Source organism: Python bivittatus, unplaced genomic scaffold, assembly GCF_059951505.1.
Source record: "Python bivittatus isolate LINGU-HERP-01145 unplaced genomic scaffold, Pbiv_v1 ctg000020_np1212, whole genome shotgun sequence".
NCBI lineage: Eukaryota > Metazoa > Chordata > Lepidosauria > Squamata > Pythonidae > Python > Python bivittatus.
The window spans coordinates 75,310,185-75,561,839 of NW_028277030.1; the positions used below are offsets into that span (position 1 = coordinate 75,310,185).

At 38.0% G+C, this 251,655-nt stretch overlaps 1 protein-coding gene across 2 annotated transcripts; it reads left to right on the forward strand.

Annotated features, from left to right (window-relative positions):
• The first annotated feature begins 30,726 nt into the window (after nucleotides 1–30,726).
• Nucleotides 30,727–216,970, forward strand: GRM1 (glutamate metabotropic receptor 1). Of its 2 annotated transcripts, none has more exons than XM_088151013.1 (8): nucleotides 30,727–31,501; nucleotides 82,935–83,184; nucleotides 160,959–161,194; nucleotides 171,343–171,589; nucleotides 181,128–181,296; nucleotides 184,572–184,698; nucleotides 189,391–190,321; nucleotides 216,091–216,970. In XM_088151013.1, exons 1-8 carry the CDS (start codon nucleotides 30,727–30,729, stop codon nucleotides 216,968–216,970), a joined length of 3,615 nt encoding a protein of 1,204 aa, XP_088007139.1. The 2 variants fall into 2 exon arrangements, with proteins under 2 accessions (XP_088007139.1, XP_088007143.1); XM_088151017.1 differs by lacking the exon at nucleotides 216,091–216,970 and adding an exon at nucleotides 210,653–210,713 and having other exon boundaries at nucleotides 30,802–31,501.
• Nucleotides 216,971–251,655: the final 34,685 nt, after the last annotated feature.

Here is a 251,655-nt window from a genome sequence, read left to right on the forward strand (position 1 = left end):
CTCTTTCAGCCAGGAGTCACATAATGATGCCCCTTCAGTTTAGAAAATTCCATTACAGATTAAGTTATTAATTTGTATATTGATACATTAAAATTAATTCAGGTTGATCTACTGAGAAAGATGAATGTTTTAAAATAAAGTACCCAGATATTTATTAAATAACCATCAAGTTTTCATGGGTAGCTAGCATTTAGTTACTAGAAAATAAATATATACAGTGGTACCTCGGTTCACGAACTTAATTTGTTCCGTGACTCTGGTCGCGACCCAAATTGGTCGTGACCCGAATCAAATTTTCCCATAAGGTTCAATGTAATTACGGTTAATCTGTTCTGAACCATATTTTTTTTTTTAAACCACAAAAATATGACACAAAGTACAGTACGAAGAGAGAGAACGCTAACCTTGCTCGAGGTGACTTCTGGGGTGGAGGACAGGAAGGCAGGTGGGGAGGTGGTTATTGCTTGGAGGGAGAGTCAGCCACGACCACATGTCATGGCAGGGAAAATGGCCGCGGATCCTGTTCGTCACCCAATCCGGCGTTTGCGAACGGAAGCAAAATTTTGCAAACGGTGCTGTTCGTGACCCGAATTGGTCGTGAACAGAAGCGTTCGTGACCTGAGGTACCACTGTATTTCATGCGCTTTAGCATTTAGCTTAGCTACCTAAGGGACCGCCTCTCCCCTATGACTTCAACCCGTCCCACCCATTTACACAGAGGGGGCATGCTTCAGACCCCCTCAGTAAAAGAACTCCATCTAGCGGGGTCCAGAAGGCAGGCCTTCTCTGCAGCAGGCCTTCTCTGCAGTAGCCCCCGCTCTTTGGAACACTCTGCCCCCGGAGGTGCGATTGGCCCCCTCACTCCTGGCCTTCCGAAGGACCTTGAAGACCTGGTTCTGTCACTTGGCCTGGGGCGGGGAGGGAATATCTCAAGCAGGGAGATGGCTAGCCCTATAGTGGCCGGCTGTCCCCGCCCCGATGTTCCATCTTCTTGGATTGTTCTTTTTTAGTATTGTTTTAATTTTATATATATTCTGCATTTTATATATATTTATAGTTTTAATGTCTTTGTAAGCTGCCCAGAGTCCCCTATTGTGGGGGAGACAGGCGGTGGAGAAATCCAATAAAATAAATAAATAAATAAATTTGACTGTTGATCACAGAAAGAAATATCAAGCTAGTATCTAAACTGGTCCTGAAATGTGTTTTATAACTCATAAAGGTTGCAAAACCAATTTAAATTCTTTTGAGGTTGTGGTTGATGGAGTTACAAGTCACTGCTATAAAGACGCCAGTATGTCACTTTGCTACCTGCCAATTTCAAATTTCCCAGATTCAGCTGTTTTTGTTATTCTGCTAGTTGCCAATCTGGAGCGAGAAACCAACAGAATTGGAGTTGAAACCTAATATAAATCAGTGTATATTGATTTATATTTCTCTTCTAACCATGGAACTCCAAGTAGTGAATAAGCTTACAAACTCAAACGTACACATACCCACATTTTATCTTCACGAAAACCTTGTAAGATAGATAAGGCAAGAGTGAGCTTAATGAATGAATGATTGCAATAGCTGGCTGTGGAACTGAACGCAATCCTCTAACCATTACATCATGTTGATTTTGTCCATGTGGTTACTTGAATGTGTCACCTCCGTGTGCAATTTAGGCAAGCTCAAATTTTTCCACTGGTGGTGTTTCCTTTCCTCACAGAGTCTCTTACCAACTTTGAACATGCAGCTCTGAGCCACACGGGTGTCTTAACATATTTTACATGTACAATGAAAACGTGAACAGACTGAGTTTCTCGTCGCCTGTCAACACAGCACTGCACCTCCTGTGTTAATGTCCAAAACACTTCCTCCGCAGCGCCATCCTGCCATTTTTCCCTCAGGAACATGCCATGAAAACATCACAAGTCTGTGCTTATTCCCTGGGTAGGATGGAAACGATTCACTTAGTTACATTTTAAAGCGTTCCTTTGATTCAGCAGACAGTTATCGACAAGAGATAATACTGAATTTCAGAGCTCTTTTCAAATACCAGTGAATCATCATGTGTATGACTGGGCTTCAAAGATGAGAAATTAAGCATGATGATGTAATGTAAGAAATATATTTTACTAAATTGTCACTGGAGAGCAAACAGATTCTAACTTTCTGTAATGAATAATGCTAGAAGTAGAATGGAGCTCAGGTAAATGTCAGTATTCATAACCCTTTTAGCTGTCCATATGGCATTATTATCAATCCCAAAAGCAACAAAGGGAGCTATTGTAGTCCAGGTCAGACCTTTTTTCTATTTAGCCCACAGTGTCTCTGACTGGCAGCAACCCACCAATATCTGAGACCGGCCTTTCATGCTACCTACTAAGATTATTTGAAGGAGAGGCGCCAACATTTGAATCGGCAAGCAAATTGTTTTGCCACCCAGGTTCTGATCCCCTTCTGGGAATTTCTGGGAAAAAATAGGAGTAGTAAGAATCCTGTTTATAACATGTGTAAGTCCCTGAGCTTGACTGCCCTTAAAAAAGCTAAGCAGGTCAGAGGTGGTTAAAACTGGAAAATCCCAGGCTTGTAGGCTAGACTGAGAAGTTGAAAAAGAAAGGCCTGGAAGAAAACAGTGGCAAACCACTTCTGTATTTTGCCAAGAGAACCAAATGGACATATCCATGTAGTCACCAGAGCAAAGGTATCTGCCCAGTATGGTAAAAAAAGGTCAAGATGGCAGCTGTGACAGTGTGATCAAACTGATGCCCATAAAAAATGGGCAGAGCTTCAATCATACCATCACAACTGCCATCTTAACTTTCTTGACCATACCCTGCTTATATCCTTGACTGGGAGTCAAGTTTGACTGGAAGGAAATTCTTCTAGTAGTGCATGTTAGGTGGAGGCAGGTTAAGAAATATGCTACTTGCATATCTTTGACCCATTTTTGACACTCCTTGGTAGTGAAAGATTGTGAAGAAAGAACTAAAGTGGTTCATTCTTATTCATTTAAAACTGAACCAAACTGTCAGAAAATATCTGTTTTGACAACTGATGCACTAGTTAAGCAGTGACAAAAGGATATATCTAAGTTTGTGTGGCAAGGGGAAAAAAAACCATGAGTTAAATATAAGGTGTTACAAGATGCAAAGGAAAGAGGAGGACTAGGTTTATCTGATTTGAAATTGTATTTTGCAGCTTGCTGTTTGGTTTGGATGAAAGGGGTGCTGCTGAGAAATAGAAGGCTTTTGAAGGACATGACCTGAGATTTGGGTGGCAAGGATATTTGTGGTATGATAAAGTCAAGGTTAATGTGTGTTTTAAAAATCATTATGTTAGGTGTACCATATTGAGAATATGGAATAGATGCAAACCCAGGCTGTGCCCAAAAACACCTTTGTGGCTCTCAGCACAAGAAGCATTTTACAGACGATAAATAGTAGGCAAACACAAATGGCTAACTTATCATGGGACACTAGAATTTTGTCAAGGAGAATACAAAATAAAATCAAGAGAAGAATTGGTGGTAGAGGGATATAGTTGCCAATGGTTTTCATATTTACAGTTTTTAGAAAGATTTAAAGTAGACAAAAGAGTTTATGGTTTTGAACATTGTAAGACTGAGTTTGAAATAGAATTGTGTATAAATGAACATGTAGTTGCTAAAATGTATAAACTTTTATTGAAATTTGAAACAAGAAAAACAAGTGAAAGAATGTATGATAAAGTGGGCTAAAATTTTTGTTTATAACATACAGATGGAACAATGGGAAAATATGTGGCTGAAAGGATTGAAATTTATGCTATGTTATAATCTTAAAGAGAATTTTTATTAAATGATGTACCATTGGTATATGTCACCAGATAAATTGTCTAGAATGTATAAAGTCATTTCAAATTTATGTTGGAAATGTGAACAAGAAGAACATTTTATCATGTTTGGTGGACATGTAAAAAAGCTAGAAAATTTTGGATTCAAATACCTACACTGATTCAGAGGATTTTAAAGATTAATATACAATTGAGACCAGAGGTCTCTTTTGGAATTGATGGACAAACAGTTGGAAAAAAGTCATGGAACTTTATTTTTGCATATAATGACTGCAGCAAGATTATATGCACAAAGATGGAAAGATTTGGCAATACCTACAATGGGGGAATGGTTGGTGATGATGGAACTTGCTGAGATGGCCAAATTGACTTCTTTGATGAGAGAATAGACAATATCTACGTTTATTGCTGACTGGAAACCCCTTATGGGCTTTTTGTGTAAAACAGAAAAAAGTGAACTTATGATTTATGGCTTTGATGATTAGACAGGATAGACTATAAAAAGAAGAGAGTCATGATGTAACTTTAGAGAAAGACGTAAATTTATAATTGTACTTATAACTGCTGTAAAGAAGATTGGAAGCCACTTTTTTGTATCTTTTTTCTTTTTCTAATTTTGTTACTTTTTCTTTCTTGCACTTTTAGCTATCCCTTTGATTTCCTTCGTTCTTTCTTAATTTATATTAGTTTGTATTAGTTTTTACCTTCATTTTCAAAACTTTTAATAAAATTATGAAGTAACCAAGTGGAAATAAATCTAAAAAAAAACCCAGAATCAAATTGTTTGAAATGGTAATAGAAATAATGAGATTTGTCTTCAAGAGAGAAATCCATCTTAAATGCCCAGGAACGTAAGGGCTGGTGCTGTGGCAGAGAAGGCTGTGTCTTGAGTTCTCAACTCTGTCCTCATATAGAAGAAAAATAAATGCGTGCATCCCAAGAAGAGGGGTTCCCTTCCCAAGTTCTTTGTTTAGCATATGCAGGGGGTTTTTTTTTCTTATTCTACATCTGCAAACAGTTCTTATCCAGTCGTGCGTGCATATGTGTGTGTGTGTGTGTGTGTGTGTGTGTGTGTGTGTGAGAGAGAGAGAGAGAGAGAGAGAGAGAGAAGCACAACACTGTATATACATACCTTTTGAGTTGTTGATGACTCCTGGTGACTGCCTGGACTAGTCCCTGCAGTTTTCTTGGCCAGATTTCAGAAGTGGTTTGTCATTGCCTCCTTCCTAGGGCTGAGAGAGACTGATTGGCCCAAGGTTACCCAGCTGGCTTTATGCCTCAGGCAGGACTAGAACTCATATTCTCCTACACTGCTGCCATAAATCACTACCCCAAAGTACCTGTAGCACAGCACTACAGCAACTGAAAAGCTCTTCCCAGGGAAGCAGAAGCAAAAAGAAGAACAAGCTTTGTAATACTAATGCATGTGTCAGTACTAACATATGTGTTGCATGTTCTACAGTAATAAATTTCCTCCTGACAATCTTCTGTGCTCCTAGAAAAGTCTCACTACGCTATTTGCTGCACTGAACTATAGTGATAGCCAAGGTAATATTATATAACATGATTTTAAAAATTTCCTTCCAGGAATAATCTGGTTTGATTTCCACTTTCACATCTCCCTTAAGAAAATGAAAAATGCTTTCTGGTTGCACAATTGTGTCTTTATACTTCAAAAGTAATAGCAAGAAGTGATTGGGCAAATGGCATTTATTAGGTGAATTAGAAGCAGCATAAATAACTGGAACTGATTCTTCACTTAACAGATCCACAAGCAGGCTGTGTTCCTGCTTAAAATGAAATTAAGGGCTACATCCAACTTCTATTCCTCTTGCTCCCATCCTTCTGCAGATTCTATATATTCTTTACATCTTCTCTGGAAGATGTCCTTGTTCTCTAGAGCAGATTGAGAGGGTGCATGATAGAGTGCAAGTGGGAGGGGAAATCAGATCTGCTAGTGCTGTCTGCTTCCTTGGGGGAATGTCACTATTTGTATATCACTGTTATTTTTTAGTTGTTCAAAGGAGAGAAGCCATCCACATTCATTCAATTCTAGAACACAAGAATTTTTGCTTTGGAACAGTTCTTCAAGATGATTGAGGTAAATTTATGCACTGACTCAAATAGAATCTACATAGAGGCTTCTTTCATTACAGCAGTATCATGTTCTTTGTATTTTTCCCCCCAAATGCAGTTTTGCATTGGAAGACACATAACTCAGTCATGCACTCAAAGTGAAATAGCTATTTATGAACTGAAAATCATAAAAGTTATTTTCGAGGAAGAAAATAAAAGTGAGCAAAAAAGGAATATCTAAAACAGATTTTGCTTCTGTCAGCCTGAGGATCACATCTGGCTCTTCATGGGATGCCAACAGCCACATTGTAAAAGTGGATGGGGCCAGGATGGGGGGGGGGGGAATCAGAGTAATTAAGGGGTGAAATGAGGCATTAATCTCTGCAAGGTGTAAGGCACACATCTGGCACCTTAAATATGCCCCCCCCCCACACACACACACACACCTCCACTGAATCAAATGTGTTTTTCTCACCTCTGGGATTTCTGCTTTCTGAGGTGTTGGCTTCATCCACTCTGAAATCACATGAAGCCTGGGGCCTTATAATTGGTTTAGGTGTGTGTTATGTGCCACGCAAATGGGTTACAGATCACAATATTGGGGGAAAGTCCTAACGTGAGTCCCCAAATTATCAGATGTGTAGAATGTTATGTATTGGTGTTTTTGCTATAATCAACCAGCTCTTAGTAGTTGCATTAATAGTACATTGAAGCCCAGTTTTACACTGGATACCAAGATGCCAATTTTGCAATTGTCATTATGGTTGCTGACATTTCCGACTTAATCTATCATGAATAATATTTATGTGATGAATTGTTTTCTATATTAAAAAACTTAAAAGGAATACATAGCTACTGTATGTCCACTTGGTCTTTTCCCATCTCCCTGTGCCCTCCACTCCAACTACTGGGGGAGGTTGGGGAATTCTCCAAAGTAAATTCTGATGTGGTAGAGAGGGGAGGGAGAATTGATCTTAAATGGTTCTCCTCTTACAAGGGATGAATGCTATTCAATTATTGGCAGGAAGCTGTAGAGTACCTGTTATATAGACTGGGTGATATCCTCCTTTCTGGATTAAATCCCAATTAAATCTCAAAGTCACCTTTTTTTCTGATCAACAGTAATAAAATGGATTAGGCAGTAACAGATCTTTTCTTACCAACTTACAAAAAAAACATACAAAACTGATAATACTGAAAGTGGTATAAACAGCCACACAGATTATTTTAGTTAGGCTGCCATTTTATAAGAAGGATTATGCAATTCTATTCAGATCTGCTAAACGGGGTTTACTTCCAAGTAGGTTAATATTAAATCACCATGAAAGATGCTGCCTCAACTGTTCTTCTAATATCTATAGTTAATTTAATATTAGTACATTTAATGTAAAACTCTATAATTTGAAAAGGCTGCTACCCCAAATAAGGTATAGAAATTCCTTAGATAGGAATCATTTTTTAATACAATCACTTTTTTTCAGACTCTCATATTTGAATTGTACAATAAAACTTTTTGCAACTCACAGCCAGTTATATTGGAGTTGCCTAGACAAAATAGAGTTGAATCCAGAGATGAACCAGTGGAAGCAGAAAGACAGGAGGAAACTCTGCTTCCCAATCTATTTTGTGCTCTGCTGCTCCCTAGAAATGCCCAAAACCATTCCTTCAGGATAGGCCTGTAGCCAGTCTAAATATTCAAAAGAGAGAATTAAAAAAAAACCAAAAAAACCCCAAGGAGCACTGTATAAAACAACTTGCAACCATTAATCGTTATTGTGAAAAATTTTAGGATTGTTGTTGTTCAGTCGTTAAGTCATGTCCAACTCTTCGTGACCCCATGAACCATATCGCACCAGGCCTTCCTGTCCTTCACTGCCTCCCTGAGTTTGCTCAGTTTCATGCTCATTGCTTCAGTGATGCTATCTAACCATCTCATCGTCTGCCGTCCCCTTCTCCTTTTGCCTTCAATCTTTCCCAGTATCAGGATCTTTTCCAAAGAGTCCTCTCTTCGCATTAGGTGACCAAAGTATCTGAGCTTGAGCTTCATTATCAATCCTTCCAGTGAGCAGTCAGGGTTGATTTCCTTTAAGATTGACTGGTTTGACCTCCTAGCAGTCCAGGGGACTCTTAAGAGTCTTCTCCAGCACCACAGTTCAAAGGCATCAATTCTTCGGCGCTCAGCCTTCTTTATGGTCCAGCTCTCACAGCCATACATTACTACTGAAAAAACCATAGCTTTGACTATGCGGATCTTTGTCGGCAAGGTGACGTCTCTGCTTTTTAATGCGCTATCTAGGTTTGCCATAGCTTTCCTCCCAAGGAGCAAGCGTCTTTTAATTTCATGGCTGCAGTCTCCGTCTGCGGTGATCTTGGAGCCCAAATAAATGAAGTCTGTTACTGCTTCCATTTCTACCCCTTCTATTTGCCAGGAATTGAGGGGAGAGAAAATTTAGAGGACAGCCATCCTGATCCATTCTTGCATCCTTCCACCTATAGGTCTATCTCAAGAGCAAAGAAATACTTTTTGATAGAATACCTAGTTTATTTATTTATTTATTTAAATGTTTTATAGCCGCCCACTCTGGTAGTCTCATGGCAGCTTACAAAATCCAAAAAAACGTAGATCAATGCATTTATTTATTTATTTAATATATCAAATTTGTCCCCGCCCATCTTGTTAAAAAGTGACTCTGGGTGGTTTACAGAGAAGATAAAATCAATTAAAATACAATATAAAACCAGTCTTAAATAAATAATAAACTCCAAGAATCAACAGAATTGGTGAATAGCTCAGGGAGTGTCATCAGGGCGCCAGCCACCCCCAGGATTGATGAGAGCTCTTATCGCCCAGGCAAACTGGCAGAGCCAAGTCTTTAGTCCTTTCCAGAAAGCTGGGAGGGTAGGGGCCCACTGCACCTCTGGGGGGAGAATATTCCAAAAGCTGGGGGCAACGGCAGAGAAGGCTCTCCTCCTGGGCCCTGCCAGCCAACATTCTTTTGTTGATAAGGTCTGCAACATGCCCTCTCTGCCTGACCGGATGGGACGGGTTGATGTAATGAGGGTGAGACAGCCCCTTAGGTAGCCTGGTCCTATGCCATGTAGGGATTTAAAGGTGATAACCAACGCCTTGAATTGGACCTGGAAGCAAACTGGCACCCAATGCAGCTCCCACAGCAAAGGTGTTATGTGTGCCATCCTTGGGGTACCCAAGATAGTCCACGAAGCCACATTTTGAACCAGCTGTAGCTTCTGGATACACTTCAAGGATAGCCCCATGTAGAAACATTGAGGGGGACACTGCTTGTGCCCAATTATTTTTAGATCCCCCCCTTTATATATGTATATATGCACATACACACAGACATATACACAATATTTTATATATCACCTACTTCCTTGAACTCATATGCACAGAAGATCCAGAAGAGTTCTTTCAAAGAGTTCTGGAGGCTCTTGCAGAAAAGATAGAGTGAGATTGCCTTCCCTGTCCCTTACCTGTGGAAAGGTATTCTGGTTCTAATTCAGATTCTGTATTAAAGCCAAAAGGAATAAAATGGTGGTAAGTTGAGACAGGAATAATCTTACTAAATGTGTTATATATCAACCATATAGGCCTTTAATCATAGAATATAGATTTTTTTAGAGCTACTATTAATTAATGAAACTTTGGTGTCATCTCCCCCCCCACACACATTGCCACATAGGTGGGGGAAAGTGGGCAAAAAGAGGAAAGTCTTTGCCAAAGGCATTTATGGTGACACTGACTCTGATTACACCACTTAAAAAAAATCAACTCCTAAAGCAAAAAAATTAAAGAGACAGAATGTGGGTAGGGACATGGCTATTGACTGGAGAAGGGGATGGCTGGGTCATCTGAGTTGTGTTAACACAGATATAGAGTTAAATGGCTTACAAAAATCTTTTCAGCTTTATCTGTATTCTCAAGAAGGATCTGATCTAATCTTTGCAGCTAAAATTTTACAGCTAAAAGCTCCATTTGCTAAACCAAATACTTAAAGAGAGATCACAAGCCTAAACAGTATCATTTATTAGGCCCTATTAGAAAACATCCTCTCTACAATATTTTTAAATTAAAAACTTGACAAATAATATAACTATACAAAAACAAAATAGTAATTATACAATTCTTTAAAACATGATTCAGTCCAATATAAACAAAGCAAAAATAACAGCAAAGATACAGTTACACATCAAAGTTTAAGTTAATATAGTGTTATGGCAAAATCCTTTCAAAATGCTGGGAAATTTTTCAAGAAAAATAAAATGTGTAGTATATTTTCAGTACATAAAAGCATCAGCCAATTTTCACCAGATATGGACATTTTACTTTGACATTTCAAATGTGACACAATGTCTTTCTTGAGGCAATTATATTAATGACCACTATGACAAATTAATTAAATAAGAACACGGACCTCTTCTGCTTTTTCATGAACTGATCATTCTGAACTCATGAGCTTTAAATGTAGGTGCAATATAGGGATAAAGAGAGAAGTTAGTGAAATTATTGATCTAAAAACAAAACTAATTAAATTTTCAAACTAGTCTGTAAAGCTAACACATCCCAAATCCCTCCTATATTTGTTGTGTCATACACAATGGAGTTGCCTTGAACTTTCCCAGCTTAATTTTTTTCAAAGAATTTGGGATTACAGTGTCAGAAGGATTAAAACATTTTCCTTTCCCATGGTCCATGCCAAGCTGGGAGTCCAATAAAACACACCAGACAATCAGTGGAGAGTCAAAATATATTTATTCACCCAAAGTTATCAAGTTGCTTTGGGTGGGCAGCCACACAGCACTTCTACTTGTTTCCCTTTTTATAGGGTTCTGAAGTTTAGAAATTCAGCCAACCATTATCAATGGAATGGAATGTGCTAGCTTATTACAAACAAAGGTTTCCTTATTTTAGAGTAAAAGCAGATGCCTCTTTATTTATAGCTAAACAAATGTCTCTTTATCTAGAGCTAAACAGCTATGTTTTTCTATGCATACCCATGTAAAGAAAGATATATGTCATGATGCCTCTGTTGTTTCTAATGAAAAAGCCAGGTTTTATACAATGGCATTACTACTGCCTATTTACTACTGCCTATACAATCTTTATTTCAACAACAGGTGCTGAATTGTTACTACCAAAAGCATGTGAAGGGGGAATTTAACCAAACACAATCCTTCAGTAGCAAGAGCTTGATCAATGTATCAAATACATTATATTCACACAACATGAACAAACTTTGCTTTCCCCTGCTCCAGCCAACAGACTTGCCTTTGAGTATTGGCACCACACGTCCCAAGGTGGGTCTGTCTGTAGGGCAGCCTTTTATCTAGTCCTCTTCACCATAGCAGAAAAGTCCAGGAAGTTGTCCCTTCCCTCTCTATTTATTTCTTGTATTCTGAATTCTCCCTATTCCAGCGGGAAAAATATGACAAACCTGCTGTGGTGTGATCAGGATCAGCATCACTGCAGACAGATTTTAGGAGCTATGTATCCATTCCCCATCTTTTTCTGCTCCTGTTTGACTATCCTATGTGACTATAAGGGGTGGGGTGAACACTGTAGGAAAACAGGAGACACAAAGACTTCCTAGAGAATCTCAGGAAAGTTATCTGACCCAGATCAGTTTGGGACTAAGTCTGACCCCCTCTGAGTTAGTTTAGTGGATCATTTGTGAAGGTTACAAAGTTCACAACACATGCATATCCCTCCACAATCCAGAAAAATATCTTGACTATTGGGACAGGGGATTCCCTGAGAATTCTTTTAACAAAACAAATAAGCTAAGTTATAATTCAACTAATCACTGTTAACCAAAGAAATAAATCATGGCCCTTTTTGTATAAAACACATAGTTGGATCATAACTTAGGGATATGTATATTGTGCAAATACAAGCGACATGCCTTTTTTTCTCTCAGCAGAAATAACAATCACTTAAGTTAACAAAAACATGATTGGGGCATCACTTTAGAACAAAACTGGAAAACAAGAACTTTCACACTCACAGTGGATGGTTAGTCATACCTGTCTTGCCTTTGTTTCTGCAGTTGATCTCTTCTTCCCATAATCAGCCATCTTTTAGGGAAGCAACACTCAGCTGGAGCAAACTACAGAGGGAACTTTTCCTGTCCAATTGGCATTCTCTGTAACGTCCGCAGATCTTCACTGCTGTTATTTGCAAGCCCAGCTGCCTGATTTTCTTCTAATGTAGTATGTTGGGGCTACTTCCTTCACAGCTTTGAGACAAATTGTGGACCAGCAAAGACATTTTTCCTGCAATCAAAATTTACTTCATCAATTGAAGGTTTGCTTCCCCCTTTTCCCCTGCCCCATATTCATCAGGGTCCTTGATGATTCTTAAAAGCCTGAGGGCAAAATAATATAATTTGTGTTCCCTTTCTTCTTTCTTCAGTTGTACTTAGGCAGTGGATCTACCACCTTGGTCCTCATGGACTCTAGGCAGTTTATAGATATTAAAATAGCAATAAGAATAAAATACATTTTAAAACTTCAGTAACAGAAACAGAAAAAGTAATATCAAATAATAATAAACACATACCCACACATACATATACATATAGGTGCTTGTGACTCTTAATAGCCTCCTCTGTTGGTTTAATGTAGGAAAACCTCAAATACTGGCATAGCTCTTGGAAATTTCATTTTAGCTGATAATGTTAGTGCCTTGATCATACAATACAGTATTGTTCTATCTGATCATCTGAATTATTGAATCACAGTTTGAATGGGCTTCTCCATGTATGGGGTAATAAACTCTTCCTCTCCCAAAGGCCTTATCCTTCCTAATAGCAACTATTAAAATCCTACTATTAGGTTAATAGCTCAGACTAATCCAAGGTTTGTTGAATTCATTCATTAAATTTATACTGGTAACTACCAAGATCTTTTGGTGCATTAAGAATTTAATCCTCTCACCCACAGATAACTTTGATTAATAATACACCTCCCAGGATTCAGAGGGTTCAATTCTTACCACAGCAATGAGTTGGGCTTTTTTCTACAATTACTTTCCAAGAAAACCTTTAGCAGCCTCAGGCTCATAGCCTGATTTTCAAAGTTACTTTGAAAGGATCAAAATAATCTGCTTTTCTTCCCAAGCATGATCTTTTTCTCTACCTGTGAGCACAGATAACATTATGGCTATCATCTGGAAAAACCTAGAGCCAATCCAATGAGTTGTGTCCTATTTTTCAACGTATAGGTGACTTTTTATTCAATTCATTTATTTACTATATTGTTAAGTTCCAGAAGGGTCTCACTGCTTACATCCACCAATAACATTGGATTAAAATTATAATCAATATCAGAAAAAAAGAAAAAAAAACTCATGGATCACAACAAAGATGTACCACCAAAGTGGGAGTAAGCTAATCCTCCTAGTACCCAAATGCTGGCCTAGAGAGCCACCATTTATGCTCTCTTGAAAGTATAGATGGCCCTTGGGTTACAACCACTCATTCAGTGATCATTCAAACTTGCAACGGCAGCTGAACAAGGGAGACATAGGACCAGTCCTCAGAGTTCCACCCATCTCAGTATCCCTGTGGGCATATGGTTATAATCCAGGCACTTGGTGCCCACTCATGATTACAACATCGCAGCAAGTCGGGGTCACATGATTGTGATTTCCAACCCCTGCTGGTTTCCCACCAGCAAAGTCAACAGGGAAGCTGGCGGGAAGTCAGAAGTCATGGTCATTTGAAGTCCTTGCTTAATAATCCATGCAGTCCTCACTCAACAATGGCAACTGGGATTGCCAGGATTGCTGTCACTAAATGATGTGGTCACGTGATGTTGCACTTTATGACCATGTTGCTTAGTGATGTCAATTCTGGTTCCAATTGCCGTTGTAACCCAAGGACTACCTATAATATGCATTTGTTACCAAAGGCATCTATTATCTCAGAAGGCAAAGGAAGAAATATTATTTTTATGTGTACAATTATTTTTATCCTACCTTTCTGAATAACAATCCTCAGAAAACACCAAAACAGCTTTAAAGCAATATAAATAGAGAGAAGATTTCTAACCTAAAAGGGATTCCTAAGAGGTGTGAGTTCTGCACATTAGTTTGAGATAGCACATCTATTAATAAAAACAAAAGGGGAACTCTACTCAATCGAATCAATACTTTCTTGGAATTCCACTTCTTCTCAACCAATTCATCTTCCTTGTCAGCTCTTTGAGATAGACCAGGTCAAGAAAAAAACATCACAAGGATTACAGGAATACTACTTCATTGTTGAGGATATATTAGCAGAATCTTGAAAGCCTGACAGTTTCTCTCTGCCTCATCTTCAGAATGAAGATAGAGTTATTTCTGTCTGATGATTTCTGCTTTCCAAAGTCCAAGTTGTCATTTTCTTTCTGTTTATGGCTCATCCATTCCTTCATCAAGGCTATCTCCACATTCCCTTACATATATTTGTTTTAGAATTTAATCCTCATTAATTCTCTTTTTATGATCAAACTGTCTCTTGTATTTGTCACTCACTTTGTATTCAATTCACATTGATTTAGTACCCATTCATTCATTACCCTATCTATTCTTTCACCACACACACACACTTCCTAAGTAACTCATGGCCACTGCAGTCAACTTGCATTTCTCCTGAATACACATATGTCACTTCCATAAAACAGACTGGGTGGAAATATATTTGTACACAGGGTTTGTTTGTTTTTTTGCTTCCTTTGAACATTCATTCTTCACAACAGACCACGTGATAGCCATTGCCTTTCCACCAGCATTTGTATCTCTTAAAATGTTTTCATCCATTTTCCCATTTTATGTAAACTTCCTAGCAAAATAAATCTGGCCTGCACACCTCTATGTGGCATAAAGCTGCACTGCAGCTCCCAAATTTTGTTTATTCTGCCAAACATCTTCCAAGGTATGCAACGTTCTCATTCTGCTGTAGTTTTAATGTTCACTTTTGCTGTCTTTCCTTTTGTATACAGGAGCAATCATGGCATATTAAACAAGCTGCATAGCCACTGTATAAGCAAAACCCACCCATATTTTAATGCTAATATTTATAGTATTCATTTTAATTGTACTGTTCAACATATCACTATTATTCTGATAAAATCTCAAAAATGCTCTTTCAGCATTCCTTCATTTCAGTTTCATCCCAAATAATTTTGATTCCATTCCTTCTACTGGAGACTGCTTCTTTTAGCCATTTTCATCCACTTCCAAAGCTGTTTTTAATTGATAACTAAACTATGCATTTTAACCTCAGCTGTTTCTTGCTCTCCTTGATGACATTCTTTGCCACCAACATTTTCTATACATACACATTCTATAATATCTTTCTCACATCCTCACTTTTTGCAACATTCTCTTATATGCATTATTTTCTTATCCATAGCCTATTTCACCATTACATCACCAAGCATCCTTTTTCATCCTTCCCATTACTGTAACGACTCAACTTCTATGGCACTTGAACCTTCATTCAGTTCTAATCAGCTTCCATGCATTCTTTCTTTATGTACACTTTTCATTCATTTTCTAAGAAAATTCATCTATCTTCCAATATTTTTTTCATACCAGATTTGTAGTTTCTCTTTCTGCAGTTATTTTACTTTCCCCCTTCTATCCATTTCTTCCACGTCCAGTTTTCCTTCAGGGTCCATTCTTAACATTACCAAATAATGGCTTGTTCCACATCCAGAACCACTAACCACCCTTAGATCCTTCACTATCCATTCCTTTTTCATGTGTACATGTGAATGGATTTATGGAAATCACAAAAAAGAAGAAGGCACATCACTACAATTCAAACAACTGATTAATAATAATGAGCTATCACAGCAAATACAGAGATTTCTTTAAATTAGGTTTAATGATGTATTATTGCAACAACTTTGATTCTGGTAATCATTGTAATTGTTGTTCCAGTAATCTGGGTTGCATTCAGATCCAAATAAAAGTGATTTCCATTCCTAAACGTTGAATTTTAAGCATTTATAAGGAAAATTCTTATAGACTACCAAATAGAGCTGGTTCAGAGGCAGAATTTTCATTCGAACACTCCCAACTTTTTTTTCTTATTAAATGCCACATCACCATTTTTTTCACTTTTTTGTTCATTGAAGCTAATAGTCCAGGAACTGAGCCTTTATGGGGAAATCTGAAATAACTTTTGCCATTATATTTTAACATTATTTTGGCTGTCTTGAATAAAAACATCATTCCAGTTGATTATTTAAATTATTAAATTGTACTTTGGATGGGGCCCCATTATGTGGACTGTAGGTCATAGACTTTTTGACTGTTGCTCCCTAGTGACTGCTGTTTATGTATGCTGCCTGTGATTAAGAAGGCATTGAATAGCCATCCACATTAGCAGCCATTGATATCTTAGTTATTAATGAATTTGTATACTACCCTTTCATAACTATCTAAATGGTTAGTCATCACTACATATTACAAGGTGAGTACAGTGAAGACTTTCCTAGGGTCTGTAAAGCAGCGTGGGAACAAACTGTTGAAAATTTGTTAGCACAATCTTGCCCATGTCAATCCAAAGGTAAGTCTCATTGAATTCAATAGTAAGCAATGGCAGGGTTAGACACTTGAAGTAATATTGTCCTTGACTCTGTGAACCTATCAGAGAGACTAGCAATGGTTTTAACCAGTGGTTTTAGCACATTTTCTACTTGCAAAGGTAAATATAAAAAAACCTAGGTAGGTTGCTGAAACAAACCAGATAAATAGCAATATTACATAGTAAAATATTTCTCTGCTAAGGAACAATAAAAACCCATATAATCATATACTCATATATAGGAAGAATCTTTTTCTGTCTTCCCTAGCAGGTGCAACAGTTAGCACCAAAATCAAAATAAATACATACATAAATATTGGGGGAAAATGGTATTGAGTCAAACCAGAGGTACCAAAAAATATGCAGTAGCCACCATTTCAAACCACAGCAAATATGTTGACAGCTAGTGGAAGAATCTTCCAGATGATGCTAGAAAAGGCCTCCAAAGCTTGTGATTGTCCATTACAAATACCCAAGTTGCCACTCTGAAGGAACTGCAGTAAAGCACATAAATATAAGGGGTGATATAAACTATTACCTAATTAAACAGGGAAGCTGATGAGAAGACAGCAGCAAAGCTGGTGGAAAAGCTGCAGAAAGTTGGTTGGATCTCTGCCATAAAGCCAGGGTAGATTCTGAGGGTTTTAGTGCTAGGTAAAATCCATTTGTCCATTCACTTTCCCTCTATTTACTTAGCAGCTACTGAAGACAGAATTGTTGTCTTTTGTACATTAGCAAAGCGGCACCCAAATGACAACAGAGAATAAGCTAGATGCCAGCAGCTCCTGTCTGGCAAACTGCCCCCAAAATACCTGGCATTAGAAATTGTAATCTTTCATTCTAGCTTTATGGGTGTCTTCCAATAAAGTCCATGAAAATGAAGCTACTTTGACTTCCAGGGAAGATGGTTTATTGAATACAGCTCCATCTTTTTTATGGAGCCAACAACCACGGCAATTAGAGGAGCTAGCGATTTGAAGATTAGCTCTTCAAAATCATCTCCAGATAAAAGAGAATGACAAGATCACCCACAGGTACTCCTTACAGAGGCTCCCTGTGAAGAGATTGCAATTTAGCAATCTCCAGTGGGTGGTGGTGGTGAGGAAAAAACATTGAGCCCAAGCTGTGGTGTGGAGCCTTCAAAAGGACACTAGATTTGCTTTTACTTCCTGTTTTAATTAACATCGTAAACTGTCTATTTGTGATTTGGCAATTAAAAGCCTCCTGAAAGACAACTTGCTGGAAGAATTTCCTTATATCCTGGGGGAAAGAAGATCACAGTAAATTTAAAGATTGAAAAGAAATATTTTAACATTTGGAAACAGTGAAAGGGAACTAAGAATGCTGATTGGGGACAGTTAAGAGGTTAGATGTTTTAAATGTTTAAGAAAATACAGTAAATGAGTTTGGATTTAACTGCAAGAAAATCTGTCCTAGGAAAGTTTTGCTTCTGAAAATAAACACCAGATAAGACTGAGCTTTGAAGGTTAAGTAGAGAACCAAAAAGCAATTAAAGGAAAAGATATATTTTAATACAATGGAGGAGTATCTTTCTTTCAAAGAAGAATTGTTAGCTGTTTGGAATCAGTGTGTCCAGGAACTATTTTTAAAATTGGGACTAACAGAGGTTGTGGAAGAGGAAAATATTTTATTGGATAAAATTGAAGTTGAAGACGACTTGAATAGAGACTTTGAAATGGACTTTAAAGAAATGCCAGATTATAAGAGAGACATGGAAGATATGGAAAAAGATGCTGTGGATTTGAAGATGGACTCAAAGTTACCTGATTATGACAATGATATGGAGAAAGAAGCTGTAATGGATCAGAGTTATTCTATTTTCCATCTACAGAAGGGAAACACCAAATCTCAAACTTTTTCTGAAAACAGATGGAGAGAATGATAAGAGATTACTATTTGGGGTCTTATTTAGAGCAGAGAATGAAGATGGAGCCTTCCAAAAAGAAGAGAAAGGAATTCAAAGTGGATTTATCAGATCAGGGCTAAATTGTCTATGTTTTGATTTTGGATTGTTAATATTGATTTTTTTTTCCTCTGACCAGCACTGTAAGACAATGATTTGTACCTTTAAAAGCAATTTATTTGGTTTAGTTTAAAATACATATGTTATTATTATTGGTATTTTGTATGCTTAAGAGGAGGGATCTTTTAGGTTTAAATTTAGAAGTGAAAATGCAAAATAGATCTAATTGTTTAAGCTTAAAATATATCGTTTATTGTCACTGGCACTCTTAATGCTTTTGCTGTTTAGATTGATTGAATATTTTTCATAATTTGATTATTGTTTGTTCATCTCCTTGAGAAAGAGGATGAAGAGGGCTTTTTTTAGGAATATTAGAGAAAGTGTTAAGTTACTATTAATGCATATACTTGTTTGGAGGGAGGGGAAAGTTATCTTTTACATTTCTTTCTCTTTTCTCTTTCTGTAGGTCTTTTAGTTTTGCATTAGTTTTTACATACATAAACTTTAATAAAAATAGTACATTAAAAAAATGAAGCTACTTTCTGCAATGGTTAGGACATTTTTCTGATGGTTTTGCACAAACAGTAAACATAGCCCAAAAAGAATGTCTGCATCAAATATTTACAAGCTACTCTTCATCTCTCAGTGGCCTAACTTATTTAATATTTCACTTTCTATATTACACAATATTTTAGAATTTCAAAAGATCACAGCAGCAACAAAATCTGTACACAATATAATGTCATACAAATTGGTTTGTCTTGTATAATTTAAAAATTAAATTAAATTGCAAGTCTTGATTGCAAAACCACAACATACAAAATAGAATTTGAACTCATACAAAAATAACTGCAAAGAAGGTATGAATGTACAGAAGATGAATATGTTTGCACGGCGGCAGATGTTTACTGAGTAAATCTATGAAAAGCTTATTCCCATCTCCATGTTTAGAATGGAGATGAATCCTACAGCATTACTGTAAGCTAAATAGAGGAAAGCTTTATAGATATGGATATTTCCTTTGAGTTGTAGCCAAAAGCAGCCCATGCAGGCATGACACTTCTGAGTTCTAAATAGCCTTTCTCTATAGTTGGATGGACATTTTTTTTCAAATGAGACTTTATTCAGCCAAATATTGGATTCACACATTGTGCAACATTCTAAGCCTGCATTCACATATCATTATCAAACCACAAGGACTAGATTCAAGCAACCCATTGGCAACATTTACACAAGGTGTTAAACCACGTCAGTTAGAGACTTAGTGGCTGCATTTGCCCAATATAGTAAGCTAGTGTTGACAAATAAAACCAAGTAATGGAGATGGGTGGAACAGTATAGTCACATTATGTTATTGATATTAAACAGAATCAGTTTGGGTGATATGATTTTTTGATGCTACGTAAGTTATATAGGGTAATAGCCATCTGCTCAGCACAAATCTGCCCCAAAATCACTCAAGTAGCTTATACTACCAATTCATATAGGGCTATAATATCCCTCTGTTGAGTTACACCAACATAGTTGTATCAAATTTGTGGTTATAGTGATATTTGCAAAACAGTCATGGTTTGTCCATAAGAATAGCTCAGTGAAACATACTAACTTCAGCATCTGGCTTCTGTGAAAAAAGATTCTACATTAATGTGCACTAGGATAGAAACTGAAAATAAATTTTTCAGTATCATAAATGCTTGGGTATAGTTTTGCATCCACACTTCAAAAAGGCATTATAGTTTTGGAGAAGGCACAACCAACGAGATTAAAGTCTATGACACTGAGGCTTGCACACCAAAATTGGCAGGGGGTGGGGGTGGGGATAAATGAGCTATTTAAAATTTTGTATGGTTTAGAGAAGCTTGAAAGGGAGAAGGCTCTCTCTTATAATACTACAGCCTGGGATCAGCATGGCAGAAATCAGTCTTTTGGGGCTTATCTGTTGAAGATCATGGAAGATTGCAAGTTGGAATGTAAAAGCTTAATAAACTAAATAAAACAGATAAATTTTGTGTCTGTAAAACTAAGGGAAAAAGAAAGAATGTAAGATTTGAATGAAGTTGGCCTCATCTTATGGAACTGATGAATGCATACAGGGAAGTGAGGGGGCATGTTTAATTATAAATGGAAAAGCTAAAATGTATGATAGAAAGTAATGTCATTTAGAATGTTGTGGCTGGGCATGAAGGTAGGAATTCATAGGTTGGTGATATTTGCATGTCATACTCCAGTGAATGTTGATAATGGAAGAATCAGGGATGAATTTAGGGAAACTGTGGAACAGTATAAATGAATACAATCCAGGGGGGAAATTGATAGATGGATGGAACAAGATAAGGAAGTATAGGAAAAAATGATTGGAGACCCAAAAATGAATGAGAATGGCGACTCTTGAGGATGATCTTAGAAAAATGTCTGCTTGCTTTTATTTGGATTAAGCATAATGTTTGCTTCCTACACGTAGTTTAAGCATGTATTTATACAGACACATGGTAAACATGGTTGATCTTATTGTTCACGATGCAAAGTTGAGAGAATTAGTGAAGGTGACTAGGTTCTGAACGTGAGAGAGAATTTTTTGGTGGAGAATCTTGTAGAAAAATAGACATGGAAGAAAATGGAAGCCATGAAAAAAAGTAAAAATAGAACATCTGTGAGAAAAGAAAACAAAAGCCCTATATTAAAAAGGAAAAGAAAATATATTAATCTCTCAGCAGAATGAATGGAAACTGGACATAAGGAAAGAGGATGTGGAAATTTCTTGGATCAGAGTGCAAGAAATTGTGATCAGAGTGTCAGAGAAGTGTGTGGGGTTATGCTAATGGAACGTATGAAACCAGGTAGAATTCTTGGTGGAATAATGAAGTGAAAGATGCTGAGGATGAGGTAAAATGCATATAAGAGAAGGATTGTTCAAAAAAATTAGAATGAAACAAAGATATTGTATAATGGGTATTCAGAGAACATGAGAAATGCTAAGAATGTAAGTCAAAGAGTAAAAACTTGTCAAGATTAAAAGGGGCAAAGAGATTGCAGAGTGATTTTGATGAAAATAATAATTATTATTATTTGAAGTGAGTGAAGGGGACTAATTGAGCCACCAGCATAAAATTTTAAAAAGAAATAATTACATGTTTTGAGACAAAACATTTTGAGAGAATGCTAGAAGGAATGTTTTAGATATGAGTATGGGAATGAATGGAAGAATAGAACTGAAATGAATACTTTATATGTTAATGTCGAAGAAAATATTGATAATGTTGTGAGAATACTAAAAAATGGTAACACTACTAGATGTAGATGATGTGACTGTAGGAATGTTAAAATATAGCTATGTTTTGCTTATTCAGTGGCTGTACAAGTTGTTTTACATGAGTGAAGACTGCATCTGCACCTGATGATAGGATCTCATGAACCAAGAGAAGAAGGGGTCAGGAATGAATGGATATTGAATAAATATGGATTCAATGTGGAATCTGGTGACCAGTACAAAAGAAGTATGTTAAGATGGTTGATCATAAAAAGAGAATGAATGAAAATCAGATTGCAAAATGAATATGTGAATAAGTATGAATGACACAAAAAGATAAACAAGAATTGTGGTTGAATGGAATTGAGATCTTGAAGAAGAGTGGTATGTTAATTTTAAAGAATAAAAGACAATATATGAAGTGGTATATGGACACAGGAGAAGGAAGGATTGTTTACAAGTATAGAAAGTTATAAGAAGGTATAATGAATTGTGTTGGCATAAACTAGATTTAACTGTATTTCCTTTCCCTTTTATCTCCTGTCTTTAATTTTTTTTCATTGCTGTTTCTTACTCCTTTTCTTCACTTTGCATATATTTTACCCAAGAAAGGAAGCATATGATGGTTATGTGTATACAACTGAATAGTGAATCCTCTGACCTTTTTATCCAACAGCTCCAGGATTATTGGGAAGACTTACATCTTTATACTTTGAAACCCACAAATAATTATAAGGTGAAATTCATATATGGAAGTAGATATTGAAAATCAGAGTCAGATTTAATCCTATATATCATATCTATTACCATAACTGTTAGAGTTCCTATTGTGTTTCATCCATTACACTAGGATAAAAGAAATAATTCCAGCATGGTATTTGGTAGTTAACATTTCACAATTTGAAACAAATGCTAAACCTCCCCATGAAAGAAAAGGTGGTGATGTGAACAGTTACTGTGGAAAAGAAAGCAATGTTTCAAAGAAAATATGAAATTTCTTCATTTTTTGATATGCCACCTATCCTATCATTTTACTTTTCTGTAATATTTTAGCATGAAGAGTTCTTTTGGGAAGCTGTAAATGAGAAGCATAATTTAAAGCAAGAGCAGAAAGATATCTTTGATCAGATACTGGTGGCTAATTTAATATCAAGGACTAATTATCATTTTATGTGTTAGAAAAAGTCCTTCCAGAGCTATAATGAAATGAGGGCTTAAATTAGAGCCAATGTATTACAGAAATTTCTGAGGAACATGCATTTGTATCCAGGGGCCATGCATACTATAACTCACTACAACCTCGTCTCTTGGGATTCAGCCATGCAATCACAGCTCTTTTCAAGGCAGCGTGCTAAAGTGCCCTGGCACACACACACATGCGCCGACAGAGAGAGTAGTAATACACAATAGTTGCAAAAAATAAAAACACTGTCAGTATAAAAGAATAATATGTAAATGAAAGTCACTGAAAAACTAGATAAGAGAGCTGAAAACAAAGCACCACAATGCAAGCCAAGAAGTTAAGCTGTAGAGATTAATGTATTTAAAAAACATAACATAAATATCAAAGAATTCCTAAGCCTAAACAATGCTTCAGGGCAACTAAGAAACAACAGAATAGACCTCTGACAGATCTCCCTGGGGAGAGTTTTCTAGAGCTGTAAAGCTGCAGAGTAGCCACCTCCCATGGCTCAGCGTATGTGATTCAGGGAAGAGTCTCCAAGGATGAATTCAGGGTTCCTCAGTGAAGAGATGCGCCTAGGTGTAGTGAAGGGCTTTTTAGTTTAATTATAAACAAGAAAACTCTAAAAAGCAAGTTAATTTGGAAGTAGAAATGAATCAGGAACAAGTGAAGATGGTATCTCACTGGCATATTAGCAACAGTAGTCTGCTATCACCATCATCATCATCTGTTCAATTGGTGTGTCTGCCCATCTCATCTAAGCAACTCTGGGTGGCTCACAACAGATTAAAAAAAAAAATCCAATAAAACCAAGTTAAAAAATCAATATACTGTACAAACATATAAAACACCCATCCATAATCAATTTAAAACAAAAAATCATGATCAGCAGCAGAAGCCATCCTTACATCAGCACAACACAGCCATTGTAAAAGCTCCCCGCCATTGCCAGGCTCCCAGGAATAATGACAGGCACAGCCAAACTAATTCCTTTCAGCGGTCTAGCTATCTGACAAATTTCCTACTACAGGTAATCCTCAACTTACAACTACAACTGGGACTGGAATTTCCATCGTTAAGCGATACGGTCATAAAGTGAGATGTTACATGACCTCATGGCTTAGCGACAGCAATCCCAGCACTCTCCATTCCTGCTGTTAAGCAAATTCCACTGGTCATTAGCCAAGGACTCACCTCACCCACCTCAATCCAAGACATTCTGAGCTTGGTCCCTCCCAGCCTTGAGCCTCAGTAAGGCAAGGGACTGCTCCAACTCCCCCACCTGCCTATCTTCCCCTCATCTCTACCCTTCTGGCCACCCTGCCCCCTGCCTTGCAAAGTGGCAAGCAGTCCAGAATGATATGGCTCTGGGGCTGCTTGGCCCTCCTTCCTCCTCCACTTGTTCACACACACCAGCACCCTCCTTCCCCCTTTGCTCAGTCACACACACACACACACTGCCCTCCTTCCAACCCTTTATGATCTTTTTCATTTTTGAGAATAGTATTTTTTTTTTGGTTTCATTTTTCCTCAAAAGCATTTCTGTTCACTTTTTACATCTAGTTTTGTTCTGCCCCTGGAATGTTTGGAATATGATACTGTCAGAGTTGCACCTTGGGTCAGTCCAAGAGTGGTCCAGGAAGAAAGAAAACAACTGGACTCTGCTTTAGTTAAAGCTACAGATTATATTATATACAGCTATATACACAAGTTATATCTTACCTACTAACCTATTCCACAGCTCTTACTAGCGCGCGCACACAGCAACACCACCTAACTCCCAGCAATAACCAGCAGCTTGCAGGCTGCTTATATCCCCCACAAAGTGCTGAGTCAGTATCTATCAGGTGTGAGTACTAGGCTCATTAGGCCCAGCTACTTGGTTTGCCCTGTGTTATTCTCACAGTAAAATTTCTACTGAGTATACCTCAACAGATACATGCATACAAAAACATACTGGGGAAGTTTGACTCCCTAGAGAGTAAATCTCAGGGTTGTAAACCATGCATTATTGCATTCCATGGACGCTAGAAGCCAGATGAAAACTCATTCTTCACTGATTTTCTGGAAAAGTCTGAGAGCCTTACTTACTGTATGTTAAGAAAGATATATGGAATTCATTATGTGAATGAAATATCATGGAATTTTTCATATGTGTATGAAGTGATATATAAAAGTATGTGAAAAAAATAGTAATCCTGTGTAGATTTAAAATTTGTGCCTATCAAAAACTACAGTCTGAGGAGTTCATGCTTATATTTTATGCTCTTCATCTCAGAAAAGTGTGTGTGTCTCTTTCCAGCTTATGCTAGAAGATCAGGTTACTGAACTCTCATGAGTTGAATTTGATTTTTAGGAGTTTATTTGCTCAACGTATACAAAAAATTAGTATAATATTATGCTGTGTGTTCATGCTTCTTAACAACATTACACTGTTACAGGGTTAGGACTACTGAAGTGGCAGTTCTTTTAAGCAATTTTATTAAGTTCATTTCAGTGTACCTTGAAAATACTGTACAGAAAAATTATATATGTCTCTTCCCCAAATCCCACAGATTTCTTGCAATCTCGTTGAATAGTGTGGGAATGATGGAATAACTTTTTTTAGCACAGATGCAGAGAATATCTAGAAATAAAGAGCAATAAATAGTTTAGATGGAAAAATTGCAATATATATTCCCCAGCTAATCCATACTTCATGTGCGTGTGTATGTGTGTGTGTGCATAGGAAATAATTAAATATTATCGTTACATGGTCTGGAGAAAGAACCTGGGGTATAAAATAAATGCCTTTAAATACTTAAAATAATAATAATTCCTCAAAATAATATTAATCATTTGAATATTAATCATTTGCTTATATTTTCTTTCCAGGGAAGGTGCTCAAGAGGGTGGTGGCTACATAGCTGCAAATGCTCCTAAAAAAAAAAAGATTGATTTGGACCCATGCTAGGTCAGGAACATATGTGATTATGGGGCCTTTACAGGGTGAGAAGTGGGAATGCAAGCTGATTCATCTTGGTTTTGACTGACGTTCTGTGTTGGGCTATGGGAACTATAATACAGTGATCTCCTACCTACAGAGCTACCTTCAGAGGATAGGTGATCATTCCTCAGCTGTATGGCAGTTAAATTGTGGGATTCCACAAGGTTCCATTTTGCTCCAAATGCTGTTTGACATCCATATGAAGGCCTTGGGAGCAGTGATCAAGAGATTTGGAACAAAGCTTGATCAATATGCTGATGATACCCAACTCTATTTCTCTGTGTCATGTGAGCCAGAAGAAGCTATGCAGGTCCTGGACAAGTGTCTGGATGTAGTGATATTCTGAACAAGGGTCAATAAGATAAGGTTTCATACCAACTTGATGAAATAAAAACTGTAGGTAGACAGTTCTCTTGTCCATGAATTAGGGAAATTACCTGGTTTGGATGAGGCTGTACTCCCCAAAAGGACTAGGTGTTCCAAAGCATTTATTATCAGTGAACACACAAGTACTTTTCAGCCTTTTTCTAGATCTGGTTGATTCATCAGCTGTGGCAATTCCTGGATAGGAATAATCCCCTAAATAATCCCCTAAAATTCATGCATTTGGCAACTTCAAGTTTAGATTATTGCACTGTGCTATATGTGCTATATAGATTGGAAGATGGAGGTAGTGCAAATTCTGCAGCTAGATTGTTGAAAGGGGAAGCCTACCACAAATATATTATGCTTATTCTGAACAGCTGCACTGGCTGCAATGCCAAATTCTTACATTTGTTATAAAAAAACCAAAAGTCTTAGGGTCTATATATATGGTGAAGCACCAGCTCCATTATATACTTGATTATTAACTAAAAATCTAGTAGAAAAGCCCTCTAGAGGGTGCCACATCTGCTAGCAATGAATTTTGTGTGACCCAAAAGAGTGGTATTCTCAGATTCCAGTACTATATTAATATGTATATATGCATCCAGCTCTTTAAAGGATAATGTGACATGTTTCTATTTGGACGGTACAGGTAGTCCTCATTTAGAGACCACAACTGGGACTGGATACCTTGTCATTAAGTGAAGTGGTCACTAAGTGAAACTGTGACTGTGCTTATGACCTTACTTCAGCTTTCCTTTGCTTTACAGACCTGCAAAGGTCATAAATGTGAGGATTGGTTGTAAAGTTACTTTTTCATCACTGCTGTAACTGTGAATGGTCACTAAATGAGGCAGTTGCTAAACAAAGACTACCTGTATTACTACTCTATACAGAAATAGACAGGGGAAAATGTTTTATCTATTTATATTTATTTACAGAGCTTATAGCCCACTCTAATCAACTGTCTTGGGATGGCATACAACTCCTCAAATCTGTAATTTGGGTTAAAAAACGGATAAATAATCAAGATTAAAACTAAAAAACACATTGTAGAAACAACCATATAAAAATTGGGTATTGATTTTCAAGGCAAACTTTTGACTGAGTCATTCATTTTTTTCTTGTAATTCTTTTAATTAAGTGAATTTTAAAAATTTAATTGAATTGGATCCACACTCTGAAGTTGTTAAACAGTGAAATGGAGGATATAATTTTTATGAATGAATGAATGCATGCATGCATAATTAATTGGATACAATTGCTAGATGCCATCTAAACAGTTGGATAACCACTAACTAGTTTTGAAACAATTTCCCTGACTAATGCCATAATCTAATATGCTTTTAGGGAAATTTGATCTACCTGCAGGAATGTCTTTTACATCAGTGGAGAGAACTTATGATTCCTCCCTTTTCTTCAATAAAAAACTTGTGAAGCTTATGAGTAGGCTGTTCTCTTGGTAGCACTGCAGTTTTGTAAGCAGTTATCCAGAGGGACATGTTAGGTGAACAGAGTGATTGAAATGAAGATGTAAAATAGACAGTTGGTAGGTCTTCCAGGCATAAAATGTTGTGTGGGTATTTTAGCCAATCTGGCGCATATTATTTAATATCAACAATGATGCTTATTTTAAACATGGTAGGTTTGGCTGTTTAAAGGTCTTCTGTGAAATGCACATCTCCATGGGTGCCTTTTAGGCAAGAAAGAACTAATTCTCTTTCTTTCTCAGGAGAGAGAGAGAAAGAGAGAGAGAGAGAGATAAATGCATGCACTTCTATTGATTTTAAATGAAGATTTTAATAGATATATCCCAATTATAAGAAGGTAACATAGGATTACAATGGTTAGAAGAAAAGCCTGGATGATAACACTCTGTAAAACAGTACCACAGTTCTGCAGCCTTATCCTTGCCCACGATGTGTGTCTGCCTCTTCTGGACACTTTGACTGTGCCTGCTCTTCCCAGCAAGGTGCCACTTCCCTATAAAAAATTTAAAAATACTAGAGTCCAAAACTACTAACTTTGTCAGTATAGCAAACTCATCAGCTGTCTCATTCAGCCTGGCATTATTTCAACCAGTCATACTCTCAACATGCAAGCTTCAGACTTATTTTTAAAAATCCATCCTCTACTTATTTGGATGCCATTTTGCTTCATTCAAATGTTTGAAAAATTCAACAGGGTCTCTCTCCCTCTCTGTCTCCCCACCCCTCCTCCTCCCTCTCAGTAGTGTTTAATTCCAGTACTCGAAAAGCTAAATTTTCAATTGCAAATTAAAAAAAAATCTTAAGTAAAAAAGTAAAAAAACAGATCTGTATGTACACCTCTGAATCTAATTCTTCCCTCCTCTCTTATTTTCTTCTTCATGCACTGGTTTCTCGTGCTTGATTATGTGACGGGGAAGTAATGAACTGCTGGTACTTGGAAAACCAAACCCTCCCCCCCGTTGGGATATACATATACCATACATATACAGTACATGGACCTGATTACCAGAAAGGAGCTGGAGGAAGGTGGGGGAATCCAGGGAGGGTGGTGGGAAGGATGGCATATCTTCGTGTACGCGAGGAGCCTGGGATGACCTGAGCTTCCCCCCCCCGCCCCCTCTTCTTGCTTCATGCGGTAAAACCACGTTGAAGAAAGAGGGCAGTCGCGTACAGCCCATCTCCTTCCATCTGCCTCTACCAGCTTCTGGCAAAGAGAAGAACTGGCAAGGAACGTTCTGACCAAGGAAGGAGCGAATTGCGTTCTGGATTCGGGTGAAGGTAGGTCTGTCTAAGTTTAATCAGAGCGAGCGTAAGATCGCGGGCAAAAGAGCCCAGCCCAAGACTTCATTATACATGCCGATGTATGGCAGACAGGGTGGGCTTTCCGACCAATTTCAGCCCCCCGGCTGTATTCAGCGTGCGTGTGCGCAGGGAAAAATGGGACTTGATTCCCTCCTCGGAGTATCTTTCTTCCACCCCTTTCATTTCCCCCTCTCCTTCGTGGCGCTTCGGGCTTCCTGTCCTTCAGAGAAAAGAAAGAGGGAGGGAGTGTGAAGAGAGTGCGGTGCAATTTGAAATCTGCCCTGCGATAGAAAAACCCACCGCCGCTGCTTCATTCTGTAGGCATTCACAGCCATTCCGAAAAGGATGGGAAGCAGAAGCTGCTGCAACTGGAATTCTCTGTATGTATTTCATTCTGTTGTCAGGCATTGACGGGAGGAGGGATGATGCTAGGGAAAGAGGTGCGTGCGTGTGTTTGTGTGAGCGAATTTGATATATACAAAGATAAAAAGCAGCGTCTTTAAAGAAGTTTCGGCCACAAAATGCTTAGCTTCGCCCTTGAATCTCCATTGCCAAGACCGGAGGAGCGCGTTGGGATTTGGGTTGCGGAGATCGCTGTCCAGGGTCCTGAAATCGGTGAGTAACCTAGCCCATGCAACAGGACGCCCAGGCAAGCGAGCTCAGCGAAACATCTCTTTCCAATCAGCAATTATCTCGAACACCGGCCGATCGCCTTTTAAATCGCATTAAACTACTTAAACTCTAGCCGCCTGTCTTGCCACCTCTCCTGCCCAAAGTCTGCATGAAAACCAAGTGGTGCCAGAAAAGCACATCAGGACTTTGCCTGCCGTTGCCTTAGTAACTAATATGTATTTCCCACGGCTTGCATAGTTGTAGCTCATACAGAACTACAGATTTTCCTTTCAAAATTCCAAAGATTAATAATCTTATCACAAAGGAATAAGCCATTGTTTGGCTGTTTTACAATTTGGGCTTGACCTTTAAATGACATTTTCTTTCTGCTTTGGTTTTTCTTTTTCCTTTTTGGTGATGTTTGAAACTGGTATAGCTTTCTGATCCTTGAGTGAACATTAAAAAAAAAAAATACACAACCTATGGAAGTTTTATAACTTATAACGATTTCCTCAGTTCCACTCAAATATCAGATTACAGGTAAAGTCACTTCACCTAGTACATAAAATATATTCTCAATGATATACACACAGGTTGTCAGGTGTGAATGAATTTGTCTGGTCATGCAAAGATCTGCTAATGAATGTATCAATCTTAGTATATTATGTGGGTTTATTATACAATGAATTCTCTGTTATTTTCATCTATATTATATCAAAGCATTTTTTCATGAGATTAGAACTGTGTCTTGCCTATCTCTCCCTACATCTTTTTTATTTTTGAATTTGCATTTAAGAGCAACCTGCTCTTTGTAGCCAACTGATTATGTTGTCTACTAAAAGTCTAGGCAGGTGGGGAGGGATACTTATAAAGGAAATGACCTTTACAGTGTTTGGCTGTGCCATACTTTTAGCTGATGAATGTGTTCTGTTCTTTCTTCCCATGTCAACAGGCTACAATTCACGCCTACAGTGACTTCTGTTGCCCCTTTAAGCTTTTGCTTTAAAATCACCTTGGAGATTCTTAAGAAGTGAAATAGTGAAGAAAGTCTGTGGTCTTCTTCATGCTTTTAACCATGTGTAGACAGGAAGATCCCATGAAACTGGTAGCTTGGATCTGGATGGTCTCCTGCAACAAGATGATAGGGGTCCTGCTTGTCTTTTTTCCTGCTATCCTCTTGGAGATGGATTTTCTCCCCAAGAATACTGGCAGAAAGATTTTGATTTCAGCAGCTTCCTCCCAAAGATCAGTAGCCAGAATGGATGGGGATGTCATTATAGGAGCCCTCTTTTCAGTTCATCACCAACCCCCAGCTGAGAAGGTACCAGAAAGGAAGTGTGGTGAGATCCGAGAGCAATATGGCATCCAGAGAGTTGAGGCCATGTTTCACACTCTGGATAAAATAAATTCAGACCCAGTTTTGCTGCCCAACATCACTTTAGGCAGTGAAATTCGAGATTCCTGCTGGCATTCCTCAGTAGCCTTGGAACAGAGTATTGAATTCATAAGGGACTCCTTGATCTCTATCCGAGATGAAAAAGATGCTCTGGGTCGCTGCCTGCCAGATCCTTTATATCACCATCAGGTCAGGGCCAAAAAACCCATTGCTGGTGTTATTGGTCCGGGTTCCAGTTCTGTGGCCATCCAAGTGCAAAATCTGCTTCAACTTTTTGATATTCCTCAGATTGCTTATTCTGCAACCAGTATTGACCTAAGTGACAAAACTTTGTACAAATATTTCTTGAGGGTGGTTCCATCTGATATTCTGCAAGCTAGAGCCATGCTTGACATCGTCAAACGTTACAACTGGACATATGTATCTGCTGTGCATACTGAAGGTGAGTAAGGCATTAATTTAATTGCATTGAGCTTTTGTGTAGAATGTCCTTCCAAATCTTTATCTAACTTTCATTCTCAGAACTACTGAAAGTAATTTACATTTTAAGAAGCAGTGGCTATGAAATACACACTTGATGTTAGATACCTTAACATCACAGATTGTGTTAAATCATAATACAATTCACTTGGTTTGGGCTTAGTAAGTTATAAGAGCTCAGCCATTGTGGTTTTTAAACCTTGATTTATAGCTTAATGTGAATCAAACACTGTACCTTATTTAAGGAATCATTATCAAAACAAGCTATGGTTCAACAGTATGTGTGAACACTAACCAGTGCCTGGATGGGACTTGTACTTGAACTTCCAAGACAGAACTTCCAACCAATTGACCAGATTAGATAAATATAGCATTTATGATCAACTTTTCTTTTGTTCTTTTTTTTTTTTTTTAGTTTGGGCCAGAAATAAACCACACAATACATATACAGAATACAAATCCTCTTTTTTTTCCTTTATGCTATTGTAAGCAGATGAGGGCTGCTGACCAAAAACATTGAAGATGGACAGAGAGGTTTACACCTTCCCCTCCCCACCAATCCTTTGTGAAGCTGTTTCTCTGTCTTTTTTTTAAAAAGCCAACAACTCAAGAGGACTCTAATTTATTTTAGAATTGAATCCTAAATCCTTCTTTTATGGCCTTGGACAGCAAATCACAAACTTTCTTTTTTCTTTTTTAACATAAAATCCATTCATTGTGTCATATCTTTTCATTTTAGAATGAATATAAGACACTATTTTGAAATTTTAGCTTTGTTTTGTTTTAAAATTCTTTCTTGAGAAATTTTCACATCAGGACGACAAGCGGTGGCTATTTTTTGGTTGTTTGTTTTTTTAAATAGTAATAAATTTTATCCTTAGATGATATATGGAACTAATTTGTATTTGTCAAAGACTAAGCACAGCAGAGTTAGAGTTTCTGGTGTAAATTGACAGCCACTGTTTCTTATTCTCCATGTTCTTTAAATTGAACTATTGAATCTAAAAATAAGTTGTGATCCTAAGTTTACAGTGGAAGAAGAAATACTCATGTATCTTTGATTATTGTATTTTACTTAAGACACGATTTCCCTTCAGAGAGATTGAATAACTTCAACCTCAAGTCTTTCATTTCTTATTAGTTAGGTAGAAGATGTGTAATTTTACAAGCAAAGTTAAAAGTGACATAGACAAACCATTATTTTTTTTAAAGGCCCAATTCAGAATTGAAGTGTACAGATTTTCCATGAATATGTTTTATTCCATTGTATGAAGGAAAGAGACAACCTCCATCCCCTACCCCAACACCTGTAATGTCAATTCCATTTTCTCCCAATAAGGCCAAAGCTGTTTGAAAAACTAAAGAATGCAGTTTGACCCCAGGAAATTTGTTCTCATTGGGCATTACAATGCTGTAAATGCAAATGCCAAAAATACTGTTATATATTGTATAGAATAAAATAATGTGGGCTAGGTTCTCAGAGAAGGTTTAATAGTGATAGTATAATGATATTTTTTTAAATTAGCAGACTAACTTTCTAGTGACTACAAGCAAGAAGATTAATAGGAGAAACTGATCAAAACTTGGAGGCAATTGCCTGTAGCCGTATCATGGCAGAAAAGATAAAAAATAATGCAAGTTATTATGACGTCTGGTCAAGATGATGATCTCTGTCTCTTTATCTGCAAAATTTAGGGCTGGTCTTGGAACAAATAATTTTGGATTTCCTTTTTGATTAAGTTTCAGAATGTCCTCTCAGTATACTGTAGTTGATTTTTTTTCATAATCCTTTTGTAATCAAATTCAGTCTGGATGAAATAAGTGAGAAGTTTTGACTCCCTGGGCCTTTCTCAACCTGGCATTCTCTAGATATGTTGGGACTGCAGGTCCTAGAATTCCCAGCCAAAGCCTTTTAATCTTTTCAAAAGTGGAAGCTCCTGATCATGGGGATCTCTCGCATGCAATTCAGGTTGTACCCTCAGAGTATAACTGTTTACATAACACAGAATACAAAACGATATTATGTTATATCTCTTCAGAGAGAAGGTGGGGGGAGCACCATCTAAAGTTGGCATGATGCAAGCTAGAAATAATACAAGTGTTTTTTCCTTGAATTTCACCTGAGTGAACTTTATCCATAGGCATGGTGCCTTCACTAATGAAGGAGATGTAAAACATGATGTGTGTTCATTAAGAAGGGACCCCTTTGCAGTCAGGGGAGCTTCCCAGATAATACAGAATTGCTTTTATAAAGTGATTCTCTTTTCAGTGGCTTGTAGTGTAGGGTCTGAATGCCTATTTTGCAAGTCCAATATTCTCATCCACAATATGCTGACTTCACACAAAGTGTGAGAGAAACCTCAGCGCCTTTTTATTTTATATAATGTAAGAAAACATTCAACAATTCGTCATCTCTGAAATGCAAGTTAATTAACCAAGCCAAATAGCCTTCAATTTGCTGAGAAGACTGGTGGTTAATTTTTTAAAAAATGATTTCCTTTTGAAATTGCCCTGCCATAAAGAAATGGTGCAATATGACATCTCTACAACATCTTAATTAAAACCTTAACATAAGAATCTTTCCAGATGAAGGGGGAAATGCCGTTCTATTTTTACTGGTTTATTAGTGCTACCTCCAATTTAGCAAAAGAAAAAGATGACTTGGCTTGACTCAGAATCTAATACTAGACTGATAATTTTACAATAGGCTATTTAAAAGAATGGAAGTCATGGGGACCTACCTAAGAGTTCCCTGCTTTCTGATGAAATTGTATTTACGAGGAATTAAATGGGTCTGTGTTAGGATAGGTTAGTGGTTTATATAGTAGTGTAAACAAAGCTGGCAGTGAGTAAGTATCGGAAGAAGTCTGGTATGCATATTTGATGATATAGCTAAGACCACTCTTTCAGCTTATGGGGCTTAAAATAATATAATTCATCATCATTGTTATAATAATTAACCACTGCCATTCCTCTGCTTTCAGGAAAGGATCTTTGGCTAGAGGTAAAACTGAGGCTTGCTATATCTACAGCAGCACAGCTATAGTTTTTTTGAGTGCTATATTAAATTATTCTTGAGCATCATTTTAGAATCAGTACCTGATATGTTTCAATTACCTGCTATATCACAGCCGTGTTCTTACAGAGCAGCTCATTGCCAGATGGCTCAACTTGGGAACAGAGAGAGTGCATATTTGCAATATTTTGGAACATCCCAGTAATTATGCTGTACACCATACTACTTTCTCTTTAAGTAAGATACTTACGTTACCACTACATTTTAATCATTATTTTACATTTTAAGAAAAGGAATAATGTTCTAACTATAATACTGATGGCAGATTAGGTCTTTTTTGTACTTGTAAAACATTTGAGGAATGCATCTGGAGTCATGATGTCCTTCTGTCTGAGGTTCTGTTATGATTTTAGATGATTTTAACTCTAGAGCTCCACAGGAACAAAGTCTAAAATGATACCTGCAGACATCACAGAAGCTGTGACTTCTGTCCACGATTCTGACTCAAGTTGCAGAAAGCAGAATATTGCTGGATTTATACATTATGCTAAGCCTTAATGTGATTTATTTGGTTTTGGCTTAACATATCATGTGAACCCAGTGACTGTGATTTGTATATTGTGTGAATTCAGCCATTGTGATTTATTTAATAACCTGTGGTTATGCAAATGATAGATTAGCATGATATTTGAAGCCAGACTTTGTGTAGAGCATAATCTGTTGCTAGTAACCCAAAATCATTTTTTTTTTAAATTTCAGGATAGCTCCTATTAATAACACCAAGTCTCATGTTATTCCAAGGATCACATCTAATTGAAGTATTAAGCAACCAAGGTTCGCTTGGGATATTATCCTGCTGAGTAGCAGGACATTTCAGTCTTTCCTCATTGTCCACCCCAATTCCACTTATAGTAACTGATCAGACTTGCAACTAAATTTTACTTCAGCACAGATGATGGAACAATGTTCTCCATCTCAGCTAAGATCAGCAAATAAGTTTAGATAGTATAAGTAAGCAGCTTAAAATACACAGCTCTGACCTTCAGTAGAGAGGAATGCTGAGAAGGTTAGCCATTTTAAAAACCTCCAGATGTCTTTAGACTCTGACTGGAGTAGGAGAACAAGCTGATGCTGAATTCAGACAAGACAGAATTATTTTGATTCTGGAAGCTATACAGTTGAACATTTAATTTAGTAACTTGTCTTGGATGAAGCTGCATTCCCTCTTAAGGAACAGATTCGTTGACTAAGGATCCTCCTAGATCTAGCTTTGATACAAACAACCATGTAAAATCTATGGCAAAGTAGCCCTTTATCCAATTCAGCTAGTAAATCAGTTGTGACCCTTTGTGGAGGAGAGACACAATCAAGGTTGGATTACTCCAATGTGCTCTTCATAAAGTTGCACTGGAAGATGGCACAGAAGTTGTAACTGACTTAGAAGGCTGTGGCCTAATTGGTGAATGACACCTCTCAGAGTCATCCTGGTGTTCAAACAGCCATACAGATTGCTGGTTGCTTTCTGAGTCAGATTTAAGATGCTCACTTCGATGTGCAAAGCTTTAACTGGTTTAGGCCCAAGTGATTTGCAGGTTTCCTCCCATACACTCCATCTTAGGCAGGTTCTACCATGGATATGTCTAAAATATATATAGGGAAATCTGCTTATTTGCTGATGGAGCCTTTATTTGAGGAAGAAACTGCCAGTGGAGTTGAGGCAGACCTTACGTTTATTACAATAGAGGACAGAACCTAAAACCTGACTTTTTACCCAGACATTTATATCTAAATCTACATCTAGGTATAGCACTGACTACCCAAGGCAACTCTGCCTAATCATAGAGCCAATCCTACAGTTCATACTTTCTCTTTGTCCATAAGACAGATATTTAGGTATAGAGATAACTGCTGAGCATAAAGAATTTTAGCATTCAATCATTAATTGAATTCTGTCAATGTCAGTTTGCTGTAGAGAATATATATCTATGCAGATTCAGTAGGAGAAGGTTTGAATTATTCTCTTTCCTTATGGCTTTTATATTGTCTTGTCATTTGCACTAGATTCCATCTTCTCCCCAGTTTTTCACACTATATGTATATTTTGTTTTTCAATGAATCTAAACTAAGGAAACAGTTCTAATGCACGGTCACCCCTCACAATCTCTCTCCATCGCTGTCTGGAGTACCCAGGCTACGAAGAACTGTTCGTGTACACAGCAGTGTAAAGAAACCAAAAGTATACCCAAATTAATGCATTAGGCAAAATTATGGAATATGTCTATATATATATACAGATGATCTCATTTCCGAGGAAAATATATCATTTTAGCATCGCTTGTGAGCTAGATATTTCTACATACAAGATTAAAAAATGTGCTTTTTAATTGTATTACGCTACTTCTTCCAAAAGGGCAGAAATATATTAAATCAGGCTTGCATAACAATGACCAACCAAGTTGAACACAACTCCCCAGGCATGCGTTGTGACTTGTCAGATGCTTGATAACTCCCAGTTCCAACCAAGCAGTAAAATCAGGATATTTATCACATACTGTTGTATTAAAAGAAATGGCTGTTGGTTGCATTTAGCTTGTTGGGTCGCAGGTTGTGCAGACTTCTTCTTAAACTTCTCATGACGTTAAAAAAGGAACCAAATCTGAACCACAAGACGGTAAAAAGCAGAATTATATTACACTACAAATGTATTACACTTTGATAGATGCTTAGACAGGAACATGTTCTATTTATCCATATGTGCAAAAGAACAGACTCATTCCCATAAACTCAGTGAGCACCTGTAGAACTGCTCTAAGCCCCATACGTAGGTGAGGCATTACTACTGTGGCCATAGATTTCTTATGAGCCAGCAGCACAAGAATCAAAAAGTGCTCAGGATGGAACTATAGGAGCAGCATGATGTAGGAGGAATTCTATGGTTCTGCTTTGGGATAATGCCTAATAAAGGTACATGGTATGCATGCAAACATTGCCCCCACCCCCCACGTTCTCACTTGCCCAGCTGCTCATGTTTAATGCAAAGATCTGAAGGGAGGTTGAAAGGACATTTGGCTAAATGTTCTGACAAACTTACCTGCCTTAAAGGTTTCCTGATGAGAGGCAGGTTTGGGGAAGTTCGGACAGTTGAAGACAACATATGCCATGGCCATAAACTGTCAATCAATCATGAAACGCCATCAGAGCTATCTAAATCTCAACCAGGAAACTCTCATCTTATATGTGCATGTGATACTATGGCTTCGTGTCCATCAAATTTAAAGTCCACAAATGAAAACTTCATACAGACAAAAAAGGCTCACAAGAAGCTCAAGAAATGCATATTGCTAATACTTGTTTCCTCAGGACCTTTTCAGGTACTTTCTTCAGAGCTCCAAATACACACACTCAACTGGAATCCTAACTCCACTGATGCAAATGGGACAGCAATGACAGCATACCCCAAACAGGTAAGTCAGGGAGACTGAGCTATCTGCATACTCATGGACTATATCATTATGTCACCGAGGAAGGAAGACAATATGCTAGTTTAGCAGCTGTCCCTTACTCCAAAGGTAGCAATTCCCCACCCACACAGAGGCATGGGAAGTATGGATATGGCCCAACGTGGAGTCTCATTAGTCATAAATCCCCAGTGTTAGGTAAGCTTTCCCTATGCATCAGCAAAAGTAGTGGGGGAACACAGCTACTTTGTCTAGTAAGCACCGACCTCTCTGGTAATAGAATGAAACAACTAGAACACATACTCATGACTCATTTTAACTTGTAGGGTCAGAACAAAAGTCTGTGGAGCAGAATGAATAGTGGTGGAGTGTGAATACACATGGCTTGGGTGAGTATTGTCCTTACTATTTTATTGTCTCTAAAAGGTAGGCTAATCCTTAAATATAGGCCTCATGTGGAGAATCACTGGAAGAATGGGGAACTTGGTTGGGACATGGAGAATAGAGAGGTATCTAGATAAAATAATCTGCTCTTAGTCCATCAGCGGGTGAACTTTCATTTAGAGAAACTGTCTGCACCAGTTATTATACTTTATGCTCCTTTGATTTTCCTTGTCACTTAACAGGCAGCTTCCAATTTCGTGCCAGGCAGAGAATAAGAAAATCTACATGAGAAAGAGCAGCAATTGCAACTAATGAGAAGATTCCCATTCCTCTGGAAGCTGTCAACTCTGCTCTCCCAAAGCTTCTGTTCTTTTTCACAGCGCAAGAAAAGAGTATAACAGACATATCAATACTTACCTAGCAGCACCCTGTTTGTCATAGTCAGAGGCAGGAGGGACCTGGAAGATAAGAAGGCCTGGCAACTGAACCTCTACAAATTGCTTGTAGAATCCACCCCACCACTGATGTTCAGTAAACCTTGTGGCCATATTCTCACAACTCACTAAACCATATTGTAATCTGGCTCAATGTGTCGTCTGTACCTGGACCAGGGCCCTGATGATGACTGTAGTACACCTTAACTGCAATCTGTAACCATGGTTTGGTTTGCGTTACTTTACCTAAACCACAGGGTGGCATGTCATTCAAACTTGAATGGAGAATTAGCTAATAGCTAAATTCTCTCTCCCCCCACCCGCCCCGCAACTTCAAAGGCATGAAGTCACGTGGCAGGAATGACAACAAAAACAGAGCTGTTCCTGAAGCAGCATCTCTGCTGCTTTGGATTGGTTTTCAGTGCCCTCCCAGGGACACAGAAAGGATAGGAGGGAAACAGCCTTTCCCCATTATGCACATAATAATTGTGACCTCAGGAAGTCCACCATCTGCCTTTTGTTTCGTTAAACAAAACAGAAAGTCCTGGTTGATCAGCCAACAGAATGGTGGTTGAGGGACCAGCTGAAGAGGAGAGGAGCTGGCAAAACTACAGCCAACTTAAGTTTGCTGTAATGTGGCATGCATTTAATAGATAAGTAACTTAGCTATGATTAGCATTAAGTGATCCATAGCATATTATGCAAAGGCAGTATTTGCTTCTGTTAGCTGTGCTTGTGCAGCTACTTAAGCAGCAGTTGTATTCACAATGGGGTATATTCTGGGAGCTGCTGACACTAGGTTCTTTTTACAGTTGTCTTTCATGCCTGAGCATCATATAAATGATTGTGTCACCTAGACCAGGGGTTCTCAAACTTTTTTTGCTCATGACCCTGACCCTCGTTTACCTCTGTGAACCCCTCATGGTCACTATTAGCGGATAGACATTGCAGACTGTAGTAATTTTCAATATTTATGCTAGGCTGAAATTAGCACAGAGAATGAGATTTGAGGATTATGTCAAATTGATCATATACCTGGCAGTTACGTTTGAGTGACCCGCTCAGAAACTTACTGTGCCTCCTAGAAATATAACATGCCCCCATAGGGAGCCATATGGCCCATGTTGAGAACAACTGACCTAGACCAAAAGCAAGAATTGGAGGAAGGCCCTGCTTTCTAAATGATCTTCTTGCTTAATATATCTCCTAATTTAAATAAATTTTCATTTATTTAAATATTTAAATGGCTGCCCAACTCTCAAAAATGCAGCTCCAGGCAGCATTCAATCATAAAACATAATATCCCAATAACAAGAACAACAAACACTCTAATAATAATAGCAATAATACAATTGGGACATAACCATACATTTTCCACTTTCCAGGAGAAGCCCACCTAACATCCCTGCCCCAGTGTCTGCAGGAATATCCAGGTCTTCAAAGCCTTCTTGAAGGCTAACAGACTTGGGTTCAGTCAAATCTTGGATGGCAGGGGAGGGGAACTATTCCACAGGGCAGGCACCACAGCTATTAATATGGTTATTAGTAAAGTTCATTGGTAAATAAGTGGTGGGTAATAGCAAGAAGTCGATGGGAGGACTACATCAAGTTTCATAAGTTTAGAATTTGTGACCTTTTAGCTCTTTGGTAGTAGCTGCAGAACTGCAGCTTCAAACAATTTCTAGCTAGACCACTAGTATGTAAATTAGAAGAGCACAAACATCTACAAAACCAAAGAGTATTCCAAATAAATTAATCTGTGAAATAAATTCCATCCCAAAGGGAGTTACTAGAGCACACAACCACATGATTTTAATTGATATTGCATCATGGGATTGTCCCTATGAGGAGTACTCCATCATGAGTTTATCTTTTTGATGCAGGTATACAATAAACATTTTTGTCTTCCTTTAAGGGCTGGCTGGCCCTCCTTTGTTACAAAGTGAGGCAGCCTTGTGAGGAAGTGAGTATTACTAGGTTACAAGAATGATTTTGAGGCAAGAGCTATGTGCTCTGCAGCATCTTCTGTACCTCCTAAGGTTTAAGGCCCAAGCTTCTCTGCTTTCTTCAGATGCTGTAGAAGACATTGTCCCTTTGTTGGTTCTGAAGAGTTATTCAGCTGTCAGGCCTTATTAGTCCTTGATTTAGTTCTTTGCCCTGGGCAGGAAAATATCTTTGGCTGGCACTATCCCTCACATGGGTGCCAGTGTAACTACTTTGCATTAGTAGCAGAATGAATGGTTGTGTGACAACTCACAGACGAGTTTCTGAACCCTCCTAAGATGCCCATAGGTTCTCTGGAAAAGTAGAGATGGCTGGACCAATCCTCTGATCTCACTATGTCCAACTTCTGTCTTCAGGGCTCTCTGGTGTTTGTGGCAAGATAGCTTGTGGGAAAGAACAAAGGGAAGTGAGAACAGTTGAACATATATAGAAAGTACGAGTAAGAATGTTGTAATTAGCAGGACTGCAAAGCTTTGAAAGACCTCTTTGTTTTGATATAGTCTGAAGTGACGCATTCCCTAAAAGCCGCTTGATAAAGACATGTGGTCCTTTAACTTCTAAGAACAAGCAAAGTGAAGCAGCTCATTGCTTCACTTCACTTTCCTCCACCGCCTTGTCTGACACATAAAGCAGCTAGAAGAGTCTTCTGCTTAGGCACTGCACTTAAGCAGAACCCTCTGCCAATGCATTTTATACCCCAAAACATCTTCCAGTTTTCCTAAGTGGCAGAGGAAATTGAACAACAATACAAGGACCTTGCTGAAGCAAATTGCATTGCCTCTTTGCATCAGTGAAATGAATTGCATCACCTTTGCAGCATAAAATGCCTTTGCACAGAAATCACAGCCACCTTGCTCAGCTGTTAGCACAACTTCTTATGTTTTGGTCTGTATTTTACACTTAAGGAAGCACATAAGTTGAGAGTCACCCTCTGGAGGAGAGTCACTCTCTGGAGGAGATGGGCAGCATACAAATTTGATAGATAGATAGATAGATAGATAGATAGATAGATAGATAGATAGATAGATAGATAGATAGATAGGCAGGCAGGCAGGCAGGCAGGCAGGCAGGCAGGCAGGCAGGCAGGCAGGCAGGCAGGCAGACAGACAGACAGACAGACAGACAGACAGACAGACATATAGCATGCCTGTTTATATATCTATCTGCATATATGTATATATACATACATACATGTATATATAGCTATATTATTTGAATTTGTAATCAGCTGGATAATGCAGGGAGAGGCTGTGCAGATACTGAAAGAAAGAAACTGCAAAACAAGTAGGATCTTTGCAGCTGTTAAAAGCACATCTGAAGTTAAACCTTTGAATTGATCAGCATGAGATTTTCCAGAACTATAGTATGTTAATTCCAAGAAGTGATGGATTTGGGGACTGTTGATTGTTTTATTCAAGAGTTATTTAATTACAGTACCTCATCTCTATGCCCAAAGAAGAATGGAGCCACTTCAAGTAGCCCCAGCCTTCAACTTTTCACAGATTGGGAAGCCCTCCTGCTAATATCCAGGGGCTTGGTGCAGACAAGTATATTCAGGGAAGTGTCTGTGGGAGCTCCAAAGAACAGGGTTCCTGGCCACAAATCTCTGCATCTACAGCTCTATGGGCAAAGGCTGTATTCTGACAGATATTTGTGACGGATGATGATGGATGGATGGATGGATGGATGGATGGATGGATGGATGGATGGATGGATGATACATAGATGAGTTATTCAGTGCAAACCTATCTCCATTCACGTACTGAATTAAATTATTTAAATAACTCTTGTACAGGGTTAGTGTCTTGCTTCACAAGGGCATTTAACAAAAGTGTAAACCATTCAGAAGTAGGCCTGATCAATAGGACTTCTCTTTAGGGAATATACTTCAAGTGCCAGCCTTGCAGCGCAATACTATTTATTGGCTACAGTAGCTTCCGTTTGTTGTTAGTGGTTTGCTCCCTGCTGACTGTGCAACAGTGTAGATGAATGAATGCTGTTGCTAATCAACAGTTATATGATTGACAATGTAATATGAGCTAGAGCACTGTGTGAGTTCTGGCATTTATATCTCAGAAGCCACCATCACAGATGGTATCAGTTCAAACTACTGATGATAGTATCCACAGAAAGGCCCAGACCTGGCTGGGTTGGGGACTAAACTATGGGAGGATGCCTAATTTGTGCAGGTAACACAACCCAGGCAGGGCTGGCATGCATAACATGGGGAATTCTGTGCAGCTTTGGGTTGTTTTGATAGCACTTCAGTCTTTATGCACCCAGAATATGAAATCATACATTGCAAAACATCATAGTTTATGCAGCACAATGGTAGCACTCATATGACAAGCTCCAGCAATACCAAACAGATCTTGTTGTGGATTAGTGAATTGTGTGGACCAGACCATATATTAGTCAAAGAACAAATGTCTTTATGAACTCACAAACTCAAGAAAGAAGACCACAAAAGTTTCATGTAGAGTTGGAGGTGGACAATAGAATGAGATCTTCTTCATACATATATAACAGTAGATGTATTTTACTCATAAAGGGTCACACCAGACATTCCATTAAATGTGCCAAAATATTTGGAGAACCAGTACTGACCCTGTTTAAAGCAAAATTTTGTATTTCAACATTGTAAGGTTCTACTTCAGTCTCTGCCACTTCAATATCAGTATGGTATTTTTGTACTGAAAATACATTTTTACTAGACTGAGAGGATTACACATTAGAGTCCCTGGTTTTGTATATGAGAAGTTGCTCACTGTTGTATACACTGAAATTCATATACTTATTTCTTTCTGTATACAAGAAAGAAACCTCCTTCAAACTACACTGAAAAATGATGAGAAAATTCAGAGTACAGGTAGAAAAGGGTGAGAAACTAAGGTTTGTTATTTTATTCCTTTGTTGTTATTGTTGATGGCTATTCTAAACACAGACTACATCATATTCAATCATAATAGATACCAATTCTATCTGCACTTGTAACATATTGGGATGTGGGATGACTTTTAGTGAAGTGAAAAGTTCTAGATCCTACAGTCTGTCTTTTCGTCTGTAGGATGCCCCTGTTTGGATGACTTGCCTCAGTTAAAAAAGAAAGAAATGTCATTCCATTCATTTCCTTGCAAGACATTCCTCGTGCTACCCAATCCAGCAATCCAGCGGCACATGACAAATTGAGAAAGAAAGCATTTCATTTGTATCATCCAGGCTGTTTTTTTTAAATGTACTGAGTAATATAGGGGAGATTATCTGCAGCACAGGAATTCCTATGTCTTAATAAAAGACTCTTTTCCTGAATCGTTTGGTTTTTAGTTCTTGTGACGGGAACAGAATAAGTATTTTCAGCTCTGATCCTAAAGGCAGGTGCACAGCAATTTTTTAAGGCCACAGCAGATTTAAGCATCTGGGAGCATACTCTAACTATAAATTATTCTCAACTTCCTATAGAAGTGCACCATAAGAAATATATACAACCTTCCTGAATAAACCTGTATCTGCCTGCTTATTATGCCTGAGATACATCACTGTATAGGATATAAGCTTACTATACATTAGTTTGCTTTAAATTCATTGCAGGGAGTCCCATTCTTTTTAGTTAATATTGAAACAGGTCTAACATAGATAGCATTCATTAATCAGCAACATTTTTTTTGCAGAAAGCACTAATTCTAAATCCATACATTGTCTCTAAATGTGGGTATTAACATTTGATACTGACTTTGTGTTGTCTAAAAATTAATAAAATGACATGCCCAGAACAGCTAGCAGGACTCTGTGTGTATGTGTATAAATAATTTGTTCTAGAGTCCATAAATACTCTATAGAAAAACATCCGCTTGCAGCTGCCTGCCATCTTTTTTTAATTTGTTTATCTTCACCAATTTTCGGTGAAATGGGTATCTGTTAGAGCAGGAAAAAAATAGGCTTAAATGAGCGGCTATGTTTTTGAAACTTATTTCTGTACAATATTCAATTAATGTTTTAATTGATTTAAAGTGCTGAATAGAATCAGGTGTCTTTAAATTGTTGGAAGAAGTTAAAGGCAATTTGGGGATATGAGGGGTTTCTGGCTATGCTGAGGTTCAAACATTGTTGTAATCAAATCAAATCAAATCAAATCAAATCAAATCAAACTGTTTATTACAGCCATAAAGCCAGATACAGTAAAATATCCAATAATAGAACTGTTGTATACATCTAGATATATAAGAGAAAAACAATAATATCTAAAGATAAATAAGAGCATGTATAAGAAAATTTTAAAAATAGTATTATAAAAAGTGATGCATAAATAAGCACCCAAACTTAGTTAATAGTGCAAAGTATTGCACAGATGGTGGCGCAAAACTGGGCAACTTGGGAGGACATTTTTGAGTCCTTGTCCCAAAGAAGTAACAGTAAATAGAAATCCTGCCTGGAAATGTCTTCAAGATCAGATAAATGAAGGTCTGCCTAGCATCCTTACATAGGGAGCTGCATAGTAGCATATGGCTTAGATTTTCTATTCAGCCATCACCACATGGACATAACCAGAGAGACATAGGAGTACCCTTAAAACATCCAAAAAGGACTACTGAGGGCAATTTGTCCAGCCTGGCTAAAGTGAAAGCCTTAGGAAATTTCAAAATTGTGCAACATTGTTGTAACTATCTTTTCAGATATGGACAAATCTAAGTGGAGGTGGGTTTGAGTCATGCGATGAGCTCTTTGATTATTGAGTAGTCAGCCAATGAGTTTTATTAGTTTGGTAAATCCTGGAAATGAGAGCACTTAGGGAACGCTGCTTTGTCATTTATGTCTCTCACTCCTTTGACAGAACTTGTTAAGGATGTGGGGTTTTGGAGTGAGACGGAAAGCAAAAGGGAGACTCAGATTTATTGATTATCCAAATAGGGCTGAGATACCATGCTATCTTGCATATAATACAGACTATTTCTCTGTATCAGATTACATTTAATCTGCAATAGTGATACCACACATATTTCCTTGATTTTTTAAAATCAGCACATAATGCATTATTTCCAAAAGGGGCTAACCTTGCCAATGAGCCATACCAACAACCCCATCAACCCAATAAAATAAGTAGTTACAGGATAGTGGATTCCTTGATCTTAGTACAGTCTACCTTGGTACAGTTTACCTACTATAGCAACTGATTTTTCCTTTAGCACCTAACATAAATTCCACCCTTCCAATATTATGGGTGCAATATTAGGATTTTATCTCTACAAAGGCCACACATACACCACCTTTAATCAATTTTACTGACAAGGTCACATATATTTGGGACATTTTCCATTTTTTTAAACAATACACAGCAGAAAAATCTAATCTTTCTGATTTTGTCTATAACTATAGGAATAGATGGATGTGTATATCCCTTCAGTTTTTTAAATACATTTCTTAATGAAAACCACACCTTACAAATGCTTTGAAGTGTTTGTCAAAACCTTATTGCATTTGAACACTTCTAACACTTCTTCCACGGTGTTAATTAGCACATGTGAATCCCACATGCAGTGTTTTTGGAAAGCAATATGCATATGACTTGTCTTTTAGTGGAAACTTGTTCTTTGGAACTGAATCATCAAAGTGGAGCAGAAACAGCTTGGGCACACATTTTAGAGCCCTTCTAAAGAATAGTGAGAGCTATATTGTTGAGGTGGACTAACCAAGAAGACTCAAAGGAGTGTGCAAGCTTCAAATTCTCCAGAAGTCTTCATCATATGAATCCCAAAATTAAGCCAACTATTTCAGACAGGGAACTTGCAATTTAGAGTCCATTTCAATATGGAGTCTGTAGACTGAATACATTAGTCAGTGATAAGTATGAAGGTAAAGCAAGGGGGGAAAAAAAAACAAGGGCTCCCATTTCTCCAGTTCCTCCAGTTCTGGAACCAGAAAGGTTGCTGAAATTTCAATCTGTTTCTACGCTCGGCTGGCAGAGCTTTTGTTTTGAGGAGTGCGATGGGTGGAGGCGTCAGTCATTATTTTTTGATTCTACATGCTAGACATAACTCACTACCCACAATCTACTGTACTAGTTTTTAGTCCACTGTCTTCACTTTGAAGCTGACCGCAGTCTCAAAACCTTATGACTAAAACATCTGACCTAATTTTTTCCCCATCTTCAGCTTGTTGTTCCACTTTGCCTGACAACAGTCAAAATCCTTATACAGTTTGTGATTCATTTTGATTGGTCCTAATGAAGTTATTACCTAAATGTGGATTGGGTAATATTATTAAGCCAAGTTAAATATGCACAAATATAAAGATGAAATCCAACTTTATATTAGAGATTATGAATATCACTTGTCAGAAATAACAACTTATTTCTTATTATTCTCATAGCACCTAGGATCTGGATTTGCAAACTTGTCTGATTGTTTTTCCCATTCATTAGCTAAGAACTATTTTTCACCTTTGTATTTGTGCATATCAAACTTGTTGTCTTTGAGAAACAATTATTAATAAATTGCTTGAAGAGAAAAATGTGAACATATACAGTATGCATGTCAATATTTATTTTTTCTGACAGATAATATTGCCTTGCAAAGTGCATCTGCATGTTTGCATATTGTAATAATGCTAAGACTTCAGGAAGGTGTACCATAGAGACCTATGGGGGGCTTGTGCGATAGAAATGATAGGCATAAAAAGAACATGTAAATCATGTTAAAGCAACTGTTATTTATTTGTTTCACTATGCAGAAAACCAATGGTTCCCTGATAAGTCATACCTACTTTGAAACTCAGAATGGGCATCCTCCTGTCTCCCTGGAGTATTGCAGAGAGGAAATTAAGTCATCACCTCAGCCTGCTTAGGCAACATTGAGTACCATCTTGCCCCGAGTTTTATTCACTCATTAATTTCTTGCCTTCCTTCAGAAGTTAAAGGTAGCTGTCTCTTCTCCAATTTTTTTCAGGTTGGGCTGAGACTGAGTGATTGCCCCAAATGCAGCCATAGTTTCCATGGCTGAGGGAGGAAGGACATGAACCTGGAACTAGCCAGTCTTAATCCAACATCTTAACCATCATGCCACACTGACTCTTATCTGACATTTGATACTCATAGAGCAGATAGGAGATTGTATAGAAGCTTAGCTTCTAGAGCAAAATTATTCAGTAATCAGAATCAAATGTGGACTATAGGAAACCTAAAAATGGAGTTGTCTTGACACTATGAAAGGCACCCATTACTTCATGGCTCTGGTACAATTTCCAGAGCTTCCTTCCCACAAGACATCACAATGCAGTGGAGTGGCTGCTGAATTTTGTGGCAAAGTGCCCAGAAACAGTCCGTATTTAGTTGGAAATCTTTGAGTTATGGGGCAAAATATCAAGACAAATTTTTAAAAATCTGGATGGTTTGCAGGATAGGCCTTGCCTAAAATTAAAGCTGAGATATATAAATGTAATTGTATAACAAATTATTTTAGCTTTTAAGTTACACCTTTTGCCTTTTTAAAAATATCTCACAATGACAAAATGGATTGAGTGTGTTTCTACAGTCTGGTTTCAAACAGCGTCTTCAATTTTTAGAAAAAGATATTGGGCAATTTAGCATGCACAAGAGTATACTCAGCTTTTCATGCTTCTCTTCTTGATTTGTAGAAAATATTTGTCTGGTTACTGCTAGCAGCAGTATAGATGCCATTTATGAATATATATTATGTTCTGCCTTTTTTATCTGCCCCCAACCACCACATCCTGCTCACACCCATATTTTAAATTAAAAAAAAAAATGGAAAGAAGTAACAGCTGAGAAACTGTCAAAGCTATTGCTCCTCCTTTTGTGCAGCATATCTACCAGCAGGTGGGGGCATTTTCCCCAGGATAAGGGGGAAAATACACCAAGGGGAGGTGTACTCAGGGCTTAACCACTTCATGGATGAACTAACTACCTCTTGACATCAGAAATCCCCCAGCTGGGGGTAGACAATGAGTCAGCAGATCCCTAGCCACATAAAGCTCCTTCTCCGTGTATTCACTTGTTTTAACAAGATTGATAGAAATCTTGACTCAGGCTCAGAGTAAATATTAATGAGCAAGGGATTGCTTCACTCAGCTTCTCAACTGAGGAGAAAATAACACATCAAGGAAACAATGGCTCCCCTTCAATGTGGTGTGTCTGCATTCCTGGCAGAGGAAATAAATGGCAGGCTTTTCAGTATGGAGGAAAGGAATCCCCAGCTGGTCAGCAAAATGGGCTTTCTACGAGAAAGAAAGTTCAGGGCTCTGCCTGGCCAGGGAAATTCCCGGGAGCAAGCTTCTGCTCTTCTCTCAGGTGGGACTTTCTGGATGACTTCCTCCCAAGCCGTAAATGATTGTCCTCTACTTCTTTGGGGAAAATGGCTTTCATGGCCCAATTCTTGGCAAGGGTCCTGGACAGCCCATCCTGACTCCATTTTTAACTGGTATGTGTGTTAATTTGTCCATCTGAGCAGCAGATGCAGGGGAGCAATAGTACATTTATAGCTGGATTAGAGGGCACTGTGCAGCAGTCTGTTTTTGCTTTTTAAAACACTGCTCACAAAACAGAATGACTACCGCAGAGCAATGTTACAGTCAACTGTGTCCGAGAGGGGAGGGATGGAGTTTGCAGTGACTTGAACCTATTACCATTCTTATTTTCTAACAATACCTGAATTTTCTGCTGGGGGTGTTATGGAATTTTTGGAGTTAAAGACACTGCTGTAAGTTGGAACTTTGCTATCCATTCATTTTGACTGAAAGAATATATTAAAGTATTTTTTAAAAGTCAAGTGGAGCAGCAAACCTGGAAACTCCAAGGGAGATGTCTGCAGGCCCATTGCTGTCAATGGGCACCATGCTGGGATCTCAGAGGTGTAAAATTGCATCTTAGATCAATGGCATAGAAAAATGGGCATATTGAATCATACCTCACTTCCTTTAAAGATCATTTCCGCAGACAAGTAATATAATACATGCAATTTAAAATAATAAAAAGCCTAATCAATCAAAATCAGTGATCCATCATCATTTCAAATATTAAAATTCCAGTATCCAGAATTGCTACCATATAAAGAATAAATTCCTTTTAAAAGTTACTAATAAGATCTAAATAAGAAGAGCTGAAAAAGCAGAGCAGAGCTGAAGTAGTAAGGCAAATAGCCTTCCAGCTATGTATTTTGGCTGGCAGTTTTTTTTAATTTTTTTTTTTAATGCAGATAGCATCAGCACATTATTTGGTAACAGGTTAGAACTCACACTTTAGAGTGGCAAAAGTTTCCAGGATCAGACTAGATAAAACAGGGATCTCAACCTTTCTTTCTTTTGTAGTCCAAATGAAAAATCTTCTGCACTGGGGAGAAACTCCCAGCCATCCACATTAGCACCCCATCGTACCACCCCAAGCTAGGGGTGGGTTCAAAATCCTTTGAAGAAGGATTTGGAAGAAAGGTTTTTTTTCAGAACCTCAACAATGGAAGAGAAGATTGGATGTATTCTCTGCTCTTAACAATTATCATTACTAATTGTGTTCTAAATGTTAAGTGTAGATTAGATGCAAAGATGTATATTGGCTGCATATACAATACTTTTAATTGGGTTACTTTGTGTCTTTTATAAATGCTCAAATCTAGTCAGCAATGGGGCAGTGGATAGTCAGTTTTCACCTGACACTCTGAAGATTGCTTTGGATTAAAATATCCAATATGGGTCAGCAATGTTGTGCAGACTCCAACACCCAGTCAACTGGGTCAGTTTCCAAATCCTGCCCAGTCAGTTCTCCAAGGGGGGGGGAAGTGGTGGTGGTGGGAAACGGAGCAGATGAAAAAACAATCCTGTCTGTTATAGAAGTCACTAGCAAGTCCTGAAGAAAAGAACAGACCTCTGAACCACTACAGTACCCAAACCACAAATCCTGCCTCTTGACTGACCAGTGGGGAAAGGGCCAATGATGTGATGAAATCTTGCAAATATTCCCCTGCTATGAAAGGTTGATGGGATACCAGACAAGACTGGGGGAAGTGTGCAAGTGGTCTTTATGCCTTTAAATGGCAGCTTTTGACTCAATATGATTACATAATGCCATAACCACCAGAAAGGAGATATAGCTAAGTTGGTGGCTGACTGGGTGAAGCACCTTATGTGAATAGGGCCTTAATGGCTGGTAGCAATCTGGCCCTTAAACAGATCAAACTGGGGCAAACGGTCAGGGATTAATAGGGCAATAGGGCAAGAAAGTCACTTGACAAAAAGAGGTAGAAAATATGAAGCCCAGAACTTTTGTTAAAATATCATATAGTCTGGCTGCAGAATTAAGGTTCTACATGGGAGCTTGGTGGGAAGAGATGAGGGCACCACCTGTCTGGTGTAGGGCCATAGTTGGGTTGTTAGATCTGAATTCAAGCCATGAGTGAAAGAGCAGAGCTTGAAAAGAGGTTCCCTTTTCTGTTTTTTTTTCAGGTTTCCCAGCTGTTGAATTTGCCTCCTGGCATAGAGGACTGTAGATCCCAAATGGAAAATTGACTGTACTGTATATTTCTTTTCCAATTAATTTTTGAGGGGTTATTCTTATCTGATATTTATTTCTATCCATGGTGGGGTGTGGCGGGGGGCGGGGAAACCACAGTATTTTAAATCTGCAAAATCCCCATTATGGTGGTATCATTTTTGGAAAAGAGAATCTACATATTGTTTATACAAGGTGTACCAAAAGTCTGGTCCCATAAACAATGTATCATATAAATTACATTAAATGTTCAAATTGGTTGTCATTTTCTTCTAAACATTCCCTTATTGTTTGACACCTGACCTTTGAATATCCCCAAGTGTAGTGACATTTTCTCTGAAAAAATATGAATTAATAAAACATACTGTGATTGGCTTATGGGACCTGTATAGGCCCAAGTACTGTGTCACAAACATTGCGGGCACTGTGCACATTGTGAGGTCCATTTTAATAAAGGGCTCTTACTTCACCCATGGTGCAGGTGACAATATTTGGTATTACTACTGAATGCTTAACAAAGCAACAATAGTATCTTCTATTTAAGTGTGACTATAATATATCAATATAATACATTGATCTTCTACAAATGTTTTATGTTATCTAGTAGTGTTTCATATTCTGTTAGTAATAATGAGGTGGACATATTTATAGACATTTTCTAAACACTTTTTCTAAGTGCTTTGGGATAAGTGTGGGTGTTCTGTTTCCTGGAATGCCATCATTTTTGTTTCTATTCTGTGCCTGTCCATTTCATCATTGAGAGGAGGATGACAAAAAGGAGAAGTGGAATAATTTAATGACTAAGTGCCTGATGGCACTAGTTTTCCTTGTCTGACCTTTCCTTTCTTAACTGATAGCAAGGATATCTCTACCCTGTTCAGATCCAGGATGTGTATACAAGAAAACTGCATCCTCCAACCAGACCTCTTTTTCGTCTAATTTTCCTCTCCTTTATATGTCCCCTTTTCAGGGACAGATATCATGAATGCAAGCCACATGCACAAGTCCAGGTATTAAGATGGAGGCAGTGGCTTATAATCCACCAGCTCCCTTCTCTGCAGTACGAAGAATGGGTGTTCCATTATCTGAAGGCCTTGGGTCATATCTGGACAGGAGCTCTGTCACATTAAATATTTCTGGTACACCAACAGCTCATGCTTCACTTCCTTTGTAATCCTTTCAAATAAGAAAAAAAAATTGCTAGACATCAACCTGACTATGAATATTTTGTTCCACTTGAGTTGATATTTCTAATATAGAAAAGCAATTGAATAATGCTGCTAAGGGCATTGGCTGAGGAGACTTACAAATGAAAAACAGTATGATAATGAAATGTGTGCTTTTGATTTTTTTAAAAAATCATTCCTTGTTTGTCTGAATACCTCTCAATGGCCTTGTTGACTTACTTAACAGGGTCATGGGGATAATGTGTTCTAAGAACTCCAAAGCTGAATTAAGTGAACCAATTAATTCAGAGGAGTTAGTTACTGGTCAGCCAGCTCCCCTCACATTATACAAATAATTGTCAGACTTCTTTCAGTCAGCTAGGCAAGGAACTGCAACAATAGACTTCCAAGGACATTAAGACTCTGAGAAATAGATTTATTGTAGCAAAATTAATGAAGCCACTATGAAAGAATTCCAGCCATTGCTGTGTATGATGTGCAAGCCTTATTTAAACGAAATCAAGCCTATGCAATATAAAGACTAGAAACCACTCTCTTTTGTGTGGGAGTGACAATTCCATCTGTCTCTCGTTTTGGTAACAAACTGATCTAGTATCAGGCTGTTTGTCTGTAACTGTGTGAGAACTTGATCTCACAACTTACTGGAGCATTAGCATTAACTTCTGTCATCTATGACACAGACTCAGCACTCTGGCTTTTTGGTTGTTTTGATTTTTGATTGTGGGGGGAAGGGAATGAAAAGGGGGCAGAAACAGTGAGGAGGGCATATGACCAAACTACCCATCTATAGTAGTGCCAATCTCAATGGCATCTCCCAGATTTTTATTTTTCATATTGGACAAATAAATGTTTTACTGTAAGTTGGCTAACAAAATTCAGAAGTAAATAAGCAAAGAAAAAAATATGAGTGCCTGCTCATACAGACTAGAGTCTGACAGTTGGGAAATCAACAGGTTGAAACAATCTGGGCTAGCAGTACCATTAGACAAAGTGAATGAGTCTTCGCAGGCAAAAAAACCTTTTGATGTCACAAAATGGCAGAAATAGTTTACATACTTTATTCACTTGTGTTGTACGTTTGTTTCTAAAGGAGGGAGAATGGGTGAAGTAATTTGATTAGATACTTTGAATGAATCAATTCAAGAAAGGACTTTAAGGTAAAAGAAAAATGGCATCATGGAGACATTGAGGTCAGGAAGGCAGAACAGTTTTGAGCATTAGAAAAATACTTCTAAAGACACCTGCCCTATTTCTTCGCATCTGAGTTTTACGGCCTAAAACCAACATAATAATGCTCCTTTCTCCCACTTTACGTCCTCTAATACATTTCTCTACTGTTTGCAGGAGATTGATTCTCACACTGTTGAGAAGCTGACATGTTTGTTCTGAAACAGCTGACTATTTGTGAAATAAAGAGCAGAGGGAGATTTGGGTGTGCCTGTGTGTGTATGTGCTTGCTCAATGGACTTATTTTTAACTATGCCCTCAATTTTTTAAATGAAACATAGAGAACATCTAGATTTCCTAGGAGGGTTGTGTTATTAAGCCTATTATTGTTTCACTTACCATGAAATACTGATGAATAACAATGCCCAGCAACCAGTTTTATAACCAGCCTGGAATAAAAGAATATGAAGGTCAAGTGCTGAACTAGATTTTCATTCCCCAGGCCGTCTTGCCATATTCCTTTCTTATCTTCTAACAAGGGCGTACAAATGACTCAAGATTGAAGAAACAGTCCCCACCTAATGTCAAACTGCCATAGAGCACTCAAGTTCCTTTTCTCCCAAAGCTATCATACCCACGCATATTCATTATCCATTTGGGATATCCTTCATCTTCATGTTAATTCATATTTAAAAGCAAAATGCATATATTTAGTACTTAAGCCAGCCTCAGGTATTGACAGTTCAGCTTCCCTTGTCAGCTCCCTTCTATGAAAGTCTTGTTCTCAAAGTATAATATTAACCTTTTAGGAAGAAGCCTTCATGTCAGTGGTAGCCTCACAAAATAAGACAACAAACAAGGCATTATTTGCTTTTAAAGAAAATAAGAATTATGACTTCTTCAAACAGTACTTGTTTAATGACTCCAAAATTGGTGTGGAAAAGTATTAGACAACTACAATACATAATTTCTTAGAGACATGTGCAGAAGATCCCATGAGTGCCTGAAGTACCTGAATTTCAAAAATGCTTCTTTCACTGGAGGGAATGTATGCATACATATCACTTTGTGTGTCCCCTTTCAGATTTTATCGATGGAGAAAAGATAGGGGTTGCTATAATTATCTGAACATACATGATGATCATTATATCTGAAATGAGCAAACTACCATCTATAAACAGTCGAGAAAAACAATTGCAGTTTGTAAGGTTTTTTGTGATGGAACTTCAGAAATGTGAGAAATGTTGGTCAATGTTCACCAGAAAAAAATTAGAAATTACATTTAAAATAATGATTTCTTTTATTAGGATTAAATGACTTAACTGAGTATCCTTCAAGAAGTGCACATTAAAAACAATTTATTTCACACAAAAATTGCTGGGCTCATTCAAGTCCATGTAGTTTGTTGTTGGCTTAGTGGGTGAATCCAGCCATTTTGCTTGGTAAATCATGGTTTATGGCTTAATGTGATGTGTGTACCAAGCCCATTGTGGCAAATTCCAGACATGGACAGAAGTTTGTCCTTCTTCCAGGTACTTTAGCTCGTCTTAATCCTGCAAATTAAATTAGATTTAAAGACAACAGTTTGCATAAGGCGACCTAGTGAATTTCACAGGTAAGCCAGGATTTAAAACTGAATGTCTTAGAATCAAAAGCTAGTAAGGTAGCAGTTCTACTTTATTGTTTCTTAACTGTCACTGCCCGTATAAATATCATACACTCTATGATCCAGTGAAGCATAGAAAAAGAAAAGGACAGACTTGCAGCAAAAAAAGGCAAGAATTCTGTTGCACATTAAAAGAATACAGATTTGCTCTTTGTTAAGATGCAACAGAGCTCTGTATTTTTGCTGCAACAGATCCACGTGTTTCTTTTGGGGAGCCTTCTGCATCAGCTACGTGAGCTGTAGTCCCCAGCATACCAACTCCTGGGCATAAAGGAATAGATTGGAGCAGCAGAGCAAGTTCTGCAGTCTACCTATGCAAAGCCCAAAGCGATGCAGAACAAGAAGAGCTGTTAATTTCTGCTCATGTTATTGAGAAAGTTTGCTAGGAAATAGGCCAGGAGCAGCCGCTCTGGAAGATGGCATAAATCAGGTATTGAGGAGAGTGTCTGAAATGTCACCACAACCTTATTGTTTGCAAAAGGAAGGCACTAGACTTCTCACTCATTCATTTTGACAGACAATCTGCCGGCACCTATAACAAAATGTGACTCAGGAGAAGTACTTTGGGAAATGAAAATTAAGACATTCTTTTTCTCCTCATATTACAAAGGCAATAAAGCAAGTAATTCATTAGGAAGAAATTGTTTCCTAGTAATGGATTACTTTTATCCAGGAAATGCTGACTGTCAGTTCATAACTAAAAGGAAGAGATGGACAAAAAATGAAAGGCTTCTTCATGTTTTTTTTTACTTTTTCTGGACAATGTGAGACTTACATATGTCCCCAGTGTTTATTTCTTTGTGATCAAGAAGCCTCTCTCCTGTGGTTACAAACTTTAGATGTTTCTTCCGAGTATATCACTAACCCCACAACATCCACAGAAATTAAACAATGGGATAACTGATTTCTTTATACTTTTCTCCTGCAGACTTTTCATGAGTTGGCTATCTAGCAGAACTCCCAGTGAACGTGACTTCTCCTTCTCCTCCTTTTTTAGCGCCTGCATTTATACCCTGGCAGTCAACAAGTTATGGCGCCATTTTCTTGGTTTCCCCTAAGAGCCCTTCCATTACCAAAGCCTGGTGGCAGAATTTTCCCTCATTTTGCATTGGAGTAAATAGACAGTAAAATGCCTAAAAAATGGTTTGGGGGGGGAACCCTAAAAAACAGCAGGGGGAGGGGAACAGTATGTAAATCCATGTCTTACCACAAGTACGATACAGCTACACCTATTTTGCACAGTCACCCCACTTACTGCATGTCTTCCCCCACAGATGTTAAGTGTGATCTCTAATCACCAAAAGATTGTTCACCCCTGCTTTGTACAATGAGAATCTCACTTGCCCTAGGCCGCACCTGCACCTCATCTGCACCACAGAAAGTCATCCTGTCTTTGGGGAGTTTTCCACTCAATGGTGTATGTTTTCCTGTACCCGTTCTACATTGTCGATGACTGAGAAAACTCATTCTATGATGGCTGGAATTATACAAAAAGTGAAAGGAGACTCTCAATTGCAAACGTTACATGTAGCTCAAGTCATGTATGTACAGTATGCCTGGTTGTGACCAATCTGCTTTGGAAAAGCTCTTCCTCACAAGGTACCCAGACATGGTGCAGGTTTAAATGTTTTGTTCTGACTCTCATTTGAGGGCTCATCCATTCATAAGTCCTCTGGGACACTAAAATAGTTTCTTACTCCTCTAGGTACCTAACTAAACCCTCCTCACTCCTGATAAGATGTAGTTTGAACTACTTGAAATATTGGCAGTAGTGAGAATGCCAGGAAAAGATAGAGCAGCTGGAGTTCTCTGCTCCAGAAATCTTAAGTGACCTCTGATCCACAAGGTTAGGCAGGCCAACAAACTGAATCTGCCCCACACTGACATCCAAGTACAGTCTCTACAACTTGTTAAACTTGGTGTGGTGATTAAGGTGTCAGATTAAGACCTGGGAGACCAAGGTCAACATGAAGATGGTTGGTTGACTTTGGACCTGTTTTTTTTTCCTGGCCTAATTGGCCTCTCAGGGTTGTTTTGAAAACGAAACAGGCAGTGGTAGAGCCTGGACTGGACTTTGGGGCTGCAGTCCAAAGCTACACAGCCAAGGGGAGACTGGAGGACCACTCAGGTGATAGATGCAGCAAGAAAGTGGCCTGGCATCAATACATACCCAGAAAAGGATACAAAGAACCAGCTGAAATCTCTGGCCGTAACATCTTCTCTTGTTCTTATGTTTAATTTTATTTAAATATATATATTATTAATTTCTCCAAGTAAGATATATGACGATCTTTATAAGGCTACTAAACTGAAGGTCTCTAAAACTACTTACTGCACCATTAAAAACTGTAATTGCATGCAGTACACCTTTCAAAGCATTGTGGGAGAACAGCTGGGGAAATCAAAGAAAAAATAAGAAATGAAAGAAAGAATCACCTTTGGGGCTTTCCTTAATCCTCTGATATGCCATTGCTTTGGGGGTCTTTTCTCCCTGCCTAGAAAATAATGAGTACTTGGAATATTCCAAGCCTTGTAGCTTTCAACAGCATTTTGCAGATATTAAAATGTGCTCTAGCAGAAGATTGACATATTACTATTCATATTACTTTTCCACTTTGCACATAACACAGTTTTATTATGCAAGGTAATCTGAAGGAAGTCAAGTTAAGTTAAATAGGAGACAGCTACATATAGGAAATGCAGTAAAATATTGCAATTTGGAGTGCTTCCTATTTCCCCAATCAGTCATGCTTTTTTAAAATGTCCATTTTGTCCCAGTCAGCACCCAAAAGCCACTGAACATGCTCAGTCCTCATTGTGCCATTTTTTTGGTGCCATATATATACTTGTACTTTTACAAACCTTGAAGTTCTCTGGGAGATTCTTGTGCAATTATTATTTTATTTTATTATATTATTTATACCTCTCCATCTAGCCATATTCATCAAGGGTATTAACAGGACAAAGCAGATGCATAGTAAGATGAAGCAAGAAAACATAAATGCAGAATAAATATTTAAATAATTGCAGAAATAGTTCAGAAGACCTAGCGGAAAAGGTGAGTTTTAACTCCTCGTCTGAGGGCCACATGGCATTCCTAAGGAGTCTGGGAAAAATAAAACAGAAGGCCTCCCCCATGTGTCTGTCTTTAAAACAGGAATCCTACTGTGAGGAGTATATGTCTACTCACTTTAGGCCTCCTTAGAGCCTTTTAATGCTTTTCCATTGGTTCTGTTTGGATATCTGTCTCACACACAGAAGGGGCTCATCAAGCCCTTTGATAGAACAAAAGAGGCCCAGATTTTCCTTTCTCTATGATCATCTGACATACGAAAGGTCTTTCTTTTCTCTCCTTTCATTTTACTGGTTTTCAGTTCTCACACTGCATAGCCAGTCTAGGAGCAAGCACATGCATGAAGGTCTCTTGAGGGCGCATTTATTTATCTGGAAAAATTTCTGGAGGAAATCTTGGAAGTCCAAACAGTCTGTTCTAGAATTCTACAATAAAAAGTTCTTTAGAACTACTGGTTCTGTAGAGAAAAGCCATGAAAATAATCTCTGGAACAAAAGAAGACTTGAAATAATCACAATTAGTATAATATTCATTATAGTATGTAAATATACTATAATGGTATAATGTTCATCATAGTGTGTATAATCCTCGTTCAATATTTTCAGCTGCTACCCTAAATATTAAATTACATTTTGTTTAATAGCTCCTGAATGAGCTATTTTCCAGCTTTCTGGTCTTCAGACAACCATGGAATTTTTCACTCCTGGTTTGAAGTAATTTGATATTCATTTAATAAATTGCTTACTGAATTGTAGATTTTTGGGATTGCCCATATTTTCACTTTCCCATACATTTTCTTTAGAATAATTGATATGAAGTCCAACAGTTTTGAGGTACAGTCAAAACTGTTCGATATTATTAAACAACATCTGCCTATCCTGCTATTATTTTCTCATTATTTGCCACACACCTGCTATTATTTTCTCATTATTTTTTCCAGGTAAACAATAAAACACAGGGCATGCAATATAAATTTCCAGGGCATAGATAGAATGCCTGTTATAAAAAATACATGTAAGAAAATAAAAAAAGATGTGGCCTATTGTAACTTTTAATATATTCCAAAAGATTAACAAACATACAAATTAAATAGTTTGCCATGCTTTGTATGAATTTATTTTGCCTATCCTTCCTGAATGTATACATAATATGTTAGTTTTAACATTTGTGGTGGACCTTCTTCTCCAGAGACATCTCCTTCCTCAGTGACTTAAAAGGGTAAGGAAAAAACAGCTCTTTTCTAGAGACGCTGGGGAGACTCCAACGTCATTTCCAGTGACCTTTTCCAGGCCAAGACCTCCCTCAGTTTTTGAGTGGCATGCCAAAGAGCAAAGGTGGGGCCAGAAGAAAACTAAATTGGAATGAATACAATATTATTATTATGGTTGATTGCACAGTCAGCCAGATGTTTAACTGGATTTGGCATTTTTGTCCACCTATCGAGTCCTTTCCAAGGACCTGGAACAGGCAGATGATGTTGTTTGATGGTATTAAAGGTATCGTTGCAAGATATAAGCTGTTCCAAGTAAAGTTGCCTTTTGCAATTGACTGGTGGTGATTTTGTTGTTGTTGTTGTTATCTGGTTATCCCTGATATATTTAATAATCTCTTCCCATCTGTCACATTAAAAAAAAAAACAATCACCATTTGGTAGAAATCTTTGAAGTAGGTTTGGGGGCTGCCTGCAAACTTGGGATTAAATATATCTATATATGGATCACATTTGTCCTAGGTATACTGTCCATAATACATGGTGCACATGGTCTTATCCTGTGTTCAGTTTATCCTGAAAGGGACTTTTAAATTCATATAGATAGATAGATGATAGACAACAATAGAGGCGAATATGTGTAGCTGAGGGTTGAAGTGTGGAGTCCTTGGGGTTCTCTGAGCTTGGTTCTTTTCTTGCAAATGTTTCATTACCCGACTAGGTAACATCTTCAGTGCTAGAATGGGATGGGGTTTGCTCTCTGTTTATATACTCTTGCATGCCCTGCCAGTGTTGGTGGGGGTGGGAGTCTTTTGTTCCTCTGGTAGTTCCTTGATTAGGGTATTGTTTACTGCTTGCTTGTGTGCCCTGTGGTAACTTCTGCTTATCTGGATGATGATTGCTGGTGAGGAGCTGTTCTGGTCTTTTGTCTCTTTTGAATAGTGTGTAGATGCTGTTTATCTCTATGTGTCTGTTAATGGCTGCCTTGTCTGAATACCAAGCTTCCAAGAATTCCCTTGCATTTTTGGATTTAGCTTGGTCTAAAATGCTGACAGTTTCCCAGTTAAAACTATGGTTAAGTCTGTCCATCTGTTGTGAGGTTAAGGAGTTTTCATCGTGTCTTCTGACTACTAGTTGGTGTTCATGGATGCGCTCTGCCAGCCTTCTGCCTGTCTGTCCTACATAGTGTTTGTTGCAGTCCTTACACTGTATGTTGTAGATGACTCCTGTTTTTTCTTCTTGTGCTTTTGGTTTACTTAAGATATTTTGGAGGGCTTTAGTTGGTTTGTGTACCACGGAGATGCCATGTGGTTGTAATAGTCTGTTGGTGGTTTCTGAGACGTTTCTGATGTATGGCAATGTGATCTTTTTCATGGTTTGTGTTGTGCTCAACCTACTACAACACAAACAACACATAAACAGAGAGCAAACCCCATCCCATTCTAGCACTGAAGATGTTATCTAGCCGGGTAATGAAACATTTGCAAGAAAAGAACCAAGCTCAGAGAACCCCAAAGACTCCACAGATGATGATAGATAGATAATAGATAGATAGATAGATAGATAGATAGATAGATAGATAGATAGATAGATAGATAGATGATAGAATGTTCTATTGAAATCATTTACCTAAACCACAACCCAAAGCTTAGGACCCCAGAACATGTTCAGAAGAAAGTTTAGAGCTAGGGACTATTTTATTTTAGTTATTATTTTATTTTTTCTTGGGCTTATATGCAGCTCCCACCAGACTGACTTTGAATGGCATACAAATTATGCAATCCCTACTGCCTCATAAGCCTTGGTAGCATGAACGTTATGGGACTGTTCCTGGGGATCTGGTCTAGGAGCAACTGATTGTTCCAAATTAGGAAGAAGAATCTTTATCTCTTATCATCAGAATGGTATATTTATTCCAGACAGACCCAACTGGACAATCCATATATAGGTTGTCATTCTGTATCAGAGGGCCTCTGTTTGTACTGATGCCCTATATTCTATATTTCATGGCACACTGTAGCGGGATTTTTTTATCCTGCCTTTATTATTTTTATAAATAACAAAAGACGGTGAACATACCCAATACTCCTTCCTCCTCCCATTTTCCCCACAGCAACAACCTGTAAGGTGAATTGGGCTGAGAGAGAGAGACTGGCCCAAAGTCACCCAGCCGGCTTTCATGCCTAAGGCGGGACTAGGACTCACAGTCTCCTGGTTTCTAGCCTGATGCCTTAACCCCTATACCACACTGGCTGAAGTTGAACCCTTTCTTTTTGCTTGCCTCTCTCTATCTCTGGGTGGTGGGGACAGAATGGATGGATGGATGGATGGATGGATGGATGGATAGGTGGATAGGTGGATAGGCAGACAGATGGATGCATTTATAGCAGTAATCATTTTATAGGAAGTCTTAGTTCTAATCTAAGTTTATGGGTAGATGATCCATTTATATAAATAAACTTACTTTTAGGTAAATATGCTGTGAGTCATTTCCTAATTATTTTCATGTGCTAGAAAATGTACAACTAGACCATATAGACACTCTGCAGATTGTGAAAAAGATTTGTCAGACATCAATATATTGTATGGTTTTAGCAAAGTCTCCCTGATAAGCAATTCATTTTGATCTGTTTTCTCCCTGAAAAATATGGGATTTTTGGTAGAAAGCCTTCTAAAGAAAAGGCCTGTGTAATTATTTGAAAAAGCATTCCGTGAAAAAAATAGAATATTGTTTTTAAAAAATCAGTGAGAGGAAAACATTAAATCAGATTTTTAATTTTTAAAAAAATTATGTATGGTTTATCATAAAGCTCTTTAACTTGAATAAACCTTTCTAAAGACCACTCTGAAGCTTAGTCTCCATTTTACAATTTTATATTTCATCTAATTTATTCATTTATTTGATGAAACTCTATGGCCACCATGGGAACTGAAGCCTCATAAAGAACAACCCTTAGCTCTTCTGGATGCTGCAAAACCTTCTCCTTGGAGAGAACTGAGCCATTTTGGCCTAAAAATGACATACTGTAACTTAGGAATTGAGAATAATTTGAACATTTGAAACTATTGCACATTTTTAGCCTCTTCAATCTGAGCTTAAGGTTTGGTTTCATTGCATGCAAATACATTTTATTTACTTATGAGGCTGGACATATAATATCCCACAGTTGTGCAACTTCTGTATTTACTGCTTGGATGTCTCATAGACATAATCACAGGTAAATGTGCCTATGCTTTGTCTTGTAGATAAACATGTATATAAGTTGGAATGATCCAATTTCACATGGATTCTGAATTTCGAATAAGTATTTTAAAATACTTATACTTAAAGTATAAGTATTTTAAAATACTTATACTTAAAGTATAAGTATTTTAAAATACTTATACTTAAAGTATAAGTATTTTAAAATACTTATACTTAAAACAGTATGCACAGCATACTGATTCCCTCATCTACTTACGCAACTAGGAACTGCAGCAAGAACTGTGAGGTGAACCATTTCTGAACTATAACCTGAATGTTAATGAATGCAGGATAGTTTGCAGATAAATGCACAAAGGAGGCTTTTTAATATATGACATTTTTCTTTGCAGGATAAACAAAAAGGGCTGAGTTAATAGAGTTTTAACAGTGTGCCATCACCCAGTTTACTGGGCAAGCAAGTCAGATTTTGAGTAATTCTGGAAATGCATTGTATCTTGCATACAGATGTTGTGACTGACATTCATCTACTGAAATGGAACAGACCATGGGCAAGATATTACTTTCTCAACTTCTTAAGGAGGGCCTTGATCCAGATGTATAAAATTATATATGTCTTGTAGCAAATGAAGAGGGAGGAGTTTTCTTTGTCTCTCAAAACACTAGGGCCTTCTAAGAAGGCTGATTAGAAGAACATTTAGAACAGGTCAAAGGAAGGATTTCTTTTCCAGGGCATAATTAGCTTCTGGAATTCATTACTGCATACTATGAGGTGGCCATGAACTTAGATGGCTTTAAAAAGAAACTCGACTATTTGTGGAGGTCAGAGCTATCAAGGGCTATTTTTCTTGAAGACTCATTGTTATTTTTGGCTGGGGTCTCTAAATACCAGCTCCAAGAGAACTGGAAGTAGGGCATGGCTTCATCTCCTGCTTGTGAGCACTTACAGGCATCTGATTGGTTGCTAGAAGCAAAATAGTAGCCTAAGATACATTTTTATCTGATCCAGAAGGATTATGGTTCTTGTGTTCTGTCTTTCAAATATAATCAGATGGATCTTTTTTTTTCTTTCAAGGAGGTGAAATGAATTAATTAAAATATATTCCAAATAATTATTTTAACACTTCATGTTTCCCTACCTGTGTTTGCCTGTTGAGCCATGAGCTTCTACAGACAAAAAATACAATGGAAATAAATTATAGTGAAGAGGAAAAGGAGGACATCTAATGGAACACTGTGCTCTCAATTCCTTCACAACTTTAGAAAGCCTCAGATAGAACCTTTTGTGTATTAAGACAGTGTTCCTCAACCTTGGCCCCTTTAAGCTGTGTGGACTTCAACTCCCAGAATTCCCCAGCCAGCAAAAACTGCCAGGACTGTCCGTTACTGTGCTGAGATCTGATTCCCACATTGGAAAACCCTACATAAAAAGAGAGCTCCTGTAAGTGAATTTCCTCACAGATGGCTCTTCAGCAAATGCAGTTTGCCCTATTTTTTTCTGACAAACGTTGACCAGTGAAGCTGATTCATGGAGGACACGAGGACCACATGATTTGAACCACTGCTTCTGGGGCTTGATTTTCTTTTCTGCTCGAGGCTTCCAGAGAGGAGGCAAATAACAAAGGGAGCATTGTGCTGTTGTAACACAGGCTGTGCCCCTTTTGAATATACATTGTACAACACATTTGCAACAGGGTTGGGACTTGCATCATGATGGCTGATGCTCCTTTGTCATTTTGATGAAAGCTTCAGTCCCTGCGGATGGCTCTGCTAACTGCAGTATTGAGGAATTTTATACACTAGCAAACTGCAGTCGAAGTATTTAACATTTGTTTTTGTTTAGTTAATTGTGTTTGGTCTAATTACAGGAAATGTATGATATTTGGCCTAGAAACATTTTGCGCATCTGAAAGATTCATTATCTTTTCACTGTATGTTTCTAGCATCTTGTCACAAGGTATTATGTGATTTCATGCCAAGAAGCTTTATAAGCAATGCCATACTAGAATCTGGGGTTGGTTGGTTGGATGGTTTTGGTTTCGGGTGGGGTGGGGGACAGTGTACCAGATTTTACAGGCATATTGATAGCAACTGTGAATGACAGGGAAAACTGACACTGAAGTTTCTGACTGATCATCCCATACAAATTCGTTTTGTTTTTTTAACTAATCTGCACTAAACATTGCATGCATTTTCTCCTACCCTACGCAGTTTTGTTTGCAATTGGTTTTTCCAAACAATTTTGCCTGAAAGGATGCCTTTTGTACATTCTTTTGAGGAATATATGCTTTTCCTGTATGGATTGGCAAATGGTTTGTGAAATTTGGAGAAGTACAAATGCGTGAAATTAACCTTTTATAGAAGTTCTCATTCAAATCTGAACTAAATGCATTTCCACGGCCTGGTAACACCCATTTCATGGAGCAACCTCATAAGGGCTGTGCAAATTCTTCAGAAGAGGTTCTTTGGAGCATGCGAGCATACGTACCAAGCCCCTCTTTTCCAACTGTTAATGCAGCTGTGACTTTTTCCAGACACTTCTCCTAGAGAACCAAAGTGACTGTGCAGTGCATTGGCAGAAAACAGTCTGGAGTCACTTCCAAAGTAGCCACATCAGCCTAGAAAAAGATGCAGTTGCTTTAATACAGTGGCTGGCTGGGGAATTCTGGGAGTTGAAGTCCACTCATCTTAAAGTGGCCAAGTTTGGACAACACTGCTTTAATAGTTTGAAAAAAAAAAATCTTTACCTGCATCGAAACTATGCAGCATGGTAACTAAGTCTTTCTTCTAGCATTGGCAGTGAGATGCCAGCCAGGTCATCACCATATATGGAATATGGGGTAGGCAGACCACTCTTTCCTTCAATGCTTTAGTCAGAGACGTCCACAGAGTATAGTCAAAAATATCCAGATGGCAACCACAACTCTAGTATTAAAGCTCTGACTCTTTTTTATGTGCACATGTGATGTGCATAAAAACCAGGTGAGGTTTTGATCACACCATCGCAGGCACCATCTTGAGGACCCCCCTGCCTTTCCTGCTATTTCTCGGCTGCCTTTGTCTTAGTCTGCTGCTTCACTTGGCCCAAATAATAGGTCTGGCCCTCAAAGAAGCTTTAGCCTTTCCTCCCCACTCCATTTTCAGGATCACATGAGAAGAGAACAGTTTCAGTATAACAGATAATCAGGTCCACTCTGGGATTGCTCTAAATCTGCTCTTGGCGGGGGGAGAGGGGTTGGTATTGTTCAGTCTGAGCTGAGAACAATTTTGCTTTCATGACTTAGATGAAAACCAGGAAGTCTTTGGATTGTTAAGCTGTTCTACAGGAGATTCTCCCTAGTTTCACGTGCAGGCCCAATGAGTTCTTGAAGCTTCAGCAACAGTGGGTGGGTAATATTCCAGACCGGGTTTAGCTAGAACAGTGTTTCTCAACCTTGGGAACTTTAAGAAGTGTGGACTTCAACTCCCAGAATTCCCCAGCCAGCATGGCTGGCTGGGGAATTTTGGGAGTTGAAGTCCACATATCAGTATAGGGGTAATCAGTATAGGGGGTAAGTAATCAGTATAGGGGTAATCAGTATAGGGGTAATAAGTCCACACGTCAGTACAGGGATAAAATAAGAAAAGAAAAAGCAAGGAAAGGCAATACTTTGCTAAACAGATTTGCCAGTTGTCTTTAAAGTGAACTCTCTTTAAGTTGCAGTATTTCTCTTTAGAGAATAACAGGAGTATTCGTTGATCCTAATAGCCTCCCTGAACCGAAACTGATATTTGCACAGGCTATTTCTCTCATTGCTTACATAATTAACCAATTAATTTAAAACAAAACACAAACACTATGTATTCATGTTTAACAAAATTACAATTCCCCAAGCAACCAAGGGAACATTTTGGCTTCGGTCCTGTATACACTGATGGGCATCATGACATCTGCTGTAAGTTCGTAAGACAGAGTTTGCATCAGGGCATCCCAACAAACATTTTCTCATTTGATCCCCTTAGTGCCTCCCCCCGCCCCCCCACGCCTCTGTCTATGCCCCATGGATCTCTTTAGTATGGCTAGCCAAAAAACCTTCTTCTCATTTTGTGGCTGTGTGTTTATCGAAAATTTCCTAACCAGAATTTGAAAGGGGTCACTGAGCCAACTCTACCAGCTACAGATTGAAGGGCCTTTCTTAGAAAACAGTTTGGTCCTTTCCACACTTTCACCCTTTTTGTACTCCAAATTCTCAAAAATACTTTGAAGCCAAACTATGGTTACCTTCCTCACTGCCTTTCTGGGAACATGAAGCGAAGAATGTTAAACAATCACAACTGCATCCCCAGCTTAATTTGCAGGATTAAAAAAAGTCCTGATCCTACTTCACAAAAGAGGAATAAAACCACTTGGTATTAGCCTGCCCTGTACCCTTCTATGTCATTTTGTTATGTTCTTTTGTGTGCTTACATGAAAAACAGTTTGACCTGCTGAGCCGCAAAGCCATAAAGCTACCTTCTGCTGTGAATGACCTATTAGGAGACCAAAGCCTAGGAGCTGGGAGCTGGGTGCCAACCTAGCCAGGCTTTATAAGTGCAATGGGGAGGGTGAGGAGGTTTCTATCTTTCCTTTCTCCTTCAGAAGAAAACTCTTTTTGCTTAATGTTATTTCTTTCTTATATGTCAACATTCTGGGTCAATGAATACGCCAGGCACTGAACCACAAATCAGCCAACCATATTTTACCTTAGCATTGTATGGGAACCCAACTCATTAGGTTCACTAGTTCAGAAAATTGGTTGATTGCAATAATAGTTCATTAAGCAGAAAGATACACATTAGGTGAATATGGCCTTTTGTCTTCATTCAGCTCTCAGATCATTAACTAATCATATACTCATTCCTATAGACTACTGTCTGAGAGCTCCTTCCAAGCTGTACTGACTATAATGAGTACATTTATTTGGAATAGATTTGATAAAAGTAAGGCCAATGCCTTTTGATTCCTGGTGACTCCATGCCTATTCCCATGCCATTTTCTTGCCAACTGTACATAGTGGTTTGCCATTGTCTTCTTCCAGGATGTCTTTTCAACTTTCCAGGTTAACTTCTAGTTCTGTTTTTTCTGGTGGTCTTCCATCTAAGTACTACCCAGATCCAACCCTGATGTTTCTTGAGATTAATCAAGGTCAGCCAAATGCTAGAGCTTATTTATTTCCTAATTATATGGATAGAGTAAGACTAGCGTGTTTCATTTTTAGTCATTTGTATAACTTCAAATGGAATTCTGGGGGTTCTGGTCTAAATTAATCTGGAGAATATCAGGTTGGAGGAGGCTGGCTGAGGAGAAGCCATATGATTTTGTGACAAGTTCTGCAGAAATTGAGAGACATTAACCGCATTCCCTTTGTCTATAAAATAATTTACTTTATCAGAAGGAGAAAAGAGCCTATCCTCAATAAAGATATGTTGATTGCTAATAATCAAGTACTTTTTGTCTACATGCTAGCAAAGTAGCTGTTTTATTATTTGGTCTACTATCTTTAAGGTAAAATAATCAGGTTGACTTGTCTATAATTCTTTAAAAACCCTTTCTTATTTTTAAATAGATATATTTGCCTTTGGGGTGGTATGTTTCAGAACTGGACCTGGGCTTAATTATTTATTAGAACTACTAACAAAAAGATACCAGCATTGATTATTATGAAGATGTTCTAACTAGCTTCTAAATGATCTTGTACTCCTTCCTCCCTTATAATTTTGTCCCCCTTCCCCAATGCCACATTTAGACTTGGTGAGGCCCTCAGCTATGTAAAGCTTGGAAGCTCCTTGTTAAAAAGTTATACCAGAAGGTCTCACTAAGGTGCATATCAAAAGAGGACCTTGGGTCACCACAAAAAAAATTTAAACATATATATGCCTTTTAACTGTTTAATAGCAAGGTGTTTAAAGTGAAACATACAAATTATTTTCAAATGAATGCATTTACTGATTACATATTTATCATTTGGCTGGCTTGATCTCTCTCCTAGATTATAATATAGTATAACCTGGAAACAATACTTAAATGTAATTTTCAAAATAATGTTAAGATACACTAATATATATACAAAATAAGTAATCAGGATCACTTTTATTAACATAAGTAATAATGAACTTGCTTGCAAAATCAGAAATTCTGATATTCTGAACTGTTGTGAGCCCTGTGGATTGTGAATCCCTAACCTACAGCTTGTTGTGCTTATGCCTAAATCATTTCCCTCCCCACTCCATATTCTTTGTTGCATTGCCTTTCTTCACCCGATTTGCATGGTGTACATATATACTCATAAGGATTTTTTTCCCCCCCGGAATCTCATTGTGACCTAGATCTGAATTGGAAGGAATCTCATGGGCTTGCAGGCTGATGTTAATTTAGCTTATTCTGTTGAGGGCTGGGATGTGCTGGAAATCTCTTTTGGGTCAAGCTGTTTTAGAGTTTAGAATCTGATTTGTTGGAACTTTGATGAGCAAACTTTATGAAATTAACTGGCTCCACCTGGGCAACCTGCCATCAGTTTTTGAATGACAAGGTGAGAGTATAGATTGGATTAGAGATCTGCAGGGGGTTTTTTTGTTTTGTTTTGTTTTTGCTTTTTGTTAAACTAGAACATGAGCATTGGCTTTTGCTGCCAATAATATGATAAGAGATTTGGACACTAACCTCATAAACAATCTGGAGGGCAGCCCTACTGACAGCCCATTGACTTTAATTTGTTCAAGGATTTGTTGGAATGCTCTTTCGTTGCCTTGTTCATTTCTTGTATCTTTGTCAGATGTTGTAAATGTCTCATCCCAATTTGTTTTGTTGGGAAAGACTGAAATTAATCTCAATTAGTTCATTTGTTTAGGTTGCTTGCTCTGCAGGTCCTATGATCTAGCTTCCTCGATGAAGGGTGGCCTTCCCAGCTCAGCACTTACATATGATTTGGGCTAAAATTCCAGTCTTCCTCAATGTCTTATCCAATGTGTATGGACAATGAGAATAGTAGTACAACACAACTGGATGGCATCAGGTTGGGGAAGGCCTGAATGGATAAAGCAGGCAAACCTTTGGTCCCATCTAATCTGTCAGTTTCAGAGCTTGCTGCTCCTAAATCAACATTTTCCCATTTGTAGAAACAACTGTCAGTCAACCAATCTTGGTTAAATAATTATTTGAAAGAAATTTTCAGGAATATCTAAATTACTAATTTCTAATGTGTTTCAACATTAAAAGTATTTTTTCCATAGAATGTAGTTTAGTGATCAAGTTGCACATGAAGATATAAAACTTAATTAAAATATCTAATTTTTAAAAATCAAAATTTATTTTGCTAATCCATTTTAAAAAACTGAACAAATACCAATGTAACATAAAGTTGATGCTGAAGATATATATAGAAGTTGTGGCATTTTACCTGTTCTCTCTGTGTAAAGTTATGGTCAAACTGCTTCTCGATTTATTTTTCTAATCTAATTTAAAAGCAAGGACCTCACCATTTTTAAGGCTAGCATCAGAAACTATTCACACAAATGGCAATATATGAAATAACAACAACAACAATGTAATTACTATTTGATTAGATTTACTAAAAGATTAGTATGAGATAATTGGGATCAAAATGACTTTAGCAATAGAAGATCCAGTTCCAAACATAGCTACCTATACAGTCATAGCCAGGAAATATTCGTGCCCTCAGATTAATACTCTGAATACTTTGAAAAAATATTCTGAGTGAGGAAGTAACAGATTGAAGTTAACTGACATTTTATTATTGCTATTTTGGATAGTACTGCACTTCAGAATGTGTTTTCAAAAAGGCCACTATTTTTTACTTCTCCATCTTCTCCGAGCTTCCAAAGAGAAGACAGAGCATTAATTTTACTAAAATGAGGGGGAAATATCCAGGTTTCCCTTGACAGCTTCCTATAATCCTTTTAGTTAAAAAAGCCTGGTTTCCAAATTAATTAAGGTTTGCCCTTGACAGACTGCTTTCCATGATGCCCAAATTAATGTACATATTTAGCAAGTGATGTTGCCAGATTTGAGAATTCAAGGAGTTGCATTTGGAAAGGAACTCTAGACTGGTTCAGCAGTAGCATTTTCAATAGCTCTTCTTTGTGTTCCAAGTTTTTTCTCCATCTTATGTAATAAGGTTTTCAAATGTACTAAAGGAGAAATAAAGACGGGATAAGATTTTAATGATTAATACCATGATTGATTGGCTAACTAAAAGAATGATTGATCCCCACAAAAGAGGTTATTTGTTTGTTTATAAGGGCCATCCTTATAATGATATTCTGTCTCTAATAAGATGAATAGAGATTTTACTATTTTAAAATAGAACATTATAGATTTTTCCATTTCTGATCAGTTATTTAAGAATCAAAAATATGCGTAATATTTTATTGTTTAAAAAATAAAATTTAATTTTATTTAGATTAAATTAATAGTTTGAATTAAAAGTTCATCAAAAAAAGCCTGTTTTTATTTTATGCATACACCATCCCCCTCCCTGTTCATATTTTTTTGACTGAAATCACTTTGTGGGAGAAAAATAATATGCCCACTTTGATGAATCATGGCAGCAAAAGTACCTGTGGTGAAGTTTAATAACTTATTTGCAAGTGCTTAGATCACAGAAATGTCAAATCCTTTAATTTCTAATGCAGCAGTGCTGATCATGATCTTTGGGCAAAGTACTGTAAATGACTGGATTTTTTTTTTTTAAGAAATTTTATCCACAGGAGGGTTTTTGCTATAATCTATTTTGTTGAGTTGCTCAAATTCTGCTGTGCTGGAGAAATGTAAATGTACTCTAAAGACTGTATGAATGCATGTTTTGAATGGATTAAGCCATTTTATTATAATTTATTGTAATTTTGACTGTGAGGCTTTTGATTCCTCACAATGGCTAGGAGATGCTTTTAGCTTTTGCCACAAATTCTTAATGCAATTAATGCAAATGTGAAATGCCATTTCACAGAAACAGATGTACATCCAGATTTTCCCAAACTGGCGCCTTCCAGTTGTTTGTTGTTTGGGGACGAGAGGAGCAGATATCTCAAGTCATCAGATTAGGAAGACTACACATCCTGTTACCATGAAGAGGCTTGGTGGACCAGGCAAAATATGTTTTCTGGTGCAGCATGCTATGGCCAACTAAACATGCCAGAAAAGCTCACAAGCGGGGTGTGTGTGTGTGTGCGCATACGCATGTGTGAATGCCTTCAAATCAGGGCATGATGGTGATTGCATCTGAATTCCTGGCAAATTGCCACTGAAGGCACGGTGTCACTAGCAGCCACTAACTCCTCCATGAATGTGTTCGGTTCCCTTTCAAACCCATCTATATAGGTAGCTCTCACCACATCAGATGGCAATAAATTTAACTGTGGATTAAATACTTTTTTTAATCAGTCCTGAATGTCTCTGCATTCTATTTTCAATAGATCAGCCCATGTTCTAATGTAATGAGATATGCCTTTCTATCCACATTTTCCACACTATATCTAATGTTATTATTTATTTATTGTAGATGTGTTTCCTGCTTTTTCATATAGGAGCTCAATGCATAGTGTACACAGTGCTCTTTCCACCCATTTTACCCCCAGAACAACAGCCCTACACATTGAGCTGGGCTGGGAAAGGGTGAGTGGCCCAAAGTCTCCCAGTAGCTTTCTCATTTTCTCTGTTTTGTTTATTAGCTAAAAAGTTCCAAGCGATGTTGTTTTCCTTTGTCCTTTTTCCAGCTCTATAATATACTTTCATAGATGCAGTGGTGAGAGCTGTACACAACTACATCACAGATTTATACAAGAGCATTCCTGGCAGTTTTATTTTCAGTCTCCTTCCCTAATTATGTACAGCACGGAACTGGCTTGTTTTACAGCAGACACACACTGAGTTGACATTTTTATTAAGCAGTCCACCACAAGTCCAGAATCCCTTTGCTGGTCAGCCACTGCTTTTTCACAACCTATTGGTAGAGATAATTTGAATTGTTTGTTTCAATTTGCATCATTTTGAAGTTTAAATTGAACTGCAAGTGTAATGGGAAGGTTTGAAAGCAATATGTCTACCCAATTTGGAGAAACTCTTTTGGAGCTCCTCACAATCCCTTCTGATTTTCTTATCTTAAATCATTCTGAGGCTGTATTGTTTGATTTATGGAACCAATATCCTTATTCCTATCCAACTTTTTTTCTGGATTTTGTGATATTTTCTAAAGCCAATCAGAAGCAAGGATAGGACAAAATAACCAATATTATGAACAGAGAATGTATGGCCTTTTCTAAAAGAGAGACCTCATGGCTATGCAGTTAACTTGCTTATAAGGCGAAGGCCATTCTTTAGATCCTCTCTCAGTAACGACAAGTTATTGTCATTACCATTAGAATGGGAGGCTGCATGTGGTACAGACATGACTAGTTCACTTCTTCTCTACATTGTAAAAGAGCATTGTGTGAAAACCTCAATGAATCAACAGTGTGATGGATGGTAGAGGTCAATAAACTATGGGTCTATCTGGGGGATGACCATCTCATATGGAATATGGTGACCTGGAATGTAAGAGAGGTAAATGAAATGAAATGAAATGAAATGAAATAATGAAATGAAATGTTGTGTGCCTGTGAAACTAAGAGAAAGAAGGAATCTGAATGAAGGTGATCTAATCTTTTGGAGTGGAATCTATGGGGAAGTGGGCGAGTATAGGTTGAATTCTGAATGAAAAGGCTAAATGTATATCAGAAAGTTTGTTCTGAGTTTGTCATCCAGCAATAGTTGCATGATACATTCCAGTAAATGGTGATAATAGAAGAATCATGATTATATCTGGAGGAATACTGTGTAACATTCTAAATAAATGCAAACCAGAAATGGGCAGGAACTATTCTGTTAGACCATATGAATACAGTAGTTGAGTATGAATGACATGAGCGAGTACAGAAATTGGGCCATTCACAAGCTCAAGAATGAATGATAACAGTGACTACTGAGTAGAGTCAGTATAGCCTTTCCTTAATGTTTTCTTAGCTTATAACGTACATGGCCTAAGAACCATGGATTCTGCCGATCCAATAAGATCTGGGACAGTAAACTGTCTCTGGGTCCCTCCTCTTAGAGAATGTCATCTTCAGGGATTGCAGAAAACCCAGCTGTGGTGCCCTTTATTGGAACAGTATTCCGCCCAAGATTAGACTGGATCTCAGAAAGCCATTAAAACTTGGCTATTCCAGGGAGTTTGGGGAGAGGCTTTACTCTGGACAAGTATCCTCCTTGGTTTGAGAATGTGTTTTGAGTTTGGTCAAGTCCTCTGGAGTAAAAGTTTATTGTAATTGTTTATTATATTTTTCTGTTTTGTAATTTGGATTCCTATGAATTACTGTTTTTAATTTTAATTTTCTTACCATGGAGGGGGTATGCAAGCCACTCAAGGTCTTTCCTGATGGGAGTAGTATATTTCTTAGACCAAAAAGGAGTGGTATGGTGGTCTGTTTGTCTGTCTGCCTGAATTTGGGTGGAACGTCAGGCAGAGATTCCAAGTCTCACTCACTGCTACTCATCCCAAACTTGGTAAGTTTTGATCTGATGCACTTTCTGTAGTTTCACTTACCTGCATATTGAAGTAATACAATCTATTTGATGCATCAGGTATTTTAGTATTTTAATTCATCCTGATTTTGTAAAGTGGGGATTAGATAGGGCTACCAGATCAGGGCAGAAAAACTCCAGCAAAGAACTAGGTAATTTATCAGCCATCTGGATGTTTGCAGCCCAGATCTGGAGGCCAAGTGCATATTATTTGGAACACGTTATTTTGACTTTGGGCAAATATCTCTCTATTCTTTATTGAAGCAGCCCCCCTTTTCAGGCTTTCATGCAACCTGGAAAGAAGGTACAGCTGTTTTAAGAATCAGTTTGACTTTAATGATTGATTCCTTAAAACAGCCGTATCTTTTTATAGGCTCAGGTGGTGATCTGAAAAAAGAGAAGCTGCAGGGCTATGTTCATTTCTTCATACAATCCAAGGCACAGCCCTACCAGTCACCCTTTATTCCAGTCCATAAGCTCACTATCTGTGCTACCTGTACATGTGAATCCAAGGGAGGGGGGAATAAAAGGGGCCAAGTGAAATCGCGCTTCCTGACCTTACTGTGCAAATGATGTAGAAGATACACTTTTATTTATATTTTATTTATTTATATTTCAAATTTGTCACCGCCCATCTCACTGTGGGGTAAGATTCTGAGTGGTTAACTTTATGTCATTTGTATCATGTTATGATGTGACTGATGCAAATTACAACCTTTGTGGCATCTGTCTACAAATAATAACAGGTGATGCCATTGAGGCTTTTAACAGAAGCCTATACACTTGCACATGATTGGGGATGATTGTCCCTGTGTTGCCACACTTTTTATAATGCTCCTAGTCTCCTTTGAGAAGGCTGGGAAGCTATCATTTCCTACCCTGTTTTTGTTCTCTTTTTTTCCCTCCCGAATTGGGGAGAAAAAGTATATTACTTATCTACCATCCATTTCTGCTTCTATTTCACTCCCCCAAATAGTAATGGACAGGGAAGTAAGATTGTCACAGAGTATCTAGAAAGGTCCGTTTCACAAGGCTTTTCTTGGACCTGGTTTTAATCTCAGGATAAGTTAACTTCATGGTCAGCAGTTCCCATGATAAGACTGATTGGCAAAATTAGTTTAACCTTTCCAGACTGGGTAGGTCTACAGCTGTATCTAATCCTTTGAATATGGCTACCAGATCTGGGTTTCAAAAATCCAAATGATTAATAGACCGCATCACCAATAAAACAGCAACATGGTAGCTATTAAAGGACACTAGCCAGGTCAAATCATTTTTTGGAGCCAAAATTAGAGAACTATCCAGGAGTTCCTTTATTAGTTGCTTGTTACACATTAGCATCTTTGCTGGACTTGTAGCTTCACTCTCTAACTACAGTCCCAAAGGTTTTCAGCAGGAAGTTCCATTGTTGAAACATAAAGAAATTGGAGGAATACTGCCCGCCAAACATCAAGTGCCAAATATCTTCAATTATTACTTATAAGCTGCTGTCTTAATATGATGTTCAGCATGGTCCTCTGTCATCTCACTTTACCAAATACATTCATGAAAATATCTTTACAAACACCATATAAGGCAGGGAAGCTTTTAAATTTGTACCTAAGGAATTAAAGAAAATAGAACAACACTGGTTAAAGGAGCTTGAAATCCTAAAGACAAGAGTAATTAAAGCCAAGAGCCCAAAATCCTACCTCAGAACAATCAACCATAAAAGGAAAGTGCCCCATGCTGCAGATCAGGATGCAGTGAAATTAACATTTAAAGCAATCCTGATGGCCCATACTATACTGTCCCTTGTGCAACTGACAAGCTGAAAATGTTAATGCCACCAGACAACTAGTTTTGATGGGATATTAAGATGCTGGCCTAGAAACCAGGAGACTGTGTGTTCCAGGCCTCCCTTAGGCATGAAAGCCGGTTGGGTGACTTTGGGCCAATCACTCTCTCTGAGACCAACCCACCTGTCAGGGTTGTTGTTGCAGGGAAAATAGGAGGCAGGAGTATTAGGTACATTCGCCACCTTGAGGTGACCAAATATAAATAAAAAAGGCAGATAAAATGATGATGATGATGATGATGATGATGATGATGATGATGATGATGATGATATCACTATCAGTCAATTGCAAAAGGCAACTTTACCTGGAACAACTTATATCCTGCAACAATACCTTTAACACCATCAAACAACAACATCTGCCTATCCCAGGTCCTTAGGAACGACTTGATAGGTGGATAAAATACCAAATCCAGTCTAAACATCTGGCTGACTACACGACCAACTATAGTAATAATAATAATAGATGGGTGTGGAATGTTACAAATACACCAGACAGTCGAAGAAGAAAAAATGGTACTGGAAGAATATCTGAAGGACAGTGAAGAAGATGCACTGAAGCTAGTACACCATGAAGGCTTACTGAATACCAAAGAAACCAAACTGGCCTATAAGAAAGACCAAATGAAGAATAGAAAAAGACATGGCAAGGCAAAGTACTCAAAAAAACTACCAGGCAAAGCAGATAACAACAAGACCTGGCAATGTTTAAGAGCAGGGAAGTTGAAGAAAGAAACAGAGCGGCTAATTGGAGCTGCACAAGGCCAAGCCTTGAGAACAAATGCATACAAAGCCAGAATTGAGAAGACAGCAACAGACAGCAAATGCCACCTCTGCAAAGAAGCCAAAGAAACAGTGGACCACCTAGTCAGCTGCTGCAAGAAGATCTCACAGACTGACTACAAGCAATGGCATGACAAAGTAGCAACGATGGTGCATTGAAATATCTGCAGGAAATACCATTTGCCTGCAAGGAAGAACTGCTGGGACCACAAAACAGACAAAGAAATAGAAAATGAAGACGCTAAAGTGCTCTGGGACTTTAGAATTCAAGCAAACAAGCACCTGCCACACAACACCCCTGACTTAACAATTGTTGATAAGAAAGACAAAAAAGTCTGGATAGCGGACACCGCAATGCCTGGAGACAGCCGAATAGAAGAGAAAGAACTGGAGAAAATCACAAAATATAAAGACCTGCAAATAGAAGTAGAACGACTGTGGCAAAAGAAAGCAAAGATAGTACCAATAGTAATAGGCGCCTTGGGTGCAATCCCAAAACATCTGGAGCACCACTTGAACACCATTGGCGTTGACAAAAACACCATCAGTCAATTGCAAAAGGCAGCTTTACTTGGAACAGCTGACATCCTGCAACGATATCTTCTTTGAACACCATCAAACAACAACATCTGCCTATCCCAGGTCTTTGGGAAGGACTCGGTAGGTAGATAAAAATGCCAAATCCAGTCTAAACATCTGGCTGACTACACAACCAATCATCATCATCATCATCATCATCATCATCATCATCATCTACACTCTGGTTTCTCTTCAGGTCATATAAATCTTTCGCCTTATAAGTATTTCTCTAGTAGCATTAATAAACTCTGCCTAATGGTTATATTTTGCCCACTAGATGGTGCTCATATGGATTTGTATGAATAACATTCAAAGAGACAAAATTAATTTGTGCGAGCCAATCCAGTCTCTGCCTTAGTGGCTGGGCAAAAACAAGATGGTTCCTAAATGCTTTTTTTCCTAGCAAACCACCAAAGATATGTCAGCCCTGGAAATCTACATTTGTTCAACAGCATCATTGCATGGTGCTGTTACTCTCAGCAGGTCACTGTAGGTGCAAAAGCCAAAAAGCTGGAGGCATAGGTTCCCTGAGTCTCACTGCCATGTTGGTGCTTAGATCATGTTAGATCCCACACCACTAGACCATATGATCAGTCAAGAAACATAGACCACATATATTTATCTGTGCTTCTTTATTCTGTTGTTATGACCATTCTTTGCCCCATGTATTTTGAATTCCAGCCCCACCTAACTCCTTTAGGAAACTGGTACAGGCATATGCTCATAGCTGGAGCATGAAGATTATCAATGCCTTGTGGGGGAGGAGGTGTCAGTCACTTTGAAAGAAGTGGGGGAGCACCCCCTTTGAAGAGGCTCTCCCTGGATCTAGCTATGCTACATAACTTTGGGGGAAGGTTGTTGGGAGAGTACTGGGGCTGCAACTGCAGAGCACACAAGAGGAAACAGATTATCTAGATCCTTTTTAGTCAGGTTTCACCCTGTGTCTGGGACAGGTTCTGGAGTGCTTGTGAAGGTTGGGAGTCAGGACATTGTTTAAATGGTTTGGCTTCTTTGTGAGTGGGAGGTTCCAATCAATGAGAGTTGGAGAGGAGAGATTAACCCATCAGTTATTCCCTTCTGGGATGCTGCTGGGTTCTTCTCCCCCCACTCCACAACCCACTTTTTAAAAATCTCCATGAAGCTGTTGGGAAAGGTCAACAGCTGGTTTGGGATGAGGTATTACCAGTATTGCTAAGGATATTTAGATATATATACAGGTAGTCCTTGTTTAGTGACTGCCTCATTTAGTTTTTTTTATAGTAATTTTATTAAAAATTACAGTTACAATGATAAACTAACACAAACTAAAAAAATAAAAGAATAAAAAGAAAAAACATGGTGCAGAAAAGAAAAAGAAAATAGAAAAGAAAGAGAAAAGAAAGAAAAAATAAGAATATAGTAAAGAAAAAGAAAAGGAATATATAAAGAAACGACTTCTCCCTTCATCATAACAAGTATAAACAATTTTAGTAACTTATCACCTTCTCTTAAAATACAACAAACAATCTCTTCTTCCTATATTCCATCTCTTATATATAAACAAATCCTTAAAATCTTGTCATTTCAGTCCTGATGAGCAAAAGTCCATTAAGGGTTATCAGAGATAACAACATGTCTATTTTAACCTTGAACAAATACAGCCAATTTTATATTCCTTCTTTTTCCTTTTAACAATCTTGAACTTTAGTCCCTTCAAATAATGTCCTAGAACTTGATTTCTTTTCATTTTTTCTTTGTCCTTTCTCACAAAATTCTTCAAAGCTTTAACAAGACTCTTTTGTAAACCCAATATAGGAAAATTATCCAGATGACTCTCTTGGTTTGTTATTTGTATATCCCTTTTAGTTATTAAGACATCAGCCAATTTCTTTTGTATATCTAGTGTAGCATCTTTTTCCATATCATTCTTGTAGCCTGTCATTTTTAAATCCACTTCAGATCAGTCTCAGTCTTTTCTAGTAAAACTTGTTCCTCTTCCATAACATCTTTTAAACACAGTCTATCTATAGAGGCAGACATTCTTAAAATTAACTTCTGGGTCCGTTGTTCAAAAATATCTTTCAGTATATCCAATTTTAGAATATTTTGCTCCATTCTGTATTAGTCAAATTTAAGTGTTCTTCTCCTTCAATTGTAATCTGTAGTTCCTTCTAGTTCCCTCTAGTGTTCAACCTTCATCCTATCCTATCACGTTTAAAAAAAAAAAAAGAATTCAAAACAAAAGCATTTTCCCATGGGAAGGATTCTTATAATTAACTCCAAAATCTTATTTCAAATCCATCTGGACACTTAGTCCATTTGTAACTTTCCAAAATCAAAGTTCTAATTATCCTTTTGCTGTTTAGTCAAAAAAAATTTTTTTTAAGTCCTTAAACTTGTATTTAAAACTTCTTTCACTAAGGATTGAAGGAAACTCACCCAGTGTTTTCAGACTTGTTGATCAAAAGGTTCCTAATAGCTGAAAAGCAGTTAACAAGCAATTTCCAAAAGTGATCAGAAAAGGAAGTATGTGAACCTAATGTCCTTTTAAAGGTGCCAACTGCAATTTGAGCAAGCTGGCTATTCTCTTGTCTCCCAGAGCTCTACACCTGCCAGAGACCACTGTCTTATGGTCTCCTCATGAGAAGCAATTGTCTGGAGCATTTGTGGGTTCCTTGTCCAGAGAGGAATTATGAAGAGCTAGTCTACTCACCAGCTCTTCATTCTGCCTTAGTCATTGGCTCCACTTTTAGCAGCTCTATTTTCAGTTCACCATTTCTTCCTCAGAAGTCAGCGACTGCCTCATGTAGTGGCCATTCTCAGTTAAGACAGTGATAAAAAAGTAACTTTGTGACCAATCCTCGTATTTACAACCTTCACAGGTCTGTAAAGCAAAGGAAAGCTGAAGTAAGATCATAAGCACAATTGCAGTTTCACTTAATGACTGCTTTGCTTAATGACTGAGATGCTGGTCCCAATTGTGGTCGCTAAATGAGGACTACTTGTATCTTCACCCTGGGCTGAACTGGAGATACCGTAGAAATCTTTACCCAATGCCTTGAGGCTAAAAGGATGATGTAATGGGTTGTGAGAATAACTTTGAGGAACAGGAGGAAGAGCTGCAGCCAAGGCAACCGTCATATAAGAGAAATATGGGTCCAAAGCAGGAATGCAATTTGAGAAAAGTCTCAAATTTGACCCTCCCTAGTTCTCCTTAGGATAAAGGCAGGGAGGAGGGAAGCACATTCAGATTGCAAGATTCTGTTATTGTAACTCTCTAATCAAAGTAGTTTTAGTATTCATGACTATGGTGTTCAAATCTGGTCTACCTTGAAGGGCTAACAGATTTCAATGGGGAGAAACAAGGTGAAGCCCCTAGTGAGATGGAGTTGTAGTTCGTCCAGAAATAATCTGGTTTTCTGTACCAGGGATGTCCTTGGATGAAGAAACCCTTCTTCTGAAGGAGCAGGTCTGCGACTTGGGGTTCTCCTAGACCAGCGTTTCTCAACCTTAGCTCCCATAAGATGATAAAATTTAAATCAGCTGCAGCTCTTCCTCCTGTTCCTCAAAGTTATTCTCACAACCCATTACATCATCTTTTTAGCCTGAAGGTATTGGGTCAAGGTTTCTACGGTATCTCTAGTTCAGCCCAGGGTGAAGATACAGGTAGTCCTCATTTAAATTTAAATCAACCTTGGCAACTTGAAGATGTGTGGACTTCAACTCCCAAATTCCCCTGATTTAAAAGAAGGAAACTGAAGTATACCCTCCTTGTGGGAGTCTGTGGGAGAGTAGGGCTGGGATTACTAGATATGTGTGTGAGGAGTTGAAGGTTTTTTAAAAGTTATTGCTATTAAGTTGTGATAAGGGTGATGCACTATTCTGTATTGTTCTGATTATTCTAAAATCATTTGGGAAGCAAACCATCTTTCTTCCTCAGTCTACCTCAGAATTCAGTGGAATGATTTCTGGAAATAGTGAGGGCCTTAAACATGAATTTTGGGGTACCTATCTCACAGAGGACTTGGGTTGGGCAGGCTGGGTCACCGGGTCAGCTTTATACTGGAAGACCCAGGTTCAGATCCTGTTATGAATTTTGCACTGGTGAAAATTGGGGCTAGTTGCTTTGCCTCAGTCTAGCCATTAGCTGCAGGCACAGTGCTTGGATGAATATTGATAGGTAAGTGGTGGGGAGAAGGGAAACAGGCACTTCCCCTAACCCGTGTGCATGTATTGAAACATGAGGAATCATGTTACTACAGCTAGGAATGCAAAAACTCTTCTGACAAAATTACAAAGTTTCTGTGTATTTTGGGGGGGGGGGATACTTTCCAAGTGGTATCCCTTTCTTCCCCTCTGAACTCTTAGGTGCCCTACAAGTGTACAGTGAGCCCATGCTTGGGGGAAAAAAGAGGAAGAAAATCACATTAACTATATTGTTGCTTTTGCATTTTATTTATAACTCAAAGCCAAAACGACATTACCCATTCTATAAAGCCCTACAGAAAGCATAAGAATTGCTTTTGCTCTGATTAATTTCATACCAAAGGAAACCAAGGAGAGGCAATTTCCCAAAACAAAGACTTCTGAAGGTGCTTGAAGAATTGCCAAACAAAGCTGAAAAGCACAGCTGAGCAACTTGCAAGTTTCAAACCAGGTGGAACGATACCTTGAATAATGCTCTGTTGCAACAGCAATTACGAAGAAAGAGACAAATGGTGCCTCTTGGAATACTGGCACTCTTTATTCACACTTCACTGTGTATTCCTAGTGCCCTAATAGCTGGCAGCCCCATTGATTTCTGTCTCCACAGAATTAACAAGACTCCAGAGTAAGTGAAAACCTTGCTTTTGGTTAACCTTTGTGTTGCTCTTCTCTCAAATGCTTGTTTTCAGGGACCTCTGCTAAAAATGGAAAGCTAGCCTCTCCTGTCAAGTATTGTGGAAATTTCAGAGTCTCCAACTAAATTAAAAACAAAGTAACTGCAGTGCTAACTGGGGGAAAAAAGGGCCTCTTCCTCATGTTTGCCTCCCTTGCTTTCCAATCATTGCCCTTATGGTGATAGTGAAATAATTAGAGCAATACAGCCTCTGTGATCCATATCAGATGGAAACCGATAGTGTCTGGCCAAGAAGATTTAGAGTAGAAAGTGGCACTCCCCCAGGTCACAAATAACCAATACAGAGGAGTGAATTATTTGGGGGACTTAATTGTTTTAATCAGCTAAGATTTATGCAATGGGTGGAACTGACACATCCTTAATCATTTTGAAGCCTCTCAGGTGCTTCCACTGCATTGGAAATAATAGTGACAACCCATTTCCCTTTTATTTAGGAAACTATGGAGAGAGTGGCATGGAAGCTTTCAAGGAACTGGCTGCACAGGAGGGCCTTTGTATTGCTCATTCAGACAAGATCTACAGCAACGCAGGAGAAAAAAGCTTTGAGAAGCTGTTACAGAAGCTCCGGGACAGGTTACCAAAGGCCAGAGTTGTGGTTTGTTTCTGCGAAGGGATGACTGTCAGGGGAATCCTCATGGCTATGAGACGCTTGGGAGTACTTAGAGAGCTTTTACTGATTGGGAGGTAAGTCATGTTCCTTTGCCTGCTGTCATATCAGGAGGAGGAGGAGGAGGAAATGTGTGCCTTGGGTCAAACCACTGTGCTTGTTGCTGCTGTAACTATAGGGCTCATAACTGAGAACTCTGCTGGAAAACAAAAATCACAGCTAGGCATATTTTCCATTTTTCATATCACAAATACCCACATTATTTTTTAAAGACAATTTCCATTTCACTTTCCCCCTAAAATAGCAGAGCAAATTTTAAAGCCAATAAATGTTCTCTGGACAAGTTGTATAAATGAACTAAATGTGCTAAGCTGAGTATTAAAGATGGATTATATAAATGCCTCCTGGTAAAAGGAAGCATCATGAGCTAATAAATATGATCTTACTTTATTTAGGAACTTTTTTTTAATTAGTCTATGACATAGAGGAGTACAGAGTTGACCTTGGAGAGAATATGTGGCAACCATTAATACAACATGAGCTTAGTCTGGGAAAACAAGAAAGCGGGAGAAAGAAACTCAAGGTTGCCCCACTTTGATTCTCTTTGGTATAAGAGAGAGGGAAGGCAAAACACTTTCAGGTTTTCAATAATCTGATATTTTACCCTATATTAATAAAGTAGAATTCTAGTATTTCTTGTGGTGTTTGCTTCCTGACCTGATCTAGCTTGAAGGGCTGACAGATTTTGAATACCATTTCTTCCTGCTTTACATGTCTCCCTGCCACAAAGGTGTCTAAATGTTTCAATTTCCTTATTGTGCTTAATTTCTCACTTTTATGGAGACTCAGAGCCCTTTTGTGGGAAACACAAAAGCACAATAATCAAAGATCTCTCCCCCCAGCCAGAAATTTCCAGCTCTTCACCCTTGATGTTATCCTATCCACTTTGCATCATTGTGGAAGGAAGGAAGGAAGGAAGGAAGGAAGGAAGGAAGGAAGGAAGGAAGGAAGGAAGGAAGGAAGGAAGGAAGGAAGGAAGGAAGGAAGGAAGGAAGGAAGGAAGGGATTTGTGATAGCTGACTATCAAAAGGTTAGTCATGCTTGATATAAAATAATTCCCAAGGACCTTGCTGGGGAGGAAAAAGAAGGTTGACCTTGTAAGAGACAGTGATGAGGCTAGGAAAAGAATGGGAGAGAGAGCAGACATAAACAATCAAGAGAGAGGGCCAAGTCAGTTGATACCTTATCTCATAAATGGCAACTTAGCCCAGGTGTAAAATTAGGCAATGATACCCCCTTAATTAAACCCTCTATACACGAGGCTGGGGAATTACTTTCGCAGTGTCCAAAATTCAGTATCCACCCCAGGCTAGCATTACAGATGCCTTACTGAAATCTGTGCAGTTCTTGCTTCATTGAACTTGCCAGCTGTGTGGGGCTTGATAACCCCATTGGATTACATTTCTCTGTTCCCTTCAAATTTAAAAAAAAGATAATATTTTCAGCTGAAAATGCAGCACTTTCATTACTTCATCCAGTAACACTGAAAAAGCATGTCATAATTAGAGATCATCTATATTTTTAAGTATTGAAAATATCACGGGAACAAAAAAGTTTCCCAGAGAATGGAAAATTATGTACATACAAAATGAAAACATTCTGATAATATTTCCAGCACGCAGTTAATCTTGAAAATTGTGAGTAATTTTATTTGAATCAAACTGGCAACTTGAAAAAGCTTTGAATAATATTTATGCGGGAAAACTCCAAATACGTATGAGAAAAATCATATCTTTTAGCACAAGGAAAGTTCCGTTTCTGTATTTCTCGTTTTTGGCTAAGTTAGAGTTGAGAAAGGCTTTCAGCCAAGTACATGGAAGGTTCCTGTTTTCAGGCAAAAGCAAATATTATCAGTAGTTGTTTTAGGTGATCCCACAGGTGATAGGTACAGGTGAGACAATCATATTGCTAGTGATCCAAAATGTCATGGATCTGGCAATCTGTCCCAGTGGTAGAACTTGTTAAACTTATGTCTTTTAAACATCATCAACAGATACCTGTTCCTTCTTCTCTGGCTGCCTGAGGGATTCAACTTGTCACTGTTTCAATTTACCATTTCTTATGGACCCAGATGAGGAAACCCTGTACTCAGGAGTTGTAGACTGAGCCATCAAAAGAGACTGATAGTGAGGGGAAGCTTAGAGGATTTCTGTTTCAGCAGGTACAAGTACCATGAAGCCTGTCAAAATAAGGGGAAGACATTTTGAGTAAATACTTTCTTCTTCCAGGACATTTAATTCATAAACCCAGTGGCAAATGCCATGAAAATAATTCTCCCCCTTCCCTAAACAAATGCAAAAACTGCTGAATTATATAAACCTATTTGTCTATCCCTCTTTCCTTCTTTCCTTCCAATCTATGAATGGTTCAGACATCTGTATGGACACCCAGGGTGCCTTCAAAAAATTATCCTTCCCCTCCCCCATCCAAACAGTCCACCTTTGGAAAGTTCCAAGATTGGGAACTATGGACAGAAAGGTAGTGTGTAGCGTTGTGACTGTTGTGGCTCTCCAATGACTGCTTTAGGGGAGGGAAGTTAAAGAATTGCTGAAGAATTCTTCTACAGTTCAGTGATTCTGGAGTTCTTGGGGTTCTTTGAATTTGGCTGTTTTCTTGCAAACGCTTTGTTACCAGCTAGGTAACATCTTCAGTGCTAGTTCAGTGATTTTACAGCCTTTCTCTCCCTTGTACATTCAAAACATGCTGCTGGATATTATGGGACCAGGGAAAGTGTATGATTGTTCAATTAAAAAAAACTACCTATATAAATTTCAGTTTCTCCCTCTATTTTTCCCCATATCTTTCATCTACCCTTGTCCTATGCCACCTCATGTCACTTTATGTGACATAGGTGTCAACAGAGGAGAGCATTAAAAAAGGAGGCTTCATCTGTTTTTAATTCCACATAAATCTCCATCTATCCTTTTGAAGTTTACACATTCATGCCTACAGATATATCTGTAACAAAGTCATTTTCACAACTATAGTAAGACGATTAAAACAAAAACAAAAACAAAAGCATATACAGCTTGAAAGAAGGGAAAGCAAATTTCTCTCACCCACCCACCCAATACCCTTCTGAAAATTTTACAAGTTTCTTAGTGTTACTGCAATGCTGCAGCTCAGGCAGGAGCTGTCATGTAAAGCTTAAACTGCTTCCCTGTTTGACAAACAGAAAGAAGTCACAAAATCTGAGAAATAAACATATTAACAAGACAAATTATGTCATTTTTCACACTGGCAAAATCTGTTTTTTAAATAACTGAAAAAGAGATCATATTGGCTGATCTTAATAAAACCCCTTTCTTATTTTTCTAAAAAAGAAACTGAATTGATATGAAGACAGATAATAATGACATTTCTGATGTCCTTGAACGGCAGGGGTACACGGAGGTCCTTCATAAAAGAACCAGTTAAATATTTAGTGACAGCTTCTCTCTCTCATATTTATTTATTTGACAATATTAATTGCCTGCCCCAATCCTGACAGACTCTTGGAGAACAACAAGGCCAACATAGCATTATGTGTGAATGCAATGACAATAAAAAGAACCATAATAACTACAGAAGCCCCAAATCAGCTGAGACCTGAAAATATGTTGACTCTAGTTTACCACCTATGAACCTCATGAAGAAGGGAAACTTTCAACAAGTATATATAAAAACAACTCTTCAAAAGTTCAGCCTAACCATACTAAGAGCTGCGAAGAAATATTTGTACTGCTATAGGAAATTAATTTAAGCAGGTTTTCTTCTACTAATCACCCACCAGCCAAAATATTCAGGCAGACTTCCCACTTCAGTATTTAGGTGTGAGTGCTTAAGCTTAAGCTTTGTTGGCTATCAGTAGATCTAGTTCAGCCCAACACCAGTCAGTTTTATTAGGGTTATACTGATTACCAAAAAGGATTAGGTTATGGTTTTATGCTCAGTGCAGGATAATACTTTCATTCCTTTCAGATAGTCAAAGACTGAAGATGCATAAATATGACATACTGGTCTGACACTTCCAGCCACAATCTGTAGACCAAAGGAGACAAAACTCCACCCAAAATGTAAACCTATGTTTTATACCTTCTTAATAATATCATAACCTCATCCCTGAAACTTTTAAGATGTCAGATTGTGCATGGATAGCAGAAAAAGTTATAAAAGAAAATAACAACCCTCAACATATTTCAGAGTTCTGTCAGTTGGAATGATTTACCAGTAAGTTGAAAAAAGGAGAAATAAAATTGGATGCAAACAGATGTGGGACTGCTTGATTCCAGATGTCACTTGATTTGGAAATGGTGGCTGTGCCAGAAAGTCTGTCTGTATAATTACAGTAGTGTGCCAACGACCTCTCTTTCTGAGCTGACTGGACATAGCAACAATCATCCATAGCTTGGTGGCAACCCATCTTGACTCCTGCACTGCACTGTTATCCTTGAAAAGTGTCCAGAAATTGCCAATTGGTGCCAGGTACAGGGATCATATGATTCCTATTATGAAAGTCCTCCCTTGGCTACCAGTTGCTTTTTGGGTACAGTACAGAGTGCACGTATTGATCTTTAAACTCCTTCAACATTTTTCCTGGGAAACTGAACCACCGTAAGCTTGTGCTTCTTCAGTAGGTTCCTTGTAGCATAATAGATTGCTTATCTTTACTTTCATTCAGTTGACTATAGTTTGTATTCTTATTTTTCCCTGTTGTTCCTATATTGGTTTTCTGTCTTCCCTATGTAAATTCATGTCTTATTTGTCTATCTTCTTAGTTCTATATCTATTACTAATTCTTAACTTACATTTCTACTTACTGCTCTAGCTTGACTTAACTTATGCTATATTCTTGTTTTTCTGTATTCTTCTGCTGGTGCTTTGAATTCCCGTCCTCTCCACCCTCCGCCAGCCTCACAAAGGCCCTTGTTAATTGCTTGCAGGTGCTGTGCTTTTCTCTGGCTTTCTGTTGCCGGGTGGAGAGGGTGGTTGAGCAGCCTCAATTTCTGGTCTGCTGCTATGCTGACGCTTCTTCAGGCCTCGTGTTGGATCTTTAGTCTTCTCGGTAGTCTCTGTCAGCTCCCTGTCCCTGCATTCCGTTTTGCCTCTTCTTCTGGCTTATCAAAGTCTTGCCAGCACTCTGGACTATGTCTTACCAGATCTCTGGACTTCACTTTTCTAGATGTTGCTGTGGCAGCTTCTGAGGTCTTCAATGGCTCTGCCCTTCTTCCACAGAGGAGCTGTCCCACCAGACCTCCTCCTCCAGTGACTCTCCAGCCAAAGGCATTCTCATCCAGCCACCGCCACTGAGATTCAGTGGCTGTTGGCAGTCTCCAGGCTTCTCCCAGCAATTAGCAAAGGTCTCCAACCACCTCCTGTCCTTCATATGCCTCATCTCCTTCACCCTCATGCCCATGTCACAGTGCTCTTCACACTGCTGCTTTGCCCTCAGCAGTACACTTCACACTTTACATGTGGCTACCCCTTATATAAAGAGTTAGAGTTAGGGTTGGCTTTAAACAGGAAGGAGGAGACACAGATGTTTTCCTTTTGCTCTGCATTTCCTCCTTCCCCATGTCTCCACTCTCTCAGTATTTAGGAAGTTGGCAAAAGCACATTTCTTCTACCAAGATTTGAACTCTTCTTCTATCTCATTTTAATTTATTTTATTTTAATGTTTGACTGTTAATTTGCATTTTAATTGTATTGATGTTGCTGTATAATGCAGCTGCTCTAGGCAAAGAGAGAAAGGCAGGATACAGATCCAGTAATTAATATTAATTAATTAACTGATTGATTGACTGAAGCATGTATGAAATAGGACAACAACAACAACAACAAAAATATACAGCTGGAACAAAGAGCAGTGAAGTGAAAATACAAGTTGATGGCCTAAGCACTTAAAATCAAATAGCAGGCCCTAAACCAATTAAAAATAATAATAAAACAATGGATTTTCAGAAACCTTGGGATTCTCCTAATGCCTGAGCCTGTTTTCCACAGCTTGAGTATACCTCACACATTGTATACTGAAGACATGTCCTTAGAACAGAGGTTCCATCTTCTAGACAGCTATTCCTGCTAGAGCTGACATAAATGTTCCAGCATGAACGCTGTGTTTTCCCATAGGAAGACAGAAAAAGACCTATCTAGGCAATTGACGGCACATGGAGGAGAGGCAGGAGTTGATACAGTCTGAAGTGGTGATTTGTTCAACTAAAATTAGTTTGGCATATCTGTTACCCTTTCAGTCTGGCCTTTGGACTTAGTGCCTGTTCTGCAGTGCTGTTTTGGCTGCAGGGAAGAGCAGAACCCCAGTTTCTATAGCCAGGTCCTTTATTTTCTTTTTTAAGTGGGTTGATTTTTCAGTGGACCTAGAGTGTGCAATTTCCTGAAATTGACTAGTCTCTCCCTGACTTAATACATGTATTATTATTGTTGTTGTTGTTGTTGTTGTTGTTGGTCACAGAGTCAGCCAGATGTTTAGACTGGATAAGGCATTTTCATCCTCCTATCGAGTCCTTCCCAAGGACTTGGGATAGGCAGATGTTGTTTAATGGTGTTAAAGGTATCGTCACAGGATATAAGCTGTTCCAGGTAAAGCTGCCTTTTGCAATTGACTTGATGGTGTTTTCGTCAATGCCAATGGTGTTCAGGTGGTGCTCCAGATGTTTTGAGATTGCACCCAAGGTGCCTACAACTGTTGGTACTATCTTTGCTTTCTTTTGCCACAGTCGTCCTATTTCTATTTGCAGGTATTTGTATCTTGTGATTTTCTCCAGTTCTTGCTCTTCTATTCTGCTGTCTCCAGGTATTGCAATGTCTCCTACCCAGATTTTTTGTCTTTCTTATAAACAATTGTTAAGTCTGGGGTGTTGTGTGGCAGGTGCTTGTTTGCTTGAATTCTAAAGTCCCAGAGCACTTTAGCTTCTTCATTTTCTATTTCTTTGTCTGTTTTGTGGTCCCAGCAGTTCTTCCTTGCAGACAAATGGTATTTCTTGCAGATGATGATGATGATGACGATGATGATATTTTTATGACCCCCCCATCTCATCTAAGCAACTCTGGGCACCTCACGGCAGTAGCTGAAATGTAACTGAAAGGATTCAGTTCCTGTGCTTCTCTAGCCTGTATCATGGAGGATTCCCTTCCCAGTGGCCCCTCTTCTGAGGGAAGCCCTGGGTCTTCAATTCCTCTCTTCACCCAATGTTCTTTTAACAAGTTTACTCCATTGTAGAATACAACCTGGTACAAATACTTCTTCAACATATAGCCATATTTTTTCCCCTTCCCTAACCTTTTGGTTGGTCAGAGTTATACTAACGTAATGGTATGTGGGAAAGACCTTGGGAGACAGGGTGAAGAGATGCTTCCCAGGGGATGGTGAGATAAGACACGGTATAGCCCACACTTGGGTAGTGGGTGGGGCAAGAGGCTCAGAAGGGACCCTCCCTAGTTTCTTGGGCTGTAAAGGCAGTGGGAGAATTGTACTTTCAGACTTGCAAGATTCTATTAATGTACAATAATTCTACTTTACAATAAAGTAGAATTAGCTTATCTGGTCATGTTTCCTGTCTGGTCTATGTGGTAAGCCTGACAATTAATGCTGCGATGGGACACAATTGGTATAAGGATTTCACAAACTCCAGCTCTTCAACAATACAGATCTAGGGTCTGCATATTGGTTGCACAAATTTCGATGACTACTAAATGGCTGACAACCTTGATGAAGGAATGCAATAACTTTTTAAGAGAAAGTAAACAACATCTTGGTCCTGGGAAAGGAGGCAACATAAGAAAGAAACTCAAAATAACCCTGCCTTGATTCTGTTTAATATAAGAGGGCACAGAGGGATACTCTGGCAGACTTTCAAGATTCTGTTATTGTACCCTACAACAGTAAAGTAGCATTCATGAAATCCTTGTTTATTGACCAGGCCTACTTAGAAGGGCTAACAATGGCAGCCAAGAGAGAGAGAACAACTCTAAACTCTTTGCTGCCACATAGAAGTCATCTAGTTGACAAGTCAATGGTTATTTTGGAAAAATGATGTGGATATGTGCACCTCTCATAGATGTTCAGGAGATCAATTGGTGGTGGCTTTTTTTGTGGTTTGTGACATTCAAATTTCAGCCAAGAAAAACTGCCAATCGTTGCCCTTCAGTGCCATGCAAAGGCATATGAACAGCCTGTCCTGTCCCAGATGCATTTAACAGGGATGCTATTGGGGCAGCACTATTTATGCTAACATGATTTCCTCCTGGCTCCAGAGCAGGAAGAAATCATGGCAGAATGGCTTTAGAGATGAGCTTTTTGACCATTACAGGTTTATCTATAGAGTTAATAGAAGAGACAAGGGGCCATTGGCATAGAAAGGGCAACCCAGTCTAACAGTGGTGTGAAGCAGACCTCCTGGATAGCACTTAAAATTCAACAGAGAAAGATCCCCAGATTTGCTATAACTTCATAAAGCGATTAATATAAAGGTGTCCATGGTTATGCATATAACTTTGATGTAGCTGTCCAAAGTAGACAGCAGTGTTTTTTAGAACTGTGGTCAGTGGCCTGTATTTTCGTGATGAAAGCAAAGAGACCATTCAAGCTTTTGCTAGAGCAGAGGTACATTCAGACGTATTTATTTCAGCTCCTTGGGCAACAAAATGCAGTTGTACAGGGGCTTAAGGAGACGCATCGTTGGTGGGGGATGGGGATCGACTTGACTTCACTGAAATGTTTATCATTCATGACAACAGTGATCAGAGTGCAGCTCCTGAATTTTTAATTCAGAAGTGCTACATATATAAGATTGGTAGCAATACAGGAAACATTACATTATAATGGGATGCAGGTTGTCTTTGCCTAGGAATGGATTTTTTGCCTCTCAGCCAGAAATGGCAGCAAGGTCTCTCTCTCTCTCTCTCTCTCTCTCTCTCTCTTCCCCCCCCCTCCCTCTCCCTCTCCCCCTCCCCCTCCCCGATGGGAAGCCTTTGGAAGGGCACATTGCAAAGCATCACTCTGAAACCAACTGCTGAGATAGCAACTCTTCTCAAAGACCCAGCATGGTTACTTTGAGGCTCCTTCCTTCCTTCCTTCCTTCCTTCCTTCCTTCCTTCCTTCCTTCCTTCCTTCCTTCCTTCCTTCCTTCCTTCCTTCCTTCCTTCCTTCCTCTGCCTCCAATGTGTGCATTTGTTTGTGGCCTGGAAAGCAAATTATTGAGTCAAACCTATGGGGCATTTGTGTGGATAATACTATGTGGTTTCTTTATTTCAGTTTGGTAGCTGAGCTTTTCCCTTATACCCAGCATTGCAATGAGTGCAACCAGGAAAAAGGGAGACGAATTTAAGCTGGTAATTGCATAGTCCAATAGCGTTTCTTACTGGTTGGGTGATACTTACAACTTTTAGTTTCCAGTCAGTGCCAGGGCTTCCCCATTGTGGTGGTTCTGCAGGGGGGAGAGAATGTTATCTTTTTTCTGTATTCATAGAGCTTCAGAATCATAAAAACAGAATGGAAATAAATATAAATATAGCCCAACCTCCTGCCCAGTGCAGGAATCTACTACTGTAGCATCTCTGACAAGTGGCCATTCAGTCTCTGTTTTAACACCTCCAATGAAAGAGGGTCTACCATCTCCTGAGAAAATCTAATCCATGGTTGAACCATTCTTATTGTTAGAACATTTTTCCTGACATCCAGCTGAAATCTACTTATAACTGAAACCCACTGTTTCTTGTCCTGTTTTCTGGAATAACTCTGGAAAATTTCTGCCTTTTTATATGACATCCCTTCAAATACTTTAAGACACCTATCATGTGTCTCTACAAAATCTGACACTCAGAAATGCACCTAGATTCTTGTGTTTGTTCTGACTAGTTCCCTATCTGAAGAATCTTAGATTCAAATGATGATTCAATTCACCAGTGTTTATACACACACAATTTATGTATACATCTATTGAGGACACAAGTTCATCTAAACTCCATAAATCTACCCAAAGTATTCCTATTTCACATCCAGTGCTAATGTTAATTTAAAACAGAACACCTATAGTTCAAAAATAAATGTGTTGAGATGAACAAATATCGAATGAATTCTACTCATCACTGCAGTTACAATGAATATAAAATGAGCTCAAAATGTCTTGAAGGGTTCAAACTGAATTCACAAAAATCTTGCCACCTTAAATTGCAATGTCTTTGGTTAACTCTGCTGTGAATAGCAATAGTTGAGACAAACTCTCTAGTGGCTTTTTGTTCATATAAATCCTTGAGCTATCAGAAGACAGACCTGGTGAGACTTGTGTGTACACTCAGGTAACCTCAGGTAATCTCCAAATCTTATCTGTTAAAATTCTGAAACAGCTGGACTAAAAAGATAAATTGGGAAGAAGAAAATATTCAGGTAAGCAATTAGTAAATGTAGAAACTGGGAATGAAGGAAAAACATTTAATTAATATGATTTCCTCCTTCCCCAGCCAATTAGAAATTCCAGGACTTTGTCATGAGTTGTTAGAATTCATTAGGCAGACATTGAACACACAGACCTTCTTGTGAATGCTTGATTATACATGGCCTATCAAGGATAGAAGCTAAGCAAGTGGCATTCAGCTAATGCATTAGAAACAAAGCTTAAACTTCCCCATCATTTTCTGCCTTCTGCCTTCAAAGGAATGTAGTACATTTCTTTATGGTAAATCTAATTGATTTACCATTCCAAAATTAATTATCTTCCTCCCTGCAATAATGTTGCTTCTGCTAACATGATAGTAGGCCTATCCTAAACTAAAGCTACATGTGTAGCTATTCCCCAAAGAATTATTCAAGGATTTCAATTAAAACTCTGCAGGCAATCTCCTGTGCTAGCACAACCTTGATCTACTTTTTTGGTAACCTTGGACCCCTTTGTCCCTTTGAGAATCTACACCAGGTAGACAGATCTCATACCATGCTGTCCCTCTCTCTGCATAGCGATTTCTATGCCAGCTCCTCTTCAGTAATCTTAAATCACTCTGTAACCTGATGTCTTAATTCCATCTTTGTTTACTAGCTATTTTTCCTCTCCTGCTCTGAGTCCATCTCCAACACTCCAAAACTTCCTGCAACCTTCTTAGACCATCTCAGCTTCCCCTCCCTGTGAGAGACTGTAAGTGTGTGAAAACCTCATCTATTTTTCTCTCACCCCTTTGCCACCCTCAGGTTTTCACCACAGAGATAGTTTACATGTCTAGGAGATAATGTGACAGGATATTAGATGATGTCTACCCTCTCCGTTCTGTTCCAGACAGTTTTAGTTTCACTTGGGCTGTATATGTAATATGTAATATTTTTTCTGCAAATACACAATCAAAGAATGTGAAGCAAAGATCCATCTAGACAAAGCTGTAATTTCAACCTCTGTCTCCCACCTGCTTTCCTCCTGTTACCTGTGTTTGTCCACTATAATCACATGAAAAGAAAGAGACCAGCCACGTTTGTCTCTTGTGCCACCTACTATGTCACATTCCCATCAACTCCACATTTTCTCACTAGAAGGGGGAAGGTTCAGAAGAGAGTTCTGCTCTAACAGAATAGCCTGACTTACTGAATCTGAAGTACTGATTCAGCAGGATTTTATATTTTGTCTGGAGCCCATGTGTGTAGATCTCATTGGATCTCCCTCAACCAATCCAAAAGAAGCATCCATAAAAAATGCTTTTAAAAAGATAGCAAATGATTCAGTTACAATATCATTGGGTTTTTTGTCTTATGACCCAAGGCTAGGAACTACCATCCTAGCAAATAAATGCACAATATCATGCATCTCAGTATTCATGATTCCACAATATCACCATCATAATTCAACAAAATTCAGATTACAATAAAGCAAAGAAAGCAGCCATACAAGAGAACCAGCAAAATGCTCCAATGTTGAGGTGAAACTGGAACAATTGTAACATCAGTTACAGCTGCACTTTCAGGTAAAGTTTCCATTGACAGATTGATCCAACCGTAAAGAACATGACAAAGATGTCACTGTAAAGGCTCTTTGGAAGCCACAAAGGCAGATTGCAATGCTGAAATAGTATAAGAATATCAGAACAATTGTAATGAGCTCCTGACTGGCACATGTGGAGAGAGTAAGTAACTTTGGAATCTAGTCTGGCTACTTCTGTGCAACACTCTGTCTGCTATCTCAGACACATGAATCCTACATTGACCAGATAATAAAGAATGCCACTATTTATAAGAGCAGTAGAAAAGAGACTCCACAAAGAAGGAAATGTTTTCTTATTCTTATTCTTATTTTCTTCAATATTCTTGGTTGCTCTTTTTATGTAATTTCAATAAAATGATTAATAAGAATCTATTACCCAGCAGTGTGGATGGTGTGTGGGAGGTTCTATAATGTATCTTTGAAGTCAATAGTAATGAGCATTGTTTACATGAAAACTTTGAAAGCACCTTCTGTCACCCTCTGTAAAAAAAAAAAAATGTAAGGGAAGAGTTTTTGCATTTAATTGTGAAAAAGTGGATTCTCTGTATAGTTACTGACTTTACAATAAGCCTGTTTACCTCTTTCACCAAAAGGACATTTTCAGATGTTAAAGACCTTTTATATGCATCCAATTAATCAAAGGTTTTACTAGTTCTAGGATGTAAAGCCAAGCAACTGCCTTTATTTCAAAGTTTTTACAGGAAACATTTCATCTCTAAAAGCCAAGGTGCCAAAGCCCTTCATACTGAATTTCAGGAAACAGGAGTGATGGGAACAGAAAAACAATTGGTCTCTGCTACAGGTTCGTGCTACCTCTTGCTAGGCAACAACTCAACTTGGGGAGTTATTCTCAAGGGTAAGGTGAATTAACATGAACCAACTTGCAAGGCCCAGTATAAACTTCAGCAATAACCATAACAATAAAACAAAAAAGCTGAAAGAGTAGCATTAAATGTTTTGTGCTCCTTCCAGAACTATATACAGCTTCAGTTCTAGAAGACAACCATAAAAGACCTCCTGGCCTAAGTGAAGCGGCAGCTTTGTCATCAGTGTCCAAACTTCAAAGCCACTCAGCAACCTCACGAACAGAAAAGATGGGGAAAAAATAAGGGATTGTGCGTGCACATATGTTCAGCTTTGGTTTGCAACCAAGTTAACTACATACAGTAAAGCAAAATCAAAAGCTGGTTCAAAGGCAGTTTCAGGGGGCTTGTGCCACAGAGACGGTGCATCGTGTTTTGCTGTCTGGGGCAAAGCAGCACACACACACTGTGTTTGCATGCTCCAATTACATGTACACAAGTTGACTGAACTGGCAATTGAGCTTGCTTCATTGTGCACAAGAGTAGCCATCTTTACTGTATCTGAAGGCAAAGCAATAGTTTGGGGATGAAGGACGGACTGTGCAGTACACAGGAACTTTTACAATCTTCCAATAAATGTTTTGCAAGATATTGCTTCACTTTTCCAAATAGTAAGACATTTATTGTACCTGTTATACTTTCATTTCTAGATTGCATTTTATGAACATAGGAATAACACTCCTGCAACTCTATTTTTTTTTTTTTTTGGTAATCATTTTATTGAAGTTTTGAATAGACATAAAAACAAATACAAACTAAACTAAAAGATTAAAGAAAAGTAAGAAAAAAATTTAAAAAGTGCAGGAGAAAGAAAGAAAAGAGAAAAGAGAGAAAAGGAGAGGAAAAGGAAAAATAAAAAGATACAAAGACAAGAATAAAGAAGTAGCTTCCAACCTTCATCATGCTGAGCACAAACTAATGTAGTAACTCTTCACCCTCTTTTAAAATTACCAACAAAAAACTCTTCTTCCCATAACCTAACTCATATCTATATACAATCCAGAAATCTTAATCTTTTCAGTCCTGGTTCAGCAAAAAATCCATTAGAAATTACCAGAAATATCAAACAGACAATTTATCCCTGATCAAACAGTCCAACTTTATACTCCTTCCTCTTGCGCTTCACAATCTTGGCCTTTCATTCATTCCAGTGGTGTGGCAGGATGTGATCTTTCATCAATCTTTGGCATTCCAAAAGATCCTTCAGATCCTTTACCAAGCTACTTTGTAAATCCAATAAAGAGGCACCATCCAGGATTTCTCGTCGCAACTGCTCCTTGTCCAAGTCCTTTTCCTGAATTGCCTTTTGTATTTCCATTTTAGTAATCTTTTCAGTTTTATTATATTCCATACTTACAGGTTCTATTATATCTGTGTCAGGTATAAGTTGCTTTGTAAAATCTCCTTTAACATCTTCTAAAGGTTTAACAATTGGAACCTGTATGCTTTCTAAGATATTAGTTATTAATATCTTAGCCCATTTTTAAAGAACTCTTCAAGTAACTCAAAAGTTAAACCAGAGCTGGCCATTTTAGAACCTTAGTTTAAACATTGATAGATGTACTTTCCCTTTTTTTTCTTTCTGCCTGGACCTTTAGTCCCCTGTAGTGTCCATCTGCAACATTCAAAGAATCTCAGTTCCTAATATGGATTTAGTTCCATTTCAGTTGTTTCCTACAGGTGTGTTATTTAATTATATACTTCCTTTTCAAATCTTACAGCAAAAGTACAAATGTTCCAAATTCCTCTGGTCTTCTAGTCCACTTAAAACTTTCTTAAATCAAAATCTTTTATTTTATTTTATATTTTGCTTTTTGCTAATTATATATTGTTTTTAAGTCTCTTAAGTCTCTATTTAAAATTCCTTGTATCAAAGAAAGAAGGTAAAATTCACCAGGTGTCAAATTAAACTTGGCATTTTGAAGGCCTCTCAGATCCATGAGATAATTAAATAGATCATTTCCAAAGGTGATTAGAAAGTGAGTATAGCCGGCTTAGTGTCCTTTTAAAGGCTCCTCCACGGGTGAGAGCAAGATGTCATTTCCCTCATTTCCTGGTGCCCAATCCCACTGGGGACCACTGCTGTACTATCCCCTCACAAGGAGCTGCCATCCAGAGCACTTGTGGGCATCTCCCATCTTCTCCTTCTCGGGAGAGTTTCCGAAGGACAAATCTACTTGCTGGTCCCTCATTCTTCACCACGGTCATCCTCAGTCAGCCATGACTCATCTGGAAGCCATTCCTGCAGCTCTCTATAGGCTATTTAAAGAGTTCTATGATTTATTTACAGCTTATATTTGTAGGCCACTCATGTTCAAAATGATTTGATCAGAAGCTGATGACCAATGAGCTCAGGTCATTGGTGGTTTTGTGTTTCAGCTTATTTTGTCATACATTTTTAGACAGCATGACTACTACAGCATTACTACACATTCTGTTGTAGTAATGTAAACAATTTAACTGTAAAACAAATTAGCCTTTTCAGCTATTCACATATTAGACAGCGGATGGAAGGTCATTCTGTTCATCCCTCAGGTTAAATCCATATCCCATTAAGCTTTGTTGAACTTGGATGGCATATATTACAGTAGGTTAAAACATAACAGATATTTCACAAACGAATTATTGTTGGTCACATAGTCGGCCAGATATTTAGACTGGATTTGGCATTTTGATCCACCTATTGAGTCCTTCCCAAGGATCTGGGATAGGCAGATGTTGTTTGATGGTATTAGAGGTATCATTGCAGGATGTAAGCTGTTCCAAATAAAGCTGCCTTTTGCAATTGACTGATGGTGATTTTTTCAATGCTGATGGTCTTCAAGTGGTGCTCCCGATGTTGTTGTTGTTGTTATTTTTGCCCAAAGACCATGCCACTTTACAGGCTAATATAAATAAAAAAGGCCATTCTCCAAGGAGCATTTAAATTAATTTTTTACAATGGTAGAGGCAACAGAAAATGAGAAGTAAAGAGACTCAGACAACAAGAATAAAACAAAAAGGGAGGAACAGGAGAAGGGAAAGCATCATGGCATGAATATGGATATATTCAGTTGGGTTTTATTTAGATTGAGATCTGCTACTAAAGGCTAAGCAGAGGATAAATATTTCACTGGACTTGAATCAGGCACTTCGGCTGCTATTTTTGTCATCAGCATTTAAGCAGAGAATGCATGGAATGTTTTATATACTATCATCAATCAGTGTGTTATCTTCTGGATAGGCAGAGTTTACACAGAATGGCACCTTGGGTGTGATGGAAGAGATTGCCTACTATAGTGATGGTGTCTTTTGTTCACTTCCTCCGTATGATTGACATTTCTGTGATCCTTCCCAAATAAAAGACAGGATCTAAAGGACAGTAGGACTCATTCAGAAACAGGCCAGAGTTGTCAGCTGTTCATCGGTGATGCCATAATGTAAATAAAAGGGGGAGAAAATTGTCTGATGTACTGAAAATCCATCTTGTTTTGATGGTATCAGCTTTTTAATCAAAGCTAATGGTTTGTTACTATAATCGTATCCCCTAAATGGGATTCACAAGATTGTGCAATGCTATTTCAATCTTAAAATAAGAGCAGAGCACACCTTTACCCTTCTCCAGCTTTAAGCCTCAACAGATTCCAGACCAATTCAGCAAGTTGTGCTTAATATTTGTGGCCTCACAAGTTGGTTTCTGAAATCGAATGTAGGCTTTTTGGGGCAAGTTTTATACTTTGCCTTTCAAGATACCCAAGTAGTTTACAAGTAATGCCAACACTCAAAACTTCTTGTAAGTTATCAGGAAACTTGCTAGAGAGCGTATGGTGGCTGATAGCCCTAAAGCGTAGAAGGCAATCCAATTGGAGCCGGCATTGAAGTGGCTACCCATGAGAGGATAGTGAGCTGCGGGAAGCTCTTCAGTGGCTTTTGCTGCCTGAATCTTATAACACAGATACAAAATGTCTAACCATGGAGTCACATGAAGTAGGGTAGCATTCATTTTCAAGCCCTAGAGTTCCTCTCCCAGAGTGGGTAGGGTCAAAAGTTTGATTCTTTTTTGCATTTTGGAGGATTGGGGGGATTTAAGAAGCAAAATGGATTTCTTAAGGTTTGCAGATGCTTAAAGCACTTATGTCCCTCAAAGCCTGTTAGAGAGAGAGAGAGAGCGAGTGCGCGAGCGCCAATATGGCATAGTGGGATAAGGTGTTGGACTGGCCCAAGTCCACTCTCAGGTCCGAAAGCTTACTGGATACCTCTGGGCCAGTCCCTCTATCACAGAGCTGTTGAAGTGGGGTAAAACAGGAAGCGGGGGTATTGTCCATACTGCCTTGAGCTCCTCTACAGAAGGTGATATATACTTCTGATAAATAATAAGTAAACAAATAAAAGTATCGGGTCCAATCCACTTTTGTAGTGTGGTCTTCAGCTTGCTTCACAAAGCAAATGCAAGCTGTGCACCCTACCTTCTCATTTTATTGTTTCTAACTGTAAACAGGTTAACAAGAACTTATTTTATAGGAAAGGATCTTGGTGCCAACAATTTTGCATTTTGATTTTTCAGCAGTCACCCTGACACTGTAACACAACTTTATTTATTGATAAAGTTTATTTAGTGAAATGCTAAAACCATGAATCTGAATTATAATTCCCATCAGCTCAACCTGCACTGTCAGGCTTCATAACAGGGCTGAGCAATAAATCACAGCTCTCCAGACACTTAACTCCTTTTCCGTCCTTGCCTTGACATGGCAGAACACTCTGGGACACAGCTCAGCTAGATTAGAATTTTTAGCTCAGACAAGTAGGAAGCCTTAAACACAACAGCTGGTTCCCCATTGAGTGCAAAGAAGGCAGAGGCTAAACTTGCTTCAGAGTTTCAACTCATGGCTGATGTCCTGATGGCCTCGGGAGGCAGCTTCAGTACTGGTTCTCTCTAGCCTGGTTTCCACCTCACCAGTCTCAGCCTTTATATGCACAGCCAGTGCCCATTTTGGCCATGTGGGCTGACGAAAATGGTTGGTTCAACCTAAGTGGAGATCAATAGAGGTGAATATGTGTAGCTCAGGGTTGAATTGTGGAGTCCTTGGGGTTCTCTGAGCTTGGTTCTTTTCTTGCAAAAGTTTCATTACCCAGCTAGGTAACATCTTCAGTGCTAAAATAGGATGGGGTTTGCTCTGTGTAAGAACATTATTCAAGCGAGTACAAATCCATTGCAGCAACCCAGAACAGTAGAACAAGGAAAAAGACCACCTATACAACATCTTCCAACAAAATGGATATCCACGTAATTTTATCAAAAAGTGCCTGACCACTCAGTCTACTACAACACAACCTACACAAGCTATGGAAAGGGTCACACTGCCATACATCAGAAACGTCTCAGAAACCACTAACAGACTATTACAACCACATGGCATCTCTGTAGCACACAAACCAACAAAATCACTCCAAAATATCTTAAGTAAACCAAAAGACGCAGTAGCACAAGAAGAAAAAACAGGAGTCATCTACAACATACAGTGTAAGGACTGTAACAAACACTATGTAGGACAGATAGGCAGAAGACTTGCACAGCGCATCCACGAGCACGAACTAGCAGTCAGAAGACATGATGAAAATTCCTTAATCTCACAACACATGGACAGACTGAACCATAGTTTTAACTGGGAAACTGTCAGCATTTTAGACCAAGCTAAATCCAAAAATGTAAGAGAATTCTTGGAAGCTTGGTATTCAGACAAGGCAGCCATCAACAGGCACATAGAGATAAACAGCATCTACATACTATTCAAAAGAGACAAAAGACCAGAAGATCGCCTCACCAGCAATCATCACCCAGAGCAAAGGTTACCACCAGGCACACAATCAAGCAGTAAACATATGCTAATCAAGGAACTACCAGAGGAGCAAAACAAAACCCCCACCCCCACCAGCACTGGCAAGGCAGGCCACAGTATATAAATAGAGAGCAAACCCCATCTCATTTTAGCACTAAAGATGTTACCTAGCTGGGTAATGACACATTTGCAAGAAAAGAACCAAGCTCAGAGAACCCCAAAGACTACACAGTAAGTGGAGATCACCTGATATGGGAAAATTGAGGAATTTAGTTGAACTCTCTTCAGGCAGATTTTTTTCACTTCTGAGTTCACTCTTCTATTTCTTATGCTCTCCTAAGTTAAAGTCTTTTGTGCAAAAGAACACACAGTCCTTTATTGATGGACTGATTTTTCTCTTTTGGTTTAAAAAAAATATCTTCAGGTATCACTCCAACATTTTTTTCCTCCTGATAAAGAGAAAACTCATTTAACACTTAGCCAATTGGTTTGAATGAATTGTAGTCCTTGGAGGAAGAACTAGAAAGAATCACTCCTGAATGGAGTGAAATGGTGACACTGATGATATGTTTTCTTGGCTATAAGCATCAGCCTTTGTTCCTCACAACACCAGTGTGCCATTTATTGGATGTTATATAAACCCAATGCTTTTCTCTTCAAAGAGAAGCATATGATTGTTTGGGGGAGGGGGGGTCCATGCTATTTTTGCTGCCCCTGTACTCTTGGTTCAGTATCCTTCATTTTTCTGTGATCTGACAGCAGGATGACTCCCTTGGCTGTTTGGAGATCAAACCATCCCCATCTGTAATGTCATTTTCTGATGGAGAGGCTACAAGGGAAGAGAGAAATGAGAGCAGAAGCACATCATTTTCCATTTCCAAATAACTTCTCTTGTCTCCTTCCTTTGTTCCAAGTCTTACAGTATTATGTGGACTACAATACATTTATGCTCTGGTTGAAATACTTTGCAGCAGCCTCTTACTTGCTTTTAGGCAATAAAAAGAAGCATATTATATCATATACCACACAGTCAGACTTGGGTATTCGCTTAATATCACTCAATCCCCAAAATGATTATTCTAAAAAAACCACAAAAAAATAAATAGCATTAAAAAATCTTGAAGATTCCACCAGGTTTTTTTTTTCCTAACCCCTTTTTCATTTTGAAATCAAAGGTGGCTGATTACGTTGCATGTAGGCTTTCAAACATGTATTACACAAATACTTTCTCTAGAAGCCATGAATTGGCTACAACTTTCCTAGTAATTGCACATTCAGTTACAAACTTGGGAGTATGTCTGTGCAATCTGTGAAACAACCGTTAGTAATTGCAGAAATATTAGTCGAAAAATTTGGAGGGAGAGGCTTATGATAGCAACTTCAAATCAATTCACCTTTATTATGGTGACTGACCAGAATTCTGTGAGTTAATAAATAATAAAAATAATTAAACAGATTCTATTTCAAATAGAATAAAACCATAACTAGGTCATCAAGGAGATCAGGGCATATCTAGTTTAACAGACAGTATAACAAAATGTAGCCATGTTCAAAGAAACAAAATCATATGGCCTGATAAAAATAACTGTACATGAAATAAATCAGAATTGTTTGGGTATTTTACCAGATAGGGAGTTATAGAAGGCTAAATATAAATGGACATGAGCTATGGACTCAGTGGATCCTTTTCTACAAAGGCACAATCTTTGCTCATAAGAGATCTTTCTTTTTTGCTTCTGTTGGCATCTGTTTTTTGGAACAGTTGGCATCTGTTTTTTGGAACAGTTGGCATCTGTTTTTTGGCCAGAAGATTGCAAAACATATAGGCAGGAAATTATTTAATTTTTTTTTATTTTCTTCTATTTTCAAAGCCAGCTGTGACTTGATAGGTATCTCTGTGTGACTTCTGAAGTGTTAAAAACACCACAATACAAAATAATATATTGATAAAAATGCACCACGCCAAGGGCAAGTAACTCCCATAACACACAACTAAGATGGATTCATGCATCATCCTGGCCCAATGCTTGTGGGAAGTCTTCAGCAGGACCAGATCTGGGGGGTGAGGATCTGTTCCACAGGGCAGGTACTGTGACAACAGCTCCTGATTCCCACAATATGACATTGCTTAGTAGAAGGAACCCAGATCATGAACACCCTGTTAGCTCTGGTGTGGTGAGCAGAAATGATTGGAGACATGTAATCCCACAAATATTCAGCCCCTGGGCCATGTAGGATGATAGGCAGACACCAGCACCTTGGAATAAACCCAGAAGCCCACTGGTAACCAGTGCTTGCATTGTAGTGTGAGATGGGTGTACTGAGGAGTGCCCATAACTACTTGTGCTGCCCCGTTCTGGGCCAGCTGGAGTTTCTGAGTGGCTTTGGTGTTTGTGATAAAGGCTTGTGATCTTGCATAACGTTTAACAAAGCTGATAAAAAATCACTCCTTTTATACAATGCAATGGGCCAGAACAATGAAGGCTGGCAGGTTAGTGAGAGAGATGAAGCTCTCCAACCCATGGCTACAGTGTATTTGAGATATTTACTGGGTGTTAATTGCATGCAATTACAGGATTTATTTATTTTTCTAAAGTGTTATCAGCCAATGTCAACACAACAAAAAGGCAGGCAGTTCTCTAGCTTTGTGTGTGCTAATTTATAACGTGAATTGGTGTTGCTTCTTCATTTTTATCTCTTGCTTGCATCTAAAAAAAGAAATCCTAGATATGAAGATACCAATTAAAATGGTATCTAAAAACTAAAGCAGCATGACTGTCTCACTCATTTCCTTACATTTGAAGCTGCTCTACCTAAACCAGTTTATGCTGATTGTACTGTGGTGTTATAAAAGATACTGGAGTTTTTTACAGTATGAATATTATTGTTATATATCAGTGATGATGCTCCTAAGAGTCTCATAGAATATATGGGACCTAGGAAAAAAGGACAGCATTTCTTATTTGGCTAATACTGAAAGCACATCTGGTCAGTTTTTCAGCCATGAATATTCTCTCACACTGTGTGCTCCTGGGAGATGAAATGATTCAGTGGGGGTTTCATTAGTATCAGTGGTGCATTCAAGAGCCACTCAATATTTGTAATGTGAATGAAAATTCAGAAGTCTAAAGGAGCCAGTGTGCATAGTGGGGAGGGTGTTAGAATGGCACAGGGGAAATCCAGATCCAAGACCACAGATAACTCACTGGATGATGTTCTCTCTCAGCCCAACCTACCACAGAGGAGTTGTTCTGGAGAAAATGGGAAAAAGAAGTGCTATATAGGTCATATTGACCTTCTAGAATAGTGTTTCTCAACCTTGGCAACTTTAAGTTGTGTGGACTTCAACTTCCAGAATTCATGATGGCTGGGGAATTCTGGGAATTGAACTCCACACATCTTAAAGTTGCTAAGGTTGAGAAACAATGTTCTAGGAGAAAAACAGAACATAAATCTAATGAATCCAATAGAAGAGAATATATGTAGCTCAGGGTTGAACTGTGGAGTCCTTGGTGCTCTCTGAGCTTGGTTGTTTGCTTGCAGACATTTCATTACCTGACTAGGTAGCATCATCAGTGCTAGTGAGTGTGGGGTTTGCTCCCTGTTTATATATAGTGCCCTGCCAGTGTTGGTAGTGGGTGACTATAACAGCCACTGTGTAGAACAGACAGGCAGAAGACTAGCAGACCACATCCATGAACACCAACTAGCAGTCAGAAGATATAATGAAAACTACTTAATCTCAAAACACATGGACAGACTCAAACATACTTTCAACTGGGAAACTGTGAACATCCTAGACCAAGCTAAATCCAAAAACACTAGGGAATTCCTGGAAGTTTAGTATTTAGAAAAATCAGCCATCAACAGACACATAGAGATAAACCACATTTATACATCATTCAAAAGAGAAAATAAAAAAGTTAAGAAAGAAACAAAAAAAAATAGAATACATCCTCTCCAGCATCCTACACCCAGATAAGCAGGGATTAAACACAAGACAAATAATCAAGCAGAAAACAATGCTCTAATCAAGGAACTACCAAGGAACAAGCCACTCCCCAATCAACACTGGCAGGGCAAACTATTGTATATAAACAGGGAGCAAACTCCATACTCACCAACACTGATGATGTTATCTAGTCAGGTAAAGAAACATCTGCAATCAAACAACCAAGCTCAGAGAGCACCAAGGACTCCACAAACTAATGAATACAATTTTTAAAAATATAGAGCACTAAAAAAGACAATACATGAAACATGTTATTATATTTTGCATACTTTTCAAATGGAAAAATAGCAGCCATAGCAGGATCTAACTAGGTGCAGGATTTAGGACCCTGATAGGTGTATTGAGAAGTATTAAACCCATACTATTTTACTGGCAAAACTTGTCCCCAATCATTCTTCTTGCGAAGCAGGCATTGGATGAGAGCAGCATCTTTCCTGGGGCAAATTGTATCTTTAAGTTTATGTTCTTCCAATTGCAGTATTGGGGAAGATATTAAGAATTTGTCTACATGCCAAGTTCCATCTCCCAATGTTAATCCTTTTTTTAAAAGTACATTTGTGCAGGAGACATAGAGTTGTGTGCTCATTCTTTCTCTCTGTGTGTGTCATTTAAGATATAGAAGTTGACAAAGACACACATTTCCTAAGCTACACTTTTGCCATAAAAGCATGTAACAATTAGAAATGCCTTTCATTTCTGTGTATGTTTTATTTGTTTAATTTCATTTTCTAAATGCATTACTATTTCTGCTATCCCTAGGGTTCCAGGATAGAAATCAAGAAGTATAATCTTTTGAATATCATGAACATGTTTTTATATTTGCATAGCTTAATAACTAAATAATTGATTGAAAATATTTAGTCATCGTTTCATAACAATAGCTACTAACACTTCTTTTTGTTTATTATTTTTCCTTTTAGTTACGGGTCTAATAATGTTTTACATGCTATGCCATTACTGGATGTCATATCAGTTAATCAAGTATTTTTATGACTAGCAAGAGGACCCCTTGTATAGATTAAACCCGTGTTTTTCAAACTTGGCAACTTTAAGATGTGTGGACTTCAACTCTCAGTATGCTGGCTAGGGAATTCTGGGAGTTGAAGTCCACACATCTTAAAGTTGCCAAGTTTGTAAAACACTGGATTAAACTAAAGCTGGTCCCATGACAATCAATTCCTCTTGAAACCCTTATATATTTCTGTTTCCTGCCTGTGGGCCTGCTGTTGATGTGTATCCAATAGTAGCTTTGCAAAAGAGGACAACAACCACCTTATATATATATACACATTACTATGAATAGGAGCAAAAGCTTGCAGAAAATTCCAGTGATAGTATATTACATGAAGAAAAAATTAGAAAGCAATCTTTAAAGTACTGCCCAGGTGCTGATATTATTTCTATGGGTATTATTTTATTCTATAAAGCCCATGTTTACATGATATTCTCTTTCTTGTCTGTAGGCTAGGTTTGAAAGCCAAAAAAAAAAAAAAATCCAGAAGAAGGGAATGGTAAACCATTTAGATATTGTTGCCAGGGAAACTACAAGGACATGTCCAGGAGGGCCCCAGGAGTCGAGCTGAACTTGAAGTAGCCTTTACTTTTTATCTTTTCTAAGAGTTGCCCAATTCTAATCTGGATGAAAAGTAAAGAAGTAGAAGAGTGGGTTGGGTTCAAGGGACTCTGAACTGCTCATCTCCAATTGATACCTGGGCAGCTGGCAAAAAAAGCATGTAAATCATCTGATCATAGTCCTCCCCTCTAAGATGAAATGTCATTTCTATGTAAATTGTAGTAATTTAATTGATTAATTAATGGATACAGTTCCTGTCCAAAGCAGGGTAGACTAGGCTTGACAACTGTTTAGGACAGCATTTTTCAACCTCAGCAACTTTAAGATGTGTGGACTTCAACTCCCAGAATACCCCAGTCAGCATTCAGTTCTGGGAGTTGAAGTCCACACATCTTAAACTTAATGAGGTTGAGAAACTCTGGTCTAGGATATTTCCAAATAGTTCTGGAATAACATTCATTGCTTAAAAGAGTTGGTCATGCATCTATTTCCTTCCGTGTGTTTAATGAGATTCCCTTAAAATCCATATCATGAAATATGGACTTTAAGAGAATCCTGTTAAACATGTTTTCCTTATGTTGATTTCTTATTCAGGATCTTGTTCGTGTGCGCATGTACATGTGGAAAATATTATTTCTGCCGGTGCTTTTCCCCAGTCTATTTATGCAAATGTTTTTGTAGTTATCTTACTATAAGCTTTTATATTATTTTTATGCAATTTTTAAATTTTATACATAGTCTTGACCACTTTAATAGGAGGGATAGCTGATTGCTGCAGAGAAACAAATGTGGTTGTGCACATCCACAGAAAGTCAGACAATTCTCAGACAGAATTGCTGAAGTCATTCTTCCAACATTTGTAATAGTGTCTTCAGCAACCAAGAATTCTTAAACTGTATGAAGAGGGTTGTTTTTCTGTTTTTGGTTTTTCTGTTTTTGTTTGTTTTTTGGTTCCTTTGAATCAGTGTTGACTGCTGGCAACTGCCTGGACAAGTCCCTGCAGTTTTCTTGGCAAGATTTCAGAAGTGGTTTGCCATTGCCTGCTTCCTAGGGCTGAAAGAGAGTGACTGGCTCAAGATCACCCAGCTGGCTTCGTGCCTAAGGCAGGACTAGAACTCATGGTCTCCCGGTTTCTAGCCTGGTGCCTTAACCACTACCCGAAACTGGCTCTCTGTGTGAAGAGTTAGGAAATGAAAATTATTAGATGGATCTTATTACAGGACTGAGATTCGAAACAAATCTTACATAATCCATAGAGGGTTGGTCTGTCAATGAGTACCAGTCTTGATGGATGTTCACAGGCAGCACAATTTAAAAATCAGCTGCTAGAAAGCAGAAGTGGAAGAAGACCATCGTTCAGAATGCTGGATTAGATGGACCTAATCCAGAAGTCTGTTCTTACAATTTTATCTCTGTGCCATCAAGAAAATATGTCCTGCAAAGTCTTGTTATATCCAACCCAACACTTAGTTTTTATACTATTATTTTCAAGTATTCTTTCTTTTATACCTGAGGCTGTACCCAAAGTAATAGGACCAGATTTGCTTTTCTGTGTTTTTTTTTTTGTAATAACTTTATTAAATTTTTAAACAAGAAAAATAAAAAAATAACAAGAACTAATATTTAAGATAAAAGAAAGAAAATAAAGAAAAAGAGAGAGAACAAAGCCAATAGTACAGAAAGAAAAGAAAGAAAAAAGAAATATAAAGAAATGACTTCCAATTTTCTTTTCCAATAGTTATACGTATAAATTTAAATCGAACTCTTACTCTAGGGTTACAACATAACTTTTATTTTTTTTCTCATCTAATATTTTTTCTAAGCATCAAACCTGTATATCATAATTTCATTTTTTTCTGTTTCATACAAAAAGTCCAAAAGGGGTTTCCAGTTGGCATCGAACTTGATGTTTTTTCTCTAATCAGATCTGTCAATTTAGCCATCTTAGCAAACTCAGCAAACATTTCCAGAATCCACTCTTCTATTGTCAAATCTTTCCACTGTTGTGCATATAAAAGTCTTACTGCTGTTATCATATATAAAAACAAAGTTCCATGCGTTTTTTCCAACTCCTTGTCAGTCAGTCTCAAAAGAAACATCTCTGGCTTCAGTTGTATAGTAATCTTTAAAATCTTCTGAATTAATGTATGTATGGATTTTTTAAAGCTTTCTTACATGTCCACCAAACATGATAAAATGTCCTCTCTTGTTCACATTTCCAACATATTCCAATATTCAAAACTCTTTTATCTACTTTAAATCTTTCCACTAATTATACATAGGAAAACCACTGATGGTGTATCCTTCTAATGTCAAATCATCTTGTGATTTCATTTTGAATTCTCCCTGGGAAAATTCTAATATATCACCATAAGTTAACCATTTATGTTTAGTTATCATTTCTCTTCTATGATATGCTTCTTGTGGTGGGAGCCACAAAGGTATTTTCAGACACAATCTGGATTTATATCTATTCCATGTTCTCAATATGGCCCATCTAACAAAATGATTGTTAAAGTCAACATTAACTTTAGCTTTATCATACCATAAATAATCATGCCACCCAAACCTCAAATCATGTCCTTCTAGCTCCAATAATCTGCTGTTTCTCAGCATCACCCACTCTTTCATCCAAACTAAACAGCAAGCTGCGAAGTATAGGTTCAAATCAGGTAAACCCAGGACCAGACTTGCTTTTCAGCTTTCTGTACCTCTCCTTCCACACACATTCCCAGTCCTCTGATAATTACATCAGCAATTATAAACATATCAGCTGGCATCGGCTTGGGGAAGCTTCTGTAGATAGAAGCAAATGAATAAATATTCATGATTAAAGAAATTAAGATTTGGTGTGTTGTAAATACATGTTGAAACAAGACAAAGCTAAACATTTATAATTTTAAAAAACAATGTCAGAGATAAGAATAGAAAACTCTCCCACCTGAGATTACTTACCCTAAAAAAACTTAATTTAGTGTCTTTGAACTCTTGTTTTTAACCTGGGGAACATCATTTGTAGGTTTGTCGGTGTTTTCACTCTTTTTGTTTGCAACACTCCTGCACAAGTTTTTGATACAAATGCTTTTCTCAACACAACAAAACATCGGAAAAAGGAAGTTGGTGAATTCTAACGAATGAATAATAGACAGACAAACGCTGCTCCCTTTCTTTTCTCAAAATTGCTGTAACTCACTTCATTCATTATGCATTCAGGGTGTGCATGTTTCTCAAATGCTGTGATTCCCAACAACATTTGTCACAGTAATAGAACATAAGCAAAGAGCAGGAAAATAGTATAGCTGTCCCTGGAAAGATTAAGACCCTTCCCATCAGAGGAAGGGGGGTTGCGACATGGCCACTCTGCTGGAAGAAGGCTTAAGACAACCAAGAGCCAGCAGGAATAGCCCAGAAATCACTTTCCCAAGTCAAGCTTTCTGCCCTCTTATATGCAACAACTATCATTGCAGAGGATATGTGCAAATATAAATTGCCGTGACAACTAACGTTGTTCTCCCACTTGACTAAAAGATAGACTCATCATGATATTTCAATGTCCTACACTGACATCTTCTCTGTCCCCCAAGGTTCCTCTGAGTGGAACTGAGTTCTTCCACTTAGTTATGAGGGATTATCTGAATGTTCACTTTTTTTAATTTAACCTCCCAGGCTTCCCAAGAAAAGCCATCAGGAAGGAATGTTTTCCATCAGTGTTTGCTTGTTTCTTAAAGTAGTGATGCCCTTGAGAAATTTCTGGAAAATGTCTCCTTCCCTTGGAGAAGTTTGGAAAACTTGGCCCCTCTATTTCTCTGTCCTGACTATTTATGCCCAGCTGTGGCCAGTTTTCTTTATTCATTGTGTATTATGATTTTTTGCTCTTATTATCTAAGAACTTTATATTCTGAATAAGCCATTTCTGTTTCCTTGTTGTTTCAGTATCGGTGTTGTTTGAATGACCTGGCTGTCTGTGGGAGGCATGCTGGCTAAGAGAGAGAAGATAATACTCACACTTGCTTTACAGGCACATACCAACAGTGTTATTAGGGCAAAAAGCTGTTAGAAATTATTTTTAAATGATTGAAAGGAAAGAATGAGAGGCATTATAGCTCCTGGGCACTCTTTTTTGGAATAGCTTTAACTGAGGCAATTGGTTGAAGAATTATATACACAAAGCCTTTTAAAACAAACCAAACAATAGCATTTCTTCAAATATACAGGAGTGGTAGTTTTTTTTCCCCTGTTGCTTATCCCACATTGCTTTTACTTCCTTCGAACAGTAAATGCTTTCTGTTGCCATGCCAACAGTTTGTTTGAAAGTTCAGATATGCTCTGCTTAATTAGCTGGAATGTGAAGGACTTTCTCTAGTGAATGTTGGTGAGTTCCTGTTCAAGGTTTACAGGAATATCTAATGGGGACAATATTCCTTAACTAGGTTGAAGAAGAGAGACAGCTATCAAATATGCTGAAAAAGAACCTATCGGTTCAGTATCAAATATTTGTTTAATATATTTTCTGGAATTATTGTTAGGAATGGTCTTTCTCTCTCATATTGGAGCCTATATCTTCTTCAGTTCACGTCCTCACCAAAAATTCAGGACTAGATTTTATTTTTTTTAAGATACATATTTTATATATATTTATTATTCATTACATCCCACCTATCCTTAGGAGCTCAGGAAGGTTTATTCCCTTCATTTTGCTTCCACAACAACAGTCCTTTGAGGTAGACCAATACTGATAGCTTGAAGGGGGAAATTAAGAGACCAACAATATATAATATGATAGCAATCTTTAAATATCTGAAGCCTCATTTTGTATCATGGAACAGATTGGTTTCTACTGGCTGAAAGAATAAGTAATTACAAGAAAAATATTCAGACTAAATATTTAGGAAGAAATTTCCTATAGCTCTGTTAAGAGCCTATAATTGTTCCAAGAAAACCATTTATTCAAGAGGTTCAAGTTACAATGGAACTGGGGTCCAGATCATAAATAACTAGAGTTTCTACATATTTATAAGATGTTCTACAGCTAGTTGTTCAGGCTGAGGCCCATTTTACTGAGACTTAGTTATGTAGCTATGTAAAATATTTACAGTTTATATGTTCTTAATATTTTATTAATTTGGAATAATATAAATTTGGATTCACATTGCAGTCCATCAGAAGCTTTGCTATCAAGAATTCCTAAATGGGAAATTCCAAGTAGGGGTATGAATGTGATCCTGTTAGTTACATAGCAGATACCTCTCTTGCCTTCCTCCAAAATTCATGTCCCACCATTAAAGATTAACAATCCTATTTAAAGCTTGTCACAATAAATCACTTTCTTTTTATGGTTAATCATTTATCTAACGTCCTTTAAGTTGAACAATTACATTTGTTTTTTACTATGTGAATTCTCCATACACTTTTACATTATTTCTAAGATAATGTATTCAAATATGATTGTAGCAGTTCTAATTCAAGACATTTTCTCTTGCTCTTGTTTTCAAAAACTTATTTCTTAAGAAATAGGGTTTTCAAAAAATCTGATAATCAGTTTCTTTACCTTGTAAAGAATGATGAACTCTCTGAGTAATCTTTTAGCCAATCTCGAAGAAATGACATTAAGAATTTGGTTGAATTTGAGAAGTAAAAAATTATATATAACTTGATAATGCAGATAAGATATTGTGATAAAGCATCTGAGTATCAATAAGATAGACACAAATAAAAGATTCAAACAATGAATAAAAATGTAAATAGATTTTAAGAAAGAACATGATGCATCAGTAAAAGGATTTAAAAAGGAAAGAAACTGTAAGGCTCAATTCCCAGACTAATAAAGATTGAAGAGATTGTTCTGGAAACAATCAGCTGCAAACTTCCCTTTTAACAGTGAAGATACCCACCTCCTTGCCAGTTCACAGGAGAAAAAAAAAAGAATCATAAAATGTACACAAAGATGTATTGGTTCTAAATTGGATATAATTCGTTTGCTGATATTCTTTTACCTTTATCTCTTGCATCTCAATAAATCTTGATAAAGAGAACTCTGTGAGAACTGCACTTGGAAACAAATTACTTTTAGTTCAGGCAGCTGCCAAAGAGTCAAACAGAAATGATATATTTCATCTAAAATGTATTGTACTGTGGTGCCTTTTCTACTAATCAAACAAAAGAACTTGAGTCAGGAGTTGCTTGCTATATTGAAATTTCTAGAAGAACTAACTCCAGTGAGTCTGCAAGAATTACAACATATATCGGCAGCCCAAGCAAGCAATGAGTTCACAGGCATGCTTAATCATTTAATAATAATGATAATTCAAAACACTTTGAGCATCAGTTGAATAATTTTTTTTAGAAAAACTGAGCTTGGGGACTGCATGTGAAAATGGAATATTGAATGCTTGTCATTTGTCCAATTCAGTCATGGCTGAATAGTTTTATTTACCATATTTATACCCCACCCTAATCCAGAGAGACTCTGCGCAGGTCAAAAACGACAGTGCAACATAAAAAAACCAGCTTGAGTAATAAAATATCACCTATGGAACAGTATACTTTACATTAAACTAACTTAAGGGTCAGACACCTGAGGCATTGGAACAGCACTGCTTTGGCTGGAAATAGAGTAAGGGTATTTCAGACCTCTGGGGAGAGAATGTTCCACAAAATAAGGGTCACCACTGAGAAGGCCTGTTACCAGGCCCAAATCCTATGGTTTTTGTTTTTTTTAAATAACTGGACCAAACAGGCAGGTTCAATATCAGCAAGGCATTGTCTGTTTTATTCCAGTGCTGTGACTCCAACATAGGTGTTATTCTGGACTGATAGGATTGACCCATCAGGAATCTAGTTGTTGCATTTTTCTGAGATATTGTCAGCCACACTAGGTAGACTAGACCAGGAAATCAACTCTACGAGAAGACTAGAACTACCTTTCATTGAGATTGGCTATAATAAGAGGATCTTGCAAGTCTGATGTGCTATACATTTCTGATTTCTTATATCACAGTGAATCAGGGAGGTATCTGCCTGAGAACTTTCAAGCATTATCTGGTTTCCCAGGGATTAAAAAATGTTTCATAGGTAATGGTTCCTTTGCATAGGTAATGGTTCTTGCATATTTCCATCAAGGTCATCTTCTTTACTCTCTTCTTGTAGATGGCTCTTTGTAAGGCAACCTTACATGCAACACTGCAGTAGTCCAAATGGGCGATTATGAAGGCATGAGTTACCATCGCTAGGGCATCTTCATCCAGCTAGAATCATAAGTATCACCATAAAAATCCCCAGTTGCAGCTGGGCAAAGACTTGTCTGACCACAACTCCTGCTGGTTGTTTAAGCAGGAGTTGTAAGTTCAGGAGAACCCACAAGTCACGAACCAACCCTTTGGGAGGAGTGCAACCACATCCAGAGAAACTACCAGAGCCAATGCTACTAAATTGACCTGATGACCAGCAACTCTATCTTGGCAAGATTTAAATCTGAACTTGTTTTCCCCCAGACATCTCTGGCTCAGCCCAGGGTGCCAGCATATTGATGATACATCACCCTGAATGAGCTGGTTTTATGTTAAATAGCATGTGGAAAAGGAGAAAACCTGAGGAACCCCTCAAAGGAGTTCACAAAGGCTCAGGTCCTGCCTCCCCATCGTCAGCTACTGGAACTACTCACTGAGATAAGACAGGAAATTTTATAAAATGGTTCCCACAACTCAACCCCTGCAGGCAGTCAGGAATGATACCATAATTGATGGTATCAAACGCCACTGCGAAATAAGAGCAAGAGAGGTGCAGTCCCCCATCAAGGTCCCACCAAAGGTAATTAACCAAAACAACCAACACTCTGCTGGTCCCATAACCAGGTCTGAATCCTATGTGAAAAGGATCCAGATAATCTGTTTTATCCAGAATCTAAGGTGATTATTCTTGAAATCAGTGTCCCTATGAAAAATTTAATACTATGGCCCCATCTTCTAGTTGCTTAATATCTTTTCATAATGCTATACATTACCACCATATATTTTTTCATTATTATTCAGTGACAAATGGTCATTGATGATTTTTTTACATTTTTAAATGCTAAAACAAGTGTGTTGAGTGTTTGTTTCGGTTAATATATCTATTTTTTTATTAGATATTCTTATTCTTTCCAGTAATTTTACTACTTAAAATTATGATCCCTCAGATAACTGAAGGCTGATTTTTTTTTAAAAAAAATGCAACCCTGGGCCACAAAAAGTTTTGTGCCCTGTATTACTGTATGCACAGTTATGCAAACCTCCTTTCTAACAAGTTGTTTAGGGTTAGGGTTACCCTTCTCTTTCTCTACACCCCCAATATGGGAATTGGAAGATTCTTTGGAATAGCTGGAGATAGGGTTCAGAGGAGTTGCAGCTTGTGGGAACTGATAGAAGCCATACCCTTCCATAAAGGGTCACCCATTGGGGGAGATGGGCAGCATACAAATTTGAAAATAAATAAATAAATAAATAAATAAATAAATAAATAAATAAATAAATGGAGAAGCACTTTAGGTCCCAAGGTGTTACTTTAGCAAATCCCATTCATTTCTCAATCTAATCTGTGCTTGCTTGCTGAGTAAGAAAAACCACCTATGTTTAAAAATTAGTTATGGTAACCCTCTGATAGACACACAGAAATACCATTCAGAACAATTTTGCTTTCCGTCAGTAGAAGAAAAAGAAAAAAAAATGCTTCCGGTATGTTCTTTCTAGAATTAGCAGTAACAGATTATCTGAGTCTTTAAAACTTTTGGTTGTGTGAAATTCAGAAACATTTCTATAGCAACAGCACTGGGCCACTACCAGTGTTATTAGTTAGAAAGAGACAAAACGCTGAGTATTCCCCCACCTCTCTCGCAGTGCTGGATACATACAAATAAACATTGCATTCATCTAATTGCTAGTTATAAAAATGTCACTTTCTAATCCTACTTAATACTTTAGTTCTGAGCAACAAAGCCTTAAATGTTACTTGTCAAAATATAAGCTACACTGAGTTCAATGGGAAGAAAAAAATGTCTGTCACACTTTTTCAAATGAAACTGTGTACAGTGGAAACAATTGCTGCTATTATCTATAATAGACATCAGTTGGAATAGATTTACCTACAGTTATTGACAGTTAATGTGAATGAATTATTTTTCATGTTATAATGGGATGGGATGGAGACAATATGACTACAAAATAAATTTGCAATTAAATATTTATAGTGAAATGCTCATATAACATATGTTTTAAAATGTAGGGCAAGAAGATAGTTCACAGGTCTGGAGATTCTATAGTCATGATATTCCAAAAATCCAGTAAGACCATTGTAATATCCAGTACAGTTATCCATTCATTCATTCAATTTATATGGTCACCCATCTCAAACAAATGATTCTGGATGGCTAACAACAATTTAAAAAAGAGCAAAAAATAACAACAAAAAGCAAAATATATTAACAGCTGAGAAAAACAAAAACAAAAACAAGCATCAATACAAATATTACAATAAAATTAATTCACAGGCTCCAGCAACTCCAACCCTAAGCCCAGAAACACAGCCATGTCTTTGGGGCCATGTGAAAGGCCTACAGGGTCAGGTCTAATCTGATCAACTGGGAGGAGTGTGGGGGTGGGGAGGATGTTCCACATGGCAGGCACTATGATAAAAAAAGCTGTTTTCCTGGATCCTGCCAGGTGACATTCTTTAATGGACAGGACCATAACATGCCTCTCACCAGATCTAATGGGACTAGTAGACATGACTGGGGAGAGGCGGCCCCACAAATAACCTTGCTCCATGTTATGGAGAACTTTATAGATAACCATCAACACATTGAACTGAACCCAGAAGCATACTGGCAACCAATGCAGCTCATGGAGCAGAGGTGTAACATGTGCAGATCAAGAAGCACCCATAACTATCCACACTGCTGCATTGTGTACCAACTGCAACTTTTGAATGCTGTTCAAGAGCAGCTCCATGTAGACTGCATTGCAATCGTCCAACCAGAAGATGACTAAGGTGTGAATGACCACGAGCAGAATATCTTGATCCAGGAAAGGGTGCAATTGCTGTACAACATGAAGCTGTGCAAAGGTTCTTCTGGTCCTCCTCAAACAGGAGACGCGAGTCGAGGAGGACCCCCAAAATTGCACATCAGTTCTGTTTGGGTCAGTGCAACCCCATTTAGAACAAGAGATAAGAATCCCCATAATACAATATTCTACTTCATGCTCAGGTAATGCACCATTAACTGGACATATCCAACCAAGTGACGAAAGAGATATGATGTGGAAGAAAGCCTTCCATATAAACCATTTCTGCATGCTATAATATTGTTGACTTTGTAAGGCAGAAGAGATTTGGAAAAAAAGCTACTGACAAACAGAATCTCAGAGAAGGAATGCCAAAGGCTTCTTTGTGAAAATGAGTAATGAAATAAATACTAAGGTTTGAGTCCCATCCTGCAGGAATGTACAAATAGCTTGATGGAGCTCAGCAGGTTTGGGGCATCTTTCTGCAATAACAGCTTCTCATGGAAAATGCAAGAAGTATCAAGACCACAGCCAGACTTCCTCAATACAGAAGGACACTAATCTAACCTTATTCAGCCCAGCCTGGTGCCCTCCAAATGTGTCAGGACAACAAATGCCAAAATTCATCACTAGCAAGGTTGATCAAATTATGCAGGAAAAGCAAGGAGGAGGAGGGAGATCAGCGAGGGAGTTTCCAGCCGTGTAGTGCCACAGAAAAGTCAAAGCGTAGCATACAAGGAATCTATCTGCAATCTCTGGCTATTAATTTCCAACAAAAGTGGCTGGAAGTGTGAAGCAAGCACTTTGGACAATCAGTCAGTATGATTGGCATATGGACTCACAGTATGAATGAGATGCCTGACCTTTTCATGCCCCAATTTGCTTTCTATTTTGCTATGCCCCTTTCATCTTACTTAGCCATTTACATGGATTGGGGCATCCTGAAGCTTAATGTTGCAGAACAACTTATCATAAACCTCTGCCATCCATACTATACATCTAGCTTCTGGATTTGTATTTCAAGTACCATGTTTATGTGAAGCATAGCGTTTTCCTGAGCCTGTAATTTAATCTTCTCACTGAGGAATTAGAATTCAGAAGATAATTGCTTCAGGCCCACTGCTGCTCTGAAAGCAGTTGGAAGACACCAAGTGATTTTATAGTTCTAGGCTGCAAGTTGGAGTGCTGTATTTCTATTTTTCTCCTAAATATACAGCTCTTGCTCTTCAGGCTTCACTGAACCAACTTCAGTTCCATTTGTCCTGGGAGCTGTCCAAAGTTCTACTCTAGCTGGCCTCCTTTGTTAGCTGGAGCTTTCAAATATGCTGCTGGATTCCTGTTGCTGCTTACATTCCTGTATGCTTTGCAACACCTGCCAGTTCACAGGCTTGTGGGAAAGGACATTACAGGTAGTCCTCAGGTTACGACCATTCATTCAGCAACCATTGAAAGTTACGACACTGCTGAACGAATGATATTTACGACTGTTCTCGGAGTTCTAGCCATTGCAACGTCCCTGTAGTCATGTGATCATGATCTGGGTGCTCTCTGCCTGGTTTGTGATTATGACATCACAGCAAGCCACAGTCATATGACTGCGATTTCTGATGTTCCCTGCCAGCTTCCCACTAGCATTGTCAATAGGGAAGCCAGCAGGAAGTCAGAAGTCACAGTCATGTGAGGTCTTCACCTAGCGACTCGTGCAGTCCTCATTTAATGAAGGCAACCAGGACTGCTGGAATTGCCATTGCTAAATGATGTAGTCATGTTACATTGCACTTTACAACCCACATCGCTTAGTGACAGAACTTCCAGTCCTGATTGCCACTGTAACCTGAGGACTACCTGTATGCAAAAAAAAAAAAAAAAAATTCAACCCAAGAAATTGCCTAGTATTTTTAATGCTACTTTCTTAGCTGAACTCCAGTTGCATCCTTTTCCCAGCTGTTCCTTTTAATAATAGTTCTTTTTCTCCTGAATGTGATCTTCAGTGCAGATTATGTAGATAGAATGCTGACTTAGAACCATATTCATTATAATAATATAATACTATGCTATTTTGAATATAATTCAAAGATACTTAACATATAATGTTACAAAAATACAATTGTGTTATTAAGAATGGACACCTATTTTCATTTAGTTAATAAATCTTTTTGCCCCGCTCACTGCTTTTTTTTTTTTCCTGAACCGTTCACCACCCTGAAGTCTTTCTCTCTTTCTCCTTGGAAATGTTTAAAATATGCTGAAAATTATCTTTTCCAGAGCCTTTAACCTCTAATTTCTACCTTAAACTGATTTCTTTTTCTTAATTGTCTTGTCTCAATTTAAATTGTGAGCCTTTAGGCACAATTTCTTATTTTTAACATAATTATTGTGTAGTATCCAGTGCTTCAAGAGTCTTATAAATATTAATGACATTGTTACTGTAATATTATTAGTATTTGTATTATTAACCTTGAAAATTATCTGCTTCATCTAAGGACATTCTTGCAATTGCATGATAAAACTGTCAAAAGAATGAATTTCATCTCCCTCCCTCTCCCACCCATGTTCTGTTTTAGATACTCAGATTAAAACTTACACAAAAACAATATTTCAGAATATGGACAATCTGTTTTTGATTCTACTGTAAGTGCATCGAATAAAACACATTGACTCCCTGTCAGGCACATTTCTTTTGAAAGGAAGTAAGGATTAATCCTTTCTTTTGAAAGGATTAGATGTTTACAACATTTAATAACATTATGAAGTTATGTTGGCATCTCTATGATGATGTAATTTTGGCCCAACAGGTAACATTCCCAATGACATTAAAAGGGAAATGCGGTATTGTATTGCTTCAGCAAAAACCTGTTCCAGAAAAAAGGTAATTTTGAAAGTTCTGTGATATTAGCAAGGCTCCATTGTAGCAACAATAAATCTATTCCTGTAAAATGGATTTAGTTCATTAGCAACGCACATACATACACTTTTTATAACTGTAAAATTACTATAGTCTCTTCTTTTCTTGATTCCTGGCTACTGGAGTTCATATAAGACTGTATTAACAGAAGAGATGAGCAATTATACAGCATCTTGAGCTTTGTCTGAAAATGCATCTCTTGTGAATAGGGTGGCCATTACTGTGAATAGTTCTCTGTTAGTAGATTTCCAAGTGATATTTAAAGGCAACTTCTCTGCAGGGCTGTCTGATCTATTTCTAGCTAAAAGATAAAAAGTCATAAGAATGCAGAACAGAATCCTTAAAATTATCCAGCCACAATTAGCTCCTAAACAGCTGCACAGGTCACCTAAACACAGTCTTTCCCTGTGAGGAAAGGGAAAGCTGAGAAAGATTTTATTTCTAGTTCAGAGATAATTATTATTCCCAAGTTATTAGTATCTTTCTCTAGAAATTACAATTGTTAAGTAAGTTTGCTGCCACTGCTGCTCCTCCTGCTCCTCCTGCTCCTTCTTAACATACAATGGCTCAATCATTAAGTATTAACAGACTCCTATATAGTGTCTATTGTAAGTCAAGCAAATAACCTGAAACGCCTGTTTTCATGCATGCACAATATCATTTCTGATGTTACTTTATTTTGATAATGAAAATGGTGGCTGTTTTTTCTGTGAAGAGGTAGAGATCACTTTGTGTGTTTGTGCAAAAATGAAATGGCTAAGTCATTTATGCTTTGTCTAAAAGGCAAAAGCATAATCTTCTTCCTTATGAATTAGGCAGAATTGCCACACTCCCATTTTCTTCCCACAATAGTGAATGCAAATTCAAATCAACATTCTTCATAGCAGACACATTGAAAGAATAGGATAAAAGCTACTCATTCCCCACTCCCTTAACCACTTTGTGTGGACAAAAGGGCAGCTAACTGCTCCAGATGAAGTGAATCTAAGACTTTACAATTTTATAAGGAAGCATAAAATATTCTTTTATCAGAGAAAAAATAATACTTCCAATTTTCCATGCTGCTTTTCCCCTTTTTTTCTCACACTTTGTTGCTTCCCTACTTTGGAGATGCCATTGCAACTACATACAGAAAGGTCCAAAGCAAGTAATAATTGGAGAAAGTTTTGAAAAGCACAAAACCACCACTGAGGAATTTGATTGAGTAACCATCACAGTGTGCCATTCAACCTCTTTGTTAACAGGAAGATGGAAAGTCATCTCATGGTGAGAAAATCAGCAGATCAATCTTCTACAGCTCCCTGACAATTTAATCTTTCAATAATGTTACAAAAATCATAGACATTTCCAGAAGAATTTTTGAAGAATTCTGGGCTTCTAGGATCGTCACCACATAGTTTCATTAACTCTACTGGATTCAGGACTGATTTCTTGTGGGGAGGACAGCTCCAACGATTCATCTAGATCAGTGTTTCTCAACCTTGGGAACTTGAAGATGTATGGACTTCAACTCCCAGAATTCATGCTAGCTGGGGAATTCTGGGAATTGAAGTCCACACATCTTAAAGTTCCCAAGGTTGAGAAACACTGATCTAGATTCTATTCTTCATGTAATGTTTGTTATCTGAGGCTAGTTTGGTTTATTCAGTGAAATTAGGCCTTGTTCCTGATAGCTCCAATGATTTAGACTTGCCCTTCCCCCTATAAGCCCTGCAATGGTAACCTGGAACCGAATATATGCAATGGTACTGTATATATAAATGGGACTACTTGGTGCAGTAAGCCCTAGATTCTTCTCTGCTGGGACTACTCTTTCTTTATATTTTTATTTTGAGAAAGAGAGAAAGAATAGCTTGTTGCTTGCTGAGCAAATAAAACTCTTTAAAGGCTGTTACTAGGCAACCTTTCAGCTTGGTGGGATACTACACTTGAACTCAGTTGTGCAAAAACAAACCCCGAATTCACACTTGAGCTAAAGGCACAATCAGATAAAGAAGATTTTGTACTGTATGGACGTGGAAACTGCATACCGTAAGAAAGCTAGGTGAAAGCAAATTGGATGGGACAACTTTTTTTGCTATTTATCTTCTTTGGTCAAGATGAAAGGGAGGAGAAGCTGATGAATTATTGGATAGAATATACTTAAGAAAATTCGCTATGGTAAAGAAAACTGGTTAAATTGGAGTGGGTTTATTAAACATCTAAAACAAATACCAATGCAGTTGCACCAGTGACAACTATCAATAACCTTGAGCCATAATATTAAGCTGCAGATGGCAATCAGGAATCCCATGGAAGGCTATCATAAGTACAGTTATTCAGGTATTTCTAATGTATAAATGTGTGATTAAAATTGCATGTATCAGTGTGAATGCCTTATTCTTAAAATAAAGTGGAGGGCCATGGAGGATCCCAGAATTCTCTGGGAATTCTGTATTGTCTTAACATCCATTCCATTCTTTGCAGCATGCACTTTAAACTAGGATACTTGATTTGGGATGAACTGGTTCTGGAAGGAGGAAACAAGGATTATTCAGTCTGTGATGGAAAGCAAAGTGCTGCTTGATGCAAAACAAGGAATCTATAGTATATGTGCTAGCTGCTAGGTGATTTTTTTCAATATGCAACAGATGCAGAGACACCAAAAACAGTGCCTTGTAAGTGCTCACACATTGAATATTTACTATGTGATCATGTAAAATTGAACTGTGGCCTCCAGAGTAGATAAACAACAAATGGTAGATTGTAAAATATTATGAGTTGCCTATATTTCACACTGCAGTAAAGCATCACAAGAGGCTCATAACCCTTCTGCATGATACAACAAAAACGTTGTCACACCCAGCCATAGAATTTCTAATAGCAGCTACTTAGGGGTATGACGTATAAGACTGATGGGGTGTAGTTCTCAACCTGGCATGGAGGTGAACAAATGTTCAATGTTTTAGGCTGAATTTCCTCAGCTGGAGAGACCAAACATACTGATACATGTCATACTGAGTCTTTCTTTAATAAGAATAAGAAGACAGACTCAAGGAGTCATGACAGAATCTGAGTTGAAAGAAATATTTTTAATACTTTATCGGTTTTCCATAGCAACAGGAGATCTTATAAAATTGATAGTTTCCTTCCCAGTGTTTCTCTAGATCAGTGTCCAAACACAACAGCTAAGAGGCTACATTACAATTTGACTTCTAGAAGATATCACATTGAAAAGACACATTATTCCATAATAATCAAATTATTTTCATTAGTATTTCTCTTTCAGTCTTTACTATAAAAGATAAGGGCACTTTGCTTTTTCTAATCCAAGGACAGTGTTGAATATATAAAGCTATTAAAAAATGAGATGTACTGTTCATTGGAAACTTGACCTAAATATGATAAGCTCCTTTAGTAATCAGGGGAAAAAAATAGATCTTCTCACTCAAATAGATTTTATGTCTATAAAGAAGAACCTGACAATGCCCTGTACCATGACTCTCAGTCATGATTGCCAACTAGAGACTGCCAACTGTATGTCTGGTTGAAGTTTGGGTGGGTGCTATTAAGAGCATTTTCACTGCTGATTATTCAGCTCCATGGCTGTGAAGAACATGCACATAAAAGCCTATTATTTTCTATGGCCCATGTTAGATTTAGATATGAAAAATTGAAGGTCATGAATGTTTCTCTCCTACTAAGTCCCAAACTTAAGCCTCTCTATTTTCCATAGTCCATAGGAAGCAGGTAATCAACATTTTATGAAAAAGATTTCAAAGTCCTTTTTTTCCTCATATGTGCTGCCTTCTTAAATCAATGCCACATTTGCTTATGAAAATTGCTAAGCGCTAGCCTTTTGAACAATTATTTTCTGCCAGGACAATGAATGGTAGATGTGAAAATTAAACACAAAGAAAATATCTTACATGATGTCCCATAAAGAAAACAGCTGGAGTCAAAAGAGTCTCACTGGTTTCATGTACTGAAAAAATCATGATGGCTGCATTTTTAAATTCTTATGTCAAGCATTAACAAGAGAGCAGAAACTATATTACAGCAACTGGACCATTCTGGTCTATGCCATTTGCTCCAGCACCACTGTGTAGCTTAAACGTAAAGTACAAGAGTCTTTTAAGTGAGTGATAAACAGATGTTTGCATAAACAAAGAAGTGAATCTATATCAAAGGCATAGTTCCAAAGAACACCACAAAAAGTTTCTTCTAAAGACACTGTTGTCTTTACTCCTCAGAACTGAAATAACATAAGCAAAGTAATATCTGATTAATATAGTGCATACAAGTTCAGTTAAAATTATGACACATTTATGGTTTTATCTGTCTAAATGCATTTTCTGTGGCACAGACAGAATCAACTATCTTTACTTTTTATGGAACAATCCTCCATTTGATTAAAATAATGTATTTTTTCTGTTGCACTTTTAGCAAATTTTCCAATCCAGTGTGCTCCAAATGTGCTGGACTTCTGCTTTGATTAGCCAGACTACTAACACAATATATCTGGAGTCCACAGACTCGGGATGATTGCCTTACTATTTGTGAGGCAACCTGTGAAAAAACTGTGAGTTATGGGAAATACTGATTTATAAATGTATAGTGTTATTTTCAGTGGGAATTGGCCACCACAGTAGGGTGGCTGCTTGCCTGAAATCCCAGGGTTAGGGATTACAGTGATCAGAGTTACATATAGTTTAGCCATATGAATAAATATACATTGAATTGTGCATCAAACCAGTTTGTTATCTTGATGAGGTTTATTGAGAAATCTCATAATGGGATTGATGAATCTGGAGGATGAATATTCCAGGAGTTGCTGAAGAAGATTTGTTGCTTAAAATATACATTAAAGTAGATGTCATTAATGTATTGTCCCTTTTTTGGGTTTTAGTAAACATTTGCTGAATGATAGTTTGATATATACACATGTTACTAAATTCCTATTGCTGACAATATGTCATCCAGACAGCAACTGATTCTTGTTCCATTTACTGCATTTTATAGTAGATGTAAATGCTACATTTGATTCACTTTGCCATGACCTCAGGGAGAAAATAGAGATGGGGGGGGCATAAATTTCAGAAATACTGGTAATATAGGGAAGGTTGAGAAAGTTACAACTTCAGAGCAAGAGTATGCTATACAATAGAACAAAACAGATCATAATAGTGCAAAATATACAGCAGATGAGGAAAGATACAAGATAAACAGGAACTACCAATGATGCACAAAGAAAACAAATTTAGACCATTTTGAAGCTCAGATTCAGTTCAAAATGGCTTGAAATCCTTCCAGCTACCCCTGTTACCATCACTTTCTTTTCCTGTCCCAAACTTACATGGAAGTAGTAAGGAGAGCTTACAGTGGAGCCTTTGTGTTAGAATTGCCATGGACCCAATGGCCGTGATATCAAGGCTCAAATAAAGAACATTTGTAAAGTAAAATTTGAAGAAGGAAGGCAGATTGAGGTTTAGGTTCATGGAGATAGCTGGAGTGAGGAAATCTGAAAGCCTTATGATTTCTCACCTACAGAGGTTGGATCTATATTGTAGTGCTGAATACCTGATTGTACAATAGCCCTATTCAAGTCATCTCCTCTAGCTTCTTTAAAGAGAATCCATATACTGCAGATATGTCCCCCAAACAATTGACTTTTAAAATAGAAGGCATGTTTTCTGAATGGTGAGCAGTAGGAGCTTCCTACTGATACACAGTCATCAGCTGTATGTATAAACCAGGCTGTAATTTGCAGTATGCTTTCTCCTAGAGAATATTAAATCAATTTATATACCTATGGCCATTAAATCCATAGCACATGTGAGCAATCTCTTGGCCTGGTCACCACTCTTTGTCTCGGTGTCATCTCCACTCTTTGGAGACAGATCAGCTGGCCATTTTCCCCACCCAGAAAATGGGAAAATGGAAAGCTGACCCATCTCCAAACAGCGGAGATGACACTGAGACGAAGACTGGTGACCAGGTCAAGAGATTGCTCACATGTACTCCGGAAGGCTGCTCCTCACAAGGAAACTGGCAAGATCCAGAAAGAACTTGTGGCAAACTGCAAATAGAGGTCCGGGAGCTAAGGAAGAAACATCAAGCTCTCAGCCTCAGGCAGAGCCTGTCAGAGACTCTGGGCTGGACCCAAAACCCACATTCCAGCAAACATTTGGAATATAATTATTTTGCAAGCTACCCAGATATTCTAAACAGTAAAGTAAGTAGACCACCTGGTGAGTTTCCTTTGATGTGGGAAAAGATCAAAGTGGAGTGTAAAAAAATTGTTATAAGGATTTAAAACAAATTGAAGCAAAAAGTGTATTAAGAGTTCCAATTATGGAAATTCAATTATGGAAATTTAAAATGGATTAAGGGACCAATTAAATTTGGAAGTGTTTATTTTAAAGTACTTTGGACTTAATTAAACAAATTAAATATCTTCATGGGAAAGAGGACTGTTTAACTCTCTTAAGAGGACTGATTGGTGGATTTCCTTAAACAAAGAGAGAAGGGAAAGTTGTGAAGGTTCATGTGACTATAAAACCAGGGAGAGCAGAATGAGTCTAAAGAGTTAAGGACAGAGAGAAAAATAAAACAAAGGCTGTCTTCTTTTTGTTGCTTTACATTTTGGCAGTAGCAATGGCAGTATCACTGAACCTGTTAAAAGAGATTTGATTACATTTGAAGGGAGAATGGAAGAAATGCAAAGATGGAAGAAAAGATGAATAAAAATGTTTGAAGAATCTGTAATACAAATGAGTGATACAGAAACAATAAACCAAGAGATGAAAAAAAAATTAGAATGGGAAGTAAGAAGAAATGGATGTAGAAGTGGACAAGGTATACAGAATTAACACAAGAAATGAAAAGTTGAGAAATGTACTAAGAAATGTACTTGTCAGGAAGAAGACAAGAAACCAGGTTCTATGACAACATCTTAGCTAAGGATTAATAATACCAGAATACTGCATAAGAGAAAAGAATATAAAATTGACTTGTTTGATCAGGGATAAGATCATAAGTATCCTTTATGGACTTTTTGCTGAAAATGGACAGAAATGAATTGATGATTTCTGGATTTGCTGATTGAAAAGGGTTGAATATGGGAAGAAGTGAACTATGTAATGTAATCTTAAAGAGGGAGAAGTGATACTAAGTTTGTTTGTAACTGCTGTAAAGAAGACTGGAAGTCGTTTCTTTAAATACCTTTTTCTTTTTTTATTTTCTGCACTTTTTTCTATCTTTTTTTTCTTCCTTAATTTTATTTTTTGTATTTTTTCATGCTTATCTTTTACTCATTTAAAAATCTCTAATAAAAATTAGATTTAAAAATTATATACCCTATGGCCTGGATTTTAATTAATACTCTTTTGGCAAGAGTATGTCCTTAGTAGATTTCTGCTCACAATCTGGGAAATCTGAGTTCAAATCCTTGCTTGATTATGAAGTTCAGGGGGTGTCCTTAAAGCAAGTCATTCTCTCTCAGTTACTGAGTGTTATGATGGGAATCAAATGGATGCCTATGTGCGCTTACTTTGATGGATCTGGAAGGTCTATTTATCCCATTCTTGCATACATAAATGTGTTGTTGTGCTCTCTGGTGCTCTTTTCTGCAAATGTATAATTGCCTCTATAAATTTAAAGTTTATCTTTAGCTTCCCATAAAACAATACTTTCAAATGAACTAAATACCATGTACTTGGCTGTGGCCAAGCCTTCTGGATTATTATGGAAAGTGAAGCTGGATAGAAGAAAGAAGAGTAATTTCCAGATCTGTGATATCTGTATACTGTTTGTAGACATGCGGTACACAAAATATGGGCAGGGCAGGGGAGGAAGGTATTTGTTACGTGGAAGAAAAAGTTGATCAAAGAAAAGGAGAAAAATCTTTAGCTGGACTACCTGCCACACTAGAATGGAAGAACAGCAGCTCGTATTTATATTCATGTTATGCATATTCCTATTCACAGTGTACATAGTCCAGGTCTGAGAGGAACAAATGATGTACTCAGTACTTGACTGAATGGAAAAGAACTAAATAATTTCAGTCACAGTACAGAGACTGAAATGTGGCAGATGGCCAGGAAGCAAGCTTTTTGCTTAGATAACTTTCCTCCTTAAACTGTGGCCCATAGGAATCCAGATGATACCTTTAATCGTCCCAATACTTAATGTCCGTTAATATAGAGATAAATAAAAGAACCAAACCTATCAATCAAATGTGCAGATTTCTGAATATGGACTCAGAATAAAATATGGGTGATGCAGTTGTTGATACAGAATACACATAAAAACATGAATATTCAAGTAATGGAAGAAATTTTGGAAAATATCAGAAAGTTGACTGTTGGTTTGATAGTTGCATAATGTCCACATGTTCAAAACAGCTATGTAGTCCTCCAGCTGCATAGCTCAACTAGTTTATCAGCATGAAGAGGTGATGAAAAATGTTATTGGGGCACTTTTAGAAATAAAGTAACTCATATTAGCTTAGAAAGCCAGTTTGATGTAGTGGTTAAGGCATCAGGCTAGAGACTGTGAGACTGTGAGTTCTAGTCTTCCCTTAGGCACAAAGCCAGCTGGGTGACCTTGGGCCAGTCACTCTCTCTCAGCCCTAGGAAGGAGGCAGTGGCAAACCACTTCTGCAAATCTTGCCAAGAAAACTGCAGAAACTTGTCCAGGCAGTCACCAAGAGTAAACACTGACTCAAAGGTTATATATGTGAGGTGAAACTAAAAGGATGAAACATGCTTCATGATACCCTAGTGCCAGCTTCTTCCTATTGTATTTGCATTGTGATGTTGCATAAGAGATGGAGTTTGCATCTTGATGCTTATACATACATTTTCTCACTTGCTCCCCCACTTGTCCCCCTTCTGCATACACCGGTGGTTGAATACTCTTGTTATTATGATCAGAAGCAAATCACTGATAATTTTTTCATATCAAGAGACTTGGAAAACTTTTTCTCCATACTCAGACTAGCCAAATGCAATCATTTGTATATGACCATATTGTTTGACACTTTTTTATAAAGTTCCATTCAGATTGCTGGAGAAGTAGAAAGTATTTTGAGACGGGAGCACCCATTACCCTTTGGGGTCCTCCTCAATACTGTCCATGACACAATGAGGGAGAGAGGAAAATGTGTGTTTGTGTATGTGTATATGCACATAGATAAAGAGACATATTCCTCATATGTAAGAAGCATTAAATAACAAAATGATTCCTTTCAAATAGGACATCAGTGTTCACACAAAGTGAGAAGACTGGCATAAATTATAAAACTGAAGGGAACGTGAAATCAACAGATAGATGATTCCACAAAATGGAACCTAAAATACAGAAAGGGTATATATGCACACACATACACACACATGCTATAAAGCAGGGAAGTGTTTGTGTGTGTATTTTTATGGATAAGTAGGAGCCAATATGGTGTAATGATCTGAGTATTGGATTGGGACTAGACAGACCCAGATTATCCTCCACTATGGAAGGTCTCTGTCCTGCCTCATCAATTTATTGTTATGGCAATAAAATTGCTGCCTTAAGCTCCTGGAGGAAAGGTGGGAGATAAAAATTAATAAATAAATATAAAGATATTTTCTGTAGTAGTCAAGACAGAAAACAGGATTATGCAGTATGTTGTTAAAGACAAATATCAACAACTAATGTTGTGTATCCTGATCCTCCAATAGAAGTATTCAAGTTTCCAATAAGCATTTTATACCACTGAGACTTAATGGGAAAGGGCAAAAGCTCTTGGAAGATTTACAAGATAAAGCGATGAAACAAATTTTGCCTGGTGCAGAAATATCAGAATATAAAGAATTTGCAGAAATACTGGAAAAAGATTTTTTAAAAAAAGGCTACATGAGAGAAAACAACTAAAGTGGAAATACAAATGACTAACCAAGAGATTAACCTGAATAAGGACTTTACAAAAGAAGTTGGTTAAAGTCTTCTTTTTTTCAAATAACTTTATTAGATTTTAAAATAAGAACAGTAAAAACTAACAAAAACTAATATTAAAGATAAAGAATAGAAAAAGAAAGAAATAATGAAAAGGAAGAAAAAGAACAAAGTCAAAGGGCGGGCGGGCGGGCAGGCAGGCAGGCAAGAGAGAGAGAGAGAGAGAGAGAGAAATAGAGAGAAAGAAAGAAAGAAAGAAAGAAAGAAAGAAAGAAAGAAGGAAGGAAGGAAGGAAGGAAGGAAGGAAGGAAGGAAGGAAGGAAGGAAGGAAGGAATTCTGACTTTCCTCACAACAGATGTAAGTAACAATTACATTAAACTCTTACTCTAAGTTTACAACATAACTTTCATTTTTTCCTATTTTCCAGTATTGATTCCAATCATCAAATTTATACAACATAATTTCATTTTTTTCTTTTCATGCAAAAATTCCAAAAAAGGCTTCCAGTTAGCATTAAAATTACTCAATATCTTTTCTCTAATCAAAGCTGTCAGCTTTGCCATCTCAGCCAACTCCATCAACTTCACCATCCATTCTTCCATTGTAGGTAATGTCAAATCTTTCCATCTTTGTGCATATAAACGTCTTGCTACTATTATCATATATAGAAACAAAATTCCATGAGTTTTTTCCAGCTGTTTGTCCATCAAACCCAAAAGAAAAGTCTTTGGTTTCAATTGTATATTAATCTTTAAAACCTTCTGAGTTAAGATATGTATCTGAATCTAACATTTTTTAGCTTTTTTACAAGCCCACCAGAGATGATAAAAAGTCCCCTCATGTTCATATTTCCAACATACATTTGAGGTACCTTTATACATTTTAGATAATTTTTATGGTGATAAATACCAACTTGGTTAAAATCTTGAAGAAATCTTTGAGATAGGAAAAAGAAAAATTGAACAGAGATCAAATCCTACAACAGCATCTGAATGAACAAAAGATTAAGATTGTTGGAAGCAAAAAAGAAGGAATACAAAGTTGGTTTGTTTGATCAAGGTTAAAATAAGAGATGTTTGTATAAATCTGGGGTCCCTTTATGGACTTCTTGCTGACACTAGGATTGTTAATGATTTATGGATCTGCATATGGATAAGGGATGGGTTATGGGAAGAAGAGATACTTGCATGTAATGTTATAGGGGGTGATGAATTTTTAAGTGTTTTTGTAGTTATTGTGATGAAGATCGGAAGCTACTTCTTTAAATGTTTCTTTTTTCTTTCTCCTCTTTTCTTTTTCTTTCTTTTCTTTTTTTTCTGTATCCCATTTATTCCCTTTTTTCTTTACTTTCCCCTCTTTTTGAGTTTAGTTTGTATTCCCTTTTATTACTGTTATTAAAACTTTCAATAAAAATATTGAAAAAGAAAAAAGGAAAGGGAAAAGCTCCATACCAGTTCCCCAGTCATCTTTCTGTGCTATATAGTCCTAGAAAAATCAGGTTGGAACTGACTGCACCTCTCCTTTCTATTTATAATTCACTGAATTATTAACCTCATGAAGTACATAGTTTGACAACCCCATCTCCCCTTAGTCATCCCATAAACAGTTAGGAAGTTAAGCAAATTTGCCTTTACCCATCTCACTCTTTCTTACTTTCTCTCTGCTTTTTATTTTTTTTTTTCAACTAACGTTCAAGATGATTATTTGGAGGAAGAAGTAAACATACAAAAAGCCTTTCCAGAAATAATGATGAAACAGAATAAAAAGCAGAAGATGATAGGTCAAAAGTTCCCATTCACTGTAGTCCTTAAACGTATGTGATTAAATATTGTACAGATCTATTGGTTTACTGAATTAGATCTGATTAGTTGTATTATAAACACCATCTCTGCTTTAGATACAGTTTATGTTTTTCCAGTATATGGGCATCAGTGTACCAATACGGATTTTCACATCAATGTTCTTCTTCCATCTCTCAGAAGTGCTCATGGAGGTACATCGCTTAATGACATGAGAGCAGAAGGGTAAGTGGCTTTGCACATTAGGCCAGAGGTAGGCCATGATATTGAAATGCTACATGCAGTTGCATCTCTGTGTTTTCAAAACATTTAGTACTAAGAATAGAACATGTTTCAAAATCTGAAAGGGCATCCAAGACCTAAAAAAAACCTAAATTCACATTTTTGCTAGAAAAAATAATTATAGAAAATATCTAGGGAAGGGTCGTTTTACCATATATGGCGGACATGTAAAATTGCAAAGAAATTTTGGATTCAAATACAAACGTTGATGCAGAGCATACTACAGATCCCATTTAAACCAGAACTCTTCCTGTTGGGGATAATGGACTTTCAAATAGGAAAGCATCTTATTAGAATTACTCAATACATGATTACCGCAGCAAGACTTCTTTATGCACAATTTTGGAAAACCCAGACACTACCAACAATACAAGAATGGTTGTTAAAACTGATGGAAATGGCAGAAAATGATAAACTGACTTGCTTATTAAAAGAAAACTCAAATAACTATTACCTTAAAGAATGGAAACCATTGATGGACTAATTGCAAAATGCAGGTGGGGTGAAGCTTACATGGGGATTTGAAGATTAGATTATAAATGTAATGGGATATGTTTAGACAAAGAAATATTCCTATTTAATGTATTAAAAACTAGTACTTATGATAGCCTTATTATTTCTAAGACCAGAGATAGATTGGAAGTTATCTATTTTTCATATCTTTTTTTCTTTTACTTTACCTCACTTTTCCTTTTCCTTTTCTTTATATTTTGTATTTCAAATTTTCTTTTTCATTTCTAACTTTTAAATATGTATCTTTAAAATCTCAATAAAATATTATATATATATATATATATATATAAAAGAAAATATCCAGGGAAGACTATAGTAATGAAGAAAAGGTCAATATTAACCTTCCTTTGGAGAACAATAATGTGTTTATCATTGGACTGGAAATCAGTAGTGAGTTTCTTGTACCGGTTAAGTTGACAGTACATAAGGGAAACAAGGAAATGCCAGCTAGCAAGATGTGAATTAACTGCTATGTATAATATGCCCAAATGTTCACAATATGTTAACAACATACTTCAGCAGGCATTTCACTGATGCAAGAAATTAAACATGGACCCAAAGATTATCAGAGAACCCACCAGGCGTTTGCTACAGCAGAATGATTTTCCATTATAATTCTCCTGAGTGATGAAATTCAGCCTGCTGAATATATATATATATATATATATATATATATATATATATATATATAGGATATGGATGGTTTTTAAATAAGAAATTGATAGTTGGTGATATATGTTTTTCTACTTCTCCTCTGAAGCTCCTGTCAAGTTTGATCTAGTTTTTCTTAAATCCCTACTTTATATGCAGGGAGGGGTGTCTTGAACTAGTGTAGGACACAAAGAACATGGCACCAAAGTAAAAAGATGTTCTGAAAATATATAAGATGCCTGGAAGATAGGAAGACAACAAGTATCTTACATATTTTAACTCAAGGTGGTGTATACATAAATTCCTACATTTATATGTAGTGCCCCTCACTGAAAGTCAACATGATTCCTGCCTTTCCGCCCAAAGCTGATCTTTACAACAAATCCATGATGCCCATATCTATGTCAATGGTACATCCTGTCCATCAAGAGAAACGCTATAACTTGGCTTTTGGAGACTAATGAATGTGTAACAACAAAGAGAAAGTTACAAAAGGACAATTAACCAATGTAAAAAAACACCGCACAGAGGATATTCTCCATATTATTGTTGTGGCCACTGTGCATTCATCATATTTACAGAAGCTGCTCCAAACGAGGAGGTGGTCAAAAACAGCAAAATATTCTGTCTGTATCAATTTTTTTTCACACATTTCCATCCATCAGAGAAAGCTATTCATTAGTATCTCTATATACCCTTTTAAAATACACAAGAAATCTTCAGTTGCATTATTCCCCCAGATTCAAATCTCTGCAGTTTAGTGAGAGCTTTACTGATTAGCAGGCCTGGATCACATATTTATCAATCCAAATTCAGGAATTCTATGAGCAGCAGAAAATATGCTATCCAAAACCAAAACCAAACAAAATGCTTAGACCTTGAATAAAATTTACATAACGGAATTCAAATACTTAGAATGCCAGATTTAATAAAAGGATAAAAGTTTACTCTCAACTAAGTGCCTATTTGATTGCTGCTTTAGGCTGATTTGTTGTGACTCAATGGTATAGACTGAACTTGCAAAATTGGTCTTTGCATCCTTACAGAAAAGGAATTGATGTGAAGTAAGATATAGGAATGTTGAATACTTTTGTTTATATTCCACCACTTTTCTGAAATGGAGTTTCTACAAATACATAAACAAATTCCAATGAATCAGTAATTATATGGTACTCAGTCACCTTTGTGTGGGTGCCCTGAACAGAAAGAAGCAGTTCTGACTTAGTTTAGCCAAGCTTAGCTTACATGTTTAGGCACATCAATCTATTTTCATGTTCCTGCCAGGAATATAATCTTTCCATCAGGTTCTATTACATATAATTCAACATGTCCATGATGAAATAGCCAAAGGTTGAGCTTCTTAAAACTGAAAAACAGTAGATTAGTTATTGATACCCAATAATTTTTCTCTCAGTGTGCATATTTTTGGCATCCTTCCTCAGCATTCCTGCTGTGCATCTACACAGATCTGCTAATGACTCAAGATCTTAATTCAGGCTGCCCTCTCCAGATGTGCTTGGATTCATTTCTGCTTCTTTTCTGGGGGAAAATACAAAAGTGCATTTTCTTGGCACTATAATTGGGATTACTGGTTTTTGTGGCAACCTCCTATCAACCTTTGGAGAAACTTCTTGAGATGATTGTGGGGTGCACTTTGTGGCATTTTGTTTGTAGGATTAATAACAGACCTCAGGCTTATTCCTGAAAGGAAGGAGTGAGTTAAACAGGCCTCACAGTAGGGAAAAGATGTGTAGAAGAAAGCAATTCATTGTGCCATGCTATTTCAATGTTTCTGCCAGGAATATATTTTGCAACAGGTTTCCCAGTTTAAGTAGTTTGACATTTAATGATATTCAGTGGGGCTTGCAGGAAGCCAGGAACAAAGAGTGAAAGGAAACAGACAACTAATCCCAGATTTTTTAAAATGCTGATTTCCACTTCTGCCCTTTCTAAAGTCTGTGATACTTTACTGCTGCTATTTGTAGATGAAGCCGTACACCATCTATAGGAGAAAAAAACCCTGAAGACAAAACATCTACACTTTAGAGAAAGGAACTAGACAGGCAGGATGCTCAAAAATTAGGATTTGGGTATGTTGCAATATTTTCATATCAGACAAAATTCCAGGTCTCCTCTCAAATAGAAAGTCTTTTTGTGTGTGGGCGGGGGGGGGAGGTGTTCTTATAACTCTTGTTCAAGTTCATTTTATTTCTACTGTCCAACATTAATTTCTTTTTGTAGAAGACTCTTGCTAATTCTTTTAAGTAGCAGGGAATTTGTGGACGGTGGGAGCAAAACCCATCTGGATTTGCCAGATTTTTGTAAATGTTTTTCTGTATCTTTAAAGGCTGCATTGAAAGGATAAATTGCAGCTGGCAAAAATTCTGTCTTCTGTTCAACTTTGAAAGGATTATGAGTTCTTCGTGCCAATTTAATAGAATCCAACTTCCAAAGTTTGGTTAATGGGAACAGCTGACAATCACAGATGAGTAGTATAACAGCTAGCATGGGGGATGTTGATTTCAGAGGCCTGGATTCACACCCCTAATTAGCCACACTAATTTAAAAGATTTCTTTTGATTAGTATGATGTGCAAACTTAGCTGTTATGGTTTTAAACCATAATTCATGGTTTAATGTGATTTGTGCCAACAGTATATGCAATGTGTGAAATAGCCCATTATATTATAATTTTTTTAGCATCACAGTTTTTCACCATTCGTAAGCCATTGTCTTAAGAAACCTCTTTCTATACTGTCACAGACATACATTTCTGGAACGGTTATTGCTTCTGTATTGTTAATTTGGAGATCTGACAGAGACTGCTAAATGTCTATTCAGAAATAATTTAAATAAATACAATTGATTGATGATCAAGGAGATAAAGATGGTATGCTTGTAACAACTTTTAAGAGAAGAGTGAGGGAATAATTTGTATTGTTGAGTGGAAAAATTCAGCCATTTATGATTTATTCCATCAGCTAGGGTGGCCTTTAAGTCTTGTAAACAAACAAACCTTTGTCCCATATTTATCACATTTAATGAAGTCGAAAAATATACTTTATGCAGGAATAGAGAGATGAAAACACAAAGAAATGTTCCCTTATCTGCCTCTCTTCCTAGATATGTTGGAATACAGTTTCTAACATCCCAGCTAGCATAGTTATACTGATAAGGGGTGAGAGAAATTATGTATATCTAGAAGACCTCACATTGAGAAAGGTGAATGTTTGTCCTTCAGAAGTTTTTATGGTACTCTTTTTATTACTGGAAAAGTACATTATGTCAGCTATTACATATTATATATATACATTGTCTAAGTATATCCAGCACCTTGAATGCTTTCCAATGCATCTTCCATTCCAAAGTTTAATGTGGATTTGCTAATTTCTCACAATCTTGTACATATTTTTAATGTGCATTATCACATCTTCTGTTGTATTTCTACACTTGACATTTATCTCTCCTATTTCCTGGTTTATTCAAAGCAAAGAGTGAAATCCAGCGAAAAGCCCCCACTGATGCTGTGATTCACACTAATATTTCATGCTAAGAAGTGGCTATTGTAAAATGTCATGAGAAATTGTTCAGTGAATGATCCGTTTGGTGAATTTTTGTTTTCTATGGCCATTAGTGTGATTTGAAAGAGTACATTTATTTGAGACGTGTGAATCAACCATGATCCAATTTGAATTCAAGATTCAAATGCAGTAATGTTCTGTTTTAACCAATTTGAGATTCATTTGAGTAAATAAAAGATTTAAGTATGGACTATAATGAAGAAGTATCAAAATATTTGTAGCTATTTCATTTTTTGGCAAAATGGGATGAAAATTAAAGGGAAGGTAGACTCTTTAGTGGAAGTTCAGCTGGGTATATTCAATCATTTCTTTGCAAGAAATGATTAAATACTTGCCCTGCAACTCTTTTAAAGGCAGAGATAGCAGGGAGCAGTAAAGAACAACAGAGCAGTCCTCTAATTATCCACCAAAGAACCTACTGTGCTGAACTAATGCTGCAAGGTCCTACAATTAGCAACCTGTTTTAAAACTAAATAGTTACTGAAGACTGAACAGTCCACCAACTTCTCACCACTTGCTTTTCTTGACTGGCAGGCTTGTTGGCATGGATCATTGGCTTCAACAAATGATATGTTGTATCATCCTTGTGCATTTCTTAAAAAAAATAAGGCTGAAAAGTGTGGGTATGTGTTTATACTTATTATCATTACTGTGTATATAAGTCATGTTGTAAAGAAATATTCTGCATAATATACATAACAATCTAATAGCAAACACACTATCCTAACCCCCCTTGTGCAATGAAGGAGAATCTCTCACTCAGTCCAAGAAAAGACAGAGGTACAAAACTGGTGGAAAATAAAAAGAGGAGGAAGTGAGAAAATGAAGGTTGAATATTAATGAATGAAACTGGGAACTGAAAGAGATGGAGAATTGCAGGCGGACTGGATACAAAAATTAACTGGGATTGTACTACAGGTCAGACAGTTTGAGAGTTAAAGAGAGATAAGGATAAAGGGAAATGCATTTGAGAAAAAGTAGAGGAAGCAAACCAGATTTAAAAAGAGCAACAGAAGAAATCTGAATCTGTCTCATGGAGACTCTCCCTGTACAACCTGCCTAAACAAAACCCTTCAAGCAGTGACAGGCAGGGTTTGGATATGGCAGTAACAAAGCTAACTGGCTAGTTACCTGCATCAGTCTTAGAGAGCCAATCATAGTATTCAGCCCTAACTCTTCCGCTCTCTCCCTATAGGGAGAGAAAGAGCGCAGTGTTGGACAATCTGCAAAGCCAGCAAATCTATGTAATCATTTTCAAATCTCTGTGAAGGCATCCGATTCAGTCTGAGTCCCAAAATTACCCCTTTCAATATTTGATTTGAAAGCTTAGTTTGAAAGTGATTCAATCAAAAATCTTCAAACTGAATCACCCATTTGAAACTTCACCCCACCCTAACCTTTTTACTTAACCAGTTTTTCCTTCACTCCTTTTAATACAGTCAATGTAATTTAACCCATTTACTGGTGCGTATCTCCCCAGTTCCTGTCTTGCTAGTAGAACAGATTTTGATTTGTCAATTAGAACCAAAGTTTTGGTGTTTCATTTTTGTCCAGAGGGTGGGTATCAGCGGAGGGGACTATCACTATTTAAGTTAGCTCTTCCATCAATACTAATTTAATTTGAAAATGTGGCATGTAGTGTCCTTCTTATGAGTAACTTTCATATTGCTTGAAGGCTGAACGTTGGGAATAGGCATAGCCTCAATGGTTATACCACTTCTGTGTTGTCAGAGAGAAGCATGATAGCTTAATTAGAATAACTAATGGATGGGACTAGTCTGGCTAACTGTGCTTAAAGGTTTATGCTTCCTAGTTTTCTACTCATTCTCTACTCATACTCAATTGGCTATAGTACAATATTCTTTAACCAGATGAGTGAAGGCTATAGACTGCTGTAGCAAGATATGTAAGTAATTTGACACTGCTGGTCTATGGCTGCATTCACATATCGTATTTTAATGTTTGTTTAACATTTGTTTTCACTGAGATAAGCCACAGTAGCTGGGTTTGTATTTTATGCTGCACTATAAATGATGGTTTACAAAATGCAGTGGTTCTGTTCACTCATGGCAGAACTTTGGGCAGCAGGGTCTGCTGTTGCTTTTGGTTGTGAAGGGCCACAAGGGATGTGGTTGTTGCTGTTCTGCTCTCACCAAACTGGGTTGGGTGAGTTTTTGAGAGTTTTTTAAAAAAAAATCTGAAAGGTTTTCTGAATTTTCTAGAAAGTTGAAGAGCCTAACTGGTGACTTGGAACATCTTCCAGTTGTGAAAGTGCTGGTCAAGCCTGGGAAGGAGACCTCAGTCCCTCTGCTCCACTTTTAGAGGTCATGTGGCTTCACAAAGCATCTCTAAAGAGGATTTCCCACAAAATGATAGTGAAGGAAAGGCCCTCTTCAAAGCTTTGCATTTTTTTGCTGGTCTATTATACCTTCTACTTAACCAATATATGCAGTCAGTGTGCCATAAAATTAGCAGACCTCCACCAGCATACTCTCTGTTCCATCTGTTGTGGCTTTAGCACCATACCAGACAAGGACTGAACTATATGCTTTATTCTACCACAAAGTGTATGCTCTACTATCCTCTGGAGGCTGTCATTGGGAGAGGAGTTGGGAAAGGGTGCTTTACTTCTTCCCTGCCAGCAATATTTTCTCTAGCTGCTTTTCCAATCAGAAGAAATTTGATAAAGGGACTTATCCTTCTCTGTCTTCTCTTGAAGAAGCAGTAATAGGCTAAGGAGGGCAATCCCAAGTGCAACCATCGTAAGGGGAATAGTGGTTTCTCAGTGGAAGCAGCCACAGAAATGATATCTCATTATTTTTGAATGAGCTTCTGGGCCATAAATGTGTTCTTTGTTTCATTACAATAACATTGCACTAGTTAATTAGATTGGGTGATTCCAGGCAAAATAGAAAGACCTTCAATTAATTGATCCACTCTCTGGTGCCCGCAGTTATTCTTATTGTAAATTAAGGACTCACTGCAGTATTTTCATGGGACAGCTGGACAAATCTTCTGTTCCTGTTATTGTACTGAAGAAATGTTTCTGCCTTCATCTCAGCCCAGCTAAATCATCTTCATTCCTTCCAGTAATTAATTAGGCTGATTCACAAGAAAGGGAAGCATCTCTCCTATTGCTACTGTTTACTCTAACATTGTTTCATTGTCTTCCCAATAATGAGCAAAAACCCATCGCTATGAAACTTTACACTGGAGCAACTAAATAAACACCGAGGTGGGTATTTTCAGTACCCAGCAACAACAAAACACATACACATTCATCCTAACTTTCCATAAAATTATCTGAAACACAGATTGGTAGGAGAGGATGTTTGCTGATAAGGTATTACTGGGAATAACCAGCACATAAAATGGCATTTAGGAAGCTGCATGTATGAGCTGTCAGGAAAGAAATGTATCTTCAGGCTACACTTCAAATAATTCCCTGTAGCCACCTCATGTTCGTATACTTAAGAGAGTTGCAGATGAAGAAGCTGCAGCATTCTTATCAGAATACCTACATAACTCAATTATTGTCTGGCACATTCCTAAACCCAAGTGGGAGGGAAAACACAGTATGTTGGTGGAAGTTTGCCAGTTTTATTGTGCACTGTTTTCATATTACCAGTTAAGTGGCACCAGTGGAAATTATATTAGGTGGAAAAGAAACTCATTGGTGGATTCACACTTTACACTAAGCTGTGGTTTAACTATGATTTATTATATAAAACAATTATTGGCTGATCTCACAAAACACATTAATCCAAAGACAAGCAAACCAAATTATTATTATTCTTTGTTGCATAGTCAGCCAGATGTTTAGACTGGTTTTGGCATTTTTTTCCACCTATTGAGTCCTTCCCAAGGACCTGGGATAGGCAGACATTATTTGGTGGCGTTAATGGTATCGTCGCAGGATGGAAGCTGTTCCAAGTAAAGCTGCCTTTTGCAATTGACTGATGGTGATTTTGTCAACGCCAATGGTGTTCAAGTGGTGCTCCAGATGTTTTGGGGTTGCACCCAAGGTACCTATTACTATTGGTACTATCTTTGCTTTCCTTTTGCCACAGTTGTTCTATTTGCAGGTCTTTGTATTTTGTGATTTTCTCCAGTTCTTTCTCTTCTCTTCTGCTGTCTCCAGATATTGCAATGTCTACTATCCAGATTTTTTTCTTTCTTATCAACAATTGTTAAGTCTGGGGTGCTATGTGGCAGGTGTCTGTTTGAATTCTAAAGTCCCAGAGCACTTTAACTTCTTCATTTTCTATTTCTTTGTCTGTTTTGTGGTCCCACCAGTTCTTGCTTGCAGGCAAATGGTATTTCCTGCAGATATTCCAAGGCAGCATTGTTGTTACTTTGTCATGCCATTGTTTGTAGTCAGTCTGTGTGATCCTCTTGCAGCAGCTAACTAGGTGGTCTGCTGTTTCTTCAGCTTCTTTGCAGAGGCAGCATTTGCTGTCTATTGCTGTCTTCTCAATTTTGGCTTTGTATGCATTTGTTCTTAAAGCTTGGTCTTATGCAGCCGGAATTAGCCCCTCTGTCTTTTTCTTCAACTTTCCTGCTCTCAGCCACTGCCAGATCTTGTTATCTATTTTGCCTGCTAATTTTTTTATGTACTGGCCATGTAATACTTTGCCTTGCCATGTCTCTTTTCTATTTTTCATTTGGTCTTTCTTATAGGCCAGTTTGGTCTTTTTGGAATTCAGTAAGCCTTCATGGTATACTAGCTTCCATGCATCTTCTTCACTGTCCTTCAGATATTCTTCCAATGCCCTTTTTTCTTCTTCAGCTGACTGGTGTATTTGCAACATTCCACACCCACCTATGCTCCTTGGTAAGTAGAGTCTGTCAATGTCACTATGTGGATGAAGGGCATGATTCATTGTCATTATTTTTCTGGTCTTCCTATCCAGGGCTTCTAGTTCTGCTTGAGTCCAGTCCACTATTCCAGCTGTATATCTAATAACTGGAATTGCCCAGGTGTTAATTCCTTGATGGTATTTCCTCCACTGAGTTTGGACTTTAAGATCTTCTTCATTCTCGTGATGTATTCACTACTAGCCTTCTTCTTGACTTCAATGTGCTTGATGGTGTCAGCTTGAAGGATGCCCAGGTATTTAGAATCACTACACAAGAAGTAGTGATCTTCTTCATCCAGACTCTTGATGTTATTTCCATAGGGCACCTTGATTCCTTCAGTTTTCACTATTTTCCCCCTGTTGATGGTCAGGGTGGCACATCTGTCCAGTCCAAACTCCACTGCAATATCTTGGCTGTATATTTGGACAGTGTTGAGCAGTGATTCTATTTCAGATGATGTTTTTCCATACAGCTTCAGATCATCCACATAAAGGAGGTGGCATAGCCTGGCAGATGTTTTTGATGTTTGATAGCCATGGCCTGACTTGTTCAGTATTGTTGACAGAGGAATCAATGCAATGACAAACAGTAGTGGTGATAGTGAGTCTTCTTGAAAGATTCCTCTCTTGATATTAACCTCTCCCAGTCTATCACCATTGACCAGCAACTGTGTCTTCCATTGTGGCATTGATCTTTGCACAAAGCTTCTGATGTTTCTACTGACTCCTGTTATTTCTAGGCATTCGATTATCCAGTCATGGGGCAGGGAGTCAAATGCCTTCTTGCAATCAATCCAAGCTACATTCAAGTTGGTCTTCCTTCTCTTGCAGTTTTCCAAAATCATCTTGTCAATTAGGAGCTGATCTTTTGTTCCTCTGCTGTCTGGGTGGTTTCCTTTCTGCTCAGGTGGAAAAAGTTTGTTTTCAACTAGATGCTGTTAGACTGCATCAGCTATCACACCAGTTAGCAATCTGAAGGTTGTTGGTAAGCAAGTAATTGGTCTGTAGTTGCCTGGTGCTGCCCCTTTTGTTGGATCTTTGATTATCAGGTAGGTTTTGCCAGATCTTAACCAATCTTCAATTTCACCTCCTTGTAGTATGTTGTTAAACTGCTTGGCAATGAGTGGATACCTGGTGCTGTAATGGAAGGTATCTGCGAGGAGGAGACTGGTATGGGAGATCAAGGCTGTCAGGAGGGAGGTAGTGCATTCCAGAGAGGGGGATAAGGCAAGCGCTTTCTCAGTCCGCAGCAAGACCATGAGAAGAAGAAGAAGAGGTTTAGACTAGCCCCTCCCTAGAGTATCACAGGGTATATCCACTAGTTGCAGTAGTGTAGAGTTAGTCTGGCAAGATTCTGTCTAGAGGGTCTAAGCAAATAAAGGAACTGTACTGGACTGAATTGTTTTGTTGTCATTCTTGGGCTGAGCCTGACAGGTGCTGACCTATTCTTGATCTTCCTTGCCTTTTTCTCTGCCATTTCTGCTGTGATTACAAGTTCTTTCATTTCATCTAAGTGACTCTGAGCTTAATGCAGTGCCTGGCTGCAGGAAAGTCCTCATTCCTCAACTCCTAAGTCCTCATTAAAGTGAAAATAAAACCACTGCAGTGACCTGATTCAAGATGACATTGCTCCACCTTGATTCCTCAAATCAAAGTCTTGAAGTAGGCCAACTTAATTTGGGCAGTCTCTTCACGCCAGTGGAAAAGGGCCCTAGTCCCTTTTAGCACCCAACTGAAGGTGTAGCTGCTGCAATCCACACTTTGAAGGGAAGGGCTGATTTAATCCAGGGTGCCAAATCAAAGCTTCATCACAATAAAGCATCCTTTCAAAGATATGCATGACCATAAGGTGAATATACAAATGAAGGTGAAGCACTATATACCACAACACTATTATATATATTTTCCCCACAGTTCAGAGGCAATGACATTTATTAGAATTTTAGTATATTTCTTATGGACCAGCATGGCCTGTTTGTATATACATTTCTTATGTCCAAAAATAAACCACAATTTATATTAGAACTTTCTTTTGTGAGTTTCTAAATCTTAACACAGGTAGATGTACAGTAATTGATGCATGCACATCATTGGCTTGTGTGGAGTGTTTGTTTTGTGCCACAAACAGAGTGTGAAAAATGTTTCCCTCTGTATACTTGAATTTAGACAAATTGCAATGAGATAGCTGATGTCTTCCACCTTTGATGGCTCCTTGGTTCAGTTGGTTTGCTCTACAAAGTGAGAAGGGGCACTACTTTCTATCATATAACTCAGTGTTAATTGGGCTTGAAGTCTGAATTTTTTGCATTGTTTTGAGCTCATCCAAAACAAATACATAGTCTTAGATAAGAAATACTTTCTGAACAAATGTTGAAGTGTTATCCACAATTTTTCACAGGCACAGTGTGCACATAATTTATTGTAGAAACAATTATACCTCAGCACTTACATAGTCTCTTCTCTCTAATCTTCTCAGAAATTGTTCACACCCTGTATGATGTGACCTCAAATGCAGTGTGAAAATATCACAATTCACAGTTTAAAACCTCTCCAAGCTTCTTCCACTTAATAATTTCCTTATTGTTATAAATTAATAGCACACTCTGCAGCTCAATAGATGTAATTTCAGATCTGACTTTATAAAACAATATGCACTTTATAAAATGAAGCAAATAGTGATGTTGATCTAAGGGGGAAAGAGGTCCTGAAGCAATAGGGTTCCCTTCCGTGATATCCTGGAAAACATCCTATCCCTTTTCATTGGGGTGAAAAAAAGCAAAGCAGTGCACATCCTAGAGACCATTTCACTGGATTGTCCATACCTGTCCCTCAACATCTGATACTGGTGACCAAGCGTCAGGAGAAAGAGAAGATTTAGCATTCATGACTACAATTTGTTCTTATTTTTCAGGAAGTGAATACATCTCACTTTTCTGCATAAGGGAAATCACAGAGGCATAAACATGTGTACTAAATGAGGTAGGGTTACTACTTCCCCATCCAGAAGCCAATGAAGCAAAATACTGACACATCTAAAGATGTTCAGAGAGAAGGATCTGCAATGAATGGACATGAAAAAAACATGGGTAGGATACACTTATTTTAATTCCAGTGCTAGAGCAAAGAAGGTGATCTTCTGCCAGGCCAAGACCCGCATTTTAATTGGAGAGCAAAATGGGCATGGCCTGAGAGTAAGACAAGAGCAAAAAGTAGACTTGCGCAGAATTTCAGAGGGTGTTTTCATCTAATGAAGCTTCAGTTGGAGTGGCCCTTCAAAGTCAGCCCCTTAACAGAAGCAGAGTTCTGTCTGAAGCCCTTTTCTATGGTAGTGTAACTAGCAGGCTAAGACAAGTTGGCCTGCTTTGATTCAAAGTGCCATGGCTGAGTGAGTCAGTTTTCTGAGTTGAGGTGTACTTTGAATTGGAGGGCTGAGATGGTCCTGACTGAAGCAACCCCTCTAGAAATAGTACCATTTTGCAGAGACATGGCGAAAACAGCAAATTAATAAGTGAGCATTTAACTCAAATGAAGGAATAATTCCATTGTGGGGAGATGGGCGGGGACAAGTTAAATAAATAAAATAAACAAATAAACAAACAAATAATATTCTGAATGATAATTTTGAAATTATAATTGAAAAGGTCTAATTCTTTCTGATCTCGGAATCAGCCTTTCTCCATCTAATTGCAAACAAAAAGAAAAAAATCCCACTCTTCTCAGCAGGATTTGATTTTGATCAAACACTGCACTATACTGAGTTATACTGGACTGTATTGCTGTAGTATACTAATGTAACTTACATTATTCTGTATGTCTTTATTGGACCTGCTTTGCTAGTGTTTGTATGGCAATTTCAGCTTCTCAACCAAGAATTTGGCTGTTTAACAACATGTGCTAAAACCCTGAGCAAAAGATATGGTAGTTTAAACAAATAGTGTGCCATGGAGATAGTGGCTAGTTCAGCAAATCTGCCTAAAGGAATAATGACTGTTAGGCAGAAGAAGTTGAGAAGGTTGCTCTAAGGGACAGGGAAGACTGGAACTATGGCTTATATAGGACTAAGAGACCTCAGAAATTTAGTCTCAGCAGTTAGGTAGACAGGCAAGAATTTGGGCAGATTTAACAGTTGTAATACTGAGAGCTTTATATCATGGAGCCAAAGAGTTGTGAGGTTGATAAACGCTAGCTCACCAATCCTTGGACTTTAACTGATAGTTTTGCAAGTTGACACCACTATAGGCTAGCAACCCTGAATCAAGAAAGCCAAACAGTTTGCTGAAGGGCTAGAATTTCATATACTGATTTGTACAGTGATTTATACTCTTTTGGTCTTTTACGTCCAGTGTGTAAATCAGGTCACTGCATCCTGAATCATACCCTCCACTTTGGAAAGAACCCAGCACCACTGAAGAATAAATGGATCCTGTTTTCCTACTCTTCCTGCCCTGTCAGTCTACACATGCCCATTGGGAGCAATGAGTCAGGATTCCTTTTCTTTTTAGAAGCGTCACTTTCTTTGTACTTCTGCAAGTTTGTGACTTTTTCCGAAAATGCCCATACTGTTCTTTTATGTGTGGTTGGTGCTGCATGGGTTATGTAAGAATGGACATTTTGACAATTAATTTTTTATTAATGCGGGCAAGCGGGAACTCTGCAAGGAAATGTTGCACTTTTGCTGACCACAGCAAATGTCAAGATGTCCACAGCACACCAAGATTTCAGTAAAAGAATGAAACAAGCTTCATGACACAAACTCTGCTCTTTATGTACTTGCATGCAGGGTTGCAACACAGATGTAGAGTTTGCAGTGCAACATCACAATGCATATTTTGTCATCCCTCCACCCCACCCCTAGATGCCCATATTGGTATTTGTGCATATTCTGAGTTAAAGTCTGAGGAAATTAAAAAAAAAAAAAAAAAACATCAAGGACAAGCATTGCTGTTCTAGTTTGGGTCTTATCCACATAATAAATTCATATGTTTGTTCATTCATTTGATTGAGTGGGGCAAGGCATTTTAAATATGCAGCCAGTCTGTATATAAATCAATGAAACATGAGGCTCTTGGATGCAACTGAGAGCTGCCCTTTTTCTCTGTCACCATTTTGGGTTTTAACCCCTGTAGCTAAGTTCTCATTCTGGTGCTGCCAGATTTTTTTTTTAAATTAATTCAGAGAAGGGAATGGAAAAAGATCAAAAAGGCAGAAATAGAAGAGGAAAGTCTCCCAAATGGTTCTGTGGCAACCTGGGGGGAAATGAGTGTTTCCTGGTCAATCTGGTCATCATGGGTTGTATGCTGCCAGTGTATGGAGGTGAATACATTGGGCAGATAGGATCCGTGAGATGTCAGACCAAATGGATGATCCCAGAATGAGTTTGCTACTGTCTCAGAGAACAAAAACTACATTTTAAAAAGATTATATTGGGCTAAAGCACGTCCATTCACTAAAGAAAAACTTCAAAAATACAGAAACCAAATTCTTCAAGTAGCTCATGAGAATCCCTGGGTGGGGCATTTGGGCAAAGATTGGACATTATATAGAATCCCAGAGAGATTCTATTGGCCAGGCATAGCCAGAGAGAGCAATTATCACTGTAAATCATGTCCAGAGTGCCAGCTAATCTGGACAAAAAGCCTACAGACACTATTAGTGAGAGTTCCTGTAGTTAAAAAAAGTTGTGTCTTTTATTTTAAATTTTGAACCCAAGATTTAATTTAATTTACTCCTTCTTCAACATTCAGGAATGCAATTTTAGACTGCCTCAAAATAAGATCTCCTCAACAGCAGAGCTAGAAGCTTGAGATACACCTCAGACAAAGTATTTGATAGTGGAATTCTGTATAAGAGGATGACATAGCCATGCTTATTCAAAGTTGATTAATTACAATTTGGAATATATATTAATACTGGGGTGATGAATAAGTGCAAGCAAAAATGTATTATGAAATAATTTTCAAATATCCATTTGTATATTTGAGACATGCACTGGTGGTTAGCAGCTTACATCTAAAAATGTTGAACTTCAGCATTTCATACTGATATCATAGAACCTCAGAATTATTTTATTTCTTACAATATTTGTAAACTTCTCCAATGCACTGAAACGCTTGCCAGTATAAAACAAAGCAGAATAAAACCAGCAACAATGAGAAATATGAGGCAGTGTAAGAAAAACACCACCCATTATTGTTTAAGATCAATGGCATGTCAAATGAAAGATGGGGTGGGGAGAGGGGAATAGACATTCTGGTACTTCAGTGCTATGTATCAAAGGATCTAAAAAGGTGTCTGAGGGAATTAAAATCAGTCCCTTGAAACTTAATAGTTACTGTGATCACCTGTCTTTTCAGGAATTGGATCCAATTCATGTGACTCCCACAATTTTTAAAATAAAAGTAAAAAAAGAGACGAAAACATGTAAAATTAGCAAAATCTCATGAGATGTTATGTAAGCAATCATAAATCATCTAGAATTTGGCTATCCCATGAGATTTTGGCTAATTTTAATTCAGCCTGTTGCCATTATTTTGCTTTAAAGAAGACATTTAAAGAAGAGTTTAAAAAGGGAGATAAGTTACCATTAGCTGATCTTTGAAAACCAGTCCAGTGATTAAAACAGTTATGTTTGCAGTCATTAATATCTTCTCTACCAACAAAGCTCATAAAGAGACCCAAGTTTAAATATGTTGAATATATGCCAATAAAAGAAATGTAGAAAACTCATATATAAATAATTTACTTATTTGATCACACCCTTAGTGCTATGCTGAATGGGTTCATTTATTGCACTAAGCCATGGCTTGCTTACTGTGGAGTTTTGAATAAACCAAAGCTGGTTGAGTTCACACAACAAGCTATGCAATATGCTAACCAAAATGAAACAAAGTTTAGGGTTAGGGTTTTAATCATTGGACTGGTTTTCAAAGAAGAGGGAGGGAGAGAGGCTGTAAGATATTAATAACATTTGCAAAAAAACTTTCAGAGATATTCATCTGAAGAACTCAAGTGGACATGATGCTCAGTGTCTGTACCTGTTATCAAATGTGCCATTTCTATTCATTAGTCCAGAACTGAACATTCAGACTCCTCTTCATGTTCCCATAAAAAGTATTAATGAGTAAAGAAATTACATGCATTAACCTTCTATTACATGTTGGAGCAGTACTGCCTGTGTAGAGCTGGAGAGTTACGTGACTTGGGGCTATTTCCATACAGTTTGGGTTGGGGAAAAAAATACCACATAGTGCAGGCATGCCAAATGTGCCTCGGCATGTGCCCTGGAGAACTACTAATCTGCAAGCAAAACAGCCACTCTAAGCAAGTGCTAAAGATGCTAGCACAGCTAGAGATTCTCATGGTAACAACTCCAAATGACACTAGTGTGATAGGCTGATAAAAATGCATTACGCAGATATATGCAGCGCATATGGTACTTAACAATTCCTGAATAGATATTTACAAAACAGACTATCTATCATAGTCTATAAGACTGCATCTGGTGTTTTTAATGGTTTGAGGAAAAATCTGTAGGAACGAAAGAAGGACTAATGCTCTGAAATGCCAACGTTTGATGTCATACTTCTCATCCCCCTGTTTAATTCCATTAATTGCAAAGTATGTAAAGGCATGTTTTGAAAGCAAGGTTATGGAACGTTAAAAATTAATACTGAATCTTTTATCAAGCAGCATGATGAAGCAGATTATGCATATCTATACAAGAGTAAATTACTCGAGTCAGAAGCATATTTATTTGATGCTTCATTTATTTTAATGTTCTATGGCTTACAATAATTGTGCTAAGTCCATACCTCGGTATTTTCATTGTGAACAATACCACAGAGAGGGGCAGAGAGAGTGCAGGTTTCGTTTTCTTCAGTGGCTCTCCACCTATTACAAAAAGTTAGTTTTTTGGTTATACAAAAAGTTACTATTACGGTATTATTCATATTTCCTAAAAAGCAAATTGGGTTTCATATGGCACTGCCTAAACTAAACAATAATAAAACCATCAGTTAAATGGACAATCTTCTCCCTCCCCCAAATCTCTCTCCATTTATTTATATTTTTAAAAAAATATATAGAAGGCTAGTTAGTTTTTCACTGAGCCTGATTTTCTTCACTGGTAACTTCTTTAGACCAAAACCATGTTTAGCCACATGGACGGAGATTAGTAATTTCACAGTGACTTTTTCAGAACATGTCTTACTTCTACAGATTCAGGTATCCCATAAGTTTACAAACGACATCTGTAACTGAGGTATATTCACTCTCTCATTGTGAAAAATGAAACCTGGTTTAAAGGCTTATAAATGTGACAGAAATGTAAGGTTGCCTTTCTGAGGCATTATGTAGTGAAACAGACTGGCTCTGCGTCAGCAAAGGAGTGAGACAAGGCTGTATCCTCTTCCCTTATTTATTCAACCTATGTGATGAATATACATTAAGGGAAGTTTGATTGGAAGAAGATGAACGTGGTTTTAAAACTGGAGGAAGAAATACCAATAACCTGTGCTATGCTAATGACACCACTCTGATAGCTGAAAATACAAAGGATCTGCAAAGCTCTAGCATAAAAATCAAGGAGCACAATGAAGACATGGGACTAAAATGAAATATAATTGGCAGTGACAACAAACTAATGACAGCAGGTACAACAACCAGCCTCAGAGTTGACAATGAAGTGGTAGTTGGCTTCTGCCTTTTAGGATCAATCACCAACAGTAAAGGAACAAGTAGTCAAGAAATATGCCACAGACTAGCTTGTAGTACAGCAGTCATGATGTACCAAAAAAACACAAAATAAGAATGATATACAAAATAAAACACAAAGATTGTGAACATTAGTTTATAGGATAAACAGGCAGAAGATTAGAAGAATGCATCCATAAGCACCAACTAGAAGTCCAAAGACATGATGCTACATCACTAATCTCCCTCCATACAATAATCTAGGACATAACTTCAACAGGGAAACAGTAGAAATGTTATAAGAAACCAGATTGAAAAATGCAAAGGAATTATTGGAAAAATGGCACTCTGACTAAACCACAGTAACTATACATATCACCCTTATCTATGTATCTATCAAAAGATGTAACCAAATACTTCAGTGACATGGAAATTAACGGCTATCCATGGAAATCTCCCACCCAAACATGTGCATAACTAATATAATTTAAAAATATACACAATATTTGTCAACCAATGAACTGCACTTCCTCATATCTCCTGCATTGATATCAGCCTAGCTATGTAGACCAGATCAGAAAATCAACTCCACAGGAAGACTAGAACTATACTTTATTGAGATGGGCTATAATAACAGAATCTTGCAAGTCTGATTGTGCTTTACCTCTTGCCCTTCTTATACTCCAGTGAATCAGAGAGCCTGAACCATTTCTGAATATTATTCTTGCTTCCTGGAGCTTAAAGAATGTTTCAGTGCTCTTTGCCTAGTAACGGTTCTTGCATATTTCAGCCATATTTCACTTCCTCTCTACAACTGATCATGTAACCTAGTACAATAATGAAAAGTTTGTAACCCCAAAACCCAACCCAAAGAACTCTGTTAAGACTATATTTATTTTAAAGCCCTGACCCTGAGAGCTTAAAGAGGCCGGTGTGCATATATTAATCTATTTTCCAACTCATTAGGTGTACTCAGCATTTACTGTCTGATCCTTGCAACTACTTGTCTGTTTCCCACCTGTTTACCTAAAAGTATCACCACCATAGATGTATGTGGTATGCTTATGCTTAAGTAGGCCTGAAAATATTGCTCCTATACACAGGGATGAGCACTTTTCTAAGAGCTATACACACTTGATTCTCTTAGTGTAACTATTTAATAATCCTCCTCACTGTTATGTTTGAATTCTATGGTGATTGGACATTATTATTCTGCCCTGTGTTACAATTTCCCATTTCTGTGCGTGACAGTCTTTTAGCCAAAACTGTGCATGGTTGTTACATGAACAGTTGATCAATTTAAAACTTGGAATTAAGTCAAGGATCCATAAATGTTAATAGCAATTGGCAAAATATAACTATATTGCCCCTTCCCTATGAACAAAAAGCAGATATAACAAATAGGGAAAAAGTTCAAATGCAACATCAAATCCTTACCTGGTAATATAATAGTAGTAGATTGTGCAAAAACTATACATAGATAATTTATCTGCTGCAGTGGTTGATAATCTCAAAGAAACCATTACAGTTGATGAATTCTCATCTAATCAAGCCAAGGGCAATGTAATGGAAGGCATGAGTGAGGAAGATACCGGAATGGAGGATCAAGGTTATCAGGAGGGAGGGGGAACATTCCAGAGCAAGTGCTTGCTCTGGAAGGTTCCCCCTCCCTCCTGATAACCTTGATCCTCTATTCCAGTATCTTCCTTGCTCATGCCTTCCATTACAAGCAAGGAACCTTGGGTCCTCCATTTGTTTAGTTTTGCTGGCAACAATAATTGTCTCCTTCTGGAATAATTTTTTTGCTTCCCAGTTCAGCCTAGAATTCCCAGGTTGTCTCTCATCCAAATAGTAACCCCATATAACCCTGCTTAGCTTTCTAAACGCCTTCATGGATCACTGCATTGTCGTGGCGAAGGGGCTTGTGTAACTCAGTGAAGCTATGAGCTATACCGTGCAGGGCCACCCAAGACGGACAGGTCATGACAGAGAGTTCTGACAAAATGTGGTCCACTGGAGAAGGATATGGTAACCCACTCCAGTATCCTTGCCAAGAAAACCCCATGGACAATGTCAAAAGGCTAAAAGATATGATGCCAGAAGATGAACCCCTCAGGTCGGAAGGTGTCCAATATGCTACTGGGGAAGAGCGGAGGGCAATTCCAAGTAGCTCCAGAAAGAGTGAAGCGGCTGGGCCAAAGCCAAAAGGATGTTCAGCTGTGGATGTATCTGGAAGCGAAAAGAAGGTCCAATGCTGTAAAGAACAATATTGTATAGGTACCTGGAATGTAAGATCTATGAACCAAGGAAAGCTGGATGTGGTCAAACATGAGATGACAAGATTGAACATCAACATCTTGGGAATCAGCAAATTAAAATGGACGGGAATGGGTGAATTTAATTCAGGTGACCATTATATCTACTACTGTGGGCAAGAAAGCCTTAGAAGAAATGGAGTAGCACTCATAGTCAATAAGAGAGTGGGAAAGGCAGTAATGGGGTACAACCTCCAAAACGACAGAATGATCTCAGTGTGAATCCAAGGCAAACCATTCAACATCACAGTAATCCAAGTCTATGCCCCAACCTCTGATGCCGAAGAAGCTGAAGTTGACCGGTTCTGTGAAGACCTACAACACCTTCTAGAACTAGCACCAAAAAAAAGATGTCCTTTTCATCATAGGGGATTGGAATGCTAAAGTAGGAAGTCAAGGAATAATCGGAATAACAAGCAAGTTTGGCCTTGGAGTACAAAATGAAGCAGGGCAAAGGCTAATAGAGTTCTGTCAAGAGAACAAGCTGATCATAGCAAACATTCTTTTCCAACAACACAAGAGACAACTCTACACATGGACATCACCAGATGGTCAATACCAAAACAAGATTGATTATATACTTTGCAGCCAAAGATGGAGAAGCTCTATACAGACAGCAAAAACAAGACCAGGAGCTGATTGTGGCTCAGATCATAAGCTTCTTACTGCAAAATTTAGGCTTAAATTGAAGAATGTAGGGAAAACCACTAGACCACTCAGGTATGACTTAGATCATATTCCTTTTGAGTACACAGTGAAGGTGATGAATAGATTTAGGGGATTAGATTTGGTAGACAGTGCCTGAAGAACTATGGATGGAGGTCCGTAACATTGTACAGGAGGCAGCAACGAAAACCATCCCAAAGAAAAAGAAAAGCAAGAAAGCAAAATGGCTGTCTGATGAGGCTTTACAAATAGCTGTGGAAAGAAGGAATGTGAAAAGCAAGGGTGAAAGGGAAAGATATAAGCAACTGAATGCAGATTTCCAGAGAATAGCAAGAAGAGATAAGAAGGCCTTCTTAAATGAACAATGCAAAGAAATTGAGGAAAACAATAGAATGGGGAAGACTAGAGATCTCTTCAAGAAAATTGGAGATATCAAAGGAACATTTAGTGCAAAGATGGGCATGATAAAGGTCAAAAAAGGCAGGGACCTAACAGAAGCAGAAGAGATTAAGAAGAGGTGGCAAGAATATACAGAAGAACTATACAAGAAAGATCTTAATGTCCCTGATATCCATGCTGGTGTGATCACTGACCTTGCGCCAGACATCCTAGAGAGTGAAGTCAAGTGGGCCTTAGGAAGCATTACTAACAACAAAGCTAGCGGAGATGACAGTATTCCAGCTGAGTTATTTAAAATACTAAAAGATGATGCTGTTAAAATGCTGCACTCAATATGCCAGCAAGTTTGGAAAATGCAGCAGTGGCCACGGGATTGGAAAAGGTCAGTTTGCGTTCCAATTCCAAAGAAGGGCAATGCCAAAGAATGCTCAAACAATCGCACAATTGCGCTCATTTCACATGCTAGCAAGGTTATGCTCAAAATCCTACAAGCTAGGCTTCAGCAGTATGTGAACCAAGAACTACTAGATGTACAAGCTGGGTTTCGAAGAGGCAGAGGAACTAGAGATCAAATTGCCAACATTTGCTGGATCATGGAAAAAGCACAAGAGTTCCAGAAAAACATCTACTTCTGCTTCATTGACTATGCAAAAGCCTTCGTTTGTGTGGATCACAACAAACTGTGGCAAATTCTTAAAGAGATGGGAGTACCAGACCACCTTACCTGTCTCCTGAGAAATCTGTATGTGGGCCAAGAAACAACAGTTAGAACCGGTTATGGAACAACTGATTGGTTCAAAATAGGGAAAGGAGCACAACAAGGCTGTATACTGTCACCCTGCTTATTTAACTTATATGCAAAGTACATCATGAGAAATACCAGGCTGGAAGAATCACAAGCTGGAATTAAGATTGCAGGGAGAAACATCAACAACCTCAGATATGTAGACGATACCACCCTAATGGCAGAAAGTGAAGAAGAACTAAAGAGCCTCTTGATGAGGGTGAAAGAGGAGAGTGCAAAAGCTGGCTTGAAACTCAACATTAAAAAAAAGATCATGGCATCTGGACCCATCAATTCCTGACAAATAGAACGGGTAGAAATGGAAGCAGTAATAGACTTCATTTATTTGGGCTCCAAGATCACCGCAGACAGAGACTGCAACCATGAAATTAAAAGACGCTTGCTCCTTGGGAGGAAAGCTATGGCAGACCTAGACAGCATATTAAAAAGCAGAGACATCACCTTGAAAACAAAGATCCGCATAATCAAAGCTGTGGTTTTTCCAGTAGTAATGTATGGCTGTGAGAGCTGGACCATAAAGAAGGCTGAGCGCCAAAGAACTGATGCCTTTGAACTGTGGTGCTGGAGAAGACTCTTAAGAGCCCCTGGACTGCTAGGAGGTCAAACCAGTCAATCTTAAAGGAAATCAACCCTGACTGCTCATTGGAAGGATTGATACTGAAGCTCAAGCTCAGATACTTTGGTCACCTAATGCGAAGAGAGGACTCTTTGGAAAAGACCCTGATGCTGGGAAAGATTGAAGGCAAAAGGAGAAGAGGACGGCAGAGGATGACATGGTTAGATAGCACCACCAAAGCAATGAACATGAAATTGAGCAAACTCAGGGAGGCAGTGAAGGACAGGAAGGCCTGGCGTGATATGGTTCATGGGGTCACGAGGAGTCAGACATGACTTAACGACTGAACAACAACAAGCTTCCTAAAATCAACCACTGCCTGCCAGGTACTGCCATCTAGCAGGGTAGTATCTTATCTATCGTGATCCAACTCTCACATTGACTCTTTCATTAAGTCATGGGCAGTTCAGTAAAGAATGAGAACAATATGCTAAGCCATCAGTTATGTTTTGTGACAAAGAATGAATCAGTCTGCACTACAAACACTAAGCCAAGACCCCAAATATGATGGGGAACTCTGCATTTAGCATGTGAAGCTAAAGAAGGAAACACCTTTGGGATGCCTTTAAACTAAATGGAATGGTGTCAGTTGGTCATTAAGGTAAATCCCAAGGAAGAGAAAGCTCTTCTCTTTTTGGACTGCTTCTCCTTGTGCAACTTGTTCCAGTAAAAGCATACAGCTGTTGCTATAGTTGTGCAACATTAAGCAACCAAATTAGGGCTGCTTGTAGAAAGCTGGCAGCCATCCCGATTGTTGCAAGCACATCCTAAAGTCACAGTGAGAACAGTTGGTTGTTTCTTTTTTTTCCGGACTCTGAGGAATACTATTGCTGATTTTGCATACACACACACACACACACACACCCCTTTCAAGCAAGTGCTCTGCCCTTTACATTTTCAGTGCCCAAACTTTTCATTGTTGCATGCAAGTTACCCATGTCAGAGCGAAACTACAAAATGAACGGTGGATCAGTGTTGAAAGGGAATTAATGAGTTCCGTATAACTATTTCAGTTGGGCATGTTTAAGGCAAGTGTTTAGAATTTTGTCGTTTGTATTCATATTAATGATGAATAACATAGTCTATCATTTTACTTGCAGTTTTGGGAATCATTCAGAATCTTGCACCTGATCATTAGAAATGCCTTCAGGGATGAATATCCCCTTTTAAAATATGGGTCCAGTCACATGTCTAAAAGGTAGTAAGCTGCTTCTTATAAATGAAAGCTGGCTACTTGAACAAAAACCTACTTACCTATTTTGTGTAAAATTTGGCAGATTTATTTTACTGACAAGGTAATCCTATGCCTGCAGATTTCATCCAGTTTTTTTCAGAACATAAACAAGTTAGCTATCTGTTGACTTCCCCATTGGGAAGATAGCTTTGGATTTTCAGAAGCAAATTTCTAAGTCCTAAAGCAAAGCAGATGCCCAGCAAAGTGGTCCAAAATGAACTGAACTTAACTTGAACTTGGAAGACCTTGATTCAGACCCATGTCTTAATGTCATTACGTTATCTTGGACACCAATCACTGTAGTTTGTTTGGATTCAGTTTAGCATGGTATAGGAAATCAGGAAGGTATTTCTTTATTGATGCTTACATTTGATAAATGCAACCCAAGGCCCTTAATTTTATACTATTTTACTATATTTTAATAGTGTTTAACCATATATTATGGCTAATCCATACAGATTAGAATTTAGGCCTATGGCGTATGCCAGTGTTTCTCAACCTCTGCAACTATAAACTGTGCTGACTTCAACTCCCAGAATTCCCCCAGCCAGCTTAAAGTTGCGGAGGTTGAGAAACACTGGTGTACTCTGTAAGTCTGCAAGGAAAGACCATAGATCTGCTAGGACATTTTGTTTTTTCAGAATGGTTTAAATGACTCAGTTCTTTGGTTACAGTTTTCTAGTGATCCAGAAGCAAAGGGTTGGAGTCACAGAATTCCCATAGCCTTCTCTGTGATTTAAGGGACAGTTAAAATCTTTCTGATGTTCTGCCTGCATGAGTTTATTTTTATGCTTTAAAGTTAATAAGTACTCCTTCCAAGGAATCCGTGTACTTTTTCTTTCTTGAATATCTTGAACAGCCTTTGGAAGTGGCTTCAGGTCAGATGTAAATTCTTTATGGTAAGTCTCATTGATCTTTGTAGCCCACTTTGCTTCTGTGAGAAGCCAGCAAATTAAGCTCCTTTTTTATGACAGAAAGAGCTGCTGGTATCATTCCAGATGGAAGCAGCCACTTTTTAGATGCCAACTTAGTCTGTTTTTCTGGTGACATGACCATGCATATTAAAAATTAAATGCAAACTGACTTACATTTGCACTTAAACTCCAAGCTAGGAGTCTTTGGAGGCAGAAAAAGAGGAAGCGCTAAACTGTGATCTTAAAAGTTTGTGAGCCAACATTTAAAAATCCAGAAATGCCTCACCCAAGTGATCCATTTTTTCCCATTTTTAGCACAGTCAGCTTGAGTCTGCAGTATCAAATGAACAAGAATTTATTTGTTTTTAAGACAAAGCAGTACCAGTATTCATGAATAGCAGGTGGATTTTCTTTCAGTAGACTCAATTTTGTTATGTTTTTTCCCCATTCTATCATATTAGGATATACTTTTCAGTCCTCCAGCTTAACTTATCTTATCAACTTCAGGAGCTGTGCTAGCTAAGCACAACTACTGTACATTAGTAGTGCCTTTTTATTGATTATGTGCCATCAAGTCAGTGTTGACTCTTAGCGACCACATAGATAGATTTTCTCCTAACCTGGTCCTCCAAGTCTTTCAACAATGCACTTATCACCACTGTAACTGCGTCCATCCACCTTGCTGCTGGTCACCCTCTTCTTCTCTTACCTTTCACCCTTCCCAGCCTTACAGCCTTCTCCAGAGAGCTGGGTCTTCACATACTGTGTCCAAAGTATGATAATTTGGACCTGGTCACTTGTGTCTTGAGTGAGAACTCTGGGTTGATTTGTTTGATGAGCCATTGTTTGTTTGTTTGCTTGTTTGTTTTTGGCTCCCGATGGTATTCTCAGGAGTCTTCTCCAGCACCAAAGTTCAAAACCATCAATACTGTTCCTATCCTCCTTCTTCAAAGTCCAGCTTTCACTTCTATAAAGTGTCACAGAGAATACTACTGCTTGCATGACTCTGATCTTTGTAGGTACAGACACACCCCCAGCATCTGGATATCTTTTCCAAGACCTTCATGTTAGAGAGTAAGTAAAATAACCTTTACAGAGATATGCAGGAACCATTACCTAGAGAAAGGGGGCTGAAACATTTTAAAAGTCCAGAATAAGGTAACATTCAGAAATGGCTCAGGCGGATGCCTCCTTAATTCACTGAAGTATAAGAAGGAGGAGGAGATATAGCACAATCAAACTTGCAAGATTGATGTCAGCCCCATTAGGTAAACCAGACCAGGAAAACAACTCCACAGGAAGGCTAAAACTACTTTTATTGAAATTGGTTATAATAATAATAACAACAACAGAATCTTGTAATTCTCCTTTTTGTAGTTCAGTGAATTAGGGAGGTAAGAGTACAAGATTCTGTTAGGGAGGCAGTCTCTTTTCACATTCTTCCTTAACAACTTCTTTAAGTTAATTTCATAGTTCTTCTAGTTTTCTATCAATGAGGTTCAGGATTTGAAAGTGATTCCTGATGTTCTTCTTGAAAATGGTGAGTGTATGTTCAAGATCTCATTGTGGAAATTGAACTTGCAACCTATGAGCAGTACATGATTTATTCTACAATCACTACTTAGCTATGTCCTTGATGCTGTAACTGAGCTCCTGCACTTCCTTTTACCAATAATATAGTCAATTTGATTTCTACGTACTCCATCTGGTGATGTCTATATATACAGGCATCATTTTGGTTGTTTGAAGGTAGTGTTTGCTATGAAGAAATCTTTGGAGTCGCAGAAAAGGATAAATCATTCTCCTGCTTCATTTTGGTTTCCTAAGCCATACAACCCAACTACATTTTCCTCCTTACTATTTCCAATTTTGGCATTCCAGTCTCCAATCACAAGCAGCACATTATGCTTGCATGTTCTGTCAATTTCAAATTGAACATAAAAATCACCAACCTCCTCTTCTTCTGCAGCAATGATTGGAACATAAACCTGGATGATTATCATATTAAAGGATTGTCCTTGAGGTCTAAATTATATCATTCAACCATTGATTGCATCCTGGCCAAGTACTGTTCTTGCTATACCCTTCCTAACTATAAAAGCAATCCTGTATCTTCTTTGTTTGTCCTATCCTGAATAATAAACAGTGTGATCTTCTGACTGAAAGTATCCAATCCCAGTTCACTGATGCCTAAGATGTCAATTTGTAGTCATTTCATCTCATCTTTCATTGTGTTGAGCTTCCCCATGTTCATGCTTCTTATATTCCATGTTCCCACTGTAATTCTATCTTTGCAGTTTTGGATTTTCTTTTCCTGTATGGCAACATCAGCAACTAGACGTCCCAAAGGCTTTAATCTAGCCATGTCATAAACACCATTAGTATTCGAAAGATTCTCAGCTCTTCTTCAGTAGCATGTTGAGTGCCATCCAACTTTAGGGGGCCATCATCTGGCACTATATCAATCATATTATATTTTCTATCCATGTGGTTTTTTTGGTAGTAATTCAGGAGTGATTTACCATGGCCTTCTCCCACGGAGTATGAATCAATGTCTCTGTCATTGCCACTGCCTCTGGCCTCTTCCTATATGTCACTGCTGCCCAATATAGGTGCCTGTTTGCTTTAGCTGGGCAGCTGGGATAACCTTCATGCTTTGGGCAACCCTGCTGGGAATATGTACCCTTGGCATAAACTTCCAGCATTCTTTACTCATTCTGTCCTCCCGCCATGATGAAGCAGCACAGCAGGACTTGGGAGGGGGTTACTACTTCTACTACTACTACTACTACTACTACTACTACTAATAATAATAATAATAATAATAAAAAATAGCTACCATATAGATAATTTGGGGAAACAGGAAAGATTTATAGAAATGAATGGGCACTCTGACTTTTGCTATTTTTACCCTCTTTTGTGGGGCACTGTAATAAGTTTTTAAATTACTTATAATTCTCCCACAAAGACAACTTAGCAGCACTCTGTGGTCATTGAGTAATTGGAATGCTATTTCCCTGTATAAGTTTTTGCTACTGTTGTAAAAGAGTATTTTGGAATGATGATTTCTGGATTCCTTACCCTGATAGTCTTCTGTTAGCCCCCCTCCCCTTTTTATTTAGATGGTGCTGCTTTTCTAGGGCACTGAAGAATTAGAGGGGGGCAGGAACAAATGTGAAGATATAGTAGCTCTATCCTGAAGTGATACGATACTCAAGATATTATTGGAGGAAGAAATAAATGTTAAATAATGCTATGATGAGAAGGGGGTGGTAAAATGTAATCATGTTTTTCCTTATATTGCAATGGCCTTTTGATACATTAAACAGCTTCTATTTAAATACTGTTTAGATATGTGCTTTGACCTAACAGCAGTTTGTTTCTTTTTTTCCAGTGATGGATGGGCAGATAGAGATGAAGTCATTGAGGGGTATGAAGCTGAAGCAAGTGGGGGCATCACAATTAAGCTGCAGTCTCCAGAAGTCTTATCATTTGATGACTACTTTTTGAAAATAAGACTGGAGACCAACACAAGAAATCCATGGTTCCCTGAGTTTTGGCAACATCGCTTCCAATGCCGCCTGCCAGGTCATCCTCTAGAGAACCCCAACTTTCAAAAGAATTGCACTGGTAAATATTTAAATATGTTTCTTGTCTGAAAAAGTCTGAGCAACGTTTTGTTACTTTCCTCAATTTGAAGTCGTCTTCTTGCTTTTCCAGCTGGATTGAACAAAAACATTGATGGAGGTATGGAACTAGTCCCACAATCCAATCTTCCTGTAACCATCCACATGGTGCTGTGTCATTGGACAGCCTCAGTTTGCCACTGGCTCTTTGATGAATAAATGAATGAGCTCAGATCCTTGCATTCTAGGGGTGAATGTTCAAAGATGGTATGAAATAATTCCTGGCGTATTTAGATGTCCTCTGGCTCTGCTTAAGCAATTCTTAATTGCTTTTTTTTCCCTTCTGCTGTGCTGAAGCAGAAGTTTTTGATTGATTCTGAATTGAATTTGTAGGTGGTAAAAAACAGAATAAAAGGTTGGCTTGATTGCTAAAAAAGCTTCAGGCCTTTTTTTTTCTTTCAGAGTTTCGTGTATGATGTTAAAATGGTTTTGAGCATCTTACATGCGGTTTGTGTTCACATTGTTAGATAGCATTGAAAGCAGATAGGGCCTATTCAAAAATAGTGTGGCTAAGATTTTACTGGTACATCACAGATATAGGGAAAGCAAAAACAACTGTTGCCATTGTGCAGTAAAATGCCAACAGTATGATGAGATTTTAAAGACTACTAAAGCTTTGTAGCTGGTAGTGAAATAACTGATAATTAACATTATCATTCTTTAGAAGTAATTTATATGAAATGCCAAAACCTTCTTACAATGAACTTGGAAACTTCCATCTCTATTGGCAACAAACTGAAATTTATGCCTTCATGCTAGATAATAAAACAGAATTGTCTGGAATTCTGACTTATCATGAATAGCTAATACATTTATCAGCTCCTGCAAAATACTTAACATGCTTCTTCTTGGATTATAATCCCTGATTTTGGGTGGTGGGGGTGGTGGAAAGTGATGAAAATTGTGTTTTTATCAGCATGTAAATATGGATTAGGCAGGTTTAGTCAGCATGTAAGGCATAGCCCAGACATTTTAATGGCCTAAGTTGCTATTCCTGCCCAAAACAAACTCTTAATGGTTTGTTTAACCATCATTGTAGCAGAAAAAGCCAAGTGGAAATAAATGGGATATAAGCTGCCCAGAGTTCCTTTGTGTGAGATGGGCAGCTACATAAATGTGACATATAAATGAATGAATGAATGAATGAATGAATGAATGAATGAATGAATGAATGAATGCATGCATGCATGCATGCATGCATGCATACATGCCCAGGAATATAAGAATCTAAAAGGCTTAGGTATGAGCCAAGGGCGCTCTGTTTCCCCATTTACCAACCCCATGCTTCTGGGATGTGTTGAGATAGAACATGAAGGCAATGGCATCTTCCTGATTTTGATGGTATGCTGCTTCCAGTTGTGACAGTAATATATACCCATTATACATCCAGGCATTGGGGAAGGATGAATCTGGAGCCCAGCAAAGACGTGTGGGAGACTATTGCCCCAGGGCACAGGGAGTTTCTATTGTGGTTGTCTTTTTTTTTTTTTAATGTTTTTATTATTTTGTGAGCTGCCCAGGGTTGTGGTTCATCATATGAGCTGCTATATAAATCTTTTCAATAAATAAATAACCAACCTTCAACTAAGATATACCGATAAATGTATCTTCTATGCATTTTTCTAATTATCCTTTAAAGCTGACCATGATTTCTCTAGCTGAGAAGTACTTCCTTTATCTGTCCCAAACATTCCACAATTCAACTTCATAGAATTCGTTTTCCCTGTCGAACATCTCTCATGCCTACATTTATATGCCTGTGTCATCTTCTCCTCCCGCAGCATTTTTCTACGTTAAAAAGCCTCAGACCTTTCCTCCAAAGGAAGCTACCCCACCTGCTCTGATGTTTCTGTTGCTTTTTTCTGCATTTTGCTATTTCTACAATATTCTGTCTGGTGCACGTCTTACATCATGAACCTTGTCTAGTACAAATCAAATTGATTAATGATAAAAATACACATAAAGAAAGGATATAGATTTTGTTTCTGTAACTTCAGTTTGCGTGCTTATCAGGTATCATAGTGTTACTGATTCAATCCTTTCACTAAGAGAAATTGAAGAAATATGCAGGCCTGAATAATATGGCATTTTTCATTTTTCCCCCACTACTGAGTGTGCTCTTACACTGATTTTGGTTATGAGGTGATAGTTTTCATGCCTTGAGAAAGAATTCAGTGCTTCCTGAAGTTTGCTTGACTTCACTGAGATCAACACGTAGTCACAGTTGACTGGATAAATGTCATTGGAACCTAATGGTTTACTGTATATAATTTCTGCATATTGTTCCTGGTTTTAATTACTCAGAAAATTGTTGCAGTGAAAAAAGGGGGGGGGGCACTTAGAAAAAAAATTGGCACAACAAAATATTGGATGAAAATGTCTTTGAAGAAGATTCTTTTAAAAAACTAACACTTTGGGAAAAATATTTTACCTCCAAAATATGGCAGAGGAGACCATACAGATATTTAATATTGAAAAATACTATATTATTTTAAAATTGGATGCTATACACTAGATAGATAGATAGATAGATAGATAGATAGATAGATAGATAGATAGATAGATAGATAGATAAAGAGCCCTGTAAATCAGGTTAACTTATGAGAATAGCTCTAGCTCTCTTGGGCAAGTGTGGACCAGATCAATTTCTTGGATAGGAGGCCACTAAAAATCCAATAGAAGACCACTAATACAGACAGAGAGATGGAAACACATATACAAACCCCTTTATGAGAGTAGACAAGAGAAAGAGAAGTAGAATGGCTGATGGAAGAACCTGAGATACCAAGTATTAGGACATTGAACAGTAGCAAGTTGTTATGCATGCAGGATTTCAACTTCAGGACCAAGGAGAGATCCAGTAGTATATTTTCACCCAGTCTTTCAATTGGTCGTGATTGATTATTGTATATTATTTCATAGTACTAGTTTTATTGTTTTTTTAATCATATATTTTTGTATGGTCTCAAATAGTAGTTCTGTAATTATGGTAAAGACAAATTACCTTACTACTGACTACTACCCTTTCTTTATAGAATGTAATTACACAGCTGAGTGCCCCAAATAGGCAATTTACTGAAGATCTGGAAACTTGGTGGGGGATATTCCACAGGGTTTTCAGGATTATACTCTTTGAAATCCTTCCCTGTGATTCAGATGGCAGTGGCATCTTCCGGGGATGTATGCAATGAACATGACGATCCAGCATGGATGGTCTCATCTGACAGGGAGCAGGGATCACCTTTTTCTCAAAAGTGTCACCACCAGTTTTGCAAGATGTTGCCTCTGTGAGAAAAACTGACAGAAGTTTGTTATCAGCTTGCCTTTATATCTATTCAAGACCTTCACAAAACATTTGCATGGAAACAAGATGCCAGAATAAATGAACCCTGTGGCTTTTCCCCACAAAGGCTATTTGTAGTTATGCATACTTAGGTTGTCTCTGATCTCCTGCTACTTTCCTCTTGTGCATAGTTGATGCCACGCTGACTACATAAGCAGTGCCATTTCTCTTTGAAGACTGAAGTAGAGAAAAAGAATATTTTCTCCATAATGTCATTCTAATGCTTTAACAAAGTTATTTAACTGCTATTTTGTACATTGGGAAGAAAGGGGGATTTTTCATAACTTAGTGAGAAGCAGGAAATGAAATGTAAATGTATGGAGGAGGGGTTCCCTTGAAAGTAATTGCATGAACATGCTGTGCTTGTACTTTTCTCCAATGAAAAGGCCTACTGTAGCACATAATTGTTCTAAACACTACAGGTAGTCCCCGGGTTAAGAACGCCCAGGTTACAGACAACCCATAGTTAAGAACAGAGCCTATTGTAGCAAAATTTGAGTTAAATACACAATGATTCAAGTTAAATACACAATGGTTTGAGTTCATTACACAATACTACTTATACATCATTATACAATAATACTGTTCCGGTTTACATACAAATTCAATGTAAGGACAGATCTTGGAAACGGAACTCGTTCTTAAACTGAGGACTACCTGTATTTTTAATGTTTTTTTAAAAAAAAATCAGAAAAGATAGTGTGCATTTCTGTTTCATTGTGGGTCTACACACTAAAATGGCAGTTGCAGCAGTGAAGAACAGAAACAAAATTTTATTTCTTTCCCAGGTTTAACCTGCCAAGAAATCTGGCTATGTTTTGAGAATGCAGCGCCTGTGGCCTATACGGCACGGTTTTCATACTTTTGAGGATTACGCCAACATGCTTCAAATGCAAACTTTATTTGAAATGTATTGCTGATACAGTGGCTTCTTCATTAGGCAAGGTTTTATTTTTGGATAAAGGGCATTGTGCCATAGTGGGATATTTGTGTTTCAGATACCAGCTGCTTTAGAGGCCCATTGCAAGAACCTGTAATTGTATTTTTAGTATGCCCAAGATAAATCTCTTTATCTGCTATGCAATTTCATAAAACGATTTCAAAGTTAGAACTGACCTGCCTTTGCAAAGCATCCCTCAAGTGCTACTACAAAGGGGCCGTTTGGTGACCAGGTAAAGGAAAAAAGAGCACCATGGGATGGTTTGCATCTCAGGGGCGGCATTCACAGGGTCTAAGAACCATAGTCTTGGGATTTGAACAAACTCACAAGAGTGAATGATGTGAGCACTCACCTCAAAGGAAGGTGATGAGGTTTTAGGAGCAGAAAATAACAGGCTATTATATATAGCACAAGCGCAGGAACAACTATCCTCTGGAAGAGAATAATAGAGAAACTGAAGAATCGAATTAAACCTGAGGCTGAGCATATAACTGGAATAGTTACAGTGCCTCTTGATAAAACTATTATCCCATCTGGTAGCTCAGAACAGGGAGGGAGTCTGGTTGTTTAATTAGGATGTAGGTTATTTGCTGCTAATCCAGGTGAATCTTACCTTTCAATAGACAATATCTGTAGCTCAGGGTTGAACTGTGCAGTCCTTGGTGCTCTCTGGGCCTGGTTGTTTGCTTGCAGTTGTTTCATTACCCAGCTAGGTAACATCATCAGTGTGAGTGAGTGTGGGGTTTGCTCCCTGTTTATATGCAGTAGCTTGCCCTGCCACTGTTGCTGGGGGTGTGGTTTTCTCCTTGGTAGTTTCTTAATCAGGGTATTGTTTTCTGCTTGATTATTTTCCTGGTGTTAATCCCTGCTTATTTGGGTGTTGGCTGCTGGAGAGGATGTGTTCTGGTCTTTTTGTTTCCTTCCTAACTTTTTTATTGTCTCTTTTGAATAGTGTGTAAATATGGTTTATCTTTAGGTGTCTATTGATAGCTGATTTGTCTGAATGCCAAACTTCCAGGAATTCCCTAGCATTTTTGGATTTAGCTTGGTCTAGGATGCTCACAGATTCCCAGTTGAAACTATGGTTGAGTCTGTCCATGTGTTGTGAAATTAAGGTGTTCTCATCGTGTCTTCTGACTGCTAGTTGGTGTTCATGGAAGTGCTCTGTTAGTCTTCTGCCTGTCTGTCCTACATAGTGGCTGTTGCAGTCCTTATACTGTATGTTGTAGATGACTCCTGTTTTTTTTTCTTGGGCTACTGAGTCTTTTGGTTTACTTAAGATGTTTTGGAGGGCTTTAGTTGGTTTCTGTGGTATGGTGATGCCGTGTGGCTTTAATAGTCTGTTGGTTGTTTCTGAGATGTTTTTGATGTATGGCAGTGTTATCCTTTCCATACCTTGTGTTGGTTGTGCTGTAGTGGATTGGGTGGTCAGGCAGTTTTTGATAAAGTTGCGTGGGTATCCATTTTGTTAGAGAATGTTGTATAGGCAGTCTGTTTCCTTTTTCTGGTGTTCTGGGTTGCTGCAGTGCATTTGTACTCATCTGAATAATGTTCTTACACAGCTCCTCTCGTGGGAGGTTGGGCTGTTACTTTGGTAATGGAGCACTTGGTTAGTGTGGGTTGCTTTTTGATAGACTTGCATTTCTAATTTGCTGTCATTTCCTCTGCTGATGAGGATATCCAGGAAGGGGAATGTGTTGTTTTCTTCTTCCCTTGTGAATTTTATTCCTTTGAAGATGTTGTTGATAGTTTCATGTGTCTTCTGTAGTTGTTCCTTTTTTAGTATAATGAAAGTGTTGTCTACATACCGGATCTATACTTTTGGTTGTATGTGTGAGAGTGCTATAGTTTCTAGACACTGCATTGCAGTCTCTGCTATGAGTCCTGAAAGTGGTGATCCCATGGGTGTTCCTCTGATTTGTTGGTATATTTCCCCATCAAACTGAAAGTAGGTAGTGAGGCAGAGGTTGATGAGGTCCATGATTCTGGGTATTTTGATCTTAATGTATTTGGCTAGGTTGGATGTGTTGTGTAGTACTGCTGCCACAGATGCTTTCACTAGTTCTGGGTTTATGGATGTGAAGAATGCTGTGATATTGAATGAAACCATAATTTCATCTTCTTCTATTTTTAGGTCTTTGATTTTCTGGAGGCACCATAGTGGGGAGTTGATAGAATATTCACTTCCCTCTGTGAGATATCCAAGCTTTTTTGAAAGTTTTGTAAGAAGCTTACCTTTCTAAGAAGGTGGCTCCTTTAGTTAGCCAGGGATGTTTTGTAATGATAGAACTAGGGTGGTAGCTTTAAGCAGCTGGTGAGGATTCTTATTTAGGAATATTTTGCAACAAAGAAATAATGAATACAATGAGCTAAAGCAGATTTCCCCACCCTAGTGACCTCCAGATGTGTTGGATTTCAGCTCCCATAACTCTTACTATGACTGGTGATTGTGCCTAAATCAGAATTCCAGAATATCTGGGAAGGCTACATTCAGAGTTCTGGGCATGAACCTGTTACTCCATATTAGCTTGAAAAATATCAGCAATGTGGATATCCAATACTTTTTGCTAAATACTTTTACAAGAGACAAACATTCTGAGATACCTGACCATGTAAGGTGGAATTGATTTTTACCTTTTCAGTTCTGGGTAGATTTTTAATTTTTTTGACTGATTATGAATATGCCAATGAATTAAATTTTCATCTCTTGTATAATAATTTCTCATAAGGAAGCAGAAGTGTTTACTGCAGCTCCTATGTAGGCTTAAGGACCTGACACCCAATCTGTGCAAATCACTGGCTCCTGATCTTTTCTTATCCCTCCCTGGTTAGTTCCAAAATGTGGATTGGCTCACTTACGTAAACATGCATCCCTTAGAACCTGGCTAGCATCAGGGAATGAATTATTACAAAAACACTATACTGATCTTACAGTGATCTTGTTACTGCTGTTCTTATTCCTTCTTTTTAAAATTTGTTTTTTTTTTTTATTAAAGAGAGCAACTGATCCAGATGGTTAGAAAGCATGGCTATCAGTGCATGTGTTACAAATTGGACTGGAAATAAGACTGACAATATGTAACAATGGAGTGTCAGGGGAGCACTTATGGTGAGAAATGATGGCCATGGGACCACAAGAAAATTGAGATTTTTTTTCCTCGTTAAAATTTTGCTTTGTCACCATGAAGTGACATTCTGAGGAATATTCTGGGCCTTTGACATTGACTAAGTATCCAGCCAGTGAGTTTTATCATCTCATTAAACTCTCTGCCTATCAAAGCTTTTGGGGATGTTAAATGTTAAGTGGGGGGTGGGTTGGGTTTTGTATTTGGGATTTTTATTCTTGTAAGCTGCCTGGAGTCACCATTAGTGAGTTGGGCAGCTATATATATTGCTTAAATAAATAGATAAAAATAAATTAAATACATAAATAAATAAAAATAAAATAAAGTGTTGTATCTTCAGAGTGAATCTGGATAACTTAACTTTTTTTTTCCAGAAGAAGTAAGAAAGGTGCACATACTGTTTGATGTGCAACCCCAGTATTTTATAAGTTTGCACTAGAAAGTCAGTTAATTCTCACTGCAGTATCTGGCTGACAGAATCCTTCTCTCATTTAATGAAATCTGTTTCTTGATGCACTCAAAGGAATCTGATTCACACTTTTTTGGGATTCTATATATTAAGGAGTTGAATGTTTGGGAATCCTTTGAAAACAGCTTGTTGTTTCACAAGAAAGACACTATTCTATTGATTTCTAGCCCACAATAGCAATTGTATTAATATATAATAAAGAACTGAGGCTAGTAATAAAAGTCCAGTCCTAGCACATATATACTTTTGATAGGCCTGATAAATATGATGAAACCAAATGGCTCTGCTACAGCTGAGCATCTTTGCTATGACTCTTGTGGGCTGGTAAGGTTGGGCCGTTAGTCATGTGAATTCACTTTCCAGTGCTAAGGATACTTCTTGCAGTTTTTCCCTTAAAAAGTATTTCATATGCAGCCAATGTACATGGGATATGTTCTTCTATGATGCGATCATGTGGTGGCAGACTTATGATATTTGACATGCAAATTCAACATTCATAAATAATGCCACCATTTAGATATAATTTCCTACTTAAGCAGCCATCTGACGGGAACAAATATGCCACTTGCATGTTCTCAGACTTGACAGCATCTGATTGCATCTTTCCAGCACCATATAAGGAAGTCAGTATCATTCTAGAGTCAATTTGGGTCACAGGAGAACCACTGGTCTCTGCATTGCAAATATGACAAATGAACTGCACATATTGCTTCATTGCAAGCTGGTTTCTCATAGAAAGGTCAGATCAAGATAACTCAGGCATAGTTATGAATGCTGAATGCTTAATTAAGCTTTAATGATTGACTTAAGAAGGGTCTAACGATCAAACCATCAACCTCCAAAATATAGCCACAGTTTTCTTAAGGCAAGTTTTAAGATTTGAAATGCTATTCCTGCTTTGAACCATAGATGCAAGGAGTTTGCCAAGAGCTCTCTGCTCATCTAGTGTAGAATTTCAGGAGCATGGGCTTGCCCACTCACCTCTTAATCCAAATAACCATATGGAGGTGAAATAACCTGGGTGATAAGCAAGTGAAGTAGGGTGATGATAAAGGGAAGGCTAATCATAAGCCCATCTTATCTGAGGAAATACTTTCCCATATCTATTAATTAGACGTTGACCATGAAACACCTTTTAGACCATCTTCACCTGTGCTAGCCTGCCCACATGTTGAGATTATCATCAGAAGCCCTTCACGCTCACTAGCTACCAAAGGATATGAGCTGATCCATTCAAAAAGAGCACATTTTGTCAATGGCTCTTCATTTCTGAAATTAGCTTCCATTGCCGATTGTTCAGGCTCTTGGAATAGGTATGCCATATCTGCCTTTCAAAAATCCAGATGTCCACTAGATGGCAATAAAAGATACAGAAAATGCTGGTGCTGTATTGCCATCTAGTGGTCATTTGCTTTTTTGCACATCCCAAATATAGCAGTCCTATCTTCAACCTTTGAAATTCCCTCTGTTTTTGTGGCCTTTGCCTTCAATTGTATGAGTAGATGAGCTCTTTTTCTAACAGTAGCAGACTGAATGTTGGTTGTTTATATTTTGACTGCATTTTAATGTTTTACTGTTTATTTTGTATGGTGCCTTGAAGCAGCTCAGAGACAAGAGTTCTTGTTTATCAAGATCATTCATGGTTTGCAATATCACTTCTCCAGTTGCTGTTTTTGTTTTCTAGCGAGAAAATACTTCATGAAAATATCATGAAAGGTTGTACTGCAATCAATAAAGCCACCATGTCATCACTACAAGTTACAGTATGCAAGATTTTAGAATAATTTAATCTCTACAAGTGTTAGGAAAACATTGACTAATGCTCTCAATGTTCAGAATGTAAAATAAATACCTCATTTTTACTTGTGCATCACTCCTATAAATTTTGATACTATGCAACAGCCTCCAGAACTGTTTCAGAAAATACACTGTCCCACATTCTTTTAGAGCAGGGGAGAGAAACTTGTCATATTTCAAATGTTGCTGAATAATAGAATGGCCAGTGGTGAGGAATGTTGAAAGTCACCATTTAGTGACAAGTTGAGGACCAAAAATTGGTGGCTTTGGAGTGAGGAATTTGAGACAATGGTGGAATTTATTCAATTTTCTTAAGCTACTGGCCATCTAAAATATTTATTTCACTGCAGAACAGCATTCTAAAAACAGTTTCTTTCATTTTAATTTTAGGAATAATACTTTTGTCTTCTGATTACAGGCAATGAAAGCTTAGAAGAAAACTATGTCCAAGACAGTAAAATGGGATTTGTTATCAATGCAATCTATGCTATGGCCCATGGCTTACAAAGTATGCATCATGCCCTTTGCCCAGGACATGTTGGACTGTGTGAAGCTATGAAGCCAATTGATGGAAGCAAACTTTTGGAGTTTCTCCTAAATTCATCATTCACTGGAGTCTCAGGAGAAGAAGTGCGGATTGATGAAAATGGAGATGCTCCTGGAAGGTGAGACACTATGTGATAATTATCATTGTTTATACACCTTAAGTCCAAACATAAAAGTTTATATTTCTACTACTGTATATTCTTTGTATAGTGTGCCAACCAGCCACACAAGAACATCCCATGAAGATAATTAGAATTAGTAAAGAAGATCTGTCACAAGCATGCTTTGTGGACAATAAGGGTTTATTTTCTGCTTGTCTCACAACTAATTAAGATTGCCTTATAAGGCTCTGAGCTGTTCTTTGAGAAAAGAAATAGGATAGTGGAGATATACTAGTTCACCAATATCAGTGACACGCAGAGGTGAATTGGCCTGGTTGTGTCTTGCAAAGTAATTTCCTTCCTTCCTTCCTTCCTTCCTTCCTTCCTTCCTTCCTTCCTTCCTTCCTTCCTTCCTTCCTTCCTTCCTTCCTTCCTTCCTTCCTTCCTTCCTATCTTATAAAAACAAGCCATATGCAGCCTTCACATTAAGGGGGGGAAACTCACAAAGAAGATAGCAGAGTTATCTTCTTTTATCCCGTGCCCCAAAACTGAATTGACTATAAAATAGCAAAAGGAGCCTATAGTCATCTTTTACATATTATTAATAAAATCCCAGATGATAAATGGAACTAGTGTATATAATATTACTTTCTATTGAAAGCATGAGCAAAGAGATCTGGTTTAAATTGGTGACTAACTGGTAAAGCTGTCATCAAATAGACATATTTTTGTCCCCAATAACAGACTGCTTTCATTTCTAGGAACATTCAGAGAAAATCTTCTGAAGATGTTATCACCTGCTAGATTCATACACGAGTAATCAGTTTTTTAGATATTGAGGTCCCCAATCTATAAAGAACTTGAAAATCAGTGCTTTGTATTTTGGCCTGGAAGAAATAACTTCAGCCAGCAGCTATTATTGTTGAGATTCCTAGACATTTAAAATGTTTATATCCCCCCAAACCTGCTTGCTGCCCTAATCACCAATACTGAACCCAAATTAAGTTGGCAGGCCAGTTTACTTCTGCCCAAGGAATGACTGGGACACTATCTTGCCTCTTCTTTCAGACAGGGAAAATTTGTATATTTTGTGCTGTCCCATTTTCCACAGTAAAAACAAGATGCAAAGTGTTTTAGGGGAAAAAATAAGACTTTTTCAAAACTCCTTTTAAAGGAATGCTTTGAATTATTTAATTACACACAATGAAAAGTTGAGACTCAGTTGTTGACATAGGTTGAAAATATTGTGGGCCTAATGGTTTTCAATCCACACTTTTTGTTTAAACATTCCTGGTTTTAAAAAAAGAAAACTCAAAAAGGTGCCTGGAGGGATGGGGTAAGTTGTAATGCTTTCGGTACTGCACTTTCCTTGAAGTAACAGGTTCACAGGCTAAAGTTGCTTTTTGATCCAGCATTGTCACCTGTAGGAATCCTAGATGGTCTCAGTGACCTTGAATGCCTTTTACCACTTTTGGCTGATTCTATGCAGATGGGAAGGATCACTGTTGTGTGCTGTATGCTAGACTGTTGTTGAAGATGACCCTGTATATCCATTTAATGAAGAATTGAGTTGCCAGAATGTTCATTAGCTGAGTTGTTCACTAATTCTGAAATAATGAGATTGGATGCCTGTTTGCTTCTTGACTCAGTTTAGGGGTGCTTGTTTTGATGTCGAAATAGCCTGCAGCCCAGATCCCTACAGGAGTGCACCCTCTTCTACTTGTCTGCGCCTAGCTTAACAGTTTCTGTCAGGATTCTTCTCTGAGTGCCTATTAATGTCATGCATTACTCCAGAATGCCCTCTGTAGGCAGGGCATTCTGCCATTTATCAGTGGCAGGTTCAGAACTTCTGGTTTGCTCCAGCGTTTTGTACTGTTTTTATGCTTTCACTCTGTCTTTTATTCTGCCTAATTGTTACACACCATGTTTTTGTTATCTGCTCTTTTCACTATCTAATGTTCAATGTGAGTGAATACTTCTAGTCCCACTTTGGTACACTTTACAATTAAGAAATATTTCAGACATACCCTCGTTGTGTGGAAGGTCTGCAGATAGAATCACTTAATTCATGGGTGCCGTTTTTTCTTGAAGGAGAAAAATGAGGCATGGGTGAAGTTCTGACGATTCTGCTGGCGTTTTTGCGGGAGCCTCAGCAGAATTAATTGTCCTGGGTTACAAGTGGAGCATGTAAGCTGTTGAGGTGGATCAATATTAGACTATTGAATAGGGTTTCTGCAGTACTCTGCCTAACAAATCAGAACTAACATATACTAAGGTTTGAACTTTTCACTGTATTTTTTAAATTTGGTGTGTGTGTTGTATTATTAATGGTTCTTGATAAAATATATACACCTGCTTATTAAATAAAACAATTGAGAGGCCACATAGAGAATTTGGAATAGCTGCATAAATACAGTGGCTTGGCACTCTACTTGCACTAATCCTGGAGGAGCAATGTTTGTTACTATCAAAAGTATTCAGGACCATCAACCATGGCATCCTTCTAGGCCATCTATGGGTTCTGAGAGTTTGGGGCACCATTTTATGATGCTTCCACTTCATAACTCCTGCTCAAGTGAGCAGTTCCAGTCAATCCTAGGGAGGTGGGTAAGCACTCAAGTCCTTGAGAACTCCAATGTGCACTTCCTCTGGCTTTGGTCCTTTCCCAAATGTAATTAAACATCTGTGTGAAACTGGTGGGGAAGATTATCTGTTGGTTTGGGATGAAGTATCATCAATATGTGGATGACTCCCAGTTAGGGTTATCACCTCCTGGATTGAGTAAGAAAGGCTGAAAAATTCCTGAACTAGTGTCTGGAGGTTGTGAATATCTGGATGGAGTGAAACAAATTCAGACTCAGTCCTACCATGATAGAGTTGCAATGTGTAAATAAACATCTGGACAATCCAATATAATTGGTTCTAGTAGGGTCTCTCAGAGGAGTTGCACTCCCCCAAAAAGAGGTGGTTTGTGATTTGGGAGTTATCCTGAACTTGTAGGATAAACTCCTGCTCAAGCATCAAGCAGAAGGTGTGGCCAGGAGGACTTTTGCCCGGCTTTGGCTGATGTGCCAGTTACAAACTTACCACGGCCAGGATACCCTGGGACAATAACTAATGCCTTGACCATCACTCCTTTAGACTAATATAATGTACTCTATGCAGCTGCCTTTGGAGATGACCTGGAAGCTGCAACTGATACAAAATCTGATGATGAAATTACTGACAAGACAATCTGGTCAATCTAGAATAACACCAATTTTGAAGCAGCTATATAGGTTAACAGTAAGGTTAGGGCCCAATTTAACATGCTGATTATGATCTTTAAAACCCTATATGGCACAGCACTAGGTTATAACAGAGTGAAATCTGCCCATCAAATACAGTCACCTATGGAGGGCCTGTTGAAGATCGCATCTTTCTGAGGTGCATAGGATATGGACCAGATTGCAGACTTTCTCAGTGGTGCCCTGATGCTTCAGGCCATCCTTCACCTGGAGGTATGGGTGGCCCCAACCCTTCATATATAGATTTCATCCATATATATGAGATGGGAAGCTATAAAAATGTGAAAAATAAATAATAATAAAAAATAAATTTCATAAGCAAGTGAAATCCATACTATTCCAGGCACTTTTAGCTCTTAAATGATTTGATACCTTAATAAATGATTGTGTGATGCTTTTTTAAAGAAAGAAAGATAGATAGATAGATAGATAGATAGATAGATAGATAGATAGATAGATAGATAGATTTCATTTTGTTCTTTCCCATCCAGGGTCTGATTGGATGAGGAAATAGTTGTAAACAAATGAATAATCAAGACTGCTGATTTTTCCAATCCCTCTTATCCATTCAGTCTCTTTCACATCCTACCTTATGGTGATGAGTTCCTTCAGAACAGATAGGGATATGGCACAGAGAAATCCATTAAAGATGAGAAATCAGCAAAAATCAGTTGTCTTGGATGTGAAAAGAAATATGTGCAGCTCAGAACTATGCAACCTATTATATTTGTCCCTGAACAAGATATGAAGGTATTAGGTGTATATGAATCATCTGTGATCTGATTTGAATCATTGACTTTATGAGTTGCATGAATTTGATTCAAATATTGATTTGCTTCCACAAATTAAGTTGATTTGCTATGTTGAAGAGGATTGAACTGATTCAATTCAAATGCTTGATTCAATTCAAATTATCTGAGTTGGGAAGCAATGGTTTAATTTGATGCATTAAATTAATTTGGAAACCTGATGAAAAATTCAATTTGAGGGATAATGCAATCAAATCATCTTTGAATTAAAAAAAATCTCTGATTCAGATCTTCACATAGTTCTGCAAAATGTTGGTTGTCATTAATAATCCACTGGAAACTGGTTAGAAATAGGGTTGTAACGCTCAGGTATGCAAGCTACTGGAACCTTTGAGGGGCTATTACATGGAACAGATCCAGAGAAGCACTATGTTCATGAGGGAAGCACATCATTAAATGATTTGCATGGCCCTAAAGATGAAGTCTCCTTGAGCTGAACTTGACTACTGGTGACTTCATGTCCATGTCCAGCTTGTTTTTCTGGCAACAGTGCAGAAGACTTTGCCATGGCTTTCTTCCAAGATGCTTTTTTGATAACTACTTATGGTTTGCACAATACATTAAAAAAAAAATAGGAGCAGTTGGTAAGCAACAGAAAGGAACAACAATCAACTTATTGACAAGTATCAAAATATTTTCAAAGACTGTTCCAATGATTAAACGTTTGTTTACATTTTTGGCACGTTTGACCTAGTGCCTTTGGGGGGAGGGGCTGTTGGAGGGGACTTGTTTTTTCTCTGTTTGCCTTCAAGGTACAATTTCTCACAATCAGTAGCACAAGAATATATACTGTAACTATTGTAGTTGGAAAAATTGAGTTAAACTGCACCTTAAAATATTTATAATTGCTTTGTAAATGTATTAAACAAGAGTTTCTTTGCTAAGGTACTGTTTTGCTTTTCAAAATTAGTTTCACAGAATTTTACCTGTTCTTCCTCAATACTGTTGGAGGCTCAGCTACCTGCCTGGCTTTTCTTAGTCTCACTTTATCATGGTGTCAAAGGAAAAAAACCCTCTCCTTGGTCTATATCCCTCAAGCTGATAGGCAAAGCAGCTGCCCAGAAGAAAGCATGACTTTTGCAGAAAACATGCCTTCCACATAGACTACAGGTAGTCCTCACTTAGCGACCACAATTGGGACCAGCAACTCAGTCACTAAGTGCCATGGTTGCTAAGCAGAAAATCACATGACCATGACAGGGTTATGACCTCACTTCCCTTTCAATCATTAAGTGAAGCGGCATGGTTGCTAAGCGAAAAATCACGTGACTGTGACTTACAGTTTGATTTCCGCCTTCTCCATTAACTCTGCTTGTCCCAAGCCAGTTGCGAAGTGCGCGAATGGCGATCACATGACTGCAGGATGCTGCAACGACCATAAATGTGAGGATTGGTCACAAAGTGGGTTTTTTTCACTGTCGTAACTTCAAACAGTCGCTGCACAAAGCAGTCAGTAAGCAAGGACTACCTAAAGTGGATTTGGACTGCTAAAATCCAGATAACCAGTAGATGGCAGCCAAAAAGTAGGCTTTTTCTTTTCTCTTTGCTGCCATCTGGAGTGCTGCAGCCCAGATCTGTCCCTCTACTCTCACAATTTCTAGACCCGAAAAATAGAAAATAAAAATCACAGCTTCTGGTTGCAGTTTTCTCCTCATTCTGAATTTCAATCAAAACACTTCTCTGTCTGCCACCCACAACATTTTTTTCCCCCATCTCTATCTCTCATTTGCCTGCTTGTCTGTCTAGACTTGCTGGTGATTCCTCCTCCTTTTTTCTACTCTACTCGATTAGCTTCAACATCTTGTCACTCCTTCCTTTTGCATAGGTCTCGTTCTCTCTGATAAGCAGCAGAAGAGCAAGTGAGCTCCAAAAGCCTTTTGCGAGGCAGGGCTATGAGCAGGGAGCACTTTCTGACAACCTGCAAAAGCAGGGAGGCCAGCGTGGTTGCTCTTGGGAGTGTCAACACATCCAGGGCAGTGGGAGCCGAAAGACAAGAGGGCTGTTTGGCCCCCTCAAGCTCCTTTGTGGTCCTTTCCTTTTGGAACATAATTTGTTAAAGTCATGCCCCAGTTATGGGTGCTGTTTGGACGTTTGTTTGTTTATCTAGTTATATTTTTTATTTATTTAGCCTCAGTATTCTCAGTGTGCATTGTAAGAAACCTGCTTAAGGCAGGGAGAATACTGTTGCGGCTTCCGTCAGTTTAACAGAGACAGGTTGGGGGCAGTTCAAGTTGGATGGATTAATTTTCTGTTTCCAGAAGGCAAGACCCTCAAAGATTAAAACAAAGAATGGACTTCTCCTACATGTCAGTGGCAAAAAGGAATAACATCTGCTCCAGTCATATGAAAACTGAGCAGACAGATGCAGATGAAAAGATTAAAGGATGAATGGACCAACAAAGTTTTAGCTGTGGGAGTAGATGTGCTTCCTCACTCCTAATCCATTTTGAACTCCACTGGAAGTCTTTTATTCAGTTCTTGTATTACTGTAAGCAGCTGGAAACAAGAATATCTAGATGATGATGATGATGATGATGATGATGATGATGATGATGATGATGATGATGAAGATGATGATGATAACGACAAAACTGATGAATCCATGGCTTGTTTGTAAACCATCATGGTTCCTGGATCAGCCATAATATGAAGGCCCTTTTAAATGCAGCTTTCCTGCCAATATTATCTCATATTATAATTACCTAGTTTTCCTATAAATTAGATGTACAGTTCTAAACTACCTTTCCTAGGAAATTCAATATAATTTGACCTATTTAGGATGAAGCAGCAGTTCCTTGCCAAAAACAAAGTTCACAGTCTCTCCCTCAGGAGTCCCACAGATTAATAAATGCCTGGTTGAACAAGGCCAATGAAAACAGAGTTGGGAAAGAGAGCCTGTGACAGCAACTAGCATTCTGGAACTGAAGATTCTAAAGCTGGAGCTCTTGGAGTCCCAACTCAGTTGGAAGCAGAAGCTGGGTTTGTTTAGATTTTTTGGAGTGTGATGTGAAAATCTTGGCATTACATTTGTAAACCAGAGTTATATTCTGTGATGTGCAGATTAGGTGAGAATGGCTTTTGTTCAATAGATCATGGTTAGAAAACTCCATAATCAATGAGTAGAAGTTTGGGTTTTGCAGAATTCTTACTCATGAGGAGGCCCTTATTAATTAATCATCTACATTTTTGTACTGAAATGGCACCATTTGATGTCAGCACTGTCTAGGAATATAGAAAGGCTCAACTTCCTTTTCAGAATCAGAGGATCTCAAGGGAGCAAGGGTCCCTTAAGGGATCAAAATCCTCTAGTTAGCCCCAGGGTTTTCAAAAGCAAGGGGCTACTTTGAAGAGGAGTCCCCAAAAGTGTTTTATTAAAATGAGTATCATTGCAAATCAGGCATTTTTTACAAGTATACAACAACTTATACTCCTATCTTACTGACATCTCTAAACAGGTCATTAATCAAGTGTATGGTATTTTTATATTTTTGAATATTTACCAGTGTCATTAACTGATTAATACAATATTAAGCACACTTTTGAATTTGAGCTATAAACCATTGAACAACTTTGGGGAGAAAAATCTGAATTGGAATCTTTAAAATTATAGTTCATTGCTATTTAAATATCTATTTAACCATGAGTGACAGAGGTTTTGCCTCACTATTATTTTCTTGCTTACAGAAATCAATTGGTCTGTATAATTTATATAAGTTACCCAGAAGACAACATGTACTTACTTTGCATTTTTTACTGTTGTTAATACATCACCATGTTTTATTTATTCACATCTCCAGATTGTTAATTATTTCTCATAAAGCATTTTTTCACTTGCTTTTCACTTGGCATTTTCTAACAAGAAATCTTTGATTGCCTTGAGAGGAGTGAATTAGCACATTTCTCAGTATGCATTCTCAGTAATTCCACAAAAGTTAAATGTGCTCTCAAAATCCAGAAGACTATCTCTGGTATAGAATAGGATTCTCATTTCAGCACTAATAAAGGGAATAAATCATTACATACAAGCCAACAATTATTATGGGTAAGTCCTACCAGGTAAATTTGACTAGAATCAACTCCACAGGAAGGCTAAAACTATTTTTATTGAAATTGGTTATAATAACAGAACCTTGCAAGGCTAATTGTGCTGTATCTCTGCCCCTTCTTATACTCATGTGAATTAGGAGGTGGCTGAATCTCTTCTGCATATTTGCTGTTTGCTGTGGACTTAAGATACATTTTCCCCCAAACACATTAGTAACAGATCTCAAGGTCATTTTCCTTACTCTCTACTTCATGTTTTCAAGATATTAATAAAGCAATAGGCAACTGTCCCAGGAAATGTGGGAGTTCATATATCCTATTGCAATTGTAAGACTTTTGGCAGCTCACAAAAATAAGCAAACACAATAATAGTACATAAGAACATAAATACAATTTAAAAACCCCAAACAATACATGGCATCAGGTCTCAAAAGCTCTCTAGAAAAGTTCTGTCTTCAACTTTTTCCAGAGAGCAGATAACATTGGAGACCAATGAACCTTCAATGAGAGGCCATTCCAGAAGGCCTGCCCCATCACCAGAAAACAGCATCTCCAGGCTTTGGCCCTCCTGTTCTCCTGAACATGAGGAACAACCAGCTGCCTCTCCTGGCATGATTAAATCCACTCCATTTTGCAGCAACCGGAGCTTCTGGGTGGTCTTTACAGGCAGCCCCACCTACAATGCTTTACAGTGATCTAATTATTTGGTGATGAGGGCATGAGTCACTGTAGCCAGGTCAGCCCATCTCACATAAGGCCATAAAGCTGGGCAAAGACACCCTTCTACCCAGTCATAGTCTCCACCTACTGATTCTTCAGGAGCTGCAATTCCAGGAGGGTCTCCAAGTCACAGACCTGCTCCTTCGGGAGATGTAAAAGAACCCTGATATACAGTAGCTCAGCCTTGCTAGGATTCAGTTTAAACCCTCTCTCTTCCATCCAGACCCTCACCTCTTTCAGGCATTGGGGCAAAACATGGACAGCAGCTCTGTCCCAGGGCCATGATGTACAGTTGGGTATCATAAACATATTGATAACATGCTGGATGATCTCCCTCAGTGGCTTCATATAGATGAGTTTCCCTTTATGCTCTGTCTGGCCCAGCCCAATGACTTCATTTCCCTAAACTGACTAGAGTAGACTGAAGGGACGTGGTGGCCAGAACATTTTTCTTTAGGTTCTAAAGAAGGATGGATGAATGTTACCTAGTTGGGTAATGAAATGTCTGCAAGCTCAGAGAGCACCAAGAACTCCACAGTTCAACCCTGATTTACAGATATTTTCTATTGGAAGAATGGATGAAGTTAAATTGTGTATTGGCAGGAAAGGACTTATATTTTTGACTGAGGGGGAGAAGAGAAGATGTTAATGCTTTGGGCAGTTTTTTAATTAGACATTTTTCTTTCTGTTCTCTAGATATGACATCATGAACCTGCAACACATAGAATCTAACCACTATGATTATGTCCACATTGGGACCTGGCATGAAGGAGTCTTGAATATTGATGATAATCGAATTCAAATGAACAAAAGTGAAATGGTTCGGTCTGTGTGTAGTGATCCCTGTTTGAAAGGTCAAATTAAGGTAATTGCTCCTATGAAGGTACTTTTGTTGAAAAAATAGATCTAATCATGAAAGATTAGGTGACATGAATACTTAACCTTTATTAATCTGTGTACAATTGTGTTAGATTAAGGGAAAATTCTTAATTAAAGCAAGCTTCCTTAAGAAAACCAATTCTGTGCTCAGAATAAAATGTGCAAAGTAAGCACGTTTGTATTGCAAATTTCCTCTACCAAAAATCACATAGTCCACCTTTTGGGAGAGAGATTGGTAGCGAATTATGACTCAATATCTCATGTTCAGCAGCTGTTCAGGGCATCTCCAGAAAAGATTTAGAAATACTGAGTTAGATAGATAGATGAATGACCTAACTCCATTTAAAGCAGCTTACAAGACAGAACAGAGTAAGAAAAGAAAATAGATTTTTTTCACTTGTTAAATTGAAGTTATTCCACCTGAAAGGCTTGGAGCAGGTTGATTTTAATTTAAAACAAGGGTGCCAATTGATTCTTTTTAAGTGTCTCTCAGATCTAAAAAATTATATGCTTCATTGATGAGGAAGAGACAGCTCAGAGCAGGAAGGTAAAATGTAGAGTTTGACTGGCCTTGAGCAAAAAATAGGGACTTATGTTTGGTTGGTAATGGGTGAACAGATTATTTTGACTACAACAAGTGGAAATGTTAATTATGCAAACAGTACTTTGATACCATTGAATGTTAAAAGAATGGCATAACAACATTTAGAATATTTTAGGAATTATTATTAAAGTTTTAATCTGTAAAGTAACTAGTAAAGAAAATTAGTTTTCTTTGTGTCAGAACAGAAGCAAAACGTAGATGTTTTACTTGATCCAAACAGTTTTGGATTTTATAACCAGATACTTGGAAAGAAATCTGTAGTTTGGAAGATATAACAATGCTTTGGAGAGCCCCACCCCACAATTGCAATAGCTGTGAATCCATTTGAAGTATCCTTCAAATTTGTGAGGTTTAAAAGCATTCTTTTTTTTTCAATAAAGATAATACAGTAGTTCAGAGATGCAAATTTGAAAGGAAAAATGTGATTTAGAACGTACACTGGTGCCCTCATAGCACTGCCAGGAATACCTTAAATCAGCTGCATCTTTTTCTCGGCTCCTGCCTTGGCCCTCCATGGCGGACACTTGATCCTGGGAAAAGACACATTGGTTTAAGCATGGCTGGCTGGGGAATTCTGGGAGTTGAGGTCCACTCATCTTAAAGTTGCCAAGGTTGAGAAACGCTGGCTTAGCTGTTCTTTTTCTGTTTAAATCACATCATGTCACCAACAGGGACGTTTAGTCTCAGAGCTCTTGGACCAATTGCACGAGTCTTTCCTTCAGGATGTTTTCAAACACTAATTTTGTCATGTTTTTATTCAGCAGGGTTATCTCCCCTAAGGACACTACCAGATGAAATATTTTTGTCTCATAGCTACATTTTGGGCTACCATCTATTTCTGCATTTTTAATAGCACCTAGATTTCTTGGTGATAATATTTATATCCCTGGCTTGAAAAGTTTCTCCTGCTGATCTGATAGTCTTGTTGGGGGTGGGGGGAGTGGCAGGGGATGGAAGGGGTGTCTTTATCGAATGGTAAATGTGAATTTCTTTATTTACTTGAAAAAGTGTTAGTTGGGACCTTTGTGCTCATTCTGTTGAGCAGGTCCTGATTTTTCACTTCCAGTCTTGTCTTGATGGCATTACTAGGGACAGTGGTGCTGCTACAATTACTCTTTTACCAAACCTGGTTTAGTCATAGTTACAGATTGGTTTGGAAATGAGATATTCTCCTTAAAATACACTGTCATCCAATTTCACTATATCTCCTATCACATCCCACTTCTGCAATCCTTTTTTGTTTCACAAACATTCTCTCTTTCATCTTCTAACAAATGGTTGTCTCTCTGTTTTTGAATAAAGGAATATAGCCAGAATCTTCTGCTTTATTAAACAGACTTTCCACAGGCTTTGCTGAATAAACAGGCCATATCATGTATCTATAATATAAAATTTACTGAACACGGTAGCTAATTATGTTATATAACTAAAATCCCCCTACATGGAGACTGAAACATACACTACATACTACATTTCCTCTGTGTTCCCACATCACAGGCAGCTTTGAGCTGCAAACAAAATTTCTTTGCAAACAAAATCTCTACCTGCTGACTCCATTTCTATCTAGCTAAAAGCAATTTGCCACCCACCATGCTTATGTGGCATGAAGAAAAAAAAAAGTCAAGAGAATCAAAGAATGTGTAGAAAGTTAGCCTGTCAGAACAACTGTTCCACTTAGGTGGCAGAGGATGGCTGATAAAAAAACTGCAGTATTACAGAATGGGGGGGGGGAGAGATTGCCCCCCCCAGAGTGAAATATCTGTTAGTAACACTTCATTTGTTCTTCCGTATAACATTGGATTATCCTTTTTAGTTCTGTGAGAAAAACAATACAGATTCTAATCTTTGCAGTGGAGACCAAAATAAACCCACCTGACTTGTGTCCCTCAATCAAAATCTTACTGTTTCCTCTTGAATTTATTATTTGAGAGGAGGGGACAAGTAAACAGGCTGCAACTGAAGATACTGACCTTGCTTCAGATAAAGGTGTTGGTCAGGTCTCAGCTAGAGCTTCTTTACCCCAATAGATGGACTCTAATGAGGATTCAAGTGCAAAATCTTTTTCATATTTTTAGAAACTACTTAATACCCAGGTAGTATGCAATAATGTTTAATTCAAGATAGACTTTGGGGGGTTTTATCAATTCTTTTACTTTCCAGCGGCACTGGACTTACAAAACAGCCCTATATATTGCAACAGACAATTAGTCTCTTTAATTCAATCTTTCCATGGACTGGATTTGCATATGGTGTTAAGTTATTAACATTGCTTGTTTCTGACTATGTAATATATGAGTGCACTTATTAGGGGTGAGTGTTATGGACAAACGTGGCTGTCAATGGTTTTAGGACGGGGGTTTCCTCTGGCTCTTTTTTCTGGTGATGCCAGGTAGGTAGGCCTGGGACCATTAGAATGAAAGCCTGGGGATCTGCCACTGAGCTACAGTTCCTTCAAAGCCTGAAGCAGTGTTTACTTGCAAAAGATCTATTGTAGCCCAGATAAGTTGAGTCATGAATACAAGTTTTAAAATTTACCCATTGTTATAACTTTCTGGGACTGTATTCATAATGTCATACACTATATTGCCAGAGCGATAACACATTCAGATGACATATTAAAAGGTTTCCACCTAAAAAAAATTCTAATTTTATTGTAGGTTATAAGGAAGGGAGAAGTGAGTTGCTGCTGGATTTGTACGGCTTGCAAGGAGAATGAATTTGTGCAAGATGAGTTCACATGCAAAGCCTGTGAACTAGGATGGTGGCCTAATGATGAGCTGACAGGTATGAGCAACCCTTTACAATAACTGTCTCTCACTACTCAAGGTACCCCAAAATAAGAATGTTTATTTTACTTGGTTACTTATTAAACTTTTATCCTCCATTTTCCTTATTAAATACAATTTCAAAGCAAGGTGGGCTATGGATACACTGCAGAATGCCTGGACAGTCACAAAAGTATGTGTCTGGTTACACATATAACAAAAATCAGTGTCCATACAGGTAGTCCTCATTTAGCGACTGCCTTCTTTAGCAACTATTCACAGTTACGATGGTGATGAAGAAGTAACTTTGCAACCAATCTTCCCATTTATGATGTTTGCAGGTCTATAAAGCAAAGGAAAGCTGAAGTAAAATCATAAGCACAGTTGTGGTTTCACTTAGCAACCATTTCACTTAACAACTGAGTTGCCAGTCCCAATTGTGGTTGTTAAATGAGAACTACCTGTATATGCACACTTCTATATGGGAATATACCCTTCAGGCATTTTCCTCTGGGTAACTGTGATCCCATGAGGGGAGAGAAGGGGGTGTCAGCCCTCCCAGAGAAACCAGACAAGACACATGACCAGATGAGCTAATTCTACTTTATTGTAAAGTTACATTAACAGAATCTTGCAAGTCTGAAAATACAAATCTCCCACTGTCACTTTTAACAGCCTGTTAGGGCAGATCCTTTTTAAGTTTCTTTCTTTGCCCTTTATTCAGCTGCAGGCTCCTCCCCCTTTTTTCTGATTGTTTCCTAGGCAGCATCTCTTCCCCTCATCCCTCAAGGTCATTCCCACATACTATTACAGGGGGGGCACATTCCTCCTGTTGCATGTTTCCTGACTCTGCTCTGCCATCTGTAGGCAATTCCATATTTACTTTAGGTCTTTTTGTCAAGTGGCAGAACTCTTACAAGAGGCTCATGGGAAAGTAGGTCAAATCTCTGTTTGGACCTTCCTAGCCTGCCTTGCTATTGTCCTCTGATCCCAGTTGAACTACCATCTTCCCACCATTTATAAAAATGGAAAACTGCAATATAAGCCCTTGAGTTCACCTACCATCAATAATTTGGCCCTAATTTCATTGTCAATGAGCCAGTGGAGGACTTAATGAATAATGTCCTCCACCTGACCAACACCACAAGGACAGAGACATTGTTCAACAGGGCACCTGCAAAATCTCCCTTCAAGATATGCCGAGGGCATGGTTTGCAGGTGAAAGAATATAAAAGCCCCTCTCAGTAAGGCACTGGTAATATTAACCAGGTCCTGGGAGAAGCTTCTATGTTTTTTATAGTGATGGTACCAAGATGAAAATTTGGATGATTGTACTGCACTGAGATCTTTATTGTCATCCCTTTCAAAAGCCTAGCTCTATATTTTCTTTGTTCCAAGAGCTACATTCTCCCAAAGGTAGGGAATACAATTTCTACAATTGTAGGATGGGCAACAGAAGTTTGGTCCATTGATTCCCAACTATGTAATGAAGAAAACAGAGTTTGGCAAGATAGAATTGACTGTTATATATATTAACTCAGATTACTATAATAGTTAGTTGTTCCTCAGAGAGGTTAGGGTTAACTACAGGATACAGCCTACAGTATATAGCGCTTCCAAACATCCGTCTATTGTTCTACAAAAGGAGAACATCAGCTAGCAGGTTCTCATCGTTTTTATTTCCTATTCATTAGAAGTCCTCTGCTAGTTGTGCCTCTGGGCCTCTTCACATGAGTCCTCCCTCTGCCTGAACTTTGCCTGTTTTCCTGTGAGCCTCAGATCATCCAGAATTAGAGAGTTAGAAGAGGGAATCTACCATATTGGAAGAGACATTCCCTTATTTTGTGCATCATAGCTAAAATTCAAAAGTAAATTGGCAATCTATGCAACTGTTGCAGAATAGGAATAATATGAATATAGGCTTCTGCATTCAAGTTCAGTTTAAGTTTTCCAAAATTTTCAAAGAAAGCATCATGGGAAGCATTTTGCAGTAATCCAACACGGATTGCTACTAAGGCAATTTATAACCAAGGTAAAAACTAATTGCGTCAGTTAAAATTATATAGTAAAAAGCAAAAGCATAACATTGAAACACTTCAAAAAGCCAGAAGAAGTCATCATTCCAAACTAACATACACTAAAAAGTCTGGATGAAAAACAAAGTTCTTTCTCCAAATTAAAATAATTGACAGCCAGCATGATACATGTAGTTAGTTTCCGACAGTAAGCTGTTTGTGTAATATTTCATCTTCCACATGAAAATTGTGTATCATATCCTACTACAGTGAATACAGAGGGGAATGAGGTTCTATGATAGGATGAGAGCTTTATTTGACTCTGGAATAATGCAACGTTCCTTAAAGTATCATAGCCATGGGGAATTAGGAGCTATCAGCTCTTCAAGGTAGTCCAGACAAGAAACAAACCATGAGTACTAACACTACCTTTATTGTAAGGTTACAGCAACAGAATCTTGCAAGTCTGAAAGTACCTTTCTCCTCCTTACTTTTACTCTCCCAAAAACTAGGGAGGGTCCCTTCTGAGTTGCTTTCTCCAACCCCACCCCTCCTTCGGTCTCAGATTTCATTTATCAGACTGTTGTCTAGGCTACAGCTCTTCTTTCTGCCTCCCAAGGTCATTCCCACATACTATTACAGGAACATATCTTACCAGTCCTTAAATAACTCCATGGCCTTCCAATTCATTTCTGAACACAGCTGAAAATGGAAGTTAGGTTAAACAGCTCAGAGTTTGGCATGGTATGAAACACTGAGCACTCCACAACCCAATGGATTTGCAACACATACCCAAGCTGCTAAAAATCCAAGTCATGCCTACCTCTGATCGATCACATTTACATTCACACCATACTTCCTAGGGAGAGAAAGGATAAGAGAGAGAAAGTTTTGCATTTGTTCTACCTTGCTTCCAGTTGCTATTCAATCCTCTCCCCACCCCACCCCACCCCACCCCAAGAATGACACAGAAGAGAGGTATGTGTTCTTTCTGCCTGCTGCTCAGGCCGGCTCACTTTATGGTTCAGGAGCCAATATGGCATAGTGGTTAAAATGCTAGACTACAGTTACTGTACAATTGGGGAGGCACAGATTCCCTCCGCCATGAAAGTTCATTGAATGGCTTTGGGTTAGTCACTATCTCTCAACCCAATCAACTTCACAAGATTCTTGTAGGGAAAAATATGAACAGGAATTACTATTCCTGCTACCTTGAGTTCCAGGAGGAAAGGTGGGAATCTAGGAATGTTTGTAGCAATACCTTTCCTAGGGATTTTATGTGTGTGCACATTGCTGTTAGTTATACCACCCTGGACACTATAAATAATTTGAATTGCTAATTTTCTTTAAAAAAAGAAAGAACAACTGGCAATTATTTATGATAGCTAGATCATAATCTCTGGGTTATACCATTGCCATGCTCCAAAACTCGAAGTTGCTGTGTATTCGTGAGAGTTTAAAATTTACAGTTAGTTTTCACCACATGTATCATTATGCTTGCAAAGAGTAGCACTGAGATTATTGGAACATTGTGAGGGAGTAAAACTGTAGGTGGCAATAACTGCTTAAACCATCGAACTCCTATATTCCTTGGTAATTCATTTGGCTTTTTCTTCTGCTCAGCAGGCATTTATAATGTAAGAAGTATACATTTAATACTTTACATACTCATGCCTACACTATCAAACTCATGACTGTTGACCAAATAAATTAGCACCTAAACTGGGCAATCAGCATAAATGGCATGATGTATCCCACTCATGTACCCTTAACCTAGTAGATCTTTTATCCCTGTTATCTTTAGAAAGTGGATATAGGGTTTCATTTAGGTAAACCAAAAATCAAATGATATTACCTTGACAGTTAATGAAACTGAAGCTGATGGATTTCCGGCTGTCCAGATTACAAACTATGCACACAAATAATTATACTGGTAATGCTATCAGGCAGAATAAGGACAGAAATGCATGATGTCTATTTAAAAGGAAAAAAAATATATTCATACTTAATGTTGCTTGTAATAGTCAGGAATGTTGTCTAGTAATAGTCAAAATGTCCAAGCACTTTAAAAATTAGATGTCTCTGTTAACGAACTGTCTCGTATACTGTAAATGTCTCAAAAGCTGAATAAATATGTTGGCTTTTATCCTGCAGGACAATTAATTTCTGTCTATGTATTACTAAATAGAAACTGTAACTAACATTTATTTGGTTTGAATGCTATCCTGGGGATGTCCGTTGGCTTTGAAGTTGTAAGTATAAAGTTTAGAAATAAATAGACTTTTGAGAACTAAACTCTGCTTCAAATTGCCTTGAAAAATTAAGAAGAGTTTATCGTTTATATGTAAACTAAGACATTACAACAAAGATATACGATAGGACTTGCACTCATGCAGTAGGACTTCTCTTGTGCTTCCTCTTTCTTCTGTCCAAACTGGTGGAGCAGATTTGGCAAATACACAGGGGGCCGGTGGGAGGAAGAATAATCCATTCCATTGGCAGATTTTGTTCTACCAGTGGAATGATGTAACTGGATGAAACTCTTTACTGTCTTTTGTGTAAAAATCACTTGTTTTGGTATGAATGCAGGATCACTTCTTTTATACAACCGCTCTTTAAGGATTCCAAAAGAGCTTTTTGTTGTGCTGATTTGTTTGCATATCCGATCATTTCTTTTTCTTTTTTGTATCCTACAGGCTGCAAACCTATCCCTGTAAAGTATCTGCAGTGGAGTGACATAGAGTCCATTGTGGCTGTGGCCTTCTCTTGCCTGGGCATCCTCGTCACCATGTTTGTTACCCTTATCTTTGCACTCTACAGGGATACCCCTGTCGTCAAATCCTCTAGCCGGGAGCTCTGCTACATAATACTTGCGGGGATCTTCCTTGGTTATATCTGCCCTTTCACCCTCCTTGCTAAGCCCACTGTCACTTCATGCTACCTCCAGCGTCTCCTGGTGGGGCTTTCCTCTGCCATGTGCTATTCTGCCCTTGTAACAAAAACCAACCGCATTGCACGCATTCTGGCAGGGAGCAAGAAAAAAATTTGTACCCGCAAACCACGCTTCATGAGCGCTTGGGCCCAAGTAGTTATTGCCTCTATTTTGATCAGTGTGCAGCTGACATTGGTAATTACTCTGATCATTATGGAGCCCCCTTTCCCCATCCTTTCCTATCCCAGTATCAAGGAAGTCTTTCTGATCTGCAACACCAGCAACTTAGGTGTGGTTGCCCCAGTGGGCTACAACGGACTCCTTATCATGAGTTGCACTTACTATGCTTTCAAAACTCGCAACGTGCCCGCCAATTTCAATGAAGCCAAGTACATTGCCTTCACTATGTACACAACATGCATCATCTGGCTTGCCTTTGTACCTATATACTTTGGGAGCAACTACAAGATCATCACAACTTGCTTTGCCGTGAGCCTGAGTGTAACAGTGGCCTTGGGGTGCATGTTCACTCCCAAGATGTACATCATCATTGCAAAGCCTGAAAGGAATGTCCGCAGTGCCTTCACCACTTCAGACGTGGTGCGTATGCATGTCGGGGATGGCAAGACACCTTGTAGGTCCAACACTTTCCTCAGCATATTCCGGAGAAAGAAGCCAGGCGCTGGAAACCCAAAGTAAGTACTTTGACAGTGCACCTCTATCACACTTTCTTTTTCTCTTCCTTGTTCTTCAAAAACCTGCTATGTGTTAAAAAAAAGATGATCATTTTCTTTAAAGAAGCAAAGCAAGACAAAATCTGAAATAGGAATCTGTTCTTCCTCTCTGCTGCTTTGAAACCATGAATCCTGTCTAATATTCTGACATGCCCTTATCATCTCCAATCTTATTAACCTTTCTAGTTTCCTTTCATTTTTGCTTCCTGATCCCTAATGGTGTGCATATAAAATAATGGACAGCATGCTGAACTATCAACAAATCTTGGAAAGGGTATTTCTACATTTGCAGCCATGTTTCATTCTGTGCCAATACTGCCACACAATAAACAATTTACAGCACTAACTCTTTACTAACCTATGTATTAGGCTTCTCACAGATAACTGAAAATCTCACTTCTCCAGGTACTCAGCCTTTATTCAGGAACTGGCTTACTCAGTAGAAAACTCATATACATCACTCAATAGTTTCTTTATTACAGACAAGAAAGAAGCTATATACACAAAGATTTGCCCGCTGCAATACACTGTGGTCAAAGCCTATAGATAGGCCTATCTCCAGCATTTAAATTCTAAGCTTTTTGCTTCTGCTTTTCTGAATCGATAGATACTTGATTGCTCTCTTGGTCTTGAGAGGCAATTGCTCTTTGTTGATATAACAGTTCTCTCTGTGAATTACTGGTTCCTGGCTCACCAGCTTAATTTCTTACATTATGGGCCTTTCTAATGAAGTGAGATTTCATTATGCTCAGTTGTTGACTAAGACTGAATTGAATAGTCTCAATCTCCTAAGAGCCATTTTGTCTCAATAAGCTTTTTTCATAGTCCAATATATGACAGGTAAGTCAACTGGTTGAAGGGTTTTTAAAGCCATTTCAAATTCAGTATTTTTCCGACTCTTGCTCTGTTTAACAGAAATGCCCATGATGAATTGCTATGCTTACCCAAACTACCCTGCAAATCTGGGAAAGTTGTTGGAAGGCTGTGCACTGAATACCACTTTAACCATCAGATTGACTAATCAGTTAAACCAAAGTATTGTATTTCAGCAGCTTTCAGCTGAATGAATCTTTTCCCTAGAAATAATAGGCCTCACATTGTTTATGAATTATAGTACAAGACTCTCTAAGAAAATATCCTGATCTCTGTGTGAATATGGCAGAGCCTTCTGCTTCATTCACTCCATCATTTTTTCACTGCCTGATGAGAAATCTTGGGATTTTTTCTATTCATGCAGTCTCCATTGAAAGAAGAAATTAATAGAGTCTTTTCTGTCTTTTCCCTTTATTTAAACAGAAGAAAGGAATGTTGTGGGATGATAATTATATGCACAAGTAACTGCAGGGCAATTAGATGGATTTCTTACCTTACAAAACAAGCGTACACACACACTTCAATATAATATACAGATGATATCTGAGACTATCATTAACATCGTTATCATCATCCAACTAATTTACTCTTATGTTCATACTTGACTAATTTCATAGGATTCTACACAGCTTCAGTGTCTTCAGGTCTTTTCAAGATTGGAACTATTAAACAAAGGTGGTTCATCTTAGAGTAGAAGGTAATGATAAGCTAAGCTGTATTTTTAATTTTGGATAAAATTTAGTGGATGCTTGTTGTTCACCAAAGCTTCAGAATTTGGAGGACTTAGTTCAGAAACTTCTGGAAATGTTATAATTGCAGTAGATCTTCTCAGGATGACAGGTATGCAACTACCAATTCTGAGGGATTAACAGGATAGAAACTTCCCTGAAATAACACCTGAAATAACACCTAATAAATAAACTATGTATTTATTTATCTATTTTGGTCGCAGTAGTGGTGCAGAAGAATCATTAGAACTATGAGTTTGGGAAGATTACATTTACGAGAATAGGTAAATATTATGCTTAATTATTTATTGCCTTTCATAGCAGGAAATTCAATTCTTTCTGTCTGTTATGAGGAATATAATTATAACTTTCTGACAGGTTTTTAAGAAACATTTTTATTCTTTTTCAAGAACCAATATAAAATATTAAAATAATTACTCTAATAAATTTTATAATAATCCTTATCCTTTTGATTTATTAAGTTTTAAAAACAAAGGAACAGCATTAAAATGCCCAAATGTACATTTTGACACTTTTTTAAAAATAAGAAAGAATATCAATAAATATTGCTGAATTAGAGATAGGGGCAGCATAGATAACAGGCAATACTGAACATTTTCTAATCTGCAATGAGGTCCTGACCATTTGCCTTTGAAAAATACTACACCATAAGATCAGCTGCGAATTTAGTCTAGAAAAATGGAAGTAGATAAAAGAACTGGAAGAATTGAAAAACATTCCCCTGGTTTTTGGGTCATAATATCTCCTGAAATGCACTAAAATGCAATTTATTTTAGGATTTAAATTTCTGTACAACTTGGGTGTTTTGTGGAAAAAAATATTTATAAATGTTTATTTTGTGTGAAAATACATTTAAAAACAAGCACGTTTTGAAGAGATTTATTTTTAAAAATTCAGATTATTGCTGAAACAGAACAAAATTTATTAAAGAACTATCATGAGTCTGGGGCGGGCGGGGGGGTGCTAACAGAACTGATCAAGTGGACAAACAATTCCCTTCAAAAAGGATTTTATTATAAAAACTTATCTTAAAATAAAGATTTCATTATAATTCCTTATTCCCAGGAATTATTCTTACTTCTTCTCTGTGTTGTTTTATCTTGTTCTCTGTTCAGTTCTATCATAATTATAATTCTATAATCAATTCATTGACACTTATAGTTCTCTATTCTAGTATTGCTTGCACTTTATGGTTCTGGACTAATATTCTCTCTCTCTCTCTCTCTCACACACACACACACACACACACACATATATATGTATGTATTTTCCTATTAAGCCTCCCCCCTCCCCATCCGGGCTACTGTAGTTCTTTGTGAGCCCTTTAACCGCTGCAACATCTTCTCCGCCCAGTCAGTTCTACAGTACTGGCATTTGTGAGCCCTCTGTAGTCCAGGTACTGGCTGAAGGTTGGTATTGCTGCCTCCTTTTTTCTGGTTCTTGAAGGTTGCAGCTGCTATCATATATTTAGTTTCCCCACTGTTGGTAACTGTGGCTTCACTCAGGACACCCTCTTGTCAAATTTTTTACCTTGCCCGCATTGACCCCTGGAGTTGCAAACTACCTGACTCGTCCACCATCTTCCTGCTTTTCATCACCCACTACTGGGCTTTGGGGTTGCTGAGGCCAGTTATAGTGCCACTGGAGTTATTGTGGCTCTTGATGACATCACACCTGCTAGTTTCACTTGACTCAGCTTCAGTGTCTTCAGGTCTTTTCTGGGATTCCTTCCTTCCTTCCTTCCTTCCTTCCTTCCTTCCTTCCTTCCTTCCTTCCTTCCTTCCTTCCTTCCTTCCTCCAATCATGCATCTTCTTTTGTTCACTTCCTTTGTCTGGAAGAAAGTAACTGGAAAAGAAAGAATAAGGCAATTTTATAGACTCGGGTATTGGAAGAAACAAAATACCATCTATCCTTGGCTAAAGGAAAAATCATCCAGTCTTTATCCACAATACAAAATCAAAATCTTTATATTAAATTAATGTTCACCTTTGTAAATGTCTAGATGATGATTTGTCTGAATTAAAGTTCACAATGCCTGGGTCACATATAAGGTTGAACCATAATATGGTTTGGGTTTTGGGGGGGTTCAGTGTAATTTAGCATTATTTGGAATCAGGCACTATGGGTAGTTAAACATGGTTTAAAAATCCTGGGTTAGCGTGTTGTCTGAATTCACCCAGTATGAGACACCAAACTGCCCACTGTGTCATTCTGCTACAACATAGGCACGATTGCATTTTAATCAGTATCCAGCTCTAGTTTAATCCTTCTTCTATTTGTTCAAATATATTCTCTGTGAGAACGAGGGAAAGATCTAGATGTAGGCCTTGGCTTGTAGTAAAATATATATTATTTTATTAGTACATTGGCTTTATGCAACTTTGGCACTTCTCTTTGTAAATATGAAATTGTGGGTACCATTCAGGTCTTTCTGTTATTCTGGGCTTTCAGGTTCTAACTGAAAATGTCATCATATGGATGCCTACCTACCCTTTTATCTCCCATAATCATCCTTCTACCCTGACTTCCTTCTCTGCAATCTCTTCTGCCCCCTCCCCTTCCCCCCATTCCCATTCATTGGTCCAGATTTTTCTTCTTTATCTCAGTTAGTAGCAAGAGAAATCTAGCCATTCCTTTTGTTCTGTCCTTGTCAGTCTCCCACCCTTCCCCACCCTTCCAGAAGAGCAAGGCCATGACAAAGCCACTACGGCCTCCAAGATCCCCACCAAAGAGGCAGCCCTTATCACAGACAAGTCCCTCCTGAACCCTGCCCTTTCCTTTGCATTGGCCTGCAGAGCTACATGCACAAGATGGCAGTGGAGCTTCCCATCTTGTTTACTGATCTTCTTTGAATTTAATAATGCCAAAATAGAACAGGGGAATGCATTAATGCAGCATTAACATTTTCCAGGAGAAAGAAACACAACCTCATTTCGCCACAGCCTCCAGAGCAGCATTCCCCAGCCTAGTGCAGTCCAGATGTGTAAGACTATAAATCCATTGTGCTGTGTGATATGAAAGAAGTTGTTGGCTAATACATCTCAAAGTTTCAAAGATTGGTGGCGGGAAAAAGGGGGGGTGCTCTTAGATTTCCCCCCCTTTTCATTGCTTTAATTTGTTGCTTGACTTTTCACCTTACTTGCAGACAAAGGATTCAAAACAGAGTCTCTACTAGACCTTTCAAATAATATTTTAATAATAGCAAAAGGAATTCCATGAGGAAAAATATTTATCTTTTATTCAATATGTACATAATGTGTAATGCACTCTCTGTGTTAAGTATGCATTATAAGAACACATTTTTCTATGTTTGACAATAGTCCAGTGTCTCATACTGATATTAAATATATTCTGAGAGATTGTTTTTTTTATGACATTTTTAAGATTTTAGCTTTTCCCTTTGATTTTTCTCTGCTCAGGCTGTATGAAATTATAAACTAATATTATCATACTGTACTTAACTATAAATGCCGACTGACTTATTACCATATCCTCTACGTGGATGTATGTTGCATAAAAAAATAAAAGCACCATCATGACCATATAGTATAGTTGCAAACCTGAACCTTAACCCAAGCTAAGAAGAAAAGGATTCTGCTGCTGCTGCAAATCTGTTTTTCAGTGGAGATGCACATCTTATTATGCTGCATTAACAGCAACATGCTGATGGGTGTCCAGGAAGATAACACTGGCTTTAAAGTACTGTCTCAGCAAGCCAAGTAGCTATAAATGCATTTGAAAAGATAATCACAGAGTTGGGAGAACTCAACCATTATCTGTAACAAAGAGACAAGATTTACTTTACCTAAACCAGTTCTGAATGATGTTTATCTAGCTTAGTTCTAGAGAGAGAAAATACCTTCTCGGTCTATCTCATTGTCAAGTTAATATCCAGTATCTAACATTAACTTCTTGTCATGTCTAGCTATTGCTTCTTTTGAAAAAAAAAAAAAAAAAGGTGTGCTCAGCCCATCACTGATTCCTCAGGAATAACAAAAAGAAATAGGAATTCTGCTGGAATGGATTTTCTCCTGAGAAATCAGCTTCCTCAGAATTTCCTTTCCTTCTGCTCAACAGTTATTCCACTGGGCTTTGGCAAAGGGAAATGAAGGCCCTAACATCACTAAAAATTAACTTTCAAATATTTTTGTTTGACTTCCCCTTTCTACCTTCTTTATTCTTTTCAATCCAGTGGAATGTTGGAAAGACATAATGTAAAGGAACTCAGGACATTGTCTGTCCATCCATCTATCAGCAGGATAACTCTCCAAGAACAGACAGAATGGGACCAAATTTAATGTGGGAGAAGAAACAGTAAAAGTGGTCAGGTTGGAAATCAGCCAGACCCAGTTGAGGGGAGGGGGAGCTATGAAGAAAATATCCCCAATACAACCTTATAGGGGAGGCAGTTGGACAATGGTTCAGAATGCTGTTGACTCCACCATTCAAAGCCCCTCTTCCTCCTATTCATGAGACTCAAAGTTCTCATTTGCTTTTTAAGTTTTATATGGACTGCCAACTCACAAAAATGCAATTCCAAATTATGTACAATCATTAAAATGGATCACAATGATCCCCCTGCAAATGTCAAAGAGTTAAGCAAACAAATAAATAAATAAATGTTTCCACAGATATCAATAAGCTTCACCAAGATCATATCACCACCACAACCAGTATGAAAGAATATGAATAGATAATAGATCTATGCATGCTTCGTGCCTGAAAAAAATTTCTGCTGCATTAAGAGTTATTTTAACTTGCCCCCTAACCTTTCGAAACTTGAAAAAGATCAGATCCCTTTAATGAATAGCAATGCTTGGCTTGGCTAGGTATGAAAACACTTCTTCCAAATCATTTTGGACTCATGGAAAAGTCACTTCTGTCCTACATACTTTGGTAAGAAAGGATAAGCAATTATTATTTAAAGCTAGAAAAATGAGCATTGTCATATTACAGGGACATTCTGGGTAATAAATCTGTGTGCAAACTCTCTGGGAATATAAGAGTTCCTTACTTTAACCTGTCCATTTATTTTCTTCTTTCAAAATGCCATGAGATAAGAAGAAGAAGAAGAAGAAGAAGAAGAAGTTAAGGGGTTATAAATGTTTATAACTATTTATGTTTATAACAGTCAAACATAAAATCTGATTGAAATTGGATCAGTCTGAAACATTAAACTTATTTTACAGCCCCTGGCACGATCCATTAGTTACTTCAAACAGCTACTCATTTTTCCTATTTTCATTTATACATGTTTTGATGCCAAATGAAAAGGCTATTTGGAAGTAAACTTAACTCATTTAGTTGAAAGTAAATTCCATTGAAATTAATTGGATTTACTTCCTAATGACTATGTCTGATTATATTATGAACATTGAGGAGTTAACAAAGACAGAAAAAATATATTCTTTAAGAAAGAGAAATGATGCCAAGCAGGCTGGACATAGGATGTGAGGAAGAGGAAGAAGGAAAGTCATTCATGCCTGTTACTTATGGAATGAATTTTGCTTGGCATTGAGCATTGCCTTTTAATTTAAAAAAAAATGCGTTTTTAATGCTTTCTTTTTAGCTTCTTATTTCAACATGTGACTGCCTAATAACTTCACTGAAAACTCTCCAAATTCTTCATGAAATTAAAAAAAAATCATTACATAAAGAGTTTCTAAATTTGTATTTAGAAAGATTGGAAAATCTACAAACTTGTTATTGATTTGAAAATCACGTACTATATGTTGAAAAGCAAAGTCATTGCTTACTCATTTTAATGCCCACCTCAGCAATTAAACACAAGGTTCATGCTTCCTCTTTTATGTCTCCATTTATTGTAAACTGATTACCACTAACAGCATCATTCAATTTTCCATTCTGTGCTCAAACAAAAGGAAAAAATCCTGTGGACTAAATGACAAACGATCAAATAATTAAACACCAAAGGCAAATGTTTCTAAAAAGAATATATCAATAAACTAAGAACAATTCATGAATGCCCTCAGAATTCCTGGGGATACTTCTGTACACTCTTGAAGTTTTCAAATGAAACAGAGGCCCCCATATGTTAGTAACTTTCTCCTTTGTTTATATTGTGTGGGGGGCACACGATCCCAGCAAGAGTCTCTTAAGTCTTTACCAATATTGCACAGATCTCTTCATTGTTGGCAGAGAAATACATAGGCATGCAATCTAGATACAATTGAAATGATTAATGTATTTGCATCAATGTTTTCTGTTCTGTTAACATCACTTCCCCTTTTTTCATCCTAAATTTAGGTGAGCTATGTTAAATTTTAATGGAGAAGAATGCTAAATTTTGAATACTTGACTCTCAATGTTCTTTCTCTTGCGTATTCTATTTAATAAAAATTAATTACAATGTACTTTCCAAACTTTTGCCTCGGCTCAGAAACCTACAGAAGACACTCTGGCAGATATCTTGAACTCCCTCATCACTCTGTGCCTATCAGCCTCCCACCATCACCACCTTCCCCACTTCCAATGATCTCTGCCAGGAATATGTTTTCAGAAAAGTCACTGGTACAACAGCCATGCATGACATCCATTTGTAAAGACTGCTGACAGTCTGAGACCTGAGTGACCCTAAGTAGGTAAATAGGTAGGCAGAAGATGCTTTCTCTCCCTGTCTTTGCTCTTTGTATTTCTCCATGATGCCATTAAATAGAACTAGATTTCCTAATGTGTCACATTTCTTAGTGCTTGGTAGGTCTGCTTCCCCAGTTTATCTTTTAATTTTTTAAACATCATTCTAACTTCCAGATCTGGGCTTCAAAAATCCAGATGACCACTTGATGGCAGCAACAGTTTCTGTAATCTCTTTGCTGATGGTCATCTGGATTTTTGCAGCCCAGATTTGATAGTCCTATTTTAAGGAAAATAAGTTGGCTTGCTATATACAAAGCACCATCATCATGGTCAAATGGGACACCATCAGGAAAGACCACAGATGTAAGCTGGAGTAAGAAATTAAAAAAAAAAAAATCTGGAAGGGGTAAATGGCAAACTTCTATTGTGGTGCCTAGAAAGGACCTGAATCTGTCCATGAAGTCACTGGGAGTCTTCCTTGAGTTGAAGGTACCTTTATCTTTACTTTGCTAAAGAAGAATCAATAAGGCTTCTACAAATGTAAAGTTTTTCTTTGAGAATGTCAACAAACCCATAGATAGATGGACAGACTTTGTATGTGAGGGATTTCAAAAAGCTTCTGAAAAAGCCTTCTGAAAAGGTTGTCAAAATCAGAGACAATGCTCTCTTCTGGGCTAGTAAAGGATAGGAAAAAGGGAACAGAAATAAATGGACAGTTCTTACAGCTGGAGATGTAAAATGTGATGTTATCTAATGACTAAAATGTGATCAACTCATCTAGAATTACAGATGAGCAGTTATCTCATCAGGATGGCAAGGGCACAAAATGTTTTGTTTTTCAGTAGAGAGAGGAGTGGGATGATTTTGATGACTCAAAAGGATCCCTTCAGAACTGGTGAAGGGACAATAAAATGGGAAATGCAATTCTGTCTAAATGTAATGTAATGTATATTGGGGCAAGAAACACACATACACAGATATGTTCTGAATGAACTGGCAATGACTGACCAGAAAAAGATACTGTTGCTGTCATAGATCGTTCAGTGAAAATGTTAACCCAGGACATGGTGGCTGTTAAAAAGACAAAAACATTTCATTTTGTGAATCATTAGGAAAGAGATCAGAACTAAAACTTCCATTAACAATGATGTGATTGCATTTGATGTATAGATTTCCCATTGCGTCTGAAAAATAAATTGCATGGACATAAAGTGTAGAAAAAGACAACCAAAATCACAAGGGGAGTAGACCATGTCTCCTAACATTTTCTATTTTTAAAACAGAAGAAAAGAAGAAAATGGGGGATATGATAGAATTTGATACAATTCTGCACGGGGCTGCAGGAAAGCTTTTCTCCGTCTACATGAGAACCATGGGTCTTTCAGTGAAACTTAACAATACCATTAGATGAAGCTTTGAATGGGTGATTGATTCAAAGAAGATCCTATTGAATCATCCATTTCAATCAAGTGTTTGAATTATAACTTCAGATCACTTTGAAACATCACATTGAGTCAGGTGCATCTGAATTATGTTAAAGAGATTTGAAGGCAATTTAAGTTTAGTGAACTTTCTGGCTTTATAGAGTCTAATATTCTTACAGCTTTCATACTATGTGTGAAAAAAGCTAGTGTATGTGTGGGAAATGGTGGGATAAGTTGCCTGATACTAACACCAACCACTGAATTTTATCATCTCTGCAAACCCTGTAACGTGGGGACATGCTGTTTTCCTGTTTAGGTTGGGCAAGTTTCCTTGGAGGGATGGGGAACAGAGAGAGACTCAGATTTATTCATTGCATGAGTGAATCTGTGATGGCAGACTTGGCTGTTAAACTTTTGCCTATAATACAACTATATGTCACAATGGATTATATTTAATATAGTGATAACCCACACTTTTCTAAGACTTTTCTTTAAAAAAAAGAGATTGTACCAGCAGTATATAATGTATTATTCCTAAAAGAAGCTAAAGTTTCCAATAAGCCATGAATACAAATCCATTTTGCATTGGTACTGCTTACTCTATGTGCTTTTTGCTTAACAATTTGGAGGCTGCAGTGTTTTTCTTCCTCCTCTTTGCTATTTCTTGCCTTAAAAGGTGCCAGGGGGATATTTAAAACATGTACCACAGTGAAACACTTGAAACTACTCAGCTGAAACTTTGCAGACTTAATGTCCTTAATATGCTTGGTAATTTGTCCTTAATAAAGCTTTCCATGTATCTACAGGAACTGTCATTAAGCTAACTGACCTGTAATTTCCTGAATCCCCAGGTCCTTTTTAAAAGTTAGCGTTCCATTTACTTGTTCTCAGTCATTGGGTACAGAGGCCAATCTTAGACAGAAATAAGGTGTGGGGGTTGTTTTTGTTTTGTTTGAAGACCAATAATTTTGAATTTGAATTCTCCCTAACTGGTTATATATTTTTTATCACTGGTCTTATTTTTGAAAAATAATATGACTGCTCATTCTTTTCTTCTTTCTTTTCCTCTTATTTGCATTTTACTTTCCATTTGTTTGATCTGTGAGCAAGTCTATATTTTCTTTTTATTCTCCACACCTGAGCAAGGTGTCCACTTTCCAAAGGAAATTTTTTGCTTCTCATGACTTCCTTGACTCTCTTTGGTAACAATCCTCTGAATGCAATTACATCTTTCTTGACTGGTTTGGCACCGTCTAAAGGCTATTTATTATTATTTTACTATTATGTTGAAATGTAACATAATTTACTCTTATGATTAAAATTACCCTTAAGTGGTACACAATATAATATAAAATGAACTGACTATATAAAAACCAATAGAACATCTGTGCATTAGATGCTACTAATATCAACACAGCATTGAAAATCAAGGAGAAGAGGGATGTTACTTTGTTCATAGCAACTGAAAAATATTCCAGGGCATAGAAGTGGTAGCTGCAAACATCCAATTCTAGGTGACTGCCAGATCAGAGTCTGCAGAATGTCACATCATCAATAAAATCTCCCTTGGCAACTATAGTAATCCAACAGGCTCTAGACAGGCAGAGATCTTTCAGTTCCTGAACTTTCAAAAAGGGTTTTATATCTTAACCACAAAATATGGAAGTTGATATGGTAGAAAATGGGCACCTAGTGCAGTTTCCTGTACATGGTACATTGTCCCAGTCCATCCCTTTTTCACTACATTCTGCATCAGTTCTGTACCGGCTTCAAAGACAGATCCAGATGGACAGCCACACAGCAGTCCAAGTAAGAAGTTAATAATCCATGCATTACTGTGGCAAAAATATTTCTGTCCAGGGAAGGACGTAGCTGATACACCAACCAAAAGTGGCAGTACAGTATATTTTCCTGCCATGGAAGTTACCTAAATAGTAGTGAATCTAGAAGTCCTCCTATATATCTCTTTCTTCTGGGGTCTGTAAACTCACCAAGTCTTTTACCTATCAACAGGTTATCCATTGAATCTACATCTCATCAGGATTCCATCTCTGACAGTTTGGAGTGATCCAATCCATCAATATGTGCAAACCCTGATCAAGAGCAGATATGATCCCTTCAATTTAAATGCATTTGAGAAAAGTCGGGTATCATTTATATGTCAGTGGCATCATGCCTCACATTTCTAATGGCATTCTAATGCCATTGTATACATGTTAAATAGCATTTGGGGCAGAATTCTATCCAATGACACTCCAAGAGTAACTGCAAAGATGCCAGCATACAGCTATCCAGAGCTACTCTCTGGAACTGGCTACACAAATTACAATAGAATCATTGTAAAATACTGTCTCCAATCCCCAATGCACTGAAATTCGCCAAAAGCAGCAGCAAGCATAAGAAGGTTATATTTCCCTTCTGTCTCCCTCCCTCCCTCCCTCCCTCCCATAGAAATACTTCATAAGAATACGTAAGAGCAATTCTGTCCCCAAACTGGGCCACCTGGACATAGGCTTAAAAAGGTAATCAGTATCTTCCAATAATGCTTCCAATAATTGAATTGCTGACAATTTCTTGAATATCTTGCCTCCAAAATTAATGACAAGGTATGTATTTGTCAAATACAGCTTCAGGGAAGCCTTTTTTTTTTTCTTTTCTTTTTTTTGAGGTGGCAGGTATCACTCCTATGGAGTCCTTGGGGTTCTCTGAGCTTGGTTGCTTTCTTGCAGACGTTTCATTACCTGGCTAGGTAACATCTTCATCACTCCATTATTCAGTAACAGATTGACAGTTGCTCTGACTCAACTGTTCAGTTCTCCGTGGTTCAAAGAAATAAGATGGGCAAACATTTGCCCACATTCTCAAACTCAATAAATGCGATGAATAGGCTTTTTGTGAACTTTCTTATATGCTTCAGAACTTATTTTGTACTTCAGAAATTCTCTATGGCACAATTTCCTTCTAGGTTTATACTTAGCAATTAATGTTCATTTCAGTGACATATTTGCTTGACAACTGTAATGTGCCACATACCATTTTAAGTTGTACAGAAAACCGTGGCCCATCTTGTGAGTAGGTAGATAATTGTTCTGAAATGCAATGCCTGTAGAGGTTTACAGGAGTCTGCTAGTGCCAAGTTTGAAAAGGGCCAGGCACCTGGGACTTGATATAAAAGGGCTTGAAAAGTCACATTGGTGGCCTCATGGAGGAGCCAAAAAGTATTTTCTTGCGGACAAGGATTTATTTTAGACATGTTGGAAACATTTGTTTGGAACTGGAGGAAACAATTGAGACTTTATGTGTGTGTGCATGTGTGTCTGGGTGAATTTGTCTTGGAAAGGGCAAGAATCAGCACTCTTTACAGAGAAGTCAAGTCCCATTGGCCTTGGGCTTGAGCCGCAAAAAGACTGATGCAATAACTCAACAGCCAGGACTTGCAGCTTCGCCTCTGAATGACATGGAGTAAGTAAGAGTGACTGCCTAGCACAGGGTCCGTGAACTTGGATAGCAAAAGAAAGGACAGCTCTATTTTTACCTATATTACTATATTTGTCATTTTAAATAATTTGATAACTGTATATCAGTAAAATTGTTTTCCTTTGTAATACAGTCTATAACTTTGTATTTTATTTTATGCATTTTAATACATTTTTTTGAGAAAGGGTCTGTAGGTTTCAACAGACTCTCAAAGGGGTCTATGGCACAAAAAAGGTTAAGAACCCTTGATCTAGTACAGAGTTTCTCAACCTTGGCAACTTTAAGATGTGTGGACTTCAACTCCCACAATTCCCCAGCCCGCAGGGCGGGCTGGGGAATTCTGGAAGTTGAAATCCACACATCTTAAAGTTGTCAAGGTTGAGAAACACTGGCCTAGTATATACATGATAAGTGAAAAGAGAGCTTTTCTTAGCAAAGACTGCACTGACACATACATTCCTTGGACACATTTATTTCTATAAACAAATTACTACATCAGTTGAAGTGGGTAAGCTCATTCAAATAAAACCTACCTGTGTACTTCTCAGCATATCCGATACTTGCTAACAGTCATCTCGTATCTTATAGGTTTTTCTATATTTTATTATCTTTTAAAAATGCCATAAAGCAATTACAATTCTACAATAAATAAGCATATTAGCTTCATGCTAATAATTAACCCTTTTATCTGATAATTTAATTTGTCAGTACCAAAAGTATTGCAGCTTTTTCAGTTTACTGCAGCTGTGTCCTAGGTCAAAACGGGATTCTTTTGCTCCTAATTTCCAAAGCATTAAAATGAAATCATTTTTTCCAATATTTTCTAACATTTAGACAAACATGTGCTTCATGTTATTCCATTTTTCCTGCCTCTTAGTTTTAATAAACACTGTATGTTGTTATCCAAGTACTAAAATATTTCACACTCTGACATATAAATATTGCACTAAATATTTAGATATCAGACTCACTTTGGCAAACTGTACCTCTGGTGGTTTTACTGGCTGAATTTTCATCTTTTTCATAGATCTCAGAGAACGGCAACAAAAAAATAACTGCCATTTTTTAATGTACATATTTATTTATTTATCAGATTTGTATGTCACCTGACTCCCAATGACTCTGTGTAGCTCACAACAACTAAAACAAGAAAAATACATTAAAACCAATTTAAAAAAGATGAAAGACGCGAAGAACAACAGACTGGATGTCGTTTTAGAACTCCCCCTTTGGTGTGATACCAATATCAGGAAATTCAACAAGCCTTGGCATATTTTCTAATGTACCTTTGTAGGAAAATACGAAAAGAGAGCAGGCCAAAGCCATTTTGCACTTCAGTCTGCAGGGATGTCTGCAAGACATTGAAGTCAAGATGGTGCTTGCAACAGTGCAAGCGAATCTCCACCTGGTTTTTATGCGCTTTTACCACACCCTGCAGAAACCCTGTCAGCCTGAGATAAATGCCACCTCCCTGCATGCCCCCAATTCTTCCTTCTTCCCAATTGTTTTCTTCTTTTCTGCCCCTTTGCAGCACCTGGAGCAGAGTGCAACCCAGCCACTGATCTGCTGCTGTTCGCTGCTTCCGGTCTTCCACAAATAGTCACAGGGGCACCATTTTAGGAGCACCCTTTTTCCCTCTCATATCTCATCCCCAAATGCCTTGCTCCGTGAAGGGCGTCCATGTCCTCAAAGAGTGAAGGTTGTAGACAGGGGGAACGAGGTCTGTGATGGTGCCAGGCTCAACTACAGAATGGCCGGCTGTACTCCTGTAAGAGGAATTGTTTATTTTTTGAAATATCCACCTTTTTTTTTTTTTTTTTTGTCTTAGGAGAGCAAAACAGTGCTCCTATTTTCAGTCCTTCCTCAGAAAAGGAGGCATATAAAGGCAAGGTCAGAGGAGGTGTGCTGAAGCTGCCATCATTTTGCCTCTGCGGGAAAGGAGTGGCCATCTGCTTTGCTGGGCTGTAGTAAAGCAAGATGAGCATGAAACTGAGCAAACTCAGGGAGGTGGTGAAGGACAGGAAGGCCTGGTGCGATATGGTTCATGGGGTCACGAAGAGTTGGACACGACTTAACGACTGAAGAACAACAACAAAAGTAAAGCAAGCGTGATAGTGCTGCTATGCAGGAGAGCATTAGAGAGAGGCTGGGGCTCCAGCGTGGGCAACAGCGGTGGAGAAGAAGGAAGCTGCCAGTGGCAGGGAAAGCTGGTCATTCAGAGGCCACTGGGAACCGTCCCTGAGTGTGCTCGTGGGGAAGGGCTGATGTGCCACTTTAAAACCAGAGTCTCACCATGCCTTGGGACAAGAGATATTTCTGGCCTGGAATTAAGAGATCATGGCTGGAGAAATTTGTTGCACTTAAGGTCTGTCCCTACCATCTAGCTTTGGCTTTTGATATTCCATTTGCATGTTGTTTTTTAAAATTATTATAATTAAATCTTGAAACTGGACAGATTGTTTTCACTGAGGAACAGTTCAGCATCAAGACATCAAGAAAGAAAGTATGGGAGGCCCATACGAGGGCTTTTTAAAAATTAACATGCGGCTCCATTGTGGACATTACTAAATCAACGGACAGACTGTACAGGTTAAGAATGCCCAGTCTAAGGACAACCCATAATTAAGAATGGAGCCTATTGTAGAAAAATTTGAGTTAAATTCACAATGATTCAAGTTAAATACACAATGGTTCAAGTTCATTACACAATACTACTTATATAGTATTATACAATAATGCTGTTCCGGCTTACATACAAATTCGACTTAAGGACAGACCTTGGGAATGAAAGTCATTCTTAAATGGGGGATGACCTGTATAGTAATCCACAACAGGGAAAGAAGCAGTCAGAAGAGACTGGTGAAGAGAACCTGCTTTGCTTTGAAATAGGGGTTATGTGAAGTAGGTCTCTCAAGCATTATACTGCTGTGGCTTATACCTTAATTTAAGTGTACAAGTGATCATTATTCCCTGCTCAGACCATTGATGTAACATCTGCTTTGTTATAACTCTGAGCAGCAATGCTTTCCTCTGTAGTGCAACTCATAGCACAGAGTGAAACAGGGAAGAAGGCTGAGTTTACTTAGTCTCTGACGTTTTTTGCTTTTTGCATATGGAACAGTCTGCCATTATCTTCAGGAGCAACCGTAAAACAAACTAAAGCAAGGATATCTATAAATAAGGTACGCTGAGCATGGCTTTCCAGGAAGTTCCTGACTTGGATGAAATTTTCAGTGACTGCTAGTCACATGAAGAGTAGTTATATTTAGGCCATCAGGTCCAATCCCCTGCTCAGTGGAGGAATGCAAATTAAAGCACCTCCAGCAGATGGCTGCCTAGCCTCAACCTGAACACCTCCAGTGAAGGAGACTCACCCCCTTTTTGGGTAAATTAGTTCCAGTATCAAACTGATCTGTCAAGAAGTTTTTCCTAAAAATCTATTGACTGGAGAATTCTGGGAGTTGAAGTCTACACATCTTAAAATTGCCAAGTTTGAAAAACACTGCTCTAGAATGAGAGAGAGTAAGTCGAAAAGGCATGGAGGCAACCCTAGGCGCCACTTTTTCTTCCTTCTTCCTTGAAGCAATATTTTGTTGCTGAAACATCTGGTTTATTTTATAAATCTGTAACATGAGACAAAATTGCATCATGAAGCTCAGCATTTAGAAGAGAGTAAAGATGCACCAGGACTCATGAATAATGCTTATACTGGAGCTATACAGAATTTCTCTGTTTCCCAAGGTAGAGGATGCAAATGCATTACTGTGGAAAATTAGGATGGAAAGCTGTCTTCATTGTTGTTTTGTGCATGAATGTGTGTGTGTGTATATGTGTGTGTGCACACATAATTTAATTTCTTGCTTGACTGGATGTCGTATTACATTCCCTTGTAAACTTGTAAATATTTATAAGGCAAGCAAAGGGAAGAAAGTTAGATATGTAGAAATTTATCTCTTTAACAGTGAATTACACACAGAATTCTTTTCACCTGCACCTAGTATTCAGTTTGTTTCTGTGAAGACCAAATCTTTATTCATAATTTGTAATCCAATTTAGAATGATAAATCCATATCAAAACTAATTTCTCTTTTTACCTTGTCTTTCAAGAGCCCAGTTCTGAAGCTAAATATCTGGTGATAGTAGCAGTACCATGATTAAATAAATGTAGCAATACCAATAGAAGTGAATATGTGTAGCTCAGGGTTGAGCTGTGGAGTCCTTGGGGTTCTCTGAGCTTGGTTCTTTTCTTGCAAATGTTTCAGCTGAAGATGTTACCTAGCCGGGTAATGAAACGTTTGCAAGAAAACAACCAAGCTCAGAGAACCCCAAGGACTCCACAAAGGTAGCAATCTTTGTTCATGATTTTTTTTTTAAATGTGTGTTGGGAAGTGTCATAAAAGAAGCTTGTTTGCATTATGTTTTTTAAATATGCTGTATATTATTGAATAAACAACAGAGCAAAGGCATGTTTCCTAAGCATATATTCAAGATGTAGGATTTTTCATCACTGTATTTAAGATAAAAATAAGCAATTTTGTGGAGTTGAGGCATATTTGAAATTTTGAGAGAACACGATCAGTGCTTCACAAAATGGTTGCCTTTGGAGACTTGCCTCTTCACCAAATGTTGTGCTGTGCTGATCGTGGCCAGTCACAGAACACTGATGATCTAGCTTCCAGAATGTTTTCTGCAATTCCCATGGGACCTTTCTGAGGTCCAGAAATATTGCTGCAGATAACTACAATACTTAGAGGCTGGAGTTTTGCCTTGCATTTCCTGGCTTCCTATATAGCTTTTACTAAAAAACAAAACAGATAAAGCAGAGAGTCTGGGTGGCAGCAAGAGAAGTGTCTGAGGGCACACTGATATCTGTAGACATCACTTTATTAGTTCCTGATATAAAGACACTTATGCAGTCTTTTCTAGAGAAGGGCAGTGTTCATGAATATGGATGCTTGCTGCAGTAAACAACAAAAAGAAGATTAATGTTTGAATTATCAATACTTCAAAATACATGAGTAATCACTTAGACTTCTAATGTACATTTTCCTCAGATCCAATCTTATCCCAGTTTTTCCCTGCAGATGGACCCCTAGCCTATGCAAAAATGTTGCTTAAGCAGCAGAATTCTTATTTGCAACAGTGTACACGCAATGGGCTTCCCAAGCCAGGGATTTATGCAGCTGTAAGGTTTTCACATTTCAGTTCTGGGGTAGTCAATAAGACTTGTAATATTTCATCACATGCCCACTGGCAAATGGCAACTGTCTCTTTCCAGGCAGGCAGGAGATAATCTCTTATCTGCTACACAAGAGGCTAGGATTAGCAAGAAAGAAAGGGATTTAAGGAAGAAGTTTGGCAGACAAACTGAGGAGAACCTTCTCTGATCACATTCAGCCCACAAGCAGTAGTTTTCCTATGTGTGCCCTACAGAACTGGGCTCTGGTCATTCATCTATTTATCATGCAAGGAAACTTTTTCAACCCAAGGGCTACATTAGGTCTGGGAAAGCTACAGAGCTCATCCATATGTCCTGCTTGTTGTGGCACCAAGGCACTCCACTTTTCCTGAGGAGATGTCCTCACAACGAAGCCTCCAGGCCAACAGCAGCCCTCTATTGAGGCAGGCTGAAGTAAGTCTAAGGTCTAATGGCATAGAAGGAGTGTTTTCTCTGCTACTGCAGCAGAAGATCTCCCTAGCATCAGCATTCATGTAGCAAGATAACCTTGACTAGTTTGAATCTTGGTTTGTTTTTTGTGCCATTTGGTTAGCTGATAAGTCAGTATATTACCCCTGGGAAAGTGTGTAAATTCAGTGAGCAGGTTTAGTGTACTGTGTGAACACAGCCAGTTTATTTCTCCCCACCTCTTTGCCTTTCATACCACAGCATGTGCTTCCTTCTATCATAAAGAATTTCATTATAGCAGAGTAGTAAAAATAGAGGAACTATGCATGTTAATTGATGAATCAATAATCAAACTACCATTTGAATAAAGACCAGTGGTTTCTCTCTGGAAGCTTTACACATGGAGCATAGAATATTTATGAGCGTTTCATAATATCACAGACCAATTTAGTATGTTGTCAGGGTAGGAAGTTACAAACTGACAGGTAAGTGACAGTTTCTGTTTACTTCATCTGTTTTGTCATGTTCATATGACACTTCTTACAGTGGTATAACTAATTTTTTTTCTAGTAAATCATTGATCAGCATATTCATTAATGTGGGCTAAAACAAGATATTTGGCAAGAGCAAATTATGAAAATGTGATACAGGAACGGAGGATCCAGTGCACTATGTAAAGCTATTAACTCTTCAAAAAAGAAATAACCATTATACTGTATGTGCATTCTTTTGAAACATTCAGTCAATAGACAAGAGAGCATCCATACATTATACCAATCCCTAAATAAATTTGGCACATTATAAAGTCACCTTGCAGATACTGTAAATCCACAACAGCTACTAACCCAACTTTCCTCTCCTTGGCTTAGCTATCCACATAGTTCCTTCTGCCCAATCAATAGTCACAGGGAAGAAAAAATGTAGTCCTTGCTTGCCTGGAATTAATTCTTCCTCACCACAGGCAACCAGACAAACTGTTTAGGGGGGCCTGTAGTGCATTCTGATCTTCCCACCACATTGTTACCAATTGCTAGAGCTGTATTTGATTTAATGTCGTCTCTGAATTTTCACAGGGAACTTGGATAGGTTAAGTGATCCTTTTCCCTCATTCTAGCACTGTAAGAGTACACAAGGTCATTCCAAAGGTGCTACTGGAGGCAGCGTCGTAGGAAAGCACAGATTTCAACTTATCCAAAGATTATTGCACTTCTACATTGGCTTTTAGACACATAACAGAGGTGATCAAGAAAGGAATGCCGTTCAAAGTACATCAGAACTCCATAAGTGTAGAACCAAGGAAGCAGTTCGACCATTAATGGTGCAATTCCTGCACAAATCTCTTTGAAAGTCAGTCCCTTTGAGTTCAGTAGGGCTTTCTCCCAGGTAAGCAAGCATAGGATTGTGACCTGAGTAATGCAGAGATGGTGGAGAAATGGGAAGATGCCCAAGGAAGGTGGAACATAGCATCCTACTGAGTGGTACAGCTGCCCTGAATGTGGATGTAGGTAACCACTCACTGGGTATCTTTTTCTTTTCAATCCTCAGGAAGAGGCAGCCAGAATTCTCGCCCACCAGCCAGTGTCCGTCGGCACATGTGCAGCTTTGAAAAAACCCAAACCGCAGTGAATGTGTAAGAAAAGCTGCATGACAAACAGTGGTGTATTTTTTTTAACCCATTGCTTTCTCTTTCTCATGACTTTCCCATTTCTAATAATGGTGCATGCCATTAATGATAGAAAAGTCGTGTATGTGTCCCATTTTTCACACTGCCTTGACTTGCTTGTCCATATATTCTTTAAAGGACACTGTCAAATAATTTTTGAAAGAACTTTTTTTTCTGTTTTTCATGGTTGTCACTTCCACATCTGCTGGCTGAATTGCAAAAGGAAAAAAAAAATAGTTTACCTGTTCATTTTATCTTTCCCACATTTAGCCCACAGTTTTTCTTGTTCACTGTTTTGCATGGAGCTGAACTGGTCTTCTTTCAATGACAGCTTTCCATTTTCTCTAGCAGCTTTAGCTGCATCCTGGCTGGGTCCAGTTCTTCCTGCACACTGAGGGCTTCAGAAATATCAGTTGGTAGGCCAAATACAAAAATTCTCACTGATGAATATGACTGCATTTAGTTGGCCATACTGGAATTTTGGAAGATGAAAAAACAAACCAAGGAGATAGAAGAGATTAAAAGTTTTGCAACTAAGCAAGTTTTAAAAGTCACAGATTTGAGCTGAGTGAAATCTGTTTAGTAAGTAGCACAATGATGTAGCAAGAAAAACTATCACTTTTTAAAAATAGTTGCATAGTAGAAAGGGGAGCCCACATAGATTATCAAGGATAAATTTCAAATTACGTTGATAGAATTGAATCTGCTTTCCCCAGAATGTTTGAAAGCCTAGGTGGAGGAAAGGGCAATAAACTGAACACACAGAAGAAAGTAATGCAGGATAAAAGAGGAGGAAAATGCTGCTGAGAAAATAAGATGCAGTTATCAATATAATACAAGAGTGATGAAGGGGCTTTTCAGCCAAAATGAAGAGAGTATTCACAAGAATAACCCTTGTTTCAACTTTTTAATACAGGTGCCATCAATTTAATTCAAAATGAATTTTCCAAACTCCAAATTCTGAGTTTCTTATTTGCCAAACATCCAGTATTAGAAATGTCAACAGAAATTTTAAAAACAACTATCAAGCGTTCTCAGTATTATATGACAATGGGAAGTTGCCAGGTCCTTCAAAATAGAATCCAATGAAATAGGTGCATTATTAGTCATCAGCATTGTGGACAAGATTGAAGCCATCACTGAAACCTTTGTTGGGATGTAATACTCATGGAGAAAAAAACTTCAGGAACTGGAACTGCTGCCAACATTGATTTAACATACAGTGGAACCTCGGTTTACGAACTTAATTCGTTCCGTGACTCTGGTCACATCCCGAATTGGTCGCAACCCGAAGGAAATTTCCCCATAAGGTTCAATGTAATTACCGTTAATCCGTTCTGGCGTGGAGGACAGGGAGGCGGCTATTGCTTGGAGGGAGAGTCTCCCTCCTTACGACCACGTGTCAGGGGTGGAAAAATGGCCGCAGACCATGTGTCGGGCGGAAAATGGCCGTGGACCACGTGTCAGGGGCGGAAAAATGGCTGCGGACCACGTGTCAGGGGCAGAAAATGGCCGCGGACCACGTGTCAGGGGCGGAAAAATGGCCGCGGACCATGTCACGGGAGGGAAAATGGCCACGTATCCTGTTCATACCCCGAGGCGGAGTTCGCAAACCGAGGTAAATTTTTGCGGCCGGAGCTGGTCGTAACCCAAAAAGTTCGTTAACAGAGGCATTCGTAACCCGAGGTACCACTGTAAAATTCTGAATGTGCTGCCAGGAGAAACAGTCCAGATATTTCCAGAAGTCAATAAGAGTTTTGATAAAACTAGTACAGTAAATGTAAAATAAATTTAAGATGATTTTCTAGAATATAGTACTTGCACTCCTTAGTACAGAAAATGTGTATAAATGAATATGAAGTAATCCTAAATGGTAAGTGTAAGCAACCTCCTGATGGCTTGGATGGTCATCCTCTCTCTGACCAGCTGAAGAACCACATGGAACTTCCCTGAAAGGGTGTCAAGCTATTCTTCAGCCCATTTTTTCTAATGGGGGAGCAGGATTAAGAATGGGAATAGGAGTGGGAAGCCTCTTGCCCCACTGACCAAAAATCACAGTGCTGAAAGCCAGTGGCAAAATTACTGAATTTCAGTGGAGTGATTTTGGGGCATATTTATTAGGGTCAGAATGGAAATTGGAATTGTTTGTGTGCAGAGGCTTCGTGCTCCTATTTCTGACCTTATTTTGGAGAAAAGGAAGAAAACAGAACAAAAAAATGAAAACAAACAAACAAAAAAATCATCCACCCCAATCATTTTGCTGTAAAATTTACGTGTCATGATCTCAGGCAGCTAGCAAAGAATAAATGGGTTGCTGGATTGCCAAATCTTGCTTTATAGTTTTAAATATATAAATATGAAAGGTCTGTTAAAATATTCAGAATGCAGTATATATCAGAAAGTTTATGGCAATTCATAGCTTCTTAGCTTATAAACACACCAGTCTTAATATCGGAAACACACTGAAAATTGACAACCTAGCTGCAATTATAACACAACATTTTAGTTATACAGGTAGTCCTCGTTTTAATAATCACAATTGGGACCGGCAACTGTTGTTAAGCGACACAGTCACTAAGTGAAACCATGACTGTACTTATGATCTTACTTCAGTTTTCCTTTGCTTTACAGACCTGTGAAGGTCATAAATGTGAGGATTGGTTGTAAAGTTTCTTTTTCATCATTTTTTAAATCTGCAAATGACACTAAACAAGGCAGTTGCTAAATGATGACTACCTGTATAATATAGAATCCAACAGGTATGACTTCTGCACAATACAAAATGAAATATGCTGGTAAATAGATCTGAGTACATTTCATTTCAAGGAGCTGATGTTTCTTGAGATATTATTGTTTAATCTGTAAAGTTTTTTCAGCATAAAGAATGGTGTGTTACAAACAAAATCAACTCTTAAAGCAGTCTTACTGAAATGGAGTAGTATAAGTCTGTGATTCTATATCTTCTTGCCTGGGAGTCAGCCTCTGTGTGTGTGTGTGTGTGTGTGTGTGTGTGTTTACATATGTGGGCATATACCAATATATATGAGTTGTGCTTTAAGTGTGTCATTTTTATATGCATTAATCAGTATAATTGTTCAATATATTCTGTATTGCAGTGTGTTCTATACCTATATAAAACTATAAAATCCAACCCCACATATCTTACAGAGCATCTTTGACCTGTTTTCTGAACATCAAATACATTGTTTGAACTAACTCCTTGCCCATCTAAATTTGGAGTTTGCTTCATTTTCTCCTACAGAAAAATTTCCAATACCATTAATTTACAAATCCTATACAAGAAAGATGAGGCTTTCCACCAAGCTTTTCCAACTAAATAACCCCTGTGGCACCCATTAAAAAGACTTCAGCCTTTTACATGTAAGCAGCTAGAGTCAAATTTCTATTTAAAATGTACTCTGTGCCTTGATTTACTCCTTCCTGAGGGTGTCTACATAGATCTTCATTTGAGAAATAACTGAGCTTCAATCTATAGAACTATAGCACTGGATAAAATGTCAATTTACCTAGTTCAGCATTTACATTGCAACACAGTACAGCCTTCAGATGTTGAGAAATTAGCCGATAACTTCAGAGCCATACTGCATTGCAAAGCAAGTGATTTGCATCAGAAAGTGCCACTTACATCCACATAAAGCTGACTTAGATAGAATTAGATCATTGCAGTCTCTACTCTGAGCAGCACAGAGCCTGCAACAGAAAGTTTCCACTTTCCACATGCCACACACATAGATATTTACTATCTAACCCAGCTAACCTGACTGTTTCATAACTTCCATCATAAACTCTTCTTGAACTGAAAAGTGTTTCACTTCACATTTCAATCCATTCTTCAGAATAAAATACTTCCTTACTTCCATGTTCCATAGAACAAGTCACCAGAAATACTAGCCTTTTAAAGCTATTTTACAGGACTGTTTTATTATGCCACACTCCTATAGTGTCTAACAACATAACATACTTACAAAAAAAAAATCCACTAACCATCTAAAGCTGCCACTGCAATGAATACGGATGTTAAGCCATCATCATCCCCAAAGAATTCTCAGAGTAACAGTCTTGCTTAAAGCCACGTGTACCTAAACTGTTTTGATTCTCATTCATTACCGTACTTTCTTGGTGTTTCCATATCATAAATGTAGCCTGTTTCTAAATAGTGGGGTTGTCCTAGAGCAAATAGACATAAATATGGTCTGCCTTTTGACGTCCTTTTAATTCCTCCCCCCCCCCCAAGTATTTAAGGTCATTTATACTTACTAAATTTATAATATATTTACAGATATTAGTTACGTCTGTATTGTGTTTTAAGACAGTTGTCATCATAGAGATTGTGAGACTGATTTTTTGCAGTATATACACAAGTTCAACTGTACAATATATGTGCCATGAGAAGGTAACCCTCAAGCTTCCACAACTAATGCAGAACATGCAATAGATGAATGAGAATATTTCTCATTGTAATTCCACCCATCCACAAATTGGACCTAGGAAGTTGTGCATTACTGTTTTTACCACATCCAGACAAATGTCTACGTGTTGTGAAAATTGTTGCAAGTGAAATGCAAATCAAACGTTACAGTCGGAAGATTATATATTATAAGGTTTAGTACTTTTTAAAGACTGAAGTTGAGTTTCTGCACTGAATAACCTCCCATATTTGTGGAAACTCTATATCTGATGCACTTGCATTTGTTTTATGTTTGTTAAGAATAATAGACTGACAACAGAGCAGGAGATGGGCCTATCCATTTCCCATTCACCAACTTTTCTCCTCCTTAAATGTATAGGCTGCTTACTTTTGAAAGAGAAGCTGAACCTGAAGGAAGCTGCTGTTATAATTAATAATAACAACATTTTACCCCATTCACCCTAGCAATATTTAATAAAGAAAATATATGTTTGTCATGGTCATTGCTGTTGATGTTTCTTTGCACCTCCTCCCATGCTAGTTTATTAACTGGGGACAGAGAATCTTGGAATCCGTTCATCTGCTATCCCTTACTAACATTACAGTGAGAGGGAATGAAGATCCATTACCTTCTGTGTTTGGTGGCAGCCTTGCATATTCTGCAACAGGTTGCTCTGTCCACAACATCTGAAAGTAACAGGGAATAATTTGCCTTCATTTGCAGACAGCAAGAACTTCTAGATTTAAGAACAGTGGCTGTTGCCCATTGTAGATGCTTCTCGAAGGAACTAATACTACAAAACACACAGAGATTTTATAGGATAAATTTGTTGTGGTTGCCTATGTCTGCCTATGCAAATGTAAATAAACACATCTTTATTTTATTTCTAGTTCTAATGGCAAGTCTGTGTCATGGTCTGAACCAGGTGGAAGAGGAATTCCCAAGGGACAACATATGTGGCACAGGCTCTCAGTGCATGTGAAGAGTAAGGAGCTAGGATGCAATCAGACAGCAGTGATCAAGCCCCTAACTAAAAGTTATCCAGGTCCAAGCAAGAGCCTCACTTTTTCAGACATCAGCAGTAAGACTTTGTACAATGTTGTGGAGGAGGAAGGAAGCGAGTCGGTGCACTTCAGCCAAATGAGTAGCCCTTCCATGGTTGTACACAGGAGGGTGATGGTGATGCCTCCACTACAGGCAGCAGCAGAGGACATACAGAGTCCCAAAGTCCTGCCACCCCCACCACCGCCCCCACCACCGCGATCCATTATGGAGCAGCTGCAAGGTGTGGTCAACAAATTTGCCACTGGCATTCCTGATTTCAATGCTGTAATGCCCATGTCTGGCGCAGGAAATGGACTGAGGCCCATATACCATCCTCCGGCAATGCAGCAACAGATATTGCCACTACAAATGGGCACTTTTAGTAAAGAGCCAGTTTCACTCCCATCTGAAGAGGAGGAGGAGGAGGAGGAGGAGGAGGAGGAAGAGGAAGAAGAAAATGAAAAGTTTAAGCTTATCCAAGAGTATGTGTACGAGAGGCCAGGAAATTTAGAGGAGGAGGAAGAGGAAGAAGAGCAGGCCACCAGCAAAGTGACTCTAGAAGATTCACCAGCACTGACACCTCCATCTCCTTTTCGAGATTCGGTGGCTTCAGGCAGTTCTGTGCCCAGTTCTCCTGTGTCCGAATCAGTGCTTCGCATACCCCCCAATGCAACGTACACCTCTGTTGTTTTGAGGGATTACAAGCAAAGCTCCTCCACTTTGTAGAACAGAGGCTGCTCCGGTGAAAGCAAGGAGAGTATGTCTTCTCTCTCAGCTTTAATCGGGTGGGGAGAAATAGCACAAACCCCCTGGGGCAAGTGAAGGCCAATGAGCACGGTGTACATGGTGGGGCAAAAATCTGTATCCTGCATTAAATCTGTTAGAGGGCTCCAGTTCTTTACCTGTTGTGCGTGTGGCTTTGTTTTAAAAAAAGGGAATCGTTGTGTTCGAGGGCAGTGTGCTCTGAGAAGACCGCCGGAATTCTGACAAAGCACAAATCCCACATTCAACTTCTATAGCAAAAAGGAAGCGTAAGAGTAACACACAGTGTTCACTACACAGTCACATCATATTCTCTCTTGGCCACACTTGACTATGACTCCGTGTAATAAAGCTAGAGAAGAACACTGCTGTGTCTCCAGGATGTGCACCACCATTGATTGCAGCAGACTGTACTGTACTGCAGCAACATTTGCTTGGAAGGGGAGAATATATTTTGTTAAACTTTTTTAGGTGGCAATAGCGAGACATCTCCTGAAATTTATGTTGGGGATGCCACCTAGCATGTTAGCATATAGCTCATAAAAAAACTTTTAGAAAAACCGAGCTAGCATTTCCCCCCTTGTATACTAATTTTAAAAAGACTGGAGTAAAACATAAGAAAGTCATAGAAAAAAATCTGTTGATACCATCAAGTCCAAAATTCCTGTAGTTTTGAAACCTTAGATTTGCCATTGTGGTAGAAGACTGCAAGCCAGGTGACTATACTGTTAACACTACACTCCCTGTAGCAAAACAATATTTACCAACTCAACTTTAATAATCCACTGAGGTTGCCATGTAAGTACATTGTTTGTTTGTGTTACTATGGAAACAGCTACATATGAAATAATTATATATTTTCAGCAACAATTATTACTTTAAGCAAAAAGCTGTTCTGAATAGCAGTTCATGAGATTCATAGTAGATGCAAGAGAACGAATGTTTCTGTCTTCGTGTGTGCGTGTATATGTAATGGTATACAACATGTGATGTGTAACATCTAATAACTGCCACTGGAGGATTGTCCTAGAAATATATTATGAATATTTTTATGTTTGAATCATGTTTTATATTGCATTGTTTAAAAATATATTATAAACCTTTGAAGATTTGTATGTTGTGCTGAAACATTTTTAAAGAGCTACGCCGCCCCTTATAACAGGGTGTTTGATTTTGCTGATATATTTGCCACGTGGAGTTATGCTGTTGAACATAATCAGTGCTCCAATAAGTTGTTATTTCATGTGATTTAAGGAAATGTGACTAATAAAGAATGCATCTCTTTTAGAAACTTTGCACATGGCCGTAATAAACCTTCAGCAGTACCTTCAGAAAAATATTTAAACCTTGTTTAGCTTCCTTTGGAAAAGTAAAATATATTTTTGCCATAGTAAATACATAAATTTGTTCCCTGCTTTAGCAAAACCCACATACCTGACACCATCATCTATTGCCATTTTTCTACTCCTGCTCTATAGATTTCCCTCAGTTTCAGGGTATCCCTGCTTCTCCAGATTTATTTTCTAATAATAATGATGATTTGAATAGATTTGTGGCTACTCTGTTTCTTTCCTATCTTCTCTCTTCATTTTTGTCATCTAAGGAAAGGAGAGTTAAACTGAAATCAAAATCCTGACCCAGGGAGACTTTGGAAAACCACAGAGTTGTACTCAGGTGAATCTGAGTAGAAGGACAATTGCAAGAGAAAATTTTCCTCTTTTCTGTTATATCTTCTTCTAACAGTCACTGGTGTAGCAATAATCAGACTTGCAAGATTTGTTATTATAGCCAATCTCAATAAAAGAAGTGTTAACCTTCCTGTAGAACTGATTTCTTGGTCTGGTCTACCTAGTAGGGCTGACACCAATCTTGCAAATCTCATTGTGTTGTATGTGCTCCTCCTTTTTATAGTTCAGTGAATTAGGGAGGTATCTGAGTCACTTCCAAATGTTTTCTGGACCCCCATCAAGGTCATCTTCCTTACTCTCTACACATATTGCTCTGACTTGCCCTCTTGGGACTAACTCCATCCTCCTACTAGAGCATCAGCTACTCCTCCTGTATCTTTCTGAAACGCCCCAAACCTCAGGAGCAATCATATACAATCTAAAGAAAGCTTTGCAACAATGATTTTATGCCTGAAAAAAATCTGGAAAATATCTCAGGCAGATGTAAGATTGAACAAGAGTCAGAGGTAGGCTAGCAGGCACCAAGCTATGTAGGCTTCTGAAACACAATTTATTCTTTGGGATGTCTGGAGCTTCTGTGTCCCTCCACACCAAAGTTGCACAACTTCCTTTTTTCAAATAGAGCAAAAGGTTCTTGGAAAAATGTATTCCACTGAAAGCAAGTGGGGTTTTCATATCTGTAATGATTGTAAGAATTTGATTGTCTGACCAACTACTATGGTCAGCTTATCCTAAAAAAATGACCACAAAATATAATCATAATACATGAAAGAACATATAATAATCATCATCAAAGTCAGCTCAAAGATAAGGCACTTAGTAACCTTATTTGTATTTATATCATATATCATAAATTACACTTCCAATTTTCCAGCAATGGTACTTTATACCTAAGAGAAGAAATTTATATAGTCTTTTACCATGCAATTCTATAAAAATCTATTCAAAAACAGGTAAGTGAGCACAGCAAGGCAGTTTTGACTATATATTAATTAACTTTTCCACATTTACTGAACTAAGTTCATTTTTATCCAGTGCCTGCAATTTGGCAACTGAATATAAATGGGCAAGAACCAAGGTCATGCGAACAAATGTCTTACACAACAGAACTTTCAATTCTCCTCCTCCTGTGGACCCACACACCTTTCTAAAATTATCCCATAGGCTCTCCAAATCCTTTGAAGCACAGTGTGATAGACAAAGTGAAGTACACTGGAAGGCACTGAGGGTACAGAGGAACATTTCATTAATATTGGATACTTTACCTATGTGAGTTACCTATTAAAAAATGCATAATGTAGTTATTCTGGATGCAAGACAGATGTCACTATATAGTAAGAATCAGCAAAATGGCACCCACAGCTACCTGAGGTACCCTACAAAGTAAAAATTGTTGGAATTTCATAGTACCTTTAACATTCTTACCTGAGATCTAATGAGATCTCTAATGAGTTCTCAACAATCTTGGCAAAAAAGAGGCCATTCTTTCAGATCCTAGATGTCTGTCAGAAGATTTCTGCAATTTTTGAATGTAGTCAGACAATCACCCAGTACTGCATGAGAACTAAAATGAGCTTGACAAACAAGAAAAATGGCTATCTCTGCAGTACAGAATAGCAGAACATAATTTTCTTTAGCTAAGTTGGTTCTACAATGTTGATCTGAACTTGAATCATCTGAAATTGGATAATACTGTATTGTTCCCATTTTTAAAGTTACAAGATCAACAAAGCACAAAAAAACAAGATGTCATACACTTTCTGTGCTAGTTAGAGATGGCAATTTGTATTCTGTTCTGGCCAATCTGAATATAATAAGTGCTAATTTTACAAAAATATATATAAGCAACATTTTAATTAATGCTTCATAGATTCGTTTTTAATTTGTAACAAAACTGGGAACTGGATATCTAGTTACTGGATACTACTGTCTCTCTGAAGGGCAAGATCTCATAAAATATGTCATTGTACAAATTTCTGAGATATCTGTGAAAGTTTTCTTTGGGGTCTATTGTATGATTAATTAAAATTATCTTTATAATATTGTCTAATAAGTATTTTATATTTATTATGATAGAAAATTATTTAACTTCATGATGTTATCATAATTCAGAATATAATTTGCATATCCCTAAAATACCATTTTAGAGATCTAGTCCCTGGTATGCTGAGGGACTGATTCACACATGTACTTATATCACTCAATCATTTCCCAAAGAACTATCATTTCATACACTGACTGAACTAGATTGAACTTGCTTTTCTCTGTTTATGTCCCATGCAGCTGCTCTTTCAGGATAAAACCTGTGACTACATATATGGTACTGAATATCTGGATCATTCCTTCATTGTGGCAATGAGATGAGATATAGAAGTGGACATGCACACATACACTGCAGCTATATTTGCATGATACATTTATCAGTAGTTAACTAAAAGATGATTTACTCAACCCAAAGTTCTAGCTTTGCACAATCCTAATCTGTTCATATGGGCTGCTTTTACCCAACATGCTAACAAACTGTGCATGGCTAATTTGTGCCTAGTTTGTTGTGCAAACCAACCTAATACACAGCACATTGGAGAAGCTCTCTATGACCTACTGAGCATCTGAAAAAAGACTTAATTGAATGTAGGAACTGACTCTCCCATGAATGTAATCACCAGAAAGAGTTTGAACATTCTCTTAGGCAGATTTTTATCCAAAATCTCCTACATAAAGATTTTTCACAGTTACCTCTCTGCAGTTAAATTGCTATGAGGACCACTTTCAAAAGATTATTTAGGAAGGCTTCTTTAACTACAGATCTATATAGTGCTCCCTCTTCTTCAAATCTGTAACATTACTTGACTATGTATTAGAGCTACACCTACTGCGCATATACGTTTTGCTGAACTTACCATAAAGACTTAAACAGCTGCCTGATTACAACTGCCTGATGAAATTCAGATGATTTTTTTTTTTACTCCTTCCACTTGGATCTGAATTGCAATGGATAGCCTCATCCCCAGGATGGCTGATTTTAAACATCATTCTTCAGAGAGAACTTGAGCACTGCATTAATTACACTGAGGTAAACTATATTTCCACAAACCTCAAAGGGTGCCAGATGCCTCCTGGAATTTAAATGTAATTAAAATTAAATTGCAATTAATTCAATCACAATTACATTTTTTTAATTGAATACAATTATTGGCTAAAGGGAAAAGAAACATTTTAATACAGGTCAAGGAAACATAAATGTTCAACTTAGTTTAATTACTTGGACTGAAGCTTTTGGTATTTCTTTGGTTAGGTGCAACTGAGTAGGGCTCAACTCATCACAGCAATAAGCTGTAGCTCTTCCAAGAACAGTCCTATGATCCCTTTAATCCTGTCCATGCACCTTATCCTTTGTCTTTCCCTTTTTTATTTACCTCAGCCCTCTCAAACATAGTGATTTCCTATAGTTCTTCATCTGTTCAAATCACATGCTTAAAATATATGAGTTCTGCTTGCTGATCAGTACCTTAAGGGAGTGATCGTTTTTTATTTGGTCCAATATTGACTGTCTGTCTCTTCTTGCAGTATGTAACATTCTTAGTAAATGACTGCAGATCCATATTTCAGGCATCGATCTTCTTTCTTTTGCTGTTTCTCCTTGTCCAGCTTTTACAGCTGTATTGTACATTACCACTAGAAGGTCCAATCCTTTAACTTTTCTGGTCTTTGTTATGATGGAAATATGCCTACCCTTCATTATTTTCCCTAATTCTGTCATTACTTTTCTCCATAGGATTAATCTCCTCTTTACCTCTCCAACACAGGGCCCATCGTTATCAATGAGCTGGAGAAAACAACATTCTCTGCTATCTTTACTTCTTTGCTATCAACTGTGAGTTCACTATGCATACTAGTTGACATTACTCACATTTTTTTCATTTCCAGTTTTACTTTCATAAGTTTCTTGTAAAACTGTACTTTGAGCTAATAAAAGATCATCTGCATATCTCAACTGCTAATGTCTTGACCTCCCATTTGATCCCACTATCGTTTCTTCTAATCCTGCTATTCCTGTAATATGCTTGCTGTACAATTTCAACAGATATAGGACAACGTGCATCCTCCCTTTTCTGAATTACTCTGTTTTGTTCAAATTCAGTTCTTACAGAGCCTTCTTTGTCATGAGAAAGATTCCTCAGAAGAAGACTCCAACGTTCTGGCACACACAGGAGCTTTAACAGAAATCTACCTTCTGGCATGATCTCCACAATTAAGGACTTGCTCAATGAAGCAAAAGTAAACCTCCTTGAATTTTCTTGCACTCTCCATTCTTCAGTTTGTTTTAACTATCAGATCTCATATCTCTGCCTTTTCAGAAATCTACCTGTTCATTTGACATTTTTCTGTCCATGTAATGCTCTATTTCCTTTGAAATACCTTAAGCAAAATTTTCCATTCAGTTGTTTGGTAATTTGCATCACTCTTCTTCAGTATAATACAGAAATCTTTCTGACTCTCTAGTTTTGTTCTGTATTTGTTGGCATGGAGCTAGTAGCACTAGTAGCCTCTTTTCTTGCAGCCTTCAATGTATATTTCATCTATGCCTGGAGCTTTCTTATTTGGCAGCTGGTCTATGGTTTCTCATATCTTGCTTTCAAATGGAGTTGGTTTCTGCAAATATTTCTGACATTCTATAATCCCATTTGTAAAGGATTTCAGGACAGTCTTTCCTTCTTCCTTTAGCCTCATTTGTCTCAATGTCTGTGAAGTCTCTTCCTACCTTAGCTATACATTTTCCTGCAAGCTTCTTAAAAATGTTGCCCATGTTCCTTGCTATTTTCCTCTATTTGTTGACATTTTTGATTGACATATCTTTCTTTCTTATCTGACATTGAAAATCTGCACTCGGTCCTTCTACGTCCTTCTTGTTGCACAAGGCTTTTATCTCCATCTTTTTTTTGGCAGTCGTGATAGCTGGTTCTTAAAGCAACATGCATGTCTCCCTACTGAAATTGGGAAGGGAGACCGTTTCCATTTTAATCTTCACAATTTGTCTTATCTCTTCTGATCTGAGAGTTATTTAAGTTTTTGTCCACATAAATAAAGTATACAGGTAGTCCTCAACTTATGACCACAATTGGGACCAGAACTTCCATCGCTAAGAGATATGGTCATTAAGTGAGTCATGCCCAAACTTACAACCTTTTTTGCCATAGTTGTTAAGCAAATCATGTGGTCATTAAGCAAATCTGGCTTCCCCCATTGTCTTTGCTGGTTGGAAGCCCCCTGGGAAAGTTGCAAATGGAGATCACATGACCCTGTAACCATCATAAATACATGACGGTTGCTAAGTGCCCAAAATTTGATCACATGACCACGGGGACACTGCAACAGTCATAAGTGTGAGGATTAGTCATAACTCACTCTTTTCAGTGCTGTCATAACTTTGAATGGTCATTAAATAAATGGTCGTAAGTTGAGGACTACCTGTACCAAATCTGTTCCTTGCATTGTCTTTATGTTCTGACTGCATTCCTGCAGGCTAAATATTACTGACATACCTATTCTGTTTAGTTTTCTATATTTACTCTGTACATTTAACATGTATAATTTATGGTCAATTCCACAATCTGCACCTAGAAGTACCCAGGCTGACTGAATTGCCATTCTTTTGTTTCATCTTAAGTAATTGATTTGATTCCAGTGTTAGGTGCACTCAGTGATATCCATGTGTAGAGTTTGGGTTTCTTCTCCTCTTTTATATATATAAATATATAATTTTTATTTAAAAATTGATTATAATAATAAAAACTAATACAACTTGGTTTAAAACTTAAAGTAAGAGAATAGGAAGAAAGAATAAAAAGTGCAAGAAAAAAGAAGAGAAAAGTGATAATATAATAAAGAAAGAGAAAAGAAATATATAAAGAAGTGACTTCTAACCTTCATCACAACAAGTATAAACAAATTTAGTGGCTTTCCATCCTCTATAAGGTTACAAATATCTCTTCATCCCATATCCCATCCCTTATTTATAGACAAGTTCATAAAGCATCAATTTTTCAGTCCAGACATCAGCAAAAAGTCTGTAAAGGGCTGCCAGCTTTGTAACAACATATCTTATTTTAACCCTGACCAAATAAACCAACTTTATATTCCTTCCTTTTACTTCTAACAGACTTATTCTTTAGTTCATTCAAATACTACCATAGGATTTGATTTCTCTCCAATTATTCTTTGTCCCATCACACAGAATTCTTCAAGACTTTAACAAGCCTCTTTTGTAAATCCAATAAGAAAAAATCATCTAGGTCACTCTTGGTTTGTCATTTGTATTATCCTTTTGATTTTTAAACATCAGCCAGTTTCTTTTGTATATCCAGTAAAACATTTTTTTCCAAGTTGTTCTGTTGGTCTTTCATTTGTAAATCCACTTTTGGTATCATCTCTATCTTGTCAGACAAAATTTGTTCCACATCTGTCATTTCTTCAATAATATCTTTTGGACATACTCTATCTATAGTGGTAGACATCATTCCCACACTGATGATATTGTGGCTATTAATTTCTAGCTCCATTCTTCAAAAGTCTCCTTTAATATTTTCAATATTATAGCATTTTGCATCATTTTGTAAGTCCCGATAAATAAAAATAGGCTTGTTTTTTTTTTCTCTGCTTAGGATCTTTAGTCCTCTCTAGTGTCCAGTTTCTAAAATTGTAAAATTACTTTGTTTATATAGATATGAAACTTTTAAACAAGAAGACAAGAACTAATACAAATTAATATAAAGTAAGGAAGAAAAAAGAAAAAGAAGAAAAGCAAGAAAAAAAGCAAAAAGTACAAGAAAAGAAGTTGAAGAAAAATAGAAAAGAAAGAAAAAAGATATAAAGAAGTAGTTTTCTATATTCTTCATAGCAGTTATAAGTACAAATATATTTTAATCTCTGTCTCTATAGTTACATATTACTCTTCTTTCTATAATCTATCCTATATAATCATCAAAACCATAAATCACAAGTTCATTTTTTTTTCATTTTTACACAAAAAGTCCATAAGAGGCTTCCAGTCACCAATAAATGTAGATAATGTCTTTTCTCTAATCAAAGAAGTCAATTTATCCATTTCAGCAAAATCTGTCAACTTCACCAACCATTCCTTCATAGTGGATGGTGTTGAATCTTTTTATCACTGTGCATATAATAATCTTGCCATGGTAATCATATATTGAAATAATCTTCCACAGCTTTTTTCTAATTGTTTATCCATTAATCCTAAAAGGAAAAGTTCTGGCTTCTATTGAATATTGATCTTTAAAATCCTCTGTATCAAAGGATGTATATGAATCCAAAATGTATTAGCTTTTTTACATGTCCACCAAGCATGATAAAATGTCCCTTCATGTTGTTCACATTTCCAACATGCATTTGAAGTGTCTTTATACATTCTAGCGAATTTCTCTAGCATCATATACCAACAATACATCATTTTATAAAAATTCTCTTTGAGATCATAACATAATATAAATTTTAACCACTTATTTTCCCATTGATCCATCTGTACATTATAGCCAAAATTCTTAGCCCAGTTTATCATACATTCTTTAACCTGTGCTTCCTCTGTGTCAAATTTCAACAAAAGTTTGTACATTTTAGCAATTACATGTTCATTATCAGTACACAATTGTATTTCAAATTCTGTCTTACTTTGCTCCATACCATAAGTCTTTTTGTCCATTTTAAATTTTTCAGATAACTGTAAATGGGAAACCATTGACAACTATATCCTTCTGCTTTGATTGCTCTCTTGATGTACCAGGTCTTATTTTTGTTATGTCTTGCAATAACCAAAACAAATCTGTTTCCTGCGAGAAGCTGTTTATTCTTTATAATTAATTCCAAAATCTTATAGTAAAAGTCAATATTCCAAATTTATCTGGACCTTTAATCTGTTTATAACTTTCTTAGGTCAAAATCTTATTTAGCTTTTTGCTGTTTTTTTTTTCAAATTCTTTAAGTTTTTAAGTTTATAATTAATTTTTCCTTTGTTCAGCGTTGAAGATAAACTCACATGATGAAGACTATTCAAACCTGTCATTCCAAAGGTCTTTAATAGCTTTAAGATGGTTAATAGGCAATTTCCAAAAGTAATTAGAAAGTGAGGTTTATGAACTTTAGTGTCCTTTAAAGGGCTCTGCTGTAGCTGTAAGCAAGATGGATGATCCCAGTGTCTCCCAGTGCTCAAACCCTCAGAAAACTGCTGTCCTGTGGTCTCCTTGCAAGGGGCCGCCATCTAGAGCACATATGGGCAATCTCCTGTCCTCTCCTTATCCAGAGAGGTTCCAAGGAACCGGTCTATTCACCAGTTCCTTGGTCTTTGCTGCAGTCATCAGTTTCACTTTCACAAAGCTGTATTCAGTTTTCCATACCTCCCCCAGAAGTCTGGGTTTCTACTGTTTGAAGCAGATGTGGGAATAAAAAAAAACCCCTTTACCTACCTTCTGCATTATTGCGTTTACCCAGTTCAAATCATACTATAATTTCAGGTTCCTCCATTTCTCCATCTGCATTCCAATCACTTAGTGATCACTCTTGATCACTCATTTAATGCCTCTACAATACGCTATAAAATTCCTCAATGTGTTCCACCACTGTAGTATAGTGTGATGCTGGCCAGGATGGTGTAGTGCTTAAGATATTGGACTGACTTGGAGAAAATCCATGTTTAAATCCATCTCCACCATGGAAGCTGATTGAGTAACTTTGGGCCAATCTCTCTGTCTTAGTCCAACCTATCTCACTGGCTTGTTGTGGAGAAAAAATGGGAAGATGGTGCAGTACCTAGCTGCCTTGAGCCCTGGAAGGAAGTGGGATATACATTTAACAAATATATATACTTTGACATACACTCAAATGAGACTGATGTAACAATAACAGATATAACCTTGTCACTTATTAGATTACAGCTAAACACATTCTTAGCCATGCCTTTATTGAATATAATGACAATTCCATTCATTTCTTTGATCTCATGATCCAAATAATGCAATCCAACGTCTCTGATTTAAATGCCCAATTCTGATCTACTTAAATTCTCTTAGACCTAAAACTTCTAATTTAATACACTTCTTTTCTGTTTCAACAATTTCAAATTCCCCTGAATTATGCTTCTCATATTCTATGTCTCAAGTGTATGTGTCCACATAAAACAAGGAACATATTTTTTAAAATTCAACCATTCATAATCAGATTTCATGAGAATTTGATCTGGCCATATCACCACCTCCAGATTGACAGATAAAGGTTTGACACCCTTCTTCAGTAATTGGAGGAGGTTCATGACCTGGAGGCCTCATCATCTGGCACCCAAACTTGTCTAAATATTTCATAAATGTTTTCTTGCCATTGACTTCTATGATTTTGGGAGTTCTTTCTCCTAGATGGCTTGGCTCCTCATGCCTACAGAGCCCAACCTATCATCAGCACTGATGTGGATTACTCTTAGATTTACCCTTCCCATGTCATCCTTATTGGTAAGGGTGACCCTAACAGGGACTCCCATTCCCAGTGGCATCATTCTCATGGTCACTGAAGCCACCAATTTCTCCTGCCTCTTCTAGGTGGCAATTCTCTGAGAGGCTGTTGCCTTAACAGATATGTTCATGCAGTTTTCTTGGCAGCAATATGAAAGTGGTCAGCCATTACTTTCTTTTGGGGTGTTTTTTCAGTCTCCTCAGTCAAGTTTATAGGTTTGGTATTCTCTGGAGTTCTCCCATCCAAATACCAATCAGACCCTACTTAGAGTCTGAGCCCAAACAAAGTCAGACAGGAGCTGTTACTTTAACAGCTTCTTTAAAGTCTCTCAAAGGATATATTTATATAAATAGATCAGTAAACTGGTACTTGGCACGACTGAACCTGCAAATCCATCACAAGAAAGCAGCAGCAGCCAACTTGCAACAAAGCTCTTCTAATGGGATATTTAACTAACACTTTGGGGAAAAAACCCAAGAATGTCATATTGGCAAGTGATCTATGTTTATATTACATCATCATCTTCTGGAGCACAGCCCAGAGACTTTGAGAGCTCAGCTACATTCACAAATGAAATGCTAAAAATAATGCTGTCTTTCAAAGCTTACAAACTAACAAACAGCAGTAAATCTAATCAAAAGCTTGCTTTATCTACTGCATATCATGTTCAACGTTTGAGAAAACTGGGTAATACTTCATATAATCTCAACTGCCACATTTAAAGGAAGAAGATATGGAGTTGACTTGTACCTAAGGCTAACTACTCCCAGCAGCTATGTATTGCCTGTTCTAGCAACATTCTCTGAGGTCCCACACCAATAAAACAACTGTCATGTCATGTATCTAACACTGCATACATATACATGCACCTGAATCTTCTGTGAGTTGATTCAAAAAGAAATATAATTCTCTTTGTGGGTGTCTACCTTTAACTGGGAGAAGGGGATGAGTTGGTTTTATAAACATTATTCCAATATCCTCATACTTTTGGTTCTGTTTGGAATTACTCATGCTTTTGGGAGAAGAATTCAGCTGCACTTTTGGGCTTTATTCCAAAATTGACAGGGAGGAAAAGTGTGGCTCAGTATTTGCTGTGCTCATGTGAGAGAAAGAACCCTCCATTAAACTTTGGCATAGCTGGTCACATCATTCCATTCTTTCATTATATGCCTAGGAATAATTCCCACTGAATTTAAAGAGATACACTTGGAGTAAATATGGATATATTTGGCCTACACAGCAATATAATAAATGTATATTTCTCCCACTGCCTGAAACTGGAGCATCTGGTTTTAGGAGAGAACCTCCTTCTGTTTGGTTCCCAGGCTATGGTAGGCCTTCCACAGGGAGATGCGTTTGGCTCCCATTCTTCCAGTAAATACAAACTTGGCAAAACTGCATCTCTTTCACCAAGCTGTTAGCTGTTAATTTAACTGTAATCATTCTGATTTTGATTTTAATCATATTGATCTTTCTGTTGGGTTTTACATTCTGAGTTTTGTAAACCATCATGAGTGCTTACATAAGCAGAAAGATGGAGTATAAATTTAATAATTTTTTTAAAAAAAACTAGCAAGTACTACAAATCACTTGGAAAGACAGTTCAGTCAATGAGATAACACAGTCCTTTGATATTTTGACACAACACACATACATAGCCACTTTTTAATTATATCTACTTTTTATTGTAGATGAAAAATGGATCCATAGATCCTTATCTAAATTTTATATATTAGATCATTTTTTAAAAATTCTAATTCAAATTAGCATTTGTGAACAATCACTGAAAGCATGCCCAGCCAAAGTTTTAATATAAACAAGAGAAAAATCCCATTTAAAAAGTAATTTTGCAAAATTGCAAAACTATCAGAATATGGAATATGTTAATATATTATTACATCTGCGCACAGCCAGTCCCTACTGTACAAATGACAAATGCTTTCAAAACTTCTAAGCTGACACCTCAAAGGATACAGACACAGTGACCTTCTTCCAAAGAGTCCATTTCATCCAGCAGAAGAGATACGGCATTAACAGAAGGGCACAATGAACAGAAGAGACTGGCTACGTGGCTTTCTCCCTTCCCTGTCCTGCCACCTTCAAGCTTGAGAACTTTGTCCTTAGACAGTTGAAATTTACCACCATAAAGCTACCATGAGCAGACTAAACGTCAGAGGAAGAACAAATAAAGTATGTGTATCACCACTATTTACAAAAGCACTGAAATGGGGAGGGGTGGGCATAAACACCTAGTTTTAATTACAAAAACAAAATTCAAAGAAATGTAAAAAAAGCAACCAAAAAAATCAAAGAAAGGTATGTGAAGCATGGGTCATTGATTTAGATCTATTAGCAATCCTTTGGAAAGGAGTTGGCCTCTCTAGCTCTGTGCTAGCCTTCTGCCTGGTGCCACTCAGCTGTGCTTCCTATGCAACTTCCACCATTCCCAACCAGGAGATGGAACGCCAATATATCTGGAAGGCAGCAGATTGTGGAAAGCAGGTCTACAGTGACTGACAAGACTCTTTAGAGTTTCTAGAGAGAAGGCTTTCTTTAGGCATCAGGATCAGAACCCAAGAACCTGGACCCATGAACATGTGTGCTGCTCCACCACTGAGCTACAGCCCTTCTACTCATACATGCTTAAAGAATTCATGTTAAAGAGTTGTTGCTACCTGCAGTTCCTGACATTCCTATCCTAAACATGATAGTCGGTTGAATACAGAATCTAGCAAGGGAGCGAAGTATCATTGTGGGCAATACTTGTCCTTTTACAACCCTTTTTACAGTCCTTCAGGTCAATTTTTTCAAGTAGGAGACTTCAGAGGAAATCGGCAAAAAAATGCAGCCTCTCTGCTAAATTAAAAGCTTGCCCTTAATGGAAGGACGTCTGTTGGGGGTTATGCTGGATCCATACAGAATGCATACTAAGTAAAAATGCTGAGCCATCTGCACTGCACTACTGTGTAATTAACATTTGCAGCATCATTTCATAAGGAGCATCCCTGTGCCCTGAACTGCTTTGCTTCACTATCACTATCAGCAGTCCTAATTTCTTCCTGAGCAACATATCTAGGCTTCACCTCCCAATGCCATCTGAGCCCATTGTAAATAAAAACAAAGGTGAAATATTTATATGATCTGGAGAGTATTTTAAGTAGGAAACACATATGGGACCAAGACAGCTATAACATGAACTGTAAAGGAAACAAAACAGGTGCCACAGCTGGCAGATCAAATTATAGGTTTATTCCCAATGTGTTTTGTCCACTGAACCTTTATCAAGAAGCACTCTAAAGTATAGGTTACGAGACCTGATTCCTTTCTCAATGAGTAAAGTTATCTAATTTACAATTTTTCACATTTCAACATATTGTTTGTATATCAAGAAAACTCTTGCTTAATGTAAGGAACCCTAGTAATAAACCAGCAAACGTGTACTGTCGAAAATCAAGGGGGTGTTCTAGAACAACCCTTCATCATGAAAGCTGGTACCTTTCTTTTCTTGAAGTGAAGGACTGAACCATTATTCATTTCATGGCAATCAGGAATCCATCCAGCTCTATCCTTCCTCCAGTTGAGTACCAACTCATAGCAGCATATTCAAAATTCTCCAGTGCAAAGATAGCTCCAGATTTGAGGGGATGTAAGGACACAGTACCTTCTGGTGGGCTTTCTTTTATATTAGTCTCCCCTCCCAGGGGTGCCTGGTGAGAACAGACAGCAGTTGCTGCTGCAATATGACATTGACCAGCTTGCCATTTTAGGATCTGCCATTTTAATTTCTCACAGCATAAGAGAGTTATATAATGTCTCAGTATTGGTTACCCTTCTCACAGCAACAGACTTGTCAACATCACCCTCAAGAGAGCCTATGAAAGTCACATAATAGCACCAAGATGTGACGAACCTTAGTATCTTAGACACCTAGTGAGAATTATTTTGGACTTTGGTTCTCCCTGATCAAACTTCAATAATGTACAAAAGATCCTTTCCCATATTCTGTATATCACCATTTGGTTAAAGAAGATACACTACTGGATTTCTTTCGTCTCTGCTATTAAAAAACAAAGTCCTGCAGAAAAAGATTGATTATAGAATGGATTAAATTATTTGCCCTGAAAGCTAGATTATCTTCACACCTCACATGTTCTTCTAGAATCTATACAGGAAAGACATCTTATTCCTGCTAAAAGTAGATAACAGGAGACAGTAACATATATAGCAAAAAATCTCTAGATAAGATTTCTTTTCTTCCTTCAGCTTTAGGCAAACCTCAGGCTCATATCTCAGTTTCTTGCTCCTTATTGCCTTGAGGGGGAAATCTTTAGCAGCTCATTCATTTAGTGACATTTGTGAAACCCACAAGGTGGGCCACTGTTACTGGGCTACTTGCTATCCAAAAGCAGTTTGCTGGTTTGAAGACAACTCAATTTAGGGCTAGACTGACACTTGAGACTGCATATATATTAGCTCTCCGGATCCTCTACCAGCCACTCTGCATCCGCAGCTCAGCAAGGAAAACATAGGCAGGATCCACCAAAGAAATAAATGAATAATTCATGATTAAAAAGAGAGAATTGAATTGTACTTTATTTATTCAGAACACTAGCTTGTACCTCTCTCACTCTCCTGTTAAATAAGACCTCAATAGTGGTGTATTCACCCCACCTCTACCGATGTTTAAAAAGCTGCATAGCTGAAAATATGTTCAATGAGATAACTGGAGTCTGACTCATTCGGCATGTGCTGAAAAGCTACTTTCACCATTTGGTTAGTCTGCTCCCTGCCAAGTAACTAAGACTCAGAAAATGGGGAGGGGTTATAGAAATAGGCATAGGAAGATTGTAGGTTACAGCATATGGAAAGTTGCAATCAACGAACTGCATCAAGCTTCAAAAGCTTCTTTGTCCAGCAATGAGCTCTTGGAAAGATACTGAGAGGCTCAGCTTTCATTCTAAAATCATTAAAATCACATTTGGCTTTTGCAATTGCAAAAATAAGTTTCAGGATAAGATCTGATAGGGTGTGAATGCAATATTTACCTCTAAGGCAGTGCATCTGTTTACAATTTGATGCCGTCTGTAAAAGGCTATGCCAAAAAAACCCTACTATCTACATTTGCCAACTCCTAATTTCTTTGTGAAGGACAAAACCCCAAGGGCTTCAAATAAACATTTTTCTGCAACGCATTGTGTAGTCATGTTCCTGAACAGATGAGGTACAAATGGCAAGCTTTCTCTGCAAATCCTTATCAGTTAAGATATGTGTTAATGGGGGGCCTCAGATTAGACAACCAGTTAAGCCAGTTTTAGCAACCCTCTCTCAAATGTTATTTAATACTGTCCAGGAGTCTGCACATATTTTCCCAATAACAGAAGACAAATTCCTTTTTTCTGCAAAAGGGATTTATTTTTTATTTTTCTGCCATTCACTTAGTACTTTTCTCATACAGAGAGAGAGGCCCAGAGCTATTATGCGAGGTACTGTATTTCCCTATAGAAGGACAGGTCCTGAAGTCAACAGGAGGTGAATCTGCTTTTTATTTTTTTTCTTCTATGTATGTGGATGGTGTGCATGAATATGTGCTAATAATGATGTTAATGTCTTTAAACATCTTTATAGATAGACATGAAGAGGGCCTATGTGAGACAGAGGGCTCTAGATCTTCCATACCTTCCAATGATGTGTGGCCTCACATGGTACTCAGGGTCTATCTAGCTCTTGGGGTAAAATAACAATCCATTCCTGTATCAGAGAAAAGATAGCCTCTTTCTTTGTCTCCACAACCAAGGAAATTAAAAAGGATCACACACTCACACATAAGAAATGTGAATAAGAGGATTTTTATTAGTCTTGATGATCTCTGGAAGGAGAGGATGTCAGGCCAGCAGGTCCCCAGGAAGCGGGGATGATCTCCACCTGGTACTTCTTCACAGGGCAGGAAAAATGACATTTCTTTGCTGTCTGCTTCTCTTCCTCTCTGGGGATACAAAAGAATGACTCCTAGTTGTTAGGATACAGGCAACAGTATGTTGGCTTGCAAAATAGTCTCTAGATTAGAGAGCTTGCACAGAATGGGGCAGGTATGATGGGAATAAAATTGGACTTTGGTTGCCCTTGTGGCATAGGGAAAGAGGAAGACCAAGGAAGTCCTGGTTGGATGTATTGACGAGTTCCTCAAAAGAGAACAGTGAGATGTGTAATGGATGGTTTGCAAGCACTAGAAAAATCTAGTGAATGGTGACGGTGTAAACTAATTGTAACTATGTATTCTTTTCTTTTTACCTCATGCCTTTAACATATTTGTCTTACTCCTGTTTTGTGTTCTGCATAACACTGCTTACACCAAAAGGGAATAGGATGATGAGTACCTACATGTCATAATCACTGCAATGAAGTTGCAAGTCCAGATTTTTCTTTTTTCCTCAAATTCCAGATCAGCTATTTCAGTGGCATTTTGCACAGAATACAGCCATCCCAGTTTTCTTCAAAATGAGATGGGGCACTCAAAATCCTTATGGGGACCCTTCAGTGAAAGCTGAGATTTCATCTTTTGTAGACCAGTACAGTTTTCCAGGTCTTCGGTTATTCCAGATTTATATGAATATATCTCTTCATAAAAGGGTTATCATCAGCATTTAAAACCATGTAATTCTGGAGTCCCAATGTGATGCCCTGCATAGTTTTAAGCATTCCTAAAAATGTCATTTGGAATGTGTTTGTGTATATGCTTTGGTTTGGGGGCCAGTTACCTTTCCTTTAGCTTCATCAATGGAATACGTGTTCCACGCCCATGTGAGCATGTGCACAGCATGCTTTTAAAATTCCAAATGGGGCCACTTATGTCAAAATTTTTGGGATTCAGAGTCTACTGTAGCTTGTGTTCAAGCAGCCACATTCCAAAGAGAAAAGTGAATCTCAAAATCATTAAAAAGATTATATGCTTACCAACAATATGTGATTTTGAATGCTGTATCCCCCAGAAAAAAATGAGCAACTGTTGATAGTCAACAGATTGTAAACAGATTGTCTGTTAAGATCTTAATAAACACTTTTCTTCATCAAGTTTTATGAAGAGACACTTATGATTTCAGATTACCAAGGGACCTTTATTTTATTTAATCAAAGTAAAATGTAGAATGTCTCAATTTGTCTGTGATTCTGTCAGCATTTATTGTCCCTATAGGAATTGTTTAAGAAAAGGAAATTGTTCATCTTAGGATGGTTTGGCAGTATTCATTTGTGCCTTTTTTGTCATCAGAATTAATCAAATAAGACAGTCTTGACACATTCTGTTTCTAGCATACTTCATCGTGAAGGCTGAACAACTTAATAGGATATTATCTGTACACCGAAATTCAAGATAAGCTTCCTGTGCTGAGCCACAGGAAATTCCAGGGAGGCATCTTTGTAGACTTTCAATAAATTTAGGTTTTGTTTTTTTCTTAAATGAAATAGTAAAAGAAGAAGGCATGTTAGATGTTTAGTTCCAAAATATCCAAGTAATGAAACTGACATTCAGAGTCACACTAATAACTGCAAAACACTGGCTTTTCAGCTGAAAGTGAAAAGTGCTGAAGTGGTTGTGGTCAAACTGAGTTATATCTGATGGCAAATGTCAAATTAGTTAACAATTCTGGTAGAAAGGTTTTGAGGAAAATAAAAACATTTCATAACATTCTTATATAACAATGCTGTGGTGGCTTTATTGATCATTTTCCTCCAAGATGTATAAAATGGTGCAGTGTAAAAAAAGTAATTCCGTTTTTGTTATGAACTATCAGATTTATTGTAGCAAATGCTGAACAGCTGAAGTACACCTTTCTTTGGAACAGTGGTATTTAAAAGAATTGGAAACTGCATTGACAAAACAATTTAGAAAACAGCACAGAATCTTAGTTAAGGATACTTTGATCCCATTTTAGCTCCATTGAGGAAAGTTACATTAAAAACATAATGCATAATAGATTACCCCCATGTTGGACAGAAATACTGAATATGGATGTTCAAAATATCTTCTGTCTCCTTAAGCCTACCAATGTATTAATGTACAACGTGAAGTTATTTGTTTAAAATAATATTTGCTCTGACAGACATATGTGAAACATGTGGGGAAAATATCACTGTGGCTTAATTAATGCATTTATTGTCAGATCAGCAGCACATAAACTGTGATGGCATTGTGTAGTCTGCCCATTTGACCTCTACTTGCAGCCTTATTTGCTCAGGGTTGGGGTTTACTCTCATGATAAGGTAAAGTACCTTGGCTTTTAGGATACAACTGAACTTTAACTCCCAACAACTTCAGACACCTTGAAAAAGGCTGAGAGATGCAGTTGAAGGCTACAGGTTCCCCTTATTTGTGCTATGCTTTGGAGTCAAACAAGAAACTCTGTTTTTAAAAATATTACTTCAGCCCACGGATTACATATCATGGATAGTATTCTCTAAAGATAATCACAGAAATGTGGCAATAGCATTTGGACATGGAAATTAATTCACAGCACATCTGAAAGCTAATTCCATGTCTAACTGTTATTGCTACACTTCTTCTAATGTGCCCCATAGTTCTGAAATGTGTAAACGTTAATTGGGCAAATTGTTTCATGCTTATGACAATTAACTTCATGAGAAGTAAACTATTGATGAAACAATAGCTCTTAAACACTGAAGAAATGCTTGGGGGCATTCCAATCTCCTCTTTTCATTACAATTTTCATGAAATCCACATTCTTTTGTGTCTGTACTATTTACCAGACAAAAAACAAAAATTCCCTTTTAGGGAACTTTGGAGAACTTGCAAAGAAAGGAATCTTGAACATAGATGATATTGTTTATACCTACAATTTTTATAATGTATATTAATACAAAAGTTTTAGTATGTCACGGTTGTTTCTGGTCTGCAAATTGAGAAAACAGATCAGAATTTATTGGTAGATTGCTGGATGACAATAAATGGGCAGTAAACAGTCAAATATTTTTGATTCCCAACCAACAGGTTTCCCCTTCCTCTTATATATGAATGTTCAAATTCTTGATCTGTAGTAATTCTGATATCAGTTTGTATTTGCCATACCAACACATGCTATGAAATGCAAAAGTAATTGTTTGAAATACACACTGACCACAAGATTCAGACTTTTAGAACTCTGCCCATGATTTGGAGGTCACTGAAAATGGCAAATGAGCTTTATCTACAGTAAATCACAATTCAAAAATCCAAAACATTTTGTTTCCCATTGGTCATCTTTGGAAATAGCAAACAATTATGACATGTTACATTCAATTGAATTCAATTGAATGAATCTGCAGGAATCTCTTTAGGATAATATGAAGCCTGACAAATTTTATATAAGCGAGTGGTTTTAGTCTTGGATTCCATTTTTTTTTTCTTTCCCATAAAATAGAATTGCTAATAATTGCTCTATATCTTGGCAGAAATGGAGAAACATCTATAATGATTGTCCATTCTGAGAGAATCAAGTCAGCCATATTTCAACTGATAGGTTCCTTTCACATTTTAGGGTTTTCTGAAAAAGGATGCATTTATTTTGTTATTATTAAATTGTCATTGGTAACAATTATTACAAAAATAGCATATGTCATAGAAGAGCATCTAAAGAAAGCCTGAACAATTTCAGAAGTGAGAGGGAAGGGATTCACCAACTCTCATTTTCCATGTTTTTGTTCTTGTATGGGGCATGGGGGAATGTTTATGAAAGTATCATAGAATAAGAAACTGATAACATTTCCCATGTATTGGGGCAGTTATGATGAATGATAGTAAGTTTGTGTTGATTGTAGCTAGCACAGTGGGCAAAAAATGTTTATTGGCATAGAATGGTTCTCTCATTCCCTGCTACTCCCTTAACAAAGAGGAAAGTTTAGAATGCTTTGTTTTGCACAAGAAGATTTGCACCTGGTTCCTGTCAGATTCAGCCAGCGCGGCATGGCTAGGAAGTTGCCCAGCCGCGCTTAGTCAGTTTCACAGCTCGAGCGCTAACAAGGAAAGGGGAAGTGAGAAACCGCGAACTGATTAATGGGCCAGCTGGCGCCGCTTAACTAAACTGCAAGCGGATACTTTGTGTCAACGCCAAATTGCCATGGGCGCTGTAGACAAAGGGGAGAGCAGTGGATTAGAGGTAAAGCAATCAGCTTGTGATTGGGAACTCCCGGTGTTGCGAGCAACAGAAAGACCCAACAAATACAACAACAACGCCATCGATAGACAGCGATCAAGAACACAAAAGAGCTGGACTGAATCTGCCATTTGAGTAAAGGGGGGATTATTGCGGGTAATCTGTAACCAAGCAACAGGGGCTAAGCACGGGAATGGGGGAACTATAAATTGTACTGTAAAATGTGCCAAGCCAGTCATGGCTTTGTCTGTAATTATGTACGTTAAGCTTGAGTAAACTTCTTTGCTGAACACACATGTCACGAGAGTTTCTCTGAGACGAACCGGGTAAACCTTACAGTTCCAAGATTACAGTCACACTTAAATGAGAAGCAAAGAAGTAGTTTTCACTGATGTTATCTTACCTACTGGTCTGCAAAGGATGATGGAAGGCTACTCCAGATGATGATGGAAGGCTACTCCCGGCCAGGCACATCTACCACTGAGCCACTGAATGGAATGGAGCCATCTCAGTACCCCACACATTGCAGTAGGATTTTATAGGTTAACAATACTAAGTATACGTGTCCCAAAACCAAGTTTCTTGCTTAAATAATTATTTACAAGATGGAATTGCCTATCTAACACATGCGGATTCTGTGATAGCCATTCACTGCTTGTTGTTAATTAACAGTGTTAATAACTCTGTTATTTTTAACAACTGTTACTAATTAATAACTGTTATTATTAATAACTGTTATTAATAACTCTATTAACAGAAACGCTAATAGTTTTCTCCCAATCATCTTGGAATCAGCTCTTTTCCCCTCCCATTGATGGGATTTAGGTTGACTTCCAGGTGAACTTTTAATTCTAAGCGGCACACTCATAACCACTAGCTCATTTTCACATGGCAATGTCTTCTCACAATTCCTTAAAAAGCATTTGTTGATTTAGTTATTGAAGATGCAGTGAGACTACATAGAATACAGAGGTGTAATTGTGGAATTTACAATGGCAGAAGAAAAAGGACTTCAAAAGGGCATATGGTAGCACAGAGCTAACTAAGCAAAGTTGGACCTGGTTAACACTTAGGTCATCAGGAAAGACCAACACACTGCAGACTAGACAAGAAAGTTAAAAAAACAAAAATTCCAGAACAAGGGCAATGGCAGAGTACTGTACTTCTATATTGCTATTAAGTATAGGGACACACCCATGTAAGGGCCAGGATTGAAACGCTACTCAAAAAAAAACTTTACTATGTCTCCCCAAAAGCCCAGAGGTTGTCTGATAAATTCATTCACTGTGTACTTAGAAGCTAGACTTGTCCCTCCCATAACTACTGTATTTTTCCGTGTATAAGACGATACTTTTTTCTAAAACCGTTACACTAAAAATTGAAGGTCGTCTTATACAAGGAAGTAAGCCGAGGAGAGAACTGTGTGGTTGCGAAACTGCCCATACTTTGTCTCTGCAAACAGGCTTCCTCCAATCACAAGCCTCCAATCACAAGTGAAACTGCCAATAGCTTGTCTCTGCAAACAGACTTCCTCCAATCATGAGCCTTATGTAACTGACATCAGCTGATGCTGAACAAACCAATTGGAACACATCCCGTTGGAGGTGGAGAGCGTGTAGGCAGTGCGCAGATGCGACAGGGACTGGTAATGTCAGAGCATTTTGAGCCAATAAAGATGTCGAAAAATAAAAAAATAAATAAGCGAATGTCTTACTCTGCAAAATTCAAACTGAATGAAATCACTTATGCAAAAGAGCATGGAAATAGAGCTGCAGAGAGACAGTTTGGACCTCCTTACATTGAGTGTATCATGTAAATGTTACCTAATTACTAAATAAAAATGTGTTCTGCTTTATCTTGAAAATATTGATTTCTTAATTTTGGGTTGGAAAAGTGGGGGTCGTCTTATACATGGGGGCATCTTATTAACAGAAAAATACAGTATATCTCTTTATAGACTTCCTTCACTGTAGTATGGACTGGAAAGAAGTTACACCAAGAATGAGATTATAAGAGTTCAGTGTTTATTAGAAGGAAGGGAGATTGCTCCAGTGAATACTCTCCTTTCAGATGAACTATCTATATATGGGCAATTTAGGGTGGCAAAACTCAAGTCCATTTTCTCCTGTTTTTTTCTACAGAAAGGGCTGGACATAAGCCTACATACATATATACGCACACTTGCTTTATGTGAACGACAGCAGCCTCCATCTGCTCACAGTTTTGATAACTGTCAGCCTTATTCATGTGACAAGTTATTCTCACACCTCCATTCTTGCCCTACAGCTTCTACTGAGACTTGGGAAGAAAATACTGATTTTTGGAGACACACAGTCTGCTTTTCTGTGTCCCTCCAAATCCTTGAGCCACTGACAAAGCTTTGAGAGAGTTCACATTTGATTCAGTCTGCTTCAGATGAGCCCAGACTCAGTTTGGATATCTCTCAGACCTTTCTAAATAATCAAAGTTCAATTTTCCCATTTGGCTGTACTGATGCACATTATTTATAATTGGATTCCTTCCCATCCAATGTTTTGCATCTGGCTCCACTCCAGGCAATATTTTGCACTCAACTGCTTTAGTTAAAACACAAAGTAGATATCATAACCTTTCAATCTGCTCATATCTAATCTACAATTTATCAGTGGTCATTGAGCTTGTCAGTATGTTTTTAAAGTCATTTCAAAGATTAATCAAGTAAATATACAATGAAAACACGGACAACAATTCAGTTCTTCAGTTTGTTTTAACTATGGAAAGACCCGACTTCTCTGCACGTTCCTAAGAACGATGAAAATATTTTTCTGCCTCCTCCATCAAGCCAATGTAAACTCTCAACAACCAAACAGATAGACTCCTCCAGAATGGTCTGTCCCCAGCCTCGCTGTTCAGGTCTTCCAATGATGCACCAACAACACTGTAATTGAATGCATCCACCTTGCTGCTGTTGTCCTCTTCTTCTCTTTCTTTCCAGCTTTCCCAGTGTTATAGGCTTCTCAAGAGAGCTGTGTCTTTGCATAATGCATACAAAATATAATGATCCTCATGTTTTGTGCCTTGAGTGATTTGTTCTAGGATCCATTTGCTTGTTTTCTTGGCTATCCATGGAATTCCTATGAGTCTTCTCCAACATAAAAGTTCAAAGATGTCAATACTTTTTCTATTTATTCTTCAATAGCTTCAGTAGCTTCTGTAAAGCCAAAGAGGAAGTGAAGCCAACTCCTTCAAAAGTAGTATGGAAGCCAACTGGAATGGCAAAGCAGGGACAGAACAATCCTTTACCTGTCCAGTCAGCTGCAAATTGGATGGATATGAATGGCTGTATACAAACAGGTAGGTGAATAGGTGAACCCTTAACTCCAGCCACTTGGACTGTATCATCATCCAATGCAGGAATATTAATCCCAGAAGATTTCTGCTGAGGCAGTGCAGCATTTGGGCAAAACCAAAAAAGTTTTCTACTCTGATTTACATATTACATTGACCCTGAATCTTCTATTCCAGTGAGAGCCTATGTTAAATTAACCCCATTGGCTATCAGTTGCTCTACACAGTTTCTGAGCCAGCTGTTAACTACTGTAGCTGGTTTCATTTGCTATACAGGTAGTCCTCGACTTACAACCACAATTGGGACCGAAATTTCTGTCGCTAAGCAATGTGGTCATAAAGTGAGATGTCACGTGACCGCATCACTCAGCGATTGCAATCCCAGCAGTCCCACTTGCTGTCATTAGCCAAGAATCACAGGTCATTAAATGAGTACCCACCCCAACTCAAGCCATTCTGAGCTCAGTCCCTGCCAGTCCTGAGCCTCAGTAAGGTAAGGGACTGTCTCCAATTCCCCCCATCTGCCTATCTCCACCCCATCTCTGCCCTTCTGGCTGCCCTACAACCTGCCTTGCGGGGCGGCAAGCAGCCCCAGAACCACACTGCTCTGAGGCTGCTTGCCGCACCCCGAGAAGCCGAAGCTGCCCCAGCCCCAGCCACAATCGTCCTCACCACCCTGCACTCTGAGACCCCTACCACCCTGTGCTCCACCACCCCAACTGGCCTTCACCATCTTCTTGGTGAAGGGCTGGGCTGAGCTTTTGGCTTTTTTTTCCCCCCCGCAGCCCAAAGCAAAATCCTAGCCAAACTTGGGATGTTTCTGAGGCCCAGTTATCCATGAGGGCATGGATTTGTAGGGCACAAAGTCACAATGTCTTATTTCTTCTCACCTGTTGATTTGTCCTCCCTACAACTCTGTACGAACAAAGGGGCACTTTGCACAACGTGGAATAGATCTTGGTGGATCAAGCCCCAACCTCACCAATTCTGTAGTTGCTTTCCTAATTAAAAATGTCACATTTACATCATATCTAGGACTATTCAACACTTTTGATTCTATTCCAAACAGCTGCTTTGGAATGTGCAGGAATGCAAATGTAGTTTATATCTGCAACTCTTTAAAAGATCTGCATCTTTTCCCAACATCACACAGTAGCTGTGGAAAGCAACCTCATGATCTTGGGAAAAGATGCAGCTGCTTTAAAGAGTTGCAGGCCAGTGCTATACAGTATTTATAGACCCAAGTGTTCCAAAGCACCTTACTAGCATTGCATCCAAGCTACTCCATAGCCTTAATAATATCAATTTTTTTGGTTTTGTTCTGTTTTGTGGAGAATCATCTAGATATGGTTGCAAGCCAATAAATCTGTCCTCTAGACCCAGAGTTATCCAAACCAGTTTCTGCATTTAAAGTCAGTAAGTATACTATATAAAAGAAGGTTCAGGCTAAATAATCTAGGTGAAATTTGATACACAACAGGTCATGATTTCAGGTTCCAATGTAGAAGATTCAAAGGCAGGCTATTTCTACAGATAGACTTATAAAGATCACAGAAACCAGCCTCTTCCAACCTTAACCAGTGTGCATGATGTTTCCAATTCCCAAGAATTTACCCATTCATATTCAGATATAGATCCATACACATCCATCTACATGCAGCTAATTTGACTAGTAAATGAATGTTCTGTCCCTGTTTTGCTCATTCCTGACACTCTCCCCTCCTCTGAAGGTGGAACCAGTGCAGACATGACAAGTGTCTGCAATTTTAACAGGAACTATCGCATCCTCATTGATTATTAAAAGTTGGCTTGAATGGGGGGATTCTAGGAAGAAAAGCAAATTCTAGGGAACCCAGTTTATATGGAAAGTAAATAATTTTTGAGTAGACTGCTGGAAATGAAAACTCCTAAAGTATCGATGCAAGCCTCCTTAAATAATTTATTAACTAGATCCATATAAAGATAATAATTTTTGAGTCAGAGGAATTATCATTGTCTCATCAGCACTGCTCAGTCCCTGAGAATAATTAAATGCACGTAATAGCTTTTAATGGTATCCTTAATTTTGCTTAATTGTATCTTTGACTTTGTTGTCAGTACAGAATGATTTAATTCTTATGATGTGCCATATTACATTTCAGAAACATGTAGAATTTTTTTTTTATGCCCTTGGATACTGATTATATTCCTTCCACTTGGCATCAGGAAAGATTCAAAGATTATGTCCCATCAAGTCAGTGTTTACTCCTAATGATCACATAGATTTTATCCAGGATGATTTGTCCCCAACCTGGTTCTGAAACATGTAGAAAGAAATTTTTTGTTAAAAGTTTTTAGATACTACTGAGTAACATTCCTTTTACTTGACAAGTATAACTAAATTAGTGATAGGGAAGCGCCATGGACACTATTTGTCCGAAATTGAATAGGTATATTCCTATGCCTTTACAATTACTTCTATCCCCTGAACAAAAACTGTATGTGCGCATGTGCATGTATGTATACTTATTATATGTGTATATATGCATGTATGCAGTATATATACACAAACATACATGCATTACACATGTATTTATGGATGCCTTAATGACATGTAATGACATATGAGGGCATTATTAAAATGAGAACATTTGAGTTCCATTCCAACCAGGCCCACTTGTTAATTCCTTTTGTCATGCTTCTGACTGTAAAGAGATCCTACCTCCACCCCCTCCAGAGTCCAGATCTTCCTCTACATTCCCTTCTCTTTACTGAAAAGGGCTGCTGCAGCTTGATTTGTTCTTAAAGCACTGCCTCCTGGAACACAGAATGGCTTTTTGGGGAATCTTTGTTGTAAAAAATATCCAGGAGCATTCTGTAGTGAACAAGCAGCTCATTTCATTACCGCCAGTGCTAGGTAAGTCTCAGTAAGAAAGGAAAGTTTTAGCAGCAGAAAGAATTGGGCTAAGCATGAGCTGAGTCCTGTCTGAAGAGAAATTTGATCAAGCATGATTAGACAGGAAGGGAAGTTCCTACTTTGAAATTCTAAATATCAGCAACGTAACTAGGCAGAATCAAGCCCATGGGCTGTATTGCCCATTATTGCATGTAATAGGTATGTTACACTCTTAAGATCATGCATGATTAAGTGAGGACTACATAGTTTGGCTCTCACCAAGTCAAATTCCGTCTTCTAGGCACACTGACTTGGCAACTTCCTGATTTTGTAATCCCAGGGACTCTGTGAAACTTTTTTTTAATACCTTCCACGTGCCATATTTGACTGCCTTGGGCTGTGATTGCCTTGGTGGGGTATTTCGGTAAGCATGAGAACTGCTGAGAAGGAACACAACTTGCCTACATAGGTACACTGCTTTTAAACATTTTTATTTAGGAAAAGTATTATCAACAAACTATATATGGCCTTTTAAGTGAATAAATAAAATTACAGAACTAGGCTTGATTAATTTTGCTTATTGCTTACTTACATTACAAAGGGTAGGTAGTGAAAATCACATTCCACCAAACAATCACAGAAACTCTAGCAATGACTCTATAGCTAGGAAAAAATATGACATTTTCTCAGGCTTAAAATATTTTTCTGATAGTTCTGCAATGAACCATGCTTCTTTCAGCAAAGATGCATAGTGAATGAGAAGAGACAGATGCCTGCTAATGCAGAAATATCCCTTAGCCAAGGATTGGCAACCTGTTGCCCTCCAAATGTTTCCAGAGGCTCTAGTCAGCATGCGAACTGCAAGGGTTCTGAGAGTTATTCAGATAAATCTGGAGGAAGGACCTTTCTCTGCTCTATAGCAACATCAAATAATGATGGAACAAACTAGGCTAGCCTAAGCAAGTGACAGCATCTGGCTATCTGATCTTGGAAGATAAGCAGTGTTGAACCAGGTTAGTATTCATATGCAGGACCATCTAGGGAATCCAAGAATGTTAGCTACCGTAAAAAGAGATAAAAAATTCAAGATGGTGGCCATGCCCACATGATCAAAGTCCCACCTACTTCCACATGTGCATGATGCTGAAGCATGAACAGGAATAGGGTTTTGATTGCTACTGGCCCCCTGACTTTTTTCAACCCCTCCCACTCATCCACTTTCTGCAAACACACCTGGTTGGCTAGTCAATTAAAAAAGTATGAAAGACAACAGTGACATACCACTTTGTTACTGTTCCCTGAAAATTATATACAATCATTTATAGGCATCTTTATTTTGTAGGCAAGCTGGAGATGTTTTGGACTTTAACTGTAATCAGTCCTAGTCAATATAACAAATATAAAGGGTCTGTGATAGCTATAGTACAAAAAATCAGGAACACCGACACCTATCTCTGAACCACTACTTTAAGTACATCTAGACTCTGGACATCTATTATAAAAACTTAAGACAGATCATACTGTGAAATTTTGTCCTACAACTCACTTATTTTCTATTCAATCCCTCCATCCTGATGGGTTTATTTTGATTAAAATGACATGTTGAAAAAATCACAAGAATGAATAGTATTCAGTATATCTTCATGAATGCTTTATAATCTCTGGTTACTAAAAGCTGCTGGGCTCAGCCAACATCCTAGACTAAATATGGTTCACAGGTTGTGGTTCAATAGGCTGTGAGAACCCAACCAATATGGTTGGCTTAAAGTTCATTTCTGCTTGTCTACTAGAGAAAAAAATAAAGCACTCTATCTATCCATGTCTTCAAACCATAAGACAGTTAACATACTTTCTGTTATGTGAAAAATATGTTTCATATTTTTAGGGCTGCACTTTCTGCAAAACAGAACTGTGTTAGAACTGTGGGTCTCCATTTCAGAGATTAATACCACCAGTTCTTCTTCTGAAGGATACTGCGTTTTGGAACAAAGACAATTTCATTGCACACAAAATACTCTAACCAACTTCTTGTACCACTTAAATCACTGGAGCAGATGTTTATTTATTTAGAAAATTTATATGGCCGCTCAACTCACACACGGTGACTCCAGATGTTGCTGAAGCATGGGTTTTAAAATATTCTGAAGAAAAAAAAGGGAGCTTGATTAATCATAAAAACTATTCCACTAAAGGACAATAAAGATAAGTACAGCATTCTTCCAGGATGCTACTAAGAATAAAATTTTGCCCTAAGATCCAATAGTATAACATAATAAGCTCTTAGCAAATGTGGCACTGTATGACTGGGGGTTGATGGTCAGAGTAATTTCTAGGCAGTGTGAAGTTTTAAATAGCTTTCCCTTAATTACATAAGATGTTTTGAGAAAAAGATGCATCTTAGTAAAGTTTAAATTAATTTAATGATTTCTTTGTTCAAAGTTGGGTGACACATCTGAGAAAGCTAAATATATTACCACATAGTAGTAAAATATGTATTTGTACATGCTCATATTATTTATATTTCACAAGTATTTCACCTACAGTGATATTATGCTTAATTTACCTTTATCTGGTTACATAAAATATCTGACAAACAGACAACAAAAACGGTTTCATATTACCAGTTTTTTTGGTCCTTACATGTGTCAGTTTGATAGCCTAACTTCATCATATCCATATATCACTAATATAATCAAATACAGTTCACTCAGTGACAGGAGTCCTTTCTGAAAAGTTCCATGACAGCAGCCAGTATCAGCTGCTGGAATGATTGCAGTAAAACTTTGCTTGGGATTTTTTTATTAAATAGCACCAGCCATTCCACATGGTTATTCTGTAGGATATGCAGATTATGACTTCCATAGTGCTTATTTTCTGATTCCTATTTCAAATAGAGACCCCTGTCTCATTTGTATCATTCAAACCCAGGACAGCCTTATTTTTATTTCATGATATTCTCAAGCTCCTGCATAAGAAACTAAATGCACAACTGGTAAAATCTTTTGAAGTTCAGAATTAATTCTAAGAGCCTGGGAATTTGATTTTCAGGACAGAACTTCAAAGCTTTTAAGCATTAGGAATGCAACACACTAATCTCCAAAGTGACATAATCCATCTCACCTTCTATTATCAAGCAAATAGCTCTAATTAAGAATGCCAAGTTCATTTTCTAATTTCTTCTGAAGTATAAATCTTTACCACTGTGAAACCAGCTTTTATCACTCCCAGGAATATGGCTGTTCTGCATTTAATTCTTGAAATCAAGTGATGCTTCTTGACTCAGGATTTTGAATTATTTCTTAAACATAGCCCTTAGAAGCTTGGAAACATTTCCTACACACTTCCAAATATTCCATTTATTTCATATGTCTTTCTTTCCTGGGTTCCAAGGCCACCCAATTCTAGGTGGCTTCATAAAGTTAAAAGAAACAATTTTCCAAAAGGAAACAACATACTATTCTTCCACACCACACCCTCCACAATTTAAGAGGGCCTGCCCAAACATCCTAATCCAAGGTCTGCAAAAAAGTCAGGTTAGAAAGTGAGGGCCATACCAATTTCCAGATGTTGTTCCAAAAGGCAATTACAGCAACAGAGAAGGCCTGCCTCCTCAGATGACACTGCTTAATTGACAGAACCCAAAGCAAGCCAACTTCCACACATAGGATGGGCAGGCACTTTGGGAAATGCAGTCCCTCCAATAATTAGCCCCTAGGCCATGTAGGGCTTTAGCAATCCAGCAGCTTGAAGTGCATCTAGAAACTGGCAACCAGTGGTGATCACAGAGCAGGGGTGTTATATGGGCATATGAAGGCTTGTCCATCACTGTTTCTGCTGCTGCATTCCAGACCAGCTGTAGCTTCTGAGGGCTACAAAGGTCTTCAAGGGCAGCAATAATCCTCCCGCAAGATGACCAAGGCATGACTGACTGTGAAGAGAGCAAACAAGTTGAACCTGTGGAAAATCCAGGAGGATTCCCAGACTGTGCACCAATCCTGAGTCAGGCAATGCAACCTTGTTCAGGACCAGGGGAAAATCCTCAAAACTGGGAGGACCAAGCACCCATAGCCACTTGTTTTGCTAGGGTTGAATCTGAGCCTATTCCTCCCCATTCAAACCTCAACAGCCTTCAGGAACTGGGACAAGACCTTGGCAGTATTGCTTGGTCAGCTAGGGGTCAAGACGTACAACCGAACACCATCTGTATACTGTTGATACCTGAAGAAGAAAAACCCCATTATTCATAGTCCGTTGATACCTGACCCTAAACCTCCAGAAGCCTCGTGTAGAGAAGTGACAAACCAAACCCTAAGGAACCCCACAAATCTTTGAAATAATGAATTGACAGATTGAGAGTTTGACAGAAAGCTACATGACATGAGATATGCTATGTAAATTCTTTCAGAAAATAAATTAGCCCTCCCAGAAATAGCAAATTATCAGTGTGAGAGAAAGACATTTTCTTCTAGCATTCCTTGTGGCCTTCACAGATCTGATCAGTCTGGGAAAGGAGGCAACTTAGTGCTCTCCACAAACTCTTAATTCCATCTTCAGTAAGGTCAGTTAGTTTGGTCAATGATAAACAACTGTGGGTATTAATACTTCTGGAAGTACCAAGTAAGGAAAACAGGATGCTGGACCTTTGACCCATCCAGACAATCTCTTTTTATGGGAGAACAGGTGTTTTAAGATATACATTCCAACTGCCCAGGAGATGAAAAGGCTAATTATGTGTCGTTAATAGTTGTTAGCCCCACCAGGTAGACCATGAATCAACTGCAAAGGAAAATCAAGGCTCCTTTATTGAGAGCAGCTATAATACCAGAATCTTGCAAATTTAATTGTGCTGTATCCCCTCCCCTTCTTCTACCCATGTGAATTAGGGAGGTATCTGCCTCAGCCACTTCTGCATACTTTCTGCTTGTTTTGGACTTAAGCCATGTTTTTCTCATCACTTTGGTAACAGATCTGGCCTATCAATTTCATCTTCCTTGTTTTCTATGGTAGCCTATCTACTGACTGCACGCTTGATAGTGAAGGTAGACAGAAGACAGACTGGCATCCACTTATAGCATTATTTTATGTCTACCTTTTATAGACAGACTAGCACTTGGTGGAGTGGCACGAAAGCCTTGGAAAAGGTGCTCAGATGCTGTGACGTGTCTCTATCTACAAACATCAGAATGGTGGAAGCAATTTCCCCATTACGCTCAGTGAGAGAATTAGGTGACAGGTACAGACAGAATATTCTCCAAACAGCAGCCATCTTTTACAGTATTTGGATGAGTCTATCCAGTGCTTCCCACGGCATCATGAAAAAAATCAACAGCAAATACAACCTTAAGGCAAAACCAGATGAGCAACTGGAGGGAACAGCAATAACCCTCCGCCTGATCCTTCCTGACAAAAAGGAAAACCATGAAATCTTTTTCAATTCTGTAATCTTACCAAAAGCTGAGCTCAGTTTCAGGATGCCTTTATCTCACCTTTCTCCATACCATACTTTATTTATATCTTGCCTTTTAGGGATGTGCAAAACATTCCATGCACAGACCACCCCATACCCGGAACAATCAAGTTCAGGCAGCCTGCACCCAGACCAAGACATACGTGTATCATCCAGACATAGGCTCAGAACACATCATTCCAGGCACGTATGTTCCAGAGTAGGAGACAGCAGGAAAATGCCATTTGGCTGGAATGTACAGCACACAGCTACAGAAAGGAGAAGGGGAAGGAAAGGATTTGGAACACAGGGGAAAGGGAACAGCACCAGATAGGTTACATTGTGTTTGAATTTAAGCACAATGGAGAGGAAGGAAGATGCTGGAAATAAGAATACAGAAGGTCCCCTACATATGAATTTTCAAGTTGCGAACTTCGACCGATATGAGTAAGATGGACCCGAAAGTTGGAACTGGAATTTGGGCCAGAAGTCAGGAGAAAGCACGCCGCAAACTAACCCTTTCCCACCATCTCCTGACTTCCAGTCCTGACTTCTCACCTGGTCGGTTGTGTTTGGTGTGTGGTGACTGCAAATTGCAGACTGCAAATGTCTGCAATTAAGCGCAAGAGTCCTGAAGGGGAGGGGGGGTAATGTGAAGAAGCGGTAATCCAATATGATACTCATGAAGATGGAGATATTGAAGAAAATAGAGTTCCAGACCAAGTTGATGTCAGAGGGGTTCAGCTTAACTGAGAAAGCACTATCACCGTTCGAGATGCAGGACCCTAATGTGGAGCCCTTCACCAAGGGGTCTGTAGCTGTCCATGATGCAATCCAGTGCTACAACGTCATTTATAACAAGAGGAGGAAGACCGTCACCCAAAGTTCACTGGACCACTCCTTCAGGAAGATGGAAAAAAGTACGGAGGATGAGCCTACACCATCACCACAAGTGCTTACATCAACACTGCTGCTTATGTAAGGTGCGAACTCCGCATTTTTATTTTTATTTTTGCTTGTTGGCCTTACAAACAAAGCAGACTTACGAACAGCCTCTCAGAATGTAACCCGTTCGTAAGTAGGGGACTGCCTGTATTAAATTTAGTTAACAAAGGGATGACACTAAAGTGACCATCTGGGTTACTCTCCTAAAAGCAGAGGGAGCAACAACTATGCTATACAGATGGCCTTCCACTTGTTCAGAGAAGAGCATCTTCAGAAAGGCCTCTCCTGTAGATCGTCCATAGCTTCGTAATCCTGTAGAAGCAGCTTTTGCTGCCTGGTGGGGAGGCCTGAAAAGCAAGAGAAGACTGCCGTGTTTGTGGAGAGTTTGAAAGCTCGGGTTAGGCCTTCCTGGACGAAGAGCACACGCATAAGCCCTTGCCTGTTCATTCCTGTTTCCGGGTGAGGTCATTCAAGGAAGCAATACCAGCGGCGGCCCCACTTCTCCTTCTAAGCCACGGGGGAGAAGTGTGTGATTTTGCACTCTGTCCACCCAAGAATAGGGAGTAAGCGGGGGGACGTGACAATTAAAACTAGGAGAGTGAAAAAGGCCGAGTTTCCTAACGCGCGCCGATTCGACTCTACAGGACCGTTTTGCACTATATTGCGGGGGGGGGGGCAGAGCTACTAGAGACAACCGCTGGTCTTCTTCTCTC

Bases quoted from the DNA above. Each gene is read 5' to 3' on its own strand.
- GRM1 (XM_088151013.1), top strand. From the start codon at position 30,727: ATGCTTTTAACCATGTGTAGACAGGAAGATCCCATGAAACTGGTAGCT. The intron at 181,297-184,571 runs GTAATTGCTCCT...ATTTTATTGTAG, and splicing joins GTTTGAAAGGTCAAATTAAG to GTTATAAGGAAGGGAGAAGT. The intron at 190,322-216,090 runs GTAAGTACTTTG...TTTTATTTCTAG, and splicing joins CCAGGCGCTGGAAACCCAAA to TTCTAATGGCAAGTCTGTGT.